Source organism: Diadema setosum, chromosome 11 (genome assembly GCF_964275005.1).
Source record: "Diadema setosum chromosome 11, eeDiaSeto1, whole genome shotgun sequence".
In the NCBI taxonomy this organism is placed as follows: domain Eukaryota; kingdom Metazoa; phylum Echinodermata; class Echinoidea; order Diadematoida; family Diadematidae; genus Diadema; species Diadema setosum.
The window spans coordinates 12,638,784-12,925,437 of record NC_092695.1 but is presented as its reverse complement, the minus strand read 5'-3'; the positions used below and the strand labels follow the sequence as shown (position 1 = coordinate 12,925,437).

The following is a 286,654-nucleotide window of genomic DNA, read 5'->3' as shown; positions in this document are numbered from 1 at the left end:
AAAAAGAATTTTGCAGTAAAATGACAGGTAAGAACTTATGAACTGCAACAAAACTGTAACAAAATACTTTTTTTTTTCCCCCGTAGGATGATGCAAAAGAGTTAAGAATCATTCTCAAGTAGAGTGATTTCCTGTGTGTTGGGTTTGTTGTTGTTGTTGGTTGTTGGGTTTTTTCCGACAAAGTAAGTGAATAACCCCAAGCCGGATATTTTTTTTGTCTATTCTTATAAACTATGAAATATACGATGGAAGCCGTATCATAAGATTTACATTTTTTTTTTTTTTTTTTGTAGGTGTGCATTTATGGAAAGATTTCAATGAATTGCATAGTTCTTTCCACCGCAGTCTGGCATTTGATGTATGGTGTTGTGAACACATTAGAACATGTATTATAGGTTTATAAGTCAAATGCTATATCGAAGCAAGTATAATAGTAATTCAAATTTCATTAGGGAAATCAAATGTTCACTTTCAATTGATCATTATAGGTACAATGTACATGAGAAGTCCATAGCCTATAGTCAAATATTCACACAATAGAAATTCTTTCGTCATCTCAGGTCAATGAAAGTATCACGTCGGTCATAGGTAACTCAAATGTCACATAACAAAGTAATTCAAATATCTATTGACTTGAAAATACTGCAAAATGCCTTATTCAAGAATATCAGATGTAATTCTGTGTTGAGATTAATAAGCATTGTACTGTGGAGATTATGTCATGCAAAGACTAATTTAAATGACTTTACAGAATTATCTCCGTTTCTCTTTTTCTACAATACAATACAATATTAGTATTTCTATAGCGCTCTTACAAATAGTACAAATGTATCACAGCGCTTCACAAATCCATCTTTCACTCGGGAGGTAGGAGAAAAGAAAGATAGGAAAAAAATACAACAAACAAGGAGAGAAAGAAAACAAGGTACATAATGAATCAATCAGTTATTGAAAAGGAAAGTCTTCAACGACTTCTGGAAAACTGACAGAGATGGTGATTCCCTGATACTTTGAGGGAGCTGATTCCATAGGCGTGGGGCAGCTGCTGAGAAGGATCTGTCTCCTGTCCGAGTGAGAGTCCTAGGGACAGACAGCCGGGTTGGGTCTTGGCCTGACCGCATTCCTTGACTCCGACGGGCCTACTTCTAACTTGCTTGGAAAAAAAAAAAACAACAACAACTATCTATATATATATATATATATATTTTTTTTTTTTTTTCAGGGAATGCAAAAGTAGGCCCGTCGGAGTCAATGGTACGGTATATCAGACAGTCAACTATTGATATTTTCCTACGCCGAAAGGAAAAAAAAAAAAGCAACGACTTTTTTTGTGCTTTCATTGACGGTGGTATAAAAGGCTTTTGATTCGATCAATAGGATTAAACTATGAAAATGTATCATCGCTCATGGAATTGATGGCAAAATTTTGAATGTTATTATCAATCTTATACAAGAATGCTAAATCATGTGTTATGTCACGCTGTGGTCAGATGTTTCACCTCTTACAAGGTGACAATCACCTCTTTTATTTGCTATAATAAAATGCTTAAATCTAAAGATGTAATCGTTTAAAGGTGATATCGAAACAACCCTATAAATTACTGCGGACTGAGGACACAGTCACTTATTATAATCTAATAACATTATCATAATATGCTGATGATGCTATCATTATGGGTAAATCTAAAGTTGATTTACAAAAAGCCTAGATACTTATTGTAATGATGAAGACCTTCTTGTGGGGCACCGTGGTATAGTGGATAAGACTCCTGACTTTCAATCGGAGGACCCGAGTTCGAATCCAGTCCTGTGCTTTCCCCTAGCTCTCGACTCACATTACTTATTTATCCATAATTCATTGTTATTATTATTATTGTTATCATTATTATTATTATTATTATTATTATTATTATTATTATTATTATTATTATTATTATTATCACGTTTATTGATATCAGTATTAATATTATTATTATACCTTCGTATATCTATAGCACATTACCTCTTCCTACCCCCTTTAAGGATCCGTTGAACGAAAACGCATCACCTTTTGGTAGAAATGATAGAAAAATCCAATGAAAAGTTGGCTTAAACAGTCACAAATGAAGCACAGGTACCGATGTACATACATGATTGTGATCGGTCAATGTTCTCTACCTTCGAAAGTGAGGGTTTCTACACACATTTCATTGTTTATAGATATCTCGTCAGGGCAATGGCTCTAAAATATTGCGGTTTTCTTCGCCGGGATTCAGGGTAACAAACACGTTTGTAGGACTTGAAGTCTTGAAGGGAAAACCCCTTCTATTTTCTACCAGTCTCATACCATAACAATATCCAGGATCGAAGCTGCTCGAGTCCGATGTAAGAGGAAATGCGGGAGAGATGTGACACAAGGAGAGTCGAAGGCCCCCCCCCCCCCCTTGTAGAGGTCAAAGGTGAAAGCACTTCTGCCCTCTGTTGAAAGCGTTCAATATTACTGGCACTTTAGCACAAAGAAACAGAGGTGCTACAGCACAATAAGACGCAGGTCATTAAAAAAACACATCAAAAGACAGCAAAAAAAATGAATCTCTGAGGTGAATGTATGACCCTCTCTATTACTAACGTGACAGCAAGTGGTTATTCAGTAATTTTATAGTGTAATCAAGTTCCCATTATAATATTTCATTTTGACATCACAATTATGTGATAGATGTTTGATATGCTGATTTTGATACAGGTCATGTAGGTAAACTTGCAAGGGCCACCTTTATAGGAGAGTTGTGCCATGCATGACTGCATCCCATGGCTCGTAGTTGACTGGCCCTTTTGGTATTGACGTAACCATTTTTGTGATTAGATTTTTTCATTTTTTCATTTTTTTTTTCATTTTTGTGATTTTTTTTTTTTTCATTTCAGAGCACAATCTATGAATGTACATTTGTACATTGACATTGACTCTTAACAAGAACGGTTTAATTTATTTATTTATTTTATTTCCGTTTTATTTCAACAGGGTAGCCCTTTCAGTTAACAAACTGCTCTACCAAGGGGCCCTGCACAATAAAAAGATATATATATATATATATTCTGATACACAAGAAATGTATCTACACTTTTCAAGAAAGCGTATTTTGCCTTGAGAATTTGTATAATATTGCATTCTAAATGAATATTTCATGAGATTAATTTTTTATTTATATTATATGTAATCTTCTACTCTTTTTTCTTTCTTTTCCATTCCTCTTTATAACTGGTCCCCATAAGACCAGCGGCACCAGAAAAGTGCAGCAGATTATGGGCTATCCGAAAATGAAATTCGGAAAAACGAACCTTCGGAATAATGAATCTTCGGACTGAAGAGCCTTCGGAATAACGAACCTTCGGAATAACGAGCTGTAACCATTTCTGTACATCTATTACCAATTAACATACTCACAGTTTTATCATAATTAATTTTCAATTTGTTCTTACACATCCAGCTGTCTGAAACAAATAATTCCTTATTCGAAATTATTTGTACTTTTTGTGGGTCTTTATGAGAAAAATAAACAACGGTGTCATCCGCATATAAATGCACATTATATATGAATTAAATATGGAAGGTAAGTCGTTGATAAATATAATAAACAACAATGGACCCAATATCGATCCCTGTGGCACACCGAGCTTAATATCCATTTCTTCGGAGGTACAATTACCTAAACTAGTTACTATTTTTCTGTCAGATAAATAATTTTCAAACCATTTAAGGGTGGGACCGTTAATACCTGTTGTGAAAAGTTTATGCAGCAGGCATTTAGGGTTGATCATATCAAAAGCCTTTTGCAAATCTACAAAGAGTGCACCAGTGTATAAATCGTTATCCAAGGACTTCAACCATTCATCGGTTATTCAGTGCCGTGGAGGTTGAATGTTTTGGCCAAAATCCGGATTGTTCCGTTTTAAGTATATCATTTCTACTTAAATGTGGAAGTAATTGTTTTTGTATAATCTTTTCAAGAATTTTTTGATAAACACGAAAAAATAGAAATTGGTCTGTAATTGCTTGGAATCAATCTATCACCCTTTTTATGTAGTGGAATGATTTTTGCTATCTTCCATTTATTTGGGACTTTTCCCTGGGTTATAGATTTATTAATCAAAAAAGTTATTGGTCGAACAATTGCATCCTTAGACATTTTTAGGTTCTTGACTGATATTCCATCTAATCTGACTGACTTCTTATTTTCTAATTGCTGTATTTCCTTTAAAACTTCACTTTCACTTACAGTAGAAACGTTAATGGATATTGCACACATGGTTCGCATGTGGCAGCATAATCTGTCTACAGGTTCTATTACAGTATCAGCTGATTCAAAAATCAAACTGGTTGCAACATTGGCAAAATGGTGATTAAATTTGTTTGCCATGCTTTGACACTGACTTGGTGAAGGCTGAGAGGAAGAACATTTCTTGGGTAATACTGATGATAATGTTTTCCATGAATTATTATGACTTTGATCTTTAGTTAATTGTTCAATAAAATATTTGCGTTTAGACTTCATAATGAAAGATGTTACTTTATTTTTTTGATTTACGATATTCTTTCCAGTACTCTCATCTTTAGTTTTTATAGCTTTCCTTTCTAATGAATCTCTTTCCTTCATTAATTAAAAAATTGTTTCATTTAACCACGGTGATTGAGTTTTCCGAACTCTCTTAGTTTTTACGGGCATATGCTTATCAACAACTTCAAATAATAATTTTTCAAATTTTCCAGCACATTTAGCAATACAATCTTCTTCAACTTCCACCCAGTTCTGTTTTGAGAGATCAGCCTTTAATGTATCTATATCTACATCTTTGGTTTTTCTATATGTACAAGTACTGTACAAGTAATCTCTAAAAAAGATCGAGTGAAAATGTTCACTCTTGAAGGAGTGAATATCAGAAAAGAGTGAATTTCGAGTTAAATTGGGGTGAATTTTGAGTGAAAATGTTCATTTTCACTCGTTTTCTAGTGACCTCAGGGATCACTCCAGAATCTTCGAGTGATCCTTGAGGTCACTCCAAAATGAGTGAAAATGAACATTTTCACTCAAAATTCACTCTTTTTTGTATTCACTCTTTCAAGAGTGAATATTTTCACTCGATTTTTTAGAGAGTACTATTTTGCAGAAATTAGCAAAACTTCAAAATGTCATAACTTCCTTATTTTTCATTCGATTTCAGTCAAATTTTAACCGTTGAACTTTTAAGATTTTACTCAGACTAACTTATATTTGGACTAGATAAGCGTGACATACCATATCTGCCTCAAGTTCCTTATGTGTATCTAGTTATTTCTCAGCACTAGAACACACTTATCAAGCAAGAAACAAAGTGAAATCTAATGTGAGTGTTTCAATGAGTAACATCAATCTAGGGAAACAATCAGTTCCATATTCGGGACCTTATATGGAATAATTTGCCAAAAGAATTAAGAAATATTTTCAATTGCATAAGTTTTGGACGGACATTAGGCCTACAACGGTACTTCATTGAGCTAGTGGAATACCAACTTGAAATTTAATTTCGGAAAAGTTAATGAAGGTCATTATTTTTCATTTTATTTATTTCAAACTCATTTGATATTCTTTATTATTATCATTATTTTTTGTCATGGCTATTACTGTTATTCTTATTGTAAATATTGTATATATATGCTTTATTATCTTAAAAGATATGAGAGATGTATATTTTCAGTAATTATTAGCGCTTGATATTGATTCTTGTAACCTTGTGGGGCTAACCTCGATTAGCATATGCTATTTGTTAGCATCCTTACCAAGGTGTATATAAAATATATCATTGTGATTTATCAAAAATATGAATATGTATCACTGAAATTTCGTAACAAATTCATTCATTCAAATTAGATTTAAAGCCTTGACTGTGTAGAATGTACACCAACACACATAAGAGACACAAACGTACACAAAAGGCGTTCCATAGTTATCTCGTCGTACCACGGCCTGCTCACGTGTGTAACCAGGGATGATTGTCTCACCTCCCTGGTTTAACTCATCTAGGGTTTCTTTCTGAAACAAATCTGTCTATCATACACTTTGCCAGTTTGCTGGCATTTTGTGCACCTGAGTAAACCCGGCGCTCAAGAGTTTTCCCTTCTCTCTGCTCTGTAGACAAAGAGCAAACCCTTTGTTAACGAACCTGGGGTACAAACCCCAATACTCGGAGCGGAATTGGAAGGACACACCCACCTCTTCGAACACTGCCCGAGGACCGACCCACTGTAAACATTAGAGCGAGCCTGCGCCTGGAAGCCTGAGAAACACACGTGAGCTAGCTGCAGGCAGGCTTCCTTGTCGCTATTAATAAATGCCGAACAATGACAACGAGAATCCTACGGACTTTTGTCACAAGAACATCGCATTTACGGCTTGGAGTGAGCAAATATTCTGTCATAACTCAGTTAAACGGAGGAAGGATCTGTGCTTCTTTCCCAGGGCGTTCATTTTCGACAGAAATGGCCAAGAACTCCAAGAAGGCAGTCGTGTTTGATTTAGGAGGCGTCGTATTCGAGCCACCTCAGAATGCTATCAAGCAGTACGGAGAATCAATCGGGCTTCCCGGGTAAGTGACACCAGACACTTGACTTGTGTAAGTTACCAAAGCACGCAGGTTGTGGATTGATCTGCACGGTATCGGCAATACTTGCTCACATGCCTATACTATAAGGGCTACACTAACAAGAACTACTTTTGTGAGCCCTAGCCCATAACCATGTATTGCTTCCCTGCTCATACTTTGTGTTATACATAGATCTACGCCAACTGTGTACCGCTACCGCAGTACCGGTAAACTTTTATGTGTTAGAATATCTATTAATCTAATATACATCAGTCATCAGCTTTGTGATTTCCATGTGAATGTATATGTTAATGTTATTGTCATTTCCATTTGGCTGAATAAATAGTAGACCATCTAGACCTAGTAATAATAAATAAATAGATAAATAGATGCTGATCCTCAGTTTGCGAGAGCACAGACTTTGATGTTGCTTACTAGTATAATAGAACTTGTGGAAGACCATGTGTTGCAAAAGTTGGGGAAACCACTGATCAGTGGTTTTAAACCACTGATCAGAACTTTTAAACCACTGATCAGAGGTTTTTCTTTGCTCGTGCAAAGTAAAAACTACTGATCAGAGGTTTCTAACTCTGCACGAGCAAAGCAAAACCTCTGATCAGTAGTTCTAACTCTGCACGCACAGCTCAAAACCGCTGATCAGTAGTTTTAACTCTGCACGCACAGCTCGAAACCTCTGATCAGTAGTTTGAACTCTGCACGCACAGCTCAAAACCGCTGGTCTATGGAAGACCATGTGTTGCAAAAGTCGGGGAAACCACTGATCAGTGGTTCTAAACCACTGATCAGAGGTTTTTCTTTGCTCGTGCAAAGTAAAAACTACTGATCAGAGGTTTCTAACTCTGCATGAGCAAAGCAAAACCTCTGATCAGTAGTTTTAATTCTGCATGCACAGCTCAAAACCGCTGATCAGTAGTTTTTAACTCTGCACGCTCAGCTCAAAACCCCTGATCAGTAGTTTTTGACTCTGCACGCAGAGCTCGAAACCGCTGATCAGTAGTTTTAAACCTCTGATCAGTAGTTTCATCTCTGCGCGCACAGCGCGAAACCACAGATCAGAACGAGAAATAAGTCACAAAATATTATGTGCTACATTCTTGTGATGTTTGCTCTGTGCACGTGTACGATTTCTAGTATTTCCACAGTATGAATTTTCACATTCAGAGATGACAACATGATCAAATTTCAAGTTGTGGACCACCCTGGTACATTAAGATTATGCAATGTCCTTGCAAAGGCAAAGATCTAATATAGAAAAGGAAACCGGGTCATATTTTCAGGATTTGCTTCCATCATACAAATTTACTGCAGGGCCTAACAAAATTCTAAGAATTATTGACCTGTGACCTACATATTGTTAAAAGAGCCTCCATTCTATATTTTGTTTGCTGACCTGCTGGTCTAACCTTTGCAAGGCATTCCAAACAAAACCTAGTGTTACCTTCTACCAATATTGGCAGGAGGTAAAGGTAAATATGAGAGTTTGAAGTGGTTCTTTTTTTTCCCTCTCCTACTGACCATATGAAAGCTGAAGAGCAAACACTGTGAAGGTCATTGCTGACTGAGGTCATGCTACAAAGTCATGGGAGTCTTATTCAATGTACAGCAAGAATGGCAGAGTTACTGGACACCATCCATTTCATGTTTCCCTAGATCTTCACTTCTGTAAAATTCCCATGATGCTCTACTAATCTTAATAAATGATGGTCAAATATGTGATCTTATATCTTAAGGAACAGATTAAAATGAATTAATATCTAATGTCATGAATATTGGAAACTCACAGACAGAAAATCGGGCATGTATTACATGTAGTTATACCATTGTGAAGCTCAGATGTGGTACACGTTGATTCCTGTTTCTTGCCCTTCTTCTTTGATAGTTCTCTGCCTTCTGTGTTTTCCCCCTCCTCTCCATTTGCAGATGAAACAAAAACCCAGCATTAGTGCCTTAAAATAGTTCTAAAATGTGAGTCAACCACTGTAAAAATTTGAATCCGTATAATCGATGTTACGTGTAGTTAAATACACAAATTGTGAACAATAGTTGTAATAAAAATGTTTCCAGACTAAACCATTTACAGTTATGGTTTATTGAGAAAAACACAGATATCTTCTTATATCTTAGGCTTTATTGCAAAAATCTTATATAGTAGGATATTTTGTGATACAACAGACCTATACACATATGCATCAAATGGCATATCTTGAACATTTTTTAAATCACTGCTCCCAAAGGTAAACTGGACCTTTAATCCCCTGTCTTGCTCTCTGATCTTTCACCTCCTTTTCACTGTTAGCTCTACTCAACTTTCTTATCCCTCCTTCAAGCCCTATAGCTTGTATTATCTTTGCCATCTAGCCTTGTGTCTTCTGCTAGCTGCCTTTCTACCTACCTCATCTATCCTTTCTTGTCCACATACATACAGCTATATGTCCTACTCTCACTTCCTTTTCATCTACTTTCTCAGCTTTCTTATCCCTCAGGATCTATCCTTTCCCCCTTTATGTTTCATTTTTTATTCACAGTCTTACACGATGATCCCTCTGTTGCAGAAAGGCTGGAAGATATCAAATGTATTTAGCTGAAAATATCTTGTATTGTTTCTTCCAGATCGTTCCTGGAGGGGGTGCTGATCAGGGGAATGCCAGATAATACTTTCTGTAAGATGGAGCGGGGTGAGCTGACAGCCAGACAGGTTTGTTTCACTCATGTTCCTCTAAAATGGTAGACAAGTTTCTCATTTTCAATATTTAAATTGCAATGAGAATCTACATTACACCATCCCCTCACATAAACAGCAAAAACAGCTCAACAATTCAGCAATTAGCAGTGATGTGTTTTAACTGAAAGACCCTGCTTGTGGCATCTTTGTAGTAATAGGTAAAGTTGATTTTTAGGATTATCTGCTATGTGCATGCCCATCATTTCAAGAATTTCATGAGTAAAGTGATATTGATGAAGTAAACAATATTGCCTCACTTAGCACAAATGCGATGCATGTCATCTGAATTATGGGGAAATCGGTAGTGGCAGGAATGCAAGTATGTGGTCTAATTTTTACTACTAGTATTCCGGTGATAACATTTGCCTTCAAGATCATTTTATAATGAACTAACACTATTCTTGACAACGAAACCATCATATTACGTAGAGATGGGTTAGACACAAACCTTTACCTTCAAATTTCTGTTGTGACCACTTTTGGAACATCTTGAATTTTCTGTGGTAGCCACTTAGAAGCATCAGCAGCAAGATCACACGCCAGCTAGCTATGCCCAGCTATGCACAGCTTTAGTGTCCCTATTATGCACAGTATGTACCCAGTTGGGTGCACTTATTTCATTACACTCTTCTTCTTCCCATGTTCCTTTGCTTACATAAAATGTTCTGCCATAGGAAAACATACATACCAATGTTCTGCCTGTGGGAGAGCATTGCAAATTGTGTGCAGTCATGTGATCAAGTGTGGCTAATAGCTTACTAGTGATTGGGAAATGCTCATATGTAATAAATGTGGCTGGTGTTTGCATTGGTTTGCTTGTTTCCTCAGTTCACTGAGCACTTTCAGAAGGAGTGCAGGGAGGCGGCCAAGGAGGAAGGCGTGACCTTACCACCGGACTTCAACACCAGGACCATGTTTGATGCCTTCATGTCGGTCAAACTGGTCCCAGAGATCATCAATGCTGTTGCAGTGCTGCGGCAACATGGTAAATATCTCGCCTCATAGTCAACATCAGCGTAGAAATATTCAATGAAACATGAGAACGATAAGATACTGCTTGGATATATGTATATATATATATGTATATATATATTTCTCTTTTTTTTAAAACAATAGGATATGTTCATATGAAACACAGCTGATCGTCATATACTTCATCATATTTTTATTCTTCCCTCTACCGCAGTCATGTGACAATGGACTATGGTGCTAATTAGTTCAGCTACATAGGCCAACATATCTGTACAAATTAGAATGTGCGGAAGTCCTAGTTTAGAATTGGCAATACTGTACCAGTTTAAATCACAATGGACATCATGCTAAAGGTGATAACAAATTACATGTTCTGTAGCAGCATTTTGTCAAGTAACTCATGTAGGAGGAGAACTTATAGATCTTAATCCTATAATAAACATAACTTTGGAAGTTAACATATCATTGTATTAATTTGAATTCATCATGGAAACAAATGTTCAACATTTATTGATCATAATGAGTTGAATGAAGGCTTGATATGTCTTAATGAAACTAATATATACATGTATATAATATTTTTGCAAGATAAATCAATGCTACAAAATGAATGAATGGGCTTAGATCCACTCTAAGAATAATTGATAATACAGTTTTTGTGAATTTTTAGGCTCATTTAAACCAATCATTTTTTGTATTCATATTTTTTGTTAAGTTTTTTTGTTAATCTTTTTTTGTTAATTTTTTTTGTTGGGAATCCTCATTGCCAATGTAGGCTTCAAAACAGCAGCACTGACCAACAACTACATTGACGACAGAGAACAAAACGCTGTGTCAGCTGGTGTCATGGCAGCACTGTCAAGTTTTCATTTTGACCACTTCATCGAGTCCTGCCGCTTCGGTCAGCGCAAGCCGCATGAAAGCATTTTCAGAGAAACGCTTAGGAAGCTAGAGATCAAGGCAGAGGAGGTATGGTTCATATGAGTAGTATTTAATCATGAAGCCTTCAAAGATTGACTAGAATTGGGAGGCCATAAAGTGTAGCACTTCACTTTAGGTTTCTAAGAGCTTTACAAAGATTTTATCATACATCATATTGACTTTGTTGTCATTTGCTGTAGTAAATTGCATCATGATTAAACTATTCACAAAAAGGAAGGTCTGTTGATGGCCAATGTTTAATATTTGAAGCATCATTGATACATAAGTCAAAACAAGTCAGTATTATCAATTATGTGCCCGAGGAAATACAAATGTAGCTTAACCTGCTAAGTTCCCCCCCCCCCCCATCAACAATGAGTATAAAATAAATCCAAACCTGACATGGTTAGGGATTAGCAAGCCCCGCTCAGGTGCAGCAAAGCACATCGGTCTACCAGGAAAGCCATGGTCACAAAGTAGGGATGAGGGAGATTGGGTAATCTGTATTCATTGACAATCAGTTTACAGACATCTATGCCTGTCAGAAGAGAAAGCACTCAGGCTTGCATACCCATCGGCTTACGAAGCATTGTAATTGTTTGAGAATTTTATATATTAAGAACATGTAAATAAGAAAATAGTTTGGTATTTAAATAAGTGTGACATGCATGACATTGTGTGGTATAACATGTGTGGTATAACAAGAATATGAACATGAAGTTTTGTTCCAACACTCCATGTGCACTGTGTCTCTGAGTTCATCTTGTTTTTAAGTTAATCATTTTATATTTTGGAGAGATTGTAGAGACCATTGAGTACTTCATCATATTCCACTCGGTGACTACAGTGTTGCTTTGGAAGCAAGTAGTAATCCCCTGTAAATCTGCAGTGAACTAAACATGCAAACCTGCATACAAATGACTCGCACCCAGGTATACTGTCTGTTTATTCTCAAATATATCGGCAGTGAGGCCCTTTCTATTTCCATTTTCTTCTCCATTCTCCCAATCAACTTTCTGGCTGGAAATGGAGCGAGTGATAAAAAGCCCTATTCACCTTATAAAGAACAAGCCACAGCACTGAAATAAAGATTAAAAGAAATGATAAATCCAGCCAATTTCCGGCTTTCACCAACATTTTTCCCATCATATTTTATCCTCATAGTCAATATCCCCTGTGCCACCTGGACCAAACTTGTGTCAGTCAGATTTTAACCAAAGTATCCATAGTTTTGTGAAGAAAAAGGACAGTATTCCATACATCATAAAAAAAAAAAATAAATAAATTGCTGTGAAGCATATTCTAGCCCAGGAAGCATGAAGATCTTGATTTCCATGTCATTGTAACATGATATTCACAAGCCAAATGACCATTGGTCACTTGTGTTAACACTCTCCTGACAGATGGTTTTCCTTGATGACATCGGGTCAAACCTCAAGGCGGCCAAGGGACTGGGTATCTCCACCATCCTCGTCAAGGACAAGAATGCTGCCCTTAAGGAGCTGCAGGAAATAACCAATGTAGATGTAAGTTGGGAAAAAACTTCAGGCCAGAAGATCCTTTTTACTCCACTCTTGAAATGTCATTATCATTGTGCTGCTTGTAGATGCGATAGCCTTTGCTGCAGGCCATTCAATTTACATCCAAATTAGCAACTGAACAGTTTTGATAAAGTTTGGACCACTCACCACACCCCCCCCCCCATTTACTACTACATGTAGGATTGAAAACTGTGAGATTTTTGTCTGTTTTCTTTCAGTTGTCAAGTGCTTTGTACAGTCGACCAAATCTGAGAATGTCAGATTCTGATGGTGCTTGTGAAAATTGTTCACCATTAGCAAGTATCAGATGTTTAGAAATGATCGCCAGTCATGCACTTAATATAAGAACATCAAGCATTCACACCTTACTGTACGAGCTGAAATTTTTGCGTACAGATATTTTTGCGAATTGCTACTTGAGGACATTTTTGTGTGTTGTTAATTTCGCGGTTGCGAGGGTCTAACTGAACTTAGTTATTTCCGCGTTGTTATTTTCGCGTGTTGTTATTTTCGCGCTTCAAAGGTGATTCGCGAAAATAAGCCACCGCAAAAATTTCAGCTCTTACAGTATATAATTTGTAGCCCTTCAGATACCAAGAACTTATTTGCTGAATGCAATGTTGGTAGCCAGATTAGATACACATTAACTGATATTTTGTAATCCGTAACAATTGTATCATAGTATTTTTGTGAAATACCCATTTGATAAATTGATACTGTCACACTGTGTGAATCATATTGTAATCGTAGGAATTAAGCTTAATTTAATTTCTCGTGTTGTAGTTATGTGTATGTGAGAGCTGGGGTATGTATGATTTATCAGATTCCATGAAATATGGTGAAAGAAATGTATTATAAATCAAAATCAATGCATTGATAGCAAATTTCAAAATCCAAGCCATCTTGATCAGGTTGATACAAAGAGTGTTAATGCAGATAATTGCAAGTACATCAGAGGATCTCAAATTATCTTGCTGTATTGAGGTACCTCTAAACCGTCTCCATTTCTGCCCCACCCAGGTTTTCCAGGAGGCAAAGCCCATTAAGGTCCATCCAGACAAGGTGCCTCACTCCTATGCAGTCACAAGGGTAAGTGTACCTTGTTGCATTCTCTGAGATTCATTCAAAATGTCTGACTGAAGCTTGACTTATAGATACAAATGATATCACTAGCATTAATAGTGTTTCCATGTGGCATGTAATCTGTTCAGATGGAGGCATTCCAGCTTCTCACTGTTTTCCCATCATTAAAAGTGTTCATGTTTCTTTTGCCTCTTCCAGAGTGGTGTCAAGTTCCACTATGTGGACATGGGAACCGGTCCCCCTGTCATCCTGTGTCATGGATTCCCAGAATCATGGTACGAGTGGAAGACCCAGGTCAGTGGTGAAGATTCTTCTCAGGATTGGAGTCTGTTGTCAGAGATGTCAATTATTATCAGACACTTTCAATGGGTCTACATAAAGAATAACATTCGTTAATTGTTTTTTCATCATCATTATTTGAAATTGAAATTGAAATTGAAAAGCTGTTTTATACATCAGTATCCATCGCAGCCGGAGGCTGAATTACAGACATTGTTAACAAAGGACCATGAATACATCAAAAGTACACACAAGATACAGCGTAACAATGAAAAAAAAAATCTGTAGAACATAAAATTATTCTTTAGATATCAGAAAAATCAACCATAGAAATGCCTTCGAGCAGGCCACTCAAGTATAACAGATCCTTCTTTGTTTTTGGTAATCATCATCAGGGATTTCAAGGTTAACCCGAGTACAGATAATTGTCTTTCAAATTTTATGAGGAGCGTCCTTCATATTTCTGTAATGATCAACCAGATTAAATGCTCATAGATACTCATATAATTAATATTTTCGTAAGGCCATCTTGCAATGGCATCGGTTCTTTTCCTGCTATGGTTTGGATTGATTTATATGTAGTTATTTTGCTTCTGCTTCTTATTCTGCTTTTCCTTGTCTTTTCCTCTATAGATCCCTGCCCTGGTTGCTGCAGGTTTCCGAGTCATCGCCCTAGACATGAAGGGATATGGGCAGAGCAGCAACCCACCAGGTAGGAAGATACTTTTTTCTTGTTCACTTTTTTTCTCTCCTTCTTCTCTTCTCCTTCTCCTTCTCCTTTTCCTCCTCCTTCTCCTCCACCACCTCTTCCACTCTTTCCTCTATCTTCTTTTCTCTACTTCTCTTGCTGCTCTACCTACTTATATTTCTTCCTCTTCTTTCTCAATCTCTTGCATACTTCCTCATTTTCTTCTTCTTCATATTAATCTCTCTCATCCCAATTTTTCTTTGAACTGTCTTTCTCTTTTCTAGTTTTAAACATTGTATGGCTAATGATAGAGTCTTTAGACTACCTGTACCATGCAGGCACATTCCCACCCAGATTGTGTGTGTCTGTGTGTATGTTGATATATCTGTGTATGAACACTTAAGAAGCTCTGCACTTTGTTCCTTTCAAGAAAAAAAGATGAAAGCGTGGACAGCCAGTGTGTTCGCACATGTGCAAATTAAAACAGGAGTTATACATACACTCACAAATGCCTCTTCACATAGAAATTCATTCATTAACTCACTTGTTTTTTCATCTTCAATAGAATCATGCAAGTATGAAATTTACAGAAAATAAGTGTTTGTTTTTATGTCATTAGAATGCACAATGAACAAATTTACTAAGTATGCATTTACAAAACAAGTAATAACAACATTTTATGAGTTGGATGGGGGTGGAGTGGGGTAGGGTTTGCTAAAGAAGCATACTTGTAGGATGCATTCCTCCCAACATAGTTGTACAAATTACTCATACATATTAGAATGTCTGACACCAGTATAATTTACTGAACTAATTCTTTCTATGATGTGTGCATTTTGTTTCTGCAGAGATTGAAGAATACAGCCAGGAAAGGATGTGTAAGGTTAGTATACTTTTGATTTAGTTGCTTTTCTTTAGAGCAGAACATCAATGTTACTTATGACACATTGATGTATTGTGTCCTGTAATGCAAATGTTTGGTATTGGGTATGGAAACTGGAAGGATCTGTTCCAATTATCTGTGAAAATAACTGTGTACTTGATGCTTGTTCATTTGATTTTCTTTGTAGGATATCATATGCAGATGCTTTGAAAGGAAGAAGACAATCTTAATGAAAAAATATCAGAGAATGAAGTGGCAGACTATTTAGAGATGATCTAAGCAGGCACAATTGAATCATGTTCCCTTCATCTGTATCATGCAAATCAAGCAAAATTTGATTGCTGCCACCAGTTGGTCAAATAGAAGAAGGCAAGCTTTGCCATGATACTCTCAATGTCAAAGTAGTTGTCATCAACTACCAGAGAACTTAAGTTTACTTCTCTCAAAAAAGAGAGAATAAACCCTTAAAATGTTTCCGGAAAGGATTTGAAAAAAGATTGAAAAATCTGAAAGGCAAGCATTTAATGACGAAGTAAACAGCTGTTATACTTTCTTTCATGACTGATGCTAAAGAATAATCTTGCTATTCCATTACCTTGATCCATGTTTGTACATGCCAGCATGATTATGTGGTCTTATATTTTTTGTTTCATTGTTGTTGTTTTTTTTTTTCAATTTTGTATGTCCACAGTATTAGAATTAAGTTTTAGAAAGATTAGTACATAATGCGAGAGAGTACTTATATATTACCTTTAATCACTTTCATCGATTTGGTTTAGTGTGTGAATGGGTGTTTAGCACATTTTATGTACTGTAAAAGCTGTTATTTTTGCAAGTTCATAAATCACTATTGTGCCGCGAATTTAAGAACACACAAAAATATCACTAACAGACAGGCATTAGGACACTTAGATAGCCTTGGTGTCAAATCGCAAGAATATTTGTGACCTCCTCATTTACGGTAATATCTGTAAGTAACAGCTCGTACAGTACTTATTAGTTGCATAATACTACAGCTGTCAGAAATAGAAACATTAGATTTTAGATATGTCTGATTGGCGATGTAGCATGGTTCAAATTTATGAATCCAGTGTTGAATGCCCTATGAATTCTACCAGGTATTTCATTGAAATGTTCTGAACCTCTGGAGCTTACAAGTAATTCATTAATTTTTTTTTTCAGGATATGGCTGAGTTCATGGATGCTTTGGTGAGTCTTACTGAGCACAAAATGTTTGAAAGTTTCCTTCTCTGCTGTTGTCATGGGAAAAAGTACACTTGTGTGAATCATCTCTATTGAAGTAAATGTCAAGGAAATATGCATTGTATTTGGCATAGACAAGCAATATTGCTATTAAAGCTTCTATTTGTGGGCTTGGTAGCATGGTTGCATCATTCACTTGTGATTTACAGTACAGTGTATTGAATATAGATAAATGAAAAAGAATCAATAGTTGTCATAGTATGGGTGTTATCGAAGTTACTATATGATGTACATGTATACATACATTGTAGTTGCATTTTAAATCATGTTCGCTCGGTTATTCAATGCATATAGGAGAAGGGGAAATATATGAGTTTGGGTTGAGCATTTTAGATCATGAACAACTTGTGGCCATCGCTCCTGAGAATCGCTGAACATTGTCAGTTTATGTATGCGTGGTGTGGTGTTGAAAAATGTGCATGTCTGTATGTGTGTGTCATTGTCAGTGTCTGGTTCAAGTCAAGCCTGCATCCTCACTGCAAATTAATTCCATACACAATCCTGCTTCTAAACCCAAGCAAAATTGTGTGAAATGTATTGTTTCTTTCAGTGAATGGAGGCTGACATTGCAAGAAACCTACAGGTGCTGAAATGCTCATCTCATTATGCATAGAAAAACATTGTTTACTGTACTCTCGGCAGAAATTTGGGGGAAAAAATGAATGATACGAGAAGTTATAAGTAATTAATTGTTTTTCATTTTGTAAAAGTGTAATTACAGTTCCAAACAAAGCTTTTGTTTTAAGCAAACCTGTGTGTTTGTTTTGTGTAATGGCTGTACAGGATCAGTCTCCTCTTCTACCTTATATACGGGACTTTATATCCATGGTTATGTAATGTGTTGCTGCTATTATGTTGCAGTGCCTACCACAAGCAACGCTTATCGGTCATGACTGGGGTGGGGCCCTGGTGTGGACTTTTGCCATGCACTATGCAGACAGGGTCAGGTAAAGTAAAGAAGATGAAAATTAGTATCATGAATTCAAGGGAACAAACCAATGCATGTTGCAATTATGGAGAATTATGGTGTCTATGTTCAGTGCCTGTCATCTTCAAATTTATTGAAACATTCCTTTACATTTTGATATCTAAGTGAAGGTGAAGATATTTATGGAGTAATGCCCACCAGGAGAGTATGATTTTAATTTATGATATGTGCTTGGTGTCATTGTGTAATAAATATATTACAGAGTAGGGATGGGATTGTCAGAAAGGGAAGTATATGAAAGGACTTTCACATTTAAAATGTACTTCTATCAGTAAACCAGTGAAGTAAAGTCTGTTTACACCCTTGAATTTTTCCAGACCAAGTGCCCAGCATTGATTTTTAGCTGTAAATTTTGTCTATTTCTTTCTATTCTAATTCTCGCTTTAAGTATTCTAAATGCATACATTTATACGCATCAGTTGTTGCTTGGTCAGGCAAGATATACATTGTCCAAATACTACAAAAACCTTCTGGTTTCCATGGATAGTCTCTGTGAAGGAAATGTACATTTTGTGTGAAAAGGTCAATAAACTTGTCAAATACTCCAGCAGTTAGGTGTGCAGCTGCAGCTGTAGCGACATAGCAGTTCAGTGGATCATACATGGCACTCTCCAATGGGATGGTCCACTGTTCCATCCCTACCCCAACGAGTTTCTCCTCTAGCAAGGCACTTTGTCCACAATGCAAAGTTTATGGATTGATGTGTGGTCGAATGTAGTAATTTTGTGTTGTAAAACATGGCAGCCTGAGTTGAATTCTCCCCATGGAGCAGAGTGCGTCAGTTATCAGTCAAGGGTTGGATTCTGGTCACAAGGAGTTATATTATCATAAAACAATATTTAAGAGCACCATGATGCAGTGGAAAGAGCTATTTGGCCACAAAAAAAAAATAAAATAAAAATAGAACAACAACAACCAACCACCACCACCACCATCAACAACAACAAACCTACAGATTATGGCACTCTATTATTTTCATTATTGTTGCAGCCATGTAGCTGGGATCTGCACCCCAATGATGCCACCCAACAATAAATCCAATCCACTTGAGAGAATAAAGAAGGATCCAGGTGTGTTTGACTACCAGCTCTACTTCCAGGAACCGGTAAGTGGCTCCGGGATCCCTGATAAAGTTCACTAATTATACATCATTCTGTTCCTGATGCAAAAGCATTGCAAAAACAGCTTTTGTCATTATTGATATTATATTTTTCAATTCAATTCAATTCGTTTATTTCCATTTCAATCGCAAAAAACAACATTAAACATTCAGTGTTGCAGATGAACATAAAAAACAATGACATATATAAAAAAAAAAGAACGACATCACAATTACAGTCATAAATTGTTCCAGATTACAACAGGCAACGAGTAAAAATGGAAAATGGTGTACACATAATATGCTCTCCATTTTTATCAAGAGATCATGCCAACCAGTGCAGTGCAACCATGCAATATGCCTATGATATCAACTAACATTTTATCCTTTATTTGTTGGAGATGAAATGAAACAACTTGAACTTGAACTAAACTGAATGTAATAGATATACAGACCACATAGACCATAGTTGAAGGAGGAAAAAATACTTGAGCAATTTGACTATTATGCACAGTTGACTGGGATGCCTCTGTCTTCTCACGAAATAGCAGCAGCCTGGTGGTGTAAAAGAGCCCTTACTGCATGGGAATGACGTTCATCGATCACGGCCTGTGGCCATGGGGATTACATTTCCATTTGACTCTCAAATCTGAAAATAGCATTTTATCTGATTACTCTGTACATTTCAGTGACCTTTACTTTTGACACTTGACCTTTCATTCCTGTTTATATTTGAAGTAGATCCTAGCTGAAACATTCCTTCCTACCAAACTTTGTTGTATAACTCTAGGGCATCCTAGTTTATGGTATATCTAGAAATTGACATGTAGACGCAGAGTGTGTTTATACATGCTGCACACTGGCACTGGTCCGACGGTCCAGGACCAGTAAAAACCGGTATATTTTCTGGAATGGAGCAGTGAAAATAAAGAACACTGGGTACCTACTGGTCCGACAGACAGGTTGGAAAAAGTGGGCTATTGTGCAGCCCTGGTTTTTACACTGTAGGGTGATTGATCTATATTTTGTTCCCACTTTAGTTAGATGTATTACTTTTATCGCTGTCAGTTGTGCATTGCTGCACAGTCTCCATGAATTACAGAGTCTAATACCCTCATTTCACAGAGATTTTTTTCCCCTCAGTCACTCATCGGAGGCTAATTTTTTTGCTTCCGGCCCACCACCGTGTATTGGATCGCGGTCTGATGAATCCAACTTATGTTGGTCGACTATCAGCTGAGTGTCAGTCATGCTGGGTGTGATCTGATGATTCAAGGTCGTCCGATGAAGATCACGTGCAACATGTCTGACACTGACCTGATGGTTGTTCAATACAAGTCAGATTCTTCAGACTGCCATCTGATATGCTTTGGCTAGTTGTCGGGAGCAACAAATTTCGCTTTTGACAAGTGACGGATGAGAAAGGAATATCTGTGGAATATATTAATTGGGGTATTAGGTAATACCAGTTCTTGTAGAAATAAGTCCAGGCTTTTTGATGATTTGAAGTGGAGATCATGGATTACGCTTTGAACACTGAAGGATGATATCATGACTGCTGCTTATCTGATTTGTGACAGGGTGTGGCTGAGGCAGAGTTGGAGGCAAACCTTGTGAAATTTGTCAAGACATTTTTTCGTCGTCCTCAAGAGGTGAGAATTATCCATCCTTTTAGTGCACAGATGTAAGCAGAAATAATTTTTGTTAATACTGAGTTAAATGTAATTTGTTCTGACAGTCTAAGCCAAAAGTTTGGTTAAACTAAATTTTGGTGTGCACAGAAACAGATTCTTAATGCTGTGTACAGCTTCAAATTGATGTAAACCCGAAATCCTTTTGCTTTATGTCTCTGTTGGGGATGATTATACCTTTGCCAGTCATCACAGTAGATGACATTTTAAAAGTAGAGAAGATTGCTCTCAAAGTTCAGGCCAAGCTCCTTAGAGTCTTGAAACATTTGAATGACCAGTAACTTCTGCTGAATTCAACCATTATAAGAAGTGCTTGTGAGAAGATAGAACTCAAACATTCTCTTCCCGTTCTGTAAAATGATGTAGAAGTCTGTAGGAGTGGTTGTACTGCATAAATATGCATGACAGACTACACCTTTTATCCTTGATAGTCTTGAAACAATGGAATGGCTAGTAATCCATGCCCCCAAATAGAATCTTAGTTAGATCATTAGCTTCTGCATGATGTTTGCCATTTTCCCATGATTCCTGGAATTTTTTTAGATTGTTCCCTGTTATTTTAGGAAGTATGTTATTTTTATGATATTACATACTGTCAGTTTTGTGTTTTCAGCGTGACCCTGCTTTCAGCGTTGCAGATGTTCGAAAGAGAGGTATGCTGATTTTGTTGTGTAATTTTTTTCTTCTATTTTTTGGTTTTATTTGCATTATTGCCTTCTTTCTCTACAATAAAGCGTTGTTTTAAGACTTGAAAATCATCTCCCTTGATGTAATTTCACCACATGTACACAGAATTTATTGAAATCATATATCCCACCTTAAACGTGATTTTAATGACATATGCACATTGATAAATGCTAATAAGATTGGTTAGGCTTCAAGAGAATAGAAAAAATAGAGTGTTTCATATTTTTGTTTGCTCAACATTTCATAGTGATCTGTTTTAGTGCCTTGAAAATATTTATATGCAAATATTTTCTTAGGTTTAACATCAGCTCTTGATATGTGCAGTATGAAAATGCAAATCTTGGCGTAGAACCTGCTTAAAAGCGTGATCAGAAATTTATCAGCAAACACATAGTGTAGTCAATTCTTTGTCAATGATCCCACAACAATTTTGATTTCCTAAAGGAAGTCATAATCTGATCAGTCATTATTGCATAATATTGTTGGTGTAGTACCTCCAGATATCAAAACTGTATTCATTTTCTGCCCTTGATGTGCGAGCAAACCATGCTGTGACCAGAGCCTTGTGGAGGGACCACTTCACATAGTATATCTATGCATGAATCAGAATAATACAACTTTCACAAATAATTTCAAACATCACATGATAGTTCTGATAAACTCTTCGGATTTTACTGTAAACAGGTATAAAAGAGGCGATTAAGTGGACAAATCTCGCATAAGCGTACTCTATAAAGGTCTGTCTGTGCGAATTCACCATCAAGTCTGAAAACTCTCTATGGAAACCAGGCGCCTGTTTCATATTAAACATTTAAATTGAGAAACATCTGGTAAGAACTTTAAAAAGCACAGGTTATGATGATTCTGCCATTGACTTCACACAGGAGAAATTCTGTTAAAAGTCACCCTCAGTTTTTCTCGGGTAAAAAGTTTTATGCATCAGGCCCCAGGAATTCTGCCAAAATATTGAATCTGTGACTGACTCTGTGTGTCTAAAACATTACTTCCTGTCTACTTCAGGAGGATTATTGGTTGGTGTTAGGGATGATATCACACTTAGTAGTATTCTCACCGAGGAGGATTTGGAGTACTATGTCAAGCAGATGAAGACTAGTGGTCTGAGGTATGTTAAGGTTTCCTTCTCTTGGTGGAAGACTGGCTGTTATCTTCTCATTCATCTCCAAAAGTCACATCTGATACCAGCTTCCATTTTGAGTTTCACTCTGAGAAAAACTCATCAGTTATAGTCCATGGGCCAGGCCAGATATTGGTACCATCTGAGGTGGCAAAACCTTTTTGGTGTCATTTTGTTTGTCGGGCATAGATATGCTTATCAAGCTATGATAGCATTTCCAAATGAGTAGCTTAGTCCTAATAAATTAATTTTTAACCCGTTTGGTTTTGCTGTTATATCCCTTTACTTCTGAATCGAAACTAACCGCTATAGAAAGAAGAGCACTGTCTTCTGTATGTCCACAGGTGTTCTGTTGTGAACGCGGTGCGCTTAGTCTTTATTCAAGGCAGCGAAGGGAATATCCAAGGGTTATGATGTCCACAGCGCTTAGTCTTTATTCAAGACGGCGAAGGGAATATCCAAAGCTAATGATACAGTGTATATCCCTTTATCTAAAAAGCAAACAAAAAAACAATTCCTTGTGGATTTGCCGTATTTTTCAATTATTCATCATTTTCTGGTGAAAACGCTACTGTGAAAACGCTAATGCCACGCCACTGTCGCTTTATTTCCATCCAACAATGAAAGATAATGCAGAAACAATGTACCGGTACACTACAATACATTGTAATAAATAATATTGTACATGAGCAGAGTGATTTTTGTTTAAAACTGATGTATTTGTTGAAAGGGTAGTGTAAAAACAGTATAGATAATCCCTTTTATTACGAACTTTAGATATGATAACATCCACGAGGAATTGCTTTTTTGTTTGTTTTTTAGATAAAGGGATATACACTGTATCATTGGCTTTGGATATTCCCTTCGCCGTCTTGAATAAAGACTAAACGCACCGCGTTTAGCTCTGGACAGCATCACCCTTTGGATATTCCCTTCGCCGCCTTGAATAAATACTAAGCGCACCGCGTTTACAACAGAACACCTGTGGACATACCATGAGCTCCATGGACATACAGAAGACCGTGCTTTTGTTTCTATAGCGGTTAGCCTCGATTCAGAAGTATAGGGATATAAAAACGAGACCAAATTGGTTAAAAATTCATTTATTAGGACTAAGCTACTCATTTGGAAATGCTATCATAGCTTGATAAGCATATCTATGCCCAACAAACAAAATGACACCAAAAAGGTATTGCCACCTGAGATGGTACCAATAACCAATTTTTCGCCTCTTGGCCCATGGACTATTAATTTGGCATCAAAACTGTCATATAATGGAAGATGAAAATGCCATTCAGACATGATTTCTGTGAGTGCTATCATGAACCGGAGCCATCTCCCATTTGTGGTTGGTTCAGGATACAATTCCTCTCAGTTTCCCAAATTTTGTAAGGACACATTCATTTCTATCATGATATTCTGTGCCAAATACAAAATACTAAATCCTCCCAGTTTGAGAATGAATAAAGAATGAAAATGTTGGAAGGAGAATTCACCAATCAGAGAATCAAAGACTCACTGTTGATAAAGAAATACAAATCAAAGAGATTGACATTGTTTTACATTAGCATCTTGGATGTATTGTCCTGATCGAATTACTGATGTATTGATGACTGGAGATTGTTCCCTAGGGAGAAATTTACATTCCATTTACAGTGAAAGAAAAGCAATGGGTCATTGAAAATGTTGGTAATGTTAAATGATTAATAAGCTATTTTAGGACCATTTGAATGCCAGTTGAGGTCAACCAACATGGAATTTGAATCGGCAGATAATCTACCATTCTGTATAATGTCAGTAGTGCTAACAATTGTTATTTAAAAGTAGTTACAATTTTGCTTCATACCATGCCTGCCTGCTGTAACAATGACTCAATGAAATGTGAAGGATAAATGAACATTGATCAAACATTTACAGTGTTTACAGTGTTTACAGTGTTACAGTGCGCTTAATTTGATAATTTGTTGGAGTGGATATAGAACTTATTTGTTTTGTTTCTTGTCATGAGGAAGTTATATAGTTTACAGGCTGTTCACAGATTATCATTCCTGCGGTGGAACTGTGCTGCATTTTTCTTTATTTCAATGGTTTCACCCGGTCGAATCCTATGATTATAGCTAGACAGAGAAGTAGAATTCTAAGCTAATTGTTCTGCCTTCCAGGGGGATGCTAAACTGGTATCGCAACATTGAGCAGAACTGGAAGTACAACCACAGAGCTATGGGCAGGAAGGTAAGGCGGTCTAGTGCAAATTTGAAGTGTTTATATCAAGATAATGAAATGAAATATGAATCTTGATTTGCAGTTTTGCCTTGCTCCTGTTGAAATAGTTGACTTACGAGAGAGAGAAGTGATTTTTTTTCTTTTTCGATGTTGCAGTATTCGTTGATAACTTGTGTCATGATTTCATAGTGCACATGTATTAGTTTTGTTTCATGTCTGTTGCCTCACAAAGTCCAGTTTAGCCACTGCACTTCTTTTGTCATGCATTACTACATTATTCATTCCCACTCTCCATGGATTTTAAAATCCCGTACACCAACATATCTGGAATTCAAGAATATATAATCTATAATTGAAATGGAAAGAAAAGGAATGCTTAGAAACTATCATGTGCTAAAACTTTCTTCAGCATGTTTGTGTGAGAGGAATAAGGAGAAATGAGTCGTAGCTACTGAAAACAAAATACTGGTATGACTACTCTGCACCACTCAATACATGTGTCAAAAAAAAAAATGTAATCTGTTAGTCTTGGGTTTTAGTGTATTCTGCAGAAACGATTAGAGTTAAAAAAAAAAAAATGGGAAAAAAACCCCCGAAAAAAACAAACAAAAACAAAACGAAAATGGAACTCATGCAAGCAAAGGTGTGCATTCAAAACTCCTTACTGACATTTGTGTTTGCATGTCCCTTATTTTATAGCTCTACATGCCAGCCCTGATGGTGACTTGTGGATTAGACCCTGTTCTTTCACCAGCAATGAGTAAAGTAATGGAACCCTGGGTACGTTGTTACCATTCTTGATTTCTGGTCAGACATTGCCAGGCTTAAATTTCATGCAAAAGTTATGTTAATTTGTTGTTTGAGTCTCTTGGCAGCAACAGTTATGGCCTGCTTGGGCAAGACACATGATCTGCTTTGCCTAGTCTTTTGGTGTTGACTTTGATATGCCAATCCCATAGTTCCTTGCGTATAAATATTCAAATGCTTCCTAAGTAATCACGCAAAATCAATCCAACTGAACACAGTGCTGATCAGTCCACTGTAGATACTGTGAAGTATGATCAGTAACCAATGGTCTTTAGAACATGAAGTGATAAGATACTTGTACTTTGAAACGTTGTCTCATGCTTGTATGGTAAATGAGATTTAATTTACAGTAGATGAGCTGATTGAAATATGAATTTGAGCTTTTCGTCCATGAACATGATATGTATGAAGTATTTTACATCAGAGGGAAGTAGGCATGGAAAGAACGCAGTGTATTATTGCTATGTCAGGCAAGGTGTGCATGTATCAATATACACAAGCTGTACGTGACTAGAACTGTTGGTGGTTTTGTTTGGGTTGTGCTTCTGAGTATCAGGGTAATACATTTCCTCCCCTGTTTTGATTGAAATTTACTTACTCTCTCCTCCAATCTTATTTCAGTACTTGCCCTTTTCAGCAGAATGAACTGGTTGCCAGTGACATGGGCAGTAATCGTTTGATTGATAGCAAGAATGTCTGTTATCAAGTTGATATGCATGTTTGTGAAATAATGCAGTGCCTTTGTGTGAAATTACTTTTTCACCACAGTAATAACGTTCAAAACCAAGTATTTTGTTACTATACTTAGACTTTCTCACTTTATCAATCATTGTCTGTAACTCATAGTTCCTCTTCAGTCTTTTATTGTCTTTTCTAATGGATGAAAAGTCGAGAGTGATCCAGTATCTCCAGAAAACACAAAACCTTTATTTTTGCTTTTCTTCACCAGGTGGTAAATCTCTCTAGAGGCCACATAGAAGATAGTGGACATTGGGCAGCCCTTGAGAAGTAAGTAAACCAAGTTTAGACAATGAATATTTACAGTGTTTAATTTAACTCATTTCATTAAGTGGAAAAATGAGCAAAGAGAATTGGATTCCATTGGGATGAGCGAAGAGAATGGGATTCCATCATTTCATTTCAAGCATAGAACTGTAAAAATATAGTGAACTGAAGTTCAGTATATCATCTTGTGTGTATGTTTTGGGGGTACACGTTGCATAGAAACTAAATTTGTCTGTATTTTTGAAGATGAAATGTCAGCCTTGTTTCACATTTGAAGGCATCTCATTTTCCTCGTCTGTTTTTCCCACAGACCCAAAGAACTGAACAAGATCCTTGTTAATTGGCTACTCAAGGTGCATGGTGACTCCACTCGTCCAATCATTCCTTCTAGTCTGTAGGGAGTAGAAGTCTTTGAAGCTGGTATGATAGAGGACAACAGATGGATCATGTCAAGCCTTTGTAAAGTTGGATCAACTTCACAAAGACAATTTTTGTTCTTTTTTGTACCTCATTGATTAATATCATTCAAATGTTAGCAACAGACAAGAATGAATTTGAGTAAAATTATATCAACAGTGACAATAATGGTCTGATATGACACCCTGTATGGTTTTGAAATAGACAATGATAATTATATGATTCTGACACCATTTGATCATGAATTGTGTAAAATTTCCTGTTTCCTGAATGGAAACACTTATAGACTCATGACTGAGATCAAGATTCATCACAGTATTATCTTTCAACGTATCCTTCGAGACAGAGGAAGGCTTGTTTTTCTCATCTTTTCTTTGCCATTCAAACTCGCTGAGAATCACAGGTATATCTTATCTAATTTGTAAAATAACAGAGTGCCAAGCAAATGACATTGCAAAGAAGAGCTCACAGAGTTCTCCTTTTGATTACAATGAAATTAATTGATATTCAGTGGTGATGTTTTTATATCATCTGACTCTAATTATCACCCTTCTTTATAATCTTATTAGTCAGATTTTATGAAGTTTGAATTTCTGTCTCATTGTTAATTCTCAGGACTATAGATTATGTGGTATACTCACACTGCTAACTACATGATTTATGACTCTCTTGTGATTGACCCCTCTGTGATAATATGATCAATATTGATTGTGTTCTTATGAATGGAAATGCTGCTCTACTAATGTACTAATATTTGAGTATTTATTAATTGATTATTCATCATATATCACAGATATCACAGATGTGATTACCAATCATTTAGTTTTGTGTAATGATCTGATTATTGGGGTTTGTTTCTATATTTGCTGCACCAGAAGTGGCACCAGAAAAAAAAAAAAGAAAAAAAAAAGAAAAGAAAAAGGTGGTGTTAAGCTTTTTGGGGGGACTTGTTAGTCTATGTTGACAATTGCAAGTTATATCAGAGAGCTTTTTATTTTTGCTTGTCAGCTGAAAAAAATCATAACAAAACAGAAATGGCACCAGAAAATTGTGCTCAATGCCCCCCCTTTTTTTTTCTTTTTGCTTGTTAGCTGATGAAACCTGGAAGTAGCACCAGAAATATGAACTGCCCCCTCCCCCTCCCCCTGCTCACTTTTAAAAACGTGGCACTGGCTGTGACAGATATCAATATTGTAGCTTCAATTGTAATACCAAAATCATATTCAAGCTTTAAGCACACACATTGTAAAATTAAGCTTTCCATCGGAACTTCAAATGTTTTACAAACCAGCAACAAATGGCCTTTTCCGGTTTGATCACTTTAATATTCTGCATAAATAATCTTTTTCTCTCTTAATGATCACAGTTCTCTTTTTTTTTCACATACAATATGCATCATAAGAATGAGATTTGTGAGATGACTAAAAGAGTGTAGAACTTGAGGGTAACTGCATGCAGTTGATTTGTTTCTTGAGAAGAAAATAATGATTTTCATGAAGTGTAATGTAATTATTCTGTTGTAATGTGCTTTTGTCTTCCAGTTAACTTTCAGCACAAGATATAAAGGGAAAAGAATTTGCATTAGCCTTTTTTATCTCGCATAATGTTTATGCCAGTCATCAGTCCATGATTCTGTGTTGGCTCTGAATTCACTCAAATAATGTCAAAGTGGATATTCGTGCACAACTAATTTTTTTGCACCCTGTGGGGGTAAGAAGAGTTTTGCATGTTTTTAATTCGATCTGCAAAATCAAGACATCAACTTCTGAGACATACAACTGTATGGCAAGCAATTAACACATTCACATGTTTTTATTTTCACGCCAGTTTCTGGTTGCACAAAATATGCAAAGATTTCAGCACTGCGAACATTTCCACTTCTGCAGTAAATTGCTATGTGCAGGTCTCTTCTATGGTTTCTGTAGCATTTTAAACATTCAGAGTAGCTAGCCCTCCATTTGTTGCATTGAGCACCTCGTGACAAGTTCCCAGCTAGCTGCATGTAGTCCTGGCTTGATATCGAAATTAGATATCAAGCCAGGACTACCTGCAGCTAGCTGGGAACTTGTCACGAAGTGCTCAAGGCAACAAATTGATATATGATTGTACATACAATGTTACACAATGTTATATATGTGCTGTACAATATCAAATACAATTTGTATACAGATTATATTTTGTGAAAAATGATTTCAATAAACTTTTGGATCAATGAAAGAATTAGTTTATTGTTGCCTTTATTTTTTTTTTTCAAATATACTTTGATCACATTCTTCACATGCTATCAAAATGGAATCAAGTACAAGTTGTATTACACGTGTACCGATATAGGCTACTGACCATAATTTGTGTGTGTTTGTGCATGTCTGTGTATGCCCCTTTGCTGTTGAAGCTTGTAGGCCACCCTATTCTTTACATTTCATGCCACAGCTACAACACGAAATGATGGTGATTCGTGTTTATGTGTGAATTATGTCTAATTATGATGCATACAGGCCAACTGTGGATTAAAAAAAATAGGCCAGACGATAAAAAGTCCATATTCATTTCATTTTTGCCCAACCTCATGCTGGCACACTCTATATTCACAAACGCCTTTTAAAAATATATATGTAGGCCTACCTATATAACTGTCCTACTGGGGTCATATCAAGCCATCTGAAAAGAAATACAGTTCACCACATTCATTGACAGAAAGTTTGATAAATCCTGAAAGTTATTTCATAAAAAAAAAAAAAAACAAATCCCCAAAACACCCAAACTCAGATATATGGTACAAAGAGCTACTCATGTAGAAAAAGAAAAACCTAGCCATGCATATTTTTCATGTGATGGAACTTATCTATGATATTTTGATGCAATGTACTTGGTACTTTATACTTCACAAACTGAAAAGTTTTGTAATGCAGCTGTTACTCCACCTTCCTAAAGCCTTTTTGTCTTTCTTATGAGCTTAGCTACATGTCCTCATTAAAAAAGAAAAAAAAAAAGCTTGTTTCTCAGAAGCTTCTGGTCTTCTTTTCTAAAGTACTGTGTCTCCTTACAAGCTCTTACATGTAGTCTTACCCGGTACCCTAGCTGAAGAAAATGGGAAGATGGCAGATTAGAATGGATATGTAGATATGCTTTTAAATCTATTTCACCTACAGTGATGTTTTTGCATATATCAAACAGTATTCTGTTATTTCTGTGGATAAAAGAAGTGACCTTTAATGCAACTGAATTGAAATGAAATGGAAGACGATAACTTAATTATCCCTTTCCCTACTAGACTAGTACGGTACTGTAGTTTGCAGGAGAACATACATGAAAATTGCAGTTTTAAGAATACCATACAATGGGCATCGTCAGCTGTTCGTCCGGTGATAAATCATCATCACATCACACACGCTTGAGTGACTACCTCATCATGACGATACTACGCTTCCCGTACCGAGCGAATCTCCCGTGAAAACCCTGCAAAACGTGTACCGGTCGAGGTCAGTCAGTAGTGTCAGCGGATCGCGGATGCGGACCTGTCATTCAATCACTCGGCGCTGACGTGAGTAAAGACGTGTTTTTATATCTTACGATTTATGTGGTCTAGGCCTACAAATTGCTTCTCAAATTCTGATTTTTTTTTTTTCAATATCTAACATCAGCGCCCATATGTTGTAACCCTGGTGAGACACGATTTTGTATCTTTTCCGGAGAAAAATGTACAGTCGGATTTGAAATAGTGAGTGGAGTCTACTGCAGGGCTATGTATGTAGTCCATGCTCGTACGTGTTTATAGGTACGGGCATTCCCCTTCTTTGTTTACATAGTTGAGTAGGCCCTGTAAGTGTCAATGAATGGGGGGGGGGGGGGGGGGTGGGCAGGGGGGGGGGGGACTGCCATCCGTATTAAAAAGTCGAGGTAGGCATGGTAGGAGTGGTTCTTTAAAGGGGATGGCTAGTAAGTGATCAGTGCATGGGAATGCTGGGGGATGATTGTTCCAATCCTTGTGGGATTCGTGAAGAGTACATTATATTGTGTGAAATTATTTGCTTCAGACTTCAGAATGGTCTCATATTCAAGTAATGTGCAGTTTAATGTTTCCACGCAGGTTAGCATGCCTGTACAGTGATGGGGCGATCGTTAACGATCACCCTGTCACTCTACAGGCATGCTAACCTGGAAACATTAACCATTCTGAAGCAAATAATTTTCGCACATAGACCTATATGACCCGCTACAACAAAAGGATCCTAAAGTCGCTGATGGCTGAGCCGAGAAAATCAAGATTGAAATCACATCATCAAAATTGGTCAAAACAATCGGATTTGTGTTTTTGGCATAATTTTGTAGTCCAATGTTTTGTCTATCATCTGCCGAAATTTCGAGGCTAAATGATCAAAGGAACGGCAAGAAATCAGCATTTTTCTGGGCCATGATTTTCCGACTTTCAACGTAACAGTAACGTGTCCGAAGTTTTGGATTTAGCACCGCAGCTAACGTCAATTATGGTATGGTCGCCACTGCGGTAAGGTCGCCAGACATTCACATTGCATGTAACACGCGCCGCAATCGGAGATCAGGTTGGGCGACGGATTTTCATCACTCTCAAAATACATTCGTAATTCACCTTTTTCCTCCGTAAAAACACAAATGATTTTAATCAAAATATATTTCACCATATGTAACAGGTGATAAAGCCATTTTTAAGGCGAGGATGTTTTTGATTTAGAATGGATTTCAGGTGGCAGATTAAGGGAGATTTTCAAACGCGGTGACCGACAATGCCTCCTTCATTGAAGCGTATGTATAACACACACGCTAATAATATGTGGCCGGCTAGGGGCGGCGAACTAATTCAGTGCCGATATTAGTTCGCCAGCCCGACGTGCACAAGAATTACACACAAGTGGCGACCATACGGTAATTGACGTTAGACTCCCCCCCCCCGGCAACGAGGGAGTGATCTTATTGGTCAGTGGGTGGCATCCTGATTACTGATTGGTTGCGCGTAGACCGCTGGTGCTAAGCTTGAATGAACATCGCGTAGGTCGCTAGGAGCATACCTAAGTTATAATTATTGTCAAGCGGTGAAAACTGTCTCGCCTCTCCTTGATCATGATAGCGTCGAAAGGAAAACTTTGAAGGTGTTTTTCTCGAAACTAATTTCCACATTCACTTGACATGCGCTAATAAAATCGTCGATATCTCCGCAACCGAGTACTTTTAAGAGTTAATTGTGCTTATATATGAAATTAAAGTAGAAGAGTAAGGGAATAATGTTATGCCATTTTCAGAAAATTGTCCTACCCTGATTTTCTGATCCTTTTGTTGTAGCCGGTCACGTGTATAATGTGCTCTTAAATGAATCCCACAAGGATTGGACAATCATCCCCCAGCATTCCCACTGATCAGTTACTAGCCATCCCCTTTAACGTTAGTTGTTTAAAGTAGCGTTTATCCTCTAGGCACTTCTTTGGGATTGACAAGCTTAACTACTATGTCTTTCAAGAATGAGATCTATTGATTTATAGGACATTTTCAGAAATTAAAAAAAGTGAAACGACTTCATTCACGAGATGATATTTTTGAGATGGATGAGCTTTATGTAGATATGTTATTATATTTCAACATTTTAACTCTCAGTTTTCCACAGCAGTACCAAGAGATAAACATTCTGAAATGATTGCTGTACTGCTGCAAACTTGACTTCTTTTTTTTTTTTTTTTTTTGATATAGCATTTCATTTTTAAAAACTAAGCTTCTGTTCACTACTTTTTAACATGCATCTTCAGCCATTTTTTATTTATTTTTTTCTCAATAGACCTACCTGGCTGAATTTTTTTTTTTTTTTTTTTTTTTTTTTTTTAAATTCTGAAGCTCCATAGGTAACTTGTACCTTATTGGCAAAGTTATAACTTGATGCAACTTGGAACAAAATATTGTCATTAACCCGTTGAGGACGAGTCCCAAGTATACTTGGGCACTGACGTGTCTATGGGAAATGCATATTGTAGCAAAATCAATCTGTCCTCAGTGGGTTAATATTACATATAAATCTTGTGATAGGACCCCTTACATACTCTGCTTTCTTTCTTTATGGAAGAGCTCATTTACTAGACCTCAGATAAAATGAACCATACAAAGAAACACAGATGGTCAAATAATAAAAGCACTGTAATCAGAACAATATCTAAATATCTTCTGTTTTGGTGATTATCAAATCAATGCCTAGTACATACTTACTGGCGAGAGTAATTTCCTGAATTAGAGTTTGTGCCACAATTGGGATGGATATTTTCTGCTGAAACCTTTGAGGTGATCAGTGTTTACAGTTTACAGCTGCCCCCTTTTGATTGGCATTCTACCCCAAATATCCAACTTCGTTCTTAATGTTCTCCCATGGAGTACATTGTAGCTCTGATGGTGCAATTTACGCTATAAAGATACATACAGATTTATAATAAAGATAATACAGAATACGTTTGATAGGGGATGGAAGACTGATGTGATCAAGCTAAGGTGTAGAACTGTTTCTTCTTGTTTGCAGAATGATGCTATTTCATGCTCTCGGCAAGACAGTGAGGCAATTTTGAACTGCCTTGTGGAATATGTGTAAGTAGTCGCTCTGGGTCAAAGCAAAGTTGCGAGTCAATATTTCTTTGATTTTCTTCCTTTTTTTCCCCACAAATGTATGCTGTATTTACATGAAACTAATAATTACCTCCTCCAAGGAGGTTTGAGAAATGGAGTAACAACAGTCTCTTTCCCTTTGATCCCATGTTTCATGCCGCCACTCAGAAATATTTGAAGTATGTGCTAAACTGGAGCTGCCTCACAGATAGGAAGACTATTGATTCATGCGGCATTGCATCATGACTCGTCACTCTCTAAGGAAGATATGTCTTTATGATGGCAATTGCCTTGCTGTCCCTTCTTAGAAAACAAGCGGCACATTAATAGTACAGGCACGGGGGGGCGCGAATAAAAATTGCACAAAAATTGATGAAATGAAAATCAAAATTACTCGTTTTTAAATGACTTTACACTAATCTAACATGAATGAATAAAGAACTATATTCGAAAATTATGCCATATCAGTTTCATTTATCTGAAGCGATCGGAAAGATGATAAAATCGGCTTTGTAGTGAGAGTACAGTTTCAAATATTGTCACGACATACAGCTCAGGTTTACATTTTTGCACATAATCTTGGACCAGATTTACTTTTGTTTCATATGCTTTATCATTGAGAGAACATTCATTCTATTTGACAAATAAACAAGCAGAATATAGACGATATAATGTTAGAGTTTAAAGTGAATCTTCAGATTGCTCAAAAAGACGGCGGCATGGAGCCCTAATCAACAAGGGCACCTGTGGAATTCTTTTGTGCATCAATAGAAAAATGGCAGCTGTTTGAATAATTACAGCCAGTTGGAACTCCATCTCTTAAAGGGACATTCCGGACGATTTTCATGATTTCACATCATGTAGTACATAAATCGACAACTCCATGTATAGATTTGTGGAATTTACTGTGGTTCTTGAGCAGAGAAACAATACTTTCAAAAACATTAAACAAATTACACTGAACAAGGATGATGACATAGGAGGTTCACATATTTCAGAAATGTAGCAGTGTTCCATTACAATACCGCTTGCTTGCGAGTTCACCTGTGTATAATCTATGCATGCCTTCTTCTTTTGTTCTGCTTCCTTGAGCCCCAACTCATGCATTCTTATGGTGACTCTGCCATGTCATCATCCTTGTTCATTGCAGTTTGTTCTAAATTTTGAAAATATTCTTATTCTTCATCCCAATCATCACAAATTCTGAAACTCTGTCCTCAGTATAACTAATTTATAGTTGTTCAAATGTAAAAATCTGAAAATCATCCGGAGGTCTCCTTTAAAGCTCCTTGCCTCCTCCATGGAAGGAGGTTATGTTATCATTGGCATTTGTTTGATTGTTTCTTTGGTTGTCTATATGTAAAATAACTCAAAAAGTTGTAAATGGATTTGGATGAAACTTGCAAGAGAGGTTGAGAATGACACAAAGAACAGATGATTAGATTTGGTAGTGATCCGGGAATTTTTATGGATTTTATGAAGGATTTTTGATATTTCAGCAGGTAGGGTCAATGAACTTGGGAGTTCAAGCTGCACATTTTTGAGGTTTGCATGGATACACACAATAAATTGCATGCTTTGCTTGGGTGACGGGCTGTGCAGCTGGAATCTGATGATGTAACAAAATAGGCCTACTTCTATATTTGGAAATCAGGCGATTTTCAGCATGCATACTAAAGAGTGGAAATCTCTGATCTCATTTGTAGAACAAGTTCAATGGTGGAAATGAGCTGCTTGGCGGAGGTCTGCGCTCTCTGAATGCTTCTCTAGTTTTGTTATTTGACCTTGACAGTCATTACATACTGTATAGGTAAACATTGGCTGATGCTTGCAGGGGATTTGTGCTAAACCACATTTCACCTGCCCTTCCTGTCTCACTCATACACTAGTACATATGATCCATCCTCTCTCCAGAAAATGAATTTGTCACCAAAATGAGTCATTTTTACCCTCATGCTTTCAACCTAGTGTCAACAAGGTGCTGTAGTTCAATAACAGCTCAAGTAAACCATCACCATCACGGTGCGCTGCATACCTGTACTCAATACTATGAAGAAGCCCTGCACATTTTGCAATAAGTAACTATGTCATCAAACTGGGGTGATGAAACTACTGCTGGCCCTGCATATCCTATGAGAGTCACAGATGCTCTGTTTACAGAATGCTAGTTTTTGTAACAACCTTCTTCTGCTTTGATGAAAATGATACAACAGATTCCTTTTGATATCATGTAAAAAATCCACATGTAGTGTAGATTTTTCTTCAGATCAATGACCCAGCCCAGATTAAGTTTAATGCTATAAAACATGAATGCCTTTCATCCTTTGTTTCATTAAGACCCAGGAACTTCTTGTTTCATTAAGACCCAGGAACTTCTTGTTTCATTATTTAGTCATGGATGGATACATGTATATCTTTTTCTTTCAGAATGAAAGTGGCTGATTTCAGATATTGAACTGAAATTCTTATCTGAAGTATATAGGCTCTCATACACAGCTGTCTGTGGCAGCCTCTCTCTAATTGCTCTGCATACAGTACAGCTCATTGTCAGGGAGTAGCAACAGTGTTATAGCGCCCTCTCTTGTAGAGTACTATTTGTATAGTTGTATGGCCAGGCCCCAGATGATTGTGAAGGGAATAATTATTGAATTTTAACATTTTCAAGCTCTTTCTCGCAGACACCCACAAAATATCCCCATTGGAAAGAGGACTGTGTAATATTAGCCAGCTTTGGTTATACCTTTCTTTTTCTTTTTTTGCCATTGAGGTTGTACAATTGTAGGACTGATAATGTGGCCTGCATCTGTCATGGTACTGTGTGTTTGTAAACAAAACCTCACATTGATTATGGCATGATGTTATTGACAAATAGATCTGGATTTTTGTCCAGTAATCTATCTGTCAATCCCTCTTCTGTTTGTGCTATCTATAAACTTATTTATCTGTCTATCTATCTCAATATATCAGTTTGTCTTCATGCATGATGTGTTCTACTTGCTTACTGTGCATTTGTGATTCAGTTCAGCAAGTTGTGTGTTTTAAATAATGAAACCAAATATAAACTCTTTTAAAATAAGTCAGTTATGATGCTGTTAAAGTCAGTAAGCATTGTTTATTTCAATGACAAGGATTATGTTTCTAAGTAAGTCATAATCTGCCTCACACAGTTTTTGTTCAGAGAGTTGACACTCAATTCCTGATTGTCAAGCAGTACATTAAAATTGATACTTGATCTTTGAACTTGGTAGTTATTTATGAAATCCTGTAATTTCTTATATGATGTGCAGAAGTACCCCAAACTATGTGGTATTTTGCAAGTAATGAAAATATCAAGTTGTTGCTTTAAGATATTATTAAAAGAACAAATCCAGAAATCAAATGGACGTGAACACTGGAGACGTAGAAGGTTATTGTCTTTGTGCTGGTCTGTCTCCCAAAGGGTGCAAGAGGCATTATGTTTATATGCAATGCGAGACACTAATTTTTTTTTTTTCTTTGGGGCCCAAAGTATCAAATATTGTTTTTTTGGTGGCCTGAAAAAATAAAGAAAAGCAATAGAATAAAATCCTGAAAATAATGATATAAGCCATGATAATCATGTTAAAGGGGATGGCTAGTAACTGATCAGTGGGAATCAGTGGGAATGCTGGGGGATAATTGTTCCAATCCTTGTGGGATTCATTTAAGAGTACATTATATACCTATTGTTGTGTGAAAATTGTTTGCTTCAGAATGGTCTCATATTCAAGTAATGTGCGGTTTAATGTTTCCAGGTTAGCATGCCTGTACAGTGACGGGGCATTAAACTGCACATTACTTGAATATGAGACTGTTCTGAAGCAAATAATTTTCACACAACAATAGATATATAATGTACTCTTAAATGAATCCCACAAGGATTGGAACAATCATTCCCCAACATTCCCACTGATTCCCACTGATCAGTTACTAGCCATCCCCTTTAAGATTGGCAGGTATGATAGAGTGCTTCAAGTACTATGTACTGTGACTTAAAAGTAAAGGGAAATATCAATAAATGTATTTAATAAATCATTAAAGTCATCATAAACCATGCTAATTATGTGAAAATCAGCAAGTTTTATAAAGGATCCCCAAATATTGCATACCATAATGTGACTAAAAGTTCAACAAGTGAAACATATTCATTATTGAATTCATTTTCCATGACACCACATATTCATGAAACGATTGTGTTTAACCTGGATGGATATATTTCATTCTATTATTGGATAGATACAAATCTATAGGCCTGTGAAAAAAAAAAAAATGTTTAGCTGAAATTGGCAGTAAAGTGGACTGAGTTTGGCCATGAAGACTAGTGGCAATCTGACAACTGTGGTCACTACAGAGTGAGAAAACTCATAAAAATACTGTACACACACACAGATTTTGATGGCCCAACTTGGCCACCAAAGCATGCTATTTCTCAAAAAGTTGTGGCCCGACATCTAAATTTATTTCTGATGGCCCCAAGCCACGAGGCCACCAGGCCACCACTGGTGTCGCGAATAGGTTGTCTGTCTGTAGTAGATCTTGGTCAGTAAGAGTAAATATGAGGTCTAAGGGTTGTCTGTTCCTTCTACAAAAGATCTATTGTGATTTCAGGACACACCTTGTGCAGTTTTCAGAATACTTGGCACAGGGATGCTATGCTATACAATTTCAATTCTGGCTCAATTTCTCAATGTCAAAGGTCACTGAACTTTGGCCAAGATTATCATTTTCCAGCCATAACATCAGCTGGAAAGGTCCAGCAGGTTTAATAATTTTGTAGGAAGATAAAGAAATATCACTATTGATTCGTAGAAAATAAAAGGGGCTGAATGTGAAAGGTCAAGGTCAAAGGTTGCTGATTTGGTTCTGAGTGTCACTTTCCAAGTGAAAACTTCAGTTAAGTCCCATGGGGGTGCAGTTTGATAAGATGGATAGAAATAATTTAAAAATGTGTTCATGGTATGAGGGCATTACAGGTCGATTCTCAAGGTCATCTTGAGGTAATGAAAGGCCAAACTTGTGGCCACTTGTTTTCATCACCTGATTATTTGCCATTGAAATGCTTGTGGTTATATAAAAACTCATTAAATGTGACTTGTTTAATGTATATATTGAATTCTGCCACCAATTAACAAGTCAAATGAACATATTAATTGAAAGTTCATCACCCTTTTTTGAAATGGAAGATATTAAAAATTTATGTCACAAACCAACCACCAGTGGTCATCAAGTATTTGACAAATCAATTTCTCTGCAAGAAAAGTGAGGTCTGGATATTGACACTTACAACAACGCTGCACACTGGCACTGGTCCGATGGTCCCTGACCAGCAAAAATCACTGCAGGACTAGTAACTTTGTCAGGAATGGACCAGTGAATCATGAAAAAACTGGGTACCTAATTGGTCCAACAGACAGGTCGGACCAGTAGAAAATATGGGTTAGTGTGCAGTCCTGCTTACAGCAATTCCATTTGTATTAGTACCTTAGAAGGTGATACAGGACATCGAAATATGAATATTAGGGCCTACATATGAAACAATGAGCCTGACCACATAAGTGGAACTAGTTTGAGCTTGTAAAAACTTTTTGATTGTCTTTAGATAGATCCTGAACTTTGTTCCTAAGTTCATAGTTAAAGCATGTTTTTAATTCCAGAGAATAGCTATGCAACAATACAAATAATTTGAACCAAGTTTTGTTCAGATTAGTGTTATAGACAGTCACAACGTTAATGCATGCTGACTGACAGTGATGTGTCGGTGGCATGTGGATATACAGTGATGAGCTGGAAAAGCAAGAGCCTGTAAATAATTAAACACAAAAGAGTCTGAATATATAGCCATGCTTGCCATCCACCAACTCGGGGAAACTCCGTAATGGCGCCTGCTGGCGTCAGTGTCCACTGTGTGATTGATGGCTTTAGCGGCTGCCACGAGTTAAGACCAGTGTCTACATGCCGATACTGCTGCATGCATGGTAATGGATTATGCATTTGTTTCTCACCAAGCTCATCCCTTCACGGATATCATCTTTGCTCAATATTTACTTTCAAAGTTTGACAATCTCCAGCTGCATGAGCTGACTCTCAAATCACTTAATCACCTACCTTTATTATCCATGTTTGCAGACTGTCTATAAGCAGGAATATTTCATCCACATATCATACTTCCAGTAGTTCTGTGACCTATGCCATGTCTCCCTGTTTCATAATTTAAAAGAATAGAAACAAATTAATATTCTCAAATATAAGGTTAATGTTTAGCTATTTGGGAATGTTCAAATGCTCATGTATACATAGAAAGTTTCCCTGCTGCATGCTTTCTGCTACATGTATACATAAGCGTATGATTTTACTAATTATGAAACATTATGACACCTACTGATAATTGGTCAGGGATATACTTTGAATATTGTTGTTTTGAAAGTGATTTTGGTATCTACAAAATAATGTCTTTCTTAAACTGATATAGAATGTTTAAAATGTGGAGCTTAATGTATTATATATACACTGTATTTCTCTAAGAAATTTGAACTGAACTGACCTGAACTGAGAATGTTTTGAAAGAGCAATGTGTATTTGCTCATCGTTGATGGAGTAATGAAAAGAAAGTAAAATGAGCTACATACACTTTTTTAACCCTTCCTGTGCCAGAGACTTTATGCAGTGTGTATAGAGCACTATGAGGTTTTGTGTGTCCACCGACACTCAAGGCACACAAAGAGTTAACCAATTATTATTTCCTCTTAATGGCAGGTAGAAATCACACTGTACCTTCTTCATTGTCAATGCTTCATCAGACACAAATGCAAAAAAAACAAAAACAAAACCAAAACAAATCAAGGCATCTAAATACTTTGTGTCATAAATGAGGTTTGAGTGTGGCACTGTAGATACTACTGTATACGCCGTATATTTTGTGAATTTTGCTAGCCGTGTGGTATTCGTGAATTTAACAACATGCAAAATATTAACTCTGATCCCAACACAAATGTGACATGCAAGCGTACATTTCTCCGTTCATTTGTTGTACTCCATGATTGCGAATTTAGCCACTTTTGTTGGGAATTCCAAATTCAGAAAGGACTACAGTGGCCAGATACATGGTGTACACAGTACATCTTGATTTTTTTTTTAATTTTTATGTGTGTGTGTGTGTGTGTGTGTGATGAGTAATAAACTGCTTTTGTGTGAACACTACCACCTTATCATTACTGAGCTTATGCTGAAATAGATATGGTGACATGATCTACTGCATTTTGAAAAGTTAGGAGACCAACAAGTGCCAGAAAATGCACCCCAAGGAGAAATTAATATTCTTGAATGTGGGCGCAATGAAAGGGCTGTCTTGGTCATGCGACTGTGATGTCTGTTGGGTAATAATTGGGTAATGTGCCGCCATTGTTGCATGAGATGTTATCAGTCTCACAATTGATGCATTTTTTAGGTGAATCTTCAGAAATATTTTTTTTTTTTTAATGTGTTTTATTGGAGTAAAAAACAAATCAATACATACATGAACATGTATATAAGAACAATCATCGGGAAAAAGAGAAATACAATAAAAAAGGGAAAAAAAGGAAAAAAAAGAGGCAGCACTACCCATGTAATAGCAAATAGTTCTAGATGTGCTTTAAAAGCAGTCACTTTGTCTCATACAAGATATTATCTATGTATGATAAATATGATACGATATATATTCTTAAAGAAAATTGGAAGTAGATAACACAAAAATAACATAGATTATAAATTTGTGTTACGTACAATTGATACGAGGAAATAATTATAAAATGCCATCTTCAGAAATATTTTTGTATTGACGAATATATATTTGTTTTTGTTTTATTTGCCTTTCAAGACAAAGACAAGATTATCCATTCAAATTGAATATTAAATATGTTTGATTCTCTTTTTACATGCAACAAGCAAAGATTTTTACTCAGACGACTTTAAGGTCCTGTGAACAGTTTCACAGTCTTTGTAAGATGACATTGCAAGATGATGTGAGATTTAGACCGTCACATACTTGCCATAAATCATCTTATCGTGCTTCTGTGGTGCAGAGAAATCACTGATTTCATTCACAATAATAGTGAATGAGTTACATCTTTTCCATAAGACAGTGTATTTACTACAGTAATGAGCAACCATACAGCACCAGTTACCTATATTGTAACAGCAGATGGGCAGTGAATTCAGCTACTTACCAATAATTAAAGGTCTGATATTGAATTTATGATGCCCCATTCTGACTTAATGCTATGATAATGCCACTCATTGAAATTTTTAACATGATATGTACTTAATATGTTGCCAAAGAAGAGTGGCACCTGTCATATTGCCCAGTGTGTTTGACAGTGTAGAAGGTTTAAACACAGTTCTTTAGATAGCAATGAGAAACATGAACAATTAGAGGGAGTATGAGTTGCATGATGGCAGTTAACAATGAAGCAGAGAAAGAGGGAGCGAGTGAGAGAGAGAGGAGGGATATATATTCATGTGTGTGTGTGTAAAGTAGACCAATCAACCAATATTGATCATGAAAGACGAAAAGAGATATTTATTCTCATGGAAGGAGGGAGATCATGCAGTAGAGGAATTGATGGATGTATGGATAGATAGAAAGGCAAACAGGAATATTAAAATGAAGACAAGAGGAGAAATACCGTGTGGGAGAGAGATGTAGATAGATGGATAGATGAATGTGAGGTAAACTGATGTAATAGCGAAAAAAAAGATATATGCACCTGGGGGGTGTTTCATAAAGCTGTTTGTAAAGTTACGAACGACTTACGAGCGACTGGTGATCAGTTTTGATGTGCTATACTTATCAGAATTTCAATAATTCAGCACAAAAACTGATCACCAGTCGCTCATAAGTCGTTCGTAACTTTACAAACAGCTTTATGAAACACCCCCCTGGTCCATTTATTTTGTGAATGTGAAAAGGTTACCCCACTTTGGCAGGACCTCCTTGTCATGATTTCACGGTATAACAGTTCTATCATTAATGTAACCAATTTTGAAAAACTTTGTGGATTTTGTAATGATAAGCTTGTTTCATATTTATTTCTGTTAATGAAATATCATATTTACAGTTGTAAGTTTGGTAATAGTCTCCCCAATACTGTAGCATTGAAATCTTTTGTTAAAAAACAGAAGGAAATTGAATATTATATGGCAAAAAAGAAAAACAAACTAACTACCCATTTCAAGAAATGGCATTTTGAGATTTAACTCCTCCATGCAATCCTCAGGCCATTGTAATGGACCAAGTACATGGAATGCTTACTGGTGCCATATTTTCTTTTTCTGTACATAGAAAGCCATAATGTATTATTCATCTGTAGTCGCATGTAGTACAATATACATTGTACTAGTAACACTGCCATCTGTTGTCGATTCTGGCTCTTCAGGGGCGAATTCTGAAATGGTAGCCTTCTCTGGTGTTGACGTGACCTGACCTCCTGTGAGTTGATAATGTTGTTTTTAACCTTTACCTTCGGGTGTAGGGTTTGCAGGACATCTTGCGGAGTAGCTGGATTGGGCCAGGTCGGGTGGCGGGGTGATTTACATGTACACTGTATTTTAATATCACAGTTAATATTTTTTATTTTATTATTTGATTTTTTTTTTTTTTTTTTGGGGGGGGGGGGGAGGGGGAGTGGTGTGTGTGAATGAATGAGGGTATGTGTGTTGGGATAAGGATGTTTTGGGTGTGTGTGTGGGGGGGGGGGAGGTGTAGTTGGTGTGGAAGTTCAAGTTATATTTGGGTAATGAGGATCTCCTCGCCCCCTGGCTGTGCTTGTTCCAGTCTCTGCAATGCACACATTTTTTTTTTTTTTTCAATTGCAGGGGAGGATGAAATTGTTAATTAGTCACTCATTAGTTTGTTTGTTAGTTTGTTTGTTTCTTATTCTCCTTCCCCATCTCGGAACTTTGCCCTTGAACAAGATCTGATTTGTATCTTTAATGTTTGGCTTTTTATTTTATTTTTTTACAATTACTCTACATTGTTCAGTGATTGTGTTATTTTAATCATGTAAATTGTTGTAAATAGTGTGATTTTGTATAATTTTTCAATAATACACACACACACACACAAAGAAAAATATATGCACCAATAAAGTGGAAAGATCGGTACAGAGGTAGATTGACATATGAAGAGAGAGAGAGAGAGAGAGAGAGAGAGAGAGAGAAATATATGCAGACTGAGTAACAAGACATCTACTGATATAGGGGAGAGACAGGTAGATAGATTGATAGATGAATTGAAAGATAGAGAGGCAGACATATGTAGACTAAGAGAAAAAAAGACCAGGGAAGAGACAGATTGATAGATAGGTTAATGTATAGGAATAGTAATATAAGAGGTAGACAGATATATTCAGACAAGAAGAAAGATTTCTATTGATGTAAGAGAAAGAAGAAGGTAGATGGATTGATAGATAAATAAATGTACAAATTAAGAGAGAGAGAGAGTAGAGGCAGAAATAGATGGAGACAAATGTTTCTACTGATGTAAAAGAGAGATAGAGGTAGATGTATTGCTGGATAGATAACTGTATATATTGATATATGCAGAAACAGAAGGAAACAAGGTATATTTCTTATGATGTCGGGAAGAGATGGGTAGATGGGTGAACCAATTGGTGAATAAAGAAAAGAGAAATATAAGTAAATAGGGACAAGAAGGCATCTTTATTTATTTTAATGTGATAGAGATGTAGATGGAGAGATAGATGAATAGACAGATAAGGAGCCAGAAAGAGAGGTATTAAGTAAAAGATGCATTCAGGTCTCAAAGGAGACTGGTAGGAGCATAGGAAACGGGTGATAAGGGAGATTCAGTTCAGAGAAGACAGCCGTCAAGACTGAGAGACATACAGTTCAAAAACAAAAACAGATGCAAGAAACACGGAAATAAAGAGCTGGAGAATAGGGGCCTTCATAAATGTAATTTTGTAGTGGTTGCAGGCTGCATGGTGAGGAACGCAAGCCAGATGGAGAATTCCATCGGCGAGTTGCCTCAAAATGTCACGTACACATGCACAAGTACATGCTCGCTCGCTGCGTGTGAGGGCGCTACTCATAAATGATTCAGCACAGAAGCAAGAAACTAATGCTTACTTGGAATGACCATGCTTTGGCATGTTCTATTACTTTCATGAACCTTCTTTGTGAATTAGAAGTAATACTGGTGATTTTTTTTTCTGGTGTTGTTCCTTTTTTCTGTGAAAGGATTTATTCTTTTTATAATCAAGTGTGTATTTCATTTTCAAGTTATTCCACATTGTACTCGTGAAATGGAGATTGTTTACAATTCCAATGAGAAATTGCATTTAAGATCCAGTATTAGTTTAAACATTTCTATATGTTCAAGAAGAGAATGTTCCAGAAACACAAAGTAGATTTCCCTGTGTGTTTTTATTTGTTTGTTTTTGATTGCTTGAGGAAGCATGATTTGTAATGATTGCACATGAAAGCCTCAAATGACAGCATGCTGTCTTGCGTGTCATTTTTTTTAATGCCTCCACCACAAAGTGGTGCCGGAGGCATTATGTTTTCGGGTTGTCCGTCCGTCCGTAATGAATTTGTGGACAGCGTAACTAAAAAACCTTTTGAGGTATCCAAATGAAACTTGGCATGTATGTGTATTAGAGGGTAAAGTTGTGCCTATCAACTTTTGGGTGCACATGCTCAAGGTCAAAGGTCAAAAGGTCAAGGTCAAATACCTAAAATTTCACTATTTCCCCCATATCTATGCAATGCCTGAAGATGTTTTCTTGAAACTTGGTATATACATGTATTACCAATTAGGATTCTCTGGTCAAAGCTTGGGGTCGTGAGGTCAAAGTTCAAAGGTCAAAAGGTCAAGTAAAAATGTTAAAATTTCACTTTTTTCTCTGTATCTTGGAAATTGTTCAAGGTATCTTCATGGAACATAGTAATGCATGTACTGACTGGCAGTGATTATCTAGGGAATATGGGGCTCATGGGGTCAAAGGTCAAGGGCAACACTTCGAAATTTTACTATTTCCCTCATATTTCTGCAATGCCAGCAGTATTTTTTTTTTTTAAACTTGATGTATGCATGTATAGCCCAATAGAGATTCTCTGGGATTTTTTTTTTTTGCCAAAAAAGGTCAAAGGTCAAAAGGTCAAAGATCAAGTGAAAGTGCTGAACTTACTTCTTCCTCCATATCTTGGAAGTGGCTCAAGTTATCTTGAAAGTTAGTACATATCTATGCATGTTCTGCCTGACAGTGATTCTCTTATGAATTGTAGGGTCAAAGGCCAGGTGAAAATGGTTACAATTTAGTATTCAATACAGAAATTGCACTTTTTCCCCATACCATGAAAATGACTGAATGCATAAACTTATGAAAGGGTCAAAGTAAAGTTAAACTCCTTAAATTCCTAAACACATGCTCTCCTATTCATCCAATTAAACCTAGGTCAAGGAAGGTTAACATTCAACAGATTTGTGACAAATATATCATTTTAATATTTTGCCAATTTTGTGAAAATGTAATCACACATTGTCCAAATGTACTATAGACCTATTAGAAGAATCATGCATTATGGCGGAGGCATACCAGTTGCCATAGCGACATTTCTGGTTTCTTTTACCTCTGTAGTCTTTCAAAACATTTCTGCCTAGATTCTAAATTCAAAACGTTGCTGACTGGTTTCTAAATTTCACTGCAAAAGATGTTGGTTTCCGAGTGGTAATTCAAAACATCATTTGTCCCCCTCAGCAGCTATTCAAAATGAATGAATTCTTCCTAATTGGCAACATAAACAAAAATGACACATAACACCTTTCTATTATAAACCTATTTTACTTTTTCTACTCCCCTAGATAGCTGAAAAATCTTTAAAAATTTTTTTCATTATTTCTTACAGAATAGTTTGTTATTTTTGTCATGGCAATTTGGATTGTAGCTATCAACATCACATAAATCATATGATTTTCTTTCTGATTCTTTCTGATTTCAGGTAGAGGAAGGTAATTCCTTGTTAAAACTACAAAATCATTGATATGGTTTGCTAAGATTATGTTCATTGTCACTGATATGATATGGCCTAGATGGCTTTTCATTCAGGAGGCAAAGAATAGTAGATGAGCATTTGAACATTTTTTTTTTTTCATCTCTGCCACATTGCAAGGCATTAATGCCATTTTTTAATGCACTCTGAGAAAATTGGTACGCATGCAAATAATTGGATAGTTCGTGATGTTTCCTGAAAATTGCCCTGTGAATGAAAATGCATCGAGTAGCGAATGTTTCTTCCATACTTTAAAAAAGAAATGGAATTGGTGTCATTTAATGAAGACTTAAAGGAAATGTTCCTGGGTAAAGTAAAGATTCATCCCCGCTATCGGTGAGTTACCAATGTAGCTCTACACAACTCACGGTACTACACAGTATCATGCATGTACCCTGTCCTTTAAAGAAACTACCAAAATATGTGTTCTTGAGTCCAAATTTGCATAATGCAATAGTTTGTCAAATTGTTCTGAAACAATATAGGCCTATTACTGGTTTGGCTAGATCCTCAAATATAAATTTTCAACCTCTCTGTAGTCTTTAAAGGGGAAATCCAGTCCAAATATAAGTTAGTCTGATAAGAAAGAGTTTAATATTACGAGTTCAATGGTATAAATTTGATTGAATTCGGATGAAAAATAAGGAAGTTATGACATTTTGAAGTTTTGCTATTTTTGGGGGAAACAGTTCTTGAACAGTCAATATGAATATGCAAATGGCAGAGTGAGCATGTCATTCCCTCACATTTATAGTTTGTACATAAAATTTTGAAATTTCTAGTTTTTCATTCAAACGCAATTATGCCCGAGGCTCAAATCCTCGTATATCTAGCTGATCACTATTCTGAAGTTATTCAACCAGGAATAACATCATGTTTCAGACTTCAATGACAGAAACATTGCATTTTCGTCATTTTTTTTTCCGTACACAATCAATGGAAAATTGTGAGGGTATGACATGGTCAGCTCACTCATTTGCATATTCACACCCACTGTACAAGAACTGTTTTGGAGAAATTATCAAAACTTCAAAATTTCATAACTTCCATATTTTTCATCCGATTTCAGTCAAATTTTTACCGTTGAACTCTTTTTTTTAATCAGACTTATTTATATTTGGCCTGGATTTCCTTTTTAACTCTGAGAAATGAGATTAGCACTAAAGTTCTGTGTATACTTTTTAGTTTACAAGCTATGTCTGCCTACCCTACCTGGAAGTGTGGCTGGTATGAGTTCTTTAATCACTCTCACTCTCTCTCTCTCTCTCTGTCTTTTTTTGGTCCCTATCTGATTATCCACCTCCCTTTTACCTGTAAGTAAAGTACATATGTGACCAAGCAATACCAAATATATTTTTCAGCCCCTTCTAGCACGCAATTAATTTTGTGGTGAGCATGTGTGGCAATCAAGTGTGCCACCAGTGAGGATCTTGAGCACACATTCTTCTGTCAGCCTCACTAGTTGCCTTGTGGGTATTGGTGGGGCAATCATGGGAGGTATGTGTGAATCAGGTGGTAGTAGTAGTACTCCTTGGCTGTTTTCACACGTACCATGAGTGCATGATTTCAATCACGATTCCAATGATGCATTCTTGAATCATGACCCAAATGACGCATTTTGGCAGTGTGTGTATGCAAACTTGAATTGCAGAGGGAGATTTGAATCATAATTCCAATCTTGATTCAGATGATGGTCCGGAGGTTTTTGTTTTTTCCAATCACAATTCTCCGGAATTATGATACAAAACAGTCGTGTGTACAAATTAACTTCCAAATTGTGTTTTTGGGGGCGGGACCTATGGTGAACTTTCAACTACTAGCTTCCGCAGAAAAACTGCACCCCTCAAATGCTTGCACTGCAGTCGAAGCCTGCGCTACGTACAGCTTAAGTGTGATTGATGGTATTAAACTTGGAAAGAAGCTACACCTCCCCTCCTTGCTCTGAAATTCAAAAATCTGCAATGCATTTTCTTGGTTGTGTGTATGCGCGATAATTGTAATTGTAATTATAAATCAGCCTTGCAATTACATTTCTCGACCTGTGTGAAAGCGGCCCATGTTTACCTGGACCAGCGGCTGGAAATCATCAGCTCTGTCCCCCCAGACAAACGGGAGAACATAATGATATTCGGCTGGTATTGCCACTCTACTTTCTCTGCAGACGTCTGCACATATTGGACGTGTTATGTATGCATGCAACAACAGCCCAAATGTCACACCGATGCCGCTGAATTGTCACAGTTTATGAGATGTGCGAGTATTCTATTGGCAGGAGTTAAAGTGTGTGTGAATATAAAGGAATGATATCAAGCAAAAATACCCAGAGTGTTAGCAAATATTAGTGAAACAGCTCAAGACAAGAGATTGAATAGAAATAGAATGGTCAGTGCTTGCAGAATTTAATTTTATTTGATTTGGTTTGATTTATTAGTTTTCGTAGATCATCATACAATATGTTCATGAATCGAGACTCAAATTGTCATGTGGTTGCAGCAAGATATATGATTCTTTTGTGTACAATGATAATGCAAAAAAAAAAAAAAATCAGAGGCGACGCCATTGTTAGAGTCTCTTCAAATCTCTTAAACAGTATTCAAGGAACAGACAGGGTTCATTCTGTGTATCGAGTGTGGATGAACATCCAATTTATGATAGCAATATCACAGACATCAAGGAAGGGGGAAATGTGCAGTGATAAAGATATTCTGGGTATGCCGAGGGCCTTAGCCTTGTCTTGCACTAGCTCTCCTCAGATTATTGATTTCGTCCTTGTGTGCATATGTGTCTGGATGCCGTTTGGGGTATGGTCTGCCAATTTCTTCACCCATTTCTCCTCTTTTTCCTTCAGGACGCCTTTCTAGAATCCTCATCCCTCAGTTTTTCTATCATTTTGTCCCGTCTGCTGCTTGTGTTGCTTCCTGTCATGATTGCGACTTTGCTTTCTTTCTCCATCCAGAGTTTGACGAGAGCGAACAGATTGAAACCCTGGCTGTGAGCTGATCCTGGAAGTCTTCTATATTCGTCTTCTGTCTGTGGGGAATCGCTCCCTGCTGTTAAGGAGAGACATATCATCACCGAAGTCAGATCCAGACATTGGGGTTTATTTGCTGTTCAGACACCGTGCTATGAAACTAAAAAGGGCTCTTTGACATTCTCAAAAAGGTACGTACAACAATTTGAAATTTTTTTTGAAGAAGTAAGGAGTGCTAAGATCAAAGTGAGTATAAAGGCCATGAACAAAATTGATTTGTTGATGTTATATTGTTATATGAATTTCATATTCAATGTATCATAGAGTATGTCTAACCAAAAGGTCAATGTGCCAACATTGATGAAAGCAGTAAAACTTGGTTGCCATACAGGCGTTTTCAAGTATAGTGTATATCAGAATTTGAGATCAATGTTCATGACAATGAAATTCAGTATGATGTAGCTAAATTCCTAACTTGCAGGGAGAGTGTATTTTCAAATCAGATGCATACCAATATTGGTGTATACTGTAAAAGTGGAAATATCGTGGTGTGGAAATTTTCATGCTTTTCGCGCAACCAGGAACTAGTGCAAAAATAAAAGCACGCGAATATTTTTGTATGCCATATGTTCCAGTAGTTTAACCCGTTGAGGACGAGTCCAGAGTATACTTGGGCAAGTGTTTGTGGGAAATGCGTGTTATAGCAAAATCAGTCCGTCCTAAATGGGTTAATGTCCTGATTCAAATTCATCTTACCCAGCCAGGTGCGAAAAATTACTCACGCAGAAATATCCACTCTTACAGTACCCCAAAAGGTATACCTGATTTTATACACGGAAGAAATATTTGATATCAGAGAAATGTTTGGAGTCTTGAACCCATTGTTACCATGTGCTTTTTTGGGATGAGCGCAATTTGACATACCGTTATGCATTTGTACTGAATGAACTGAATCATGGTATGCCAGAAAAAGCAATATCCTTTGTCACTTACATCCAAAACTAGCACTATGACGAATTGAAATCACCGTTGACAGAACAAACAAACAAACAAACAAACAAACAAACAGACATTCAACAACAACCAATGAATAATAACCACAAATGAAGTGTTTTTGCTTTAATTGCGTAAATAGTGAATGATATTGCAGTGTACTCTTGGGTACCAGGTCTCAATGAATTGATTTTGTCTGGACTACTTACGGCAAAGTAAAAATAGAAAGTAATTTCTGGTCCTCGTGTGCATCCAGCTTTGGTGCCATATTGATTTTTTTTTTTACTATTTACTAATTTTTATAATGGTGATGACAATATCAATTTTTTTTTCTCTTTCTTGTCAGCATTTTTTTCAGTTACTATATATCGTACCGCTCTGTGAGAGTGATTTTCATTAATATATTATCATATTGGGATGAATTATCAGCTCATTACAACAAATTTTGTTTTATAGAAATACACTCCACACTTTGACAGTATCGTCTCTTTAATGGATAACACACTCACACACACACACACACACACACACACACAACACACACAAATGTGATCATGTATGAAATCCAGGGTATCCTGTATTTGTTGTGAGGGTTAGCAACCAATCCCATAAAGGATGTAGGATGACAGAGTAAGAGAGAGATAGAGGGGGTGGAGAGACTAACCAGAGCATGTCCCACTTAACGGCCCACTTACTTCATGGCTGGTAATTGCTCTCATAGATTTTTGTCCACACAGATCTGCCACTAATTCTGTGCATTGATTGCATCCGTAGGATCCCTGGCAAATCGGGTCTCCAAGAGTCAAAGACAACATTTGTTCCATTAGTCTCATTTTCAGACACTATTATTCCGGGATTTAATATTAACCCGTTCCATACTGAATTCTGAAATCCCCATACACTTAATACACAGGCCACTAGGTTCCCATGTGGAACGGGTTAAGCTAATTACGACTCTTGGGGACAAGTCTGTGGAGGTGTACTATTGTACATTGTACTGTATATGCCGAATATTTCGTGAGGTTTTTATTTTCGCGAATTTCGCGAGTCGGGTGCTATTCGCGAAATTAAAGACACGCGAAAATATTGACTCTGATCGCGTGTACATTTCTCCGCTCAGTACAGGACTCCACGATCGCGAATTTAACTACTCGTGAAACTGTCGGGAATTCCCGATTCGCGAAAATTTAGACTCACGAAATATCTGGCGTATACAGTATCCTGCCATCATGCCACCAATAATTCCCTATGTTATGAAGAGAATTGGTGTTCATTGATATTACAGCCACCAAGTACACTGTAGGTTATGTTCCTACTGGCATTTGTGTGTCTGTAAGCAACTTGAGTTTAGTTGAAATCTTCAAAGGAGTTGAGAAACAAGCCAGAGAACAAATGATTATTATTGTTATTTTTGATTTCATGTTAACCAGTAATCCAGACCACTGTCCAGATCCAGGAATCCTGTAGAGCATTTGGTATCATTGCACACTCAGGACAGTTTAACCCGTAAAAGGCAGACTGATCTTATTTAACACGCCTTTCCGATTCACATCAGCCGGAGAATACTCGGGACTAGTTTTCAATGGGTTAAGGAGAATGTACAGAGAGCAGACTACATCCAAGCGCTGGGGTATCATGGAACACTGGATGCCAGTCCTACAAATTGAGAAAAGAAGATTTGGACGCAAGTGGTGTTTAGAAGAAACTTTCACATTTTATTAAAAAAAAAACAACCCAACAACAATATCTCAGCAATTCTGAAAATTCTATGTCCTTGCACACATATTACATTACATTACATTACAATTCCAGGAAATTGATTTAATCTATCATAAACTATATCCATTCGGTAAATCTAGTCAACTGGACGTACTTGTGTTGTGGAGTTGCGACTTTTCACAACCTCTCCAGCATGTTCTTGCCATTTTCAAGAGAAAACGGTGAGAACATGCTTGAAAATAGCAAGAACTTGCTTGTCGAAATGTCAGGAATGGGTAGAACCTTTTCAGGGCATATACATACCCAACAAAGAATATTTGGTGCACCATTAAGCCTTCACCACCCGACGCTCTACCTCCACGGAAGCCTTCAAGTTTCAAATGTGTAAAGGCAGAGATTCCAACTCTTCCGCTTTCGACGGAATATCGCCGCCGAAAGCCCATTTTTGCAAAATCTCCCGTTCTTCCACTTGAGATTTAATTTCTCCCGCCCTGGCTCTGTGTCTCCTGCTTGAAATGATTTCTTACTTTATGTCATCATATGTTGAAAAATGAGCCTGAGATAGCACGAGAGAACATCTAGAACCCTAGAGCTTCCATGGCCCTTTAAAATTCATGGGCATACATTCTCGAGCAGGATTCAAACCTACGACCTCCTGATCACCGGACAGACGTCATCTCCACTAGACCACCAAACTTTCGCCCGACAGCAAGTGTTGTTTCTAATCCCCAAAGCATGCAGTGGGTACTGCGTAATTATTCATGGGCGTACATACCCGAGTATGTACGCCCATGATTTTTTACCATGGCTACTACTAAAACACTGATCACTTCAGTGCTTATTTACGTCGATGTAGGGCAATTTGTCAATCGGTTGCAATGAAAACATCTCGACGGAAGAATTTCATGAATTTGAATAAAATGATACATATCTTAATGGGGATGCAAGCTGAGTTTTGATGAGAAAATCAGTAAAAGGGCAAGATTTTACATTAGAATAGCTAACAGATCATAATTTGTAAAGTGAAATAATCCCACCAGTGTGACATAATCATAGCCTTGTTGGAAACCCCTCCACCCCCACACACTTACATGAAACACAAATTTTGTCCTGGGGGAGGTTTGCTGGAGAGACTTTGCCATCATTAAATTGGCACCTCTGAAGTTCATTGCATATCTTATATTGGAGAGAGATTAGATAGAACTGCTTCAAAGTCAAATTGAATCTGCACAAAGATTTGTCATGTTGAGAGATTTTTGCCAATTTAGGAAATGAGTCATAAATGTAGCAATTAAGTGGCTTTTGACAATTTTGCAACTGAAGAAAGTGATCATTAATGAACAAGAAATGTCTTGTAATTATGGAAGAACATTAATTTTTCACTTTAACTTATAACTAAAAATGAATTTATTAGTTGTAAAAAAAAATGTAACTGAAAATACAACACAAACCACAGAAACATGTTTTCTGGGCCTTAAAGGGTGTGTACAGTTCTGGTTGAGGTGAGGATTTAGCTTTTAACGTTTTGCGAGATATTCAGAATCCACTCTATGAGATGTCAAAGAGCATGCAATTCTAAGGGGTATCAAAAGTTTATTTGATGGAAATCGGTTTTGAAATGGCTGAGGCATCCAAAAACAAGGTGAAACAAAGAGATCCTAATAAAAGGCGTGGCCTGTCGCCTTTTATTATTATCACTATCTTCTTTTGATATCTCGGCCATTTGAAAACCAATTTTCATCAAATAAACGTTGAATCCTTCTTAAAATTGCATGCTCTTTCATATTTCATAAGGGGTTTCTCATTATCTCACTTAGGAATGTTCAAAGCATGAATCCCCACCTCAAGCAGTACTGTACAGTCCCTTTAATAAAGTAAGTAATCATTTTACATCAAAAGAATTTGTAAATAAACCACTTCAGTGATGCACTGCAATGTTCACATTTCTTCTTTTTTTTTTCTTAGAATGATGCTGTCAGGAAACTTACCATTGCAGGTCAATAACAGTGTGTAGTTGATATTTTATATAACACATCTGTAATCTTACGTATAGTGTATCTACTTCACGGCCTCAATACCTTGTTCAAGTGTGTTGTTGTGTCTTATAGATAGTTTGAAAGCATCGTGCTCTTGACTAGATAGAGGTTTGTTGTGAATGTTTAGAACAAATTCTCATCAAGAAACTTTCCTTGTCAAAGATCACCAAAAACATGATTCTTGTCTAGCACTCTGTCCATGAACCTGTGTTTAGAGATGCTAAGTTTCATTATGTCATACATTAATGTACACTTCCTATTGTTTGCTGCATAGAAAAAAAAAATGAAAATGAAAAACAAATATGTATGCCAACAAACTAACAAAATCAAAGAGTTGTGATTGTGTAGGCCCTACTGCTTGATTACATCTGATTACTAAGCTTGATGAAGATTTTATTAGATAATTGAGTAAGTTGCATTTATTTCATTAAAAATTTGGTTTGGCCAATTTAGCCTTGAGACGTTTACATGACCAACTGGATTTCATTCAAGATTTGGAAGAAAAGAGTGAATGCACTGACCCTTTGCACCCTAATAATAGTAAATTTACCAGCATGAACCCTAAATTGGATAAATACAGGCTTTGAATAATTCCATCCCAAATAGAGACCAATTTAGTCTTTTCTTACACGCTTGAGCCGCACCCGACAGAATTAGAACCACGCGCTCCTGCCTGCGAATACAACCGCCCATAGGACCCCGAAGATACAGCTGGTTTCCCGCATTTATTATCAATAATTGGCTCAAATTCTCGTGCCTATGGCAGTGAAAATTGGATTGCAGCCCCAGTGCTTCAGTCTGCACCCTATATATTGACTCCTGTATTTCTCTTGTTCCTTTGTGATGTGCCTACGATACACCACATTGGCAGTGTTTGGGTTTGTTTGCTTGGTTTTGTTTTTTTTTCTTGGAGAAAGCTCCCCTTCTCATTACTCATAACTTCTATACATTTTCTCCAGCACTATTTTTGCCCTCATATGGTTATGAAAGAAGACTGCTTTGTTTACTGTTCATATCAGCACTCTACCTCAAATGTCTTTAGATTGCTGGGTGTATACTTCTTAGAGCTTTTTGTGTGCCTGGTACACTGGTGTAGCGATGCTCAATGCAGGGGGCATCATGTGTATAGTATGTCAGTGGCTGGCCCCCTTTTATCAAAAGATATAATTGATTATAAATTTTCTTACCACATAGGCCGCCATAGACTTATGGTGGAAATCAACTATATAATCAATAACTCTTTATAAAACAGGGCCCAGCTATCACTTGGTGGTCCATAGCATGTTATTCAGTACATGTATTATCTTGTTGGTTTAATCGTTTGAAAGAAAGTCAGATAATTGTGAAACAGTACAAGTATTCCGTAAGTTGTGCTCTCTCTATACAAACTAGTGCTTCAATTTGCTGAATAATTGAAGAGTTTTGAATGGAGTTAATAAAGAATTATTGAATTGTACAATATATTTATTTCAAGCTTACTAACATGTAGAGCACAGGACTATCTAACAGGTAACTCAGTTGACGAGAGCCACGCAACCACATTCCTACCAGGTACCATACTCGAGAACTGAATCGCATCGGCATTTGTTCTTTCCAAGAACTGTAAGGAACTGGAATTCCCTGTCATTGGAAATTGTTTCAGCGCCATCTGTGGGATCATTCCGTAACCGACTAACAGTTAATCACAGTGGCTAGTCATTTTCTTCAAATTTGTTATGTGTTTGTAAATATCTGTAAATAAACTGTATTGTAATGTAAATAGCACAGTCTGCAAGAATCTTCAGCCTATTAAAGGAGACAGACTTAATCAGAAGAAGAAGAAGAAGAAGAAGAAGAAGAAGAAGAAGAAGAAGAAGAAGAAGAAGAAGAAGAGCAGTAGAATTTGAGTAGGGTTCAGTGGAAGTTCTGAAATCCTTTTTTAGCCACCAGATCAAGCTGAAAAGATTAATTAATCTCCCTGTAGCAGTATATGACCTACTTATGAAACATGGTGTAGAATGCTGTCACAGAGTTTTGGCAGTGACCATTTTGTAGTGACGCATAGTATAGGCTATTTCCATAGAGTAAGTTCGAAATGGCAGTGACCGTAATGTCATGTACCTATGACTACATGATGTAAGATGTTTTTTCTAACAGTCTAATGAGGATCAAATGTTTCATTGTGCAAAAGTGTCTTAAAACTTGATGCCTTTTACTCACTTCAGCTTTTTGCTGCCTTCTTATGCTGCGCATATTTTTTCTGTACTTATTTGCATTAGGTATTGATTTTATTCATTTCATTTAATGCCAGTTTACTTGATGGCCTCTCATTCCACGAACAGAAATCTTAACCATCATGTACTCTTACATATATCTTCTCCCATGCTGCCAAAGAACTTGAGGGGTAATTCAAAATGTGGACAATTACAACATCCCAATGTTTGCCCTGTACAAATATATTCTTAGACCAACAAGCATGTTGTTTTGAATGAGAGCAGTTCCACTTGAGCATCAGGTCAGTGAGTGTTTGAATGTGGTCAAGCAAAGAAAGAGTGGGGGGGGAGACAAACAGTAATGTGACTATAACATATGATTATATATATGTATATATATGTATATATATATATATAGATATATATCTTCTTTACTCTCACCTACACACTACTTAGATGCGACGGCCCAGGGGTTTAGCAACTGAAAACGCACCTTTCACACACTATGTATATATATATATATATATATATATATATATATATATATATATATATATATATATATATATATGTATATATATATATATGTATATATATATATATATATATATATATATATACATATATATATATATATATATATGTATATATATATATATATATATATATATATATATATATATATATATATATATATATATATACATATGTGCGTTTATGAACCCAAAATTCATATTTTAAGGTATCATTGATACAGAAAGTGAGTTCCGTTGTTTTCTAGAATGGCAGATGTTATGATCCCAATATAGAAACAAACATTGAACAGAGTCAACAAGAAAATGTTACCCCTAAAGTACAAAACATTTGTGTAGTTTTACACAGGGAACACAACAGTCACATGGCTTTCATAGACAGCAAGTACCCTACCATGCCTTGTCAGATTCCAAGTTCTTTACTCTGACATTTTAAGTAGCAATTATTGTGCTAGAAGTTTTATTGAGACATGTTGCCTATCTGACCACATTTATTATTCAATGTGTCTTCTTTCCTTTGGAATACAATTCCCCTGCTTCTCCTTTCACTTGTAAATAGTTTTTCTTCACCTTGTCAGAGCAATGACTCTGATGAGACTGTCTTAGCACCTCTCAGGCCTCTGATTTCTAGAAACAGGACTCTTTGTATCTTGCAATAACAAAGATGTAGACTTTATTGTTATTGTGGAGGTAAAATATGGACAAAGTGGTATACTGCAATATGCGGAATATTTTGTGTACTTTGCTTTATGATGTAAACATATGCAATGCAGTGACTTGTTAAATGTCACCAGTTAGCAAAGTTACATCATACTCATTTTGTTTCATTCGACTGTGCGTGAAAAATATTATTAATTGCATAACATTTTTACCTATATATTATTATTAAATTATTTGGTCCTTGTATTTAAAGGGTGTGTACAGTTCTGGTCGAGGGGAGGATTTAGCTTTTAAGGTTTTGCGAGATATTCAGAAACGACTCTCTGAGATGTCAAAGAGCATGCAATTCTATGGGGTATCAAAAGTTTATTTGATGAAAATCGGTTTTGAAATGGCTGAGATATCCAAAAACAAGGTGAAACAAAGATATCCTAATAAAAGGCGTGGCCTGTCGCCTTTCATTATTATATATTTTTTTTGATATCTCACCAATTTGAAAACCAATTTTCATTAAATAAATGTTGAATCCTTCTTAAAATTACTATGATGCTCTTTCATATTTCATAAGAGGTTTCTCTAAACCTCACTTAGGAATGTTCGAAACATGAATCCCCACCTCAACCAGTACTGTACAATCCCTTTAATACTTTCGGTATGTGAGAGCACCTCTACACCCTGAAAGATACTAGGAGACTTGATTTTATGTGATTTTTTTAAATTTTTTTATCATGATATATTTGCTTGAGATGCTGCCCATTAGTCTAATTTTTTTTTTTTTTTTTTTTTGCCAATGCTCATGCAGTGCAGATAAAATTCTGGGTGATACGACATCTTTGACAGGCTTGCATAAAGAAGGCTTCCACTTTCAAATGCACGGTGATAAACCTAGATTGTTAATGCTAGTGTGACCATCTGTATGTAGCACAGAAGCATTGCACATCACAGAAATGCATTTGATATGTTGTTTTTAATTGTATGAATTTGAGAGCATTTTCATTTGTATGGCTTGTTATGTATGAAAGACAAAACAAAACAAAACAAAACATGTTTACAGCTTTCTACATAGATGTAAATGATATCCTGGATAGCTGTAAAGTACTAGTGCTTGCATGTATTATTTAAGATGCAGGGGATCCATTCCTCAGATTGCTTAGATGTTTTTCTAACTCTGCAGAACTTTGATTAGAAAGCAAGAGGATTTGTTTTCTTTTATGTTAAAAAAAAACCAACATGCGATATGAGCATATTGTGTATCCAAACATTTTATCTCCTCGTTTTGCTAATGTAAATGCAAGCATCTTTTTTTTTTTTTTTTAACTTCTGATGTTACACAAATATGACTTTTTCAAATTTATCTTGCTATTGTAACATGACTTTGTTCTAGTGAATCTTGATAGTTGCTGACTGGTGATTATGTCTGATATATGAGAGGGATGCATCTTATCAAATGACAAGATATCAGAGATAGTCTTGTGTATGCAGACTCTTTGTTCATTTGGAGAATTTGGCAATAAAAATGTAAAAGTTGTAGGATGATATAAATTGACTCAAGACGCATTGTCACAGGTATGTGTTCTTTATAGTATATGTACCATATCACTTTTGTAGTGCTCAGTCTAGCTTATGTTGTGTAAGTTTGGATGGATCCTCTGCATAAGGAAACAGAAGTAATGAGAATAGCAATAAAGATTAATCCATATTCATGTATTCTCTCATGTTTAAAAGAACTTGAAGATGATTTAGAACTGAGAACATGATGTAAATAATGTTTGCCAGCAAAGCAATTGATGAATACTTGTTGAAACTTAAAAAATGTGCCACCTTTTTACTATATCTGATGTAATTGTGTGCATGTATGTCTGAGTCTGTGTGCGCAGACTAATGAAAGTTTTCTCATCTCCTAATGTTGGTCAGATATTGATGAGTATGATATGATGGCATGAAAAGTTATTTTGCTGTGAGAGTGCATGTTTACAAACTTTTATTTTTATTCATTTTTTAAAATGTTATTTCATGTTGATCTTTTGTGTCTGTGTTTGTCGTTGTACCTCTCTATGAATGGGATTTCATTGGTCCTAAGGTAGAAAGAAGTTGAAGGTATTTAGATATTTGTTCCAAATTTGTCCTGTGATCTCCATGAACATCCATATGTTGCAAATACAACACTGTATGATTTGTGTGGAAACTTAAGAAATGAAATGAAATGAAATGACATAAACAGAAACTTTAAAATGAAATGAAATGAAATGAAATAAACAGACCTCACCTCAGTTGGTATAGTGTCGCTGCCTGGTATCAAAAGTAGTAGGTAATGGGTTCAATTCCCACTGTGGTGTCCTTTTTCAGTCATCCTTCTGACATTACCATTCTTCTCATTAAATATCTCAATTATATATCAATCAAAATTACTGAAATGACAGATTCTTTATGAGAAGAAATCATTGCTTTATACAATATACTTTTTAAAAGCTTCACATTGATACTTCTCAAAGTTTTAATCAGGGAGATGAATGCCGGATATCTCTGAAGGCACCAAGGTCTTAAATTAGTATCTTAAAGTTGGTCCATGTTTATTCTCTGCAGGGATGTTTTAAACTACCTTGTCATCTTACCCGTCTGAGTACTCCCCTGAGTAAACCCCTTTTCTGGATGTTTTTCTCACAGGTAATGACAGTATCACTGCATTACCCTCGGTGCACCTCCTTGTCCTAGCACTTCTTCCCTTGAAATATGATGAGAAAAAAAACATGTCGCCAGGTAAGAGTAAACCACTGTGCACCTGGTTTACCTTGGGCCTCTCCCGACCGCTGGCATCATTTGCTTGGCGGGAGGACAAAACCAACAAGAGAATGGCTTCCCCGATGAGGTGTGGAGAGGCGCCTGAATATTCATGCACAGGTGCGATAAGTAGCGCTCTCAATGTCCTCGTCTAGCTTACCGGGGGATGCAGGTAGCTCACCTCTGTTCACACTGGAAATTTAAGGCCCCCGTTGACACCCAAAATTTGAACTTGTCATGGGTCAGATTCACATCCAAGCATTGCATATGACAAGTCTTGTTCTTAACAGTCAGCAAAGAAAGTAGATATTTTTTCTTTCTAGTCTAAGTAGATTTTTTTTTCTTTCTTGTAGATATTTTTTATGCCTCCGCCACGAAGTGGTGCCGGAGGCATTATGTTTTCGGGTTGTCCGTCCGTCCGTCCGTCCGTCCGTCCGTCCGTCCGTCCGTCCGTCCGTAATGAATTTTGTGGACAAGGTAACTATCGAAACCTGTTGAGGTATCCTAATGAAACTTGGCATGTATGTGTATTAGGGGGTGAAGTTGTGCCTATCAACTTTTGGGTGCACATGCTCAAGGTCAAAGGTCAAAAGGTCAAGGTCAAATACATAAAATTTCACTATTTCCACCATATCTATTGAATGCCTGAAGATATTTTCTTGAAACTTAGTGTATACATGTTTTACCCAATTAAGATTCTCTGGTGAAAGTTTGGGTCATGAGGTCAAAGGTCAAAGGTCAAAAGGTCAGGGTCAAATACATAAACTTTCACTATTTCCACCATATCTATTGAATGCCTGAAGAGATTTTCTTGAAACTTAGTGTATACATGTATTACCCAGTTAAGATTCTCTGGTGACAGTTTGGGTCATGAGGTCAAAGGTCAAAGGTCAAAAGGTCAAGTAGAAATATTAAAACTTCTTTTTTTTTCTCCGTACCTTGGAAAATTGTTCAAGGTATCTTCATGGAACATAGTATATACATGTACTGACTGGAAGTGATTATCTAGAGAATGTAGGGTTCATGGGGTCAAAGGTCAAGGGTCAAAGGTCAAGTGCAAGACTTCAAAATGTTACTATTACCCTCATATTTATGCAATGCCAGCAGGGTTATTTTTTTACACGTGGTGTATGCGTGTGTAACCTAATAGAAATTCTCTGGAAAGTTTTTTTTTTTTCTCTTTTTGCCTCAAAGGTCAAAAGGTCAAAGATCAAGTGAAAGTGCTGAACTAACTTTTTCCTCCACATCTCGGAAGTGGCTCAAGTTACCTTGAAACTTAGTACATATTATGCATGTTCTACCTGAAAGTAATTATCTTATGAATTTTAGGGTCAAGGGCCAGATGAAAATGGTAACAATTTTCTATTCAATTCAGAAATTGCACTTTTTCTCCACACCTGTACCTTGAAAATTACTCAATGCCTAAATGTATGAATGGGTCAAAGTCAAGTTAAAGTCCTTAAATCCCCAGATACATGCTCTCCTATTCATCCAATTAAACCTACATCAAGGAAGGTGAACATTCAACACATTTGTGACAAACTTGTCATTCCAATATTTTGCCAATTTTGTGAAAATGTAATCACACAGTGTCCACATCTACTATCTAGACCTATTGGGAAAATCATGCATTATGGCGGAGGCATACCAGTCGCCAAAGCGACATTTCTAGTTTCTTTTTAGTTTTTTCTTTCTAGTCATTCCAGAAATGACATGTAGGCTCATTTTCAGGTAATAATTAAAAGCCACTATATGATTTTACAAATTTCCTGCTGTACATTCAAATACACCCCTATACCAAAGTTAACTTATCTTTTTAATTTTTTAGTGAGGATATATTTAGCTTTACATTAGAAAATCTACATACAGTATATCCTGTAAAGTATCTTGTATCTTGTAAAGTGATTTAAATCAAATCCATCATGATAAAAGTTCTTGTTTGTGTATAACTTACCAGCACTTTTCAAATATTACAATGGAATTTGTCTTACTCATGTATAAGTTTCGAGAGCCCAAAACACCGTCAAATTATTCTTGGGCCATGCCATAGAGGTAATCACTGGTGGACTTCCTTTTTATCTTCTTCTTAAAAGCTGGTGGCTGGATTTTATCAAACTTAGTAGGAATTATCAATTCTCCCCATCGCATATAGCTGATATCAAGTGACATCACCTCACAATACTGATATCTGATTGATCGCTTCTGGGACGTGTACTTCCGGTTTTGCAGTTCTGGAAGATCGTACAGTACCAAAGAACCTAAGTAGTGCAGGATCTTTGAACGTACGTTCAAAATGCACAGAACTTGTTATGCACAAGTAAACATGGATCGACCTGATGACCAATTTCGGAGAATGTTTCTTTTGCGATTAAAGGACTTTCTAAGTGAAAGAAATTTTCCTGCGACTGGTAAATGAAGGGCTGAGCATAATTCCCTGTATGCTGCCACAAAGTGGCTGCTTTGCATTCTGGTCTATGTCCAGTGTGTGGCTAGGCTGCTGGGCTTGGGTCTGGGCGATGATCCCGAACTGGCCCAGATCCATCGGCGCTCAATGGAGCACTTCTCTCTCTTTGTGCTTCATCTTGTCCGAATGCCAATAGTTCCAGTAAAAATATTTCGATGGGGCATTTGTAGTGCCATCTGCTAAAATTGCTCCTTTCTGAAAATGTCTCGAACAAATATGCAAGTTTGACTTCAGGTCAAAGTGGTCTTTCCTGCGAAGCAGATTTTTCCACGCTCTCCACTGAATTTTGTTGGGAACACTACCCACATCATGTCCTTCATCTATGAATGTTTTCCATAATTTTCTCGTTTGGCATCATTGGCCCAGCATTGGGCTGCTTTGCAGAAGAATTCCATTAATCAAATGTAAAGTTACAGATTAGAAAATAACTTTATTATTGGTGAGATTATAAGACAGAATGTGATACAATCTATGAATACTAGTACTTCAGTGTTCAATGTGTATAAAGGCTTACATTTACTCATCGCGCATTCATAACTGGAAGTTTACTGTATACCCCAAATATTTTGTGAGGTTTTTCACAAAATTTCATGAGTTAGGTGCTATTCGCGAAATTAAAGACACACGAAAATAATGACTCTGATCCTGATATGAATGTGCGAACACGTATACATTTCTCCATTCAGTACAATACTCCACATTTGCAAATTTAACCACTCATGAAATGGACGGGAAGTCCCGATTTGCAAAAATGTAAACTTGCTAAATATATAAATAAAGACAGAATAAACTGACCAGAAAGAATATAAATTATTAGTGGAAAAGTGAGCAAAGAAAATGGGATTCCATCGGGATTCGAACCCGAGACCTCCGGATTGCTAGACCGGTGCTCTACCGACTGAGCTATAGAAAGCCCTAGTGCAGTGTTCGTCCCAGAAACCCTTAATTCTCAATGCTCGGGTGGTCAGAAGCTATAGCAGTGTGTTTGTGTGTAACACACACGCACACACTTGAACCTGGCATAAACCCGAAGGATAATTCAACTTGGGGATAAATGCGAGGGATCACCGAAGTGATGCAGCTTTTTGAGTTTGTAACAAATAAAGACAGAATAAACTGACCAGAAAGAATATAAATTATTAGTGGAAAAGTGAGCAAAGAAAATGGGATTCCATCGGGATTCGAACCCGAGACCTCCGGATTGCTAGACCGGTGCTCTACCGACTGAGCTATAGAAAGCCCTAGTGCAGTGTTCGTCCCAGAAACCCTTAATTCTCAATGCTCGGGTGGTCAGAAGCTATAGCAGTGTGTTTGTGTGTAACACACACGCACACACTTGAACCTGGCATAAACCCGAAGGATAATTCAACTTGGGGATAAATGCGAGGGATCACCGAAGTGATGCAGCTTTTTGAGTTTGTAACAAATAAAGACAGAATAAACTGACCAGAAAGAATATAAATTATTAGTGGAAAAGTGAGCAAAGAAAATGGGATTCCATCGGGATTCGAACCCGAGACCTCCGGATTGCTAGACCGGTGCTCTACCGACTGAGCTATAGAAAGCCCTAGTGCAGTGTTCGTCCCAGAAACCCTTAATTCTCAATGCTCAATGACCACCCGAGCATTGAGAATTAAGGGTTTCTGGGACGAACACTGCACTAGGGCTTTCTATAGCTCAGTCGGTAGAGCACCGGTCTAGCAATCCGGAGGTCTCGGGTTCGAATCCCGATGGAATCCCATTTTCTTTGCTCACTTTTCCACTTGCTAAATATATGGCGTATACAGTATATCCCAAGAATTAAGGGTTAAGAGTGCCACACGCGTTCAGATTCAGAGAGCTACATGTGATAGGGAGAATTGGGAGGGATGCCTGATAGGACGAAGTGCCCTAGAGGACCAAAACTTTCCAGTTACATAATTTTCATAATATATGACCTTTTCATTATTATTATTTTTTATTTGTTTATTTATTTATTTTTTACACTGGTTGCTGGATTTTGACCAAACATGGCAGGAATTACCATGGGGGAGGGGAATCATAGCTTGTACAAATGTTGGTGGTTCTCGGTCTTTGATGATTTATGTTCCCATGACAGCAAGTTTTTCTTGTTTATTTCTTTCTCTAGGTTCAGTCCTGTAAGGTGTGATTACAGCACAAAGCTGAAGGATTCTGATACCAAGTTTAGAAGTGAGCATTACACTCAAATAGTCACCAGTGCTTCTTAGGCCTGAACATGTTTGAATGTTTTTTTTTTCTTTTAAATGTTTTGTTCCATCAGTGGAATGTATTTATTCTCAACATTGAAATAGACAGGTCATCCATGGATTGTTGTTATTCTTAAAAGTGTATTTACCCCAAGTGTTTCCATGATTTATCTGTTCCATGCAGTTGTAGTTCATGTCGAAAATGCCTTGTTTATGATAGTTGATTGTGGGTTATCTGTTGTTATAAAATGGGTTCAAGAATGTAGCCAATTGGAAGCGCTGAAATGAGTCACGTGTGCGTGTATTAATTTCTCACTAACATGCATGGCCTGATGTCACAATGTTTACACTAGCAGTGCGCACTCAATCAGTTGTTACAAGTGCGTCGCGTGCTACTATACGCGCTGTCAATCCTGTTAACAACTTCTAGTTCGGGCTGCCGGCCGGCCGGCCTTGTGTGCATAACATGTGTGGCGTACGTATACTCTTATACATACAGTACTTATATGTGGGGGATTTCCAAGTGCGACGTGCGTAAATGTTTGGGACGAACATCTTCGGACATCTTGACTCTTGAGCGAGTGCTACATGTAGCTGACTGGTATTGACCCACAAAGGTACGTGAAAAATGCTGTTAGTTTTCGACCCATTTTATAAAACAAATGATGCACAGGATTATTTCGTGGCATTAGTGGAGATGCAGCTCACTCTTGGGTATTTACTAATGCACTCTATCCTGTGCATCATTTGTATATTAATAAAAATGAGATGTAGAGTGATTTAGCATAAGAATTCTCACAAAAAAAAATCTTGTACACACACATACACACACACGCACATACACCCTGTGTACCAAGGTGCTTTTTTCATTGAAAGTAGTTGCCTATTCAGACCCATGAACTTTTACCTCAATATCACATTACCCAAGACATTCTTAAGTAGCCTGCACAAATGAATTCTTAATTGTCTTTCATGTAGATGTAAGAAGTAAATCAAGGAATAAAATTATTTGTATGATGATATCCTTTTAATCATTTGTTAAAAAAAAGATTAATCCTAGTGATTGAAAAGCGGACAATTTTGGTACAGAATCAGTAAGTTGAATGTACATTTTCATTACTCTGGGAAGTGTCTGGCTTTGTTTTTGTTTTGTTTTTTTCGCAAGAACAACCAAGTTTATCCAATCAAGAAAAAAAGTTACTTTGAAGAAAAAAAAAATGTGTCAAAGTTATTACATTCAGTGGCAAAATGATTGAAATTGCATTCAAGCCTTAAATGCAGTAAGAGAGATAGAGAGAAATCCAGAGTGAGAGAGAGAATAAAAAGAGATAGAGATAGAGAGAGACAGAAACCAAGATAGAGACAAAAAAAAAAGGAAAAAAGCAAGGGAATTGGGATAAAGATATAGGAATCACAGACTTAGACATGAAAAGATAAAGAGTTTGGGTAGATATAATGTGTAGAGGAACAAGATTATAGAGATAAGTTTGAGATGAAAAAGATATGGAGGTGGAATAAAGACTGAAGTATATAGAGTGATGAACAGGAACACAAGTTGAAATAGTATTGGTAGACAGGAAGGGATATGCATCAATAGGTATAAAGAAAGATTAAAGGTATATGGAGAGAGAAAAAAAGAGAGATAGATGGCAAAGCAGAGGATTGGAAGGGGATGGAAAAAAAGGAAGAAAGATGAGAGAGAAGAGGATAGTTTGGGATATATTTGTTTTGCAGCGAGCAGGCTTTGAAGCTGGGATAAGCTCAGACAAGGCACACCCCAGGGGGGTCCCCAGCGGGCATGCAGCACCTGGCTGGCTGATTTCAGGTGAGACTGGGCCTCTCCGCTCCTAGGAAGAAAGAGGGGGGAACCTGATCCACTCTGGTAGCATCAGTCCAATGCATTTTTGACTCCCTTCAATGGGGGTTGTTGCATCTGATGTAGGGGGCCATCGGAAGGGTAGATAATGGCAAATTCTCTATCATGCCAATCTGGTATGCATATGGAGAAACCTGTGGTGAATATTGGCATCGAGGAATGTATAGTAATTATGATTCTTTATTTTAACAGGGTCTGGGGGAAGTGAAAGAATCTCCATTAAATGTCAGCTTCCAATATTCTCCCATGCTTCTTTCATCTCTCACTTATATCCTGCATTTGAGGTTGCTGTTTTTTGTTTTCTTCTGTTTTGTTTTTGTTTTTTTCAAAACTGAGCATTTATGAAAATGTCTAGGGGGACTTTGCTTAGTGCTACTTCGTTGTATCCAGTTTGAGCAGGGATTGGCTGTTGTGATGGTAGACATAGAACATTTTATTTGCAATAAAACAGTGTTTCACTGTTGACAAATTTCTGGCACATACACTCCAAAGTACTACATCAGAGCATAAGAGATTTTGGAAGTTGCAAAACATTAGGACCATGATGGCATCAGTGGATGTTTGGACTCAACATTTTACAATGAAGGTGTCAAAAATGTTGCAGAATGATTCATATGTAACTGTAATTGCTTCATTTTAATGGCATATACTTGTTGATAAGGGATTCTAAAAATAAGTAAATCTGTCTGTAAAACAAGAAATGAGTCTACTGGTTCTTTTTCAGTCTGATGCATTGTAATTACATCATATTTAATGAAGCACAACCCACGTAGGTAGGAAGCAACATACATAACAAGCTCTGTCACGTGATGTGGGATGTAACATTAAAAAACAGAAAAACCTGATATCGAGTGGGAGTGAAAATTATCACTTACACATTTGATGTAAATAGTAGCAGTTTTTGAACTCTGCAGTTCAACAGTAGGGCCCCCAATAAAACTGATTGAGTATTAGTGAACTTCAGGGGAAAAACAAGGTGCTGAGGAAACCTGGACGTTCAGGTAGATTTGGCAGATTTGAATTCCGATGAAAATTAAGTAAGCTGATGCCTCGCACGCGACCAGTTAATGATCTCTGCCAGTGTTGAGTGTAATGTATGTGGTCTATGAAAGTCAGACCCTTATGGACATTCTGACAAACATTGTATTTCTATCCTCCATTCTGATAGTTAATACGGAATCCTGGTTAGGTATAACTTTAGATTTAGAGCTTGGTATTGGTGAGGACACGTGACATGAGAGCCAGCTTTGTAGACATTGAGAGTTGGCACTGAGAGAGAGAGAAAGTTTAGTAAAACTGGGTGTGGTGCACCAAGACTAATTTATACATCAAGGTGTGCAAAAGAGAAGACCGTAGAGAGAAAGAAAGGGAGAGAGAGAAGGATGGAGAGACGTGGTGGAGAAGGTGAGAGCGGGAATAATCATTTCCTTGGAGAACATGGGAAAGTTGTCGTGGGGAACGCATTGAATAATTCATAGGGTCCTCTCTAATGGCGCATACCCCTTGGACCACCTCGCCCCCAAGGTGTGTGATGGAGGGCGAACTCGACCGACTTCAGGTGTGGGAGCCCAATATTCCGACCAATCGCGAGTGAGGTAGGTGATTCCTCGCTGGGAGGGGAAGAGATGTGCGTATTCCTGTCCATATTTTGGGGCTTGCACTGAGGGCGTGTGATAGTCTGTGTATGCAGACTGCTCTTGTGCAAACACAGTTCATCTTGTGTGTGTGTGGGGGGGGGGGGGTAGTAAAATCCTATTTCATAAAGAATTCATATATCATGTATGTCATACAGGTCCCTGAAATGTTTTCTGGTGCCTTTTCTCTTGGACACACATGGGGTGTGTGTCCACCTGTATTCTCTTTGAAGGTATCTTACCTGCACCCCTCCATAGCATGCTGGCTTACTCTGATGTGCATGCCAACACTTCTCTGAGACTTGAACCACCAACCTTTTGCTGTCAGTCACTTCACAGAGCTTCCAGACCAGATCCAACCCAGAACCAATCAACTTATTCTCTGATTACCAAACAAACTGGATAACGGTAACCCCCATTACCAAACCCACTCTTTGTTGGAAAACACTAAAAGACATGTGAACAGTATAATGGTTTTGATAGTGACTGTAGAAGTTTATTTCAATTCAGGCCAATTTATTTTTTTATCTAATCCTGAATATAAAAATCGTAAAAAAGAAAATAAAATAAGATTGAGTTACAGATGACAGTGGCATGATAAATGTAATCCTTCAAAATGTATTTACAGAAAAGGTTTTAAATTGTAACAATAAATACAATATCCTGTAAGAATGAAATGAAAATTACAAATCCAGGTTTTCCTAGTTGAGACTAATCTCTTCTCCCACGCAACGAAGCTCGCGGCTCCCCCCAACGCAGGGATCCTACCTCTTGAGGGCACACTTCATCGTATAATCGCATATGGAAGAGCGCTCCATGCGTGGGGACCATTTATGGGGTGTTTCACTCTGGTCGCCTGTGTGTCTCGCTCACCTGCCAGAAAAGCTGTGCCATCTAGTCTCATGGTTCAGACCCCATATAAATGATTTACATGTCCGTTCAAACGTATCCTTCAGAAGTGTTGAACTCAAATTTCTGTGTATAGGTTTCCAGTGTAATTCAATAGTAACTGAGCAAGTGATTAGAAGGACAGATTTTGAGGCTAGAACTGCATTGCTGAGATCACACTTGAGTGATCTGTATCTATATTTTAGCAAAATAATGATATCATGTAGTGTTCATTCCATCATCCCACAGAGCATTTCAAAGAGAAGGAAACTAATTGTGTTATGTTTTCAGAGATTTTGATTGATGTGATATGTTCATAAGAGCAATAGATGTGTATGTTGTTTCAGAAAGGTAAAAAAAAATGCAGTATGAATATATATGACCTGTCAAGAAAAAAAGGAGCCAAAAGTCATAAACAACTTGGCTGAGAAAATTGTGGATATGAAATTGGATTATCCCAATTGGTCAGGATCATTGATTTTCTGCTTTTGGCATGATTGTGTAGTTTGATATTTTTTCTACCACCTGTATAAAAATTTGAGACAAAATGTCATTTGTCATCAGTACATTTTTTGCATTTTTTGTTGATAACCGCTTTGTTAGATAGAAGGCATGACCTGCTTTGCTCAGGCTTATAGAAAGCTTGATGGTCCATTTACTTACAGTTTATGTATCCATTCATTGTATCTGGCTATTAGTATGGTGCATGTTTCTGTAGACTACCAATTACTTCATGCATCTTTGATACCTACAGGGATTTATAGTCATTGAACTTGTTACATTAATACATTAGCATCAACAAAATGAAATGATTACCAGTAAAGGATCTTGCATTCCAGCGGAATCTCTGATATAGACATCAGAGGTTCATATCGTGGAAATTTATGGACTAGGTCCCTGCGTACAAAGTTATTTTTTAGTAACGTTTTCACATTCTTCTATGCTGTCAATGTATATCGTCGCTGGGGCGACAAGACCTCATATCTACAAAAATGTCAAATGTTCAGGAGAACCAAAAAACATGGCAGCCAAAGCACTATAGCGAATGGGATAGTCTTTCCTTTGACATGCCGTGGTGGCTTCTTTTTTGGACTAAGACAGTTGGGATTTTGACAGGACATCACTTAACCCATTATTTGACTATTAATCCAAAAAAGTCATTTTCACCAAAATTGCAGATACAAGGTCTTGTCACCCCAGCGACGATATTGTCTGTGCATTAATTAAAGGAAAAATCAAATTTTCCTGACTATGCAGTCATACACACTGATTTGCAAAGTGTCTCAGCAGAGCAGACTACAATGTGCTACTGTAGAGTAACAATGGAGAAATTAAAAAAGCGATTGTCTCTCCTTCTGTGCCAATGTAGTTCTGCAGTTTTGCAAAACTAACACACCATACTCCCCGCATTGCCTCATGTATTGCGATCGGGAGATTTTTGCGTCAGTACCCAAGAGAATAGTATGAATGTTTGAAATAAAATGGTAAAAGCGCTCTCTGATTCTGACCCATATGCAAAATGGTCATTGATTGACACAGTTGTCAGACAGACACCTGGGGCTACATGCCTGGATGAACATTGTGACTGTTGCTAGGGGTGTGCCTTGTCCATTGCTCTTTCTGCATGTCCCTGATCAAATTTGTGATGGAATGAAAACTTTGAAGGCAGTTTTCGAGAAACACTGATTTCCTGGACCACTCGTCATGCTTTCTATATTAAAGTCTCTACACAGGAGTGTTCTTTTGTTGTTGTCTTAATCATGTTCTGTATCATATTAAAAACAGAGAATTAGGGAGATACTGTCATGTCATTAGAGAATTGACCATTCCTGACTTTTGGCTTCTTTTTCTAATGTTGTTATAAAGGGTCACATGATAGCTGATGAGTGCAGAATCACATATTTCTCAGTGCATATATGAAAACACCTTCAGATTTATAACAAGAATCAAAGGAGGACGATAAGGGGATGTTGAAGTTTTGGTAAGTAGCTATCCAATACAATTTGCTTTCTCAAATGTCATTTGTAAGAAGCAATGCCTGCCACAAGATCCAAAGATCCAGATTTGGACAGTGTATAATGTCAGCTGACCGACATGTGCGGTAAAGCCCAAAACTTGGGCAATGCAGGAAGTTATTACAAATGACCAGTGGCTGAAACAAAAGATGTGATATAGAGGGTCTCCTAGCCTACAGACTAATCCCTGTCTTCCCACAAGTCAGTGCAGTGGCAGCCAGGTGAGAAGTTCTCGCAGAGCCTGGCATTGCTTTCACCGCGTGTCACCGCAGGGCCGTGGATTTGAAGATTTCCAGAGTGAAGGTAGATGCACTGAATCTACCGAACTCTTTGGAGTGTGTTTCTTCTCTTCTTCTTTGAGGTTTGTGAGGACTATTTTTTTTTTTTTGTCAGCATGTTTGCTTTATAGGGCTTTAAAAGCACACATTTGGGAGCGATACAGACAACCCTCGTTAATCTTCTTTGGGGTAGAAGAAGGAGATAAAGAAGATTAATAGATATAGAAGCCAAAGGAAGAGATAGAGATAAGCGGGCAACGGAAATGTGAGGAGGAGAAAGAGAAGGAGAAGAATCAGAATAAGAAGATGATGAAAAAGGGAGGAGAAATTGAAGAGGAAAACTACAAAAGAAAGATGAGTTGATATTATAGAAGATGAAGACCAGTAGGATGAGGAAGAAGAGAAGGAGAAATGGTATATGCTGAGAAATAATTAAGTCTACTGCAAACTTCTTTTGTCCTGTGTTATTAAGTTTATCTTGTCTTGCTTTCATTCATTTTATTCATTTCATTAAGTTTTCCTCAAATGATACTCGGGACATCCTCTACAAATCAAATGATAGGCCATGGAGCAGCAGCAGAAATCAGAAATATTTTGTAGGTTTTAATTCTCTCTTCTTCTTTTTTCTCCAGATACATGACTTGGCATTGAATGGTAGACAAAACACGTATGGATATGCAAGGGTGGGGCTATAGTCAGAATACTGACACAATCTTGTCATTCACCTTGGTTGCATAGATTTTTCATCAGTATGGGGTGGGGGGGGGGTGGGGGCTCTCACAATGTTTGTTTTTGCATGAAACAGGTGGCCATTTTGGTCCCTGTTTTCACCTTAGCATGACATATTTGGACAGACAAAGGTTTTAGACATCTCACCTCACCTCTCCCACACACACACAAAAAAAAAAGAAAGCCATGAATTCCAGCTAAAAGAAATCTACAACACCATGCTCCAACACTGATAGCCTTCCAGATGGCCATATTAAGTCATCCAGTAAATAAAGAGTTCGATTACAAAATGGGCTTAGCACCATTTTTTTAAACACTTTAAAGTGAGTCCATCATTAGATAGAGCAGAATGAATTCTTTCCTTATAATGATACCTCACTTGTTGCAAAGTGAGAAATGCTCTTGAAGTTATGATTAAAAATATGTCATATTTCTTGTCATTTTCTTTGTTTTTAGCAGCTCTAATTGCAAATATCTCGCCTTGACAAGAATGGAGAGAGCTTGTTTTGTGATGGAACTCTTCAAATATTAGTACCGTACCATGGGTAGCACATGATTTGCAGGGTAAGATCAAGAAAATTGACCTACATCAACTCTAAAACTGGGTCCTGTTCAACTCACCTCACATGGCCTCATGGAGTTGTGGATCCATAAAATCCTTAAATGACCAGCTTTCCTTGTAAACAGCACTGGGTGTTTAATTGGGCAGATTTCCTTGGTTTGATTTGTGCAGAGTTGCTATTATGTGAATGCTAAATTCTGAATGCCGATTTATTCATATCTAATGAAGATGAGATTTTCCAGAGCCTCTTTCCGCCCACAAGAAGTCATTAGAGAATTTGCATTTTTACTGGTCTTAGATTGACATTTAAATGTAGGTATTAATGTTGAAGCATATGTATAAAATTCTTACAATGTGTTTGAGAGATACGAATAGTGGGAATAAGAGAGAGTGTGCAAAGGGTAATTGTGTAAATAGGAATGATGAAATGTGTGACTCATTCCTAGAACATGGGGGTTATGAGTCAATTCATATATAAAGCATTACATGCAAAATGTTGCATGAGCCTCTAACCCCTACTTAAACCTTCATCTACATGACAGGAAATGGAGCCATCACAGGGGGTTAGTTACTAATGAACCTAATGTAGAACCCATATGGGAGATTGAAAAGTCATCAGTATATGCTCTGACAGTTGGAGTACTCTTCTTTATTTACATGCATTGGAGAGTTTGAAAAGAGATTCATGTGGGTAGACATCTATTCAACAAGACAACAGGACTTTGCTCATTAACCCATTGAGGACGAGTCCCGAGTATACTCGGGCAAGCGTCTATGGGAAATGTGCGTTGTAACAAAATCAAACCATCCTCAACGGGTTAACTTTTGTCTTTGTGTTTCACATCAAGGAAGAGTGAATTTCAAGAAACTAACATGACGTACTGGTTGAAATCTTGGTTGTTGAAATGCAAAGCTATTTGTGAGAAGAACATACTGAATGACATTCAGAAAGCATTAATCAAAATAAAAGTGCTTGGATACTATCAGACTGATTATATTTTGGGATATAAGAAATGTGTAGGGAAAATAATGGCCCATATACTGTGCCCCTCATCATTAGAGGTAAATTTAACATCCCTGAAACACAAGTTGACTGGTCTTGCTTAGCAGCGATGTGAAGTGCTGAGTAAGCGTTAGTCAGGGCTGATATTTACCCTGTCCCCCCAAGTGATACATCACTAAAGATGTCTGCTCTGAGTGGGCCCAGAGGTTTCACTGTGCCCTGCCTTGCAGTATATATAATAGCCATTGGAATAATGCAGATATGTGATCATGAAGAACATTAATGCCTGGGCAGTAAAAGAAAGAAGCCCTGCACAAGGTTTCTCTTTTAGTTGTTGGTGAATATATGTTCAAAGCATATTTCTTTATATTTCACTTGCTTATACACGTATAAACCCGCTGTTACCCAGTTTGCCAAGGAACGTATACCCAAGAACTTCTAACAGAAACATGAATATGTGGGGCAAGACATTATGATTGAAATCCTAATGTTCTGCATGTTAAGAATAATTGTATTATTTTCAGTTTCAATTCCTCAAATGCTGATGTTCAACATTAGTTTTTGCAATCTCATTTTCATTAGACGTTTGTGGCAAAGATAGAACGATGGCCTATTAACCCTTTGTATGCAACATTAACTTTGTGTCTGTAGGCATGTGTGTGAAATTACTGCAAATTTGCTTCACTAGCACAGAAAGGTTAAATGACTGTGCAGAGTTCAGAGAGGAACTGTTTGTTAGGCCACAGAAATGGATCAAGCCTTGAGACCCTTTTAAAAGAATATCACACAAATGCCATGTATTAAAGAAAAAAGCAGGATTATGTATGCTGGACAAATACACATGTAAAAGGATAACTTCATGTAACTTCTTTTGGAGATATGACACCAAATAGAATAGAACTTTAGCAGTATGAAACAAGTAATAGATTTTGGAGGCTCCGACAAGTGTTTGTTCAGCTTTTAGTTGAGAGGAAAGTGAGGTTTTTGGATGCAATTATCACTTTATCGTTGAGGATGATTATTGGTGATAACAGTGTAGAAAGGTGTGGGCAAGTCAGAGTGCAATCAAGGAATAACAAGTGTTGTAATTACAGAGCAAAATGTGACCCTGCACTTCAAAACCAACAAAAAGTTGCCAGACATAGATTTTTAGTTAAGGGCAGATTCTGAAAGAGGAGACTCTAAGCTTTAAAATGATGTATATCTCAATTCAAATGGACTCTCCTAACCTATCTAAATATTAGAAAGAATGCACACACCCAGGAAAAGTGCGAACTGAGAAAAGAGGCTCTGAAGTACAGTATAGGGTCTATTCAAGCATTCAATCTTCACTAAGCCGCGCTATACCTGTGCAATGAATGGGGCAAAAACAGGATGTAAACCACCTTAGCAACAACAATGAAGGGATTATCAGATTAAGCTGAAATTCAGCATGTGCTATTAACACATTCTTTTAATGATTAATGCTAACTTTCAAAGCAGTAGCATTATCCTTTCAAAAGTTATTAGAGTTGAAAGTGAAGAGTGTGCAAAGGATTTTCAAGAAAAGAAAAGGCGCCTCTGAGGCATACCTGGTCACACTACTCTGCCAAAAAAGGGTTGTAGAAAGACTTCTGAAAACCCACTTTCCCATTCATTTTGTGATCTCAAAGTCAAGAATAATGTAGAAGAAGAAATAGCTCTTTCAGAAAATATGGAAAACTAAAAATTGACTTGGTTGACCCGTTTCACCTGTTTTGAGTCCTTATGTAAAATTGAGGAGTATGACTTTTTGTTGGTTTTGTGATGCACAATCACAAATAAGAAGTAATGTTCACCATTATGGAAAATGAAATGAAAAGAACATGTTTCTTTGGTGATATTTTGATGTCTTGAGCTTGTCAAGTCCAAAGGAGTCACTGCAGTGTTTCTACTAAAGAGATAGAACACAATGATGTTAAAAAAAAAACCCCAAAACAAAAACAAAACAAACAGGAAATATGAGAGCAGTAAACTTAAAGGCTGCACAGAAATCCAACATGGTCAAAACCCCTTCACAGTAGAACTATAATGTGTGCCTTGGGGCATGCACTTTTATCATAGTTTTCAGGTTTTCTTGAAGTAATAAAGCTCACCTTTGCAACAGGGTAAATGATCTCATGAATGCATATTTTGAAATCCATATTAACAAGCCATTTCATTTTTTTAATTCTTCCTGCTCTCTCTACCTCTCCTTCTCTCTCTCTTTCTCTCTATCTCTCCCATCTTGGGGGTATTTCATGAAGCATTTTGTCAGATATATCTTTTTTTTCTGACAAACTGTTGAAAGCTTCTGAAATCCTTGCATCTGATTGGCTGAGAGCAAATTTGTCAGAAAAAAATATGCATCCAAAACGCTTCATGAAATGCCCTCCAGGTTTCTATTCGAATCATTACGATTCCCAGAAGTGCACATGGAACTCCACTGATTGATACATGAAGATCATAAGAGACTTGCTCATGATTTTCTTCAACCTTTCTCCCCCGTCATTCCTAGTCAGTCTTGCATTTCTTTGATCAAACATTTGCATGTGCGTGTGTGTGTGTGTGTGTGTGTGTGCGTGCGTGCGTGCGTGTAGCGAGTGGGGGAGGGGTGATTCTTACATTGACTCTATCTTCACATGTGGAACAATGACCTTTACAGCAGGAATGATTTCTAACCCTAGTAATATTTGTCCAAATGATATCTGAGGAATATAAAGAACGATCATTTATCAATGAAAAGGAAGTAGAGAAGACACAAGAAAAATAAAAGCAGTATAACCTAATATATTTGATTTTAAATCTTATCAAACAGATCTGCCATTTTGTTCACTTAGGCTGCACTGATCACAATCTCAGATGAACTGCAAGAAAATCCATCTTGACTAATTGTTGTGATGTGATGGTCATAAGCTTAGATTGAGTTATAAGGGAGGCTTATTCCTGTGGATATAAAGGAGTGACTGTACAAATATTTATTCTGATAAATTCACCGACAAATTACTTTGAGCTATGATGAAACTATTCCCCCTTCATAAATCCAGGGGCTTTACCTAAAAATAGTTGCTAAAATTATTCTTGGATCACGTAATCTTTCCTTAAGTGCATATATTGCAAAAATGATTGATTTCATTGGTATAAAAAGAATCCAAATGATAATCTAAAAGTGGATATTCTTGTTCTTGAAATATTTGCACAACATAACTTCATTGCTGTGATAAAATTATATTTCTTAACAGTCTGATGTAACGTGATGTCAAACATATGTGGAAGGTGAGTGATAATATCTTGAATCTCAAGAAAGAATTAGAACCTATAAAGGTATATTTCAGAACGGGGCCTTAATTTTGCACTCTTATAATACACTCTTGCCAGTGATATACCCACAAGTGACAAAGCACTTCATGTTTTCTTAGAAGACCCAAATTTTCAAGGTTTGTTTTCTTGTTGTTGTGTCTTTAAATCTTGTTCTGGGAACTGAGGTCAGAAATATTGTGAATCATTGTAAAGAAAAGAAGAGTAAAGGATATGATAGTACGACCAATTTTCCTTTACACGCATAAAGAAATATATTGCAGAATATTATGACCCTTTAGACCTGTATCATTGATAGTCTTTGGTTGTGGCATATAGTTCCTACACAAATGAGAAATGTGACAGTTGTCTCTGCTTGAATAGATAAATTTAATAAGGAGACCGTTTCATAGTATTTCCCATATTTTTGTTGATGTAATCGATAGAAAATTTCTTGAATTTTTGGTTTATTCCTGTATTTTAAAGTCTTATCAGAACGTTATATCAAACACCCATAAAACACATCATTGGTGAACCAACTTATGCATATAGGTGATTCCTTACATACCATAGTTATATTCCTTGACCTTTTAACAAGTCTTCGATATGATTGATCACAATTTTACTGATTATTCTCTAAATCATTGCATTAAGGCATGCTGGGGAAGGCCTTCCACTGGTTCAGGAGCTACCATACTGGCAGATAGCAATCTGTTTCTATTTCAAAACTAAAAGGCTGTGAGTCTAATTCATGTGAGGTTCCATAGATGGTTCACCTTTTGGGCCCTCTATGTTTATTTTTTATATCAGTGATTCTAAAATTCAATTTCCCACTATGCTCTTGTTGAATTCAATGAAAAGGGCATAGCTAATGATGGAAGTTTTTTTTTTTTTTTTTTTTTTGATATTGAAAATCAGACATGACATAGAACAAGAACAATATGGAATATGAATAGCAACATTGCTTGCTACCACACATGTAAATTGACAGGCAAGCGTGTCATTCCCTCACGACTCTCCCAGTGGTTTAATCCAAAGATATTAAGATCTTGGGTTTTTTGTTTGTTTGTTGTTGTTTTTTTTTTTGCAATGATTTAATAGCAACTGCAACCTCTTTCCCCCCAGAAGCAGTCATTGCTAAGTTGTTGTTGTTGTTGTTGTTGTTGTTTTTACAAAACTTGATTCATTTGATGAAAAAAGTTTAATCTATATGGATTTTATGTCAAAAAAAGAATTTTAGAGAAGATTCATATGCAGCTCTATAGTGAGCTGATGACATCATCACCTTATTAAAATTCTACAAAATTTCCTTGTATTAGAGGTTAGTTCTGGACATCATATAAAGTTTATTTATATGAGTACAATGTTGCATGATCATGCATTGAATCCTTCGCTGTCTCTGTTTTTAAACTCCACTCGTGTTTTCAAGAGGAATGATTGCGAGGTATCTCGCATGTGACCTTTAGACATTAACAGAGTGCATGTTACCATACCCGCACCCCTTCTAGGACTACATCAGCGGTTGATGAACTCGGGAGCCTCCGATCTTCCAGTCATTCAGACTGGTGACAATGATGCAAAGTAGCAATTTCCCATGAAAAGGAGCCGCCGCGCGGCCCCACAGTCTCAACTAAGTGGTCTGGATATATATGAAGGGAGGGAGAAAAGGGAAATAAAATGATGCGACTTCTTGTGTATCTCCAACCAAAGTCCAATATTCTGTAGTTTAGGTTTTCTTCAGATGGGGGGGGGGGGGGGGATTTAAAGGTTGAAACCATCAACAGTGGATGAGAATGTGAGGAGAGGTGGGAGCTCTGTCACCCTGTTGCTGTGGCCAGTCATGTGTCATCCCCCATTCGGATTCCCTGCCGTCTGAATTTGCTTATGATGAGAGACTGACGCGGAGCCCTCTTAGGAGGCACATTTTTAGTAGTCTGATGGCTGCAGACCTGGATTAGAGTCTACTGGCAGAAATCTCATTCTTCCAGGAAGGCTGCCTCATCTTTTTACTCACAGGAAATGTGACTATCAGTGTCTGTTGCATAAGGCTTGCCTTAAAACTCCTCTGTTTTCTACAATTTATCTACAATCTTTTTTTCTTAATGGCAATGCAATTGTTATATTCATTTAAAAATCATTTTGTGTTCCCTGCATGTAGCAAGGGGCCCATGTTGTGGTTCTCTCTTATCTCATGTGATATTGATGGCATGAAACTGAAGACTAACCTTAAGCATGACATCTCTGCATAGGTTTTTGTTTCAGCATACTAGCTTTACTTTCAGTCACAAATAGTTATTGCTGAATGTGAGCCAAGATGTCAAAGAGTAATATCCAGTTTGTAATGAATGTAGAAGGTATTTCTGGCTCTCCTTTTGCAATTAATCAGACTTGAGACTTTATTTTTTGAATATTAATTTGTCACAATCCAGGCAGAGGTAATTTCAGATTTTTTGTACTTTTCTATTTTTTTTTATTTGTTTTCCTTTGTTTATTTTATTTTATTTTTCATCTTTTTGCCAAGGGACACAACTGCTGCTGGTAGCGGAGTTGAACCAGGGATCTCATGATAGAGAGTCTTTGGTCTTATCCACTAAGCACAAAGGACCCTCGTTCCTCATTGGACTCCCAACAAGGGACCTCGTGATTGAGTTCCCATGATTTTATCCACTGAGCCACAAGGGTCCCTCCTTCCTCATTGGACTCCAACAGGGGACCTCATGATTGAGCTCCCATGGTCTTATCCCCTGAGCCACAAGGGTCCTTTGTTCTTTAGTGGACTAAAACAAGGGTCCTCATGATTGAGTATGTGGTCTTATCCAGTGCCATACATAAACAAAGATCACAGGACCAGTTTTGACCAATCACAGACTTCAAAACTCATAAGCCGAAAACCGAGTGGGCCAGACTCTCTTTATATACGGCACTGATCTTATCCACTTTGTCACAAGGGTCTCTCCCTTGTTCCTCATTGGACTCCAACAAGGGACCTCATGATTGAGATCCCATGGTCTTATCCATTGAGCCACAAGGGTCCCTCATTCATCAATGGACTCCTACAAGGGTCCTCATGATTGAGTTCCCATGGTCTTATCCACTGAGCCACAACGGTCCCTCATTCTTCATTGGACTCCAACAAGGGTCCTCATGATTGAGTCTGTGGTCTTATCGACTGAGCCACAAGTATCCCTCATTCTTCAATGGACTCCAACAAGGGTCCTCGTGATTGAGATCCCATGGTCTTATCCACTGAGCCACAAGGGTCCCTCATTCTTCATTGGCCTCCAACAAGGATCCTCATGATTGAGATCCCATGGTCTTATCCACTGAGCCACAAGGGTCCCTCATTCTTCATTGGCCTCCAACAAGGATCCTCATGATTGAGATCCCATGGTCTTATCCACTGAGCCACAAGGGTCCCTCATTCTTCATTGGACTCCAACAAGGGTCCTTGTGATTGAGTGTGTGGTCTTCTCACTGAGCCACAAGGGTCCCTCATTCATCATTGGACTCCAACAAGGGACCTCATGATTGAGTATGTATTCTTATCCAGTGCCATGTATAAACAAAAGATCATGGGACCAGTTTTGACCAATCACAGGCTTCAAAATCCATAAGCCAAAAACCAAGTTGGCTAGTCTCTCTTTATATACAGTATTATCTTATCCAGTGGGACCAGTTTTGACCAATCACAGGCTTCAAAATCCATAAGCCAAAAACCAAGTTGGCCAGTCTCTCTTTATATACAGTATTATCTTATCCAGTGAGTTGCAAGGGCCTCTCCCTCATTCTTCATTGGACTTCAACAAGGGTCCTCATGATTAAGATCCCATGGTCTTATCCACTGAGCCACAAGGGTCCCTCATTCTTCATTGGACTCCAACAAGGGTCCTTGTGATTGAGTGTGTGGTCTTCTCACTGAGCCACAAGGGTCCCTCATTCTTCATTGGACTCCAACAAGGGACCTCATGATTGAGTATGTATTCTTATCCAGTGCCATATATAAACAAAGATCATGGGACCAGTTTTGACCAATCACAGGCTTCAAAACCCATAAGCCGAAAACTGAGTTGGCCAGACTCTCTTTATATACAGCACTTATCTTATCCACTGAGTCGCAAGGAGACACCTCCTCATTCCTCATTGGTCTGCAACAAAGGACATCATGATTAAGTTCCCATGGTCTTATCCACTGAGCACAAGGGTCCCTCATTCTTCATTGGACTCTAACAAGGGTCCTCATGACTGAGATCCCATGGTCTTATCCACTTCAAGCCATTGACTTAAAAAAATAATATGAATGGGTGCCCAAGAACAATATTCTGTAATGACCTGTATTTTGTTGTTTGGCTGCCCTGAAAAAAAATTGTGGGGAAAATACCCATGTCACCATACCTAGAGTAAGAGATGAACACCAACAAGTTTACCTGATATTGGAGGACAATGAATCCATCCACAATGTTGGTCAGAGCAAGGAGTGACCCAGTAAGGTCCACCCAAGAGGCATCTTCCCCAATTTGTAAGTCGCACAGGAAATGACAAGAAATCATCTTGGAGCAATGGAAGCCAAAAGGTCAGAAGATGGGCATTGTTGAAGCTGCACAGTGTTTGATGCCTCTCTATATTGAAGTTGACTTCAGTAAGTAGAGTAAAATCAGGCAAAAGGATGAGGTTTATCAGAATGTAGCATCGAAGAAAAAAGTAAAAAAAACAAACAACAAACAAACCTGTGATACTAGTATCAAAAGCAATAACAGATACTACTTAGAGGAGATCATCTCCGTAATTCTCCCATTCACCTTTACTGAAATTTGGATTCTTTACATGAAATTTAAAGAATAAGTTGACTTTGTATCAAATTCTTGGAGTATTGCAATAACTATGTGACTATGTGATATAGGGAAGGATTGTAAGTCATTTCCCAATACCTTTCTATACAACAAATGGGAGAGTTGGGATATTGTTAAACTTTTAAAATCATTAAAGGATGGTCATGCATATGTGACTGGCGACAACGGTTTCAGGCAAAAGTCGGGAATTTTGAAAATTCATTTTTTCATTGAATCACTTTGCCCATTTCCTAAGCTTTACACCGATATAAAACACTTGTATTCTCCGGTACTGTAAGTGGTCATAATAAAGCAAAATATAACACACTTTTTGATTTGTTAGCCTGACAAAATTGCGAGAAAACGAGCTTTGAAGATTCCCCTCATGCTCAAAGACAATGCCAAGCGGCGATGCGAGGTGAGAATCACCCATCCGTACAATGGTGCCAATCGAGATTAAGCTCCGCCTCTAGCAACCATAGCGGCTTCTGATTGGCCCACTGAGAGAGTCAAATTTCCCGGGCACCTTCCTCGGAACTCAGTGTATGGAGCCGAATGCACAATGCGTTTCGCTTGCGTTTGTTTACCAGTATGTCTTTCAAGATGGCGGATACGATAATTACAAGCTGCTGGTTGCGTGTGTATGGTGCTCGTACCATATGGCATCCACACGCTATGCCTGTGTGTATACATCACGGGAGCGGGTGGCACTTTCCACATCTTTACAAATCACGTTTTCATAGCGGTTGATTTGTCTTGTAAATTTCGTCATTGGGACCCTTTCGAAGGCTGAAAGATGAAAAGGGTCACGCTTCCTGTTTTTTTTTTTTTTCAAGCCGTGAATAAGTTGCAGTGTGTGGTAGACAAGCAAGCAAACAAACGAACAAACAAACAAACATGATTTTACTTTAAGTTTGGTGCAATTTTGATGTTTACTAAACAGTGTATTATTTGAATACTGGTCATTTATGACCACTCCTTTTCTCTCTTCTGCTGTCTTTTTGAGTCAACCTGCTGTCATATTTACTACAAGCACAATTAAAAAGTCAGTTTCCGATCGTATCTTGCACGATTTGTGAGGCGATTTGTCACTCTGATACGCTCAAACCATGTTCCATATCGTATCTATTTTTCACGTTAAGTTAGTGCTGCCTAGTATTGCTGTTCACTTTTTGTTTCACTTTCGTTGTCGAACATTGCAGTAGAGAAGCTCGGATAGAAAGCCAAACGAATAGCATACACTAAGGACCGAGCGTACTGATATCTATTGTAGCAACAACAATGGAGCATGCATGCGTGGACAAAACATTTCCGACACGCTGCTGCGAGGCGTATCGCCGAAAGCCGAACTATGTAAATGTGTGCGACGCACTATCCAATCGCACGTGAGATGCCTCGCCGTAGCAACACTGGGCATAGTGGCGCGGCGTTCGAAAGAAGATCGAAACTGACGAGTGCGATCTAATATAGGGTGTTTAAAATTCCAATTTCGGTAGGAAAAACTTAGTGTTATGCTGTGAAATTTATTGTAGATGTACAAAACATATCAAAGATTCAATTTCTGAAAAAATCCAAAATCAACAAAAATAATGGTCAAAATCTTTGTACCCCGCCTGGGAGGGAATTTGCTCTTGCGACTTTTGCCTGAAACCGTTGTCGCGGGTCACATATGATTTTGTCATGTGAATGTAACTATTAAAAAACAAGATATCAAGTCCATAGTTGCACCACATGTTTTATTTTCAACAATTAGAAGCTCATATGGTTCCTAGAAGTATTTGATACTAATATCAATGCCAATCCCCCCCCCCAAAAAATGGACTCTTTACTTTTAATAAATAATCATATCAATCAGTCTTTTTTTCATAAGCCAGTTTTGTTTCTTTAAATCTTGGTATTAACATGCATTTTGTGTAATAACGTGTAATAACCACTATAGAGCTATGATGAAAATCCTACAGTATGCACTTTATGTATCAGATTGTACAAATTTGTTGTGTGTTTGTCTTATTTTATCTAAAATCTTAAATCTGAGCTAATCTTCAAAACTAGAATATTCACTGATGCCATGGACATGTATAGATATGTAAATCTTTTATTCATATCTATTTGGAATCATGTACATTATCTATAAGATTGTGAACCTTCCACATATCAACTTTTTGATTGATCACTTGAAATATATTGCTGAATCCATAAACAAAATCTCTCTTTTTCTTTGAACCAAGTTGAGGCCGATCAATGGAGGTGAATGAGAAGGGCTAAATGGCAGTACTAGCTGCTGGTCAAACTTTTTTTTCTTTGATGGAATCAACCCCCCCCCCCCCCCCCCCAGGAAAACAAAATACAGACAGAAAAAAAAGGCAACCCTTTGATATCTATCTGATACAGTTTTTTTGACCTCTATCCAATTTTTGATGCTTTCTCCAAACACTTTTTCTGGCTGAGCCCTTTTATCCCATCCACCTTTATCAATTTACTCCTCATTTCAAAGCTTACCTCAGAGAGCACAAGCCAGACCCCATGGAGAGAAATTGGATTACCCATGCTCCAGTCCATCAGTAATTGAATATGCCGCTAATGGAATGGCCCACAAAAACTGGTTAGACCCAGCATGCTTTTGTCTCAAGAAGTTAATTGCCATTCCCTTGACCTGATCCACTTTTTTGTGTTCTTCTTCCTTTCCCCCCTGGCCTAGCACAAATGTGAACATTTTTGCAAGAAACATGTCAAGATGGCAGATTGTTATGAGAGCAGTCAAAGATTTCACTGAGAAAGCATTTTGAGTTAATAGAATATGCCTCTGAAACAAAAATTTATTCAGATTGAAAAGCAATAGAACCAAATCAGCAGATTCTTCTGAAAAAAAGACATGAAAAGGCAATCATGATTTGGATGCAGACAAAAATGCCCCCCCCCCAAAAAAAAAATGAATGAATGTCATTACAAATTGCAGACTTTCTTTTACAATTTTTAATCTCAAAATTATCTTTCTTTATTCTTATTATGTGGCTGGTATTTCAGTTTGAGGATATAAATATATATCATTACATTCCTCGACGTACAGACAATAAAGGCAGTAACATCGCCCATTCACCCTCCACGAGTGAATGCTCGCCAGCCAGACAGAGCTGAAGAAGTGACTCGGACGAGTCACGAAACTGTTCTCTCTGTGATTTTCACGAGTAAGTCCAGTCAAACAGATTTAATTTACATGCTTTTATCATTACAGGTGATATTCTGCTCCAATTAGAAGGCTAATTTTGATTGTGAAAATCTCTTTTTATGTAGAAATCATTCCCCTTCAATTTGTTGTCAAATGAGATACTTTTTTCCCCTAATGCAGCCTCTTCTCAATGGAGATTCAGGGTTAACCCATTGCTGATGCTGAAGTTTATGAAACTTTTATAACCTTGAAAGGGAATGGGTTAATACTTCACCAGTGGCAAAATGCTTTCTCCCTATATGAAGACACTCTCACATTGTGATCACTCAATTCTAGAAAGTGTTAAGCTTTACTGACTGAGTGGCATGGTGATGCTGACAGGCATTAAAAAAAGACACAAAACAAAACACTAAACCAACTTAGGACCCCAGCATACAAAAGATTTTAGAATCACACTGTCACTATTAAGAGATTTATAATCAAATATCACCATATAAACCATTTCCTGAAAAGCTCATTTTACACAACTGTCTGTGGGAAATTTTGAGTTTGGTAGAGCCAGTCTCTTATAGATTTCCACTCTTAAAGCATTGTGCATGATATTTTCAACCCTGATTACTTTTCCATAAAGCATCACAGACTTTGGTAACATGTACACTGTAGGGCCATGCAGCTCAGTCATACACTGTTTAAAGGAAACCAAAACCCAAAGAGAAATGTGGATAAGTGAAAGCAGCAACATTAGTAGAACACATCAGCGAAAGTTTAAGGAAAATGGGACACCCGATGCAAAAGTTATTTATATTTTTTTAAGTTTTGGTGTTGGAACCACTGGATGAAGACACTACTACAAGTTATGGCATCATGTGTGGACAACTATATGTATATAAAGAAAATATAAAGGGGATTCCACAAATTCATTTTTCATAAAAATTACACATTCCATCAACTTGATACTGACATATGTCAAGGGTAGCAATTATTCCCCCTGCTTTCTGAAAGCAATTAGTCATGTGCTCTTTCATTATGCTAGAAAGGTTATCTTTTGTGGAATTCTGTATATATTTTCGTACAGTGACTGTAAAAGAGATACAAGAAACACGGTGATATTCCAGCAAAGTGAAATTTTCTATGCAATGCCTACTCACTGAATAAGACATGGTTGTGTGGGATAGTGAATTATTTCCTAATGATGTTCCTGGGAACAGTTATTCTGTGAGGGGACAGATCCATATCCAAGCACTGCCATTAAATACAAATACCAAATGTTGCTATTCATATGTGTGATGGAATGTCTCAGAATTATTCTAGATATGCAGATTATCTATTCTAAGAAGTTACACTTTTCCTAAAACTTGAGACATATTCATAGACCATATACGGGGAAAAATGGTATTTCTTGTGATAAATTTGTGTGTGTATGCTTGTGTCATATTTATAACTCCCCTGTTTGCGTAAATAATGTCATACATGGATGAAAGAAAAATTCAGAACTTAAAATTTCAGTCAAAACATATTGGTACACAACCTAAACACGTGTTAATCATCACCATCACTATCAATAGATTTTAGCCTAATACACACCCTAGGAATGTACTACCCTCTGTTGAATATCTTCTGTATTTTTATACTACATGAAACTATACTACTGAAAATTTTTTTAACTTGGCAGGTTATGGAACAAGTTGAGGGTATGAACGTGGTACATTAAAAAAAAAAAAGCTTTTAGAGCCTTGACTCTGAAAGCAATATAAATGAATTTTGTAGGTATGTAAAATGAAGAAAAGAGAAAAATAATCAGTGCTGTAATATTCCATTGGGAATGGTTTCATGGGAGAACAAGGCAGTGGTGTGAAATGGGAAGGCTTTCTATTAGCGCTGATTAAAATACAGCACCAAATGTGCATTTCTGATTAATGCACTTAGGATCCGCATGACTCACGCCTGGGGATCTTACCAACAGGTCAGGCTCAATGGGTGCGAACTGCGGCAAACCTGCACTCGCCAGCTTGTTGACTGACCTAAATTCACTGAGACATCAAAGATCATGACTATTTCAGTGCACCAAGGCACGTTTTTACTCAAAGTCTCCACTTTAGTGTTTTTACTCGTATGTTTTCTTCTCTTTTTCATTTCCAGGCAGTGAGGCTGGTAGATGTATCAACATTCTGCACCGCCAAATGAATTTCTGATGAAAAGGACTTATTTCTAAGCCTATCAAGGAATGGCTGACTTTTGAAGTACGTTGTAGTCACCAAATCCTGGCAGATACTTGATTAATTATCTGGCCAGTTTCGGGAAATCATGACATCTTCTGTAAAATAGGCCAAAAAAAAAAATGTTGTGATGTTAGTTTCTTATCAGAGATTCTTTGATATCACCCCAAAGAGGGGAAAGTTACATGAGTTGCAACTAAACCACTCTCACCATCAGTCATCCAGAGATAGGCCAAGTCACAAAAGGCTGAAGGAGAAACTCGATAATGCTCACAGTCAACCCCTTTCTTTTGTGAACCTTTTTAAGAAACGACGGTTTATTACAAAGAAAGTGAAATGAAATGATCGTACAAAGCCTCTAATCTTACTGGTTTTATCTCACTTAAGTTTGACTTTGAGGCCTCAAACAGGACGCAGTGAAGTGTATGGCTGAGTTTTTCATCAGAATAGTTGCAGCAAGAATTCTGTAAAAAAAATGTGTGCACATCACTGCTGTAGCAGTTTCTTTTGTCATACTGTGAGGAGATTAAACAAAATAATGATGAGAATGATGAAATTACTGTTTGCACTGAAGGCCCACCTCTGTATGTTCATGACTAGTTTTTGATTGTCAGTTATCTTGCTCATACATTGGTGTACCATGTCTTATGATTCAAGCAGGTTAAAAAAAACCAAACTTGTCTTTGTCTTTACTTATTTCATACATTCACAAACAATCACTACATGTTGTTTAAATCTGCATGAACAAAAAATATGCGGCATTAAAACCAGATCTCCCTCACCAAGGTTAATCAAAGTACGGTGAGCATTTACAGCAAATTGTCTGTCAGTGAAAACTTTGTTGGAACACTAGTGCTGCGTGATGACTAACCATAGCTGTAGATTTAGTGGTATCCAACATTCATAATTCTTCTCCCCTGCCTCCAGTCACGTCCTCAAGGATTTTTTGTGCACAATATTGACAGAATGATCACTGCCTTGATGGAACATACGAGGTCTCCATGCCAACTGTTGATCAGTTTCATATTAGTCAAACAAATACTGTTGGGTCATACATGTCATGGGCATAAGTTTTTGTGAGTTATGATGTTAGGATGAGGTAAGGTGAGTTAAATATGCAACTGAGAACCACAGCCATTGGATGATAAGTAAATAGGGGTTATCCCCTTTATGTGGCCAGTTACCCATATCACACCTCAGAGGTGATAAATATTTTAATGTACTGAAGAAGTATTATTATGCATTGATACTGCCATGATTCATCCTCATATCTTTCCAAATCGAAGGGAAAGAGACAGTTGTGTAGGCTGCTTGTACAGTGTAGTCTACATGAACATGAACGCAAAGCAATTGTGCTGTACAATGAAGTTTACATGGTACATGTGTACTGTCCACCCCCAGCTTGTGTGTGGTGTGCATGTGTGGTGTTGTTACAAGATGACAATGTCAAGTGAAAAGTATTGATTATGTAGGACATACTACAAATGTTTAAAGGAGGGCACATGCTTACACATGATCATAGTTATACCTCATGATCTTAAATACTAGTGACCTTTTACAATTGTTTTGTGTCTTTGATGTATGCAGTCATTACATATTTATTTGTTCTCCTTGTGGACAAATAGAAGTTCTCAGAACTTTTTTGATCAGCCTTGTCTGCTACATGCAGAGTGTTCATATGGTCAGGCACTATGTATTAGTGCTGGGGAATATTTCTTGCTAGCTGTGCATATCATATGCATTGCATATGTACACAGAGTGGGAGGCAGTATATGTGTTGATTTTTTTGATTGTCAATCGACTGAGTGTTTGTTTTGATGCTTGTAGGAAGTAGACCTCTTTAATTTAAAGAGAAAGAAATATGAGTGGACTATATGCTCCTATTCACCCAGTGAGGGAAAATGGGTCATATGTAGCAACAATTGGGATTTATACAGTCCCAAAGGATAAAGATTAACTCAAGGCCTCCAAGTGCTGGTAGGCCCCAGTAAAGGTAGTATGTAATGCAGCCTGTTCTAGTATGCAGTGGGTTTAGGGATGTCAAAGATACATGAATTGTAGCTGGGAAAAACCATGCCAGCTGATGCCAAAACGTTGTATCAGGCATCCGTGTAGGAATAAAAAAAAAGGGGGGGAGTGAGTGGTTGACTTGCTAGACACCAATGTTTACATTCCAAGGATTCAGGGGTGTGCACAGACAAGCAGAGGACTGACGAGGGGCAAGCTGAATGCCAGATCCGCTGTCCAGATGGCACAGCGATTATGATCTATTGGAAGATTAGCATGTCTGTGACAGCAAGGGTTCTCAAGATGAAGGAGCAATGCGGGGAGATGCTGTGTGCCGCGCATTTTTATCCGTGCACGTCGTTTCATTTCGACTCATTAGGAGCATCTTCTGTATTTGCAAACATCGCTGGATCATTCTTATGCGTCTGCCTTCTAATGGCATATGGGCATGTAGATTTGCTTCCAATTTGCATGATTTCATTGCCAGCCCGTTTTAAAGGGCAAATTGGATCTTCACGTGTCCGACTGTCACTTCGATGCAACATGCTGTACTCGTCTAAGGATGACAATCATATCCTTCTACAATCTCTTTCACTGCCTCTAAATGTGTACTTAACATGGTGTCATATAACTTGATCACTTCATGGTCTTTTGTCTATACCACTTCAGGATTTCTCATTAAATTACTCATTCTGCTCTCTCCTGCTCTGATCATCCCACAGCAATCCATTTATCACTCTCTAATTAGAACTATGTAATCAAATCTTTCGTCACACATTCAATTCCACTGCATTTTCCATCAGGTTGTCATCTACATAAACTTTTTATCTTTTTACTTACAGTCAATTGTGACCCGCTACAACAAAAGGATCCTAAAGTCGCTGACGGGTGAGCCGAGAAAATTGAGTTTGAAGTCAGATCACCAAAATCTGTCAAGACGTTCGGATTTCTGTTTTTAACATAATTTTGTAGTCTAATGTATCTTCTATCATCTGCCGAAATTTCGAAGCTAAATGATCAAAGGAAAGGCCTGAAAATAGCATTTTTCTGGGCCATGCTTGGCTCGCCTGTAAGTGACTTTAGGATCCTTTTGTTGTAGCGGGTCACAATTATTTAGCTCTGTACAAGAGGGGAGTTTGTTTCACCATGGCAGGTGTTCCTGTTTCTTGACATGAGTTGACATAATCTTTCTAGTAGTCTCAAAATACCTCCTGTGACTCCAGAATGGATTTTGAAGAAAGTAGGGTACGGGGACTTGAGGTATAAGATGACAAAAGGGAACATGTACAATATTCTAGACATTATAACAATTTTTATTATCTCTTGGAAACAGTTAAAAAAAAATTGTTGCAGAACCACACAGAATAGGTCATACCTGGTGTGTGTGTGTGTATATATATATATATATATATATATATATATATATATATATATATATGTATATATATATATATACATATATATAGATATAGATATATACACCTACAAATGCAATCACTCTATTGATCTATATATAATGTATATGTACATATATGTATTTAAAGTCAGGGAGAACAGTCACTTGACAATTCATGTCAATGTCAAATCAAATGAAAGCAATACAAACTATTATAAGAATATAGGTGTCGGATAGGACCTTGAAAAAGCAGATTGCTTGTCTAGTAAGATGCACCCTCTCTGTACTCACTAAAATGACAGTTATGTTTGTGGAATAAAGTACAGTATGTAATCAAATAGCAGTGAATTATACACATGCACACACACACACACACACACATACATATATATATATATATATATATATATATATATATATATATATATATATGAAGAGTTTGTTCGCAAAAACCGATAAGTCCATTTTTTAAGATTTTGAAGTATGGTCTCTGTCATAAAGTTCAAAATAATACCTTTTAAATGATATATCAGTCACCACATATAAAGGTACATTTTTAAAGTTATGGTCAAAAGAAGCAAAATTTTTCTTATTATTCTCTTTATTTTTCTTGACCTTTAATCCCAAATATCTCCATTTGGCAAATATGGACTTCTCGGTTTTTGCAAACAAACTCTTCATATACACTTAATGCACTTAGATATGTGAATGCTCTCTTTTTCATTTTGTCAGATTAAAATCGATTAGAAGGTAAGAGCTTGTCTGACATGAACTTGAGAAAGACGCCACTATATATCCAATATTCACGGGTTATAACAAGTCTCCCTTCATAAGTGTTTATTAAAATTGAAAGCATGGAGTCAAGTATCTGTATCTGCCTGTCTGGCTGCCTTGGACCTTCTGAACCATTTAACTGACACTTTCATCCATGATATTCTGCCAGTTTTGAAAATGCATGTAAGTGTTAAAAAGCATGCTGAGTGATGATCTTTGGTAGATATGGAAGAAGCAGTACCCGTAATTGTGACAAAGTAATCATTATACTTTCTTTTTGATTGTCCATTAAAATGCACACCTGATACACATGTGTACAAATTTAGTTATCTGTATGTATTTATAAAGAAACATAAAAATATATACTTCTATAGATACGATGAAGGAGATAGAGAGGGAGAGAGAGAGAGAGGAGGAGAGAATGATAATTCTCAGTCATGCTTGTGTTTTGTGACTGTGTTTGTCCTAAAAAGTGACCGGGTGGGATGGGGGGGGGGGGGGGATTTGGAAAAGTGGATATATTGCATTAACATGACATTTAAAGGACAAATCCACCTCCATGTTCATGTGGATTGAGTGAATGGAGCAATATTTGTAGAACACATCTGTGAAAGTTTGAGGAAAATCAGATAATCCGTTCAAAAGTTACGAATTTTTAAAGTTTCTGCTCAGTCACTGCTGGATTAGAGAACTACTACAGCTTGTGATGTTACATGTGTACAATGATATAAAGAAAATAGCAAAGACAACATATTTTCACTTTTCTTACATAGTAGAAGAACACTTGACTCCCCTCTTGCAAAAGGCAGGGGGAATGATATTACCCTTAATATACATCAGTGACAAGTCAAGAAAATGTGCACTTTTTCAGAAAATAAACTTTTGTGAAATTCTCTTGACATTTTCCTATAATCTGCATTCACTCAATCCTAATGTCTGTGAAGGTGAACATGTCCTTTAATATTGATCAATTGTCACCTAGATTCTAATTCATCTCGTCTCTCCATTACCGATAGTCAGCAACATGTCACGATATTAAACGGCATTACCACTCAGTATTCATGTTGCCTCAATAAGAAAAGAGAGAAAAAAAAAGTGAACAGGAACAAATTCATTAGAACTCTACTAAAAAGATAATAAAGCCAGGAGTTTTAAGATTTGTGCGCAAGCATTTGGATACTTGGTAGACCATGACAACAGTCTTTCACCTATGATGCATATAATTCTGTGTGACTATCTGATGTCACTTTTGCTGGAAGATATTTGAATCTCATAAGTCATTGAACTTTTGCCAGTAATCAACTAATTTGAATAGAAGTTTTACTATTCTGTTCACATTGTCTATTGTAATCAAAATCAACAGAATTTACCAATGTGGATTGGATTTGCAATTGAATATGTATCAACTTGATGTTTTATAGTAGTAGGGTAGTAATAATGTATTATTGTCTCCATACGAAGTGATGATTTCTGTCTGTCATTCCTATCATAGCATATATCACTGATGCTTGACATTCAACCTTGGCTCTGAGTGCAATGCTACACTGTCATCCTCAGCATCTTGTCTCACACACTGCCACGGTAAGTTAGTTATTTCATCATCTTTGTATATTTTGTCAGTGGTGGCTACAGTAAGTGTGTACTCGTGCTCTTGGTTTTGATTGAAAGTAAAACGGGGGGGGGGGGGGGGGAGGGGGTCATTAGACTATGCAATTATATGTCTTGACTGAGGGTCTAGGTCAAAGGTAGAGACTAAATCACTGTACAGCTTATGATTATACCTTTAAAGTTTGGGTTCAGGAAGTTGCTCTAAAAGCCAAAGATCCTTGTTGGAGGAGGAAGTGAAGGGTGAGAATGCACTTCTTGTCCACCCATTTCTTGACTTTTCTTTAATTTCTATTCTAATCATGTAAATCTGCTGGTAACTGCTGGTAACTATAGAGCCCTTTATCACAAGATAGCATTCCTGGAGGATTAACTTTATACCACTTGTTGATATTGGTTAGGGGCATCCTTCTCTGAACTAGTTTATATGTCATTTTGTCGCTGATGATCTTTCCTAATGACCTACCCAAACTGAAAGCTCATCCCTTGTGACTTTTTGCCAGTGGTTTGTGATATAAGGTCACATCTGATTGTTATTGTTATTATTGTTATTACCATTTCAGAGGCATGGAATATCTTGTCCTGAGTTTATTAGTAATTAGAACTTTAAATGTTTGCTGTTATTAACAGCTCATGAATCATGTGCAGTTATAGGCAATAATTGCTCAGAAATAATAGGGTGCTAGTCCACTGTTAGCCAAAATTGTCCATCATGATTTGTTTCGTGTGTTTTGAGAAGTGTTATCCCTGCTTTTATTGTTCTATCTCAAACTCTACATAATGACAAAATCCAGTGAATTCAGCAGATGTTAAGTTCCATTTTACCTTTTTGATACTTAAAACAATTAACAGTTACCTTTGTTTCAAGACATTGCATTTTATTCTCTCTCCTTCCTTTGCTTTTATGTGAGACAAAAACATGGTATTCTGATATGAACTGACAACTGTATTATGACTCTCATAATTATTGAAGCACAGGTCACAGGTTGCAGCCTTATCAAAATTTTATCGTATCATATCAGAATCATGTCTGATACAGACATACTTCTTTTGACAAGGAATGTACCTCAGACCCCCCAAAGGCATAGATGGGAGTGGAGCCTGCTTTTTAAAGATAGATTGGGACTGGTTCATTATGTCATGGCAAAAGGTGGGTTAATTACAGCAGCAGAGACAAGCTGAAACGTGCCGGAGTGGATGCGACCGAACCGACGACACTGAGTCATAAGGAGATGCAAGGCAAACAGAAGAAGAGTGGAGGAAGGGGAGGGGAGGGGGGGGGGGGGGGAGACGTCAAGATTGGGTTTCTTTCCCTCTGCTTTTCATGTACAGCTAGGCATGTTGCCGAGGAAGAACATGCATAATGAAGGAATATCTGTCTCGACATACATCATACATGGTCATTGCCTCAGCTCTTCCCATGCAGTTGCCCTGTAATTGCGCATTAAGGGCTTTTCTAGAAGCTTGTAGGGGACTTAGCCGCCCCTATGCCATGGGTCAATTAAGCTCTCTTCTTTAACATCATCTTAAACATTATTTGGCATTAATTGCTGAAGCTCTGACCTTCACCTACTGTATCCTTCACCTTTAAAGTTACTCATTGCCAGAAATAGAAACAACTGAGAGATATCTATGCATAGATACTTGTGGTGTCCTTGATGTTGGAATATAATGATTCAAATGTGGGGGATGCTGAGTTCCAAATGGGTTAAGCACCATTTGTACCTTTTCTTGTTGCATAGTTGGGAACCAAGTAATCCATGGTATCTTGCTGGGATGAATGCAATCAGCTTCTGCTTCATGTTGCTTGGTCATATATGATGATAGTGACACCATTAGTTTCAGAATTGTAAATATTTCTCATTGTGATGATTTGCAATGAGTAATCAATCTTAGCCTGCCTTTCCTACTTTTATGTTTGTGGCTAGATTTTCCATGACAGTTAATCACACTAGAGAACACGATGTGAAGGCACTCAATTGTTGTGAGGTGATAACTTTTGTGAAGGAAATCAATAAGCGTTATTTTTGATGACTTAAAAGAAAAAGTCCTTCCTGGCCATTGCATGATACAAAATGTCCTGGCTTGTGAGAAACTGGTTTTTACTACTTTCATGTGTTTGTTTGAGAAGACAAGCATTTTCCAATCCACTGTACATTAATCAGACATCTACAATCTTCTCTTGAAGCCTCAGGTGTGTATAATAAACGAGTTTAAAAGGGGATATCAGTGTGATCACAGGAAACAACATATCGACAGACAAGATGAACTTGACAGTGGTCCTCTTGGAATTTTCTTGTAGGAACTATCACTAGACACACTGGAATGTATCACCATTGTTTAATTGCAGTCATAATTACTGTATATGCTGAATAATTTGCGAGGTTTTTATTTTCGCGAATTTCGCGAGTCAGCTACTATTTGCGAAATTAAAAACACACAAAAATATTGACTCTGATCCTGATATGAATGTGACGTACGCGTACACATTTCTGCATTAGTACAGGACTCCACGATCGTGAATTTAACCACTCACGAAATCGTCGGGAAGTCTCGATTCATGAAAATTTAGACAAGCGAAATATGTGGCATATACAGTAGATGGGAAATAGTCAAACATTAAATTTTGTAAACAGTATGTAGACAAGACATGGAATCAGAGCAGAGATGAAGACTTAAATGTGAGATGTCTAGCACTGAGAACAAAGCTGTACTGTGTGGGTACATGGTACCCTGTATTGACAAGTCACCCATCTTGATAAGATCATGCACGCATTTGCATGACAATAGATCATCAAATAATGCTATGTGTGTACAACTTCGACGAATGAAATTTACCTAGTTCATCGTACGTGACGAAAAGATGTACTTTCAGAGAGCAGATATGCACTGTACATTCCAATAAGGAATGTAACCTCATAGCTCTAATAGAGTAAAAATTGTCAGTGTCAGAAATTTCAGTCTAAGAAGGTTTTGAAAGTTGAAACTTTTCAGATTTTCATAGGGCATGTTAAATTTGGTATTTGAAATTAGCATAGACCTGCTGGAGTCAGCGCAGGTCTATATAGGCCTACTGATGATGTATGTACTGATGTAATGTGTATGCATGTAAACAAAACAAAGTTCCATTATTGGACAATAAAATAAAATTGAATTGAATTGAATGGAGTTTTGTATGATACAACCCCTTGCAAGAATGGCTCTTTCTACTCTTCAAAGTTAGTCTTCACGAAACTGTGTTTTTATGGAGGCATTTTCCTAACATTTTGTTTAAAAAAGTGATATTTTGTTACAAATCAATGAATTAGTGCTTAAAGGACAAGTTCACCTTCATTAATATAAGAATTGAGAGAATGTAGCAATATTAGTAGAACACGTCGTTGAAAGTTTGAGGAAAATCGGACAATCCGTTCAAAAGTTATGAATTTTTGAAGTTTTTGTGCAGTCACCGCTGGATGAGAAGACTACTGCAGTGTATGATGTCACATGCGTACAACAATATAAGGAAAATATAAAGAGAATTTCACAAAATTTCATCTTTTGAAAAAAGTACACATTCCCTTGACTCGTTACTGACATATGTTATGGGTAATATTATTCCCATTGCCTTTAGAAAGAGGCAAGTCAAGTGCTTTTTTATTATGCGAAAAAAAGTGAAAATTTGTTGAATTTTCTTTACATTTCCTTTATACTGTTGTACTCATATGACATCATGAGTCTTAGTAGTCTCCTCATCCAGCAGTTCCAACACAAAAGTTTTAAAAATTCATAACTTTTGCATCAATTGTCCAATTTTCCTCAAACTTTCAATGATGTGTTCTACAAATATTGCTGCATTCTCTTAATCCTTATGTTAATGAAGGTGAACTTTTCCTTTAAGGACTCTGTCAGTCTTTTATGGTGATTTGTCACATAGTGGTGAAACAAAGAGATTTATAATGCAGAGATGAAATATGTTGCTTGTTTGGATGATATGATAATAGCTGCATTCACATGCACAGAATAGTAGGATAACGATCAAGCATTCACACTGACAGAAATGGTGGGATAACAATCGCAATCCAAATATCGAGATATTTTGCAAGCATTCACACACGGACAGAGAAATATCCTGCTAGTAATAGGCACACATATGGCGCTTTACTACATGCGCTTCTCTTTGCCCTTTGTTCTTGTTGGTCACATTGGTGTGGTGTGCATGCTGTTGTAATGTTCACTTTGAATGATGGGATATGATATCACAAGATAATTTGGTCTAGCATTCACACAATCACTGCAGGGCGAATTATTGGGATGATTCAGAAATAAATGCAAGATTTCTTGGAATTTTCATCATAATGCTGATTGCGATAACTTGTGGAATTCCTGTGTCCACATGGGCAAAATTGTTGAGATTTCAATCGCGATGCAAATCTTGAGATTTGTAATCGGCTAATTCGTGTACGTGTAAATCCCACTGTTGGTTACCTCTTTGAACTGGCACTTTTGTTGCACAGTCACTAAAGTTCATCAAGTCGGTGTAGCATGGAGTAATGCTTGTATAGCAGATAGGAATGGTGGTCATCTACAACTTGTGTATGCTGAGGAATGTTAAAGCATGATCACACATAATATATAGGCAATACAGAACTCAATCTGAGGCTGTTAGTGCAATGACAAAGCATGTTATGCAACAAAGAATTTGTGAGCTTCGTGGATCCTTTTGAAATATCGCAATAATACCGACTGCCTTTTTGAATTTTGCAAATCTTGTGCGTGCAATAACGGTAGTTTTATTGTGATCAGTCGTCTCAGCCTTCTCAAACGGGACAGTTTATTTTGAAAGCAATCTATAGCCCCAAGCAATCAAGGCACACAGAATTATTGGCCACTCAGCTTGCCGAGTGGAGAAATATAGTCGTGATTAAACTCGTGCCTGGCGCAGACAATCACTATTGACACTAAAAGCTGTAAGATTCCAGTGAGGAGGAGAAATCTGTGCTCTCTGAACTCATTTCTCTGAGTTCTTATAAAGCAGAGAGTATCTGTTATGTATTGATATGATACATCAAAAATAAACCAATGTGTGGAGCCCTCCAGGGTAGATTAATCACCAAACAATTCATGAAGGAGAACTCTTCTACCCCAATTTTTTTTCTTCTCCCCCAAAGCAATTGTCTGAATCCAGTTGAGTGTAGAGCTGCCGTAGCCAATCACTGCATCCTGTGATCCTCAGCAGTTTGTGGTCGGACCTTGGAGGCTGTCTGCAGACGTAATGAAAATAGTGCAACCTGTCGCAACAGTTAATGCCCAGTAATAGCCTCTCCAGCAACTTCAGCCACAGTGCAGCCCTCCTTGTGTCAATGCAGTGATTGTCTGTGATGAAAGAGAGGGGGTGGGGGGAGGGGTCATGGAGTGAGGGAGGGGGTGGAGCAGGATGGGGTAGAGAACAGAAAAAAAAAAGCAGCTGAGGGTAGCTATTTAATATTAATGCGTGTTTCTTCTTTACTTGAAAGTGTATGTGTCATGAACTTTCCAAAGTTTGCAAAAAAAGTAATTGCAATTTACAGTCAACAAATTGTTGGTACGTGCAATTTTGAAGTCAAACCCTAATGGCATATCATGACCTTTAGTTATTTTTTGTGCAATTTATTTTAATGAAAAAGAAACACTGTTTGTGTGGAATATGTGTAATACTTTCTTGTAGGAATTGCTGTTTAACCAGTTGATGTAAGCTGCACAGCACGAATGTTCTGAATATTACCCTGTCTTCTTCTCATTCCTCCCCATCCCCCTTTTTCCATTCCTCGCATCCCCCACCATGTTGCTTCCATCTTGACTCTCTCGCATCCATGACAACCTACGAGATGCCCCGGAGGAGCGCCGTGTGGTTAGGCCCATTAGGCCGGCCAACATGCGTGGCTCCGAATTCATCTCAAAGTATTTACTGCTAATAAACCAATCAGCTCAACGCGGCTCGCAGGCACTGCTCCGCGTGCCACTATTGGCACGTTGCCTGCTTTGTTTTAGAGACTCCCCAAATAATTTCATCAGATTCTGGAGTCATCATTGTCCCCCTCCCACTCCTCCCTGTACTCCTCCTCCATTGTACCAAACTCGCACCCCCATGCTTCGCTCCCAAATGAGATGTCGGATAGATGGTCGGCCGCCGGACCCATTCAGACATACTGACATATAATGGAAGGGAGAGAGATCCAACCAGACAAACCCCTTTTAAGCCACTAAAGGAGTACAAATCCCTTTCCAATACTTTGTTCCCCCAATATATCAAAGCATTCATGAGCCAAGGAATAGATGTAAGAAATGACCATAATGTAAATAATGTGTATTAATATTTCTATATATCAAGGCTCAACATTCTTTGTTGGTGCCTTCAGTGAAATTAAGTAGCTTGATTGGGCCACCAAAATGTATTGTTTCTTAAAAAGCGGTGGCCTTACATTTTTTTTTTCTTGTGACCCTAGGCTACCAGGCTACAGCTAATGTTGAGTCTTATGTATGTATGCCAAGTATATATTATGATATATATGTGTATAATTATGAATACTACAATGTTGCTGTTCACAGTGTCCTGCAAAAAGCACATTTACACCATTGTTTGCCTTATGACCAACAATTTTAGTAACAGACTTTTATGATTCTATAGGGTTTTGTTTTACTTTTAAGTGGCTATAGATGTGTCCTAAGCACTTTAACCCGTTGAGAATGGTTTGATTTTGCTACAACACTCATTTTCCATAGACACTTGCCCGAGTATACTGTGGACTCGTCCTCAACGGGTTAATCAGGTCAAATTTTTGTTGAAGCCAGTTGTTGTTGCTGTTGTTGTTTTTTTTTTGGTCCCTGTAGCTCAAACCAACACAAGAATAACAAAATATGATAATGCATAATGTCCAGCTTGGATATACAAGAAAAAAAAATACAAACATAGAACATAGAGGTCAATGTGTCACTTTCAATCAAAGTAAAAAAAAAAATACTATAGAGAAATATGATAAAAGCAAGCTTTTATGTCTAATTCATGTCTAATTCATTTGCAATGCTTGTCCATGATGACAGTGAATGCTTGCAGGATTTTTTTTTTTTTTGTGGATACTTTCCAGATCTAAATGATTCATGCCTGAAGAAAGAGATGCAATATGAAGAAGGTAAATTGAATATATTATCACAAAGCAGCATGGCGTTAAGCTCTGGTATGAGATTACATCATGACGTCTACCTATTGTGACTATCAGTGATATTACATGGCCAGTTAAATGTGGCTGGCAGCAACCTTCCTCAGGCCACTATCCAATGTCATTGTGAATTCTATCCTTCCTTGGCTGTGTTGCATCCACGATGCTTGTACTGAACCCTTGCTCAGTTTGTCTCAGAGGCAGTCTCTGAGAATTATAATCCTTTTGATATATCCTTTATGATTATTTCATATGACATAGAAGCTCTATATACTTATAGTTTATCAGTTTTTGGAGTCACATAATTATGTATCATCAACAACAACAACAACAAAGACATGTGTGTATAGGCATTCTGTAAGAATAAAAAAGAACAAATTATGGATTTTATGTAAGGCTATAAGTTCTAGTGAGTATTTTAGCAGGATGGTTGTTGTAAGCAATATGTGAGTTACTTCTTTGTTCTATTCATTCATCAACGGAAGCTCTTATTTGGACTTTTTTCATTTCATCTACACTCTACTTCATGAATCCAAACTTAAACTTCATATGTCGAAACTCACACACGCACACACACACACAAAATGCTTCACGAAGCAAGGACTATCAGATGTTTGTAGGAAAATATAGCAAATGGAAAATCATCACTTGAACATTTGCATGTCTCAAGATCAGTTTGCTCTAATGCTTTATTGCAGAACAGCTTGACTGTAGGCATGTTGACAGACAAGCACATAAATTAAGCTTGGTGCCTTTCTCAGTTGTCACGTCATGAAAGCATGATAAGAGCCAGGAGGGCGTAAATACACTTTTGAGAAGCATTGAAATTTTGATATTGCCTTGTATAGTTCTATTTCACCATTATAATTTTTGTGATGCATATTTTGATATAAAGTGGCATTTCTTCTTTTTCTTTCCTTTCTGTTCTTCTTTTTTTTTGTCTAAGATTGTGTATAAATCAGCATGGAAGGTGATGGAAGTTTTGAATGTGTGTGTTTTTTCCTTTTTTCCCTTTTTTTTTTTTTTTAACCAGAAAGTCCCATTGAATGTTATGAGTGAAAATAGAAGTGATGTTAGTACACTTGTCTTTTAGTAATATTGTATAAATCATATGCAATGACTTCACGGTTTCTCGTCATGTTGTGTAAAAAATCACACTTATCAATATGCACCACTCTGAATGTCAGATAATGGTGATAAATATATCAATCTGTGTGAAGCAGGTTAAAGTGAACTATGAAGACTCCCTGTAAAGAATTTAAACAGTTCGGTAGTTCATTGACAGAATTCAGTCAACCTGAATGAGCACATTAGGGAGTGATAGTGTGAAAGAATCTGCCGAGATTCAGACTTAGATACAATCAATGAAAACTTTCCTCAACCCAAAGTTAATTACTTGTCAAAATGCATATACCTAAATTTCAATTTTCCTTCAATTCATTCATGCAGATTTAGGTCTATCATTTACCCCAAGCATGTTATTTGTGCTTCAGTCTTGACATGCACAAATAAGTTACTTTACAAGGCTAAGAAACTCTGATGATATTGCATGGGGCCCTCAAATATTGTACTCTAAGTTCATGAATTTGTCTGTTGAAACTTGGAGGAATGAAGCTCTCGATTTTAACCAAAAAAGAAATATCTCAGCCATGCACAAACCTAGTTTCTTGCCTCCCAGCGAGATAGCACTCACAAGCTAATTTGTTCCCTGCCGAAATTCGGGTGGTTGGATTGACATTTAGTGGCACTCATTTGTTCTTGATTTATAGTGTTTTTGGCCGCAGATGATGATTGTAAATTGCCCCATTTGAGGCTATATATCTGTTCGCATGACTTTGTATCCAGACTTTGTTCATCATTGTGAGAGTTATTAGTCATCTTTTTTCTTTTTTTTTTCCTAAACTGATGAAGGAAAGGGGGGGGGGGAGGAGTTCATTTTCCTAGCAGCTGATATGACTATGTACGTGTTCAGTACATAATTGCTCTGTGATCAGTATGTTTTAGTCTTTGGAGTCCAATAAACATTCAAGCATAGCCATCAAAGTTAAACATATGAGCACTTAAGAAATATCTAAGGGATATGATGGCATACTTGATGAAGCATGAACAATTTCAATGTGTGATCAGTAGGTCTTGTCTCAATGTGGCTATTAACACTTAATGTAAAACCCCCAGAATTCAAACTTCAAGGAGGTCTGAAGAATGTGCACAACATACCACAGGTAATCTTACACCAGACTTACACCAGACAATATCATACACCAGAGTTACACCAGACAATATTTGCAGTATCCTGTGGTAGCTAACGATATGTATGCATTAACGCTAGGTTCTATGTACTGAGTAGGTCTGCCATGTGTATATGATGAGTGGTGTGAAATTTTTTGCTTTGTAGCAAAGTACATGTACTACCTAGTTTGAATGGTTTAATCTGCAGATTTGGTCAGATGTGGTGCCAGTACAGAATATTTGCAATTTTTTTCTTTCATTTCTTTGGTTAAAAAAGAAAAGAAAAAAAGAGTCCCACACACCAGAAAAACAAATTAACCTCTGCATTTGGGCAAATGGATGTCAGGATTGAAATTCCAGATTCATAACTCCAGTTACTGACAGTTTCATCATCTTTTGTTATGAAAATAATACAGTACTTAGGAGAGAAAACAATGAATAGTGAGAGTGCTATAAGAAAATGTTTTATGTAAAGATTAGCACTCTTGCCCTTCTGAGCTCTCATAATGTTTCAAATATGAGTGGAATTAGATGAAGATTTTTTTTTTTTTTCATTTGGTATAGGAAGGATAAAACTGACCAATCAGCATACTTGTACATTACATCTTAACAAGATTTAATAGAAGTGTCCCATCTTATAAAACAAGCAGGTTAGAGGTCAACAATAATAAATGATGAATGGGAAACTATACGAAAGCTTAAAATATCAAGATGCGGGAAAATCCCTCAGATTGATCTGTAATACCGCCAACTCTTCCCCCCCCCCCCTCCCTCCGCCAATTAAAAACTGAACTGACATTTTGGTTGCAAGAGGAAATTTAACTGCAGCAGCACTATGATTGCCGTAAAGGTATAAATTCAAATTTTACATTTTTTACAAATTTTACAAATCACGAAAGAACCTTGAAAGTGTCGTCTACATAGCTTGCGAGAGAATTGTTATTCAGAAGCATAGTTTTGCCAAGATACTAGCAGAGAATTAAAAACAAATACATGCAGTGCATTAGTCATTATTTGTCGGTGCACATTTCTTGCCCGCCCACCTTATGTAAGGCCCCCGAATGAGCACAGAGCTTGAAATGGGATAGATGGTGACATTTATGGGTAAAAAACCTGTGACTCATTCAGACTCATGCGCAGTGATCATGAATTTCAAGTCGGCGATGATCTGTCTTGGTCAGAGGGACTTAGTGGTGGAAAATTATCGTGGCCTTGGCAATGTACTACAAATAAGCAGGATAGATGGGAATCTAAGTACCCCCCCCTTCCCCCCCCCCCCAAAAAAAAAAGAAAAAGAAAAAGATGCTACATTACATAATCCCAGCAAATTTAAGTGAAGAAGTTGGGCTGTCTGATTTAATTTCAAGTTTGACCAAGCATGCATAGTTGTGTGTGGAGAGATACACATTTTCAACAGAGTTTTTTTTTTTTTTTTTTTTTTAAATGAATGCATCCTGATATGTAAGCACTGTTTAGTACATAAGTGCTGGAGTAAATAGGTGAAACCCTAACTTAATCCATGTGAATATTCATCACGAGACGAATAGATATGCTAACTTGTTAATTGCATTTTAAAAGAACAAATACATTATCAGTTCTGTGGGCATGGAAGTTCATATTTCATTGTGTAAAATAAAGTACCACATCTAACATCAAAGCTCTAAAATGGAAAGTCAAGACAGTGTGATATTTCCAGACACTCCAGAGATGTGCATGCTCAATATCAATTTGTTGAACCCTGTAATTGCTTCGACAGAACCCCATGTTTGAAATTCATGATTCTCCGTGTACAAGACACCTCAACTCACACATTTTTAGAAAGCTTTCTTCTTGTCTGTTTAATGTATATCCAGATCAATTGTTAATGTCTCATCAATCTTTTTTTTACTTGGTGTTGATCTCATAGTGATATCATATCTGAATACAGCATCATTAATGATACAACCAGCTTCATAGTAAACACTCTTTGGGAAAATAAGGTGGCAACACTGGTTTGTACATTTCTTTGTAGCGCATATGTGGCACTTATTGTAAGGTTTGTAATCTGTAGGCTGTGATGATTAGAAAAAAAAGTGGTATACCGGTATGTCTGCCAGCTTTATGTTGAGTATGTGGGATAGCTGGAGTCTTTGCATCATCTGTGGTACAGGATGCCGAGTGCTTGTCATCGCAGGCTTGTCACTTTCTCCTGGGACTTTCGGCGACGTTGTTCGTTTAAATGTAAAATATTCAGGACACATTAAAGCAAATGATGAGGGGCCAAGATGACACCGTGCCATCGTGTGCATGCATATATTGTGCAATCTCATGGATGGTAGAGGCAGTTCCCTGGGTATCTGTAAATACAGAAATTTGCATGCACCCCAGTGTATGACATGTGCATTCCAATCATTTTTTAACTTACAAGCAGTTTTATTTGGCATTGCTTCATGAATGTGGCTGGGGAAAAAAACAAACAAACCAAAAAAAAACAAAACAAAAAAAAAAAAACGATGAGGAGGAAAAAAATTGTCTGCGGGCATTTATTTCACATTGCGTCCATGGCACAAATTGTATGTGTGGTATCATTCCAAACGTTCGTTCATCCGTCATAAAAGGCCACATATTTTACCTCTCATGAATCCACTGCCACCATCCGGGGGAGGGAAGGTTTGTGGGCCGCGGCAAACCAGCGCAGCAGACGAAGAAGAAACATTTCAAGTGATAGAAGTCTGTCTTAAATGGGAATCAATAGGAGCTGTAAACAGAGAAAAGGGGTCATCTATGATGCAAGTTGCCATGGCAAATAGGATGGCCTCCCCTGTCTGCAAAAGTGGATCCAGCCCAGCCTCCCTTTCCGTGGGATATTCTGTGCCGATTCGCTTTCTACGTGTAGTCTTCAAGACGAAACTCCCTTGTATAATTTTCAATCAGTGACGCTGAGATAGGGCAATGTCTTTTGTTTTATGAAAGGGGTATTTTCATTGGAGTTTTGTTTTAGTATTTGTTTGTGTGTTGTTGTTTATTTATTTATCTGTTTGTTTGTTTGTTTTTTTTTTGGGGGGGGGGGTGGAGTTATGTACTATCTGTGCATGATGTACATGACTGATTATACTCAGCATCAAGTCTAGCAGTATGGATCTAGATTGAAGACTGGCCAGGCATGGCGAAGTGTTTCAGCTGTAGAATGGTTAGTGAAATTTGGACTGCATGAATCCAACTTTGAGAGAAAGAACTTTGTCTTGTTTTCAGCTTTTGGTATATTATATCATATTTCATCTTTTGATATCATTGTTCAAAGTCGTGAGAGTCTGTAAAGCAGGCATGAGATATTTCAAATTCTGTAAAGATGACTATGTTATTCTCCTTAAGAATTATCTTGAGTTAACTTCTTTCAAAATTGATATTCAATTCTAATATCATTCTTAAGAAACAAATCTTATTACTGTTTTAGGCATACTTTTGATGGTTTGCTTTTCTTTGTGGAACGGTTTATTCTTTTTCTAAGGGGGGGGGGTAGAATCTGCCCCTCAATGTTTTGTGCAATAACTCTGCAATGTGAGAAGACCTCATCATGAGGCTTCATGGCTTTTTTTCTCGCGCAACTTTTGAAACCAAATTTGCAACATCCACGTGTACTGTTATGAAGCCACGCCCATTTTTATGACGGCATGTCACCCTGTAACGTGCACAATTTTGTGATTTTGTGTACATTGCCTATGGAAAACAGTGCTTCATCCTGAAACTCATAAAAACCTCACTATTTCTACTATTCATCGCTGTGATTGACTGATTTTATGCTAATTATGGCAGATAAGTGGTCCACGACAATTTCCATTGAAAAAACAAAGAAAAAAGAAAAGTCAGAAAACAAGGAAATTCATAAGAATTTCAAAACAATAAAATACATAAGATTTTAAATGACTTCTGAACATTTTTATAATGTACAATCATTGAATGTATTAAAACAGATATACAAATAAAAAGATTGCTTTTAATTAGTGTTTAACAGGCTAAAATAAGATGTTGGACTTGATTTGCATAATTTATTGATTAAAATTAGAAATTGATAATTTCAAAAAATTTTAGATCACAGTTTTGTAGATTATGATATGGGTGTCACATGTGCCAAATTATGTTACTATCGTGCCGCTGATGGCCGAGATCTCAGACCCCCCTCCAATTTAGCATAAGCCAAAAAAGCCCGGCCTGTTTAGGATTAAACAACACTATGAATTAAGCATGTCCCTATCAGCCCATCAGCTCAAGTATTCAAGAAGTCCCCTGTCAGTAAATAAGGCATTCAGGCAATACAAGAAACTAAATGGAAAAAATCTCCGTGACTTACTGTATGAGCTGAAATTTTTCGCAGTGGTTTATTTATTTTTTTTTTTTGCAAATTACATAAATTGCCTTATAATAACAACGTGGCAATATAAAAACATTCAAAAATATGATAAAAGACAAAACAAAACAGGCAATGCCAGCACTGGATTGCATGCATTTCAAACTACACTGTAGGTTGAGCATGCTACATGGGCCATGACAGCAACGTTGTGACATCGTGGAGCAACAACATGGCTAGTACATTACTTCAGATGCACAACACCCAACTTGTTTACATACAGGGAATCGCCAACTAAAAAACATTCTGTACGAGTATTGTCGCTTGTTACTCATTCTTCTATGTTTCTTGAAAGATGGATAAGATTAGTAGAGACACTCGCAACTGCGAATTCAACAACACACAAAGACGTCTGACAAGTAGCCATTCAAAAAATTATCTGTATGCAAGAATTATGGATCAGTCATCTAAACTATTTTTAATGACATTTGACATGCTTTTCCTCTAGTGATAGTAAAAAATATCTTTAAATGTAAATTATCTATTCCTGAAATTTTATTCATCATACTAAAACGGGTGCCATTTTGCCATTTTCAAGCACAGATTGATTTTGGCCTTCAAAATTTGACCACCCACCCCCCTTCAATGTTTGTTAGTATCTGTCTTGATATGCAGGGGTTGTCAATCTTGGCTTACTAGGTATGCTCAGCGAAAGAAATAGAATCTCTTCCATCAACCCATAGAAACTCATCCTTGAAATAGATGCATGCCAGTGGTTGATAAGAGATTCCATCTGCAAATGAAATTTCAAAGAAATTCAGAAGACTGGCGAATGCCATGCAGAGCTCATAATTCATTTTTTTCTGTATCATAGACTGCAAGTATGTTTTTTTTTTTTCTCCTCTAAATCTTCCAATCATTTTGTCAATATAACTCAAACATCATAATTATCATCTCTTCTGTATGCATTTTGTGTGTGTGTGTGTGTGTATGAATCCCAATAATTTTAGCTAAAGTTAAAGTAATGATTGCAACAATAATACCAGAACATTTTTGAAAAGCTAATTGTCGAATTGAGCTCAATTGTACATGTTTAGCTGAGAGTTTATAAAGAATTGAATAAAACGAAAAAAGAAAGAAAAATGAGGGGGAAATCCAGATGAGAAGAGGTGAAAGAAAGAGAGTACCACCATGTGGTCAACCAAAAATTGATCATCATTTGTTCTTGATGTAACTTCACTGTAGATGGATATCTTCCAGGAATTTATAGGGTGACTGTTTCTGCTGTGCACAACGAGCATACATAGCACTTCGGTGCAACACGTAATCTATTTTATAACTAATACAGAATGATTGTGTGCAAGCTTTGATATTTGAAAGTGCGTGTCAGTTCAAAGAAAAAGCAAATGAAATAATTCTTTAGGCTTGAAATGATCAATGTCACTGGAGTTGATGCATTTATTCATCCTTGCAAATACCTCGTCACGATACAGGCATTAGTCTTCTGACTATGCTAAGATGGTTGATAGTGTTTGTGAAATCAGTGTGGGATCTCATCCGTAGTAACTGTATTCAGACTTCCATCACTTTTGTCTTTTTGTGTTAACAGGAAATGAGAGAATGTGGAATGTAAAAGCTAAAAGAAATGTGATTCCTCGTGCAGTTGAACATGATCGGTATTCAATTTATACTTGGATTTCAAAATCTACTGGCAGCGTAACAAAAAAAACAACAAACAAACAAAAAAAAACCTACTGATATGCATTTCACAAGTAGTCTGTACTTTCTATGATCAACCCTATGCCATACATACTAGTTTGCACAGATATACAGTTGTCAGAGATTGCCATTTTCTTGACACTGTGTTTGAAGGTTTGTGTACCCTTTATAAATCAATATTCAGCAGAAGATGAAATCAGATAGCATGGCATGGTTGAGATAAATCGTTGGGTCTGATATTGCTGAGACTAGATCCCTTTGCCAGCCTCTTCATCCCATGTGAGGCTACATTAAGGCTTGCCGTCATCATCTCAATCTAGTCACCCGCTGTGCAGACACTCTATGCCCCGGAATGAAATTCTCATTTTGCTCTGCGCCCAGCAAGCATACCTGTGTGCAGTGCATGCAGTCTGCATGGAGGGCCCACCACACATAACCACTCTCATCCTTTTCTATCTCTCTCTCTCTTGCTGCCTCTAAGCATTTGTATGTGTGTGTGTGTGTGTGTGTGTGAGCCAGTGTGTCAGTCCATCTTGTTAAGTCCATACCACCACTCAGTGTACCCACTGCATCGTCGCATCGCATCCAGTGGGGAGGTGTCCTCGTGCGTAAGCAGGGAGGCCGAGTGCTGGCTTGAGTATCACTCTCTCCCCCTCTCTCTCCTTCTCTCTCTCTCCTCTCTCATGCATAGATGCATGCATTTGCCTCGCACTCTCTTACACAGAGATGCACACACACAATTCCTAGTGTGCTCTCTCGTTGCACACACTACACACACAGATACACCCAGGCATAACGTACCGGCATAGCACAGTGCATCTTTTTTCTGCACCCACTCGCCCACCGAGACATTATGCACTGCGTGGCGTTTGTGCGCTTGATGATGGTGTGCAGAGGCGAAATGCAGTAGAGAGGTAGATAGACGCTAATCAGTAATCCCACGAACTCGCCTTGTCGGCCCTTTTTTCAACACAACATTAACTGGACAAAACTGGGCAAAAATCTGAGGAAATAATACCCGCGGAAAAGAGTGCCTGATTTTTGCCAGCTGTTCGGTGTTCAGTCCCAGAAACATCGATCACTAAGGTGTGTTACACTGTGTATTTGACAAGCAGACATCGAAGAGGACTGGATTCTGTATCTTGGCCATTTTGCTTGGAGTCCGCCAGTGGATGGATAGCATGGACAACCGCCTGCGCTTGTCCAAATACCAGGAGCATCAGATTGAGCAGATACAGAAGCTTGGTGAGTTGTGACATCAATTGGGGTCCCCTCCATGGGCTTGCACAATCCAGTGTGGACTAGAGTGCCACAGCCAGCAGTTTGAAGCAAGAGACCCCTGTATGAAATGTGGGATGGGTTTGATGTCATATTGCCAAACAGTTGGAGAGTTATAACATCTCATCCCATAGTCAACTGCAAGAGGAGATTTTTTTTTTCCCTGTTCCTTTCGTAATATAAGCATTCAGACCATGCAGAATGCACCTTCAGTCAATAATACATGACACCTACGCTTTGTATTGCCACAGAATTAGGTATTTGTTTGCATATGTTATTGTACCACATGCACGCACATCTGATAAGACCATATTGGACTAGATAAGCCGTAATTAACGGTGACCATATTATGGTAAATCTGGATCGTGGATAAGCGAGATGAAGATACTTAGATGATTGGGGTTTGTAACTCTTGGCTATTATATGGCTTTTTAAGCACGAGAAATCCATTTGCACACCTTTAGGATATCCATCAAAATTTGATCTAAAGTTGGCATTTGGCAACGAAGTATCATTTATCAAATAAGGCTCAGAAGTAGAAAGCAAACAGGACTGGGTTGTTACCCTGAAATTTTGTCTATTACCTCTGGCATTATCCATTCTTCTGTCGGTAATGTGATATGCGTGAATTAAGAAGACTCATGCAAAGACACATCTAGACACTTTCGTATTACTCCCATTCTAAGCTTACAATCATACATGGGTGAAGCTCTGGTTACAATAATTATCGCCAATGTCTCAGAATGAATCTGACACATGCAATCCATTCTTCAGACAGAATTACTTCCCAGTGGGTTTGACTCAAGAATACACAAGTTTATTTACCATTTTAGTTTCAGTTTGCTGTATTTTTTTTTTATTTGTATTATATGACAAATCAACAATAAAGTTCTCATACAAAATGGATAAGAGTACTTGAAGAAATGAATATAATATATCATATTTTAAGACATAAGTGGAGGAAACCATGATCAATAAACAGTTAACTTGACTGGGATAACGGCCTCAGTGTGATATGGTCTATTTATGCAAAATTTCAATGACTTCAAACACCATTGTAGAACATATTTCATGAAGCAACATGCATTTTGTTCAGTTTGTTATTATACTAAGTGACAAATTCAATTCAGTGCCTTCTAAATTCGTGCATTGTACATGTAGATGTTACTACTTGTGATTCTCCTTCTGCCATGCAGTTCAAATCAAAGACAGCTTTCCTCCATTTTCAAATTGGTTACATAGATAGATAGATAGATAGACGAATAGATAGATAGGCAGATATATAGATAGATAGATAGATAGAAAGGTATAGATAGAAGATAGCTGGGTAGATAGATAGATAGATAGAAAGGTATAGATAGCAGATAGCTGGGTAGATAGATAGATAGATAGAAAGGTATAGATAGAAGATAGCTGGGTAGATAGATAGATAGAAAGGTATAGATAGAAGATAGCTGGGTAGATAGATAGATAGAAAGGTATAGATAGAAGATAGCTGGGTAGATAGATAGAGAGATAGAAAGGTATAGATAGCAGATAGCTGGGTAGATAGATAGATAGATAGAAAGGTATAGATAGAAGATAGCTGGGTAGATAGATAGAAAGGTATAGATAGAAGATAGCTGGGTAGATAGATAGATAGAAAGGTATAGATAGAAGATAGCTGGGTAGATAGATAGATAGATAGAAAGGTATAGATAGCAGATAGCTGGGTAGATAGATAGATAGATAGAAAGGTATAGATAGAAGATAGCTGGGTAGATAGATAGATAGATAGAAAGGTATAGATAGAAGATAGCTGGGTAGATAGATAGAAAGGTATAGATAGAAGATAGCTGGGTAGATAGATAGATAGAAAGGTATAGATAGAAGATAGCTGGGTAGATAGATAGATAGATAGAAAGGTATAGATAGCAGATAGCTGGGTAGATAGATAGATAGAAAGGTATAGATAGAAGATAGCTGGGTAGATAGATAGAAAGGTATAGATAGAAGATAGCTGGGTAGATAGATAGATAGAAAGGTATAGATAGAAGATAGCTGGGTAGATAGATAGATAGATAGATAGATAGAGAGTGAGAAATAGATAATAATGTTGAACTTGAGAAGGGGGAGGGGAGAGGGAACAATTGTAACCATTGCTGTGAATCAACACAATATGGGACCATTTTGATTAGGATGTTAATATGCCTTACTGGCTCAGGCACTATGGCTTCCCTTGTTGCTGCTAAGTAGTGACAGTTATTTTCATGGCTGTGTGCAGGGTCAACATGCTGTAAAGGAAAGTCACTTTACATCCATCTTCCCTTGTCCGTTGTGTCACACTTTTGTATAGCTTCTGTCGTGTTGACAGCAGTTCAAGGATTGCCAGGTATGCTTTGGGCGCTTGGAGCTTAGCAATTTTTCATGGCTACTGTCATCGTGATCAAAACAATCCTACATCATTAACCTTTTATAATGTACTTGTTATTCTCATGCCTTAAACATGATCTTATTTTGTAATGTGTTGGCAGAGGGATGTGAAATGGCTCAAATTTTCTGAATTTACCATTTCTTATACAATGATTACATGCAATATGAAAGGCGGGAGAATTTCATGAAACTCTACTCCAGCTGTTTTTGTGGTAATTTAAGAAAAAAAAATCAGCTTCATGCATTTTTTTTTTTTGGAATAAGTGGCAGATCTTGACTAATGCACGAAGACTTCCACAAATGTATGTTCATTCTTGCTGACAGCTACTCAGGCAGTAGTGAACATGATCCCCAATTATTTAAGTTAAGGAATCTTGCAAAGAAATTTTTCACACAGACATGGATCATTGAGTTTGCCAGACTTATTTTTACGAGATCACAACACAGTTATGACTGAGGTCTACCGAACAGATTTGTCATACCACAATCATCACCATCAGGCATCAACATTATGTTACATTATATCAGAGTCTGAGCTGTTTCCAAGCCTGTATTTACCTTATTCTGCCAAAATAAAGAGTTTATGTGTTCCATGCCCCTGAGAGAATGATAGCGTAAAGTTGGATGAAAATGAATCTTAAAGATACAGGACAAGGAGAAAAAAATGTGTGTATTAGTTTACTTCAGGGTTCACTGAATTTTAAATGGGATTGTCTGTGTTTTGTCCTCCTTGATTAATTACATGTCACTGTACCAATGAGTAACCTCAATGGAGTAATTAGTGTAATCATTTTAGAGCAAGCTACATCAATAATGCATTGATTAATCAAACTAAATAAGCAGTTTAAAGATAGGGACTGGAGATGGATAGTGATGGAAGGAAACATGTATGTTTATGTGTTAGAAATCATAGCTTGGGACAGTTGTGTAATGGTTTTCTTATCCCATATCACAAGATGTGTCATGGGTGTGATATGCTATGATGAATCCAATTGAACAATTATGTTTATGAATTTCTTTGGGAGATTTTTCTTTTCTTACAAAGATATTCTTTTTGGCTACATCATCTTCATGTTTGCCATACCCTGTGTGTGTATGTGTGTGTATGTGTGTGTGTGCATTTTCTTATTAGTTGATGTAAGCTACATCTGGATAGTTTGTAGTAAAGTGTGCCAAGCTTTTTGAATAGACAGCTTTACCGCTCTCTACTCCTTTGTGTCAGAATCATGCTTTGTTTCTTGTTTGGCATGATGGAATTCTGATGGTGGCCCCTTTGCAATATTTCATCAGTAATGTGATTATAAGAATTATGAGGCTGCCAGCTTTTGGCCCATAATCATCCAAATTTGAGGAGCCACTTAAGTGACATTTGCTAATAAATGCTTCCAAGCATGTGGCGTAGGTTCATAAAGGGTGATTCCACATCCATAATGTGTTTTCCAAGAGAGGGGACACCCTTGTGCCCCTGTTTGTATTGCATCTGATCAGAGTCTCGTTTCAATTAGCAAGGCCATAAACCTGTCAGGGGGGGGGGGGGGGTGGGGGGAGTCAAATTGGGTGTTCCTTTTCATCTGGTGCGATATGTTTTTCAGGAATTTAATCAGAGCATTGGTAAAGCTCTGACATGAAGTCAGTTACAGTGGATGAGTTACCAGATATGGTAATACCAAGACATTTTTTTTTGTTTGTCAGTAGCTCAACGAAATTTCTAGATATCAGTTTTGCAAATTGCTGTTTTTGCAAATAATGTATTTGCTTAGTTTCTTGATGTGTATTCTCGCTATTCCTCAGTCAGCCCTTAAATAACTTCTTGTAATTTTCAGTATGTTGCAGATATTCCTTAAAAAGGACAGATTAAAAGGACTTTTATCCCTGGATTCATGTTCTCAATGAAAAATAGTAATCACCTTATATCCTCAGAATTGATTTGAAAGGCAGTTTTATTAGAATAAGTGGTCAACCCAATAGCATTTGCCCTTGACTAGTGGAAAGGTCAGATGCTCATTCTTAGCAGCTTAGAGAGAAAACCATTCAATTCAGAATGTGACAAAGGAAGACATAGTAAGTGACCTACATGTAATCTAACCACTGGTTAGTATGTTATGTAGATATTAGTGGGGCTATTTTAAAAGGGAGATTTTCAAACTCCCAGCTGCTTGCAGGTTGCCTAAATTGGACCATAAGCCCATCTCCTATAGTGAGAAGATACCTTGAGACTAGAAGTGATTTCTAAAGCCATGCAGGCTTTTGGTATTGTGAGATGGTGAAAAGAGAAAAACTGTATTGAAATCAATTGACATTGCATTGAAGAGCAGTCCTGTGTGTTCATGGAAAGGGCTGCATTACCTTACACTGTATACTTGTGTTGATTTTATCTTCCATGCGCTGTGATACTGTGATAACAATATTAGCCATCCAGTACCCTTGGGCAACATTGTACAGGGGATATGGACTGCCTTTTGGGGCATTGTTGATATTCTGGCCCCGAGGGATCTCAACTCCATATTATGATCTAAGGAGTTGAGATCTCAAGGGGCAATAATATCCACAATGCCCCAAACAAAAGCAGTCCATATTTGTTTTATAAACTGAATAATATTAACTGAAATTTTGCTTTGTCAATTGCAGTGGTGCTAGCCAATTAAAACACTATTGTATTGTGAGCAAATTGTCATCTTCACTGCTACCTGCTTGTACAGTATTCATCGCATAATCGGGCATCTGATAATCGGGAACCTCGCTTAAATGACATACGCTTCCCTGAAACATTTCCAATGCATGTTATTTTCACTGGATAATCGGGCGGGGACCTGTGATAAACGGGAGAATTTTTCTTCAAGCGATCTTTGATTTTGTTGATATCTTACGCAAAAAATCTACCAAAATACCACAACAATATTTCAAAGATTCCCTATCAGTTGTCATTTACATCGAACTTACAAAGCAAGCTTTGGACTGGTCAGTGTTTTGACCTCCGTCCATCCAGTACACGTACATGCACAGCCATGATAGTGCCGTATAAGTATCCATGCCATTGCGAAACACATGCTTTCGCGAACATTCTTCTCCCCTACATATAAGCAAAGCCATGTGCACGAAGAGCTAGAGGTTCACGCCGAGGGGTAGCGTGGTTGTGTATTCATGTACATGTACCGTGTGTACAGTACGTCAGTATGCATGTGTGTGTGTCTGTGCACTACATGTACATGTCATATGCTGTTAGTGTATGGTGAGTGCTCATCGCGAAATCGGGCACCCCGCTTAAAGGGGCCGTGTTTGCTACTCCCAACCTGTCCCGATTATGCGATGAATACTGTATTGTGATTGCAGTATGGGAGCCAAGTGTTTACAGTACATGTATGTAATGCTATGAACCAAAAGGGGATTAATCGAGGATTATTCAAATGAGGTACTGTAAAACATGATATAATCGCGTCATTAATTTTTTGCGAATTGGAGCTGACGGCCTTTTTTGCAGCATGAAATTTTCGCTAACTGCCACTGGCATTCAATGCATATAGTTTAGACAAGAACGTTCGCATGCATTTTAATTTCCCGAATCTTGGCGCTCGCAAAATTCGCGAAATTAAAATGCACACAAACGTTCCTCGTTTTATAGTATATGAAGAAAAATATAGTCTATCCATAAATACTGCACATCACTATTTCTCATGATCATATTAACAGTTTAGACACTAGTGTGTAGATTGTCCATGATATTGAATGCAGTGCACTGGATTACATGAACAATCAATACTATATTGCAGTTTTATTTCTGTGAGGCTGAAAGCCAACCTGAAATAGAATTGTATTAGGTTAATTGTGCATGAAGTAAAGTTTCTAGGATAGGGCATGTAGGAGCAAAGACCAGTATCCATAATGAAGTTGATAATTATAATATCTATGTTTATGACTGTGGTTATGTTGCATGACTATCCAATGTGATAAAACACCATCACACGGTGATAATTCATTAATTACAGTGATGTGAATTGGTATAAAACAAACCATTTACCATATTTTATATTGCCATAGTGCCAGTCAAAACGGTGTCCATAATACATCTGCCAGTCCTGATAATTGTTTTTTTTTTTTCAACATGTTACAGATTGTTTTGGGTTGGTAGCTGTTGGCAAGGTCAGGATAGACACCCCTTTTTGTGACCTTATGAGATGATGTTATCTCTGTCAGACATGAAAGTTCCCCTTTTCTGTACGCCAAGTTGCCTGTTGGCATTTCAGAGAGTTTTTCTCAGAAGGTTAAGAAGGGGATGGGACATTATATGAGGCAGGACGGATATCATGAAATCAATGCCATGCCTCCCAAACTCCTCAGCTTTGAGGGTCTGGTAGTCAGGGCAGGAAGTGATTCGGGTCAAGTGTTCCTTGAGGTCAAACTGATTTTGGCCATTTTTTTTTTTATTTCATCCCACACTAGTCAGTGGTGAGATAAGGCAAAGATGTCCCCACTATCCACAAGCAGTCCTCTCTGTTATCAGCTTGCCAGTGCAATGCAGACTTTATTTGATGTATGAATTGTCTGTCAGTTATGATTATGGTTCTTTTTACCCTTTTGTATGAGTGTGAAAGTTTATTCAACTTTACTTTGGCCGTAGGGTAGACTAGTACACATGTCTTGCTTTTTGGTGATGAAAGATCGCTAATTGTAATTATATTTGTCATCTTTGCACAGTCTGCAATTTTGACGTACATTTGAGCATTAGTTAACCCTTATAATCACCAGTGCCTTGCTTGATGAGATGAACATGGGACTGAAGTACATCAACAGCCACTGCAAAAACATATATATATATATATATATATATATATATATATATATATATATATATACACACACATACATATATATATATATATATATATATATATATATATATTTGACAGCATAACATGGCCACCACTCAGTTGATGTGAATCCTACAAGTGGCTGTGCACAGCCTTTCATTCTGAGTAACAGATTAAATCCATAAAGCTAAAGTCCGCTGCCTTGGTGCTTTGCCTTCTGCGAACTGGGGAAGTAAGCTCGTATGAAATTACCATATCCTAGAGCCAAGTTGTAAATTAATCATGAGTACGGCAGGTGCAACAGTAGGGCATGTGAGTTCTGATCAATCAGGGCTTCGTTTCCTCGCCATAATTAACCAGCTCCATTAATTATTGATCGTCCAGGCGACAGTTCAAGCAGTCAGCAGTCATTCGTAACCTCTCTCACCTGGGCTTGTGACTGCAGTCCTATCTCCCTCTGGCAAAACTACACCCCTCCTGCTTACATGACAACTTATTGTATGCATTAAATATGGATGATTGACATTGTCTCGGCTTTTTGCCGTCAAAAGGTAGCCGTTAGCGAGGCGATAGAAAAGTCTGGGAGAGAATAATGATTCGATTTATCTTCAGTTATCAAGTGATTCACTAGGAAGGTATCGATCTAATCTGGATATGAACTCACACCTCCAACACTTGGTCCATGCAGTACTTTGCCCATTCTTGTCTTTGGATTCAACATTTTTAGCCTTTACATACATGCCAGGGAGCATTTAGTATTTGATTGATTTCTCTTCAGTTCTTGAATTACTCCCCGCCCTTTCTGGACATTGATTATTTCTTGCCTCCGCTTTCCTTCACCTTGTCTGCATCATGGGGAGTGTCGTGTTCCCCATCTCTTTTTCTCTCTCTCTCTTTCCTATTTCCTTTTCCGTTTCTCCTTGCACTTCCCACTATGTCTGGATCAGCGGTGATCGCTGAATCATTTCATCATCACGGTACATGGCGTTCCATCGGCGGTGCCCTTGTTTCATTACGTCCCGTGTCGTCCACGGTGATGGGATGAAATTCAAGGCAGAGCTATTCCCTCCAGTGCTAAGAAACTATCCCACATACATGCTCTGCCTCCCTGCAGCACAACCAACGTTGCTGTTTTATCTTTAGGCAGAGGAACACCACCAGACCCACCAGTTTACCCCTCCCCTCTTCTCCTGGAGTGGGAAAAAAAATCCCTATCTTTGGCAGACAAGGAAATCAATCAGTGGTTTTTACTTTCAGTCGTAATTCAGAAGCATGTCATGAATACTTTTAGCTTCAAACAAGTTATGCCTGTTTTTCTATACATTCTCCTTTCATCATCATCTTCTCTCTCTCTCTCTCTCTCTCCTTCCCTCTCTGTCTCCCATCTGTCGATTTTTCCTTCTTTCTCTACCTCATTGAATCTTTCCTTCTCTCTCTCTCTCTATACCTGTTTGTGTTTCCACCTGCCTATGTACTCTCTCTTGTGTAATACTGCATCTGTTTCTTTCTCCTCCTATCATGTTTGTACCTGTCCATATGTTTCCCTTGTCTGTCTTCAGCTTTTTTTTTTCTTATGCCTGTGTGCCTCCTTTCTCTGTACCATGGTCTTTCCTTCAGCTAACATTTTTTTTTTCATTGATTTTCTCTTTTACATCTTCCAATATTCATGTATTATTTGTTCTTTATTTGCTTTCTTTTTTTTGTATTCTTTTTTCTGTCTCTCACTCTTTCTTTGTCATTGATCTTTTTTGTTTTCTATTCTTTGAATATCCTTTCTTTCTATCTTTACCCCTTCCTTCTCTTCTGTATTCTCTTTTGACACTTTTGAATTTTCTCTTCTTCCTTCTTATCTTCCTTTCTTTATCATACACTGTTAAACTTAACTTTCACACCATCACTTTCTCCTCTTCCTCCCAAACTATCTCTACCTTTCTTCCTGTCTTCCCTAGGAGGGTTGAATTATCCTTTGGTAGAATGACGTGATATGTGTGTGTTCCATTCGTAAGCCAAGAGTTTGGACAAGCTCTGTGTATATGGATATGTGCCTTGTACAAATGACTTCACGACAGAAAGCAATTAGGTGCATTGATTTCAAGCACTGTCATGTCTCCTTGGGTGCTAATTCTCGTGCCGAGACTCGCTTATCTACCATGAAAATTTGACATTTAAGGGCTAAAACTTCCCCACCTCACATGACCAGCAGTGTGCGACAGCACTTGTATCGGGTTTCCAATAGCAACCGCTTCCTTACGTCAGACAAGGATAGCCAAGTTTCTCTCCTCAGTGTAGGTGTATGTTGCTGATCTCAGTCTGGTAGGAATGTTTATTTGGTTTTTCTCTGCAACTTCTCCATGCAATGATGTAGGTCAGATTCTAATTGAGGTGCTTTTTTTTTTTGTACCCCTCTATAGAGTACTGATCTTAGCACTGTACAATTATCATCTGTGGGCGTTTTCCAAGATCTGCAGAAAAAAATAAGGTCAGCTACTGTGAGAGCAGAAATCTTTGTTTGCAGGAAACTTTTGAGAATTTCGTGGGGAGCCAGATTAAAAAAAGTGAAATACCTGCAAAAGTTTTGTCTGTAGACACAATGCATTGCATACCATGTAGCAATTCGTGAAAGTTCCATGCCACAAAGAAGGACACCGGCTCCAATTTGGTGAAAATTTTGTGTATTAATGTTTCTTTTGTTAGTGTATCATATGGGAACAAGATTCTGTAGCACAAATTTTTCAGTGAGCAAATCATGATTTTATTTTGCGAGAAGGGTTTACTACTGTAAGTTAGCATTTAGATGTGTAAAAACTATTCTGTTCATAATGTCCGACAGTTATGGGCACAGGTGAATCATAACACAGTCAGTGTTTTGATGATTTGTTTTGATAACGACAAATTTCAGGAGTTTAAATAGTCTGTCAACATTGCCTGCAACTAAATTTGGTTTTACTGCTTTATAGAAATCACAAGTTTATGATTATCATATATGGAGGATAAAGAGGTCTGCACAATGTATGTGTGCAAAGCACCTGTTGTGTTCAGATAATAGCTTCAAGGAACACGCAGTGAAAATGTATAAAATCAAAACAAAACTAAAGGCAAGAGTTCTTTTTATTTTCATAAGATTTCAGAGAATAATATCTTTCATGGAACAGACAGATTTCATTATGATCGTCCTCCATTTATCATTATGACTGAACATGTCACTCAAAGCCTGAATAAGAATTTATTGAAGCAACTGTTTACTCAGTTGATGTCTGGGAAGAATTAATCATTTCGCAGGCTGACTAATTCTTATTTTTCTGTCCCCTTGTCCCAAAATTACAAATGGGGCGAAGGATCTCTGTGACTGTCCAACTGATTGAATGCTGACAAACTGTGCTAGCCCAGCCAGACAGCCTGCAGCTTCTGCTCCAAGGCTAATCAGTTATGCCTGACTTGACCGAAGAGCCCACTGAAATGCTGTATTGATCATGACCTGCATCTTCCACATACTGATGAGATATGTCCACATGATCTAATCGATGAAATGAATCCTTCGTAGAAAATCAAGACGTAGACTACACACACACAGACACACATGCTAGCACTTAAAGTAACACTCGTATGTTTATGTATCACACAAACACACATACACACACACAAAAGTATAGGACGAATCAGCCTTTCTATCTATTTTGAAGAATGTCAATCAATTTTGCAATTAAATCTGAGGCTTTTGAACATAACAAAATAGACCTTATTCAGTGGGTTGATTGACAACTGTCTAAATCTGTCTTGCACTGAGACTACTGAATTCCTTGATATGACATGTTACAGTGATACAAAAATCTGCATGAAATCACAACACACATGCCAAGTGCAATTATGGCTGCAATCAATATGCTAGTTTTGATTTGCCTACTATGGTATAGTTGCGCCAACCTGAAAGTGACAATACATGGTGAGTAACAAAGTCGCCAGCTTGATTTGCGTAACCATCAGCACAATTTCTTTCTTTCTTTTTAAAGCGAGAAAAGAATTATTATTAATCTCCTCCACCAACATTCTGTCCAGTTAGTCTGTTTTTTCATTAAGTTGTAGCCCCAGGGTAGGCTGCTAACATCAAGGGAAAAACTTGGCATTGGTTCTTGAGGGCCAGCAGACTTTACGGGGCCACAGAGGGGAACGCTCCTCCTGGCTCGATGGATAAACTATTGATTTTTTTTTTTCCGTCTTAGCTCTCTCCATTTCCATCTCATCTGCTGGCTGTAATTAGGGCCCTGCTCCATCAGGGATTCCTCATACAATGGGTGCTGACAAATCGCGGCGAGAGAATCTGAGAGTATGCAAATTGCGATGATTATCCGTCAGGAGAAATCTGGCTGAGAAATCGGCCATTGTCCCACATTCTCTGGCGTCCTTTGATCGTACCGACAGTTGCCGATTTGAAAATGGAACGAGCCGTCTGTGCCAACGGGGAAGAGAGGTAGGGGGAGTGAGGGAAGGTAACAATTTTGCTGTTGCCATGGTTACAGTACAACCTTAAGCATGAATTGCAGCCATTTGCAAACAAAACTAAACAACAACAGGAAAATGCTCATTGATTTGAAGCCACTGGAGCATATTGTTCCAAGACAGGATGTTTGTTCGTATGTCCTTAATTTGAACATGGCGAAGAGATGCACTGGAAATGGGTGGACGTCATTGGTAAATAAAGGAATTAGATGGACACCATGATACATTGTTAGAGAAATATAATCATTGATGATGAAAATTTCTGGATGAAAAAAAAATCTGGATGAAAAAAAAATCCTGGAGGATAAGGGATGGGGGATTCAAGGGTAGCATACGAAGTACAAGTAAAGCAAAGCTTAGCATTTCAAAATTTTGGTTGGTTTGCTTACCATGTTAGTTATACATGCATAAAATTAAGTGAGTCAGTATCTAAAGTTTCTGTGCCTGATGTCTTGTTTAGGTTTAGCTTGATGGAAGTACATGTATTGTAATGTCTTCATGCCCTTGAACATCACTCAGAGACGCATCCAGATAGGAATTGGTGGGACTATGCTCCCAGTCGTCATGCAATGCAGTCATTTTTAAACTGCTTCTTTTTAAGTACTGAGTCCTACCGTGTGTAATTCCACTAGGAATCAGATAGGTTGATTTCAGAATGAGCAAGTCGTGCTGTGATGGTCAAGAAGTAGTCAAACTGCATTTAACTGACTTCTTTACCATGCAAGATATACAACAATCAGAAATTTACCTCAGAGCATCCTGCCCTTTTACCTCAATATTTACAGAGTTTCTTATCATGGATTGCAAAGGAATGTATGTGTTGTGAGGTTGCTTACTCCTGTAGATGTGAACATACTATCAAGTAGGATCTTACACACATTTGAGTCTAGTTTGTCACATAAGTACATCTGAATGTGCCTTTTATTCTTTACGTGCTGCTGTTTTTTCTTTTGTAAAGTGTTTGATGATCAAGGCAACAGAATTTTGTACATATGTCATCACACACACATACACACACACGCACACACACAAATACACATACATTCTCTCTCTATCTCCCCTGTCTTTCTGCAAAGGACCACTAGTTCGTCTCTGTCATTCCATGTCATTAGAAGTCTGATGTTACGGATGTAAATCAATCATTAGCCTAAGGAAGACTATTGTAGTCTCTTTCTCAGACCTTCTTTCTCTTTCTAACCCCCTCCTCAATTGGTACTGCTGTAACATATATGCCATGGGCCATTCTCACTTAGCACACGCCACCAAACAGGAATATATAACTTCACAACAGGTGAAAAACTATGATCTTCTGATGTATCCCATTGTGCAGTCAAGCTGACAGACTCCTTACCCACAATGCATTCTGAGCCATCTTTTCCATGCCAAAGACGAATTGTCGGGCACAGAAATAAGCACCCTTTTCTCTGACGTACATCACCTTACTACATGTGCACATGTGCTTGAGTGTTTTTTTTTTTCTCCCCCTTTCCAAAGAGCCATCTGCAGACATCTTCATTTTGTTGGCCTGACATCTCATTCCCTGAACATTCTGTTCTCCTAGCATATTTTGTCGTTGCAGCCTGATGACGTAAAGGCACATTCCACATTAGTCATTAATGTCGCCAAATTGATCAATGATTAACCTTCCCTGGATGAGTGAAGCTTTCAGCATTTGAAAGCTTGGAAGGGAGGAGAGGAAAAAAAATGGGTAAATGCAAACAAAGTGAAAACCAACCAGATCTCAATGATGTTCAGGAATGTGCCAGTGTTACTTCCCACAAACTAATATCACTAGAAACTGAGAGAAGTGATATTTATTCATGGACATCCATTCACGTGTTTGTGACATGCCTACATTGGAAGATTAAGAATACCACTGCAGCACATGGCAAAGTTTATTTTGAATACACTGATCTCTAAGTGATACACTATCATAAAAAAGTGTATGATTTATTTATCATTAATTTATCCAAAAATATGTTATCTTAGGGAGCCAGCTGCAAAATTGTTATGTGCTAGCCTGTTGGTGGTGTGCTTGTATGTGTGTGTATTAAGTCAACTGATTGCTGAACGCAGGAATTGAGTGACAAACGAACAGAGGAATTGGACTGTCCTTCTTTGATCTTTGTTACCTCTTTATATTTTTTTTTTAGCTCAGAGGGATTTAGGAGTTTGACCTGGCACTGCTGGGAGCAACTTGTACAGAGTAGGTCATGTAGCGTCAGAATCTTAACAACCTCATTTATGACAAAAACATGTTCTTTTTTTTTGGCCAGATTTTGTTCTATATAGATGGAGTAGGATCACACATGTTGATGGTCATGATTTAAGGGTTTTACAAAGTAGATACACATTCATTTCCCCCACTCACATGACATAAGTTTTCTCAGAGATAGATATGAGGCAGGGAGACCTTAAAGGGACTGTGCAGTACTGGTTGAGGTGGGGATTCATGTTTTGAACATTCTTAAGTGAGATAATGAGAAACCTCTTATGAAATATGAAAGAGCATGTAATTTTAAGAAGGATTCAACGTTTATTTGATGAAAATTGGTTTTCAAATGGCTGAGATATCCAAAAAAAGTGATAATAATAAAAGGCGACAGGCCACAACTTTATTAGGATCTCTTTGTTTCACCTTGTTTTTGGATATTTCAGCCATTTCAAAACCGATTTTCATCAAATAAACTTCTGATACCCCTTAGAATTGCATGCTCTTTGACATCTCATAGAGTGGTTTCTGAATATCTCGCAAAACGTTAAATGCTAAATCCTCACCTCGACCAGAACTGTACACACCCTTTAACACACACACACACACACACACACACACACACAAATCACACTGTTGATTGTACTTTATATTGTGTGTCTGCAAAAATGTCATCATATGTTTTTCCATACATTCCTCCTTGAAAACTGAACAACACACACTTCCATCTCCTTCAGCAGCACTACTGCTTACTGTGACATTTCAGAAATTACTTACGGTCCACCTGGTAACACCTGTGAATTTTCTTTTGTACCACAGGCAACAGAATTTCTGTATGCCATGGTCGACAGAATGAATATGGGCCTGCATTTCCGTGTGGGCAACAATGTGTCCTCTTCCATAATATTACACAGTGTGTTGCACCCCAAATTGTGAATCCGTAGGATTCTCAAACCACATGTCATGTTACCTTTCAGCTTGCCCTTTGCTGTTGCGGGTACCATGAGACCTTTAACATGCAAGCAAGAGCCGCAGATGCAGCATGGATAAACAATATTTGTCATTTTGCCGTGTGCATCTATTTTCCTCCCCATGTCTGAGTAAGGTCTTGGCATTTGGAATTCCGCGCAGGACTTGGGGACTGAGCAGGGGACCTCCAATCCAGTCCATTAAATCTAGATTCACTTTACCCCCACTCAAGCTGTAATCCTGTCCCCCAGCCTTCCCAGAATTCCAGCAGCCATTTCGATGCCTGTGAGACAAGATATGTTAGATCCATTGGCAAAGAGAGAAAGAGAAAAAGACAGAGTAAAGAGAACATGTGATCGATGGAGGGGAACGCAGAGAGTGGGGTAGTCATAGGTGCAGAAAAAAGAGACTACAGATAGGAAATATACTTGCTGAGTAAAATAGAGACCAAATGCAACAGTACAACAAAATTTGTACAGCATATTGTACAAAAATTGAACAATATATTTATATCTTATTATCTCTTTCTCTCTCTCTGTCTATCTGTTTATCCATCTATCTATCTATCTATTTATCTATGTAAATGAATATACATATAGATAGATATTGTATGTACACACATGCATGTACATACATGGACACAGAAACACAAATATATGATGAACATGTAAAGCTCTTTTTTTTTTTGTAAGGATTTCTCACTTAACCATGTAAAATTTCTAATGTGATGTTTTGCTGAAATCTTTGTAGCTCACTCAAGAAATGATTTCTGTCTTCTTGTTAGAGTGTATGCCTGCTGAAAGTGTGTATGAAAGAAGGAAACATTCAAGTAATGGAAGTGATTTGATGAGATAAGGGTGTTGTATTAAATGGAAACTTATATCAACAGCCACATCCTAATACTCTTATGAAATCCCATCTGTGCACTTTTGGACAACTGTCACAATACTCATGCAAGAAAGCACTGTTTGTTATTTTCATCTGAAGTCCTCCCCCAGCAAAAAAAGGTTTTGTGACACTCCATTCTCATCTACATACTCATCCTACACCTTCCCACCCAATGCATTCTAGCCTTGCAGTTGTCAGTTAAAGAAAAATAACATTCTTCATTCAGTGCCGTAGGCAGGAAATGATTAAGTTCATCCCTCATACAACTAACATCAGAGAGATGCATTGTTGAATACTACAACTAAATCTCCCCTTTTTCTCCTGAGTGAGGCACCTGGCAAGGTTTAAAAATTATTTTTCTTGCCTCATCATCCTGAACAAGTGACCCTATAAATGGGGAATTTCAGGAAGTAATGATCTCACCTTCTTGTTTAAAGGAGGCAAATCGGCAAGTTCGGGAAGTCGCTTGACCAAAAGTCAGTTCCATGAAGCTTAGACAAGTTATGAGATGGAGAATGTAATGAGTATGGGTAATTTTGACAGAAAGATGTTGATCTTACATATTGCATATTCTGTGTGGGACAACAATGAATGCAAATGTTGTCATGCATACATTGGTTTTCATTTGTTTTCAGAATGTTTGTATGAACATCTGGCATGAGAGATTCATTGCTTTTCTTCTGGGGCAACTAGATAACATGCACAGCATGAAAATAGAATGAAATCCATGGCCCGCATCACGCTCCACTACTGAGCTGCGCATGTGCTTTCCGTTCAAGCATAACACAGCATTTGTAGATCACACTGTATGGATAATGGGGTAGTGCTTTGCAAAAAGAGGTTATTACTTTGCTCTGCTGATAGTGTCAGGCCACCATTACACTAAATTAGAATCCCGTTATATTGTTTCACTGGAGGCGAATGCTCGTGCCAAACAGAAATGAATTATTGATGAAATCAGAAGCGATGACAGAAAAAGCCCGTGTGTGTGACTCATTTACCCCATTACGTTGAAAGTCTCTACCTGTTGATTGAGCTCGATCAAGGTCAATGCTTCGTCACTTGTTCTCCAGTCAAGGTCATGGAATAGCTCCCGTGCTACTCCAATCAAGCACAATTAGGCCCTTGCCATCTCATCGGTTGAGGAGGGGAGGGGGGTCAAAATGAATCCTCTTGATGGATAGATGCCTGCTTCGAGAGCTAACGTGACTAATGCGACCAGCGAGGTGACAGGTCACATTTCTTCTCTGAAGCGTAAACGCAGGTAATGTGATGATAGAAGGAAGTTTTCCCATACAGCGTAACTACAAAGAAATGTAAAGACATCTGATCGAACTTTCACTTTGAGGTATTCTCAAATCTCTCTTGGGATCATCAATAAGGTTTTTGTTTTGTTTAGTTTTCTTCTTTTTTCAGTGTGCTGCGGCAGATTAGACATATTGATCTGACATGTTTGAACATACAACAGATTACGGTCTGCATGTTATTTCATGATATGCAAAAAAAAAAAAAAAAATGTTTAACATTTTGGAGGGGGATGAAAGAAGGCTGAGGGGGCTAGTGACGAAGGTTATCACCATTGAATTTCTATAGATGCAGTGCCACAATGAAATAATGTGATTTCAGGAGACACGAGCACAGTTGACTGCTGTATCTCATTTATTGTTGCCGTGGCAGCTGTACCCAGTGATGATAATGGCAAGGGGTAGTGGAACGCATGTATGTGCTTGTCACCGAATCACCTTGAATACAATCAAGGAATCACGCAAGCCCTCACTTAGCTGCTCTCCTGTCGGCCTACACTTCAGGATGCGAAGGTTATCGCGCAAGGATCCCTGCCAAATGGCAACACTCGGTAATCAATAGATAATTAATCATGAGCTGGATAGCTCATGGACGCAGATGATACACGCAACAAGGATGGCTTGCCCAGAACCTCAGTCGTACACCTCTCCCCCTTACTTTTTCCTTCATTTTTGTTGTTACCAGCTGCAACATTTATGGACTAGTCTCCAGCACAGACCCAATACTTACTTGTATTTCTCTAGTGTGCATTCCAGGATATGCTACGTACACAAGGAACTTTGACAGTATTTGATATATTTTATATACCATATATTCAGCAAGTCTAATTTTGTGTGTATCGGGATTTCCCGACAATTTTGTGAGTGGTTATAAATTCGCGATTGTGGAGTGCAGTACTGAACAGAGAAATGTATGCAGGAATGTAATGTATGTGAGAAATGTAAGTCAGAATTTTAAAACTACACAGCTTGTATGATAAAATGTCACATTTTGTGCTCCCACTTTGTGGACAGACCCATCAAGACTGTTGGAGAGCTTATTCATGCACGCCCTGTTACAGTGGCTACCTACAGCTCATTTTCTATTAAAAGTCATAGTGTGACAGAGACCTTAATCAACGTTATGCGTGAGTGCCACAGCCAAACTACGTATTCCTGATAATTCAAGGTTTCCAATGCCATTGCCCTTCCATATTCCCCTCGCCCTGAGAATGTAAAAATACTGTTTTCACCGTGATTATACTAACCTTCAGATGCTGATAACAACATACACATGTTCTGTTGTGATATAGTGGTCTATACCAGTTCTCTACTTATCTGATTAACTCTCCTGCCGAAGAGCTTCGGAAAGTGTCAAACTCAGTCACAAACATATTTTGATGGATCACGTATCTAGATAAGTACACAATAGTGTGAAGATCAGTGTAGCCATATCAAAAGAGTCAGTAAATCACTAATTGTAATCACATCCTTTCTTTTTAACTGTTTCCTATCAATTACTCAACAGGCCATTTTTGATAGTTTAACAATAATTGTTTCTGTTAGACATTATCAACTCTTTTGCATTTGATTTGATTTTGGTATTTCAATGATCTTCTATTGCTAGTTTGAAATTCACAAGTCTAGTTTTGTGAATATGATATGACCATGTATATTAAGTCATATGCACTTAGTTTATATGTGTATTAATGAAGAAGGGAAAAGAAAGTCAGCAGTTATGGTGACTATAAGCTAGTGACATGGTGGTAGTACACCTATCTGGTTTTTGATTGTGGAAAGAGTTTGTATTTTGTAATCAGTTGATTTGAATAGACCTTTTTTAGGCTCTACATTTTTTATTGTTTATTTGTTCAGATATAACGATATAACGAAAGAAAAACTGCTGGTCCCAATCACTTCTTTATAACAGGAGTCCACTGTATATCTTGGCAACTTCAAATATGTCCCTGTGCTTATTTTAGTCAAGTCAACTATTTTTGTCACATTGGCTCAAGGAAATTTATTTACATGATCGGATTTAAATTAATGGTATCTGAAACTGTGACAGGCCGACATGGAAATTACAGCAAGTGCATGTTGCTATGGTGATTGCTATAGTTGTGTGTGTGTGTGGGGGGGGGGGGTGAATCTCAGTTAATTTGCATTTCCAAATGGCATCCAATCACCTTGAGCTAGGAAGGTCTGCCGTGTTTTGTTTTTGTTTTGGTACGTGTAGTATAAACCCAATGGAGCCAAATTACATGCCCGAGTCGAATGGCCCTCAACACAGGAGGTATGTAACACGGACATTGTCAATTTGATTATCTTGATCAATTGCATTTACCCTGACAGATGGACAATTTCTGTTTTTGTTGTTGTTGCTGCAGTTTTGAGTGAGGAGATGATATATCTTGTCATAGTACACTCAATAACCTACTCTTACTACAAATACAGAGAACTGATAAACTTGTGGCTGATGTGAATTCAGCTATATATAGAAAAGTAGGAGAAATAAGTGCCTGGAAAAAGATCAATAGCGTTTTTCAAATTACCACTGAAAAATCTCAAAATTTAGGTTGTGATTGCTAGGCAACCGTGCAAAAAGCCACCTTTAACATAAAGAAAAAAACGATAGAAAAGCACAGAGTGTGATATTTACTTCTTTTCTTTTTTCTTTTTTTTTTTTTTGGGGGGGGGGGAGGGAGAGAGTGGGACTGTTTTTGATTTTGTAATATTTCCCAGTAAAAATTGGCTTTATGGTAGATCTGACCGTCATGGTCATGTTTCATGTATCTTGTGTTGTAAATCACTTCCATATGATGTGTATGATTGCAGACTGCTTCAAAACAATGTTCACTTACAAAGTCTACCGCCATATTAAGTGATTCACTCGCAATATTTGGTAACTGAAGTGCTATCAAATTTTCTGTTGTGAAACAAAAGTTGTAAAGATTACACCATCAAACTGTAGAGAAGGAGTTGTTTTTTTATTGTAGTTTTGTCTGCTGTAATGATTTTAGTATTATTCAAGGGATATTTTGCATGGATGATCAGTCCATTGCCACAGTCACTTATCAGGCAGCCAGATTTGGCCAAAGCCCAGACCTGTAGCATCGCAACATCAGACCAAACTCTTCCCCGCCGTCATCTGTCACCGAAATTGGACATCCTTTCTCATCTCGCAGCCCGTCTAGCCGAAAATGTCATCTGAACCCAAGCATTATTTACACTACTGAGGGTAATGCATAGTTTGTATTGATGAAATTTCTATCTGACTTTCTGGAGTGTACTACCTAGACCCTTGATGTCCTTAGTCTTCACTATCTAGACCTGATCTATCACTTCTTATTTTTTTTCTTTTTTTTTCTTTTTTTTTTTTGGGGGGGGGGGGGATTCACATTCACCGCAGTGATTGGCATATGCTAACAGTAACAGTTTGTTCAGCTTATGAGGAACTCTGAAATTAGTAGTAATAGCTATGACATGCATTCACAAGGGGAGACATGGTCCCTAGCATTGGAGAAGATGTGGCTTCTTGTCCAAGAAGTAAATGAAAATTTAGTTATATTTTTGTTGTTTCTGTTATTTTAAGATTGTTAAAAGGCACTGAGTAAATTATGTTATACATGGTCTTCAAATAAACAGGTGCAGGAAGGGCAATCCCTTTTTAGGTCATCGGAGCAGCCAGGGGGAGGGGGATAATTTGGATATATTGCCAGGGCTAGAGGGCTGGAATATGGCCGGGGTTTGTTATTGCAAGACTATCATCTGGTAGCATGCGTGCTCAGCTTGCAGTGATGAAAGTGGCAATGCAATTATGATGTTGATTTTGTTGTGGACAAGCCAGAAGGGGAGCTGTAAATTAGAAAATGCTGTGGTAGTGAAGCTGGGGATATAAACCAATGTACTTTGGTTGTAGGAGGGGTCATGTTGGGGGGGGGGGGGGATGGTAGTTATCATAAGCTTGTCTCTACATCTGGAGTGATGAAGAAATATATTGTAGACATCACTGCACCTGCTCTATATTGCCATTTTGACATGATTTCAGTCTGCCTTAAGTTGAAAGGCTGGAACCTCATTTGCGTGCATTCTCATTTTTTTTTTTCTTTTCTGCATTTTGTCTGCAGCTGGCAGATGGACCGAATTAAGGCCCATCCATGTCAGTTATAAATGAGACCACTATGCCTACTGGGCTTATTGCTATGAAGAGCTGCATTCAATAAGTACTGTTTGAGCGATGTCGGCTTGAAGTGTTTATCTGGTACGTATTATTGAACAAAGAATGGTCTTATGCAAAGCTGTGTTATAGAGGATCCATGTTTGGCAAAAATAAAATGAAAAAGAAAACTAGCACACACACACACACACGCACACACAAGCATGCACTTTTGGTATCAATAAATATCACAATCTCAACACATGCCTAAATACAAACAAATATATAGGACCTTTCTATTCTCGCAGTTGGTTAGGCACTTCAATCATTTTCAAAACGACATAATAAACACATAAACTTGCCCGACGTAACAATCTATGGAATTCATCCATCATGTTCAAACAAAGGATGAATTTGGGTAGACCAGGTGACCAGAATGGTCTGTCAATTAACTCCTAAGAAAGCATTCATTTTATTACTTTGCATTGAATGTATTAATGATCTCTTTCTATTGCTATTGCAAATACCACTGTTGCTGTCAGGTGGTTGTGCTGGCAAGTTGTACCATTTACATTTTTATAGAGATTACTTGAATAAACATAACATCCCAGGTGCTTATCCTGGTGAATTTAAAAACCAACATTCCCTGTTGGTACGAATGTCCTTTTTCTGCTCATGCACAAAGTGGAACCCTCTACTGGCTTATTGGCTTATCTGAAAAGTTGGCTTATAGAGGCAACAGAATTGTATTGCCATCATATTGATTGACACATGCAATGATGAATAGTTAAAGAAGAGCTATTGTGTTTTAACCTGCAAAGTGTGTGGTACCCTTCTGCTAATAGTATACATATTCAAGGCAGAATGTAGGAATGAATGTCAATGCATTATTTGCCCACATTTCTCCTACACCACCCCCCCCCCCCCCATCCTTCGGCTTTGTGTGGAGGGGAAACACGCCGGTAAGCAATGCTGATAATCACGGTCAGCCTGTTCTATTTTAAGCACCTGCCGCGAAAAAAAAGTGATTGCACTTTCTGACTTTCTGTGATGCTGGACTTCGCCGCAATATCAATGCTGAGACTGGGGAAGAGATGACCTCGTGGTTTGCTTCTTTCTGCTTGAATTGAGGAAGAAAAGAAAAGAAAACAAAAGGAAATGAAAGCAAGGGGATAGCAGTGAAGTGAGAATACCTCTTTCCCAAGCCATGTACCGTTATCAAATGGAGTTTAGTTGATTTCGTTGATTGCAAGACAGTGCAATGTGCAGATGGGAGTCAATTTGTTCTAATTTCTGGGACATGGTCATATGGTCACATGGTCATATATGGTCACATGGTCTCTGTTGTGCATTTTCGTTTGCTATTTTGTCTTTTGTTTATTAGTCTTGTCCATTCAGTTTTGTCCCGTACAGCCTTTTCTTCAGTAGTTGTTCGTTGTCTAGTCTTTTTGTATGTTTGTTTGCGTCTACGAAGGTAAATGAATTTATCTATGAATCTAATTCTCAGTGGGCTTCCAGACTTCTTCCTCTTCTTTTTTCTTTTTTTTTTTCCCTTTTGTATTTATGATGCTTCAATTAATCTTCCCATTGATGTTATTTTTCCAGAGGGGCCCACATTCTACAAGCTCTGTCTTTTTAGTGGGTCTCTCCATTTTTCACACTTTAAGCAAAGTTATACATGTACTTCATTTCGATCACTTCTGTTTCTTTTTTACAACAATGTACAATTACTGTAAGGTCCTCAATTGTTGTACATTCTTTTCAATACATAATGTTCTGTTTACCTTATTCTCTGTTGTCAAAAGAAGTGTAACTTATGCTTTGTCGGAAAATGAAATAAACTTTGAATTGAATTGAATATCTTTGATGAATGGGTCAATATCTTAAATTCCTAGGGTGGGGGGGGGGGGGAGACGGACATTCATTGTAACAAAAATGTAATCATTTACAGCATAAAGTAAATCAAATGATGCACAAGCCAAAGGTGTGCTACTTTCTTCTTCTTACAAAAGATAAGCTTAGATCCAGCAATGAATTATTTATTGCATTCATATGAAATCTTCTCAGAAGATGAGGCACTTGCCACTAAAAATACTGACACTGATTGATAAAAGCATTTCCTTTGTAGTGTCAAAAGAAGAATAGGCACATTCCCCTTTCAGCAAGTGGTTGATACCTGCCTCATTTCACAAAATCTGTCTGAAGAGTTTTTGTTTCTCTCGTTTGAAAGCGTGGCCACAACTGACATTTACAACAGGCATCAAGTGTATAATACCGTCGAGCCAACAAAATTCTGTCAGTCAGCATAAATTTTGTAAATACTGGCTGAAAAAAAAAAATCACTTCTGGTCAGAAGAGATCAAGACTCCATAGACTTGTAGCAGTGTGAAATCTGGCAAGATTTGTACTGATACTGTAGAGTTTTCTCATAGTGACTGTAAAAGATCCCAAGAGAACATATTCTTGCCAATTGATAATCAAGGGGTCACACTATTGTATATCAACATGTGGTATTAATGGCATGTTTCATGTTAAAAAGAAATAATTATTTGGAGCAATGCTCCTTTGATGTTGGACTGAAAATTGTCATCCTTGAATACCTGATTTGACTCATCTGCATTCCAAAGGAAAAAAAAGCAACCCAAAATTCACTAAAACATACAGGCAGCCTGATCATAGATTTTTCTGAAAAATGTTTCATATTTAACCCATTCAGGGCACAAGTACTCATTTATTGTTTCTCATTAACCCTGCAGATTTCAAATGAATTTCATGTGAATATGGGATTTGTCATGAGATGGATGTAAATCAAATGATTTACCTAATTTGTGGATGCCTTGTTGAGTTAGGAATGAAAGTATTTCTTTATAGTTCCATTCTTTTCACTGAAATATTTAGGATGTCATTCAGTTACATTAAAAAAGTGTAATTAAATTTGGTTTTATGAAGAAAAAAAAAAATAGACAAACATAATCGCATAAGTTTCTTCAAGACCAAACTCAGGAAAGTCCAATACCTTTCTTAAAATGGGTCCAATTCGTTGATTTTTGATTTTGCTCTTTTATTAATGTCAGTATGAATATGATGTGGAGTTGTGCTCAAAGTGAGCAATTGTTCTTGCTGACTGTGAATTCATACATTTACCACAAGAGCTGTGTCCTCATGCTCTACTAACTCAGTCCCATGTTGAGACCCTCTTATTGCGTCTGGCAAATGGTCTATACTTCTGTCAGATTCAGCCAAATGTCATGATTATCAATTTTCTGGAAGCTGATCTTGAACAATTCAGATAACCTTAGGGATGAGGCTGCTCCCGGTCTCAAACTCCGATGAGATTTCTGTTGCCGACACCCTTCCCTTACCTCTGTGGCTGTCCCATCACCGACACGCCCAAACACCATTAATCCTCTTAGCACACTCCTGAGATTCCGACACCCGAGATGGCTCGGAGAATCTTGTTTATACTTCATCACGGCTAGCTAATGAAGATTCGAGCAGGGAAGAGTGGCGGCCCAAGACCATCTCTCGTTCATTCGGCAGGTCACTCTCGTTGAGAGTGTGAAAGCAAGAAGTAGCGGGCAGTATGTCCAGTTCAGGTGCATTATGGCCGGGCCATTGGGGGTCATCTGTCTCTGGCCAGAATTGAGCTGTTGTATTGAGAATGAGAGGTGTGAGGTTTTCTGAGTGAGCATATGAGTAAAGCTGCTACTAGCATCACCTTGTTGTTGTTGTTGTTTTTTCTCTTCTCGTCATACCTTCATCAACATCTACCAACTCTGAAGTGAGAGTGGTAATTCCAACCTGTGCAGGTTTTTTTTTTTTTTTTTTTTAATTTGTCAAATAAAAATATGTACCGCACAAAGATTGTAGGGTTTTAGAAAAGAAAGTCAAATCTTAAAGTGAAAGGCATGATGCACTGGGAAAAGAAGATTTCCTCATACCAAGTATTCAACATTAATTGGTCAATTTATATTTCACTGTCATGCAACAATTTTCTTGATACTGTTGCCTTCTGTGCTGTTGTGAAGAGTCAGTACTTTAAAGGGGCTGTACAGTTCTGGTTGAGGTGAGGATTTAGCCTTTAACATTTTGCGAGATATTCAGAAACCACTCTATGAGATGTCAAAGAGCATGCAATTCTAAGGGGTATCAAAAGTTTATTTGATGAAAATCGGTTTTGAAATGGCTGAGATATCCAAAAACAATGTGAAACAAAGAGATCCTAATAAAAGGCGTGGCCTGTCACCTTTTATTATTATCATCACTTTTTGGATATCTCAGCCATTTGGAAACCGATTTTCATCAAAAAAAATGTTGAATTCTTCTTAAAATTACATGCTCTTTCATATTTCATAAGAGGTTTCTCATTATCTCACTTAGGAATGTTATAAACCTGAATCCTCACCTCAACCAGTACTGTACAGTCCCTTTAACAACAACTAAAATGGCAACCACAACATTTTATCCAAGCAGAGTAGGTACTATTTGGTGCACTTGGATTATGTTAATTATATGGTATTGTTGCTTCTGCTGCAATAACAACAACTGCTACAATTGTTGCAAATTAGTCCCACTCAATTTCAACTTTTTTGCTCATTTGTTTGTGTATTATTATTACTTTTTTATGGGCAGGGAGAGTGATATTTCAGATACTCAAAATGTTTTTTTTGTTAGTCATTTTTTTTCCTTTTTATCCTAATATTTGATCTTTTCCCCAAAAATGTTCTTTTCTCTGTTTCCTGTACTCTTGTATTTTTAGTGCTATTTTCTTTTCATATTCCCCTTTCTCCTTTCGCCTCCTGGTTGTAATCTCACCAATATTCAAAATTCCACCAAAGTAAGCAATTTGCAGAGAATTATGGATGCGTCCACTCTCCCACTCTCCAGAAGTAATAAATTCCACTCATGCACATTTGCCTGGAATATTCCTCCCTGGTTCCGTGCCGTTTCTCTGCTGCTGAGCACTCGCATGCATGCCGTCCATAAACAAACCTCCTTTAGCGCTCATTTCCTCCCAACTCTCCGCCAGCCCCCCCACCAATCAGATCGAGGCTTACAGACGCCCGCGACGGGCACGGACGAAGATTGTCCAATCGTCGCGGGCGAGAGATCCGGACTGGATGACTCATCCAGGCAGCCCACTTTAGCCAATCACACTTCTCCACTTTTCTCCCCCTTTCCATTCTATTCCCGTCTCTCTGCCGATGGATGCATGGATAAATTGACGTCAGAGACAGTTGTTCGTCTACAAGGTGGATCTCTCCGTTTGTCTGTCACTCTCTTCCTCTCTCTCTTGTCTCTCCTTCTTACTCTGATTCTCTTTTTTTCTCCTCTCGGGATGGGGGATGGGAAGGGAATTCAGTCTGTTTCTACTTATCTCCTTCTTCTCTCTCTATCTCTCCCATATTCTCTTTTAGTTTCAGCTTGGTAGTATTGTCCCATCCCTTTTCTTGTCCTGATATGGTATACAATTTGTATATATTTTTTCCAATTACTTTTAGTCCATCTTTGGAATTTTTCCTTACTTTCTGTATCTTTATATTTAAAGAGTGTTGCACACACACACACACACAAACACACACACATAAATTTATATATATATATATATATATATATATATATATAATAAATATATGTATATATATATATATATATGTATACATATATATATATATATATATATATATATATATATATATATATATATATATATATATATATATATATATATATATATATATATATATATATATATATATATAGAATATGTGTATGTGTGTCATTATGTGTGTGATATTTTCCAAATACTTTCTGATGTAGATTGCTGTCTAACTGAACTTGTCTGACATGTGTAAATTAGATCCTTCTCAGTCTGTTCTCGTTTCTGCTCTCCCCCTCTCTGCCTCCTTCTTCTTTTCTTTCTTTTCATTCATTTACCAATCTCCCTTTGAAGCTCACTCTACAGTATATCATTATTTGAATACAATCTTTTCTTTAATAGTGACCCCCCCCCACCAGTTTTGCCTTTTAACTTGCAATATGTCTGTCCATTTCTTTCAGATTTTGACATATCTTCCCTCATTTCTCTGCCTACATCTGTCAACCACTCCATCCATCTATCCGTATGCATCTAGGTATTGAATCTGCTATCATCTCTCACCACTTTTCTCTTTCTCTCTCCTGTCTTTGTGCATCTCTCCCTTTTTATCTCCCTGAATCTCTGTCTCTCTCTATCTTTAATATATGTCTCTCTCTTTTTATCTCTATAGATATATGTTTCTCTCACTGCTTTTGTCATAGGCTGTCTCTCTCTTTTATCTCTCTTAATCTCTGTCAATCTCTCTCTCTTTCCATCTGTCTACCAGTCTATTTCTCTTTGTCTCTCTTTATGTGTGTGAATCTCTCTCTCTATCTCCCTGTTTGTCTGTTTGTCTGTTTGTCTGTCTGTGTCTCATCCTCCTCGTATATCTGTCAGGAGAAGAGATGCAATGTAGGGCTGTCTGACTAGGTCCTGATGCTCAGACCCAATCTCCGTGCCCACCTCTGGCAAACACAATGACGGGGGGAGCGTGCATGCATTTCTCGGGAACCACCGCAAGACTGCAGCCCTTTATTGGTGGAGATTGAATTAGGAGTGCCTAGCTCTGTGCAATTCTCTGATCAGTCCACACTTTTTATTACTATTTTGGAAGCTGGAGAAAATTTCAATGAATATTATGCCGCTTTTTTCCCCCTTCTTCCCCCACATCACTTATTGAGCATGTAAATATGCATGAATTTCTGCCAACAATAACATGAGTGGGGACAAAGCAGAGCACGGGAGGGGGGGGGGGGTGGGAATTTATAAAGGCCCAGAATATATTTTGAAATTGAAAGAAAATTGTGTGTGTGTTCTGAGATCAAATGAAATAAGCACAAAATGAAATCTGGATATGTTTTTCTACATTGATATCAAGAGTTTATTCCAAGAAAGAAATGAAATGACAAAGAAGAGTCTGCATGTTTTCATTTGATAAAAATATGAGTTAAAATCACAGGGATAACCTGCTGGTCATACATGTTCAATATCAAACTACCATATGAATCATTACCGCAGGGTGCTTCATCTTTATAGAGTATGTATGACTTGAATCTCAATAAATGATTCTGTGGGATGTTGTTTATTTGTTTGTTTGTTTTGTTTTTTTAGTTGTTCTTATTTTTTTGTGCTTTATTTTTCTTTGATTGGCCATATTGTTTATGTGACCCATATGCCAAGTACATGCAATGCGTTGTTTTGTACGTGGCAGGGAAAAACTTTGGTAATGAACATTTGTTGTCTGGAAACAAGAATGTCCTTCATGACAATTTTTTTTTTTTTTTTTTGGGGGGGGGCCTTTCAATTGGAATATTCACCCCAAAATATACTTTCACAGTACGCTTTTCACTCGTTTCTGTTATCTTTGTATAGCATATTAATAAAAAAAAATGTTAGCACTTTATGCTGAAGGGTGCTACGTCAAGAGATTTTCAGCAAGGTTGCTAATGAACTCACTTCTGGTAGTATCACTGCCATGAATTGTCTGAAATTCTGGTGGTAGCAGCACTGCCCAGTAAACAGGAGGTGATGGGATGAAATCCCAGGCTCCTGCTTCTTCTTCATAACTTCATCCATTTCGATACTGATGGAGACCTTTAGCTATTTGCATCTATTTATGGTTGCTAACATCAAGGGCATTATGCACTAGGAGTGTATTCAGTGCATGAAAACAGCCCAAATTTTTAGCGCCATGCCAATTTAGTGCAGTCATGTAAAGCTCTATCAGTTTGTGTATGGGGAGATAACTACTCATCTGCATTAGTGCCATATTGCTTTTGAATTGAAAACATATTTATGCATTATGCTTCCACTTACGACGTTGTATATAATAAGTCTTATGTGGGAAATGTATTGTTATATTAACAGTGCTCTGTATTGTACTCACTGGACATGCAGACATTTCACACTACTGGACTGCAGTGTAGACATACGTCTCTTTTTGCTAGCCCTTTGTACTCAACATAGTCCATAGTCAACAAGGGATTGATCGCTGATGGCCAATTTGTGAGCATGCTGTCTTGGAAAAGTCGAATTGCGCCAGCTTCGTAGTCTGCGGAAATCGCAGACATCGTGAGGCCCTCCCCTACCCAATTCCTTAAAATTTGCTGTCCCTGTCATTTCCGAGTTTTCTGGATGTGGAAATGGATGAAAAAAAGGCAGAAGTAGTAGGAGAAGGGAAGCTACACTTCATTGCAGCTTAGTGAGGCATCTTGGTCTGACGGATACTTCTCTCTGCAATTAGAATGCGCGTTAGGCTCAACAAGTTGATGATGCTCCAGTTGGAACTTGTACAGACAATTGACGACACTCGCAATTTGTCTGATTCGATGAAAACGGCGATTTCTGTAGCCCCCTTTTTCTCATCGGCGTTGGCTGGAAGACTTTGCCCACCCTTTGCATGCCTCCTTGAACTTTCGTCATGCCTCTTTCTCTGTGAAGAATCTTTTCCGTCTCTACCATCTCCCCCCCCCCCCCCCGCCCGCCCTCTATATCAAAATCATTGCATCAAGTGTGATTGCCAAACTTGCTCATCGTTGTGCTGCAGACCGGCGGCACCAGCGTGCGGACAAAATGATGAATGGAAATAATGATGGCGACACTGTCTTTCCTTTTCCATGGCGTGTCTTCCATCTTCATATCAACGTCCCATCGTTTTCTAGCCATCAGGCCGGTCACATATGTTTTGAAATGGCACATTATTGTACAGAACTTTGTACTTATGCAAGGCTATATATAACGATCAGTTGTGCTAAATTTGAAAGCTGGTAATATATATATATATATATATATATATATATATATATATTTTTTTTTTTTTTTATCTATGTGGGGGAGGTAGGGGTCGTATCTTCTTCTGCAGGATTGCAATGAAGATAGGAATATTGGAGCTTATTTCCTGATAAGATAAAATGCTCCTTAGCATAGCCCATATCTTACTATGATTTTTGATGAAACTTTTAATCAGGCGTGTTGAAGTAATGAGCTGAATGATTCCGGGTAGGTTTTATGAGCAGAAAGGCCTACATATTTGATGTTTGCATGGTGTGTTTACCCTACATCTTGATATCTTCTGGTCATAGATCTTGGTTCAAGATTCTGAACATGGATGTTGATTAAGTTTTGGATCATCAAAAACTGATATTGATATGGAAATGGATGCTCATTACAGTACTTCATTATTGAGGTCTTGACTCAATATTATAACCAATTACAATTGAACATTATCTTTTCACCTAGTCTATATTCTCTTTTCAGTTTTGTTCTTGTTTTTATCTCTGTTATTCTCCTTCACTGAGACTGTTGTTGTCGCAAACAGGGACAGCCCCTCCACCCCTACCAGTGCTCAATGGATAGTTCAGAATGTCACTGTAAAGCAGTGGTCTACTTAAGACACTCTGCGTGTACATTTACATCTGCTCGTGTTGCTCACTTGTGCATAAGTATAATTTTATGTGGGCGTATATTGTAAGGACAAAGTAGCAGTTGGTAAGATGAATGGGTAGCATCCAACCCTTTTCTTGTTTACACCTTATTTTGTTGTGTCTGAACGTCGGTGAAGATGTGATTGAAGATTAGGAGAATGGTAGAAGAATAATAGAAGCTTGCTTTTTTGCCAGCCCCATCATATTTCTCCTGTTTTGTCAGATTACATTCTAATACTACTTGAAATAGACCATAATGTTTATTTCTATTCTGAGGTAGTTGTATATTCCAGTAAAGGTTTCACCTAATTTGCACTTTTGTGTGTATTTTTGTGTTGTAAAAGTGATTTTTTTTGTTGTATCACATTTTTCTTGAGAAATATGAAAATAGATTTAAATTGAAATTGTAAAAGACAGATAAGTGAAGAGAAAGAAAGAAAGAAAGAACGAATGAGAGAGAAGGAGAGAGAGAAAGAGAGATAGAGAGAGGGGGAGGGAGGGAGGGAGATATTTTTCTTGCAGTATTTGCTGCCAGACAGTATTTGAAATGGAAGAGGACTCGGGGAGAGTAAGCCTGAGACATGTACTTGGAATTTGCCAGACACTGGCTTAACTGTGACCTTCTCAGCATTGTCTGCGACATCAGTTTGACATAAGATAAAGCCGCAGTGTTTTTCTGTCTGAATCGAGTCTGATGTGTCTTGTGTCTCTTTCTGGCATGCCTGCATACATTGTGTGTGGATGGCATGTCATTTCAGCATGCAACATTCCTAAATCAACCTGAAATGCAATGGATTCTCCCTATATCAAACTCCATTGGCAAAAGTGAAGTCACTAAGTGGCATCAAAAGTGTTTTTTTTTTTTTTTTTCATCATGGTTTGAACAACAATAAAATACAGAGAAACTTTGAACATTTGGACGGGGAAAAGATGCTTTGCTAGAATAAGCGTTTGTTTTATCAGGGTTCTGTATGAGGAGAATAGGAAGTACATGGACATGTATGCCTCGTGATGTATGATTTACACATAGAGGCAGACATTGGATTCTAGATGGAGCACTGTTGATTTGAAGCTGCAGTAACGAGCTTTGAATCAGTCCAGAAGGATCAACAAATGATGCTTCATGTTTGTCTGCTTTAGTTCATGTTTATGTGCTTGTGCACTTTTCTGTCTGACTGCATTTGTGTTTGTGTTTATGTGTGTGTGTGTGTGTGTGTGTGTGTGTGTGTGTGTGAGGATGTGTTTGTATTTTGTTTGTGTAACTCACTTTTTATCATTTTGCAAAGGCCAAGAAAGTGGAGTAAATCAGTAGCATGGGTCATGCTGTAAATTGTCCAGACTGATCTTATTGATATGTTTCCCTGATACTGCAAACCTTTTATTCAGAAAAGAAAGTCAAAGAGATTACACCCCTGTACTATGGAGAACTAGAAAAACTGTACCACCAGTACATAGCATAAATATGGAAATAAGCCCGTGTGCTTCTGATCTAACACATTTATCATCACACATTTTTCACAAAAAAAAAAGAAGCATCATATTACCCCCAATGTATTTTCCTACACTCACCATAGAAATCAAAATACAGTATTCATCGCATAATCGGGCATCTGATAATCGGGAACCTCGCTTAAATGACATACGCTTCCCAGAAACATTTCCAATGCATGTTATTTTCACTGGATAATTGGGCGGGGACCTCTGATAAACGGGACAATATTTCTTCAAGCGATCTTTGATTTTGTTGATATTTTACAAAAAAAATCTACCAAAATACCACAACAATATTTTAAAGATTCCTTATCAGTTGTCGTTTACATCGAACTTACAAAGCAAGCTTCGGACTGGTGTGTTTTGACCTCCATCCATCCAGTACATGTACATGCATAGCCATGAAAGCGCCGTGTATAAGTATCCATGCCATTGCGAAACACATGCTTTCGCGAACATTCTTCTCCCCTTATAAGCAAAACCATGTGCAGGGAGAGCTAGAGGGTCGCGCAGAGGGGTAGCGTGGTTGTGTATTTATGTACATGTACAGTACGTCAGTATGCATGTGTGTGTGTGTGTGTGCACTACATGTACATGTCGTATGCCGTTAGTGTATGGTGAGTGCTCATCGCGAAATCGGGCACCCCGCTTAAAGGGGCTGTGTTTGCTACTCCCAACCTGTCCCGATTATGCAATGAATACTGTACTGACTCCCAGTCAGTACTCCTATCTTCAGACTGACAGTGAAACAAAACCGGTAGCCCCAGTGAGAATTGAACCCTTTAACTCCAACAACAGTGGAAGATGCTAGATTAACCCCTTGATGACCACTATCCCAACATGCTCCTGACATTGCATGTTAACATGTCGACAGCACTATGGGACTGAATGTGTTGACACTTTTAGCTCATCTCTCCCTCGAATCATTGTGTTGATGGAGGGAAGCAAATATTTACTTTACCCATCTTTCCATCAGCAATTTTGGAAATAGGTGGAAAAAAGTACCCACCATCACCCATAGTGGACATACATAGTGTGTCTATTCACACTGTGTGGGCTACATTAGTGAGATAATATATCATCTTTCGTGATTGGTGTTTACACAACACAGGTCATATAAAAGCATCAGTTTTTGTGGAGGTATGCGAGATGATAATTTATGATGCTTTCAAGGTAAGCATGGAATTAATTTGCTGCTAAATGGATGTTGACATTGCCAATTTACCTGCTAATTCAAATTAGTGAGATGTAGATGGTAACTGAGGAAAGGCTGAACCTATGGGTGCTTTATTGCATTTGGTCTGACAGTAGTATATACATGTACTTCTTCAGAGTCAGTGCAGTACAACAGACCAATGCCCAGAACACATTTCCTCTTGTAGGGAGACCAAAGCTGATTTTTTTGTTAGTAGTGACATACGTAAGAAGCAAGGCTTTGTTTGTTTGTTTGTTTGTTTGTTTATTGGTCCATATTCCACATTTTACAAGTAAAACATAAACATCTATAGCAAGAAAAAGTGATTGTGTCAAATTGATGAATGCAACAAATAAGAGAATTGATTAGTTTGAAATATGAGGAAGCTACGTAGAGTCATCACTTGTAAGGCATAGATTCCCTGCATCCCCAAAGTAATAAAATCAGGTGGTGGCTGACCTTGTAGCAACCAGCAGAAAGTAAAGTAGGAAGGAAAGGAAGAGATTGAGGTGTTTGGGGAACAGGTGTGACATGTCCTAATTAGAAATGCTCTTCCATCACTCCAGCCCGGATGTGTGTGACATGGAAATAGTGCTCGTAATTCACCCAAGCTGCTCAGAACTGGGTGCTCGCGCTCGTAATCATGCATTACATGGACTAATTTATGGCTTTCCTTGTCATTACGATGTGGAGAACGTACTCTTCCAGCCCTTCTGGATACCTGTAGGCAAAAGTCGTGCAAATTTGACAGCAGCAGAAAAGGAAATGTCTGGCTGTACAAGGTGCCAATTGATCTTTTCCTTTATGGTTATATCATGAACAAATCCAGTGCATGTAATGATGATGATTTCAGTGTTAAGTTTGAGGACTGTTTGTGACTTTTATCATTATCCATGGTATGACATGGAACACTATCATCGCCAGAAACATGTTTATTTGTATCTGTTTCAAAGCAATGCTTGTGCAATAAATGTAAGGGCTGATACTAAATTGGAGGATGCTAAGAAGTGTTGATTCAAAACAGAGGAAGCATGGCTAGACTATGATAAAGCACATTCAACTTTTTTTTTTTCATTTTTACGGTCTTTTGAAGTGAGCACAAATACTCTATTGGACATATCTATTAGAATACAGTGCTTTTATGAAACACATATCAAATGTGCCATGATGAACAATATACACAGCATGGCACATCTTGAACATCCATACATAGGGCCTAATGATCAAAGCCTAGTAATTTGATGAGACATTTCAAGTGAATTAAGATGTAAGGTACATTACTGAAATGTACCTTGTTCATATTGATCTTGGGAGTGCATCCAGCAAGGAGCACCTTAGTTGTGCAGTCGCATTACTCTAGTTTCACATATTTCAATTTTGTGAGGTGATGATGAGGTTTTAGAAATAGATGATGCTCATAAAGAAATTAGATGAAGGCAGTAAATAATTGCGGGTATCTGAACTGAATGACATTTCCTCTGAAGATCAGTTCCTTTTCCTACATGGTGTTCCTTCCCCAGAGGAGCGCAAGAGAGGAGTGTACATCCATCATGGGTTAACTAGCTGAAAGAAAATATATGCGCCATCCCCACTGCAGCGGAGATCTGGAAAGCTTGCGTGATACAACTCCCATGTCACTCGAGAAGCACGTCTGGTGTGGAAATTTACGACAGCCACTCGCAGCTACCTGCATTAATGTTTGACAGAAGCGTATAAATTACACCTCTGATTCAAGTGCATTCAAACTCGCCCTCCCAGTTTGAGCATTCTCCGAACTACCGCTGCCCACGTCTTACAAGATGCTAGGAAAGGGGGAAGAGTTTGAGGTGTGGGGTGGAGGAGGAGGGGGGGGGGTGGTCTTTTGGTCCCGACAAAAGTTAAGTTTAGCTTGGGCAAAGCAGAACGTGCCTGCTTACAGCTGCCCAATGTTGACACTGTATATTCCATGCAGAGATTTCTGTCCTCTGTTTATTTTGCATCTTCTCAGGAGATGCATGGAACTCTCAGGCAGACTCTAGATGGCGGGGTATTCATTTCAGCTCCACCAGGAATATCTTAAGGAATAGGAGGGGAAAAAAAAACCAGCCCCAACCCTTTCTGCAATTGCTGTGAGTGTCTGCACACAACTGATGAAATTTCCTCAAGATTATGTGGGATGAAGAGCTGCAATGATGTTTGGCTTTTCAATTTCTTCTCCTTTCAATTTCCTCTTCCGCGAACCGTGTAGCCGTGAGATTGCTCATAGATTCCTATTATATAGGCTTTTCGTGAGAAAACATTTCATCAGCAGTGGAAACCCGGTGACATGCACGAGACAGTGGTGTTGCATTCTTGTGAGGCAAATGAAGAAAGTGAAAAAGGTTTGATAGCCATACTTGGCAGCTATTTTATTTCCTGTGTCTAGAGATTTGTGGTCATAAACTATATAACAGCTTGCTTGATATATTCTTTATAGAATTAAAAAAAAGAGACATTGAATGTTAGTCATGAATAATTTGCACATAGAGACTTTTATTTTCTTGATTGATTTTCACACTTTGCATCAAACCATTTATGCCTCACTAATCAAAGTTACTCAAAAAACAACGGATGGAGAACTATAAATATTTGAGGTTTTGGCAACATGTGAATTGTTACTTTCCACATATAATTGAACAGATGGTTCAAAGTCTATGTGTATGTACAATGCTTAGAGCCTATGGCATTATTATTATGATTCAATGGTCTCTGTTTATTATCACTTGACCTCTATTTAACTGTGGGCATGGTAAAATGTGAAAAAAGTATTCAAATTTTGAACAATTTAAATTGAGCCCAGTGAGTGAGCATGGCACAGAGGTGTGAATAGGATTTAGGGGACAAGCATTTGTAGATATGAAATTACTTACTGCTACCCTCTGAAAAAAACTGAAACAATTTATTTTATTTTATTTAGGTTTTTTTTTTGTCCTCTCCCCATATTCTAAATATATTTTCCTGTCATTAGGAGGCCCATGTTTGGTCAGGAGGCTATGAATTATTGGCTTCATAATGTTTTACTAAGAACTGTTCAGAGCAGAGGTTCTTGAGTAGATACTGGTTTGATCAACCTCTGTTTATCTAATCAAGATGATGACATATTGTCCCAGCTGAGCTGACCCTCCACACTTCACCCAGTGGTGCCTTGGGGCGCAGGAGCAGGGAGTCTCTACCTTCAATTAACGGCAGGCACCTGATCCTGTAGAGGACATGCCCACATGCGATTAGCCGGACCTTGACTGAAATAAGCGACTGCAAATTGCCCTCCCGGTATCTCTGTCAAAGTGATCACTGGTTGCTGCAGGGAGCAAGGTTCTTCCTCTGCCTCCTTCCTTCACAACAAACATCCTGCCAGTAAGGGGTCACCTCAGTCATGCTGCATGGCTGTATTATTTGGAAGTCAACTGTCTAGCAGCATGTCTTTGCACACACCTTTGTATCTGGTGCTGGTTGTGTGTATGTTTGTGTGTGTATCACAGTGTATGTGCGTGTGTGTGTGTATGTGTGTGAATGTGTAAGTGTGTGTATGTGTTCAGTGGGAACACAAGCTATTTTAGGCCAACCCAAAGTCATCCTGAATTTCAGATGGAAAGCAATGATGGGTAATAATTGGCACTCAAATACATTTTCCTGATCACATGTCAGCATTGCCTGCTGATGATGGATCTGACCTCATCAGGTTCTGCAATCAAAGACAGACATTTTGGCATGCATTATCTTTATTGGACTCGGCAAGTCAGACTCACAGGCCTTTATACATGCTAACTGGGTCTGTTTGAGGAGAACTGAGACCTTGTTTTTGGTTGTTGTTGTTTTTGTTGTTTTTTTTCCCGGGCTGACTGGAGATTTTGATCTCGAGTTTGAAGTATAATGTCATCATTATGCCTGTATTCCAATCATCACATGTCACTTTCCATCACTGTAAGTGGGTTCTTGTGGACTTATGATGCATCTTCTTAGTTTTCAGTCCCTTACCCCCCTCCCCCATATAGTATGAAATGTATGACTGTCCAGCATCTTATCTGTCCATCAACATCCTGATCTTGCAGTGCAGAAAAGCATGTGAATTTCTTACATCATTTCTGTGTGTATAATCATATATAATTATGCAGTGCCGTTCAGAATATATACCGTGACATCCCATTCTTCTTATAAAGATCAAAAGATTGTCTGAAATGCTATGAACACGTTCCCTCCAAAATGCCCTTTTCCGTTCACAATACTCTAGTACCTATAATGTATCTGACATCGCAGGTGTCAACAAAAGTTCAGACTGTTGTACCAGTACCAGTGATGTACGGTCTGGTATACAGATCTCGTAGCCTAGTACTCCGCCCCTCCTCCACTCCCAGTGTCTGTTTGTGGAAATGAACTCAGGACATTTCCTCTCAGACAAGCCTCTTCTTATGACTTCCAATATCTACCATAAATGCCGATGAGTGCCTGAAGCTCTCTCAGTGTGAAGATTTTCTCATAACTTCTGCATTCCTTGGGGTGTATGCAACTCATTGCAAATGGAAAGATTGGATGTGTAAAAAGTTAAGCAGAGTGCAGAGAGGAGTTGGAATAAAAACAAACAAACAAACAAACAAACAAATTAGAACATCCAATTCTGTGCTGAGATCAAAGTAAAGTGTATTACCACATTTTGATTTCCTGGTATTGATGTTTTCCAGACAATAAGGTTTCCATTAGGGAATGATTGGATCTTCTTTATCTAAAAACAAAAAACAAAAGCAAAACTTACCACAACACTGATATGAAAGCAGGCCAAAATAAATGCAGTTTGAGTGAATGGGGTATAAGGTTTAGGAGCAGTTGAAAAGCATGCAGAAAATTAGCATAGATAGGTCAATTCAAAAGCTTGTAGGAACATCATTCAAGAAAACCAGCGAGTTTTGTGTTTCTGTCATTGAGGAATTTGAAAGTCGGGCAGGAGGTAGATGAGCTATAAATTTTTCAATTTGTAAACATACCTCAATTTACTTTTTTTTTGGACCTATTTAAAGTGAGGTTGTGATGTGTCACGTACGCATATACATGTATATACCATGATATGTTGACTGTGTGTATGACCCAAGAACCAATCAAGTAGCAGATACACAGGACAGCATCAAATAAATTGCATCTGTGTTTCAGTGGTGACAGAGTAAAGTGTCGTTCATTTGGTCTTTTTTTTTTCCTTAGTGAAGTGTGTAAATTTGCTTTTATCACATAACTAGGGATCATCACATATCATTCTTTCTGTCACCCGTTATCTTTCATTAGAGAGGAGATATCAAGCTCCAAATCTCGATATCTCAGATGACAAGCAAGATATATAGTTTTGCCAATAAAAGTCACTCAAATGCTTGAGACTTGCAAACTCAGCTTAATTTACTTGTCTGAAAATGTTGCAGTGCAAGCAGACCTCCCCTCTCTCCTATCTTGTCTGTGATTGTGAGCTACATCACTGTCTCAATCTTCTCCCACACGGTCCTGGCGAGCCTGCCAATGCTCGGTTCTGAAGAGCATCGATGAGATCTAAATGATCTGTAAACTTCGTGGCCGTGTGTCATTGCTTCCCAATCAGCTGAACAACCAGACGAAGAGTGTGGGCGGAAAAAACTGACATCCCTTCCCGCCAATTTTCCAAAGTTTGCATGGAGAGATAGTTTTTTAAACATTAATGTCTGTCTAATATATATCTCTCTCTCTCTTCATGGCTCTCTTTTATCTCTTTCTCTCTCTCTTCTTTCTATATTGCTTCTCTCTGTTTCTTATGCTCACCAACTCCCTCATCCCTTCTTGTGCTCCGAGGTGCCACATACACTGACAGATTTTCCGCCCACTCGATGAGATAATGAAAGCTCAGCAGTGGTCACAGCTGGGTGCCACGCAGATTTACACGAATACATGAATTTCTGTATTGAGTGGTTTCTTTAAGGAACAGGCCATATACTACTTTCTCCTCATCGAATGTTTGTTGAATACCTGATCATTAAAAACAGCGAGTAATACATATAGATGTTTGAAAGAAGATTTCTTACTGTAAGTCGTGGTTGGTTGTTCATGCTAATCTCTTCCTCATAAAAAGATTTAAAAAAGCTGTCAAGAGTTAATACGTCCTGTATGACTGGTATATGAATTTTACCCCAAATGTATAATTATGTATGGAAATTTTTTTGTAACATTATATTTACTTTGTGAAAAGTAGTGAAATAAAATCAAACCAAGTCAAATGAACAGATTATTTCACCATTCACCTTGTCCACTAAAAAAATGAAAATGCTATAAAAGAGTAGTGTCATTCAGTACTATAGTAATATATTCACATTAGACATTGACACCACTCATTTTGTATCTTACAGATTTTTTTAAAAACAATTTGTGATATTATTCAGTGTCTCCAGAGTGGCCATATTTAAATTGAAGGTTTCTCAGATGTAACTTATGTGATTCTAGGGGAAAAATTTAGGATATCATCTTTCCATGGTATAGACTATGTGGATTAGAGAAGATTCCATTCAGCCAGGAATAATTGTTTTGTATTGTTTTGAGTTGAGATCTTTCTTTCATGTAAGTCAAATGAAAAAGTGTCACTGCTGTGAGTTGGAAATGATATCTGACATGCTTTGAAAACAAGGAATTGATAGGGAGTAGGATTCAAAATGCATGACATATCACATGGCATGTATGATAGAAGTTCAAAAATGTACAAAGGAAATGAAAATTGAGAGAAAGTGGGAAGAGAAGGAACAGAAAGATAAAGAGGGAAAGAATTTGATCAAAAGAAAAGAAATTGTGTCAAAAAAGAAGAAGATAGAAATGAATGCAGGAAAATAAATGAGAGGCAAAGGAACAAACACAGTGGTGAGAGTATGAACGTGTGCGTTGAGGGCAGACAGTAAATAGCTTCATGGAAAGTGCTAATTTTCTGGCCTTGTCCTTACACAGTAAGCTGCTGCTGGCGGCTGATAATGTTGTATGCTACACTGTTCATCAGATTAACTGCAAGGATGGTCCTAATGAAACTACAACAATTTCACCCAAAGGACAATATATTGCTGTCAGACTTCTCGTAATGTGAACATTTTGCGCTGAAGTATGTGAATGTATAAACCTGGCATCAGAAAAAAACATGTTTTTTTCTAGGAAATTGCAGCATGTAATTCTTTGGAACTGAGTGGCATTTTTTATTCATATCGTCTGTTGAGAATGAGAAGGGCGTCAAGTTGTCTTGAACACTATGGGTTTAGTGACAACTTAACACCCTTATCATTCTCAACCGACGATATGTGTATGTGGCAATGACATTCATATGACAGGTGAAGTTAATACTTTTCTCCGGCAAAGACATGTGGGGGAGTATTTACTGTGGTTTTTCAAGCTATTACCATCTGTGTGCCACAGGGGCAGGTAGGTTTGGACATATACAGCAACTTTATGTAGAATCAAAGAATATAAAGTACAAATGTATCATCTATCTTCACACATGTAACATCTATCTTCACACATGTAACATCTATCTTCACACATGATATAAATTCATAGAATGTGAATATAACATCAGAATATTGTTGTCCTGGAGTATGTACAATTTGAAGTTCTGCTCTTTTGTATCATTATAATTAGCTATGAAAATCTGTTTGTTTTTTTTTAAATTTTTATCACACAGTAAATGAACTAATTATGTACAAAGTCATGACGGTATTTGTGTGAATCACATACATGTAGAACAGCAGACAAGTTAAAGGTGTATCATGACATTTTTTGCCTGACACCTACGCATACATACATGGTCATTGCTCTCCATGTAAGTGATTTGGGATGATGCTCATATCCTGAAATGGTACAGATCCGAACCAAATGAGACATCTCCTACACTTGTTAATGAGAATGGGAATATGGCCAAATTGAGTCAGGACAGCCTGATAATTGTGAGCACTGGTTTCTATGGTGGCCCTGCCAATTTGCAGGCACCAGGTATCTCCTGTTTTAGTGGACCAAAGTGGGTGAATGCTGTGTCCAGAGATGTACTGTATGCGTTATATATTTTGTGTGGTTTTTATTTTGGCGAGTCTTGCGAGTTCATCGCGAATTCATCAACACGCAAAAATATCAACATGAATGAGACATGCATGCTTACGTGTACTAGTGTGAAGCATTACACATATGAGGTGCATGATGATACAGTTTGGTAGATGTGCTTCATATACCTCCTGTGTGAATAGATGCATGCACTTCTTCCTTGAAATGAGTGAATGATACTGATTTCTTCATCCATCCTGTACTCCTCAATCTTAAATGTAACCATTTGCGAAATTGTCAGGAATTTCTGATTTGTGAAAATTAGACTTGCGAGATATATAGTGAATACAGTATACACTGGGCAGGACTAAAATCCAGGGGCCCATTGCATAAAAGTTACTATTATGGTAACTTTGCCATCCAGTGGTAACTACTATGGCAACAATACTCAACGGCCAATCAAAATCAAGAATTCCATGGAAGTTACCATTGGATGGCAAAGTTACCATAATAGTAACTTTTATGCAATGGGCCCCAGGATTTCTTGCATACAAATCTTGTGTTAAACAGTTTCCCCTCTATATGGCAGTGTTGCCTCTGACCTTTCAATGTCTCCAATACAGTGCTTACCAGTTGATTGGAAACTGCTTTAGCAGGAACCTCACTTGTGTAATGTGAGGTTCTCTGTAACGTATCATTTATTATGCACTGTTTGTTTTCTGCATAATTGAGACTAGTAAGCATGTCAAATGATAGCAGACATGCTACCACTGTTCCTCGTTAATGGTCTCATTAATGTTTCAATTGATAAATGAATCCAGACAAATAATCACATGATTTTGCTCCAACAATGATTATCTATATTTTCTTTACCATTCCAGAATAGAAAGCTGTAGATTACATAGGTTTGATATTTGCCATTCCTATCATCAGTTTAATTCTCCTTTTAAATAGCAGTCATCTTCTCATCAATCTAGACTAGTGTAATAATTTCTCATCCTCTGATGTTTATTCACCATCAATCTAGACTAGTGTAATAATTTCTCATCCTCTGATGTTTACTCACACATTGGATTTGTGTAGGGTGACTTGCACAGGTCACGGATAAGGCCATCACTCAAGTAGGAGTTCAACTCGTATGGGAGAAATGCTGGTCTTCTGACCACTCCCGCTTAAGTGGGGGGCGCTGTACTCTGACAAGATTCTGATCCCCCCTTGAACCTTTAGAATCCATCGTCTAGACTCGTGGAGGGAGGGATGAGATGGGTGCTTCACATGTGGTCCAGATGACAGATACATCCGGCCTTTGTATGTGTGTGTGGAACATATGACATGGTTTTGCTAGTGGCTATCTGACGTGAAGTCTGTTGCTGGAAGGTTATGTAACAGTGTAATATGACATTATTATGTATATAGATACATTTTATTCACCATCAATGCTATTGCATGTCTCTGTCTCACATGGATACTTTTTGAAGATAAAGTCATTCTATCTTCAAACATAAACAATGTCTGTGATTATGTGTGTGTCATGTGTGATGGGAGTGATATTTTCAATCATACATTTTCAAATAGCTGTAACTTTATATTCCCAAGGGAAGGTAATGTGACATTTTGTTCTTTGCTGTATGTAGGACAATGAGGGGAGATTGAGAGACGGAGAGATATGAGAGTATGGGAGATTGAGATACAGAGATAAACAGTTGAACTAAATCACAATAGATTAGATGTCACATTTTGAGTGTGGAAGTATAGAATGCAAGGACAAAACAAAAGCATGCAGATACATGCATTCCGCATCAGTGACTGACTATTCATGCTACACTATGCCTGTGGGCTCACGTTTGTCATACACATACCACATAGCTGTTGGATGTGCCATTACTTCTTGGTCTATGGTATGGTAAGATTTCATCCTAGCAATTAGAATTGTTGTCAGAGGCCAAACACTTGGCAACCTTTGTGACACCTCAACATTTCCTCCTCAGCCTCATTACTTCAGAGGTGTGAGAGGGAGAGAAAGGTTGAGATAGATAGATAGATAGAGAGAGAGGGAGAGATAAAGAGAGATAAACAGAAATAGGTAGAGGAAAGATAGAGATAGATAGAGGAGAGATAGATAGATAGAGGAGAGATAGAGATATATAGATAAATAGATATAAAAGAGAGAGAAAAGGGAAGATAGAGAGAGATAAAGATAGATAGAGAGATAGATAAATTGATAGAGAAATAGATATGGATAGAAAGATAGATAGATGGATAGATGGATGGATGGATAGATAGAGAGAGGGAAAAATGAGATAGATAGAGAAAGAGAGAAGTAGTGAGAGGAGAGAGATAAACATCAGGTGAGACAGATGGATTGTTTCCAGAAGCCTTCCAAGGGTGTCATTTTAGGGAAGCTGAGCTCCAAGCAAATGTCTCGGTATGTTCTGTCTGATCTGACATTATCGCCGTCTGTGATATATACAGTGTACTTTGACAAGACTGCCGTGTAGCCACTCCCTAGTGTAACATATGGCATTACCTTTAGCACACCACAATCCTCGCATTTGTCAGCCAGTCTCATAAGTCGTATGTTTTTCTATCATGGCATGGATTTTGCTCGCCGAATACTTCACCAGAAGACTTCTATATTTGATGGCCATATTTAATTTCAAAGACCGGCAAAAGGAAATATTGATTTCTAGACTTACCTGGGCAGTGCCATTACTATGGACACACAAATATGTCAACAAAATATAAACAAATTAGATATTGAAAGGGAACTCCGTCTCTAGATGAATGAACAAAAAGGTGTAGGCTTTTAGGTTGAATAACTATTCTCTTACTTGCTAGTGCTCCTTCTTGTTCAAATGTAATGCTCGAATATTTATGATTATTCTGGGAGGAAAAAGTGGAGATTCACTGTCAGGCCAGTCAGATATAACTGACTTTGAATCCTCTTCTTCTAGTTTTTTCTTTGGTGAATGTGTGGCTGTTTCAAGCCAGCTTTGAAGGATATGAGACATGGATCCAGATGTGTTATTTGCATACCATCTCCTGCAGGCATTAAACTGCTGTAATCTGGTTCTAGAAGAAGTTTACCACCCCCCCCCCCCCACCACCACCACCACCACTCCATCCTATGTCTCATGAATGATTTATGATTCATGGTGTAGCATGCAACACAGGAATTAATAATGGGGTCAGTGCATAGATTGAATGGAGCGATACACACATCTCAGTCCCACATATTCAGAATCATGTGGGGAAAGTAAAGGAGACTGATAAAAGGCTCTCCTTTGAACTAGCATCACTTTTGATGTCACTTTACAAACCATCTCCAGATGATATCTAATAGTGATACCTGTCCCAGGTATATTGGTTTATCTTTTATGTGTATAATCTTTATTTTTTGTATTCTTATTCTTTTTTTTTTTTTGCCTGTTTTTTTTTGTTTTTGTTTTTTTTTGTTTTGCCTGTGTGTGTGACAGCAGAGTTTTAATGATTGATATGTGCCATAACCCAGGCAAGACCGGCATTACTTTGGGCTAGAATATTCTGATGAATGTGTGAAAGACAAAGATACATTATTCAAGTACACACAAGTAATCACCAAATGGTCTGATACACCCTTTCTTTTTCTAGTATTCTGTTTAATATTTGATATGTTACTATCGATGTCCTGTCTTTCCAGCAAGCGTATATCAACTTTATGCAAGGTTTCTTGCCTCGTCTTCTGAGAACTTTATAACTGTACTCTGTACCCAAATTGAAAAAAAAAAATGTGGTAACCCACCATACCATGCACACAAACAATCAATACTAAATGAAACATTTTGCTGCATCGAAAGCAATCTTATTCCTGTGCTGTAAGTTTGTAAAAATGTTTAAGTGAATTTGCTGCATTCTTCAAAAATCAGACAGATAACCCTGTTTTTGGCTATGCAGAAATCAGCCGAAATTGTGTTAAGATTACAGTAATTTAGAATGGGTACCGTCGGCATTTCATGTTCAAACATATTAATGAGTAATTCTTCCATTCAGCGTCCATCAACAAGCAAACAAATGAATAAACAAAATAATGTCTGAGATAGTGTAGTTGCAGATAAAGCGATGGAATGTCTAATTTAACTCATTTATTCTCATAATAGTGTGAAAACAAGCGCTTAGCTCTAGTCCCATCTGATTCACATTCAGGACACGAGATGCTAGAGCCAGGGGTTGAATGGATTAAGATAAAAATGTGAAGCCATAAATAATGACAGAAAGGCCCGGTGGGACTTGACATTCACCTGCCGGCATCCTCGTCAATTATTTTTCGCTAGAGATCACCTGAAGTTCGGCATCCTTTGAGGATACCGGCACACCTTGGGATATGAAGAAACTTTGACGCATTCTTTGCTTCTACAGCATGCAGAGTCACTTTAGTCATTTCAAAGAGAGATAGAGACAGAGAAAAAGGGATGATTTCATATACTTGTATTATGTATATCATTAAATTTCAGTGTGGTCATAATTGTATTTTGCACAATTCAGGAGTATTATTCACACTTTGATAAGAATCTGTTTGATGTAAAGAAAAAAGCTGGACTCTTTTCCAGTCATGATGGAGGCATACTTTTAAATATTGATCTGGATTCATGCTTGAAATTCATTATGGCAATATGAAAACACACAGATGACAGTGACTTAAAGGAAGTCATCATGGCAAGACTCACAAAGATGTGCTTCATGTTCTCATGATAAAGATCAATTTGGCAAAATTTCTTGAAAAGAATTAACGATTTTGTTTTAAAAAATGATAAATGTTTGGGGGGTTTTTCTGGGGGGGGGGGAGGGTTAAGTTCTTGATTGCTGCCTAAAATCTAATCTTCGTATCAAGAAGTTGTAATAATTGATGAGAACAGGACAAGTTAGCTGTATAGAATAGAAAAATGGTTCTCCCATGGATCTGGTGTGTCCCTTTAAGCATGTTTTCCTGTAACACTGGCAGAGACGGCGAGCTTCAAAAGACCCATTCCCCCATGATTAGCAGGTAGACATTACCCCCAATAAGTTGATTAGCTGCCGTTAAGCCATTTTAGGTCAAAAGTCATCTCATATTCTGTAGAGTGCACTAGCTCATAGCCTGCTTGCAGTTCTATTAAATGGCTGTGTAACTGGGTAATTGCATGTGTTGGGGCATGGAGGCAAATCACCCCATTTCAGCTTGATGAGCTACAGTACCCCTCAGACAAAAAGGGTAGCAAACCGCAGTTAACATATCTTCAGATTACCCCAGAGTATGCGGAAGGGTACTAAAAGGGCGGCACATGGCAAGGGAAAAGCAGACCAATAGAAACTAGACCAGAGAAAAACCACACGTTGATGCATAATCTCATTCCCACTCGTAAGGGAGTCTATGCAGCATGCACCTTGGCACACTCAAATGCTGTCGAGGGTAAGATATAAACACACAGGGACTGTGTCTGTGTTATCCTCCGTGTGTGTGTGTGTTATCTTCAGAAGATGTGAACTGCAGGATTTATAGTTTTGCATTTTCTCATGTTAAGTACAGGGCCGCAGGGTATGCATACAATCATTGATAAAAATACATTCAAAAGAAATGATTGAAGAAAACCAGTTAGCTTCAGTCCCCATATATCAAATGCAGTCATTTATGTATCATGTCATTAAAGGACAAGTTCATCTTCATATACATGTGGATTGAAATAATGCAGCAATATAAGTGGAACACATCAGTGAAAGTTTGAGGAAAATTGGACAATCTGTTCAAAAGTTATGAATTTTTAAAGTTTCTGTGCAGTCACTGCTGGATGAGAAGACTACTGCAGTTGATGATGTCACATACGTACAACGATATAAGGAAAATTCCACAAAATTTTATTTTTTTGAAGAAAGTACACATTCCCTCAACTTGTATAACTGATATATGTTAAGGGTAATATTACTCCCCCTGCCTTCTGAAAGAGGCAAGTCATGTGCTCTTCTATTATGCAAGAAAAGTGAAAATATGTTGAATTTTCTTTAGAGTTTCTTTATATGGTTGTACTCATATGGCATCACAAGCTGAAGTAGACTTCACATCCATCGATCGCGGAACTGAAACTTCCAAAATTCATAACTTTTGAACAGATTGTCCAATTTTCCTCAATCTTTCACCTATGTATTCTACTAATATTGTTGCATTCTCTCAATCGTCATGTTTATGAAGGTGGACTTGTCCTTTAAGATCTTACAATCATGTGTATCAGGGATTGACCATGATAAAACCATGAAAAAACAAAACAACAACACTCAACTCCCACACTGGAATGTTCCATGGCCCCTGGGCAAATCTATAGATCTGTTTGGTCAAATGAAAGGTTGATGATTAGCATTAAGCTGATATATGAATTTCTTTGAAATGATGCCACAAATCATGAAAATAGCCCCAAAGAATGGAACTGTCCATTTACTGCTTAATTCACAGATACCCCCCCCCCCAAACTCTTTTCTTGGATGAAGGGGATTGTCAGAGAAAAAGAAAAAATAATGTTGGTATCAGTTGCAGACTATCTACCAGACAGTGAAGTTTACATTCCATTAAAAAAAGCACCATTATTGGCTGTTTTCATCACTGTATCGCTGTTGCTATGTGTTGAACTGTTGACAGAGAGAGTATGTGCCAGGGTTCTCTTGCCAAATGTATTGACTTTCTCGGTCCCAGCCAAAGTGGGGGTAAAAATACAAAGTGGGTGCATGCATCAGCCTAGAGGAGCACTGGCATCAACAGTTTGGTAATTTTCCGTCTGACCGCACACTTTGCATCACCGCGATGCGCTAGACTGATGTTGTTAATGATATGAATATGGGTTGCATCCTTGAGCCAATGAAAGGGCACTGGGTGCTGCATTTAATGGATTTGTGGATTTGATTAGTTAGCGAGAAAGAGATGATATATTGTTTGCTCTGAAGAAAAAGGGGATGGGGGCTGTGGGGATGTTGGAATGGGGATGGTGGGGGGGGGGGGGTGGGGAGGAGTAAATGGAGAAGATGATAAGGATATGTCAATGGATGTGTTCCTGGTGTGAGATATGTAGTTTTAGGATGAGAGCAGAGATACATTCAGAAGGAGATCATGTGATTTATTAATTGGGTATTTAGCATCCCTTTCTCACAATTCCTTGCTTTTTTATATCAGATTTTTTTTCTTCATTCATAATAGACTTATATGCTCAGTCATGCAGCAAAGCAATGATTGATACAAACCTTGCTAAGATGAATACCGGTCAAAATTATTTAACCAGACTATTGTGGTTGCAGTTAATGCCATACATTAAAAGCCTGCAGAGCATGTTGTACAGCTATAATGACATGCTATAGCTATTCAGCAAAGTGGCTCACTTTTTTTTTTCTGATTTATGAGCTATATTTGTATGATTGCCTGAGATTTTTTTTGAAATAGGAAAGAACAAAGTCTAGATGATCAAAAGTGAGTATCGGGAAAGGAAATCCCAAGACAGCCCAAACAAAAGCATTGCAATATTTGGCCAGAAGGCATAAATCTGTATATATGCTATATCTGTGACTTTGAGTGCTGTATTGTCTGGCTTGTTATACTAATGGACATCCTCTCATCTCTGTTTCTCTGTTTTCATCCCTGCAGCCAAGAAGCAGGCCATGACGTCACTGGTCAATCCTGCCTACGATAGCAAGCTGGGTTCCCCCACAGACCAAGTCAACGCCAACACGACCACCACAACCACCACAACAACATCGACAAATCTCTCCTCGGAGGACCGCGACCCATTACAGAATGAAATTAACAAAATCATGAAGGATAGTTTGATGGACTCTGACTTTAGCTCCACGGACAATAAGAACGAAGGCGTGTCAATCAGGAGTGCCGGCCTGGGCTCCGGCAAAAGCCGCACCAAGTATGCCTCCACGGACTATTCTTCCATGGGCATTGGGAATCCATTAGAAAACCTGCCCGGCGGCTACTCCGATGACGACTATGATGATGATGAGGATGATGTTTATGTTGAGGAAGAGGAGGAGGAGGATGAGGAAAACAGGAGACTGACTGTGGCTGATGATAATATATTGCGTGAGAGGAACAAGGTCAAAGCAGAGGCCATGTTTGCAGGGATTGATTTCATTGATGATGGAGAGGATGATGACAGCGAAGAGGAGGAGGAAGAGGAGGAGGAAGAAGAGGAAGAGAATGATGACAGTGATGACAGGGCAGAAGTTGTGATCATTGAGGACTCGGACAGTACAGATGAAAAAGCACCAAAGAGAGTTAAAATTGATGATAGTTTGACCAAGCTAGAGGGCGCCAGTTCACCAAAAGATCCAGACGCAGATCTCATGTCTCCAGATGAGGTGGTGGCCACAAAGTTGGGTGGTATACTGAGTTACTATGCCAGCCTAGAGGCAATGGCCCAACATCGTGCAGAGCAGATCGAGGACGACAACACATCTTTGCATGGCAGCGCCAGCGACTCGGATGTCGACGGTGAGAGCGGAGAGGGCTTGTACGAGATGCCCCAGCAACACACACCATTTGACTCGGGTCCCTCCACCATGGACGATGAGAGCACAGATGATTGCGAGTCAACGTATGAGATGCTCTACAAGAGCTTCGGACTCAGAACGCAGGAGGAGACCTTCACCAAGACAGACCTGCTCTCGCCGTCGCAGGGTCAGCACGATCATGGATACGCCAGTGAAACGTCAGCAGATGAGCGAGCGTCACCCATCAAGAGGCCTGGCCTTCTGGTGAGGGACGGCTTCAAACCACCTCTCAGTGCCCTGACGGAGGATCTGCCCTTGAAACATGTCTCGCCCACCACCGAGGTGGAATCGGGAATCGAGGTCACACCCGAGCCCAAGTCGAAAAATCCACTCTTGGAGGCAGAGCTCTCCGATGCGCAGAAAACCGCCCTCACACAGCCCACAACACTACCACCTGGCTGGCGGGAAGTTGCTGATGCACATGGCACGTACTACTGGCATGTCCCAACCGGCACAACACAGTGGAGCCCGCCCTCGCCCAGTGACAGCCAGGGATCAGCCAGCCCTCCCAAGAAGCCTGCCAGGGTATGTAGCTCACCACCCCTACCAATGTTTGCAGTTTATATCAATGTCACTGCCTTAATAGCTCGTCTTTTTCCCCCTGCAGAATACACATTCAGTGGGTTAGCTTTGTTGCTTTGAAAGCATCTTTCGGACAAGCCTTTTCCTTGTTTAATCAGCGACCTCAGTGATGGCTCCCTGTGAAATGAGATTGGAGTGGTTTCCTCTCACTTGGTGGTCAGAAGGAGCTCTATGTCTGCCTTCTCCAGGCTTTGTCTTCAATGTGTAAACTAGAATCATTGTCTCTTAGTCCTATCATGCATTAATTATCTCCAATATCATGGTGAGGTATTTCAGCCATTGGAGATTAGTTGCCATTTATCTCTTCATCATCTGCAAACCAACGGAGAGGAGAAGGGAGGGGTCTACAGTGTGAAGATCTAAATCAGAGCTGCCAACCTTTGTATCTTTCTGATATTTGTCTTTATTTTTTCTTCGTCAAAAATAAAAGATATACCTTTGTGCAGAAAATTGGTTGATCACACTTCCTTTGGGCAATCTTCCCATTCTGTTTACTAAAACATGAGTTTTGCCTTCAAAATATGTTTTCACTGTGTGTGAGTATGTTCTCTCTTTTTTCTCTTTGGTATGTCAAGGTTGGGAGCCCTGCTAAAGGGATTTGGTCTAACTCAAAATGAAAGTTAAAGGAGTGGACTTCAGCAGTTGCATTCATTATCTGGTGTCTGTGTATCCTCCAGCCTGATTGATTTCACCCTGCTGACATAGGACGAGTTGCATTCAAAGAGAAAATGGCAGTGATTAAGTTGTGGTTTTATTTCATACTGCTAAACTCATGCCCACTTATTTGTGTAGTTTATATCTAAAGCCATGTTTAGATAACCTGGTATAGACTTGAGCTTAGAAGGCCATTACAGATGTAACAGCTTGTATTTAGCAGAATGAAGCAAGATTTCATGTTTTGTTTCAACGTTCAATTCCTGCTTGGTGGGCATAGTAATTTTTGTCAAAATAATGTAGTTTTCCAATTGGAGGTCTGTTTTTAAAGCATTTCTCTTCCAAAGACCCCTTTGCAGTTGTTTCATACACTAGATTCTTTTTGTACAAGAAGGGTATAGTTATCTGGCATATAAGTTAGTGTATGAAGTAGAAATTTAAAGGCAATAAAGAAAAGGTATTTCACTCTTGACTTTTGGGCAGATGCCAGTGATATGATACTAGACACACAATATTTGTAATAACTGCTGACTTTAACCTAATTAGGTATTGATTGATTTCAGTGCCGTTGTGACTATTGAATTGCCTAATGAGTGTCATGGGAAAACTTATTGATTCATACACCGGCATATGCATGACCGTAAAGTACAAATTAACACCCAACAAATTGATTTTTGGCTTTATAATTCCTCTTTATGCCGGAAAGTGAGGCGTAGTTAGTACATGAAGACTATAATGTGGCTAGACTGGTTTTTGATCTTTTTGGATTGATGGACCTCTTATAGAATTGATTTGCATTTGCTGGAGTCATTTGGGGATTAGCTCTAATTTTTCTCTCAGGATGGGCAGGCAGTCTGTCTCTTTTAGGTAGTGAACTTGCATTTCCATTTGCTAATTAGGGCGTGCTCTTTACAGAATGACTTTGTAATTATCCTATGTGAGTACATATTGAGTACACATTTCAGAAAAGAAGAATCAATACTTTCAGCAGAGAAAAGTCATTGTACTCCCATGCGTAAACTACCCTCATACTTGCCAACTAGTAAGATTTTATCAGATTCAGTAAGATTTTTTATGTTAAAAGTAGCAAAATCAGATTTTCTGTCAGAGAAATCAGATTTTTAAAAAATATTTAGATATACCTTTCATGTGTATTTTCTGAAGATTTGACCGAAAGTAAGATTTTTAACTTCAGTTTGCATATAAAATAAGATTTTTGCAATCCACGAGTAAGATATTTCATCTTGAAATGTTGGCAGGTATGTACCCTTTGATTTTATTTTCACAACTGCTCAAAGGAAGAGTTGTTTCCATTAATTGTGTTGTATACACATTTAATCTTATGTTAGTCATAAAATCATATTAATCTTAGGATGAGAACAAGTCTTCTTTCATACTCATCTAATGATGGAAATTCACCATGATTTTAGCAATTCACCTGACCAGGTTTTTGTTTTCACAGACAAAAGGAGACCTCTTTGTTACTTGATCATGAAGAATAGTATATGAAGACAGGAATATTCCCCTGATGTTGGCTATGTTTTAGGACCTGCAGAACTGAACTTTTTGAAGTGGCAGTTGATGCGAGAGGGACAAGTAAACAAAGAAAGAAACGAAAACCTAAATAAACAAAATTAAAACTTTTCCAATCCGGTTGACCAGTTTGTTTTCACAAGTTCAATATGAAATAAAGGAATACAGGATTGCTCAGTAAGTTTTTTTTTTTCCAAGTTTACTAGAACTTTTGTCTTCTTGTACATGTTTCTGTCTTCTCGACTTGATTAGTTTCACGAAAAGGACTTGATGCAGAATGACTAATTTGGGTCATTTTTCGTATGAGTCACTGGAAGGGGATGAAGATTTGCACCCTGAGTTTATTTCCAAGAGGTGCAGACCCCCTGCATTCATACACCTTTGCCCGTAGAGTCTCTAAGAATCACCCACACTGTATCAAGTTACAAGCTGCAGAGCAGCCTGCTGAATTAGATCTCTTCCTGCCAAGTCTCTCAACTTACAAGTGCAACAAAAGACCTCCCAGCCCCCTTCCAGATCAGCTTCCCCCTGTTGCTCATGTGGTTGCTCACTGCCCACAGCCTCCCAATCTCCATCACCATGACAACAGAGGATGAAATAAGGTATGCAAAATCTAAATGTTTGTAGATGGGATGATCCCATGCAATATCAGGCCAAGTGATGCAGTGAGATTGACTTCCAGATATTTTTTTAGAAAGTAATCTCCCCTTGAATTTCTGCTGCTTGCGGATTTCAGCACTCCCTGATTACCAGTACTGAAAGAATTATGTATTTCCTCATATCTCCCACTGGAGACACGATTTATTTTTCTTTGGCAATCTTCAAAGATATTTACTATAGTGATATGTATGATGAACTTGGTTATCACAGATGTTACAAATTGACAATGATTTGAGATACTTTATAAAGACTGGGTTTTTTAATCTAAGTGAAAGAAAGCATTCAATCATAGCGAGTGGTAATAGTGAGGATATTGATTCCCATTTCACACTTTATCTCAATCTCTCACATTTTCTTCACATCCACTTGTTCCACTCTTATCCCTTTCTCTCATCTCTACCTTCCTTTCTACCCCTTCTCACCATCTTCCGCTGTATTCCTTTTTCCTCATCCCCTGACTTAATCCTTCCTTCCATCCTCCCAATTTCCCACTCCTTTTCTCCATCCTCTTCCATCCTTGTTCTCTCCTTCCTTTTCCTAGTCATCCTCTCAAATACCACCTCCCTATTCCTCATTTCCTTTTTCTGTTCATCTCCTTCTATCTATCTTCCCCCTTCTTTCCGCCCCCTCTCCTCTTTCCTCATCCTCCTCCCCCCTCCTCCCCGTCTCTGTCTCATCCTGGATACGGCAGCGGAACACATTTCAGGGCCATGCATTCTTGAGGTCACTTCCAATCAGGGCCGCTTGCCTGACATGGAGGAATATATGTCCTCATCACCAGTGTGGCTGCTTAACAAGCTCCCTTGGGGTCCTGCTTAGTGGGGATTGAGTATCTCTGTTACATATCTTTCTATCTCCTTTTTTTTTCTTTTTCTCTATCTCTCATTCTCTCTCTCTCTTTTTAATCTCTCCGTATTCCCATAATGCTCTGGGCTTGTAGTTGGTCAGCTTTCTTTTCTTTTTTTATTCTGTCTCCCTGTCTTGTTCCCCCTGGTGATTGATGCAGATGGCACAAGAAAGTAGGAATTTGTGGAATGAAAAACACGGCAAACTGTTAAAGCACTGGGATCTCATGGAAATAGAAGGGTAGTTCAAGAAGAGCTGTCAAATTTAGGAATTAAATTGACTAGTGAGATTTCAGCAAACAAGGAGAACACGAAAGCACTTTCAATTTTGGAAATCGTACTAGTGCCAATGAATTAGGATGTAGAACAGTGTTGTCACTGAAGAGGCTACCCTTGATAAATAGACAATATTACTATTATCTTTGGTCTCTAATGATGGTGAAAATGAGACTTTACTTTGCATAGATGTGTTCCTTCTGGATCAGCCATATCAGAGAAATGACGGTCATCTTTGGAATATAGTGGTATACTCGTCATCAGAGCTTAACAATTGATGATCTGGTAGGTTTGTTTATTTTTTGTTTGTTTGTTTGTTTTTTTCAGCTAGCATCCCAGTCTAATTCGAGATGGTTGGTAATGCTCATCATTGAGTTCAATGAGAATTACCACCTCACCTCACTCTTCCACGAAATGCTAAGCACCCGCACAAATAGACTTATGTATAAACAAAATAAAAAATAAAAACAGAAGCCCCCAAAACCCAGACATTGAAAATACATTGTGAAATGGCCTGATCGGTCTCTTTTGATTAATTTTAGATGATAATAAACAGGCTATATTCCTGTTGTGACGCAGAGGTGCATTGTTAAATCGGAGATGTTTTTCACCAATAAATCCTTTTGTTATTGTTTGCGCCGCTCCGTAAAGAAGAGAGATTATGCAGTCATTGTGATTGGTAGGGAACATAAAAGCCACTGTTCACAGTCAATATGCAAGTGACGTCAAAGGAGGCCGTGGAATTCTGGTTTGAGTGCGATTGAGCACGGCTCTCTGAGCTGAGGCAGCCCTGGCAGTGGCTTTGAAGGAAGCTGGCAGGGCTGAAGTGATGAATTCATGCAAGTAATGAATGCGTCTCATGCGAGGAGCATTAGATGATGATCAGGAGTATGTGGGAATGAGAGCTGATGATGGTGTACAGGTTACGAGTGCTAGTCTCCTCTCAAGGAGCATTGCAGCTCGCAAAACATTGTCAGGGAAGGTTCGTCTGATCGCGGTAACAACCACCATCGGTGTGGCAGTGGTAGTCTATCCCTCTAGACATACCAGAATTTGGCTCTCCTGAACGTGAGAAATATTTATGACTATGACTCATGGCTAAACTTTAAATATGTAGCTAATTCCTTGGTCTTTTATTTATCACTGAGTCATCTCATTCTGTCCTTGAAATCATTGCTATCAATCCCTTTTCTGGTCCCACAAGATTCAATCATCATATACTCCAAACATTCCATCATTTCAGTGATGTAGATTGTAGGATTCTTGACGAACATTTCTTTGTGTGTGTGTGTGTGTGTGTGTGTGCAGTACAGTTGCTATGAAGTAATGATGTTGCTATGGCCCATTACACTGATTATGGCATGTGACAGTTGTCTTATAGAGAGAATTTTACTGTGTAAGACAAAACAAAGAATTAGGATGTGAATTCACTTAACAAGCCATCACTGCTGTTTGGTTTGTTTGAAGTAATGTAGATGTATTTTCTTCTGTGATATAATCTCAGATGACAATCTTAGATGATACTATTTTGAATGATGACTTAAAAAAAAAACTAGTGCAGTGCTAAGAATATTCTTTATCTAGGATAGCCTCTTCAGTGTTGCCACTGCTCTATTATTGCAGCAGATGTTCTGATGCCAATCGGCTGTGCAGCTTACTGAAATTTATGCCACTGCATACTTGCCAACTCTACCGCATTTGGCGGTAGACTACCGTTTTTGAAAGATTTCATTAGCATTCAAGCTAGCGCTGCTCGCATAGGCATCCTGGAGTCTACCGCTTTCTCGAATGAAAATGTTGGCAAGTGTGCCACTGTAGTAGTGTTTTAATTTAGTTAACCCGTTACGTGCCCAAGTACTTAGCTTAACTTGCCAAGCTTTACATCAGCATTCAGTTACTGTTCGAGCTGAAATTTTCGCGGTGGTTTTATTTTCGCGAATTTAGCGAATCGCCTTTGAACCATGAAAATAACAACACGTGAAAATAACAACGCGCTAATAACTAACTTCAGTTAGACCCTCGCAACCGCGAAATTAACAACACGCGAAAATGTCCTCCAAGTAGCAATTCGCGAAAATATCTGCACGCGAAAATTTCAGCTCGTACAGTATCCCTCCAAACTTGATCTAGGGTCAAAGGTTAGCAAGCCCACTCATGTGTTGTGATGTGCCTCAGTTCAACAGGACGGCCATGGTGACATAAATAGGGATTAAGTGGATTTGGTTATCTCTTTCCTTGACAGTTAGTTTCAAGACATCTGTACCAATCAGTGAGGAAGGCACTTCAGTGTACCTAGCAATTGGCAAATTAAGCATGATAAGATGCTTTTAAGTCAAGTCTTAGATAAGAAGGAATTGCAAAGACTATATGAAAGAAGAAATTAATTGAGAATGGTTCTGATGAATAAAATTCATCCTGGGAAGTACAAGGTCTGAGCCACCAAGACTAGGTAAGACCATTATTAAAGAGGAAAGGGAGTGGAAAGAAATGAAATGACAATAAATCAATTTTCACATGCATCCTTTCTGAAGGCCACTGGCTCATCTGCACGTCCAAGGTCAAGGGAATGCCTAGTCTCACTCCCAGACTCCCTGTGGATACACTGACTCCCACACGCACTGAATTGATATTTGGGGGTGGTGCAGTTAGTGGTAATCTCTGTAATCAGACTGCAGCAATGCACATGATGAACTTTTACATGAGCAGCTCACTTTCTGTTCATTGTAAGAAGAGAGCCTCTAGCAGTTGTCGCTATGCCAGACAAGCCTCTAGGAAACATCAGGGGCCCGTTTCATAAAACTTGTCATCAGTGACAACGGCCACATTTCTATGACAAATTTGCTCTCAGCCAATCAGATGCAAGGATTTCAGTAGCTTGTCACACCTATGACAACTTGTCACTGATGACAAGTTTTATGAAACGGGCCCCAGATAAGCTTCCAGATTGACTTCAAAGAGTTCCCTCTAACAGAAATATACCTGATGTCATGGTGATAGTTGATTGTTTATTGCTGTGGCTTCAAAATTTTGTGTTGATTGATATTATACATCTTCATATCATTTAATCTTCTTGTTTAAGGATGGGGGTTCAGTGAATGTAGCAGTAGCAGTCCACTTGTTTAAAATGAATTTATATTGGCAGATAGAACCACACAGTAGAATGGAACTTATGTAGAATGAAATCAGAATTGGAGGTGTGCATTTCGGCTCAATATTAGCAAAAGCATAATTATTTTCTAACACGCATACAAACACACACATGTACATAATGATTGTACTGTATCATGTACAAGGTACATCTTATTCTAGATTGCGGGAAAAAGATATTTGTTTACTAAATCACTATCTAAGAATATACGGCAGAATAGTTAGAGCCCTCAATTGCATAATAATTTTTGTAGGCACTTGAGTTGTGCTATTTCGTAGCAATTGCTGTGATATATTCTTTGGGTGGATATGGTACTTTTTCTTATCATTCTCATTGTTTCAATGTATCCATACAAATAATGGCTCTTCTTTCTGTGGTGATGAGAACCAGCATGGGGTGGTTTCTGGTTTAACGAGGCAAGACCCGTGCGTGCTTCGTGCATCCACAAATATTCTTCCTTCCCCGTGGCTAGGGTATGAAGATGGCATCCATCATTGAAAAAGTGCAGGGCACCCTGAGATGCGTGAGTGCAGACTGCTTGCCTGATTCCCATTGACTGCATCACATCGATTCTGCCTTGTCTAGCCAACCTTGCAAAGAGCCCTCAGTGCTGACAGTCGTGTAGTCTTTAACCAATCGGGTCCCCAAGAAACCACGTATCCTGTGATGTCTTGCTTTCGTTTTAGTATCTCTCTATTATGATATTGATTTTCATTTGCTGGTATTACATAAGATAGAATAAAAGAACTTCTCTTTCATTTCAATCCTATTTTATCATGCACCATTTTATCAAGTCATCAACTTAGGATGGTATAGATGGGCACAGTGTCCAGAATGATGTAGGGATATAGCACAAATATGACACAAGAAACACACACACACACAAAGATATTACACCTTCACAAACAATACTTCCTATCCCCTCCCCACACATGCACTCACAATACTTGCTCCTAACATGTATGCACACACACACACACACACACACACACACACAGAGACAATACATAAATAACACTTGCTAATCACAGGCCACATTCTCCCCACTGAGTTAAATTGTTGCACAGAAACCACATCACGTATGTGACGATAGAAGAGCGTCCATGGACCATGAAGCTGCATGGACAAATATTTTTTTTTTTTATGACTGTGGCAACTTTTATGCTTGTGTGTGTATATGTGTGGGTGTACAGTGTGGAATATAGAAAAACTGTCAGTGGATAAATATACCATCAGATATATTCCTCCCACACTTGATATTCAAGACTCCTAACAAAAAACCCAACAACATTGACATCACAAAAGCCAAAATGAAGATGTTCATGTTTAAATAACCTTTATGCTTTCACCAGCGAACATAGAGCTGGAAAAGCAAATCTAGATCATCAATGCTGCTGTCTCAAGGATTCACTGAGGTCAGCATTCAACTGAAATGAGATCAAATTCCCTTCTTTTGTTGACAGACGAGACATCAAAGTGTGTTTTGCACATTCAGCTATTGATTGTCTTTGGCCATGGAGAGAATTGATGTACAATTCCTGGAATTGATTAGTGGGACCCAGTTTCTAACAACAACAAAAAAGAAAAAAAAAATGATTCGCTCTGTTAAAATTTGATGGTTAAATTCTACGGTTGAGTTGGCACAGTTCTGCATGCAGTAGAAGTTAATATGAAGACCTCCCGGGAGAGAGGTGGAGAGAAACAAGGAGAGGCTAAAATGCAAGAAAACCCCGCAAGTGCGAACGAGCATTGTCTCGGGAGGGAAAGCAATCATTTCATGATAGTGGATTAGATTGTCGTCAACCATATACTGTGCCCAAAGTGGCCCCTACTTGCATGGGATGCAATTATTGAGACTGTGCACATTGTATGTAACATCACTTCTCCTCCAGTGTTCCTCCAAAGTCCCTGTTTCTAGTCCTCCATCATTCTTGAAAGGCACATAAAAGTGAGTTGAGGAACTCTTCCCTATCCTGACCTGCTGCTTCAAAGCAGTATGCCATTCAAACTCATATTGCTTGGTGAAGCTTTCTGTAAAAGTGGAAATGTTGGCATTCATTTTCGCAAAATTGAAATGCATATGCGAAAGTTCTTGTCTGCGCTGTATGTATTGAATGCCAGTGGCAATTTGCGAAAATTTCATACTGCAAGAACATTGTGCCTTACAGTATTAAAATGGAAAGGGTGTGTTCTTTTCATCCATATGAATTGCCAATCCTTTTTCTGGTTGCAGAAGATCCAGAAGAGTCCACATTTCCCTCTTGTCTCTTCATTTTGCAGTCTTGTAATTTTTCAGGCAGTATCAACTTGTTGATCAACAGTTAGTAAGTTACAAAGAAAAACATATCTTTCATGTCAATAAATGTAAAATATCTTACATTCACCAAAAAGGGGATTGAATTTTCGGTATAATTGGTCCAGAGTGCAGGGATGAAGCAAGATTAATATAAGCAGAACAGCTACAGCAGCATCTATTTTAAAATGTGTACCCCGGGTATCTTATTTTCTCATATCATCAGTTATGCAAATTTGGTCTTATTCGTGTCAGAAATCAATATTTGCAGGTTGTGGTTTTTACAGCATTTCCTTCAATTTTCCCCTACAGAAAGTAGAATTGTGATGGCAGTCACAAATTACATTATTATTCCATCAGCCTACAAAAAAAAAAAAAAAAAAAAATGCATGGCTATTCCTGAGTGGATGAATACAATAAGACCACTGATGAACTTGCATACAGTTGATGCATACAGGAACTGACTTGGAAAAGTCTAGAGAGTGGATCATGCAGAAATCAAATAGAGATAATATTATGGAATGCTGAAATTTGTCTTTGAGTATAGGAAAATTGATAGAAAAGAACAATGTAATTGAAAATGCTGATAAGATATTAATGTACAGTTTACTTCAAATTCTAGTAGCAGATTCAGTGTACAATTTGAAGGAAAAGGGAATTTGCAAGATCCTATTTTAAGAGAAAAAAAAAAGCGCTAGGCTTAGATTCTAGCAACTTACATGTACCTCAACTCAAGACAAGAGTGACTACCTAGGGACGGATCCAGGAATTCTGTAAAGGGGAGGCGCCTTTACAAAATTAAAAGGGAATGCACGTGCCCCCCATTTTTTCTTTTTTATTTCTTTTGTTTTTAACAAAAAATAAAGGGGGCGCACACCCAGTGTGCCCTCGCCTTGATCCGCCACTGCTACCTGTGTACAGACAAAGGAAATAGTAATTTTGTAAAATGAAATAAAAAAAGGGATGTCAGCATGAACATCACTTCAAATATTGATAGAGAAGTAGCAGGCTTAAGGTAGAAAACTGTTAATATTCATTGCATTAGTCATAGTGAAGACGTTGGAAGCTGTAATTGCATCTTTCTTGCCTGTGGCTACCTAGGCGTGGAACGTGCATGGTACATAACCAGCATCAATAAGATGTTCCCAGCGTTCTCACCACTGAACCCTTTGTCTCAACGTTCAAGTCCTCCCCCCCCCCCCTTCTCTCTCCCTTTCTACCATTCTGTTTGGCATATTGGTGCCATATTCATGTCCCCCTCACAACAAAGGGACCAATCCACCCTGGTGGTGTGGAAAAAGAACAGAGTGATAATGGGATCATTATTGGATAAGAGCGGGCATCCTCAAATCCAAAATATCCCCCAGCACCACCGCCAGACATTCACCTCGCCGGGAACAATCACAGTCAATGATGAGGCATATCGGAGCTTTCCTTGGGGGCTCCCTTATATATGCATCCCTTTCCTCACCCTCTGTCTCAATCACAATAGGTTTCACATTTCTACCCCTGGGTCCACCAAGCCAGGAGGGGGGTTGGGAACCTCTTCTCCAATGATATGGACCTGTTTTTGTTTGAAAGTGAGCTTATTAATTGGAACCGCTTTCCCCCACCTCGGAGGTGTTAGATTGCAATCAATCCTGAATGGCGTTGCATTTGGGGCAGGAGAGCAGAGGAGCGGAGAGGGGAAAAATGGTGAAATTAGGAACAATCTGCTCATGCTGTTACTCAAAACGATACTTTTTGAGCGTTGGGTTTCAGTTGAGGTTGACTGTCCGAAAGGACTCTTCTTTTCCCTGTAAGCTGAGTGATCCTGATGTAAGCTCTGTATGCTCTCACTGTACCATTGTGTCTTCTTTTCATTACATTTTGTGTTATGGTTTCAGAGTCAGTATTGTGTTGGTGTCCGAATGCCCTGTCTTCACACATCCTATTCAGTGTTTTCTGTCACACGAAGATTAAATGACACTTTTGCGTTGTTGTCTTTCATCCTGGAAGTTCTCAGAAATCATTCAGTGACTTTAAGGTTTCTAAAATGCAGAATGCAATGCAAGCCTGTTTATCGTGGCCATCAAGAACACTATCCACCCACCCTTTAAAAGCTTTTAGAACAACTCATTGTCATTACTTTATTTCTGAGCCAATATAATGCATTATCAATGAGCAACTGGATTTAATTGTGATTTATCTTCAGAGAGAGAGTCTCCCACAGATTGCTGCATGAGGGGGCGTTCTTTCTGCGAAAGTTGAAGTCTGATGCCACTCCACATCAAGTCATCTCAACCCGTTCCTCCTGCAATTCTCCAAGAACCTTTAATGCCCCCAAACAAGATTCTTTTTGCCCATCGACAAAGAACAGACGGGTTGATAATATGCCAATGTGAAAGTAGTCAAGCAGTACGTGTATTCCCTTTCCACAGTCAAAAGCATGTGCCGTCGAACAATGCAAAATTTTGAACTGACGTGAGGAATGAATAGAGTGTGCGCTGGGCACTTTTGTCACACACTATAACGGCACTCAAATAGTGTCAGCGAAGGTCAAAATCTACTGAGCTCAGTCTTGATTGCTACGTACGTCTTCGTACGAGTTTGACAACAAAACAAGTGTGCTACTGTGTTTGAAAACATAAAGTAGTTAAAAAACACACAGTTTAATACAGAAAAAGCTCTAATCGTTTGATCAAGGTCATTTTTCTGGCTAGCATAACTCAAATAAACATGACTTGAGGCCATGAATGCAGACACTCTTGTCTACATTTTAGGATCATGGTATACTAGGTTCCGGTATACCAGGTTGATTGAGTTGATGCTCTGGAGACCTGGTATACTAGGATCCTGTGGGGAACGTGTTAACTGAATAGAGTGAAATCAAACCAAGAACATTATAAAAGTTCCATGAAACTCCAATGTGAACAAGAAAACTTGTGGAATTTCCCCCCCATAAAATAGTGTTATTGGTCAAATTCATATGCAAATGAGATGAGGAAATGACGTTCTCCCTATACAAGTCTGTGATGGACATGTTGTAAAATCTTTGCCAAATAACAATTTTTTAAATAAAAAATGAAAGAGCACATTGTTATCATTGACATCAAATTATTGCAGAACTGCTATCACTTAGAAACGATGATGGGGCAGGGGAGGAGGGAGGCTTACGGGGACCAAAGATACGATTTTCATGCCGAAGATGTGATTTTCATATTTCTTTTCTCTCTCATGTATCGATTGTAAGGAGTAAACCTAGCTCCACTCTTTGATATTTTAATTCTGAGCCACTCGAACTCAAAGAACCCATTGTGAAGAGACAAGAGTGATACAGATGGTGAACTACTAGCAATATTTGTGCCACATGAGAAGGACACAGTGAGAGCGAGAGAAAAGGAAACCGAAACGCTCCCCAAACTAGCTTAAAATATTCAGAGCCACAGCAGAAGCTCCTCCTGTCGTGTCGTTAGAAGGGCCTCCTTGTTATTAATGCAACCGTGTGATTCACAGAGACCCGCATGCTTTTACTAAAGGCGTTCCAAACCACTAGAACAACTAAAAAAAGAAAGAAAAAGAAAAAAAAAATAGAGGAGACTTGGAAAGAAGGAAATGGGAAGATGCATTGAAAAAGAGCAAAAGTGTGGAGGGCCAGTGAAACGTGAACTCTGTCTTTTTGAGTGTATTGATCGCGAGTCTTTTGTTCTAATGACTCACGGAATGATCATCACGGGTTCCGAGGAATCGGAGAAAGAAGGAAAAAGCGAAAGAACGCCCTCTAAGAGTTCATTACTCCCTCTACAGCAAAGATCATATCTCGGTTCTGAGATGACGAAATGTTGAAATTGAGAAGTGTCAAACCTCTCCCACGTGTGACTCCTTGATATGTCATCATGGTGATTAAAGATTTAGCCACCTTCTTGAGAGTGATACATTTAACAGCAAAGAAAGCTTAGGAATTTCCTGCAAAATGCAAAATGTCATCTTTTCAAACTTCCTCTAGAATTTTGTTTTTGTTTTTTGTTTTTTGTTTTAGCAGCTTTTGGTAGCACAATGGAAGAAAGCCCTCTGTCAAAGAATTGGATGTTCCCTGTAATTAGTCTAGAACTGTCTGAAAAAAAAAATGCATGATGCGCACATAAATACACACATACACAAACAAATACACACACAAACAGATGATATCTGAATTCAAACCCTTGAAAAAACAACAAACATTTGCAAGTCATTGTTACTGCAGACTTGGTGAATGGTGAGGGTAAAAAAAATGATGCCTATGCTAACCCGATTACTCTTGTTTTGTAGTTGTAAATCTGATGTGCGATTTTCATTCTACAGAAGCTCAGTTATCTAGACAGGAAAAGGGTTGAGTGATAGTATATTGTCACTTCCTAATTCATGTTAGTTGTCCCCTTGTGGTACAGTGAGATTCAAGTTTAGGTTGATGCCATTAGAGGATTTGTGATCATGCTGCCCGGACTTGAGTCACTTTCGGCTTGCCGTGCAACAGGGCCTATTCGTGCCTGTCAATCTCCCTCCATCGTAATGACACAACAGAGCTAAAAATCGGATGTGCCACCCTCCCTCCTGTGCGATGACAGTGACTCACACCTTGTAATGTGGGGTGCAGAAAAAGGGGGGAGTGTGATCTAGCCGGCCACTTTACTATCACCATTCCACATCTACCCTAGATGTCTGTCATTAGAGTGCTTCACCAGTTGCATTATGAGTTATATCTTCGCCTTGAAGCACGGCTATGCTAATTACTGTAACCTGAAAAAAACAAAAAACATCCATGTCTGTCTTCATTTCAAGACACTTGGTGATTTTGGAGGGACCCAGTTTCATTTCTCCCTAGGAAACTACAATACAACCAAGATTTACCATTGTAGGGCTGTGGTGCTGAACAAAACTGTGTTTGCTTTTGTTTGCTGTGGCTTATTATGTTTGTTTGTTTTTTGTTTTTTTGAGGGGGAGATTGGGTTAGATAAAGGCTATTGAATGCCCATCAGACCATGGGGGATGTTGTATGCCATTAAAACTCCGAGATTTGAAGGACATTTTTGATCCCTTTAATGAAGTTTCCCTCGATGAATAGGATGTTGAAAAGAAGGTCATACATGTGTGAGTCATGTTGTGAGAAAGGATGAAATCATCGTATGGGAATTAATCCATTTTGAGGTGTTAAGGACAATATACCATTCTGGGCTCATGTTTGTCATGAAATTTTATCCAAGTTTTTTTTTTTTCTGTTGTTAGCAAAGGCCAGATAATTTTTTCGTCTTCTTCTGTTTGGTGGTGGAGGGAAGGGGGGGGGGTGGGACAGCTTCTCCCTGTCCATTCTCATATCTCATCCTTTCTATGCCATTTACATTCCATGGACATTCCAATCTCATACATTATCTTCAGTATGCATGCTTGAATTCAATCACAAACATGTTCTTACAATGCCTCCAATACCATGCATTCTCTTTCTTCCTTTCCATTCTTCCCTCCCCAACCCTCCATCCCCCCCCCCTTTTCGCTATTTCCATTAAAATCAATCTCTTTCACTATGGCGAGGAGACAAACAGGTCCCAGATATCTGGCATTCTAAAAGGATTTACCTGAGCGGCGCAGATCAAAGCTGCGCCCAGGTAAATGTACACCAAAACCAAATGTCTTATTACCAGGGAGATGGGCACACGAGCGAGAAAGAAAGAGAAAGAGAAGAGAAAAAAAAAGGAGATGGAGAGAGAGATAGTTTAGAGAAAGAGAGAGAGTGAGAGCGGAAGAAGGCTGAAGACTGGAGCTCGGCATTAGAGGCAGAAAGAGAGATGGGCGATGGATTGGTCTGGGGATGGAAGCTCTAACCCCTTTCTTATTGGGAATTTGTTTCTGGAATAGTGCAGGACTTCTTCCTTAGGACAGATCAGAAAATATTTCTGAAGTGGAACTGTCAAAATAAGCTTTTGTCATTATATATTTATCATTTTCTCTCTCTCTTTCACTCTCGCTCTGTAATCATAGTAGTTTGTGTGTGTGTTACATGTTTGTATTTATAGCAATCGCACTATAGACGATGTGATGTAAAGCATTGTCAAACAGCTTAATAGTTTGTAAGAGTGCTATACAAATGTAATTATCGTATAACTGTGCGTACCGGTACATATACTGTAAAACACTATATTTTCGCGGCATGAAATTTTTGCGAATTGGAGCCGACGGCTTTTTTCAAAGCATGAGATTTTGCAAGTTGCCTCTGACATTCAATGCGTATAGTGTAGACAAGAACTTTCACATGCATTTTAATTTTGCGAATCTTGGCACTCGCAATATTAGCGAAAATTAAAATGCATGCGAACATTCCTCGTTTTATAGTATGCACAAACATGCATGAGCATGTATGTATTATGGGATATTTGCGAGGAAGGGATGAAAAAAAGACACAATGAAAAGTGGATGTGAAACATGATTTTTGTTCGAGAAAAGATGTAAAATGACATGAATGACAAGGGGAAAAGAGGTATGAATATTCATGTGGCCGTGTAAGTAGAAAAATGGAAGAGATGAAAGCAGTGGAGAGAAATAGTGAGAGATTGAGAGAGAGATGAATAGCAGAGGGAGGGATATATTATAGAGAGAGAGGAAAAAACAAACAAGAGAGATGTATATGTTTGTCTGGATAAATTGAAAGGAAGAGCAGATACTGCCGGATTCAAAACAGACCTACGCACAGACGTAATCCGGAGCATACTCTCAGCGGGCGGAGAATCAGCAGTAAACCATATATGCTTATCATCTGGTCGCAGAAGATGTAAACAGCCATCAGGTGTGTAAAAAGTCCCTCCAATTTTGTTTTGAATCTGTACGAGATAGCTTTGGCTGCCTTTTCTTCTCATTGTATTTTCAAAATAAGGGAGGCTAAACTAAACTGCATTTTAGAAATATTGAGGAAGGAAAAGTGGCAATCACTTTGTTTTCACCTTCCAAATACACGTGGTGATGCTTATTACAAAAAATGTCCTTTTCCCAATGAATAATCCAAACATGAGGGACGTCTATTGGCATGCTACAGAAAACCCCCCATAGATTTCATTCTCATGCAGTCTTCCCAGTTGGAAAGGTCGACCATCCGTGATACCAGGAATATGAGATTGTGGAATAAGATAGGATAGAGGGTGCATAATTGTCACAAATTCTATTAGACTTTCTTGGTCAGCCATTATCATGTTGTGCTATTACATGCAGTGCGTGTTACTGAGATCCCAAAGCTGCTGGTGGAAGGGATCTGTGTCTGGCCAACTGTTTACTGAACAACAAACAAATGGCTGTCATGCAATGTTGCATGCGGGGGGGGGGGGGGGGGGGGTCAATTTGTAGACAGGGAATGTAATGTTTTGGTCAAACACTTTATTGCCAGGGTCATAAAGGGAAGGATTTAGTTTTTTTGGTTATCATCATCCTACTCATAGTTCATTTTCTGTTATATTCATTGTGATTTTTTTTTAACTAACTCTTTTCTCTTCTGTTTTCTAAATGGAGACAGATGAAACAAACGCTCCTTTTTTTATCCTCACAAGGTTTAACTGAACATATTTTTGATTAGGTATTTTTTTTCACACAATGCAGTACAACACAGTACACAATGAGATTTTTTTTTTTAATAGTTTCCAGCATTTGAAAGGCTTAACTAAATTATGAAACACTAATTTTTCAACCCAATCAACTCATATTGCAGTTTTATGGCTTGAATGTCTGAGACTTTATCAGTGTATGATTCTTCTTGGACATCCAAGTCACTCTCCTTCTGTGTCTGTCTTACTTATTCTTCTTTCAGCCATCACAGACTTCATTTTGCTCTCTCTAACCCCTTTCTGTGCTAGGGACTTTGGACAGTGTGTTCAACACTATGGGGGTTTCTGAGCCATCAGCGCTCAAAGCACACGAGGGGTTAAGTGTTTCTGATAACATCTTGTCTGTCATCTCCTGTAGGAACGATGGTGATTTCACACTGCATGATGTCATGGAAACACTCTGAATATTATCGTCTGCATGTCAGGGGAGATTTTCCGTTGAAGTCACAGTACATGGCCTGACCTGATTCACAGCTAGCCTGCACTGATAATTGCAAGCAAGCTGCTCTGGCTACAACATCCCTTAACCCATGGCTAATGGGTACCTCAAAAGGCCCGTATTAGGCCGATGGGATGTTAAGCATCTTGTAGGGATAGGGTTAAATGTGACAGTACTGTAAAAAAAAAAGAAAAAAAGATAAATGAAATAAAATTAGAAATAAATCTTTTATTTTTGGTCTTGAAAGAGAACAATATGGGAAAAAAAGTGACCTCCACATTTTACATCAAAATTTTACTTATAATCTGTCGAACCGTAATTAGAGGAAAAGGTTTAACCCTGTATCCGAGGTTGAAATATATTGAGGGGAATAGAAAGGAGAGCTGTCCATTAGAGTTGAAGACTTAGTTTTGAATCCTACCGATCAATTAAAAGTCACCCTGAAGATGATTTTACCATGATTGCTTCATATGACCCACGCTGAAGGCGAGTTGCATATATTTTGTGCGTGTTCCTTTTTGTTATCTAGCTGACTGTCTTGCTTGAATTTTCATCTTCTTTCCTTTGCTTGGTCTGTCAATCAAGGCTTGTTGTTACTGTTGTTGTCAGTTCCTTCTTTGTTTGATGTTTATTCCCACTTTCAATATGCCTTAGTCATAGCATCTATTTCCCCCTTTCCTCCTTTTCTTCATCTACCACCCTCTCTCTCTCTCTCTCTCTCTCTCCTTTTCTTTCTATCAACCAATTTTTCTCCTCCTGATAAATAGTTCCATTCTTATTTCATAAAAATATCCATTCCTCTGACCATGTCTCTCTATTTAGCTCTTCATTCTCTCCCATGATTTTTTTTTATGTCTCTCTGTCTCCTACTTCTTCTTTCTCTTTCTTTCTCAATGTTACCCACCATTTGAGCCCAGATTCCTAATCAATTTTCCCCCTCACACTTGCCGTAGTAATTGTTCAAGAGAATATTTCGTTCTGTCTCTCTGCATCTCTTCGTTTCCTTCCCCTCAGTCATTCCATCTCCTCTCCTCCATCTCTTTCACTTTCTCCCGTAGTGTGGATTTTTTTTTTGTCATAGATTTCCACCTGACCATTCCCCCTTTCTGCTCCATCACCTCATCTGCTTTCATCTCCTTGGCTTTTGATGTTGATGCCGTCAAGGTGTGCATCTCAAACGAGATGAATCATCAGCCGGCGTTAGGGGGCCATCATCGGGAGGGTCTCTTCTCTGCTTTGATCTCTCCTCCCGTGCCAGGTATCACTCAATAGTGCATCTGCCTCGAGTTACCCCACCCACTCCCCCAACCCCCATCTCTGCCTGAGATCTTCCGGTCATTGCTGGCTCCTCTAGGCCCCTTCAAACCACTGTCTCCTCCTCCCAAATCTCATTCTTGCTACTGGAGGCCACCTGTTGGTCCTTCCCCCTCCCCATCCATCACCCACAGACCAGTGTATGTGTGTCTGTGTGTCCGTCTATCTGTAAGCTGAATGAATGAGTAGAATCCTCTGTGTGTTTAGACTCCTTTTCCAATTTCTTTCAATGTTAGACCCTTCCCATCCTCCATGTTTTTGATTCTCAGTGTCTCTCTCTCTCTCTCTATTCTCCATATTTCATGTTCAAATGTTTTCTTTGCATCCTTCAATGTATGGAGGCCCCTCTTCGTAAGGATTCATGACTTCTGCTTTTATATTTTTCTTCTGTATTAATTCTCTTTCTTCCTTTGTATCCCCCTTTCTGTCACTCTCCCTTTAGTCCAGGCTAGGCTCCATAGAAAGTGCACCTAACCTTGTTTTTTTATATATACAATGTTTTTTGATGGTTTCTTGTCAATTCGAGGGTGCTGATTCCAAATCGGATTGATGCCACTCGCGTAACCTTGAGCATTTTCGGCAAAATGCAAAAATCCAAAATGGCCGCCAGATATGCTAATTTGGCCATGATAATCCCAGTTATGTCAATTTTATGACCAATTATTCCATCAAAGTTTTTTGAATTTTTGTTCCTTGAGTAATTCTACTTGCACATGCAAGAAACTTTTCATTTGAAGAGGTACATTTAGTATTTTAAGCTTATTTTCAATTCAAAATGGCCGCCACTCCTATACTCATGTACTATATGAATGGCAAAAAATATGCACAGAAATAGAAGACGAATTTTCAGTCACATACCTACGCTTTTATCAAATTTTGCATGTGCCATGCAAATCTAATGAGTGCCACTAGCAAAACAAGCAAACAAACAAGCAAACAAACAGAAAATGTATTGTTTTTAGACTTATTATATTCTTCATACAAAACTTTAAAATGAATGCCACTCGTATACCCCTGCACAATATGAACGGCGAAGTGTTCATGGAAAAAACAAATTTTCTTTTTTTTTTCTGTCACCCAGGTACACTGGAAGACAGTTTCTCAATTTGTGTGCTGATTATAAATCAGAGGATTGTCACTAACAAAAGCTGTTTTATTCTTTGATGCAAACATCCAAATTTGCTTCCTCAATCTGAATTTTTCCCAAGAAATTTGGTAAAACCCACCAAAGCTTAAATTGACGCCAACATCAACATCGTTTATCAGGAATTATTAGACATGAACAATTTGATAAAAGGCTGAATCCTAGATGATGACACAAATGAAATTTCCAATTACCTTTCCTGTTCTACATTATCTAAAGCGATATTATACAAACTTTTCAGTCCCCTCACCCGAGAAAGAACATGAGGAAGGGGAAAGTGGAAAAAAGGGACCACCTCACCTCCTGTTGTCAAATCTCTGAAATGAAAACAAGGCCCAAAAGTTTTTCATGTTAACCTAGATGAACTATATGGAAGATGAATTCTACCATTTTTTTTTTTCTGAGTGAATGTGTTTGCGTATATGATGTCAAGAGAGACTCTGAGATCTGTACAGTGCTGCCTCATTCTGAAAGCAGTGTTATAACAACTTCACACTGCTTGTCCTTAATCTTCAGCACTCAGAGACTCCAACTCTCCAGCTTTCGACGGGAGATCTCCCGCCGAAAGCCCGTTTTGCAAAATATCCCGTTCTCCCGCTTGAGATTTACTTTCTCCTGCCCTGGCTCTGTGTCTCCCACTTGAAATGATTTCTTACTTTGTGTGTTCGTATGTTCAAAAACAAGCCTTAGATAGCACAAAAGAACATTAAGAACCCTATAAGAGCTTCCAGAGCTCAAGCGGGCCCTGGACCCCGGCCGCAGGGAACTTCGCGCTCTTGATAATTTATGCGCTTCGCGCATATCAAGTTGGAGTCTCCCGTTTGCTAGGGGTTTCAGGCGGGAGAATCTCCAGATCAGAAGGTACTTGGGGTTGGAGTCTTTGAGCACTTGCAGATTCAGGATTGCTCTAGGTAACCAGACCAGCCGTGTTCGGACTCTGAATGATGGCCTCCTTAATGGTGGCTGTAAACTAACTCCACTAGAGCTCTTTTTACCATATACATGGTGACATAACATTCCCTTCACGTAGGAATTTTGCAGATGATCTTGCTTTTACGTCTCATAGACAGTCCTTGGATGACATGAGCCGAGTACTGACCCATCTCAAGACAATAGAGGAGTTCTTCACTTTCTGGAGACTTTGCCCCAACCTTTATAAGATTATCATCCGACCCATGCCTTCCATCTTAGTAACCATCTTGCCAATGCTGTGTTCAAGGTAGCCCTCTATGGCAAGCCTTTCAAGCATAGGCTAAGGAAGTCTACCTTCCTTCACTGGCACTCGATCACTCTCCCTCACGCTGGATGGAAAGGATGGCAAGTGTCACCAGTCAACGTGCTGTCAACGCATACCCTGACCTTCCAAACACGATAGCATGGGGGCATTTCATGAAGCGTTTCGTCTGAAAAATTTGTCTGACAAATTTGCTCTCAGCCAATCAGATGCAAGAATTTTAGTAGCTTATAACAGTTAGTCAAAAAAGAGAAGATCTGACAAAACGCTTCATGAAATGCCCCCTTGAACAACCTGCCATCAATGCGTCTGAAATCCCACAAGCCTAGATTTCCCTCCCGTAACTTGAAAGCTTTGACCCCAAAACCGGTTGGTAAAGATGCTGGTCTGATGTCATCTCTGACACCACCTAAGTTACCTACAACACTGTCTCTGGCCTGGCAACAAAGCCATAGGGCTTCAACGGGTGGTGATCAAGCAAGTCTTCATGTCTTCATTCTGTTTCTATGGCAAATAATCGCCCTCTGACCCCTGAGGAAGTGCTGAACATCACCAGATGTGGTTTCAATTAAAGCAATTGCAAGACTAATATGCATCTTTAGCCTGAGAATTCGGCAAATTTGGGGCTGATGTCACCTGTTGCCAAACATCCAATTAAAGGGTTCTTTAAAGACAATAAAAATTACAGTTTTAGTTTTAAGACAAGACTGAATGAGATCATGATGTCAAAGTGTATAATTATTATCAACACCTGGGAACTGTGAGAGAACTGAAAGAGGTATCTCACATTGCTCCTTGGTTGATGTTTAATGAATAGTTTGTACGGTATTGCGTTTAGACAGTTTCGTTTATGCCTTCACCAGTTTTTGTCGTTGTTTTAAGTCAAGAAGAAAATCAAGTTTACTCTATAATATCAAGGCGGTACTTCTAAATTATATCATATCAAAGTGATGGAGGTTATGATCCATTTCAAACTCGCCTCCCTCCCCCCGCCCCCAACTCCTTGCTAGAAAAAAAAAAATCTATAATGTAAAGGGTTTTTAGTTGTGTCATTAACGTCCGGTATGTTTGTGTCTGCAACCATGTATCTCTGCACTTACTGTATAGGATTTTCTGTACTTTGTTAATATGGTTATAGGGGAATGTATATTAGAAGCTTTTATCTTCTAGATTCCCCTCCATTTTCAACATTATTTGATAAATACAATGCATCTAGGCTTCTTAATATATTGTGTTAGTATTACATTTTTATATTCAACCTGCGTGTAGAATTTGATATTATATTGATTTCTTCCGAGACGTTTAGTGAACTTATATTCGTTGTTGAGACAAAATGAAATAGATAAGAAATTGTGTTAAACATAGTAAGGTTTATGAATATTAAATGCTGAAATATACATGTAGGCCCTCTATATTGTAAGTGACACCCAACATATTTGTATTACACATGCAACACTTTATCACAGCGTAGGTACGGGACTGGAAATACAGTAAATTTGTTCTATATTCCCATGCATTATGTTTTGCCATTCATATAGTACATAAGCATAGGAATGGCGGCCATTTTGAATAAAAATAAGCTTTAAATACTAAATGAACCTATATGAAATGAAAATTCTCTTGCAAATGCAGATGGAGTAACTCTAGGAACAGAAATGTACAAAGATTGGTGGAATAATTTGTCATATAATGCGCATTATTATGTTTATCACGGCCGAATTAGCATATCTGGCGGCCATTTTGGATTTTTGCATTTTGCCGAAAATGCTCAAGGTTACGCGAGTGGCATCAATCGGATTTAGAATCAGCACCCTCGAATTGACAAGAAACCATCAAAAAACATTGTATATATCCAAAAACAAGGTTGGGTGTCTTCTAGCCTGGACTACTTTCTGCCTACATTCTTTCCCGATTCATCCTGCTTCAGTCCTTGTAATGTGGCTGTTTTGTTACTGGGTTGGTGCTTGCCAAGTTCTTAAAGAAGACTGTGTGTGCAGGGTGTACCCGATTATGTATTTAAACACATTTCATACTTAACCTGTATGAGACTAGTCCAGAGTATACTTGGGCAGGTGTCTATGAGAAATGCATGTTTTAGCAAAAGCATCTTGTCTTCAACGTGTTTAGATAGAATATATACATTGTGCAAACTGTGTATAGAATCCTTTGAGCTAATGTCCCTCTTGCATCATGCAATGTCTTAAATTGTGCACTGCAGTAGCAAAAGTCTCAGTGACTCAAATGAAGGTCCAAGCTTGTTTTTTTCCTAGAAGACACTTGTCCAAACCTTTTCAGCTAGGGCTTTTCCATTTGCCAATTTTTATCTTATTTCCATTTTTAGAAAAAGGAGTCTTCATTTGAATTCTTATCCAGGTGAAGGCAATTACATATTCCGGTCACTCATGGTGTGATGTGCATAGAGAATAGAGTCTATATAGGGTTACATTGCAAATCAGTCAGGAACTGTCACTCTTGGTGCTAAACAAACCCACTTTAGCTCAACAAAAAGCCTTTTCTCTTTATTCCCATTAGTGTGGTGTATATGTAATGTATATTGTGTATGCACATTTTTGGCACTCCTAGCATCTCCTTCTGGCCAGATTAATCATCATCTTGTTGGTGATTTGGACACTGACCACTCACTGACCGGTACATCATCTCCTTTACAACCAACCCCTCAGGGATCACTTTGACCGCTGATTGTGCTGACTGTGGTCAGTCCGAAGTGGACATATCAGCTTTACCTTGGCACTGGCCACTCTGACCTGGCCTGCGTCTTTTTTATTTATTTTTTCTTGTGTGATCACTATTAGTCATTGCTCACTTTTTCCTTTGATTTCTTTTCGTAGGTTGCTGTCACCTGGAATATCATGTTAACTGATAAAGTGATAACTCTGTCTCTCACAATTTGCATACTTTAGTATCCCGATGTCACTCACAATATACCAAAAACTCACCAAGATTTTGTTTCAAACCTCTGGGACCGCTAGATCACATGCGATCCATGTATCCTAGTTCATGCACCATACTTCAGGCTTTGAAAGTCTGTGAAACCATGTGCTGTTGTTTTTTTCAGTATTTTCAATCCCTTTTAGCTTTGATATGAACATGTTAATATCGTATTCTGGTTGCATTTTTTTTTGTAATGTGTAGATAGGTCATTTTTTTTCTGTGTCACAAATCTTATTCGTTGTGTATAATCTAGTATAGGCAAACCTGTCTATGCAGCTACAGATTGTGAGGACAGTGATTTCTTCTACTGACCATTTTTAAAGTTTGTGTGTCCCTTTTACAACACTGAAAATTAGATTCCTTTCATAAGCTGGTATATTGGAGAGGATGGTAATTCAGACCTCTCCTCAGAACACTAAAACTAGAAGCTTCTGTACAAGGAGGGGGAATAAGTACCACTGATATCCAATTAATTTACTTTGGACTCAGAAATAATGTCAACTGTTATTCTCGCTACAAAAGGGTAGTGGTATATTTGACTGACAGTGGATTCGTTTTTTATATCTTTTTCAAAAACTCTTGAGGTGTTTTATGATGCAAAATTTTGTGATGTTTACAAAAGAGATATATGACCCTTAAACTCCAATGTGAAAAAAAAAATAAAATGGAAAATGCATTAACTGCAGGACCAGTAATACCATTTCTGTGAATTATTTTGATGTCTTGTTACTCAAAGCACCTCCTCTATACATCAGTCTATCAATCTATCTTTATCTACACAAGGTACTTACTTCAACCTTTTCTGGTGAATGGATTCTGTGTTTGAGATGCTTTGGAAAATGAAGTTTAATAATGTCTTGGTGTGATGTGTGTGCTGTGGGTTAAACAAACAGAGAGTACTCCCACCCAGACCAGTGGCTTGTCAGACACCTGTCTATCATTTCTCAGGGGAGCTGTGATTGGCTGCCCTCTGAGAGGTGTGTCATCACTCCCTCTATTTCTATAGATCCTCCCTCTTTCCTCCTAGCATGGTGGTTGGCATTCAGGTCTTTTTCAGGTACAGTTTTCAGCTGTCTCCTCCTCCATCTCCCCTTCCCCCTCCCCGTCTATCTAATCATGTTCTCCAGACAGATATTAAAAGAGAACCGATTCCACAAACTATATGATTTTATGTGTTTGGGTGTGTGTGTGTGTGTGTGTGTGTGTGTGTGCATGTGTGTGTGTGCTTGTTAGCATGTGTTTGTATATTATGTGCATGTGCTTCTGTGTCTGTGTGTGTTTGTGTTGTATGTGTATTTGCCTGTCTCCTTTTGTTTGCCAACTTTGTGTGTGTACGTTATGTGTGTGTGTGTATATATACATGTCTCTGTACGTGTAAATGTCATTGCCCAAGCGGTGCTTGTGTCTTCTTGCTGCAGATACGTGCCTTTTTATGACACGCTCTACAGCTGATAATTTATTGCTTATCTTACAATCTCACCTTTTCTACCCCACCCATCTCTCCCTCCCTCTCTCTCTCTCTCTCTCTTTTCTTTCCTTCCATTATCACCTGTGTTTAGTAGCTACCTGCCTCCTCCTAAAGGTTGCTCATCATGACCATATCATGTGTACACCTCCCCAACGTTCCACCCCACCCCCATGACTCCATCACGTGATCGGTTCTTCTGAAGAAAAGGAAGTGTTGCGTCTGTCTAGCTTTCTCTTCTTCTCCTTGCTCTGTTTCCCATTCATTCTTACTGCTTCTTTTTGACTGTCTTACCTCTCTATCCCTGCATCTCTCACACCCCTCTCGTTTCTCCACCCATGTCTGTGTTCTTCCTCTTCCCTTGTCCGTGGGCGGGGTCACCCCACTGCTTCTCTCGTCACGGCCTTTACCCACGTTGACTTGTGAAATCTTAATTGAGTGCATCACAGAGATGTCCGTGATGAGTGATGTTTATTAGCACAGAAGTGAAGTACGGAGCATGGAAGGGACTTTAACACTAACCTAGGTCTGATCAGCACGTCTTGTAAGTGCTCTTTCTCTATGCGCGCCTCTCATGTACCTGTCTTTTTTGTTTTAATTTGACAGAGTAAAATGTTCCTTGATGAAATGTGCATGACTTGAACAATTGAATACTATGTTGATGACAGAGATATGAAAACTATTGAACAGTCTGAGTTTTTAGGCATACTTGGTGTCATGGCAACTTTTTTTTTTTTGTTTTAATACAGTGACACTTCTTTAAGAACAGTTTTTGAATCTATTAATTCAACCGAGTCCTTTTTTTAAATGTTTTGAATGAAATGATGCCATAGCAGCATTGCAACCCTTTCTTTTCTCTCTTTCTTTTTTTGACAAGTATGAAGATATTTTTACGTGTGACATTACTCACTGAATATGTGCTGATCTTTTGGGACCGCCGGTCGGTGCTTCAGTTCACGTTCTGTTGCACCGGTGGGGAAGGAAAGCGTATGACGTTGGCCGTCTCATCATGCACCAGTACTTTCCGGCACGGAGCAGTAAATGTCAAGCAGGGTGATTCATCACGTCCATGAATGCCATTTTCCTTCGGAAGAGGGGCAGGGAGGGAGGGGGAGAACTGAAGGGAGAAAGAGAGGGAGAGAGGATTGGGAGAGAAACGTGGAGAGAGATAGGTATAGACATAGGGAGAGAGATGGAGAGAGATGGAGAGAAAGAGAGAGAGAGGGGAAGAGGGAGAGGGAGACAGAGAGACAGAGAAAGAAGAACAGAGAGAGAGAGAGAGGAAGAGGAACACATGGGGAGAGAGAGTTGGAGAGTAAACCGGACTCTACAACCCTCATCTTGATTTCACTTGTGCCCTTCGGATTGACGATGCCGAGCAATATTCGTCACCGCATCCCTGTGCAACAAGCTGCCGGACATCGCAGGCTTTGGATTGTTTTCTGATGGTTTGGGGGCCAATAAATGGGATGACGTCTACTTACAATCCCCCCTTTTCCACTCTTCCCCACCATACTACTCTTGGCCCATTGCCAATTGGATACCCCTCTGATTATTTCCTGACTTTAATGAGATTGTTTTGTAGATTATCATGTGGATGTGTATTGAGAAGTTATACCATGTTGAAGCTGCGGAAAGTGGCTTAACCCAGTCAGTATTGTATTACTGTATATGTAATATATTTAGCGAGTCTAATTTTTTTTTGCAAATGGGGACTTTCTGACAAATTCACAAGTGCTCAAATTTGTGATTGTGGTGTACAGTACTGAACGGAGAATTGTATGTGTGCACGTCACATTCATGTTGGGATCAGAGTTCATATTTTCGTGTGTTTTTAGATTCGCAAATAGTACCTGACTCACAAAGTTTGCGAAAATAAAAACCTCACAAAATATTTACTATATTTAATATCTTTGAAGATTGATACTTCTAATCACATGGAGAAGAGTATGTGTATGAGTTTATACCTGTAGTGAATTCTAGTCAAAACTAGTACCATCTTGCTGTTTGACTTTATTCCATATTTGGAAGAAAAACTACCACCCACAGTCTGCCTAAAAAAAAAAAAAAATGAATAAATAAAAAAATTCCCCAGACCTGCAATTCTCGCTATCGCCAATGACGTAAAAAGTACCCGGATGTTGATTTAAGCGTCATTTACGGTGCATTATGGGATAGTCCGGTAGCAAAATCACTTCCGTTCGTACGCGCGTGATACGTGACTAATGCTATTTACACACACAACCGACTGTATTCTACGTGTACTTCCGGTTTTCTCGACTTGAATTACAGCTTTAATATGATTTGAAATTTCTCCATTCTTAAGAAATTGCTGTTAATACGACTAGTGGTTGTTGCTGCGAAGCTGCCATGTGTTGTTCGCACGACAATAAATGAAAAAAATCTGCAGAAATAGGACCCTTACTGGCATGCGAGACGTGACGTGGCCGCGTGGGTGAAGTTTGCGGGTGACTCCACAGCGCAGTACGTGCACGCGCGACTAGACTTACTAGTAGTGGTAGTAGCATATCAGCAGTAGGTACAGTAGTAGGCCTAGTGCCTACCGTACATTGTACGTCATGTACTTACTTGGGAGAAGTTGCTTCGGAGACAGGATAAGTACGAGGTCACTGTTCGTTCCCGATTGTGTTCGCGACATTTCGAGAGAGAACAAATAAAAAAAGATGGGCATTCTATGACGATATCCAGGTGGATGATTATTTTCCAGCATATTTTCAGCGTATGCAGAGATGACTGATCTGTGATGTGCACATCGATCGCATGATCAAGCAGTACGCTGTACCGGTATGTGTTAGCGTATGCGCTGCATGCGTGCAGTGGTGCATGCTAATGCAAGGCCGGCCGCCGGCGGGGACTCGACTACAGTGTACGAGTATGACAGGCCTGGCCATCACTCGCTGGCTCGGGCGGTACAGCCGCCTACTGTACTACCGTGGTCGGCGCGGCGCTATAGGTAAGGTACACGTACGCGCACGCTAGCGTTGTGCAAATTATGCTCCGCGCCGGAAATGCCCTTGCTACCAAGTGCACTAAATCTTGACGAAAAAGCCACATCCGGGTACTTTTTACGTCATTGGCGATAGCGAGAATTGTCAATGTCCATCGTATCAGCATATATCCAGTGAATTATTGTAATTTCCCACAGGGTCAAGTCTTGGCATGCCCGGTTCCTGTAGAAAATTGATTAGATAAGGTTTAAGTGTAAGTATGAGTCTTGTGTAGGATTAATGGATGCCTTTCTTACCTCAGTGTACTCTGTTCCATACTTCATCCATTTTTTATGTGCACTGTTTGCAATTTGAACACTTTCTTTCTGTCCTGTTCCAGTTTCACTCCTACAATCTATGATTCAAAATGCTGTTTTGTAATAAAAGATTCATTTAGCTCTATCCAGTATCATATATCATATGTTAACCTTTAGCTTGTGGGAGCTGGCATTGCCCAGCATGGAATCTGTGAGGGTGTTACCATATCATTGGAACAAAGGTTGAAAAAAGTTGTCTTATCTATCATTCCTTCGTATTTCTGCCTTGAGTCCCTTTTTCTTCTATAAAATTTAGCCTTGAGGAATATTGCCACCCAAAAGCAGAGAAATTTTTAATGGCATGATGTCCTCATAATGCAGGTTGAATAATAAGTGTTTTCTTTTTGCCCTTTGTGAAAGCTGCCTGGCTAGGAATCCCCATATTCTGTCAAGGTTTTACGTCGCGGCCTAGATCTGTTCCCTCTCGCAGGTTCCTCGTCGGCCATTTCCCCCCAGTCGCCGTACCTCCCTGCATTGTTAATAGATGAGGGGAAGAAGACTGTGTGAAGTTTGTGGAGGAATTCCCCGGCAAGCTCCGCCATAAAAGATGCAAGCTTGGCCTTGTCTCATCTCTGGCTTTGCGGCTCTTGAGTGTGGCTGAGAAGGCCCCGTAACACAGAGCCCCTCGCTTAGCTCCTCCATCAGGGGTAGATGTTAAAGTAGTGATGGAACTCAAAGCCCAGGCTATAAATCACATATAGAGGACAGACATGTGAGCACGCTGTCAGGGGTGCAGGAGACCCCTCGCTCCTTGACCGTATTTCTCAAACGTTCTTGAGGATGCACCGGTCATTTGGATGACCATTCTTGTTCTCTGCCAATGTATCTCTGTCCATACGTTTCTTTCTTGGCATATATATCAATCTATCAATCTCTCTCTGTTTTGTGACACCCCAAGTATTGTTGGTTTACATATCACATCAAAGAACATTAACTGTAAAGGTTTATAATAAACACATCCCCTGTCTGTCTGTCTGTCTGTCTCTCTCTGTCTCTCTGTCCCTCTCTGTCTCTCTCTCTCTCTTTGTATGTATGTATACATACAGTACATATGTATATAATATAGTAGATATATATATGTGCATATATATATATATATATATATATATATATATATATATATATATATATATATATATATATATATATATATATATGCATATATTTATATATATATATTTATTTATTCATTTATCTATCATATACATCTCTGCATACATATGAAAGGCCCCTTTAAGAAACGATTGATTTGACTATTGTTTTTTACCAAATTTAGAGGCAACAGTCTTAACTTTGTGTAAAGTAAAATAATCTTTAATCATAGCCTGCCTGTTCTTTTTGTTTTCCATTGTTTTATGTTTGAAAGGGAGGAGGGATGTGGTACCAGACCCATCGTCAAGTATTTGGATGAATTGTTGTTTTATTGGAGTTTGTGTATTTGTTTCATCAAGGGAATTTTGAATCAGCTGTTTTCTTTTTCATTATCTTTCAATCTTTTGTGGAAAAGATTTAAAATGTAAAATCCCATGTGCAGCCAACTTCTTACCTGAAATCTTTGGACTTATTTGTTGATGATAGTAATAAAGTCTTTCTTTTTTTTTTTAAATAGATTACTACCGCACAGCTTTCCATATTTTTCCCCCCATGTACAGAAAGAACTCTTGTCTACCGCAGGGAATGCAATATGTATACAGTTTATATTTCTGGATTTCTCTTTCAAACTGATCATGTCACCTTCCCTCAGCTATCTGCAACATCATCAGCAGCAGAAGGTGAGAAAAGTGTTTCTGTCCACGACTTACGATGCCCAACTGGACTTTGACGCCGATGCAATGATGCGCCCCGACATTGCGATGCTTTCCTCTGAGATCGATCATGACAGTGGAGCATGCAGACATTTGAACTTTCGGGGGATGTTTCCGATACACATACACACGCTTTTCTCCCTCTCCATGTTTTTTTTTACTTTGTTCCACTTTGTCTGGACTTTTTTCGAAGGAGAAGCCAGCGAATTTTTTATCGGCAAAACCGTGGAGTGTGCCTCTGCCAATGCTCTTCTGATGTACTGCCCTTCGATGGCATGCATGATTCATGAGCCCCAGTTTATAATTTCTTACGGCTAAGGTCAGGGTGATAAAGCTGACGCTTTGTGAGCTGGAAGCCTGTCGCTAGCTGATAACCAAGGACTGAATGTTGTAGACGGCATGAAAACAGCCTGTATGCTTATCTCATATCTTTTCCCCCTCTCACTTTCATTATGCGGGTATCTCTCGTCCTCTTTCCTCTTTTGTTGTTTTCTGTCTCATTTGTTTGGATGCTCTAATTACTGTATATTTTTGCTAGATATAAGCAACAAAATTACAGGCAATGTATTATTCATGAACAAGACATTAAAACTTCAGTGTGAGTCATCTTTAATGTCCTCGAGTATGTGTATGTATATGTTGTATATGCATATATAGTATGCATATAGCATACATAAGGATATGATTTATATTCTTTTATATATGTAGGCATACATATATATACAAATATATGAAGTTATATATGTGAGAAACATTGCAACTTTCATTTACTGATAGTGATTCATTAGAGAGCAAAAAGACCATGCAACATATGTATGCATGCTAATGCCAAAGCTGCCAGTAATACGGCTATAAACACCCCCCCCCCCCCCCACCAAGAAAGTACAGTAGTGTGTTTGAGATGGAGACTATTCTTGTCTAAAGCACAGACAGCATGCCATCAGACCTGCCCTAAATGAACATTTCCGGCATGTGTCATATGAAGCCCTTTCAGTCTAATACCAGACAGACAGAGTCTCCTTCCAGTAAATGGCGTCTTGACAGACGGGGTTTAGACCTCATCCTGACGACATCCAAGCCCACCGGTCTAGGTGTCATCCTCTTTAACTTTCTCTTCCTCTCTCTGCCCTTCTGGAGTGGTATCTGTTCTCATTTTCTTAATCGCTGGTACCTTTTCTCTCAATATTGCGATAGCTATGCCATCATTGTCTACCATTTTTTTTAAAAGACCACCGCAGACTTTTGATCAATGTTCGTGAAGCTCATCATGCATGTCAGATATTGCTGTTGTGTTTTGTTTTTGTTTTGTTTTGTTGTATTATATTTTTGTGACAGCCACACTAACGGTTGTGACTGCTTTGACAACAGTTACTGTAAACCATCGTATTTTACCTTCTCAATCATTTCTGTCATAACTCCTCCATTTGTCAACTCGTTTTATTCTACACTACCATCAAATTTGCTATTATTTTAATTATTATCATCATTAACACACCATTACAGTTATCATTCTTGTTCCTGACTCTGCTGCTAGCACCAGTATTATCAATGTTATAACCATTATCGTATATCAACATTATCATCGTCATCATCACCAGTGGCAGATCCAATTGGGTTATCTGTGACATAAACCACAGTACCGGCTTGCCTTAATAACTCCATTTCATCAGTGTTAATATGTCAGACAGTGATTCTACAACATGTTTTACTATACCGATACACACACCACCCCAATCCATACCAGGAATCCTACTTTAATGCTCTGTGGTATACCAGCATCATTGGCTGGCTCCTCCATTTGAACTATGTATATGAACAAAGATTTAAAAGAAGGGGACCTCATTCTCTCGAACTGTTGTCGGCCCGATTCTGAAGGCATGCTTTCATTTTGACACGCTTTGCTGCTTGTCCCCCAGACTTTCTGAATCCACACGGCCCCACATTTCCAGGCAGGCATGACTCCATAGGGAGATCTCAATTTGCATTAATTAGGACAAGAGTGACAATGTGCAGAACTGGCACGAAGATTCTCAATCTCTATAATTGGTCTCACTGTCTCCCCTCCCCCCCCCCCCAATCTTCCAAACATTCTCTTTACTCTCCCCCATGTCTCTTTCTTTGCATTTTTTATGTTCTTCAGTTCTCTCTCTCTCTCTCTATGTTTCTCTCTCCATATCTCTCTTCCTCTTTCTCTCACGCTTTGTGAAAACACATGATTTATATAAGGGGAATAACTTTGATACAAGCTAATTGTTGTGGAAAATGGGATCTGAGCTTTGCTAAAACATGCAGAGTCATAAAAAGCCATGGAGAGCGATAAAACCTGGGATGATGATGAATAAGGCAGTTTGTGTGATCCATTTTAGCGACAAACATGAGACCAAGAGGGGAAAATAAGGCAACTCCTAACAAAGGAGTTACGGAGTTGGCAGATGGTAACAGGTGCAATGTGCGGAAAACGTGCGATAAAAACCCGTCAGAAAAGCCATTCCTATGGAGCACGAAATTAGCCTTGATGGTGAATTGTAAGGTAAACTCCCTTTATGAATAAAGTTCACTGCAAAGGGGAAAGTGGTTAACATGCATGCTTGGCAAAAAAGCAATGTGACAGTGAAACAGTGATCAAAATTTTGCTAATCAACAGGCAAATTTGTTCGGTCTTTGGATAGATGTTTTGCAAAGACTAAGTGTTGACTCAAAGTCATGTTGTCAAAGCCTGATTTTAAATATGTATATATATATATATATATATATATATATATATATATATATATATATATATATATATATATATATATACATATATATATATATATATATATAAATATATATATATATATATATATATATATACATATGTATATATATATATATATATATATATATATATATATATATATATATATATATATATATATATATATATATATATATATATATATATATACATATATATATCGTCGCTGGGGCGATAAGACCTCCTATCTACAAAATGTCAAATGTTCAGGAGAGCCAAAAAACACGGCGGCCAAAGCACTGTGTCGAATGGGATAGCCTTTCCTTTGACATGCTGTGGTGGCTTCATTTTTGGAGTAAGACAGTTGGGATTTGGACAGGACATCACTTAACCCATTATTTGACCATTAATTAAAAAAACTCATTTTCACCAAAATTGCAGATACAAGGTCTTATCACCCCAGTGACGATATATAGATAGATAGATATACATGTGTGTGTGTTTGTTATCAGGAAAGAGAAAGAAAAAGAGGAAGGGATAGAAGAAAAGAAAGTGAAGAGGAAGAAAGATCTAAATGGGAAGGAAGTTGAAAGGAAGGATCGAGAAAGATGCATGGGAACGTAATATTCTCAGACAGACGATCCAGGTCACCACGTTTCCAAGGCCCAGTGGAACAGGCCAGCAGGAGATGCTATTCAGCCCGTCTAATGATGATAATCCATTAGATGTTGCCAAGGAGAGCATTGGCACCATTGCTGTCGCAAACCCATCCTATTGTAGTGCAGACTGTGGCCCCAATAAAACTAGGGGGGTCATTTTTTGCAAACTGTAGCTTTGATAAAGGCCTACATGTAGAAACTGAAAACCACTGCCCCTGGAATTATTCAACAGGCGCAGACAAAGCTAACATCTTAACAGCTTGTGCCATTGTTTTTATAGAATCACAGCTTTTCTTTTTTTGTGGTAAATCTGAAGATGGCTGTTACTTGCAGGAAGACGGCAAAATCACATTTGTACTGCTGCTAGCATCATATGACATGTTTCTTGCTGGTTCAAATCAATGTCATTTGATCTGAGTAGACATTCATTTGAAGAATGAGGTCACATACGTTTTAACAATTAGCCAGAAGGGATTACACAGTGGAAGGACAGTTTGCAGAGTTGCTGGTCTTCAGGTTGCCATGACAACATGCAGAACATCACCTTTGATGCTGCTGTCCATTGTGTTTGGTGCAATTTCGCATGACGTCGCTGCACTTATGAGCAGGAACAGTGCCCACTGTGTGGCAGCTTCAACTGCAGGCCATGCAGACGCCTTCTCCAAGCTTTACTTCACTTTATGAGCTGCATTTATCACTCAGGTGCAGACATGCAATTTGAGCATGTCTGCACACTGTAGATTTTTTTCTTCTCCCGCCGCTGCTCAAAGGCTGTAAAACATTGTACATTCTGTTGTGACGGTCTTCCCCACTTAATGTATACATCTTGTAAATAAACAGCAACAAAAGAAATAATGTTCCTCTTTTTTTGAGATCAGATATCATGTGCCCAGTAGCTCTGTCAAACATGAGATTTGGTTCAGAAAGTCACCTCATTTCTTGTCAACATTAACGTCTACAGCCCTTGATATTAATCCACAATATAATGCCCTGTATGTGGGCCCTTTGTATATTTTGTTTTTCTTGCACCATGATGTATGCATCATCACCATTTGATCCAAAGTAATCAACTTGAACCCTGGATTCCACTGTCCCCTGTCATCGCCACCGTAATTACTTATCACCACCAACGATGGTAACAGGATGAGTCTGGGTAAACAGTCACAGGTTTGGGGGCAAGTTCACTCCCTCAGTGAGTAGGAACATGTTGCATCAAGGCCGAATTTAACTTTGGTCCATATTGGTAGGTTTTTTTGTCCTTTTTTTTTTTTTTTTTTAGCATGCATGCCGCAGCCGTGTTCATTCATCAGCAGGGATCTCCCACTCACCTCCGCTAGGGAGCCTGGATGTTTACTGAACTCGGCAGAGAGCAACACGTTGATGACAGTAATTACCCAGCGCCCCTTTTCTTGTCAATGTCGTTTGTGATGATTTAGACCAGATGACTCACCCAATATCATCATGTAGCATTGTCACTGCCAGAGAGATAGAGATAGAGAGGGAGGGAGAGAGAGAGAGAGAGAGAGAGAAAGGAAAGGAAAAAGGTGTTAAAAAGTATGTTTTCTGTTTTTGTATCTGTTTAGAGTACCTACACTCGTTGCAGGCGTGGAAGAATGCCTATCTGGCTCCCGTGGATGGGGAAAGTATTCGTTGATGGTGTTTTTGTTTGCTTTGCCCCATAACTCATGGAGATGGTGCACATGAGCTATGTAGCTTACAAAGATGTTGAGAGAGCGTAAAGTGAGTACAATATCTACTTGTGGTTGTCAAGGTCTCCCTAGCACTTCCACTCTCATGCAGGAATTATTAGGTTGTATTAAGTTGATGTTAGTATACGGTAGCTTTTTCATGACAGTTACGAGAATTAATGATATATTAACAAGTTTTGGATGTCATTACCGTCAGTGAGTCATGGATATTGCGATAAACCCTTTATAAGGCGTTCAATTATGCTGACATGAGTTTCAGTTTTACATTATTTGACTGCCCAACACATTCTCTGTTTGTATCCATCTTTCCACCAAGGACCAGGCATTTATGCAGGCAAATTGGATTATTCATTGTTTGTTTGTTTGTATTTTTTGAAGTGTGTCAGTGTTGTAGAGTGCAAAGGGAGAGACTTTGTGTGGCCCTCAGATATGGAAAATTAATCATTCTTAATTCCAAAATTCATATATTTTGGGAAGACTCGTTGGAATTGTGACCAAGCCTCTGTTTCTTTATTGACGTAAATCAATTTTATGACACCATTGATATTGTTACCATGGAATCATCACTGTGCGGCTATCAACTGATGATGTCCTACTATATATCAGCGAAACAGATCTTGAAATCTGATATCAAGCACAGACTACCACTCACTCATTTTCTGTTTGTTTGTTTGTTTGTTTGTTTGTTTGTTTGTCTGTCTGTCTGTCTCTTTATTTCTCTTTCTCATTCATTCTCATTATCTTTTTTTTCTTCATTTTTTATTTTAGTGGGCCATGTAGGTTTTGAGTTTGGAGATTACACAGTATATCTTAGGGGCTCGACTAAAAAGTTACCCATGTGGGCGATGCATGGCGGAATAGGCATGCTGATTTACATCATGTCTGCTCTCACTGGTATCTACTTATGATACGAGGATCAGAAATGAGCTGCCAATGGGCAAAAATACAACAACGAGGACAACAACAACATTAGCCAGCCAACATCCATCTCGAGGCTTCTCGCTTCTCGTCTGATTTGCATCTTATCTCGTCCAGACGATGTGCTCCGGCGATTCATTACCCCACTTGCTCCCTTGATGAATGGCTCATGTCATCACGGGGTGCATATTCTTGAGAAGAAACAAACAAACAAACAACAACAGCATCGACAAAAAGTATAATTCACATTAATCTGTGTCTATGAATTGATCTAGTTTTGATTATTTGTGCATGCAGGGCTGCAAAATAAAGAATATCAGCACCGATATCTGAGCTGTCGTAGATGTTTCATGTATCAGTGAAATATTACAAGTGACAGAATTTCAATTTTTGTTGTCGTTGAGATATCAACATTATATATGATTTCACAAGACAGTGATATCAAACTTAATCACAATTATGCAAATCAGATATAGCAATGATGTCATCATCTCACAAATCTGCTATTGGCTTGTAAATAAAGTCCAAAACTTATGTGATTTTTCCCCCCATGATTTGGCAACCATAACCCCACCATTTTAATAGTCACAATTGTTGAGCTACTGGAACTCTGCACCCATTTGATGTGATGGACTTAATTCATCCCATTTGATTTGATTAAAAACAAAGGAAATTGATGTAGGATTTGTGTAGAGGGTAATGAAAGACTTGTGGAGTGATGACATCATTTCCTCATTTAACTTGTGTGTGTAATTGTGTTTTACCCGTTGAGGACGGACTGATTTTGCTATGACACGCATTTCCAATAGACACCTGCCCGAGTATACTCGGGACTTGTCTTCAACGGATTAAGCTGTCTTGTGAACGCATGTTTATCTGCTAAATTCTAAAGCTTTCTTGTTTTCAGCCTAATATGAATGGAACTTCAACTGTTCTGTATGTGTGATATTACTCTGTTTATCTACATCAACTTGAACACAGACTGGCATTTTAGTATGATTTGGTAAACCACCGGGGAAGAATGTTACCATAGTTTGATCTTCTTTTCATGGCAATATAAAGATAAGAACCAGTATCACATGTACTCTTATACTCATTTATACTCATTTACTCTTAAGAAGTGGCAGGGTCCAAATTGTCTGTGGTCAAATGGCTAAAATATATATATATATATATATCACTGACATTTTGCACATGCATATTTTGGATACCATTTCATGATGGAATATCTTCCTCAGAAGAGCAGGGATTAGGATATTTTGTGGATTGGAATATAGGTTTTCATATTTTTCTGAGAGCACAGGGCATCCCTGATGGCTTAAGGAGACAGCCAGAATCTGTGAGATGATATTCTTTATCTCTTTGCTACTGAAGGAACCGGGATTGTTGTATCAAGTACTTGATTTGTGGCATACGATGCTTGGCGCCCTCTCTTGGTCAGGACTTGACAATCAAGATTGCTTGGTACTGTAGACTCTCATCTTGAGATGTAGCCTAAAGTCTCTGTGTCTGTGTATGATATTTTCCTTTTCGATACATGCAACTTCTTAAATATTTTCCCTTTTTGTAACTTAGATTGAGATTTACATATAATCAGTTGCTTAACAGTGAATTGATCAGCAGGAGATATATATGGCTCATGCAAGAGATATGAAGGAAGTATGATCTGACAGATGTTGTATGTGTACATCCATTTGCGCATCATTGTAGTTTCTTTTAGATGGACACCGATGTCTACCTTAAAATCTCACTTTTTGTCTGTTCCAGGAGCTGAAGCACAGTCATTCCAACTCTGCCTCATCGGGAGCACTACAGGAGCAGGACCAGGATCCAAGTCTGAAAGAGTTCCAGAAGTCCACACTGCGCTATGCCTCACTCAAGCTGGGACCAAGCACATCCAAGCAGGACCAGGAGCCACGCCTGCTAACAGAGCAAAATGTAAGTTTATGGATCAATCTTGGCCAGTTTTATCCCAGACAGTTTTCCAGCTGTGTCAAACACTTCTTCGTGTATAAAAAGTCCATATTTCTGTTTTAATTCTTCATTTGGAGCTTATAATCTTAGCTGCATTACAAAGCTCAGTCCACAGAAAAATAATGAATATAGTTTCAATGAATAATGTTCATTTCATCATTCAGTATTTTATGTAAAGAATAGAGAGTACATTTCGATCTGAATTCTCTTACACTCAATAGTTGTTTCCATACTCTATGTGTTGCGAGGCTTCTCATTCTAGTAGTGTTTTCTTCTTCCATCTCTTGTCCTGTGTAAATGTCAGGAGGCTGCTAGGTTATTCTGCCATCCCTGCACGATTTTCCTCAAATGAACCCACACGTGTACTTCTCCTTCCTGGAGTCTCTATCTGTTTTCCATCAGTTTCTGTGTGTTTCCAATCTGTCTCCCGATCTGCATCTCTCTGATCGGTGATCTCTGCCCTTTGTATTCTTCCGTGTTTTCCTCTCCCTTCTTTATTTATTCTTCAGCCACTCTTGTTTCTTTTTTTCTCTCCCTGCTCCTCTTCTCTTTTCATCCACCGATACTCTGCTTTACTCTACCTCTCCTTTTTTTTTCTGTCTTCATCCCTTGTCCCATCTCTCTATCCCCTTCTTTCATCTCTTGTCTCACTCTCTTACCCCCCCCCCTCATTTCACTTTTCTCCTCACATTTATAAGTCCTTATCTCCATCAGAGCTGTAACCCCCTCCTCCTCCTCCTATCCATCTACATGTACCTCTACTTCCCGTGAACCAATTCTGTTTTTTTCTTCCCTTCATCTTCTCTTCTATCCTCCTTTCTCCTGTTCTTGTCCCGCCCTACCCTCTTTATCTTCCTGTGCCTAGCCCTCTTCTGCTTTATTTTGTCATTCTTCATCCCCATTTCTAGCCCTTCCCCCCTCCTCCTGGCTCTTCCTGCCCCACCTCCTCTTCCTGCCCCTCCTCCTCCTCTTCCTCCTCCCCCATCATCCCCACCCATGTCCCGGTGTACTCTCATCATCTGTCTATCTCTCGTTTCCAGTCCTCAGCATATCTCAGGAAATTACAAGTGCACTGCACACAGCCACATTAAGGATCTTCCTTCAAGATTGCTACTGTGTCTATTGATTACACCTTCTACTTCTCACTGTTCTCTCCGTCTCTCTCCTCCTACCCTCCTTCCCCTCCCTTCTCCCTGACAGGTCCGTGGTATCCGATTCCACGTCCGCTCCCTGGGGTGGGTGGAGATGGAGGACTCGGATCTGTCACCGGGCAAGAGCAGTCTTGCTGTCAATAACTGCATAAGGCAGCTATCGTACCGCAAGAACGACATCCGGGACACAGCTGGTATCTGGGGAGAGGTAGGTGAAAGGGTAAGGATTTGAGAATATCACTAACAGCATTTGATATTAATTGTTGAGTTCTCTTTATTGCATGCATTTTTTTTTTTTTTGGGAGGGGGGGTGTAGGGGTGAACATGGAAAATGGAAGTACATCAGTGGATGGAGAAATGATGAAAGATTGTAATTCCATGTCAGGAGATTGTTGAGTTAAAAGGGAGGAGAACTTCATCAGGGGAAAATCTTTTTGTAATAGGAATATGTGCATATGATTGTTCAAATCGATGTCAAAGTCGAACATTTCCGCCAAAAGGGAGTGACATATATCATCAGTATTTCTTCAAATAGAATTAATGTTGGAGAACCGTTAATATTCAAGACATGACAGTTATCAGTTATTGCTGCATAGGGGAGCCATTGGTCTGTAGATGATGTAGACTCAAAATTAGTTCAAAAAGGGATGGAGCACATGCACACTCAGAAATTTACTCCTACCACACTTCAGATCCAAAAATTGATTCAGTTTCATGTGATGTGTTCACACAGAAAAACATTTACACTGGCTTGACACTCACTAGCAGGTGAAATACTTACCCTGTAATCTTGAATCATGAACAGAGTTATACAAATGATAAGGCAGAGGACAGTTGATCTACACATGCTCTTTAAAATTTTGAAATACATCCAACCACAGTCATCCAGCCATGCTGAGATCAGTGGCCATCTTGATTATTGATACATCCAGAGAAGAGAGACGTGCTCGACCACAAATCTTTAAGCAAGTTGTGTTGGGTTAATATATTCGGCATTGTTAATTTACTATTCACTGTGATGATTTATATGATATTTGCATGTGTCATGATTCAAATAATATGTGACCCATCACCACAAAACCAACTAAAATTTGCCAGACATGGGTTTTTAATTAAGGGCAGATTCTAAAAGAGTAGAGTCTAAGCTTTAAAATGATGTATAACTCAAGTCAAATGGACACTCCTAACCTATCTAAATATTGGAAAGAAAGCACACACTCTGGAGATGAGTGAACTGAGAAAAGAGGCTCTGAAGAACAGTCTATTTAAGCGCTTAATCTTTACTTAACCATACTACCTCTCCAACAAATTTGACAAAAACAGGATGTAAACCAATGTAGAAACAACAATTAAGGGATTATCAGATTAAGCTAAAATTGAGCACACTCTATTTACACATTCTGTCCATAATTGATGTCAACTTTCAAAGCAGTAGCATTATCCTTTCAAAAGTTATTAGAGTTGAAAGTGAAGAGTGTGCAAAGGATTTTCAGGAAATGAAAAGGGGCCTCTAATTCATACCTGATCACACTACTCTACCAAAAAAGGGTTGTAGAAATCTGCTGAAAACTCACTTTCCCATTCATTTTATGATCCCAAACTCAAGAATAATGTAGAAGAAGAAAAGCTCTTTCAGAAAATATGAAAAACTAAAAATTGACTTGGTTGACCCATTTCATGTTTTTTGAGTCCTCATGTAAAATCAAGCAATGCGACTTTTTGTTTGTTTTGTGATGCATGGTCACATATGGAAATAAGATGGAATATGAGAGGAAATAGACCGTCCTCCTGGTCCATGTTACTTTTAGTAACTGTATTTTGCATTGAAAATGTAAAAACAATCATGTGCCCTCCATGTCTGGTTGACAGAGAGATCTGGAAAAGTGATGGCCGGATGACCAAGGTTGGACTGTAATGAGATCGATAAAGATGATCTTAAATTTGCCGTTCATTGTCATGCAAAATGAGTATAGCTTCGAAAAAATACAAGCCATGGTAAACTTCACATAATGCGAGTAGTCTTATGAAGCACCAAAATGTCAAACATTTGAAGAGGAGGAATCCATTTTTTTTTCTCATAAAACCACTCATAAAACCACATCAGTGAAGTACATCTTGCTTACTATATCAAGAGTTATTTCATGTAGACAGAAAAGGCATATGCATGAAAGCACTGTGAGGCCTCATCCATGCATGAACTCTCATATGAAAACATAAGGACGACATTAAAAACAGCAGGTTTATGCAGATATCATCCTGTTGCTCTGGTTCCCCTTCGCACTGGGATTCTAATCGGAGATTTCAATATTCCTTTTGGGCGTTATTTAGCAAAACATACAAAAGAATATGGACATAAATGGACTTCATGCATATCTGTTATTGTGAACATATATTTTCAGTACTGTCATAAGTAGTAAGATGCTACGTCGTAAACTGCTTGGGCTAAGGAAAAGTGACAAGATATGGGAATGCCTTTTTGAAAGGCACATCTTGCATTTGGAGACGGCCAAAATAATCTGGCTCTTAAATTGTGCGAGGTGCACTTAAGGGAACCAGATGAAGACCCCTGGATGTAATTTGTGGATAATTCTCTTTCTGTGATAGTGCCTTCCCCGACGTTTCCCAGCCGATGGTATAAAAGTCTTTATTTCACCTCTGGGAGAGACATACCATGGAAATGGCTGCATATAGACATCAGGGACGCACTCAAAATGTCTCTTTATAGTCAGCTGAATCCCAAATTCACTGTCCAAACTTTGGAAAAATGTCTCCCAAATGTGCAATTGAGTGAATTGTGTAACCCTCGCTTGAATGACCTTTCCAATTTCCGTGGCATTTCATCTGCAGATGCCATTCTGGCAGTTATTTATTATCTGACAGAGGCAAGATCACATTGTCTTCCTGTTCAGAGAAAAAGATGTGCAAAGGCTGCCTGAATCTAAAGCAGATTCTTTTTTATTTATTTCCTGAGTTCTGACATCATCTTTTCTTGTGAAGAGAAGGACATGTTTTGTTTACAAATACCCACCATTTGCCACATAGTGACAACAGACAACATACAGTACTGTGTAATATTGTATATGGCGAGTCACAGCTATACGGCTATCAAAGATATCATCAGTCCATTTATATTTGCACCTGTAATGATGCTGATTTTCTAAGGGCAATCACTCCCTTTCACAATGTGTTATGATATTTTTCATGATGACAAACACATTGATCACCATATAAAGAAATCATTTGTTTTTCTTTCTTCCTTTATCCCCATTTTTTCTCTATTTCTATTTGTCTTTCTGTTACGTGTATGTGTCTCCCTTCATGTTTTTTCTTCTGTCTCCTTTCTTTATCTCTTTTGCTCTCTATCTCCACTTTTTCAAACACACAAAAACAAAAATCACTCACTCTTTGCCCCCTTTGCATGTACAAATATGCTCACATGTACATATTTTCTCAATATCCTTCAACATCTATGTTTCTGTCCCTTTATTTTTCATATGTCTGTACCTCTTTGTGTCTGTTTTGTTTTCATCTGTCCATTCTGTATGTGTCTCTCTGTATGGTGTCTCTTCTTCTCTCTCTTTGTCCATGTCTGTCTGTCTGTCTCTGTCTGTCTGTCTGTCTGTCTGTCTGTCTGATCTCTATCTCTGTTTGTCTCCGTCTCCGTGCGCTCTCTCTCCCCCCTGTTACTCCCCCTCCCCAGGGCAAGGACATGTACATGGTGCTGGAGGACGAGTACCTCAAGCTGACGGACCCCAACGACTCTACCGTTCTCAACTCACAGCACGTGTGCAGCATCAGGGTGTGGGGAGTGGGGCGGGACAACGGCAGGTGAGGACAGCATCACTGACATGGATGGTGGAGATGATCGATGGAGATAGATGTGAGACTGGTGATGGTGGGAGGAAGAGATGATCTGAGTGCAGATGAATGAAAATTACGAGGATAGTGGCAAGATGATATCTATTAGTGATGATGATGAGGGTGATGATGATGAAGTAGGTGATGTTTGGAGTGTGGCTGAGTGAAGGTCGTCATGGTAACGGCAAGATGATATCTATTAGTATCGATGATGAGGGTGATGATGATAATTAGAGTGAGACTGAAGAGTGATCAAGATCTTGGTGGTAATGATGATAATGATGGCATGATATCATCAAGTGATGAAGATGATGATGTTGACGATGATGAAGCTGATGATGAAAATGATGATGATGCCGATGATGAAGATGATGATGATGAAGATGGTAATGGTGATGGGGATAGGGATAGGGATGGGGATGGTGATGGTGATGGCAATGGTGATGATGATGATGATGATGAGTAAAGAAATGATTTTGGATTGATATTAGCAGTGATAGTGTGCAAAGGTGGTAAGAATGATAGCGAGAATGTTGTAGTACAAATTATATCTAGTAAGTGCTGGAGATTTTAATGGGATGAAATGAACTTCTGATGATGCCAGTGGTGATGCTAATGATGGTGATGGCGATCTCACTAAGGTGATGGAGATGATAGTGATGATTGTTGACATGATTACAGTAGTTTTTAGAGTGAAGGGTAGTGCCGACTGAAAAATATTTGTTTAGAAGTGAGAAGAGTGTCATAAATGCAATAGTGGAAATCTTATTTCAATTTGTACGTACTGTGAATGGTGACATCATGAAATTGATTGCGAAAAACATTAGGAAAGGATAATTATGACATATTTACATGGTCCTTATAAGCAAAATGGCATGGCAGGAGGCAAAAGATAATGATGTCCACTCCTCAAAGTTACAAATAAATGCATAAATGCATTACATGATAGTTTAATGATGGTGGTACGTGGTTATGCATACGTGTATATTTTTGTTATTACATTAATTGCCTTCTGTACCTGAGGGGATCTTGAAGACTTCAGTGCCTTGTACAATGTGGTACTCTCACAATAATATTGGAGGTCTCTGCTGGGGTTTGTTGTGTGTTGAATATTGAACAAGGGCAGAGAAAGAGTAGTATATCACACTATGAGAAAAGATGGCAATAAAGCAAAACAAATGGAAGGTCTGCAAAGAGACTGGAGCCAATTTGATCTATTTATAATAAGTGCCAGACGGCTGGTGTGTGGATGTGTGTCATTTGACTGATAGCAACTTTATCAGGAAGTGATTGTCTGGTGGCGGGATGGATTAAATGGGATTATATTCAGCTTCCTTCTTCATCTCTTCCTTGCATTTCATCTTCAGCTTGTGATGTAATGCTCAAATAGGAGTTGTTGTTTTTTTTTTTTTTTGGGGGGGGGGCTTTGTGTTCAGTTTGTTTTGATCTACACAAAAAAAAACTGCAAGAACTGAGCAGTGTCTGCAGTGGCAGATATGATAACATCTTTTTTTTTTTCTTTTTCTTTTTAAATTCTGTATTTTTTTGTTAGTCTGACTTGATTTCATGTTGTTTACAGCATAGATTCAGTTGATATCTTCTACGGTCGTCATAATGATCCAAAATTCAAGTTATTGCATTGCCTTGTGACGAATCCCAAGTGGGACAAATCCTCCGGGGGTCGATGCTCATGATATATGCATGAAATATGCAATATGTCTGGCATAGCTCTCTCCTGACAAAAGGAGATAAAGCAGGCCGTCTTCTCTGAGATGTGAATATTTGATGAGCTGCCGTACTTCCAGAATAACATGTATAGTTGAGCGGGGATTTTCTTCTTGTCTTCGGAATAATTCACAAATCTGAATATATCATAGCCCTTGGCGGCCATTGGAGCACTCTCTTTTTGAGCCGAGTCGTTGATTTTATTTTTATGATATTCTCTATGGATTCAGAACTAGCAGGGAGCTTAGAAGGAAAAGTTAATGTTTCTGGGTCTTTATGCATGTGTGTGTGTGTGTGTGTGTGTGTGTGTGTGTGCATGCATGCATGCATGCATGCGTGTGCGTGTGTGTGTGTGTGTGTGTGTGTGTGTGTGTGTGTGTGTATGATATTGACATGCTCTTGTGTCAGCTATCTTTGTTGAAAGTGCACAGCTTGCAGGTTTGCTGGAAAGTCTTAGGGTGACTTGGATCAATTTCAGGGTTATTGTTTGATACACTGTTTCAAGAAATAGATTTTAGGATGAATTGTTTTGGTGTGTAATGAAAGAATTTGTACATAACATGTACAAAATTTTAAATAGCTTAATTCAATTGTTATGTAACAGGCAATGTCTATTTCTATCTTTTCAGTACACCCAGTTTTTTATGGAATATTTGGAGGAATGCATTCACTTTGATAGTAATAATAGTACAGACATTTATAACGCACAACATATCCACTCAAAGGTGCTCAAGGCGCTCACAATTAATGTTTATATCCAAATACACAATACAACAGTGGGGTAAAATTTAATTTGGTATGATGGATAGAAATAGACAGGGAATTACTTCCTTTGCACAGTGAGGACTGTTGGTCATTCCTCATTGATGGACAATGGTCAAGAGTAATGGTCAAGGTGTAAATGAAGGGCTATTCATGTAATAGAATAGTATGATGTCATGAGAAAATGACTGCATCCCAGCCGACTCTGCACTGCAGTTACAGGGAAGTCAATAAGCAGATAACGTACACACACACACACACACACACACACACACACACACACACAGACACACACATACACACACACACACACACACACACACACACAAGTTTCATTATGTTCTCAAGTGGCTCAGGTTTTAGCACAGTGTTTAGGGCATTGCTCTATTTCAAACTTCAACACCACTTCCGCTGTCCCCAAATACGAGCATGTCCTCATGAATTAATCATCGTTAATGAAATGCCACTCCCATATCGAGGAAACCATGCAAAGGTGTGGATCATTCCATGTCGCTCGGGAAAACGAGACTGTTTCAAGTGAAATTATGATGACGATTAACCCACTTACAAGTCAATTGGAAATCTTCCAGGTGAAGCTGGTTAGATGCTGAGAGTAGTTTTGCCAATCTCCCATGTGGAACCCTGAGGCCATAAACCAGAGATTGACGATTTTGTGTTGCTGCTAAAAGTTTTGCATTCATAATACTCCAGTTTTCATGAAAAATGAGCAATGTGAAAAGAGAGAGAGGAGGAAACAAAGAAAATGAGAGTGAAGTAAAAATGAACTACTTTAGATATTAGGAGACAAAGAGTTGTAGCACAGAAAAGAAGAATCTAAAAAAAAAGGACAGGTGGTGAAGCCTTATGAATATTATCAAATAGCCATAAAGAAGTGATGGAGCCAGATGTTTGTCACATTCTAAACAAGGCCACTTTGAATCAGCACTCATTCCACCATTCAGCAGAATCTGGGAACAAATACACACACACACACACACACACACACACATATATATATATATATATATATCGTCGCTGGGGCGACAAGACCTCGTATCTACAAAATGTCAAATGTTCCGGATAGCCAAAAAACATGGCGGCCAAAGCACTGTGGCGAATGGGATAGCCTTTCCTTTGACATGCCGTGGTGGCTTCATTTTGGGAGTAAGACAGTTGGGATTTGGACAGGACATCACTTAACCCATTATTTGACCATTGATCCAAAGAAGTCATTTTCACCAAAATTGCAGATACAAGGTCTTGTCACCTCAGCGACGAATAATATATATATATATTCAGGCCACTGAAATCTTTAGATTTTACATTTTTGTGTCATCAAATAAAAGGAAATGCAACAATGTTGAAACTTAGTTTTGAATTTTGAAACTAAGTTGCCCAATTGGGCCACTAAAGTATAACCTTAGAAACATAGTGGACCGACATAAATCTTTAGTGGGCCCAGGCCACTTCTAATGTTGAGCCCAGTATATAATGTATATGTATATAATGTGGTTGTGAAAATATGAGAATTCGCTATTAAATAAATTCAGACAGTAGCTTGCTGACAATAGCTGGACAAATCAGTAAGGCTTCTTGTTTCTGGTCTCAGAGAACCACTAACATGTTGCAATGCTCTCAAATACAAGCCAAACTGCCTTTGGAGATAATGTCAAAAGATTGAAAATATTCTAATGTGGTACGTCAACCACAATAAGTGATATGCTGCATTGCATGTTGATGAATACGTTGCCTGTATCAGCATCAGAGCAGATGGGACTATGAAAAGACAGAGCTGTGGTGGGGAGAGGGGGGGGGGGGGGAGGGGTGTCAATTGTGGATTGGTGGGAAAGAAAGAAAATCAGTGAAAGTAGGTGATATAGATCAAAGAAGTATCTAATATAAAGCATCTGAATAAAGGATGAATCCAGTATTAGTTGAACTGCTGTTGTTTTAAACTTGATGAATAAATATACTTTAAACTGACTGCATTTCGTTATAACCAAAATAAAGTGTAAGCCTTCATCACATTGTCTAGATACGACTGCAGGTGTTCAAAATGACATGAAAATCTTTTCATGTTTTTTTAGGTATTAGAAAATCCACCAGTAATTTCATATCATTGTAAGATAGCATGGTGATAAGGAAGTCATCATAAGATGTGAAACGACTTTGGAAGAAATTATTTGCAGGGGGAGGGGTATGGGTATATGGTTGTGGGTAATAAAGGGGAGGGGCAGGGATATATGAATACTGAATTGTTAAGAGTGAAGATGGCAAGAAGATGATTCAGTGGGATTTGACATTTGGGGTGGGGCATGGGTAGGGGCATAGTTAGGCCTTAGGGTATTGGGATGGGATACGATGAAGGCAGCGTCACAGGTTGGGTGTGTTTTGGGAGGTGGTTGCAGTGGGAGGAGAGCATGGATGAAATGGGATAGGAATGGGATAGAACGGATATACAAATGCAGAGAGTATTCAATTGTCTGAGGAGAATATTTTCATTATTTTCTTCTTATTATTATTCATTCAGCCAAATGAAAATGACAATAACAATAATATTTAAGATACAAGAGAAAAACATAATGTAAGCAAGACTTTGCTGAAGCAAAAAAAAAAAAAAAGGAAAGAAAAAAGAATGGAATGGCTAGGATGACTTCATCACTTATACTCCATGCTATAAAAACCTTGTCTCATGTTAGTTCATATGCTCTGGTTGTCAAACACATAAAATACATGAGGTGTGTTTGTGTGCATGTCTCAAGTGAGTTTTTTTTTTTTTTATGTTGTATTGAAATCCATAAGATCCACAAAGAGCAGTATTCTTTGAGGACGGCATTGCATAATTTTTTTGTGATGACATTGCTGATACTGTCAGACACAACACCTCAGACAAAAATGCAAAATAAGTAAAAATAAGGACATATTCATGGTGAGTTGTTAAGGTGTGATGTGGAGAGAGAAAACATCTCAGAGGGAGTTCTGGATGGAGAGATACAGAAAGAGAGAGAGAGAGAGATAGAAGGATGGAACAAGAGGAAGTTGGAGCAGGAGAGAGAGCTTTGCAGTCCATGAAGAGAGCTTTTTTGAGCTCATCCCTTAGATTAGCCTTCATCAGGCCAGGTATGGACAAACTTCCGCACTTCTCCCACCGGCCCCAAGGGAGCGGTGTCTGACCGTGTCATTCACCTTGCCAGAGCTGGTGCAGGTAAGGCATGTGGGGGGGGGGGGGGGAAAACATCGGGAGGCTTTCATCCCAGTAAATCTCATGTGGTAGACGTAAGAAGGGAGGGGTAGATTTTGTTGTGTTATCCTTCAACATTTGATTGGATATTTGGAAAAAGAGATGGAAATATTGAAAGAAAAGGGGATGAAAACAGACAGACAGACAGACAAACAGACAGACAATGATAGAAAGAGAGTTGGAGGAAAGGGGGATGAATACAAACAAACACAAGAGAGGGAGATGTAGAAATGAAGAGATGAGAGAGAGAGAAAGAGAAATGAGAAATAAGATACAGACTAGCAAACAAGGGGCTAAAAGAAAAGGGCCAACTTGTCCTGAAGATAATCCAGGCCATACACATAGATTTTTATCAGTCTTTCTATGTCTGCAAAATATAACATGTTGTCTTTTCTGCTTAGTAGCCATGGCATACACATCAGTTTTTATCAGTTTTTCAATAAAAATTGCAATTTTTAAGCTAGGGCTTTTTGTAAGCTGATAGACAGACACATTGGTTCATTGTGGTGCTGCTTTTGCTGTATTCAGTTCATGATTAAACCAGAGAGTATTTAGGTACATCAGGAGTGTGACTGGAATATCAGATGAGTAAGAATGTCGATGGAATCAAGGTTGGGTACAGCCTCAAAAAATACTTGGGTTTTTTTTTTTCATTTGGCTGTCAGCAGCATATTGGTACATTGTAGTAAATATATATTTGTAGCAGATGTGATGGTGTTGTGTAAGTTGATAGATAAGCTGCAAATGTCACCACACCTGGCTTGACCACAAACTACAGTGTTACCCTCATCTACTGTGGATGTGAACTTCATTTCCTTTTATGGCTCAATATAGCATTAGTTTTTACTTCACTGAGCAGAACTAAGATGGGGTGTTGCTTGAATGTCTTACCTGCACACCCAAAGAAAGATTGATGAAAAGATGCAAGAGAGTCAGGTATAAAGAGAATGCAAGGAGAAAATTAACAGCTGTAAAAAGTAGGAAGGTGACATAAGGCATAATCTACACGTCCACAGCAGGAATCTCCGGGATCTAGAAAAGGGGCGCGATGGGGGTGCTTCCCTCCTCATCTTACCCCAGAGCGACTCAAGAAAGCTTGTTTGCCTGGGCAGGAGAGAGTGGGGAGAGCGGGAAATTGACAGACAGGTCTTCTGACGGAAGGCGACATTCTCGCCAGGTAAAACAAGAAGCGCTAAAAGCTCTTTTGCCAATGCCATGAATAATCATGAACGGTTGGATCGTGGTTCTTTGCACACCTTGCCTTGCTGACGCGGCGGATGCTTCGTGGCATCTGAGAGCGGCGGTGGAAAAATAAGTGTGAGGTACAGGTAGGGTGGAAAAGAGGGAACTGGTAAACCGCCTTTATAGACAGAGAACTTGTCGGCTCTGGGACTTGTTTATGGGCTTTCTTTGCCTCTGACACATTTTTTTTTTCTCTTGCTATCTGTTTATATGGACTAAAAGCTGTTTATAGCTTTGAGGGAAATTGAGGAACTTAGGGTAACAAACTCTTCCAGGGGGAAAATGGAGATTCATTTTATCTGTCGCTACTGTTTTCTTACAAATCATGAACTGTTGTGGGAGCAGTCCTTGGTGTTTTGAGTTTGTTGGGCGTGTGTGATTACAGGAGAGTTTAACAGAGTTGCTTGTAATATTGTTGGCATTGCTTGGGTAAACATGAGAGGATCCTGTCTTGCCTCTCATACATACATGTAGGGTGATTGTTTGCTGTATGAAAAGCCATATTACCCTCGTTGACTTGGCCACTGATCTCATTTCTCTTATCTCTTCTCCAAGATTCTATGGAGCTCTTTCAGTTCATGCTTGCCTTCTTTTTCCCCCTGTCTCTGTCTCTCTCCTTATCCATCTCTCTCTCTCCCCCTCTCTTTCAGTCTCTGTCAGTTTTCTTATATATCTCTTTGATTACCCCCTCATAACATATTTACCAATATTCCATTATTTCAAACATTTCTAGAGCTGTATTGTTACTCTTCTCAATTGTTTTCTGTATTGTCTGAGTTTTACTTCTTGGTGACGTACATCGCTCTCATTATCTTACTCTGTCCTTCCGTTCCTCTTTGCTTTCACTTAATGTTCTATCTATATATATCACACATTATGTGCTTTGTGTGTCTCTTCATGCACCTCTAAAGTCTCCCCTTTCTTAATGGATGGTTGGGATTGACTAATCCCTATTATAGGGGCCATGAAATGGGTTTCTGATGTTGCAAGAGGAAGAAGCAATAAGAAAAGATAATATTTAAGGCAAGCTAGAGAGAAAGGGGGGGGGAGGGAGAGAACATGGAAACAGTGGACGCAGAGCAATCTACAAACTCAGGGATAGGCGTAGCTCTTGATGTGGAGGCACTGTGTGTGTGGGGGGGGGGGGTTGAGGGGATGGGCTGGGGGATCTACAACATTCTTAGAGCTGGAACTGTGGATCATGCAGGAACATTCCAAGCTTTCTACGAGATTGTAGCAGCTTTTGTTGGTCGTAGCAGTGATGATTAATTGCACGTAGATTTGAAGGAGATGGAGGGAGAGGATGGGAGATAGACAGACAAACAGAGAGAGAAAGATAAAGGAATGGAGACATTTCTTCTGGGTCCTGGCCATGCTTCCTGTCATATGCCACAATTTTGCGGTCCGTATTTTCAAATCATTTTCGATCTAGCAGGAATGACAGAAGTCTAGATTTGATTTTACATGATAAGTTTTTGTACTTTCATCTTACTTATCATGTAGATTCAAATCTAGACTTTTGTTTCTCCTGCTTCATGGTTTGTGTGTATTTGTGTGTGTGTGACCTGTCTGTGTAAATGTGTAACCTCTGTTTATGTGGTTTTTATGTATATATATGCACATATTTACACCAAAAAGTGTTCTAAGAAACATAAGTATCCTGCAGCTTTTCTGTTTGCGGATTCATCTTCAAATGTTACATTATTCACTATGTTTCTGTCACCAAATCATAGATCAGATTTGATAGATGGACAGTGTATTGTCTGCCTGCAGAAGGGAATCTCTCACTTTCAGACAAGCTGAACTCCAAATCAGTCGGCCGATCTGTCAATTTGGACCAATAACCTCCCTTGTCTATATGCACATGTGCCTGGCTGGTCTGCGTCTTTATGTGACCGTTGTTACCATCGGCAACCTGTTTGTACATAATGTCAGTGGCTTTTTTGAGATGGTAGCATTGTGAGGGTTAAGGATGGAGCAGGGAAGATGGGATGGGGTAGGGAGGATGGGCTTGGGTAGGGAGGATGGGATGGGGTAGGGAGGATGGGATGGGGTAGGGAGGATGGGATGGGGTAGGGAGGATGGGCTTGGGTAGGGAGGATAGGATGGGGTAGGGAGTATGGGATGGGGTAGGGAGGATGAGATGGGTAGGGAGGATGGGCTTGGGTAGGGAGGATAGGATGGGGTAGGGAGTATGGGATGGGGTAGGGAGGATGGGCTTGGGTAGGGAGGATGGGATGGGGTAGGGAGGATAGGATGGGGTAGGGAGGATGGGATGGGTAGGGAGGATGGGATAGGGTAGGGAGGATAGGATGGGATAGGGAGGATAGGATGGGATAGGGAAGATGGGATGGGGTGGGGAGGATGAGATGGGGTAGGGAGGATAGGATGGGGTAGGGAGGATAGGATGGGGTAGGGAGGATGGGATGGGATAGGGAAGATGGGATGGGGTAGGGAGGATGGGATGGGGTAGGGAGGATGGGATAGGATAGGGAGGATGGGATGGGGTAGGGAGGATGGGATGGGGTAAGGAGGATGGGATGGGGTAGGGAGGATGGGATGGGATAGGGAAGATGGGATGGGGTAGGGAGGATGGGATGGGGTAGGGAGGATGGCGGAGACTGGGTGCTTCAAATGCAAACAGTGTTAGACACAGTCTGTGTAAGGAAGAGATGTAGACAGCTGAAGTCCATCAACCTGGGTCAATGTGCCGTTTGATCTCATTCCTGTGCACCCCTTGTCCTCCATTCTTCCCTCTCTGACTGTTTGCTTGCCGTCTGCCTGTGTTTTCTTGTCTTGCCGTAACCCCGGAGATTGGAGACACTTTTTCCTTTTCAGAGGAGCGGTGAGACAGAGAGACGGGAAAGGTCGACACACACTTGAATTCACTGTGAGTTCTCTCCCCCCCCCCTTCCTATTTTTCTATTCTCTCTTTTTGTTTCCATTTCATTCGGACTATGCTTCTTTCTCTCGGTACTCTATCTGCCTCTACTTCTATTTCTTTATGCTCATTTATCCCCAATTTGTCTCTTTACATTCGTATGTTTCTGTTTTATATATTATCTTCTCTGTTATCTTTATTTTTTTGTATATTATCTACTCTGTTATCTTTATTATGTTCTTTTTTTCTTTCGCAAAATTCAATAAGAAGTTTCCGGCTATCTCACTTTCTTTTCTTTCTTTCTCCTTTCTGTCTACCTGATGCTTGCAATTTTCCATTTTCCCTGTACTAAATGTTATCGTCTTCCACTGGACCCTGTCTATTTCTTCTTCTTTTTTTTTTTGTCAGATTGTGTCTTTCTCTCTCTCATTCTCTGACTCTCTGGTCCCTGGTTAGATGGCGGCTGGATAGAGTGATTGTTTGATGATGTATTTCTATCTTCAGACGCAGCTGTGTGCTGAAATGAATAATTGATGACTTGATGGATGCGGAAGTAACATCATAAAAATCAGAAACATTGGAGGAATTTTGATGTCCTGTGTGGTAGAAAACTCATCCTGGCTCTGTGTGTATGAATGCATTTTTTTTTTTCACGCTCTCATCCTCATTCAAGTGGCTTGTTTATCTAGGTCAAACAGAAACATTGTGATTTCTAACAACATGGATTTACTTGAGATGGCTGCTATAAACTCGTCCACTGGAGTGTGTGTATAATTCTCAGAAGAGCCGACTGGGCGAAAGTAGGTTAACAGATATGGGCATGGTCATTGACTCGGCCGGAGAATGCCAGGTTGTAGGAAGTTGTCTTCCGAAATGTCGCCCGGATGTAAGCGTAACTTTGAGGGGCTCCAGATGTTTTCATGGAGGTTTTTTTTTTTTTTTAATGGACTGGAATCTGTCTGTCTGCCTTTCTCTCTCTCTCTCTCTCTTCTTTTCCCTCTATTTCTTCTTCACACAGCCCAGGTGAGAGATAGTGAGTGAAGGCTAGAATAGAATATGTAGAGAGTAAGAAGAAAGGAGTCAGAACTCTATGGCCTTTAAATTGGTTTTTAAAAAAAAAGATTTTACAATGGAAAATAAAGGACAAATATTATCATGATTTTTCTGTCATGTAGGTGTTTCATTGTCATGTTTCATTTCATGAGTTTGTAAATGGAAGATTTGCCAAGGATTTTCTGTGATATCTGAGGGAAGCTTTACACGATTTTGTTCTTTTCTTCTAAAAGTTGCATATGTTCTTAAAAGTGGCATTACATTGTGTGTTGATATTTCCATTGACTCTGGTGATGTAACCTCTTGTAGCATGCGATACAGCTAGCAGAGGTTACCATCTATTAGGAATCAAGTGTTTTCTTTTCTTTCTTTTTTTGTGATGGATGATTACTGCCTGGATAGTGAATGGTTCCTGGATATCATGGCAGCTCCTTGTAAAACAGAAAGAAGAAATGTAACGAGTTTACCGGTGGTCACAGAGCTCTTCCCACAGACACTTCCACAGAGTAAAGAGCTGTTGTGTCATAACATGATGTATAATGCATGAGTGCAGCAAATGCCCAACTGGGTTAAAAGGTACTGCAATGGTCATTGACTTGGTGCTGACACCCATGTTTCATGATCACCCAAAGTCTTATAGAGCTTGATGCATGGAATACTTTGGACTTTTTATTCTTTTTTCCTTTTTTTTGTACTTGTTTCTACAATTTTATTTTTCCTAATGGAGGTTCAGGCCTTGTAGTGCCAGTGCTGCATTATGTCAGAACCTTCTAGCTCTGCACACTCAAATCCTCTCAAATATCTCCTTTCCTTCTCGTCTTCATCTAAATTTCTATCCTTCCTCCATAATCATCTCTTCTGTCCTTCATTTCCTCATCCCTTTCCCACTTACTACTGGGTAGCTTTCATTTCCATCATCATTCCTTTTTAAAATCAAAACATTCTTTCACTTCAAACACACAATCTATGCTATTGCTTGTAAAGCAATGCAAAACTAGAAATTTCCATGTGCATGAAACTTTCATGAATTTTACGAGGAGCAGAGATTTGCGAGAGTAAAGTGCCTGCGAAAGGATTCGATTCAGTGCATCGAATGCCAGTGGCAATTCTCAAAAGTTTTATGCCACGCACAAAAAAGGCCGTCGGGTCTAAGTCGCGGAAGTTCCATTGCCGCAAATCTTTCTGGTTTTACAGTATCCCCGTAAAGATTACTTTGCTGTTATTGGATGAGAGAATTGATTCTAATTTGTCATTGATTTTGTCACACAATCACAGTGGTACTGGCAACGGTGAAGCTGCGTGCATGTGCCTAGGTCTAACAGGAAGGCCATGGTAATACAGCAAGGATTATTAAAGGGGATTAGATAATCTGTATTCTTAGATAATTGGTTTCCAGACATCTAAAGATAATCAGCAGAGAAAACACTCCAACAGACTTGCCAATTGGTGAACAAAGCCCAGTAAGGATCATTAGCATGGTTGTAGGGAGTGACTTAAAGGGATGGTACAGTATTGGTGGAGATGAGAATTGGGCTTTTAACTTTTTGCAAGATACCAAGAAAACACTTGTGATATAGTACAGAGCATACCATTTTAAGAGGAATTTAAAGTTCATTTAATGAAAATCGGGTTTGGAATGACTGAAACATCCAAAAACAAAGTAAAACAAAGTGATCGTAATAAAGTGTGGGTCCCACACTACATTAGAATTGCTCTTTTTTTGATATTTCAGCCATCTCAAAACCAATGTTCATCAAATAAACATTGAATTCCTCAAAGAATTACATGCTCTTTAATATTTCATAAGAGGCTTCTCATTATCTCACCAAATAATGTTAGAAACCTGAAATTAGGTCTCAACCAAAACTGTACGATCCCTTTAAGACTCAATGGGGTAAAATGTCTACCAGTGTGATGAAGAGGCATTGCGGGAGTCATAATTTCTATCCTAGGTTTGCAAAAAGACAGCAGATTAAACATGTAAAGAGGAAGCAGGAAAGACAAAAGATCAAGAGAAAATATATAGTGGTTGTTATTATCATAGTGCATGGTACAAAATATACCAGTTATGTCCCTAACTGATCAAGAAACAGAAAGACTATTATAGAATTTACTATTGCAAAATATCTGTGAAGATATTTGACTACGGTTTCAAAACAGCAACAAAAGAAAATTAAAATGTGACAACAGTTTTTCCAACGTTGCAGCAACAGTGGCAAACAGAGGGATACAGGTTGTATGAAGACAAAAAGGAGAATTAAGGAAGATACAAGAAGATTGACGGGGAGATGAAGGGGGAGGGGGGAGCGGAGAGAGAGAAAGAAGGCAGGAGAAAGGTATGAGGAAATGACTCCTTGCAAGGAATGGATAGGTTGTAGGCACCATGCTGATTTGGTGGCAATGGATAATTTAGATTGCAGTCGTCTATCCAGAGAAAATTAGCTTGGGAAGCAAAAATGATGCGGGAGGAGACAGTCCATGTAGACGTGATACATTATAGAGCCATTAGAGGCAGCCGGTGGCCCATCCTGGTGATCGTACCAGTGAGACGTTTGGAATAAGAATAGAGACCACCGCACAGTGACCCCCAGCACAAACAGGTTTCCAGTTAGTGAACTCTCGATGAACCCCCCACCAGAAGATGGGGGTAAGCAGAAGGGCAGGGGATGTTGGCATCTTAATTATATATATGTATATGTTTGATGTAAAGAGAATAAATGGCACCTTCCAGGAATGCCAAATGAAATGAAAACATTGAAGAGTATACCGAGAGTAGGAGTAATGGCAATGAAATCTAGGGGACTGTGTGCAGAAAAAATTTAATGTGTGTGCGTGTAGATAGGCATTTGTGTTTGTGTGTATGTGTGTGTGTGTGTAGTGAAGGATGGGTGAACGTGTATGCATACATATTTGATTATATGTCTGTCCGGTTTATTGTTTATTCAGATGAAGCATAGTATGTACTAGATAAATTTGATTAAGGACAAAAATTGATGGTTGCATTCACCTCCCACTCCCTACCACTTTTATTTATCAATTTTTTTTTTTCATTCAAGCCTTCCAAAGATCTTTTGGAAAGTTCATCCTTTAACCCATTGAGGACGGACAGATTTTGCTATAACACGCATTTCCCATAGACACCTGCCTGAGTATACTCGGGACTCGTCCTCAACGGGTTACTGGAAAATCTACATCAAAATAGCATGTACTGAGCCTTACATGAAACGGCACTTTGTTTAGCGAAGACTTATGAGTGGAATTCCCCATATTTTGCCTTGTTTCGTTCATGAGTGTGGTCTAGCGAATGTGGTCCAAAACCATTCCCTGTTTAATAGGCACTTCAATCAAGTAAGATTCCTTTCTTATCCCAGAGATGAGAGGTGGTGTGTATTGACATTAACCCACATCTGTCCGAGAAAAAACACACACCATGATTTCCCAGGTGAGATTAACTGTGGTTGTATAGGAAACTAGGTATGATAACACCCTGCGCAACATGCAGAAATCAAGAAAGCTGATTGGTCATTGCTATATAAGTAATATAGCTACATAGAGGTATCAAGTTTCTATTAAACATAGAAAGTCTAGTACCCTCGGGCCCATACATTTCAGCATCAGATTTAAAAAAAAAGGCAATACTTTAAGAGGATGAATGTTGTAAACTGTGCGGTTATTGCATTTTGATTTGACTTTATGATATTGTAGCTCTGCTTTGCCAGAAATAATCAGATTTTTGTGATACTAAGGATGTAATAAACATAAATCATTAATGAAATGTACAAATTAAATGTCTTCTTACTCAAAGATATCTGATCTTTGCATATGTAAAAATATTATGACTATATATATGGCAATATGAAAACCACAAGTGTCATCGGTTCTGGGTATATTAATTGCCAGTTCACATTCTATTTATGAAATGTTTCTTTATCTTTGTTTTGTAGCTTAATATTCAAATGTAAATGTAGTATGGATGCTTAATTATCTAGGGCAAGGCAAGAAAGAAGATATTATGTAACCTGTTGATCAACTAATCGGGTAAAAAGAGCATGACAATGCAAGAAATTATGCTGAGTATATCTCTCAAATGAAATACACAAGCAATACATTCTCCTCACTCAAAAACTGAAACCACATTTCATGAATTTGTAGGTTTAGCGCAAATGCAAAGCAAAAAAACAAAACAAAGAGCAAACAAACACAACAACCCCCCCCCAAAAAAAAACCCAACCCAAACAAACCTCTAAACAAACATGCATAGACACACACAAAAGAGAAATGAGCTGAGTTCTGTGGACTGTGCTGTTTAATGCATGTCACACAATATATGATGGTAGAAAGATACTGATAGTCACATGAAAGTCGCTGGCTTATTTTGTTTCCTACGATGCATTCACTCCGCTCAGAATTGTGTGTTCCTCCGTGGCCCCCTACACTTGGATCTAGAAGCTATTTGAGATTCATGAGACTAATCTTCGCTGCACCTCGAAATTCTAAACTCATTAACCTTTTCCTCGTCTGCCGGCCTGCGATGGGGACAGTGGGCCATTTAGAGGTCTGTTGTGGTGTGGGTTCGTTTGGATCAGACACTTGTTTTGGTGGCAGTCTTGAGGTCTTGGGCAATTTGTAGAATACATTTTCTGTTTGTGCCTACAAATTCTCTTTTCTTCCCCCCCCCCCCATGTTTTTGTCTGGACTGTTAAGTTTAACAGCAGTTTTAAAAAAAGATACCTTTATAGTCAATTTGTATATTTCTCATTCTGTCTATTTACATCCATGTGTGTGTGTGTGTGTGTGTGTGTGTGTGTTGTTGTTGTTGTTGTTGTTGTTGTTGTTGTAATGCTCAAGCTTGCATCAGGTCAGAAAGTATGGACTACACACACAGATGTGTATATATGCACAGGGATGTAAAAAAAAGAGAAGAATGTGTGATGAATAGAGCAGTAAAAATGAAAACAAACTTTTTTTGGTTATGATTTAACCCCCATTTTATGGTCATTTGAAAAACACAAGTCATCAGCCTTTTTTTTCCTCACTTTTTTTCCCTATACGAAATGAAATGGTATTTGCATTTTTGAAAATGTTGAATTATTTTGAATTTTACAGATTAGCCTGACTATTGCTGCAGTAGAGCAAAATGCTATTAAAGAGATAATCCAAGAGAAATATGATAATGATTGAAACATGACAGTATAATTTTGATGAATTTCATCCACATCAACTGAGCCATTGTCATAAACACCAATTTTGGAAAGAGAAGCAATTTAATGTCCATGGGGTTTTTTGTTTTTATTTGTTAACACCCTTGAGATCAGAGAGATGGCACTATCACTATTAGTATCCCTCTGTGCAAGCTTTTACCGCTAGGTGAGCAAAAGCAATTAAACAGAAATGGGCAGAGAGAAGGGAAGGGAGGCTCAGTGAATGCTGTGTTTTGACAGCAGAGCAGCCTTTTTCAGTCTGACGTATGGATTCATCGACTCAGCAGGGCAGGAAAAAGGGAGGAAAACAACGACGACAACTCGGTTTCTGTGTATAGGCTTCCAAAGCATACGTAACCTCGGTGCGGCGAGTATCAGCAGTGCTAGGCTGTACATTGACATAGCTGTCCAAGCCCTGAATTCTAAAGAGAGAGAGAGAGAGGCCCTGTTTGGGGGATCTTCACTGCTGAGCCTTGCGACCGTGGGTTTCCTTTTTTCCCCCTCACTCAACCGGGATTACTGGGCGAAAAAAAAAAAAATTTAGAATGGTCAATAATCGCCATGTCTTCCCGAAACCTGCTCATTGCTACTGGTATCCTGTGTTTTTTGGGGTGAACGATAGATCAGGAGGTTGCACAGCGTAGGTAAGATGTTGTTATGGCGATGTGATGTGATGTGATGCAGTGGATGGGAATGGAGTGTGTGTACGCTTATAAAAAGCTGGCCCTGAGTTTGAACCAGTGCGTCGCATATGGTGGAGGTTGTTTATCTCCTGCGCCATGTTGATAATCCTGTGTCGTAGTGCTATATTGGTTGAGCTGGTGTGTTTGCTGCGGTACAGTGGGCCTCGCTGTGTGATACGATGCCTCAGCATACATATTGTACTGATTTTATGGCATCTATTTTTGCAAACATATCTGCTTTTTGTCATTATACATATTTTGTCATATGAAACTGTCTGTGGTGATGTGTGCAGTCATGGTTCTGTGTGTGAGCAAGTGTTAACAATGCATTAACAGTGTGCTTACTGATGTGTTTGTGCATGTATATATGTATGTATGAACATACAATGTATGTGTGTTTGTGTGTGTGTGTTGTGTGCTTGTTTTGCTTTTTCCTGTCCTTTTTTTTTTTTTTTTTGCTGTGTTGGAGGAATGTTGTGCTGAGATGAACCTTTATGAGTGTAACTGGATAACAATCCTTGTCAGTTTTTGCATGGAATATGCTTTGATCTTTAATAGAAAGAATGAAAAACATAGATATGATTTTGTGTCTACATCCATGACAAATGATTAAGATTCGTAGTTTCCCAACATGTTTTTTGGTTTTTGTTTTTTTATAAAAGAAATTTGTGGGGAAAAATATGAACCACTGCTCAACAGTCTGTACATAGTACTAGCTAAGGCATATGTCTTTCATGTTTATACTTTTGGTGCTGGAAATTCCTGTATGCACTTCAATGTTGTGTTTTTTTAAAACCTTTAATGAGTATTAAAGGCTGCCAGTTGACATGTGCCCACAATATACTAATTATGTAATGGTGTATCATATAGAGTACATATCATTGCATTACAGTATGCAGTGTATTGTGCATCCACCTCATATGCAGCTTTTTTGCCAGAGTGAGATGAGAAATTGGTTTTCTGGCTTCATTTTTATTTGATTACCTTGAGTGTTAATACTTTTCTGTCACAGGAAGAGAAACATCAATTGCTTTTAAAGCATTATAGAATTATAAGGTCTTATTCATGTCACACCATAACTTTGTCATAACTGCTAAAGTTACTCTACCACTCATAGTCTAACTTCTTTGTTATTTTATGTTTTCATTGTTTGAATAAGATCAATTGGTGATTGATAATGTAATTGATATGATTAGTTGATATTTTTGGTGACTGAAATGATTTTACGATGATTGCTGTGAGGTTGTATGGATATCAACATAGTTTATGTGTATTAAGTCTTCTGCTTTTCATTTATATCATCATTGTGCATTTTGATCACATTATATCAGTATCTTGACTATTATCAGTACTTTATTAGATCAGATCATATTTTACCTCTGTCAGTTCTTATTAATGGAACTACTTCTCTGAAGAATGCCCATACAATATCAAAATCACCATCATTCATCAGTGAAAATCTACTATTTATTATTCTTTTGCTCATTGATTAGAAAAGAAGATTTATTTGTTCACAGGTTATCTACACTTTCAGTAGTATACTTGCTTGAGTTTGATGCCACTGAGATTCTTACATGCTAAAAGCCACATAAACCTGTTTTAACCTTTTAAACACCTTCCTTTTCTTATCATCAATATTTTGAATGGGTTCATGTTATTGAATTAAGTAAGTTTTGCTCTGAGGAGTGTGTATGGGCTTTATATTATCATACCAATATATTTTGGGTTGTTAGACAATAAAATATCTTTAATGTGTTTACTTTCACTTTGCTCACCATTCTGTCTTGGATGTGTTCATATCTTCTAAAGATTTGTACTTTTATGTACATGATATCAACTGGAATTATGATTTGTTCCAATAACCAAGAAGCATGATCCACATTTGATAAAAGTATAAGGGCTAATCAGTGGCGGATCCAGAGGGGGGCGCAACTGGCGCAAGCCCCCCCCCCTTTATTTTTTTTTCAAAACAAAAGAAATAAAAATAAAAAAATGAAATGAAACCCTGAAGTGGCGCCAGAAATATTAGTCACGCCCCCCCCCTTGCAGAATTCCTGGATCCGCCCCTGCTAATAGAGTCATTGGAATGGTATTAGGATTAGTTATTAGCGATTAGCATGGAGCTGAAAGTTCTGTAGGGTTGATTTGCCATATTTACTGTGCCCACTGCCTGATTATGAACTTTGACTAACAATGCCACAAGCCTGTCAGAATTAACCAGATATTTTATTTGAAGTTCATCTTTCTGTTGTTGTGTTTTTTTTTTCCATTCTTTGATAAGATACCAAAGCCACCTGGAAAACTCGGTGCATTTTCTACACATGTTTCACTAATTACAGGAATTTCGGTTATGTTGGGAAGTTTATAACTAAGGGCATTAATTTCATTGATGGAAAAGGTGGATAATGGTGGAAGTGCTTTGTCACATCTGATAATCCAAATCTTAATGTCATACTTTTGAGGTACATGTATAAAAATATGAAATCATACTCTTAAAGGGATGGTCATAGTTTTCTACATATTTGTGATTATTATTGATGTATAACATGAATAAGCCCACTAAATGCTGATAATTTAGTAACCCATGTTACATAGACAATGCAAGTTAAATTCCTACTAACAATATGTGTCTTTCTTCTCTTTCCTTGCTCCACTCATCATTACCCCTTGCTACAGAGAAAGGTAACACGTTTTGCTGCTAAATATTGATGCTTTTGTTCCTCATTGTGATGCATGGTGTTAGCAGTTTTTTTTTTTTTTTCATTTGTGCCTTGCTTTCAAGTTTTTAGTTGCTCATTTGTGTATTTTTTTGTTGTACACTTGTTTACTGTACGTGTACTTGTCCTGCCTTTAAGACTTTTAAGGCTCAAAATATTTCAATTTTCTTACGTAATTGTTTGATTTTGCTCAAACTTTCAGTATTTTTTTTTTACTCCCATTTAATACTGCACTATAGATAGAAATTAGAATTTATCTTAGATTATATTTTGCCTTTGAAATGGCATAAATTCTTTATGGTAATCCATCTCTTGTTTGCTATTCTTCATATCTGATGTTCATTGAACTAAACTTTCATTAGTGTGGTCATAACTGGTTAGCTCATTAGCTCAGTGGCTTTTCATAAAACTGATATGACCTTGGATAAACTTATGACCCTTCACCACCCCCACACAAATAGTTTATATTCCCTCCTCTAATATATAACTGCCATGCTCAAAACTAATGTTATATGGTGACAATCAGATACACAATGATATGATGAAATAGGATCATTATAGTCCAGACAGTATCACAGTCATTACAACAATCGTGATTATTTCAATCAAACATGTATATGACATGGTGTAAGTATTAATTAATGTGACATTCGAAAAGGTTTGGCAGCTATTACATGTTTGTTTGTTGTTGTTGGTTTTTTTTTTTGTGGTCATATTAACCCGTTGAGGACGGGCTGATTTTGCTGCAACACGCATTTCCCATAGACACTTGCCTGAGCATACTCGAGACTTGTCCTCAACGGGTTAACTTTCCCATCTACCATAAAATTTGATATCCTTTTTGAATGGTGATCACAGTATATTAAGAGACATAATAAATACCCTAATCAGCACTATTTACTTTAGATTGCAGTGCCTGAAATAGAAGATTATTAAGATCAGTTGTTAAAGTTTTTTTTTGTTTTTTTTTTAGTAAATTGGCCACCACCCTTATGTCTCCTCACCCTCGCATGTAAGGCAATTCTCACCGCTGACTTCAACCTGTCAAGGCATCCGATTTCACCTGACTTAAGTTACTGATGTGGAGAGGATTTGATTTCCTGGCTTGCCACTCCAGAGTCTGAAAATAACAGAATTTATTGAACAAAATGACAGGGAATTCTCAAGAACCGTTGTGATAAATTTCAAGTGGTTAAATAAATTCACAAGTATTACCAATATATCTTTCAACTTAAATGTGAAGAAGTTATTTTTAACTTTTTTCAGGTAAAGAATGCGAGAGTGGTAGATAGATAGATAGATAGATAGATGGATAGATAGATAGATGGATATGAATTACTAATTCTGAAATTGGCAGAGACACACATCAATTTCCAAGGAAGTGATTTGTTGCTGGTTGTTTTTCATTCTTTTCATATGTGTTTTTTTTTATCACTGCTTTAAATGAATTCTTCTGTGCAAAATTTTTAGTAATTAATCGTTAGTCTGTGCCATTCTTGTAAAGTGTAACATGAAATCATAGTAGTTCAAAAAAATGAGATTTAGAAGCTAGCATGGCTGCCTTTCTTTCTGCCCCCAATCTGCCCCATCATTCCACCTTCTAAATAGTGATATCTTATATTTTAGGTTTTAATTTTAATTTTCTATTATCACATTCTATGACAGATCAGTGTAGTGGTCTCTTCTTTATGCTTTAAAAGCTGTCATTTCGGTAATGCACAGTATTTAGTACCAAACTGACAATAAGTCTTTAATTCACTTTCTGTGGTGTGAACGAATTAACTCCTTCACTTTTCATCATCTAAAATACCAGCAGTACTTCTATTTTTTTTTAATTGTAGTCTGTTGTTTTTCTGTTCTAAATTTCATTATCCATGTATTTTTTTTCTTCCCCATGAATTCCAATGGTTGTCATATCTCTGAGGCAGCTGCTGTACTTACCTATAATTGAAACTAGTGTGCACAGGCTATAGATCTCTGATATGCAATATACATTAGACATCTCCTTGAACCATGGCCCTTTAATGGTGGGCTCTCGTTGGACCGTGGCCCTTTAACGGCAGGCTCTATTTCATCTAATGAATGACACTAGGCATCAAAGGTTGGCAATGCACTGACTGGCGTAGGATCTCAATATTCATTTCAGTGATTGAGGCACCCCGACCATGCCCGAGATATTGTTACCAGTCGTGGACCAGATTGTTGTCGTTGTTGTTGCTGTTGTTGCAGTTAAACTGATGCTGCCAGAGTGTGGTTCAGTCATGGTTGTGTGTGAATCGAGTGGTTTGCCTTCGGGCTTCCAAGATTCCTTCTCAGGTTCATTTTTTTTTTTTGGCTCGCTCTCTCTCTCTTTTCTTCTCAGTTCATCTTCCTATGCCTATCCAGCCAGCTCAATGAAGCTTTTAACTCGTGAAGATCAGTCACAGCACTACAGATATTCAAAAGTGCATCTAGACCTATATTGAAGATATGCATCTTATCTTTTTTTTCCTGCCACTATATATGCTGTTTTAAATCTGACCCTCCTTCTTAATGGCTGTCAGAGTGTGACAGAGTTTGTTTGTTTTGTTTTTTTAATGAAGGAATGGTGAATATCATGACAGATGAAAGGGTGTGCATTGAAGCCCCTCACCCCCCGCCCCCCCCCCAGGAAAAAAAAAAGAGAGATAAAGAAATATGATGATGACATCCTTTGCAATAAAATCTTAAGACAGATATTTCAAAAAGTGCTCAGATTCTTCTTAAATGTCAAATGTGCTGCCTGTTCACTTTTAACTGCATTTTCCTAGCAAGAGCTCAGCAGTGCCTCCTGAAGAGGAAATAAAAGATGCAAGTCTGCACAGTGATTTCAGTGGTATTTTACTTATTATGAATAATATTGGAAAAAGGGTTTTAAATATACGTAGGTGTATGTAGTCCTTCCTCTGTATGTTTGTTTGTGTGTATGTGTGTGTTTGTGTGTATACCATATAGGCAAACAGTAATGTTTAAAGTGGATTCCTCCTAACTTCCATGTGTTTCAGAGAGTCTGCAAATTGACATACCGAATTTGTGTTCATCGTTGATTAGAAATATGCATGCCATTTGTGTGAGGAAAATGACTGTCTTGGTTACATTATTGGTGCTTGATCTTTGCTCTGCATATTGAAGCTGCATTTAATGACAAAGAGATATGTTAGCATCAAACTGTCATGCTTACAGACTACGGCACACACATTTTTCTGTAATCACTTGCCACCACAAACTATAGTTTTCACCTTTCCATGCATGGCAATGTGATGGTGGAAGATTTAGGGATATATATATATATCAAGGAATATCCTGCTGCTGTTTTCTTTCACTGGATTTTATTGTAAGTCAGTGACGGGGACTTGTTAAATGAAAAATATAGTAAATGATCTGATAACCACACTAAGCTTTGGAAGTTAATGTTTCAATCATGGCCCAGGTGGAGAGATCTTGCATTTATGGAAACGATATAAAAAAACAAAACAAAGACTTGTCAGATTATGATGAACAGGCAATGCAGACATTGCATACAGATCTGGAAGAAGTTATCAAGATTAATTTTCTGAAGGTGCAAATCAGCGTGTTCATACTATTTTTTGTTCACTTAGTTCAGCTGTCATGTTACAAAATCTCAGTATGCCAAGTTTGAAAGTGTGTGAACAAGAATAGTCAAACTTTAGAATTTAGATTATACCTGTCAGTTGTAAAGGGTGCTGGTCATTCAGTGATGGGTATCATCATATATGGGAATGAATAATGGATGTGCAGAACAGTACTTAGTGTAGTACCACAAATTATACAAGGCAAAGTAACAGGCTAAAAGTTTTGCTGAGTGACAGACCATGGGGAAAAGCAGAAAGAGATTCATTAGGAGGTCTGATGAATATTTGATGGCTTTATAAATCCATCCTACCCCCTTTTTTTACCCCTCTTTTGTTACATTACTGGACCCTCTTGGTACCCAGTGAAAAGATGAATACTGTTCAACCAGCATCAGAATTCACACTCAATCTTCCAACGAGTACACCTGGGAGAGTTGTGACATGCTAGGGACAGCGGACGACCCATAGCTCCCCCGCGAAGATGTACTCAAAGTAGGAAAGAATGACTAAGAAACCATTGGTTTCTTCTTTTTTTCCCCCAAGATATGTGATGATACTGAAAAAAAGAAGGGGTAATGGGAAACTATTTTGAGGGGGACGGATGGGGGGAGATCTCGCAAGGATAGACAGTTGGAGATTCAGAGGGTGAAACAAACGTGGAGTTAGCGTTGGAATAGGGAGTGAAACTGTACACCACGAGATGCGGAGTGGACCTAATAGGAGTGCGTTACGATTTGCGTAGATATTTAATGCATGATGACACGTCATGTCTGCGCTGGCGCCAGACTGTCTGGCCACTTGTTTACCTACCTTTCCTTCCCCTCCGTGTGCCCTCACCTTCTACTCGTCCCCCTTTCCAGCCGTTAGTCAGATGTTCGGCAAGATTGTCATCTTCTTCATCCTTCCGTTTCGTGTTGCAGTTGGTTTCCCCCCCGGCGATAAGTGGACAGAACTGCGCACTGGCGGATCGCAGGAATGCATTCACTTTTCCCCGGACTGTTTGATCACTTTGAAAATAGCACTTGGCAGTCTGTTTGCCAAATCTATCTCTTTCTCTTATTGTCCATTTGCAAGGGAAGATGGAATATAGTAGCAAGGGAAGATGGAATATAGTAGCAATGCAGGCTGTATTGTATTCTCCACAATTTCAGCTAAACCTTTTACTTGTCTGATCACCAGGATGTTTTCCAGTCAAAGGTCTCCATGAGACGTCATTTTCTATATCTTTTTTAATTTTCTTCTTTCAACAAAATGTTTCAAGGATTTTTTTTCTCAGAGTTAGGCCTTAAGGGGTTGTTTGTGGAGTCCCTTGTCTGGCATCTTTGATTTTCAAAAATCTGTTGTTGACTCCTCCATCACTCGTCCCCCCTGCCCACACAGATGACTGTTGCATTGTGAAGGGTATTGGTTGTTAATGAAGCGGAGAGACTGCCTGACGCCAGTTTGAGTGTATGGGACTGAGATGCTGTGATGGCAAGCTCTTTGCCCATAAAGGAGTGGTCATGTCTAATGACTGAAATTGAATCATTACCCCCCTCCCCCCTTGAACTATCAAGAAAGCACTTTTGGACCAGATGAAAGTAAAGTGAAGAAGTCTGATGAAGAAATCTAAGACTGTGAATTTAGAAAAATAAAAGAATAAAAAGCAGAGCAACTATAGGATAAATTTGTTTTATATTCATCTAAATGATATACTCAGCTACATAAAAAGGGAAAACTTTATATCCTCTATTTGCAGTTTTTATCATCATTTACATTTTTGTCATTCCCTCTGTATAGAAAAATGAGGGAATTTTCATTCCCCTCTCTCTGTTGGTTTGTAAGCTCAGTCATGGTTCTTCATGAATACACACTCACCTTCCTTATCCCCAAAGTTTAGATACCGCATTCTAGAGTTTCAGAAAGCAGGACTAGCAGCAATGTCCTCTCTCTGCAATAAATCACAATGAAGGCGGAGTCCAATGCACTGCTTTCCCCGATAGTAGTCGTGAGATGATACTGAGTCAAGTGCCTTCTCCCAGTAATAAATCTCTCTTCAGTATGGCCCCAGTGTAATTTGAATACCAGCGGAACCACCACACCCCTACCTTTCATGAAGAAGATCGCGAAGAAGGGTTGGCGAAGAATTCCTGGCAGTTGTTTGACACAAGCCCTCTAGAGCACAGCCCTCCCAATCTACTTCAAATCCTGAGAGATTGTATGTCACTTGAGAGTCTATTCCTACATTTTTTAGAGAAAAAAAGCATGTTGGGAAAGAAAATAAATGAAAACAGGCACATGCACACACACACACATACACACACACACACACACACACACATACACACACACATATACACACACAATCACACACAAAATAAAAACAGGAAAAAAATAGGCAAACAGCGGAGATTGGGTGCAGTAACACTCGTGTAGGGGCAAGCATGTAAACATGGAAATATCAAAATACACGTCATGTGTGGGGCTCTAAGTCATTATGTGGTGGAACACTTAACCGCATTTGCTCTATCACACAGCCTTATGAATACATGCACAGACACCCCGGCACCAGGGTATGATTGTGTCCGTGCCAAATTCCACATTTTGTCCATTTTTCCTTGACGAGGGGTGGAGGGGGGTGGGGGGGGGGGAGATCCACTCCACTTGTGCTTTCTACATATTATTGTGAGAACCACTTGTACTCATTACAATTTCATTTGGGAGCAGGAAAAATCTCCAGATCTCTTTACCACTTGTTTTAGGTGATTTTATGGCATTTTGAAGGGTTTGTGCAAGGCCATGTTTCACATCCCTGGTACTTTGCTACAACACATCCTTTCATTTACATTCCTCATGTAGACTCAACACCTTTTCCCTTTCTCTCTCTCTCTCTCTCTTTCTTTCTCTCTCACCCTCTCTCATTCTCTATACCATTATAGATTGAATTTCCTGAAGAATAGAGAAAACCCAGATAAAATTCTCTGCCAGAAAATTGAGGAAATTAGCAAATATCGAGTGCCTCATCTTGAATTTCTCAGTAGGAAGCGTGTTGAGTAATACTCAAGGCATTGCACTAGACACATACCACCGGGGACCCTCCCTGTGGACACGGCAAGAATCACGCTGATTGCAGACAAATTTACCTCATGCTCAGACATTCTGGGCAGTTTCCCCCATGCGTATTTCTTGTTCACACTGCAAACGGGATATGCTGCCATTTCATGGTAGGTCTGTGTAGCCTCCACTGCCAGTTTCTTATAGCAGTGGGTGCCATAGGGGTGTGTGGGTAAGTGTCGCGTCAACCCATTCCAAACCAATGTCTGTGGAGTCTAGGGAAAGAGGAAGGAATGCAAGGAATATGAAGAAATGATTCACATTTGAAATTTACTGGAGTAAAACTACAAGGAGATGCTGCAACACAGCTGAATATTTCAGTGGCTCTACAGCGTGATGAGTGATATATATATATATATATATATATATATATATATATATATATATATATATATATATATATATATAATATATATATATATATATGTATATATATATATATATAATATATATATATATATATGTATATATATATATATGTATATATATGTATATATATATATGTGTGTATATATATATATATATAATATATATATATATATGTGTATATATATATATATATATATATATATATATATATATATATATATATATATATATATACTTTTTTGGTTGTATTCATCCATCTCAATTGTTTTGATTTGGTTTTGATTCCTTTGACATGCAGTATTGCTGTCCTTGTAAGGCAACTATTTACCATAGATTGCTGTTTCTATGTGCATGTATTTCCATACCTTGTATTATCTGAAAATACTTCCTTTCATTATCTACATCATCTCTCTCTCTCTCTTTTATACTTGTTATTGCTGTAGCATGCATTTTTTTCATTCTTTATCTATAATTATTATTATTATTTTGTTTTGCCATTCACTCATACAATATGTGATATGCATTACTGATATGTAATAGTATAAGTTATGTACTGTGTGCTCTATTTTTTTCCAACAATAGTTCCTTTTCTTTTTTTTTTTTTTGATGTGTTGCTTTTTTTAAGGTTCATTCTGGCTTCAATTCATAGGATTTGATGTTTTTCCACTGAAGAAATTCCCATGGTATGGAATTGATAGTATATCCATAGTACAAAACAGGGCAACACTATCTGGTATGGACGTGTGTATGTTTCAGTTATCATCTGTTCATTATGTATGCCATAGGTTTGATGATATGACAATACACATGAGCATGGCGCTCATACTTATAGAGGTATCACATTCAATAGACTTTCTTTTTACTATCATGTGATATTGGTAAAAAAAAAATATAGGCCTATTGTACAAAGAGTGATAGTTTTGCTTGTGACTCTTTGCAGATGTATGCAAGTAGATATGCATATTCATGTGTGCCAGAGAATATGTGTGTGTCTTTAATGATTGTGTAAGCCATTAGAGTTTCTTCCAGCATTTGATAATGGGTTTATCAAGTTGTATGTATCACCGTGTCTGAATTCATGTGTCTAAAAGTATGTATGTGTACTATTGTATGAATGTGTCCATTTGAACATCAGTGTATCTATGTATTTCAATTCTTTCAGATGTGTATGCGTGTCTGATTTCATTTGTGTTCATAGAATTGTACAGTGGAGTCTTATGCAGTGTATGTATGATGTGGAAGAGGAAAGAACAGACATGATTTGTGGTTTCATTTTTGCTACGACTTCGTGGAATGCATATCATATATTCCTTTCATCAAGTTTATTACATACTTTATGTGGTTGATTCATGATAAATAGGGAAATTGACAAGGTGTGAATATACATAGAGAAAATGATTGTAGGCCAAAGTATTAAATTTTTGTTGATACCATGTCAATCCTAAGAGTTGCCTAAAAATGTATAAAGGGTGGCTTCAGAGGGGAAGGTTATTGAGTGGGTTCACATCTTTGTTAGATTTCCCTGGCTAAACCCAAGCTGCTCTCAATATCCTTGAGTTTTAGGATTTTTTTTTCTCCCTTAATAGTCACGTCACCATTGATGTTTAAATGTTTTGTAAGGCTTTTCATTTGCGTTTAAATGACACATCTCATAAGCTTGCAAGGGAAGCAAAATAAACTATGATAGGCGTGTATTTATATTTTCAAAACATTTGCAAACAAGTGAACAGAAGTTGGACCCAATGCTAACCTATGGCAAATTGTTACAAACATGTATAATTGAGAGTTCCAGAAGTATCCTTACTCCCATAGCTGTATTTTTTCAGGCTCATGAGTGCTAACAAAGGATACAGGAAGAATACCACACTTGTAGGAGTAGATATTATGTTAACATAATTATTAAAGTAAGTACTACTTGTTCATGTTTTAACTCAAGATGTCACATAAGAAAAAAAAAAAAGGTTGCTGCTCACGTGCGGATGTGACCCTGAGCATTATGTTGAAGTGAATGCCAGCTGATTGCATGTGCAATTATTCTTGCTTGTCCTTGCAGGGATTTTGCCTACGTTGCACGTGACAAAGTAACCAAGCGCTACAAGTGCCACGTGTTCCGATGTGACATCCCCGCCAAGGCCATTGCCAACGCGCTGCATGAGATCTGCGCAAAGGTGATGAGCGAACGCCAGAAGGGCAACACGATTTCCATGGTAACCCAGGGTCAGATGATCCGGCAGCAGCAGCAGCAGCAGCTGATGCAGATGAAGAGCATCTCACTGGACAGCAGCAAGGATGCCAACCACACCGCTGGTAGGTCTCCAGCCCCCGCCCACTGGCCCCGCCCACTGGCCCCACCCTCTGGCCCCACCCTCTGGCCCCGCCCACTGGCCCCGCCCACCGTGGACCGTACTGCAGGGGAGGGAGATGGGAGATAGGGAGGGAGGTGAAAAGGAGGAAGAGACATGGTGGAACCGGAAGAGGAAATGGTAGAATGAGGAGGGAACATCCGAAAGGGGGTGGGACATAACAGATGTGGAGTGGGCGAGGAAACAGTTAGTAGGGGGAGGGGGATATGTAAAAAAAAATGGGGAACTTGGGGAATGTGAAAGTGGGATGGCAAATGTGAGGGCAAATGTGAAAAGAAGGAGGAGAGTTTTTAAAAAGAGGGGGGTGGAAATATCGGGGAGGGGAGATGTGACATTGGGGAGAAGAAATAGGAAAAAGAGGAGGGGAGATGTAAAAAGGGAGAAGGGGAATGTGAATAAGGGAGGCTGATATTTGATGAATCAGGAAGGAAATGAGACTTCTAAAAGACTCTGATTTTCAACCATTATCTTTATTCTTCATGATGTATATCCTGATGTTCTGCTACATTTCAATAACACATGAGTCTTGCATTTGTCTTGTAAATTTGTCAAGAGATGTATTAAGATGTTGCTGTTGCAAGGTCATAAATTCCACAGAGTTTTAGCAGCCTCAAAGCCTTCCTGATTTCAAGAAACAGTATGGAATGACTCGAAATGTCTCAATTTATGTTACTATGTTGGTGTTTACCAAAAAACAAAAAACAAAAAATGAGTTATAATGGGATGGGAAGGGTATGAAATAGATAAAACAAAACAAATAAGGTGATATTAAATTGAAGTGGATCCTGAATGATCTAAAAGATGGAAAGTTCCTGTTAACTACAACAGTGCAGTTTTCTACCTTCATCATGAGCAATGGTCACAGCTGCCATTAATCGTTCCAGAAAATCTGGGATGGTAACAGCATCCACTCTTACTCGGGTAGGGTTACCAGGCTGACAGCCTAACCCACATAGCAGAGTTTCAAATGATTCTTTTAATCCTTCCATCGGGGGGCTGTCACTGAAACCTGTTCTTAAGGGTTGAGTGGGAAGTGGAGCGGAAATGCACACCATTGGTTCTCGACATTAAGAATTGTTTCCTGTCATCAAGATGTCAAGTGGTTCAGCTCTGCTGCGTGGAGACTTGGGATGGTCTCTTCATGTGTATGTCCATGTTTGTGTGTTTGTATGTGTGTATGCCTGTCTGTGTGTGTGTGGAGGGGGGGGGGGGGGAGTTATCAGGGCATTTTAATGAATGTAATTATTTACAAGAGTATAATATGAAATTGTAGATCGAGGTGGAAATCATCGGTTGTTGTCATGTTTGGTCAGAAGATTATCCCCACTGAACAATGTTTGACCTACCATTGTAATTATTCCGTCTGTGTTTATTTTTAAGTACTTCTAAGTAATAATGATAGTAATAATAATAATAATAATAATAATAATAATAATAATAATAATAATAATAATAATAATAATAATGATAATAATAGTAATAGTAATAGTAATAATAATAATAACAGTGACAATAATAATAATAACAACAATAATAATAATAATAATAATAATAATAATAGTAATAATAATAATAATAATGATAATAATGATAATAGTAATAGTAATAATAATAATAACAATGACAATAATAATAATAATAACAATAATAATAATAATAATAATAATAATAATAATAATAATAATGACAATAATAATAATAATAATGATTGTGAATTTATATTGCACAGTTTCTATGAAGCATATATACTCAACTGCGCATAACAATATGATATAATGTACTCATGATTCAAACCAATCAAATTTGTATTCGTAAATAGTCTTGATGAAGTGCCTGTAGTGGCTTTCCACTTCCATGATCTACATGCCTGTAGGAGGCACCTAGCATCAGGGCTCAGTGTTAGTGCGCTCTCTGAAAATGTAAACCTGAGACAGCAACAATGAGGACATGATGTAGAAACCAATAAATGGTGGCAGATGTGGCTGACCATTAGGCAGTAGGATGAGGAAATAAAAGGTACAGTGTAACTCACACATTAAAAATCAATATATCTTGATGATATTGTGGATGGTTATGTAAAGATAGCATTGTACCAAGGAATGACATTTTATTTTGTTCTTCTTCCCTCCCTCTCTTTTTCTTTCATCCTCCCCTCATCTCCACATGATTATCTTCACTTCTCTTACTTGTGCTTCCTCCATCCAACCCTCTATTTTTCATGACTTGTCCCTCTTCTCTTATGCTCTGCTTTCTCTCTCCTTGTGCATGGAACATTATATATTCCCCACCACCTCACACTATACTCCACACCTGATTTCTTGCTTGCCGTCCCATCGTGCAGCTGCGGTAGATTTTCCCACGCCCAAGATGGAGCCCATCACAGTCTTCCGTGCCAACTATGTGGGCAGCACGACGACGCCTAAACAGTCAGGTGACTACATGTGCTGCAGTGTGGGCAAAAAGGGTGGGGGAAGGCCCAAACTCTAGGGTGAAAGTGTCCTAGTATTCACATTTAGAACAAATAAACATGCAAACATACACATAAGCAAACACACATGCAAACACACAAACATAGAAGGCTTATTTGGTAAAAGACTTGCGATAGTTACCACTGGGGGAAGCAAATCAAGTGTGAGCAAGTGAGGTTGTTGCCATGGCAGAGCCAACTAAGCAGGTGTACATCTGCAGCTATCATTTCACTGTAGCAGGGCTCAGATCATGTCAGTGACTGGGTGGGATATATAAATATATCTAAATGATTTATGATGAACGTCAATTGTAGGCTATCATCTGGAACGTAACGCATAGAAAGCAAAATGTTTGGAAGATATAGTAACAAAGAAAGATAATCATTTCTGGTGCGGTATTCTTAAAATTTTTAGAGAGTTAGAGGTATTCTTTTACTCACTGCAAATTTCTTTAGATACCAAATATAATCTTCAGTTAGAATGTGGTAGAGTGGACTAACAGGAAAAAAAAAAGGCTCCTGAGTCTATAATGGAACCCACTGGGTGATTTCAAGTTTGGTGCTGGTGCTAGCACCAGGGATAATCCCAAACTTGAAAACAGTTGGTGTTGATGGGTTGATCTTTTAATTATGATGCAGTTGCAGTAGCTATTATGTGGCCTAGTGCTGAATGCTGTCTGCTGAACCAAACTCTGCTATTCTTTCTGGTGATTTACATGCTTTGATCCAATCAGCTTTCACCAGCACCCGGTGATTATCAAATGTGTCATTTCAAGTTCAGTGTTGGTGTTAGTGTTATTTGGCATTTCAACATAAAATACGAACAGAAAATCATATTACATGATATAAAGGCTGTGGTGACTCTCGGTGCATACTGTTGGTTGCCAGGGGAAGAAAATACAAACTTAATCACTGAAATCAAAATCCCCTATTGTCTTGTGAATCTGCCGTCTGTCAACAAATGATGCATCTTTTAAAAAATTGATTTAGGTCGTTGTTACTGACTTCATACTTGCCCCTTTCTCTACAATCAAGGTATGGATGTCCTCAATGACGCTGTTGACAAGGTTCTAGGCAATGTTGGCGAAGACCAGTGGACTCCCGTCAGAATCGAGGTTGCCGTGTCAACGGTCACTGTCACCAGCGTCAAGGTAAACATATATCCATCCATCTTCATAGTATACCTCTATCTCTTATTTTTTCTCTCTCTATTTCTCTCCATCTAGAAACATATGATTATAAGTGTATTTGCTTATTCATTTATATATTCATCTTTTTGTTCTCCATCAAGCAGTCTAGTGACATTCTTAAAGTTCTAAAAAAGAAAACAAAGATATGCTTTATCAATTGCATTAAAGATATCATCATTATTTGTGTGTTGTTGTTCACCTTGTATTACCTGAAAATGTCTCCCTGCGGAGAGCATGTCATACTGACCAATGTCATGTGTTCATATCTATCCAATAGCTGACCAGAATTTGACTAATTCATATGATATAACACTCTGTTGCATTTAGTCACATTTCGATGTACTGTTACGATCAAGCTCACATAGATAAATGCAAGGCGGTCGAAGTGAATTGAAATAAATAAATCTTCCAAAGATTTATTAAAAGTTTGCTTTACAATCAACCGGCTCAACTCAGCTCAACCAGCTCAACATTAAGATTACGTAACCAGAGATACAAAAACTACTACAGTGTTTACAAACATTTGTGATCACACAAGTGTATCAGTTAGTTGATAACACACATGATCATAGAACGTGATCACTGCCGATTGCCAAACCACTAATTAAAGTGATTATTGGCAATTTCGTAACAGTAAGCATAAGAGGAAATGACTTTGAGACTCTACAAACTGGCGGGTTGAGAATGGAATGAATGGAAACATCTACTTCATCACTACAAGATGACTGACAAGTATCATAGATGGACTGTCAGTAGCCTCTGCTTGTAAACAGCTACATGATGGCTCTAGTGCCCCGTGTTAGAAAGGGACTGGCAAATATTGGCAACGATTATGAGTGCACTTTGAAAAAGAAACAAAAATGTAGTGCCCATAGCTTTTGCTCAGCTGCTGCCTTGGTAACTGCAAGAAATAAAAGTTGTAATTATCATCAGTTCTTCTGGAAATGGAGCTGAGAAGTCAAAAGAGTGGTGTATGGATTTCTTTATCAACTCTTTCTCACTTTCTATGTCTGTGTGTGTGTGTGTGTTGGTATATATATATATATTATATCTGTCTGTCTTATATATATATCTGTCTTTGGCTGCTGTTCTTTTTTTCTGCTCATTGTTCATATTTGAATGATTTGTATGTATTTTTCTCCTCTCTCCACTGAAGACCAAAGAGGTGGTTGCAGAGAACAGGATACGCTTCATGTCCTTCCTTGGCATTGGGCGAGATAGCAGGTATGTAGGTCAAAGGTCATCCTGTTTATAGTGCGCTTCAAACCCATTTCACTTTATTTTGCATTATTTTTAATCTTTATTTCTGATTCAATATATAGATATGAAATACATGTGAATATGAGCAAATATGTACTATACAGTGGATATATGTAAAACAGTGACAATATTGACAAAACAAGGTGAGATAATGAAAAAGAAAAAAAAAATGACACAGGGAACACTGATAGCATAGGTACATAAAGAACACAAGCTCAATATCATTATTCCGTGTGTGTAGTTGATCGAAAAATTGTATGTGTGTAGAAAGCCAGAATAGGCTACATTTCACATATTTCTGTTGTTATTATTATTCATTTCACATATTTCTGTTGTTATTATTCCTGTTAGCATTATGCCTGTAGCCATTGAAAAGAGTGGAAAAAAGAGCATACCAATAATTACAAACATGGCCCATATTTACAAAGGTAGTATAGATCAAATCCATTTATCATGCAAATTTTGAAAACGTAAATTATGTGTAATACTTCATGTACACAAATAGAGAGATCACAGATGCAGGTCACGCAGCTAAGATTAAGACTAGAAAGTAGAGACATGACGCCTTACCATCTTTCCTTAAACCAACAGAGTTGCCAAGAATAGAGATTCTTCACCTAGCTTTTCAAGTACATCATGTATTCTCATGAGAGTAGATGTGAATTCAGTCATCCATTTCACATGAAGAAGTGTCATCATGTGGCGGTATAATAAATGGGGGCTTTTATGCTCTAACGGATGGAACACAGGAGGAAAAGAGTATGTGGAGGCTATGGTAAAAAAAGAAACAACAACTACAGCAACACAAGACATAGTTGTGTAGAAGTTTCTACCATTGCATCCTGATAACATTTGTTCTGCAATATTTAAAGAGTGCACTGCACATCTCAAAAAGGAAACTTTGCTTTGGGTTGATTATAGTCTGCTGCTACACAGACAGACAGACAGACAGACACACACACACACACAAAGAAAAAAAACCTTCTTGCAGACAGAAATCAATCAGATTGGGGCTCACGCTGTTTGGGTTTCCTTCCTTCATAAACTTCCACTCCAGTGGACTATCGATGCGGCAGATGCTCAATTGTATTTGCGCAGCAAGGTATCTCGAGCCGTAATGCATCCCAAATTGGCAATAACGTCTCGATTTGCAAATTCAATTCCGCGAGGAGTACATGTATACCTTCTGATGATGGTTGCACGTACCTCAGCGGGGAATGTAAGGTTGCTGTGGGACCTTCTTCTCCCACAGTAATGTAGAACTTAGTGAAAGCGAGGGATGTAGAAGGAACTGTGCCTCCAGAAATTTCAACAGAGCCCCAGGTCTCCAAGATTCTGCAAGAGACTAAAATATTTACTCTTCTCTCTCTTTTTTTTTTCATGTTCTGACAAAAGACTCTAAAAGCCTTCATTATTTCAAAATTTGTTCCTCCTATTGAGCTTGCATACAACATGCAAGTGTTGCCCTGATAGCCTTTTAACCCACTGAAGATGAGTCCCGAGTATACTTGGGCAGGTGTCTATAGGAAATGCGTGTTATAGCAAAATCAGTCCGTCCTCAACGGGTTAAGGATCTCCCTGATTGGGATGCATCAATGCCAACATCTGTGGAGCTAACGTAGGATGAAATGTCATGATGTTTGATATATTTCTTTTCACCTGATTCTTAATACTTCTGTGTGATGTGACACTCACTCAATAACATGACTAACAAGAAGACAATGAGTGCTTCTTGAATGTTGGGTAACCAATTTTGTGAAAGTTTTAGAAGAATACACATACATGTAAAACATAAACAACATTACAAGGATGCAGAAAATATAAGATCCAGCACACATACACACACTCACAAAAAACAAAAACAAAAACATGATATGCATTATATACTTATATTACAGATAATGGGTAATTGACATATCCCAGATACGCTTATATGCACACATACAAATTTATAGATTCACAGTTACATCGAGGGAGAAGTTATCTTTCAAAAGCATATGTATCAGCAGAAATATAAGGAGATAAATAGATTGTATATGAATAGTGTTGTAAACATACTTAAAGTACAATACTTCATAACAAGACACATAGCAGGATAGAATAGTCAGTAGATGCAGGGTTGTTACAATTCTGTCATGGTTTCATTTGTGTTTGGTTCTATTACATTTTTTCTTAGTATTTGCTAGTTGAATGAGAGCCAAAATGTTATCGTCATTGGTTAGAAACCTGGTGGTAAAAGAAATCTTGCGATGGCTGTCTAAATCTCATGTGATATGATAGACAGAAGCTAATTCCTGTATTGCATGCATTGATGGTGTCATCCCCAAAGTTTTTCTCATCTTGTACGTCTCTCTTTCTGTCTCAGGCATTTTGCCTACATCATGTGCATCGGGAAGAACAAGTTCCAGTGCCACGTCTTCACCTGTGAGCACTCGGCCGGTGGTCTGGCCAAGGCCGTGGAGGCAGCGTGCAAGGTGAGAGAACAGCTTGCAGCATCTTTTCTCCTCCTATCTTCCTATCTTTCTTTCCATCCATGGCTTATATCACTCACACACTGTTTCTATGTTGTATCTGTTCAGTCTGTCTGTCTGTTTGTTTCTTCATCTCCCCTCTCTCTCTCTCTTTCCGTGTATCAAGTTATCTTTTTTTCTTTCTTGTCTACCTTTCTATGATGGTTTTCAGATTCTGTTTTAGGGACACCGTTTCTACAAGCATATCTCTTTCTCTCTCTCTCTCTCTCCTTTCTTCTATCTATCTCTCCTTCCAGTGTATGTTTCGTGGACACTGGTTTTTACAAGCATATCTCTTTCTCTCTCTCTGTTTTTCTGCCTTTATGTTCATATGTGTCTTTGATATATTTGCTCTCACATTCTCTCTCTCTCTCTCTCTCTGTTTATATTTCACAAACCTATTCCTTCTATCTCCCTTTGTTCATCTCTCAACCTGTCTCTCTGTTTGTGACTATATTTGTGATGTCCCTTTTGTCCCGTATTATATGTCTCTGCCTTTACTTGTTTGTGTGTCTTTCTTTGTCTGTATATGTTTGTTTGTCATGTCTGTCATTTCACTCTCGATCCTCAAATCTGTCAGTCTAATTCAGTGTGTAGTTTCCGTCTGTCTGTCCGTCTGTCTGTCTATTTGTAACTCATTGATTCTTTCTCTTTCCCCAGCTTGTTCTATCTCTTCCAACCTCTCCCTCACCAAATCTTCAGTTCTCCCCTCCAAAATCATCTCCATCCCCCTCTCTCGTTCTCTCCAGACTTGAATCTCTCTCTCCCTCCCTGTTGCTCTCTCCCTCCCCCTCATTAGGGAGCTTTACATTTTAGACGCGCGGATGTTCAGAGGGAAAAAACATGTTCTGAGCATGCGGAAAAGCGCGCGTCAAGTCGATCTATTTTTAGCTTGCGTCGCCTGAGTTTTTCACTATGTGTACTGGGCTTTTTTTACGTCCGCACAGTTTGCAACTTAGAGAACTACTTCATGCACTGATCATATGGGGGCTTCATTTTATTTTTTTGTACGTTGCGTCCCAGCGTTAAATCTAAAGCTACTTTTCTACACGACGCAGGGGAGAGGAGAACGTCCAGCGCACTCGTCGTCTCAAATGTCCGCGCGTCAAAATCTAAAGCTCCCTGATGTATCAGTCTGAGTAGCAGTCTGTTTCTCCTCGTCTCAGTTTCTGTTTCTGTCTTCTACCCCAGGCCACGCCCCGATCCCTTCTTCATCCCACTCGCTGGTTAGACCGGGGTTGCCAGGCAACCCACATACTATCCACAATGTAGGAGAGGGTGGCAGATTAGATCAAAGAAGAAAAAACATGAACTAGAATCCTATGTAAGTAATGTAAAGGGCCTGATACAAATCATACTGTCAATGAAATAGCGGCATCACAAGAAGGCTGGTATAATGAGTTCTAGACACATATCTGACTGGTTCGTAATGGATGGAGTGGTGATACGCAAAACCTTGCAGAGCAACACCACCAGATGCTCGGAAGAATAAGTTCGTGTAAACATATTTTACTACACTGAAAGTCATGTTCCAAACCTTTTTGCTTTTCAGAAAGAATCAGATACAAATTCATAAATTCCATTATTGAAAGCTCAAAGATTAGCAGATATAATGCAAGACATTAACATGTTCAGTGAGAACTTAGAAACAGTGTGCATTTGGCAATATTTGATGTCTAGTTGATATGCCCGTATACAGCAAAAGCTATGAGCTGGTATATTCTGTTTCCCCTGTGGGGAAGGTTTGCTGAGCAGGCGGCCATTTATGCTGTGTAAAAGTCTCTGTGGCAGACAAATTGGGCAGTTAGTCCTCATATCAGATGCTAACTACTGGAGGTAAAAATGCAAATGATCGAGCCTACTCCCCAAAATGCCAGCATTGCTAGACACTCAAGTGTAGAGACATACACTGTAAATTGGCTATGCTTCATGGACTTCATAGTGCAATGAAGTACATGGTGAACCTATGCATTCATTACAACCTGTGGTATAGAAGGAAGCTGTTTTGTGACTTTACAGATAATGTTTTGGGGTTTTGTTTTGTTTTGGTTGTTTGTTTGTTTGTTTGTTTGTTTTTTGCTCATTTGAGACAAGACATAACTATATGCCTTGCAGAATCTAATGAAAAATTGGTGCTTTAACAAAAAATGAAATCATCTTAAAACAGTACGAAGATGTTCAATGTGTTAATAATTTTTTCCTCCATATTTGGTCATTGTCCGTTTCATATAAAACTTTAGCATCAAGTATTAATAGTTTGCTACATATTAAAGTATGTGAGAATCTGACCGTAACTTAATTAAGATTAAAAGATGTATTGATTTGAAATCTATCTTTAATCTTTTGCTTGATACACTGGCTGTGCCACATTGGAAAATTCAGTATTGTAAAATTTTGCTGTTAATCTATTAGATAATAAAAATTGTGTATAGTTGATACTAATACCTAGCTCCTTACTGGGTAATTGCTTGCTGTTGGAGAGTATTAGTTGTTGTTGTTTTTTTTTCAAGATCTTTACATCAATAAACCAGTAAGTTCCTAAACTATGATTTACTTGTATGTATTTCTATACATGCCAAAACATACTGTGAAAAATATTGGAGTGAAGCCGCAAAGTTTAGCTCACATTCGATTCACATTTTTTTTTTTTTTTTGAGGGTTAAGGGTTAGAGTATGGGACACGCGTCCCATCAAGTCCAGGTGCAGGTGGAAATTAAGCCTCTCCCCTTAATCTGATGTTTCCTCCTCTCCGCTATCATACGCAGTCCTTTCACCGATCTATCGGACGTCCCAGAACCGAGACAATTGTCTTTGAGGTAAATCCTACCATAGAGTGCTGATTACACCCTTTACCATAGACATCAAAGCCATAAACCAAAGCCTTTTGCGTCATAAAAACTATCCTCACCAAAAAAAAAAAGAATCTTTACTCATATTTCTGCATTAGATTCTCCTGAACGGTGGTTTGACACTATTTTTTTGTTCAGTAATATTCCGGTGCATGCAATTCCTATCCCAATACATCATGTTACTTTTTTTTTCTTTTGTTTCATTGTCCTCCAATGTTGTTATTGTCAGTGTTGTTACTTCATTAATTTTTAGTCTGGTCATATATCAAGACAAATAAAATCCTGAGGACCTAACTAATTTTCTTCCTATTAAGTGTCTAGTGTGAACAGCACTCTTAATACCTCAATGACAATTGCCTGCTTTTCATTCTTTTCTTTACTGTTTCAATTTATCTCATGAATATATGATTTCTATTTTGTAACATGTACCGTGTCTTTTTTTTTTTCATTGGTTTTGTGATGTTTTATCCACTCTTTTGAATTTGTTCGGAGAGTTTAAAAGTGAGATTGAAATGCTTTTTGAGAAGCTGCTTTGTTGGTTTTATTTAAATCTGTTTACAAGACTTCACAAAGTCTCTGTAATATGATTACATGGAAGATTTGCTCATGAAGATACACAAGAAGGATTTTGAGGTAGTATCATTTAGGCTCTCAGGTTGAATCTGTTTGAGAGAGTTGAGTAAAAAATATCAATGAAGGGAATTATCTATTTCGCTAATTCCTTTTCTTTTTTTTATTTTAGGTTCAGCCATATTTACCATTTCAGTCATCCATGCACATTTTATAGCTAAGTCTGTCATAAAGCAGGGTGACTGTAGATATTGGCATCATTCAGAAAATGAAGACAGAGTTTATGGAAAAGGTGAAGAGTTTTTGACAGTAGGAATGCTTCTTGGCATGTCACAATCCTGAAATGTGTTGAGTGGTTGAGTAAAATGGGTGAAGTGTGAGCACAAACAAATACTCTCCCTATGGAGTAATGGTTGCCATGGTTTCCTGCATACATCTGACCCTTGAAAAATTTTCAGGTGCACAACCAACGTGAGCCTACATTAACATTATAATTCCTGTCCCAGAAGTGGGCTCATCAAACTTTAATCCTTTGAGGACCAATCCAAAGTACAATTACCTGGTCAAGAGCATGAATGGCATATTCGTACCTCGTCTCTCCATCTGGGCTTTGACGTCTAATATGCAAAGTACTGCAGTGTGAAGCCATTAAGGAGTAGTACAAGTAGTATCCTTCTTGGAGGGGGAGATCAGGAAGCAGTTATGGGGGCCAACAGTTTGACAAGTGTTTCGGAAACTAAACTCAGGTGGAAGAAAGCATCACTTGATTGTGTGTTTTGAAGTGCATCAAAGTGTAGGCCATACTGTCTGATAAAGTGGAATGGTGGTGTATTTTCAATTTCACAAATACCTTGGTATATGAAGAGTCGTGGTAGGAGGAGCCTAGGATTGGTTGATCACTTTTTTTCTGAAATAAAGGAACATGCCAGGGAAAGGGACAAGTTCTGCTGTATGTTGTAATACTGTCTTTATGCCTCAATCTCTGTATGTCATTTCAGCTGCGGTATCAGAAGTGTTTGGATGCTCATCCCAAAGGCTCCCAGATCAACTCTGCCGATGGCAAGGTAATCAAGAGTCATATCTTATCAATTTCGTGGTATCGTATGCTCTTCCAGGTTTGTCAGAGTACCGTAATGGTCCACTTATGTCATAATCAAAGCGGGCTTTGTGAGTACGATGATGTCAACAACATTGTGATGAGGCACTGTTGCAAAATTTTTTATTAGTGCAGAATTCATTCATGCCTTCTGCATGAGGATTAGTTCAATCTTAGTTTTCAAGTGCTTTAGATGCAACATTGACTTCATCTGAGTGAAAAAAAACAACAAAACAAAACAAAACAAAACATGTCTTGTAGTTGCACATGGACATGCCTATCTCGTAACTTTCTTTGGTTTGTGAGAGAGTTAGCAATGACTCAGAGACGTTTTTTTTTATTTTCTCCATGAAAACATGAGTGAGGAATATGGAAGAATTTCCAAACTCTACCAGTGGTGTTTTCAGACTGTATCCCATCATTAAACCCCACAGACAAAGCATAGTCTTTTCTCCAGAGGAATTTGCAGGGTTGAAGATTTGCATGATTTGGTCTTTTTTAAAGGTCCTTTACAAAGATTGATTAGAAGGCATTTATATGCATGATAAGCTGAACTAATGGGATGGCAAGTCCTGTATGTAGGAGACTGCTGGTGAGCAGGTTGGTACAAATTGTCGACTGATCATATCCGTGTATTTTCCTGCAGACATGGGGCTGTGCGCTGAAGACCGGAATCCAATCCCTCTTCACCAGGTTCAACACCATAAGGTTACAGGGAAAGGAGGCTCCTATCAGTGCTGTCTAGGTTGCCTAGCAACCATTGGGAGAAGACGCAGTATAGTGATCGCTCACACTGGCAAAGCTTCATCGTTGTGTACAGTTGGTGCTTCGGAGAGATTACAAAAAAAAAAAAAAATAGACATAATTCAAAAAGGCTTTAAGATGCTCCTGAGAGGAACATTACGTATGATATGTTTATATTTCTCAAGAATACTATAACTGACATGTATTGCCTGTGCAGTAAAAAGAGAGAAAAAAACAAACAAACAAACGAATGATATGTCAACGACGAAAGACGCTGCAATGTATTAATGCTGATTGTTTGAACGTTGGTTATACATTCTTATGAGTAAGCTTGTAAAGGATCTATCTGTCATGACATTGTTGTTCTATCAAAAGATTGTGTGCTGTCTGATTGTGTGGCATGACGTCCGGCTTTGTCATGATGGCATTCTACTCTCTTGTACAGTCATGTGTCTATCTCTGTGATCACATGATTCTTAAAAGACTATTGTTGCTTTATTTCTGGGAAAGAAACACACAAAAATAAAGTGAAAAAAAAATTCAAGAAAATGTAGTGGCAGTCATGAAATTTTCCAAAACAAATCGGCAAATCTGTGAGGAGTTCTGTATGTTACATCGCAACCAAGTGGTCATCTTAATCATGAAGAAATCATTGCTCGAATGTGGATAGACAACTCTCTTTGATGTTGCATGCAGTATAAGAGGAGCAGTGTTACAATGCATACATGTAGGTGGCGAAAATGTGTCATTGTAAAACAAAAACAAAAAAATATGAAAAAAAAAAATCATGCATATGTAGATTAAGATGGTTACCATTTGTCTGCTTCTTCATTCAGTACAAAAAATGGGTAATTTCATGAATTCTGCAAGACTCTGCCAGGAGCTCCCGTCTTTCTCACAGTCAATCTGAGAGTTTCACCCGATTTGCCCATAGAGGGCTCACTTCTCACCCACAAGGCACTGTCATGGGCACATATTGTACATAGGTATCATGGCGTGGAAGGGGGAGACGGGCCCATTCTGCCAGTCACGTTGTGTGAGCTGTTACTGTCGGAGTCGGTGCAAGCATTGTGTGTCTGTCTGTCCGTCTCGTTTGTCTGTCTGTTTGGAGACGACCTTCACAGAAGGAAGTATAAATCTGAGACTCTTTGATGTTCATTACTCTTGCGGTGATGATGAAAATGTTGCTGTGTGTTCATTTCTATTCACATTTGACCATTGTGTAGTCATGAAGGACATTCAAAATGTCTGATCGTGTATCTTCTGTAACATACATATATTCATGTAACCAGCTTAATTGTTAACCAGTTTGGACTATTCTTCAAAAGAAATCATATAATGGAGAGGTCATATCTCAATGTCAGAATATAGTGTTATGTGGATCTGGTGGCATTCTAAACAATACAAACCTATGGTGATTATGTAGTGTCTAGCTAGAAGAATAGAATAGATGCATAGCTCTGTGATTGTACCCTTGATATGGATTATACACTTGACCAATATGCCCAACTGTGTGCTTGTGTGTGTGTATGTAGAAAACCGTTTAAAGTGGTGTTGTGAAATCATATTACTCAAGAAACTATGTAGCTTTCACTCTTGAGGCGCAATATTCTAGCAAGATAGGTTTGTAAATTACTTACATTCACCATGATGTCCAAGTCCATCCCAACACAGAGATCTGAGAGTTTCTGGATGAAACAAAAAGAAGACAGAGAACCGAGAGATCGGAAAGCACCAAAGCAAAGAATGAGTAGTCCTAGGGGTGTGTTACACAGGGAGAATGGACGTACCCTGCTTGTGATAAGAATTTGTTATCCACGTCACTTCGCCGTGATTTCAGGGTGTTTTGAATTGAGAGACATTGCACAGGGAGGAGCATAGATGAGTTTTGATCTACAAGACTTAACGTTGGTTCCGTCAGACGAGGGAGCACTTTTTGTGTTTCCATGGCAACAGACAGAATGACAGATGACACAGATAATGTGTGAGTTGTGTCGGAAGGCTGGACGACAATGTCCCACCTTTGCAGATGAGATCAAACTCGCATCCTGAATGGAATGGAATCGTAAATCTTGACTAGGAATAAGTGAGACAATTGTCACCTTTTTTCTTCTTTTTTTTTTCGTCTCGATGTTTCGGAATGACTGCAGCTCAGCTGTGGAGCTCTGTGAAGGGCAGAGGCATGTCAGCATTGTATCAGCTGCCTGAGAGGAGAGTCAAGTATGAGCAGCTGGGAATTTTCATGACCGCAAATGCCTTGTTTTCTCTCACCCCTGAAGTCAGCTTGCAAGTTCTCAATGTCAGTGTAGCGGTCGACAGCTGGCGCGTGGAGCTCCCTCGCTCCGCAGAGCGTCGGCTTCCTGTAGCGGCAGTGCCACATATTCGGTAGAGATGCTTCTTCATCAAATGTAGTCTGTAATCTAAACTCTGATCAACAGTGCCCAGCATGCAGAGGATATGTATGATTCACATAGATGTTGTGCATTTAATCATTCCAGCATAATAGAGTAGCTAGTGTTGATGCCAGCCATCTGTGTTTGGCTGTTTTGGGTTTTGTTTTTTTAAAGGTCAACATTCTTGTGTATGTGCTATGGATTGACGTTGTGGTGTGGAAGTAGTATTATATCCGTGTTTTAGGTGTTCAAGATGCATATTGCTTATTGCAAAGAAACTAGAAGATGTTTTACAAATTCTATATATTGTGGAGATATAGCAAACAAAATATGATTATGTACATCATCATAGAACTTGAAATATTATGTGTATTCTTACTCTTAACTTTGCCAGTTTTCTCTCTGCTCCTATTTGCCAAATGAAAAGTTGTGTGATACAGGGCTAACATGTTTTCTTCCAGCAACTTAATATGTTGGTGACCACAGATTCTGATAGATATCAAATAGATGTGATTTCTTTGTGGAATTATACTGGATTCATATCTCCATGGTTACATAGTATTGCCTCCTCTCTTTTTTTTTCTCGAATGATAAACAGCCTGTGGACCAGAGGAAGTTCGGAGAGTTAGCCATTTATGCCCTATTTGTATCGACCTCAGAAGTCAGTGAACAAATGGGGTTTTCCACAAACCCCATTGATTATTGAATATTGTTAGCATCCTGCAAGTGATATATAGAGATTTGGTTTCCTCTGCAGAAATCAATTCTCTCAGATTTTATGATATGTTTTTATGTTCATTGTTTGAAATGAATGATGGGGGAGGGGGAGTTAGAAAATGCATATGGCAACCTTAAAGGGCAAATGGGACATTGAAGCCAAGGGGTGAGATGATTTAACTGATTGGTATGTCACTAATAAAGAAGCATGTCCAATGCAGAAAGGGTGATTGGGTCCCCTACAAACTTTGACCACTGTTTGGACACTAGATGCAGTGTAAAGAGATGAGGGCAGGGAACCTAAACATAGAGGATTTCACACTCAATAGTCGGGATCAATGTGATACCAGCAGAACCAACGAGAGACGGTGGAAGACATGTTGGCCGGGAGAGAAAGTGGTCCCCGCATCTTTTGGAGGACGCGAGTGAATGGACTCATTAGCCCCGCCTCCTGGAGTTTGTTGGCTGAGGGGAGGGTAGAATGACTCCTTTAGTGTGACTCAAGTGTGAGAAGTTGAACTGTACATACAGAATTGGGGTGAGCCTGTGTAGCCAAGGCAAAGTGCACCCTCTCGAGCCAGATCCCCGTGCAATGTAGGCTGCTCAAGTTGCTGGCACGAGTGCAGGGCCTACGCGATGAGCAGAGATTTTGCTGATGGCTGGTGACGTTAGCTGAGTTTAACCGGTTGGTTTCTTCTTGTATATAAATAACTCTCATGTATGTTGTGTGTATATAACATTTGTAAGATATATTGTGTGTCACTTGGAGATCATCTGTGTACAATCAATGACAATTTCTGGTATCATTGTTCCCAAAATACCACAAATTTCAGTTACTGGCTCTAAAAAAAAAAATTGGACAAACTGTCATGCTACCATGTTGTGTACCTGTAGAGGCATAGTATATCCAATATACTCTAGTTCAATGTGCACTTCACTAGTAGCCATCTTCTTTCAGTAGGAACTAGTGTTTGTGTTTTTGTACAGATATTTTTGATTGAGCAATCAAGTGAATCTGAATTAGACTTTATCGTATTAACTCTGAAATTCTATGACAGTAATACTTTTTTTGTGTGTACAGAGAATAATCTTTCAGTATTTTGTGTTTCATTTGAAATTGAGTTTGTGGTTTAGTTGTAAAGAACTTTATTTTGATAAAATCTGTAGATTTGAGAGAGAAACTTTGACGGATGAAAATAGAGGGCGCCAGAGCGAGTAGTCTCATTGCCAAGGCAACTGTAATTGGATGGCTTGAAATGCAGACATGGTCAACTGTTCCTTAGGTCACTTGTACGACCAGCACATAGGCGCTTGCAAGCCCACAGCAAAGCTTGGCCAATCCATGTGAGTGCACGGCATGTGGTTCAGCACAGGGCTATCATTTGCCAGTAGATTGTGATATTCTATGTGAAAAAAGCAACATGCGTTTGTGGTTGCAAGAGTAGTCAGTCTTTGCTCCCGAGTTTCAGTACGATGTATTCATTTTCGCGATCATTATGATGTGTATCTATAGGCTGAAAATATGTTATCTTATGTTGCTGCAGTAAGTGTAGATTGAGAAAATCTATTCTGCGTAACACATAATGGAGTTAGTTCTAGTTAATGTAAGTGAAATTACCCAGCACAAGAGATAGCTAAATATGAGAGTTAAATATAATTTTCTGTATGCATCAGGATATGTATGGTTGGAAATCATCATATATATATATTGCAGTGTATTCTTATGTTATATGTTCATTATGTTGAAGGTGGACAATATCGAATCGACTATGCTTCCTTTGCAATGCATTTTGTTTTATTTTGTAGAATATCTTGTAGACATAACTGCCAAAAGAATATGGAGAATATTTTAAGATTTATGCATCTGAGAGTGTTTTATCAACAGAAGAAAAAAAAAAATATGTGGGTTTTATTGTATGTTTTGTGTACCATAGCTAACTGTTTTGTTTATTGTGCTATCTTCAGTTGCTGTTGTGTGCTAGGGGCAGGGCAAGATTGGAAAGTAAACACACACCACCCCATCAACATCACGTCACAGACGGTGTACCAGTTCTTTAAAAAAAAAAAAAAAAAGGAATGTTGTCATGACAACGGAACAAAAAGGGGTCAGTGGTGTGTACTACTTCCAGGTATTGACGTGCAATTTCTTGAATTACTTTGATTGAAACGATAATGATAATCATTTTACACATCAGAAGCGATGGTTTTATTTCACAAATGGAAAGCTGCATACAAGGCGAAATTTGTGCAACTGTTCATGAAAAGGATAGGCAGCTGCGACCAAAATCTTGACAATGAATCAACTGTCACAGCTTTAGTTCTTGCAGTAAAACAAAGGATTTAAATGTTGCACAATACCCATTTAGCTTTACATAGCTTTTGACAGATGTCTCCCAATTGTTGGTTTATCAGTTAAATCTTAAAATTCAAAGGATAAACATTTGCATAATTATATCCTGGAAACAGGAAAAGAAAAGAAAAAAAAAACCCAATACCAGAAATGCAAGACCATATATTTTATGCAGGGCTCCACACTAACTTTTATTTTTGGTGGCCCAAAGGCAAACATCTGACCTTTTTTGGTGGCCTTGGGCCACTGGGCCACCGAGCCACCGTTAGTGTCGAGCCCTGTTTTATGGCATCATTTCTTGGCACATTTTTGTTGGATATGTTTCAGAGCCCATCTTTGGGACAGTGCGGATCTTGCCAAATCCTGATCAGATGTCAAGAACCTCAAACTGTGCATTCTCAGTGATTGCAGTGCCATATCTAAGAATAGGACATTATATCATATTTTGGCTCTATTTCATTAAGCAGCAACTGCAACACATCAACATTTCTTGTGGATATAATAGCAATGTGTTTGTGTGTGTGTTTGTATCTACAGTTTCATTTTCCCCCCACTTAAAACTATGAGTGTATTATTGTGCCCTGCGCGTCATGATTTTTCAGTTTGAAAGATTTATTTTTGTACAGAATGAAAGAAAAAGGGGGACTCAAAAAAGTTGAGGACTGTATGGAAAGGAAGGAGTAGATGACCCTCCGGGTCACATAGGAAGGTTGCACTGTTGGCTGTAATCATATCCATTCCACTCCGTGTCAAAAATCCTCGAAAAATATAATGTATATACGAAAAGGAATGGTTGAAGGCATTTCGGAGGGGGGGGGGGGGGTTCTTGGTGTGATTGTTTCTTTTAACATTTCTTTTTAGAAGTCAGTTGTGAGTAGACAAGTTGCCAAGTGTTAGAAAAAAAAAATAATTTCACTGGCAACACAATTTCAAACTTTCACAAATTGTTGCTGGTCTAAATCTGTGATGGTGAAGTCATTCTAAAGAAGCAGAAGTAAACATTTACTGCTCTGACATAGTTCTTTTCTATCTTAGGATCATCAAGTGCTTGTAATCACTGTGGATGTTGACCGAGCATAGCTTCTATAAATTGCATCGAAATGTGTAGATACAGATTGGTGTGCGTTTCAATCCGCAAATTTTAACGGAAAGAATACTTTCTCATTTGTTTTACTTCATTATAACATGTAAAATCTAGTGTTCTTTTTATTCCTTTTTTCAACATAAATGTGCATCAGGAGTGTGTTTAGAAGTCAAAATTTACTTGCGTGTGTGTGTATGTGTGTGTGTGTGTGTGTGCCCATGTGTGTTTTGGGAGTGTGTCTAACCACCCTTACTGTTGTCATTTTTTTTTTTTTTTGACCAAATGATATTTCTCATTGTGTGGAAAGTGCAAAAAACAAAAAACAAAAACAGAAACAGAATAACAATGAATGTAAAGCATCGAACATTTTGATGCTGTAGTATCTGCTGTCAGTAAAAGGCAAGTTCCTTCATCTGCAATCCGTCTTTTTCAACATGGTGATTTTTTTGTTGTAACAGTGCAAGATGGTCATGAGAGGTCAACCTAGATTGGTTATCACTTTTGACTATCTGCTCTGGTGTGTTCCCACTGTCACATCCATCATTAAGTTCCCACCCACGTGTTTCAACATAGTGTGAACATGACAGTCATACCCAGGAAATATCAGACTTGGATTTGCCAGGACTATTCTACAATGAGGCAATACCTGATATCTACGTCTGTGACACTGAAGTCACGATGGCACGTCTCCATATGTTATGTTACATCTCCAAATGGAAGTTGATGAGTACAGAGGGGAAAAAAAATCTAGTAGTGAGTGAATGGATATATTCCCTTTCTTGAAATCCAATCTCTCAGTGTAGTTAACTTCTGAAGTTATTTTGCTGAAAATGGTTCTTGCCATAGGTACATGTCCTTGTGAAAAGCTCAACAGTTTTACAGTAGAATGCTATGTATTTCAGTTCTAGTCCAAGCTGTAGACGCAAACTATAAAAGGCTCCGTGTGAAATGTGAGTACCATGGTATTCTGCTTTCTACCCTGTGTTCAAGGAATGGGGGGGGGGGGGGGTTGGTGGAAAGAATGGTGGGTTTTGAACTCCTGAAAAAAAAAATGGTTTCTGTGCTTATGCTATAGTATATCCATAGCCAAGGTATCTCTAGTATGTATTGATTGTGAGTAAGCTAATGAATTTCACCGTAAATCAGTTTTTCTTTACATTGCACTGGTGCACAGAAGAATTTCACACAGAAATTTAACTGCAGTTTACAAGACGTTTCACAAGAAGACCTGGCAGAATAGATAGCATGCAGACAAATCAAGAATGAAGTATTTTTTAGCAGAAGCTACATTTGGTTTCTTGCGCTGGAAGTAGACATTTTGACAGAGGACAAAAATTTGATGTTTTACACTAAATGTACCCATAATCTACCCTTACTAGTTATGGTATTTGCTATCAGCCACATACACAGATTGTAGAGCTTATAGTGAAGCACACATAAAAAGAGGCAACCAAACTATATTTGAAGATTCCCTCGGTGCAATGTAATTTCCTTGTATGCCTTGAGTAGATGTCGTATAGCTGTAGTTTAGAACAATCGAGAATCGTACCAAAATTATAATGTATACACAGAATGCACATTTATATTTATACTTGTGTGTATATGGACTGAGCAGAATACAATTCTAGCATAAAATGCACAAATGAAGCGGCAGTATGCACAACTAGATAACATCTAGACTAGATAGAACCATTTCAGATTTTACCGGTCACATGGCACTGCTGACCACGTGTCGTGAGACAAGTTTCTGTACTATGGCAAGAACCCAGAATTGCAGGGGTAGAAATTGACTTTGAAGGGGGAGAAAAAACAAACCAACCCAAGAGAAAATCTAATCCAGGTACAATATTCCAGATGAAGTAATTGTGACGGTATTGACCTAAAGAAACATACACAGCACAGTGTTTATCCGTATACCATTTCAAATTTCAAATAACAATACTTTTCAAGACAGTCGTGTTTTACATTCTGTGGCGGTTAAGTGTTCTTCATAATGTATGTACATTACTTGTCAATGAGAAATAAATGTTGCACTAAAAATAACCTGTGTCTCATGTACTATGTGTTGTTTTTCTGTGTCTGATGTTTTACTTGTAAAAGTTGGTTTAGTTTGGGGTTTGAATGAAAATATCATATCCCTTCAACTTCTATCAGAAGTTTGCCCAATAGTGACCCCCAAACCGCCAAGGTTTGGTTGAAATGTGGAAGTGAATATAGTTTATAATGGGTTATAATAGAAATACATGTACATGTATCTCATTTCATCAACATTTTTCACAATGTGTGCAAACTTTGCCATATAATCAAGACTATTGCAAGAAACTAGCTACAGCTTGGCTGACATGTCCATGATTTGTTAAATGTAACTTGGTCATCTACCTTAATAATGTATTAAAATTCATTGAAATTCGAGTCCTGATGGAATCCCATTTTCTTTGCTCAATTTTCCACTAAGAAATTCATTATATCCTAGATCTGTTTTTATTTCCATTGTGATAAGGAATCTGTGTTTTTTTTAAATGAATTATAATGTTATAAGACTGAGGATTGCCATGATCAATAGACCTACTTCCCCGACATTCAAATTTATATCCATGATTTTACAACAAAGGCTACATCTAACATCAGAGTAAGCATGCCTCATATAGCAATAACAAATGCATGCAAACTGGATTCGAGTATAGAGCTGTAACAAATAGTGAAAACAGGTAAACTGGATGGGTGCACATCATGAGTCTGACACCCACGAGTCATAGAGCCCATGAGCTACATTGTAGACGCCACGGGTGGTACTTGCAGTATTTTGAAAATCTTCCTAAGTTTCTTCCTAAGTTTCTTCCTAAGTCAGAAACTTAGGAAGTGCCTAGGAAAGACAGAATTGGTATTCTGAAATTTCTTCCCAGGAACTTCTTAATGCAAATTAGGCCATCCTTATCCCCGCCCACGTCCTTTCTTAAGCCAATACGAAATGCCGTATCATAAGGAACTAACCAATGACAATCGCATATTATTATGACATAGGGTTAAATACACGTGTGCGTGGCATATGTCCCCTTTCTCATGCCCATTTCGTGCATCAAAGTACATGTTGCGCGTAGTGAATGACAAGCGCCTATCATGATGTTTTGCAGCTTGCTATATCTTAAGAACATACTTAGGACAGGGGTGGGGCTTTGCTAAATGTCTTCCTAAAATTCTTTCCTTCGTGAATTCTGGAATACCAACTTCTTCCTCAGTCAGAAATTTGCATATCTCATCCTTATTTGCATATCTTCCTAAGTTTCTTCCTAAGTTTAGGAAATAAGTTAGGAAGACACTTATGAAGGAACTTGGGAAGATTTTCAGAACACCACTTAGGAAAAAATCCTGACTTAGGAAGAAATTTCTTCCTAGGAAGAATTTCAGAATACCACCCCATGTGAAGAGGCCCATGAGCTCGACATCACGTCAAATAAGCCTATGAGTTATACTGTCCACCAGTTCGACACCAGGCAAATAAGCCCCAGGAGTACGACACAAGGCAAGAAAGGCCCAAGAGACTGACATTATATCACAGGACTTGACCCGTTGAGGATGGGCTGATTTTGCTACAACACACATTTCCCATAGACAACTAACCAAGTATACTCAGGACTCGTCTTCAACGGGTTAATGTATGCAGTGTCCGTCTCGTGGGTCTTTTCTTTTTTCTGTTTTGGTAATAGCATCGGACTTATGGACCTTATTTGCTTATAGTGTCAAGCTGGTGGGCCTTTTTTCGCGTAGCATCAAGCTCATAGGCTGTACGACTCATGGACCCTTTTTCAATGTTGAGCTCATGGCCCTTATGACTCGTGGGTGTCGGGCTCCTGGGACGACCCCAACTGGATAGCTACTCGTGGGTGTCAGACTCGTGATATGCACCCATCCAGTTTACCCGTTTTCACTACTTACAGCGCTATACTCGAATCCAGTTTGCATGCATTTGTTATTGCTATATGAGGCATGCTTACTCTGATGTTAGATGTAGCCTTTGTTGTAAAATTATGGATATAAATTTGAATGTCGGGAAAGTAGGTCTATATTGAATAGCTATAAAGTGTAACATATGCATAAAAAAATAAAGAGAAAAGGACAAAAAAAAAAGCTTTATAGTGATCGTCTTACAAATCATATCTGAATGTAAATAATATCTAAAATACTTAATATATAAAAACAATGGTATGATTATGTGTGTAAAACAGAATCTGGCAAAATAATTGAAACTGCGCAGGAACAAAAATGAAATACAATTCTGACCTCATAAATGTTGAATGATATATATAGTTCCACAACTACACATATAGCACACAAATCAACAATGGCTGTGTTCTTTAAAAGAATTTAGTTTATTCTATGCCAGATCATACAAGTCTCTGTACAATGCTACAAGTTAAATGCAACAGGTGACTTACAAGGAGGAATGTAATGATACATTTCTCTATTCTTCCCTAAATAAATCGAAAAAAAAAAATGCAATAAAACCCTGGTAATTCATTGGCAGCAAGCACATGGTAAATTTCAAAATATACAATGTTTTAAGAGACAGCTTGAAATAGTACACTTGAATGTAGAGCCAGCATTGAGCTGTATCATCTTTTCAACACGGACACTACCTTCACAATCCCAAGGCACTTGCATGTTTTCATACATTGCACTACACACACAAATGACATGGTGTACACATCCCTGACATAACTATTCATGTTAATTTCTTGGGGTTTTCACACTGGTGTAAGGGAGAGTTCTCCATGAACTGCTCTATTATAATAGCTTATTTTTCAATCTGCAACCAACCAATTGTGCACATAGCCAACTGTGCAAGTCATGGAAGCACTAATATAGCTCAGTGAACCATCAGTGTACAGGGGGACTAATGAGGGTCTTCCAGTGAAATTTCGCCCAATTAAGTAAAAATGACTTGATTAATCTGGTCAACAGAATGTATACAGAATGACTTTATGACTCATACAAGTCACTTCTTGAGCTTTCATCAACAGATGGACAACCATGGTCCTTAACAGATGAAGGGGTGAGCAAATCGACAAACTTATTAACCGGCTGGGATAATAACAATCTGCACTGACAATACTGATGGCAAAGTTATCTGACAAGACATAGCAGCCAAAGAGGGCGCTTTTGATTATGTCCAGACAAATCAATTCCCTGTCATCATATCACTGCAAAGTGAGTATTGATAAAAAGAACACTTGTCTACATTCAAGGAAAACTGATGAAATAAACAAGGTTTGTATTCACAATGGTGATATTGTTATCATTACAGTTATATCTGCTTATGACAACGACAACAATGCACAGTAACTTTGCACACGTGGTTCTGAAATTAACGTTTGTGGTGGGGTGTTTTATTCTTTGAACAGCATCAACTGCTTTTTAACACTATCAAGACATACTGGACATACCAACTGAGAAAGTTCCCATGTAACTTCTCATGGTCATTTATGTGTGAATACCTGTAAGATGATGAGACTAAAGAGATCTACAACAACCCCCTCCCCACCCAAAAAAAAAAAATCATTACCATGAGGAAACACTGAGAACAATATTTAATGCATACATTGTATATTGACTCTTACACTCACTGTCCTTGTTCAATAATGTTGTACATCAACAACCCTAATGACAAGTTTCAAGTACTCATAGGTATATATGAACAAAGAATACACCCAATGGCCCGAATTCACAAAGGTGGTTTAAACTTGGACCATGGTACAAATTTAGACCATGGTCTAAAATGAGCGTTAGATAGGCATACTAATACATGTGCGCATCAATGCACGTTTTTTTACTAGATGCCTGTTGGCGTACGCAATCTGTCAATCATATCTACGCAGAAGAAATATACATAAACCATGGTTTAAATTTGGACCATCTTCGTGAATTCGGACCAAAAGGTTTACTGCTAACAGACTGAAACAGCTGAGCAACTCATGGTAACCATACAAGCTGCTCCTGTGGTCAAATGTCAGACACATTTTCCTCTTTTCTTGGAAAATGTGGCATACCTTTACTATCTGTGCCCAGGCATGTGAACCACATTTACAGTTAAAATGAGCACTGTGACACATTTAGTGATTTCTACGACCTATACAGATATATTTCTTTTTCACTGGACGGCTTTAGGGCTCCTTATCAAGGCTACTGGTAATCACGCACTATCAGATTTTATATACAGTCATTATTGCTTTATTTCACATCGTCTCTCATTCTTGGAGTTGTGAAGATTTTTAAGTACATGTATGTTGCATCATCATGCACTATGCTGAATAATCTCTAGACATGTACAAGAGAAACATCTTTGATATTCACAAACCACATTTACAGTTAAAATGAGCACTGTGACACATTTAGTGATTTCTACGACCTATACAGATATATTTCTTTTTCACTGGACGGCTTTAGGGCTCCTTATCAAGGCTACTGGTAATCACGCACTATCAGATTTTATATACAGTCATTATTGCTTTATTTCACATCGTCTCTCATTCTTGGAGTTGTGAAGATTTTTAAGTACATGTATGTTGCATCATCATGCACTATGCTGAATAATCTCTAGACATGTACAAGAGAAACATCTTTGATATTCACAGCTCTCACACATTTAATGATGAGCTGTGCCTAAGCAAGTATCTAAACAAGATTTTTTTTTTTTTTTAAAGCCTGCATAAATGTGATGGTGCAGAAAGAAAGACGGACAACCAAAATTGGAAATTTGAAAAAATGGTTTCAAGTCTAAACAGCACTGTTTTGTGGGTGCTTTCCTTTGGTGAAGAGAATGGGAAAGAGCAGCCTATCTCTGCAGATCTTTGATATCTTTGATCATTCAGTGATACCTGATATCAAAGTGATTTGCAAAATGATGGCAGGCAGTCTGTAATTCATCTTAACCTCAACATAGCATTTTTTTTTTTTTTTTTTACAAAAAGGCCACAAACTTGAACATTACAATCTTACATGCAAGCCTATGTTCCAAAGGAAAATTCAAAATTTACAAAATAAAGCCACCATTACAAACCATTTTCCCAAGTGCATTTTTGCTTGGTTTTGTTTTGTTAAGTCTTTTAATGTAATAGGGCTAAGGGATATCTTATTTCCTATTTAGCAAAATAAAAAGTCACACCATTGTAGCTCCTTTACAAGGATCTTGATGAGTGTAAACTTGTGCAAGATAGAATACCTTTGCTACCTTACATAAGACCATCTAGGGAAAACGGTATGACAAAAACTCATGTTTCATCTAAAATCAACAATGCAGCAATATCAAGATCTCTCTCTAAAAAAACCAAAACAAAACAAAACAAACTTCATAATGAACTCCTGATTTTGCTTCAAAGTATCTGACTGCTCAGTTCCCAAAATTCAACATTTTTTCTTATTAATATATCTTTAAAACAACAAGGCAACAAAATGAACTTGTCTTATCTGCAGCAAAAAGTTCCATTGCCAACTAAAGCGTAGAGTTCCGTGCATATGGTGCACTTTTTGTCACAACAGAAAATATCAAATTTGGGGTTGCATCTTACAGACAAGTACAAAAAAAAAAATCTTACAGTGGTTGCCAAGCATGTCATATGTAAACCCTGTCTTATGAAGTCAGTGCATTGTTAGAATTGCGTACAGTTACATATTATGACTACGTAGTACCTGTGTGAAAATAAATGGAAAAGACATTCATTTGATGCTTTATAATGCATTTTAATATCATTCAGCAATATGAACTCATATGTATGATATCTTACTCTATCAGTGCTACAGTTTCACATCTTTGCTGGCGGCTGTTGCTGGAATAATTGGTAGCATGCATATTCCTATTCAATATATAATAGCATCTGTAGTGGCATGTGAGCAGTATCTCTATGAGAAATAAAAAGTTTGACCTTTGAGTACCTTCCACTTTTCAGCAATGAAAGTAGAAGGGGGAGGAATGCACATGTATGTGGAATGTGGCATGAGCGCATTCAGCATACTTATATCTTTTGTGCACACACGCACAAGATTTTTGGTAGAAATTTTTGTTATGTTTTTTTCTTGCCAACTCCGAAAGTCAGGGTGCGCCTGGTACACGAGAGGTATATACACAGAATTTTATAGTATCTTATGTATTTGTGCTTTTACCATTTAATCACTTACATTGCATTTGTTTAACTCATAACAAAAAAAAAGAAGCCAAATAGAATCATTGCAGGAATTAATTGTTTTCTGACATACACATGAAAAAGTAGCCACATTAGAGACAATTTTGTCATTATATTGCATGAAGATACACATAATCAAGGTAATTCAATGTGAATACTGGAAATCTACATTAAAGAATTGAATTCAATTGATGTAAAACAAGCAAATGACAGACACTTGTGTCAAGAGACACTTTCTGGCAAGAAATATGAAAACTACTGGATTGCCGTCACAAAATATTGCATTTACCAACCCACATTTGATTAGAAAATCTTTGTTGGCTTGTTAGGGTGTTAGTAGTGAACATACTCATGAGTTGAATTTTCGTGGGGAAAAAAAAGAAACAGTAGTTGCAATACGCAACTTTACTTTCATTATTGTGTCTGCTGAATTTCTGTAACAGGAACCATCACACAAATGTATATGAAACTTAATACTAATTTTGTCTGATAATCAATCTTGCATCAGAGGACGTGAACTGGAACCCTTCACACTCTGTGTATGTATCAACAATCTTTGCTTTGTCTTTGTCTTCTCACATGGATCGCTTCCAAGTACAATGTACCTTGCCTTCTCAAATTACCATGCAGCTAAGGTAGTGCTATCGAAAAGACAACCCTTATTTAAGCAGTGAAAAAAAAAAAAAAAAACATGATATATTCATTTGTATTTCACATCAAAAAGCAAACTACATGTACATGACAAGGCACAGTTTAACCAAGGAGGTTTTATACATGGAGTTCCAACTGGCTGTAATTATTCAAACAGTTGTCAGATTTGTATTGATGTACAAAAGAATTCCACAGGTGCCCTTGTGCCTTTGATGATCGATGTTCCAAGCCGCCGTCTTGCTGAGCAATCTGAAAATTCATTTTGAACGTTATCATAATGTTGGCCATATCTTGCTTATTTATATATTAAATGAAATGAAATTTCACTGAATAATAAATCCTGTAAAACAAAAGTCAATTCCGTTCAGAAATTTGCGCAAAAGTGTAAATCAGAGCTGTATTATGTGAAAATGTTTAAAACTGTACCATCCTCGAAAACTGGTTTTATCACTTTTCCACTTAATTTCCCCAAATGAAACTAATATGTAATAATCTTCAAGTATAATTCTTTATTGATAGATATAACAGATTAGTGCCCGGGTATTCCCAGTCGAGTAATTTTCATCTTCATTTCAGCATTTTTCCCTCAATTTCTGATCGCGCATCCTCGTGTCTGTACCACCTACCTTTTATTAAGAAGGGATAGCGAAAAGTAATTACCATCACAAAGACATATCTTCCTTTGAAAGTGGCTGGTGATTATGCAATGAGACACAAGTCAATTGTCTTCGTACCAGCGCGGCAGATCCTGTTTGGCACATGCTTCAAATATTTTTGAGCGGCGGCTTCGAACATAGATGAAAGGGAATAACTCTGTTGTTACTCCATCTCTTCAACCTCCTTGGTTTAACTTGGTAATGTGAAAATTATCTTGCACTTTTGGGCCAAGTTGAATGTTACCTCCACAGGCAAAGAGACGACGTGAAAAACCAACCACTAGTGTCTACACTCATCCACAGACCTCAGCGGGCTGGACTCAAAACTTGGCTACAGAGACCATTTGTGTGAGCACCGGTCACTAGTGTCCAATGCAGAGATTTGTGCTGGTCAGATTGCAGGTTATTTCAAGAGATGTGTGAGGTAACAGATCACGACAAAACAGACAAACAAAAAGTACTCTCTTCATATAACAGCACAAGGAGCCACATTTTGCACACATTAGAGGCACAAATTTTGCCTGCTTTGTAACATAAAACAGATATACATAACTCAGGGAGCTCTAAGTTATCTCCCAATGGACATTATCTATTAAAAACAATCATACATATACACACGCCATCAGTGGCTTTGATGATTAAAATCTTTTAAAGAGAAGGCTCGTAAATGAAAAATACATATGAAATAAATTATACAATGAAAAATACATATGAAAGTAAATTCACTCTACTATGGCACTATCTCACAAGAGTCTTTGGGAGTAAACTGTGAAAATGTAGTACAATGTCCATACTAGGGGGAAACTTAAGATACTTCAGTAGTCCACATGGCAAAAACATACCAGGCAATGATGATGATTTGAAGGAAAGCATCATATCTCTGATTTCCTGTAGCAGACTGCATATGACCGCTTATTAAGGATATGTTGAGTGATGTACTGTGGCTGTCAAATATGAGCCCTGCTCTGTGTAACTTAACACATCAGAACCACAAGCTGATGGCAAATTTGGAGTAGCCTTTATCAATGTCTAATTCGAGCAACATACTCCTGATTCCCTAGGTTTCACTTAACACATAAAACCTTGATGCTTTGAGAGTAATTTTGCTTCTAATAGGTCTAGGAGAGAGGAAAAAAAGAATCATGACTTTGGCACACTCTGGAAGAATGCGCTTTGCAGCTTGTGATTCATCAACAATAATTCAATTTTAACTGCCTAAATTCCTGTAGGCAACATAGCTATAAAGCACAATTAAACTCATAAACATTGTCGATTAACAATGAGACACAAAACAACCATTTCAGCTTTTACTCAGAGAATTGCATCAAAATGGGAGGATTCGGGCCATGATGAAAAGGTTTAAAACAACTCTTGACTTCACAGGCCCAAAGTATCTCTGAAAATGGAAGTTCATAGGAGGATCTAAAGAATTTAAAGCTTCATCATATCCCTTCCAATGCTCCAATGAACGACTCCGCTGCAAAACCCTCATTCCTCCCCCACAGCATGAGAGGTGTATGATACTGAAGTCTTCATGATGGTGACGGGTAGCAGGAAAAACTAGAAATGTCGCTACAGCGACTGGTTATACCCCCGCCAAACAACATTTCATAAGCTTTGGTCAAAACAACATTTCATAAGCTTTGGTCAAAAAACTGAGGAAGTAGTTAAATCCGCAAGATCTTTCCTTGATCTTCTGCCATTAATATGCCGTTACCATGGCAACATACTTTCGGGTACTGTCGAAAAATGCGTCTTGCACATCTACAACCAAAGGCACACATCTGTACCAAGTTTCATGGAAATTGGGCAAAAACTGACGAAGTAGTTTGCAACACAAAATTTTCCATCATTTTGGCTCATAATATGTGAGCTGTTACCATGGCAACATACTTTTTGTCACTGTCAAGAAATGTGTCATGCTGACCTATATCCTAAGACAAACATTCAATATGAATTCCATGAGAATTGGAAGAACACTGATGAAGCAGTTTTGCCATGAAGCATTTTGCCCTATATTTTACCAATAACATGCCGTTACCATGGCAACGCACTTTTTGCCACTGCGGAAATATGTGTCTTGCACATTAACATATTCAGATGAACATCTGTACCTAATTTCATAAAAATTGATCAAAAACTGTGGGAGGAGTTCGCGACGCAAGATTTGTACCCATTTTTGCCCATAATATGCCGTTACCATGGCAACGTACTTTTGGGTACTGTCAAAAAATACGTCTTGCACATCTACAACCCAAGGCACACATCTGTGCCAAGTTTTATGGGAATCGGTCGAAAACTGAGGAAGTAGTTCGCGACGCAAGATTTGCAACGGACCGACCGCCCGACCGACCGCCCGCCCGACCGCCCGACCGCCCGACCGCCCGACCGTCCGCTGATTCCTATATACCCCCTTCAAACTTCGTTTGGCGGGGGTATAATGATGAAAACAGGGAGGCAGTAGAGGAGGTGGAAGAAAAGGAGGAAGGGACACAGGAGACAAAGAGTGGAGAGGGGAGGAGGATAGGGGTAGGAGTAGGAGGAGGATGAGGATGAGGAAGGGGGAGGGGGGAGGGGGAGCAGGAGGAAGAAGGGGAGGAGGAGGATATAAGGGAGAGGAGGAGGGGAGGATATGAGAGAAAGAAGGAGTTGAGGAACGGGAAGAAGAAGGAGGAGGAAGAGGGGGAGGAGGTGACTACAGGAAGGGCTTGGGATGGTTGACGACTTGCTTGTGCATGGGCGTGACCTCCACCTTGGGCTGGATGCGGACAATGGTGGCATGGGTGAGGGGCACGCCCCTCGGCTGGCTCATCAGAGTCTGGGAAAGGTTACACTGGGAGCGAGCCGCCGTCTGGAACTTGGACTCTTTCTGGTTGGTGAAGTGGTGGGCGAACATTGCACCTGCAATAAACAATCAGAGTCACATGAAAAAATATCAGTACCTTCCATCAACTGAGACACTGTTTCAAAATTTTCAGTTTGGGGGTAAAAAAAAAAAAAGGTTTCTGAAACGAGTGAAATATCAAAATCCAAGTCTCACTTGTTACTTAGAATCTAGTGTTCTGAAAAAAAGCCTGAAAATTCCTCTTATGTACAAACTTCATTGTTACTTAGGGAAGGTGGTCATCAACTTTAGACCACTTGCCTGCCTTTCTCATTGTCTATCCTATCAAGGGTTCAAGAGTTAAGCAACTTTCATCCCATATTTAAAAGTTGACAATAACACGCTACAAGTTTATAATGAAGTAATGCTCTATTGCAACAGATAACATTATTGTCAAATCTACATTACACATGAAAAGATGGCCATGGTGCCCTAAAGAGGCAATGATAGATTTCTGGACAGCAGTGAATAATGATGATAATAAAAAACATGATGGTGAGGGGCTCACATTACAAATTTAGCCATGGTGTACTATCAATGGAGTGCAGATAACTACTGAAGTATCGACTTGAAATTCCAATTCCAAGTTCTGTAATAAATTCAGCAATTAAGCTATTTTCGTAGCACAAATATTTGTTTATAAACTTTTTCAAGTTACTCAGGATTGTTCATACACGAATGAAAAGGCTTATTTTGACCAGTCACTTTTGCATTGTATATACCATGGTATACTGCAATGTTACTGCAATGTTTATAAATACAAATGGATGTAATTACATACTGAATAGCTACTTTATTTCCATTGGTCAACAAGAAATGTATAATTCTTCATGAGACAGGTTTTGCAATGTTTGCACACTAAAAGAAAAAAGAACTGCTTACATGAAACATTATAAAGTCACACCACCACCAATACTTCTATGACACTGCCTACTACCTCACAATGGAATATAGATACAAATGTATCCCACATTATAGCTGAAGTGGAAATGTTCATGCTATTGAGTTCTTGCATGAGGGCAAATTTCATTTATGAGTTTATGCATGTGGCTATGAAAATGCAGTAATAATGCACAAATGCACCCCATCATTGTTTTTTGTTTTTGTTTGTTTGTTTGTTTGTTTGTTTGTTTTGGGGAGGGGGTGGCTCCATGTAGGAAGTGTGAATGACATGAAAAATTCCACGTCATGAAACAATTCTACTTGGACAGCAAACCATCATCACCCTCCTAAAAGAAACAAAAACAATAAATGGAGATATGTCTGTTAAGATCATTCATCAATTACCAAGGAAAATAATCAGTAAACAGAGAAAGAGAGCAAGTCTAGAGTTATTCCACAAAAAGGTGAGATGCATGTACACAGCACACCATGCACACTCTTTAGATCACTGCAAATAAAAGGGAGGCAAACTATTATAAATGATCAAACACAGAAATCTGAAAGAAAAAAAAAAACATTAATGGTGCACTGCTTTGCAAACAAAATGTTTAAAAAAAAAAGAGAAAAAAATAACAGATACATATGTAGTACAATGTACCTTGTAAAAGTACATCCCCAGCATTTCAAACAATCAATTTACCATATATTTTCAATGGATATCTGTTGAAAAGATATGATGAATTAATTGTTGAAATGTGAGATATACTTATGTTTGTGAGATACTGTATGGTGGCATAAATGCACAGCTCTGATGAGTTACAATATATTCTTATACTATTACACATCTCACTCTCGCTCCACATATTATAAAAGAAAATAAAAGAACCATTCGCATACTGTGGAAAGTACACAATGCTAAAGAAACTGAAAATGCTCAGCACATCCAACAAGTTATAGCTTCACATTAACTTTACATTTGGTGCAATATATGTCTGAAATTAGATTCTTTGTATTCAAGTAACTAAGGTGTCTCAGTATATGACAATTTATGATGATTGCAAAATCAAAATACAATATGTGGATTATTACACTATCAAAATTCTTACATAAGATTATAATGACTGCTCTGTATTCAGCTTTAATGCTTTTTAAGGAGATTGAAAAGGGAAATCACTAGACTCACTCTGCAATTTTGTATTTAATTTTCTTTACATATAACAAAAATTACTAGTAAAGTGATGGAAAACATGCAATAATCTTCTTTGCTACATGACAATTACTTTTAACATTCAATTGTGCTGCTATTACCATCAATGTAATAAATAAGATGGTAATCACACATTTACATTTGACAAACATCTCTGAAATATCTGTATAATTCAGACAGAATTCATCCTGATACATTTAGTTCCAAACGAGAATAACACACAAACAGACAAACTTTAATTTCCTAATAATTCTCCAATTCCTGACTTTCTCTCTGTTTTGGGGGTTTTAGGTGTGTGTATTTTTGTTTGTTTGTTTTTTAATTCTCCAGCCATCTGCAGGTCAAGTTAACACAGAAAGTCTTAATTTTTCATAATGCCAAATTCATGTCCAAAATAAAAGGGACTTTTTTTTTTAATAAATGACTTAGTTTGTCACAAGAACATTTCAGTTAGCTGTACTGTTTGTTTGTTTTTGTTTTTGTTTGTTTTTGGGTTTTTTTACAATGCCCCTCCCCTCCATTCATTCTTGACTTTACAACTTGCAAATGCAATGTATGCCTTTTTATATACATTAATGAAGTAAACACTTGGTTCTATAAAAAGAAAAAAAAACTTTTTGCAGGAAAGGATGGTACAAGAGGCAAAGCAGAGCAAAAATTTTGCAAATTTCATGAATAACAAAGCAAATTATATGATTATGGTAAATATGTATGCTGTTCACACAGAGGAATACCTATGATGAGATTGAGGCACAATCAGACAATGCAATGATGGATTGGGTGTTGTATTTAGGACTAAAGCAGTGAATTCAGTGTGGTAAAAGGGATGAAAAGCAAGCAAGAAAGATAAAGCATGGTGAGAAATGCCAAGTAATCTACAAGAAAATTTATATATATGTAAATACGGTGAAAATATGTATATATGTCTATGTGTGTTAGAATTCAGGGATGGCTTGGTAACTAATACAAAAGCAAAAAATGGAAGCTTTTAATACTCTAAAAGGTTGTGATTGAACATGAAGCCAAGAATTAAAATGAGTTTTTTTTTTTTTTTTTTTTGGTGTGTGTTGTGGTATGTTGCTTTAATAAGTTTTATCCAAAGTGTACATTTTAACTCAGAAAACAAAAAAGAAAGAAATGGTAATGGTTGAAGATATTTGATGTAAATAGCATTTTTATGAATAATCAAAAAATATGTTGCAATGGCGAATTAGAACTGTAAGAGAAGCCACGCACCTCTTTGCTGGAAGCAAATATCTTATTTACACCTTTCAAAGAAAGTAGGAAGGAACGTGCAGAGAAACAGTCAGTGACAGTGAAAGGCATTTTCATATCAATATGCTACTGCTTTCTGCATTTCTAGAAGGTTGCTGCAGAAGGTGAGTATGAAATAATGTTTTAAAATACCACAATTCTAGCATTGCAAGGGATCATTAAAATGATTAGTAATATGTGGTTCATGTTAGAGTGGTTTTCCTGTTTGGGATTCCAAACGCTTTGGGTGCAAAGGGATAAGAGGGGTGGGCTTGTATCACCGCACAGTAAGCGTGCTATGTTAGGAGTGCACCAAACTTTGGGTACCCTGCGTGCGTGTCGGTGGCGTCGGGTAGAGGTCAAAGGTCAATGTTTGCTTAGGGAGGGTGGTGACGAAAGGAGGAGGCGGTGGTGCTGGGAGCTGATTTGCTTCCAGTCAGTGTGCCGTGTCCGCAGCTTGGGGCTCCTCTTCGACTTGGTCTCTGCAGACTCTGAATCATTGTCAGGAGATGAAAGGCATTGACTTGGAGGCTCCACTATGGGAAGTCCAACAAGCTTTGTCTGTTCTCCCAATGCATTCACAGGATTCTTAACATTCTTTCTAAGACTATAGGAGCTACAACATACGTGTATATGTGTGGTATCGAACAACTTTGGTGCATTTCAATCTGTCTGAAAACATTGCCGTGAAAAACCTTAAAGCCAAATGTAACATTTGCCAAACAATCCCTTCATTTATCTTTCCACGTTTTACTCTAACTTTACAATTACCTGTGAGGGGAAAAAAACGCACAAATAATCATTTCAAGAAACTATACAGCAGAACTAATCATCTTTGCTCCTCTTACTCATATCTGTTATAGTTGTTTACTGAGTGTGCCATCTTCAGCATATTATGTGCTCCTTTTGGCCAGTGCACTGTATTAGCAACACAGGATTCTTAATTGCTGCTGCACACTCAAAATTTCAGAACAAATTCTATAAAGCACCCTCTCTCACAAGACACTGCGATACTAAGTTATTCACTTGGACTTCAACTGACAGAGAGCTAAATACATCATTTATGAGGAAATTTATTTCTATTCTGATGAAATTTCTCAAAGTTTTTACGATTTTTACTAATTAATTGTACTTTATTAAGAGTGTGGGAGGGGACAGGAATGGAGATAAAATGAGCCAGAAATTATCACACTCTTTCAAAGCATACATTTTGCCCTTAAGTATTCAAATCCAAATTTGAATTGAAGCCAAACTACTGAAGTATCAAATTATATAGTTTTTTTGTAATGTAAGAAGTGGATATCAAAGGGGGAAAAAGAATTATTCTATGACATCAGCTGAGCTTAACAAAGCTTGCTTGTGATTTGTGCTCACAAATACATCTTACAATAAATATGGAGAAAACAATACAAATAAACTGTGATGGTTGTCACTAGCATCATTATCATCACAATTTTACTAGACACATTTAAGCACAAAGTCTACCACATGCAATGAATATTTGATACTACTGAATGAAGAAATTGTGAGATTCAGCATGCCCAGTGATTTCTGTGAACAGTCATTGCAAACACATTGGTAAAGCTATCAGTAAATTCAACAATAAACTTTGCATGCAATGATCACATCTAGTAATTCTGAATTGTTGCAAAAAGTGAACAAATCTCTTTGCTGATGACAAACAAACATATGCAAGACTTGAACCACAATGCGCTGTAGTCAATTCTGTCCTCTAAATTTCAAAGACAAGAGAAAAGAACTCATAATGTAAAAAAAACAAACATGTGATCTCTGAGCTCATGATATGACATTTCAACAAATCTGAGACTGAACTGAAGACGAGGGGGGCATTTCATGAAGCATTTTGTAAGATATTTTTTTCTGATAACCTATAATAAGCTACTGAAATCCTTGCATCTGACTAGCTGAGAGCAAATTTGTCAGACAAAATATCCGACAAAAGAATTCATGAAATGCCCCTCCCCCAGAAAGACAAAGTATGCTACATAGCGAGCCCACAGCAGGTGACTCGATTCAAGCCAAGTCTCCAACTCACTTGCTGTTCTGATCGGTTTCTTCTTCGCCGGCTTGGTCTCCTTGGGAGCGTCCACCCTCTGGGCCACCTGCCTGGGCTGGCGGGCCTTCTTGGCGTTGGCCTGGCCCTTGCTCTTCCGCTTCTTCTTCTCTCCATCCTCCTTGGAGTCCGGCGCGTCACACAGCCCCTTGGCCGCAGCCCTGGCCAAGACGTCGGCAGCACTCATAGCTTCATCCTTGAGTGGGAAGAGCAAGGAGAGGTTCAATCATATAAACATGAGAAGGCAGGGCCTCTGAAAATCATCCTTTACAGGGCACCCAGGTGTTAACTAGTAATGACGCCTTTAAAAAAAAAAGAAAAAAAAAAGGAAGTGATGTCATCTGTCTTGAGAACATGCTTGACAGTCTAGGTCTTGAAAATAGTCCTCATATTTTGACAAAATGAAAGAGCTATAATTCAGGTGGATGTCTAAGAATTCTTGTCAAAAGAAGAAAAAAAAGCATTTATCCCTGGAAGTAGGAAGAGGAAAATTAGTTAAGGACTCAATCATCACATATACATGCCTTTGGTGAGTATGACTACTGAGCTACAATAAGAGTAGCAATTTGATGACATTATAACCAATGTGTATACACAGGGCATGCTACTATTCTCTACAAATAGGAAATCACATGGGTAGGGTAACACATGCTTGAAGGTAAGTGTTGGTTAAAACTTTGCCTACAAGATGTTAATTTCTCACAGATTTTAATACATGGCATAACCAGTCAGTACCAGCAAGCAATCAGTAAAGCATATCAAAACACATCAATATTGTTGCTCTCACTGACAATAAACAAAACAGTGAAATGATCTCATAAAAATGGAAAACCTACTCAAACGAACAGGTATAAAAGGCAACACTTTCTATCTGGTAGATTTTAAGATTCCTGCGATCTGACAGGCTTCAAGCAGATTTTTGGCCATCAATATATTTGCATCTTTTTACTGTCTCCATGAGATAGACTTCAAAAAGTAATTATCTTGAGTTTTGCACATGAGGACTGTATCCTTCTCTTGTCATATCACAAATGGATTGTTATTTATCAGTCATTTTTGATAAATGCATGGCATAAAACACACAACCAAATGAAATTCAATCTTGTGAATTCTCAGTTGGTCTTGAAAGCAAATATTTTCCTTGGTCAGCTACTCATGCAGGACAGAAGGCAATTGTGTATTGTAACATGCGGCACATGTGTGCGGCACATGCAGCACATGCGGCAAATCTGATGTTGATTCCACTGTGTTTTGTCAATGGAGATGTGTGCAGTTGGTAACTTTCTACACACGCCACATGCCTAGATGCCTTTGGTACCTATATCTTCTGAGGTATATACCTTTTACAGAGAATTCTCATGGCCACACTCAGGCCTCTACATCATTAATGACCTGATGAATCATAGAACAGATAACGGTCGATAAAGCTAGATATGACAGACGGAGGATCAACACTCAGTCATGGAAGGATACAGGGGTGAATGAAGCAGACACTCCACACACAAACTTACTTGAATAATGCATACTGCGATAAAAGGGTGTAATCATATCTACTACTATTGCATGCAACATGCCACACACACAAAATGATTCAGAACTAATCACAAAGTCATCACCTACAGCAGGGCTCCACACTAACATTTTTGTGTGGTGGCCCGATGGGGCCACCAAAATCGTCAATTTCAAATTTTTGGTGGCCCGAAAAAAAAACCAATAAAACACATTAAAAGCTCTCTCTTTTTAATGAGTCAAATATGTAAGTTTTATAGTAAGAATTGGAAGTCAGACATATCTTCTCATAAATAAACCTCAACAAACTCGCAACACTCACTCTCAGGCACTCATTCAGTCCTTTCATTCCATCCTTTAAAGAAATTTAACTGCTAATTTCCGGCGCAAAAAGTTATGAATTTATTGACATGCTTTTCAAAAAATATTGGTGGCCCAAGGTGGGCCACCAAATTTGCCCTTTTTAAAAATTTGGTGGCCCGACTTTCATTTTTGGTGGCCCCGGGCCACCGAGCCACCGTTAGTGTCGAGCCCTGCCTACAGTCTGTCATCAAAATGAGGTTGTTCCAAGTTTCAAAATTGGCACATTCATTCATTTCAAAGTCTGATTCTCATAAATACCAGAAAAGATGCATACTTGACTGTAGAAATGTGTCTTTCAAAATACATTGTCTTCATATATTACAGGGCTGCACACTAACCTATGTTTTCTATTCGTCCAACCTGTCCATCAGACCAGTAGGTATCCAGTTTTTCCATTTTTTACCAGTCCACTCCTGGAAAACTTACTGGTCCGACAGTGATTTTTACTGGTCATGGACCGTTGGACCAGTACCAATGTGAAGTGTTGTATATTATGATAGTCTACACTTTGCTCCACCATTAACAACAACTTTGTCAAAAAATCTTAAGATGTTTGGATACATTCCCTAATTGAACATAACCATATGAATCCTGAGGAAATGTTTTAGATCTTGTGTTAGACTACCTGTTTTCATAAAATCACATATAAAGCTTCTACACTACTTTGTGAGTGAATGAGACTATATAGTGTGCATTATGGCTAATCATACACATCTGAGAGAGAGCATTTGAAATTTGCATGTTGCTCTAAATATAAACTGTTCTTGGCATAGAAAGACACATTTATGTAAATCTTAGACAGCATAAATTAATTCAGATTAGAGTAAGAGTAATACACACATGCAAGTGATGCTTAATACACAACAAAAACAAATCAGGAGACCGAAAACTGCTAGAGTCTGACAACAATGAAATCAAATTAATCCTGGTGCCAAGATAGACGGGCAAAGACTGCTACAGCTGAAGAGTGTGTCCTCTCATCTGGAATGACACAAGTATTGGGTAGACACTGGCCAATGAAGGGGCCTGGGACATTCACGCACAGAAAGACCGCGGTCAAAAACATGTCTTGCAGACGGCACTCCAGAGGTGTCTCTTCAGGGGGTTCTTCACACTAGCAACAAGGTCGCACACTTTACAAAGAGGCCACATATAGGTGATATCAAGCCTACACACTCAAGTCAGTTATACAGATATCTGCCAAAAGCAGCTATTTGGTGCACTACATTCGCATCAGTACACAGAGTTCTGTTCGACACAATGTGTGCGCCAGGACGGGACAGAAAGGTAATGCCAAATGTGCCATTGTGACTTTGTTCTGCCTCGCGTGTCAAGTAAGCATCCACAACAAAACTTACATCAGTGGTGTCCGGTGACTCAATGTTGATTGGGGATGCACAATCCCGAAATTTCTTTCAAGGGGAATGCAGAGACTTGCAACATCATTATCTTTATTATAAATCCCAAATCAAAGCCATGAAAAATTTTAGGCAACTGAACTACATCTCCAACCAAAAAAATAAAAAATAAAGGAAAAACTTATGAAATTACATTCACATCTTCATTAGATATTTGAAAAGAAAAGAAAAAAAAAAGACAGCTGCAATATCCAATCCATAGTTGCTTTGCTTGTGAGAGATGTCATGGACATTCATCAATATGATTAACAAACATTTATATTAATTTCTTCAAATAGAGAGTAGCTATCAAACTCAGGAATGGGGAACTGGATTGAAAATAAAGCTCTTCACACACTCTAATGCTCAAATTTGAAAAGGCATGAAAAGCAGTTTCTGTCTTTTGTACAGCCAGCATGGAGATACAAACATGAGATTATTAAAGAAATATCAACAATATATTTGAGGAGACACAACTCTACTGAAAATGTCCACATATTTATCACAGATAAATTGGAAGATAAAGAGAAAGAAATGAATGTGTTATAAAAAATCATATGACATTCTTGAGGCAGCAAATGAAAATATTTTTCTTTTGCACTGAAAATTTTAACATGATATCAAGCAGCTATAAAATGGAAGGTAAAAGTAATTGAAATTGATAAAAAAAATCAGATTACATAATTGAGGCAGAAAAAAAAAATGTTTTTTCTTTTGCACTGAAAATTTGAACATGATATTAGTCAGATGTAAAATGGAAGATAAAGAGAAAGAAATAAAGTTTGTAAAAATATCAGATGACATAACTGAGGCAGCAGAAATATTTTATCAGGACAGAAAATCTTCAATTTATTGGTCATTTATATGTCTTTGACACGATTTCAATTTAAAACTCATCAAATATAAACAGAAACAACAACAACTACAAAAATAACAAAATTCCCCAACAGGAAGGTCAACTCATGGAATGAATGAAAGTAGAAGGGAGCCCTCTGTTGTTCAGTTCACCTACCTCTCTACTGAGGATGGCCACAAAGCAGCCGCCCATGGTGTGACTGGGGTCCATGCGGAGGAACTTCCCAGAGCTCTGCTGCTCCAGATCCTGGGGTGTCAGGGGAAGGACCGGGGGCACCGGACGGTATGGGTTGTTCCTGGCATTCATCCTGGAGTTAGTGTACTCGGCTGATCTTGCCACCACGTTCTCATTCTCCTCCTTAAGGACGGATGTTGTGGCATAGATTACCGCCTGTACTCGGTAAACTGTGGGAGAGAGTTTATACTGAATTGTGATTGATATCCCAAAAACAGATATAAGATTTGAAACACTCTTCTTGATCATTTCTTGTTCCTCCTCAGTAAGCGCTACTTCTTGTTTGTTGTGCATGCAATTCCTTCTTTTCCTATCATGATAGTGGGGTGAGAAAAATCCAATTCCGGGAACCATCTATTGTTTCTCACTGTCGAGTCATTCCATGGGTCATAACATGGCTGTAATTCATTTAGGTACCACAGAAAAACCTGATAGAGAGATATCTTCGTCGCGACGATGTCGCATTGTGCATGTTTGATGATTTGCATATGAACAGGCGTCACGTGCATATGAATAAGCAACCGTGCATATGAATACACGTACTTTCTATTCATACCTTTGTTTATTCGTCCCGACGATAAGCGACGATAGAGAAAGGATTCCCTTTCACTAATCGTCGCTCTTCGTCCCGACTTACTAGCTATTTTCAAAGTTCGGCTTCTATTGTGCCTTGCGTTTCTTTTTGTTAAAAACGTCGCATATCGTTCCCGACGAATCATTGTTCAACCGTCGGGAAACGTTCTGACTATATGGCTTCGTTTCAATGCCGCTCGTGTTCAAGTTTATGTTTTGTTCAGCTTTACTTGTCACAGCATAAAGCCCGTTATCCGTGTGATCTAAAACGTCGCATATTGTCCCGACGAATTACCATTACTGTACCACCGAAATTCCGTCTCTGTTCCATCGTCGAGCAACGTCCAAAACGCGTGGCTACAGCTAATCCGCTGGGTGATATGATTCGCAATGCCGAGTACGATAATGAATGGGAAGTTTTGTGTTTTCACGAGAAAAAAAAAATTATTCTCGCTGCTATAGATAATTGTGAATAACAGGCTGACTTTCCGTCTGTTGTGCAAATGGTAGTTACGGCGATGTGAAAGGAGACTTGACCGCGTTCGATAGACATTGAATTTGTATTATCTTGTCTTTACGCGTAGGAAACACGGCGGAGAGATTTTGTCCGGTTTACAAACGAAAACATGACCATCGTTGCAAAACTTATTTGATGGTCGCCGTTCGATGTCAAACTCCGACAACTTCTGTCATATCTTTTGCTGTAGAATACATTGATTTGTTTTTGTTATTTGACACAACATTGAATCAAATATTTGTATTTTAACAACGTGTTTACCTATTTATTCTGTTGCGGCATTTACTTCCACTGGTCGTTGGCCTTCGCGTGGTTGTAATCATTGTTAACAGTTATGTCGTCTTGTAAAATTTTAGAGCGGGCGGAGAGATTCTGTCCAGCGTTCAAACGGGAATTCGACTGCACAACTTGTTTTAGCTGTCAATCCCTGCTGACTGTTCTCATTGTTTGTTATGCTAAAAAAGGGATATTGATTTCATGTTGTCAACATACCAAAAAATGTCAGCTGCATTCGCCTTTTAACCTTACTGTAAAGGCGGATTTTTTTTTCACCCTCTTTGCGCAACCAGAAACTAGCGCAAAAAGAAAATTATGCGAATGTTTTCACTTGCCATTATGTTTCAGGAGATGATGTCTTGGTTTTGGTAAAATACAAAACTCTCTTTCACGGCCGAGTGCGAAGAATTGGTCACTAAGATGGTTGATGGTAGCTACGACGACTTGTAAGGAAACTTGACTGTTATCGAATTTATTGTTAAGCTTCAGGTGGAGAGATTTTGTCCGACTTCCAAACGGGAACTAGACTAACATTCTTATACTTATTTCAGCTGGTTGTCTTTCTTTGTTAAACTCCGTTGACTTCTGTCATTTTTGTAGCTGCATAGGATACATTGATTTCTGTGTTCTTTGACACATCATTGAATCAAATCTGTGTATTTTAATACCAGGTTTACCTATTTACTTTGTTGCGGCATTTACTTCAACTGGTCGTCGGCCTTCGTCATGGTTGCAATATAATTGTTAAAATTTATGTCGTCCTGTAAAATTTTAGAGCGGGAGGAGAGATTCCGTCCAGCTTTCGAACGGGAATTCGACTGAAGACCTTGTTTCAGCTGTCCATCCCGCTTTTGTCGATCCCTGTTAACTGTTCTTATTGTTTGTTATTCTTAGAAAAAGAAACAAAACAAAGAAAAAAATTGATTTCATGTTGTCAACATACCATAGAATGTCATCTGCGTTCGCCTTTTAACTTTACTGTAAAGGCGAAATTTTTTTTTCGCCCACTTTCCGCAACCAGAAACTAGCAGCAAAGAAAAATTTATATGCAAATGTTTTCACTTGCCATTATGTTTCGGGAGATGATGTCTTAATTTCGGGAACACACACACACACAAACACACACACACACACACACACACACACACACACGGAACTCTTTTTTTTTCACGGCCGAGTGCGAAGAATTGGTCGCTATAAGCCCCTTTTACACTTTCACGGATTGCATCACGGATGACCACGGATCGTCGGTCCGGGATCATCCGTACTATTTCCGGCATGACCGTGTTGACTTCGTGAAGTCATCCGACATTATCCTTGATCATCCGGCATGTCCGCCGAAAAAAAAAAAAATGAGCTTGCTTAATTTTTCATCCCGGACATCACGGATGGAAATCAATACAAACTCTTCCTTGTCGGCACCGTCTACTCCGTGTTGCATCCGTATTCCTTCCTTGTAGGCACCGGCTACTCCGTGTTGCCTCCGTGAAGAAATCGGAAAGTCCGTATTAGCATCGGCTCCATCCGGGATGAGAAATTCGTGTATATTTTGCCCATACAAGCTCAGAAAGTCAATGAAATTTGCTCACATCTTCACCCATCAGTACAGCCAATCGACTCCTCTAGTAGGTTTATATCGCATGAGAATCTTCAATGACCCACACACATCTTCTTGCTGGTTTTTTTTTTTTTTTTTTTTGGGGGGGGGGGGTTGATTTGTCTTAGTTTGTTTTGCTTTGTTTATGTTGTTATGTTCCCGCAAAATGAGATTTTGCAACAAAGAGATATGCCTTTATGATGTCGACAAGCAGATGCGTATGTAATCTGCTGTAGATTTTCTGGTGTGCTTGTTACATATTACTTAGCTCTGGAAGCATGTCGCCCAAGAATGATAAAGTATCAAAAGAAAAAGCAAATGTAATGTGTCAACTTTTGGGGGATATCCGCGTAAACACCGCGAAGGGACCCAGTTGCATCTGTGCTCTTCCTTGATATCCGTGTTAGCTCCGTATCGTTTCCGCTGTGGTCCGCGTTCATTCCTTGTCTGTCCGTGTAGGCACCGTACTTGTCCTTGTAGCTTCCGTACTTGTCCGTGTAGACAACCAGTTGGGACCGCATTCACACCGGCATTGAAAGGAAAATCGATATTTTGCATGCCGGAACACCACGGATGACGATCCGTGGTCATCCGTGAAGCAATCCGTGAAAGTGTAAAAAGGGGCTTGTGATGATATTAAAAGATGGTAGCTACGAGTTGTAAGGAAACTTGACTGTTATTGATATAATATTGTTTGGCATCAGGTGGTGAGATTTTGTCCGACTTCCAAACGGGAACTAGACTAACATTCTAATACTTATTTCAGCTGGTCGTCGTTCTTTGTCAAACTCCGTTAACTTCTGTCATTTTTGTTGCTGTAGAATACATTGATATTTGTGTTCTTTGACACACCATTGAATCAAATCTTTGTATTTTAACACCGGGTTTACCTTTTTATTCTGTTGCGGCATTTACTTCAACTGGTCGTCGGCCTTCGTGATGGTTGTAATATAATTGCTAAAATCTATGTCGTCCTGTAATACTTAAGAGCTGGAGGAGAGATTCTGTCCAGCTTTCAAACGGGAATTCGACTGCAGAACTTGTTTCAGCTGTCCTTTTCCGGCTGAGTGCGAAGAAATGGTCGCCAAGAAGGTTGATGGTAGCTACGACGAGTTGTAAAGAAACTTGACTGTTATTGATATAACAATACATTGTTAAGCTTCAGGTGGAGAGATTTCTCCGATTTCCAATGGTTTGTTTCATTTAACATATTAAAGATATTTTCTTTCAGTTACATGCATTCTTTCAAACGTTGGGGTAAGTTTACAATTATGAATGAGTATCTTATGCTTTGAATTGCACCATGTGCCCATTTCTATGCAAGAGCCAAATTTTCCCTTTCTTGAACTTGTTGGACACCTCAGTGTCTATATAGAATAGTTATTTCAGGCTAGAGAGGCGCATCAATTTTGAACTTTGTGTTTGATAGGCTATTGTCATCTTAAAGACGACTTATAATGTCGCTCAAATCGACTGAATGGAGCAAGCCCTCTTACGATGCATGCTCGGATCTACAAAGACTTTATGGTCTAGTGCGCCGACATACCCAACAAAGAGACGGGACGAAAATCATCGGTGTCTGTTTTCTCTGTTCTGTCCTCACCCTTTCCTCTATTCTTCTATCATCCCTCCTCTTCCATGATGTCCTCGCCTATCATAAAGGCTAACACTAGAGGCGCCTGCCCCCGGGAAAGGCCGAGACTTCACCGGCGTCGGCGGGCGGGTCCTCTACCTGCTTGCCGACGGGAACGGCGTAACCCTGCATGTCGGTGCAGGAGTATAGGCAGGCGATATCTTTTCTTAAAACGTGTCCCCTTTCTTTCTCTGTAAATATCTCGTTTGTAAATATTGATATATATATATATATATATATATATATATATATATATATATATATATATATATATATTATTATTATTAGTAGTAGTAGTAGTAGTAGTAGTAGTAGTAGTAGTAGTAGTATTATTATTATTATTATTATTATTAGATTTTGTAAATAATTAGAAGTAGTGTAGGTTTTTATAATTGAATTTAAGTGTATATTTGAATTGAATATATTTTTTGGAGTAAATTACCCACCCGGCACACCCGGCAGAGAGCTCCACAAAACTAAAAGAACAACAACAACAACATCGGTGGTACACAGGATGTGGTTGCTTAGGCGACGCTTTCTATTGTCGGGATGGGGATGATGATGTAGGCGACGCTTTCTATTGTCCGGATGGGGATGAAGAAGGTTCTTTTATGAAACGTGAAACGTTCAGCGTAGCAAACTTAATCTCCTGAAAGTAGATAGCGGGAGTCCATTCAAAAAGAAACTGCCGCGTACTGTTGACGTGCTTGTACATTATACGAAAAAGCTATTCTTGCTTGTTGTGATGACTACACGCTGGCACAGCGGTATTCACACTGATTGCTGATCACTTGATGATCTGACAATTAACCTACATGTTGCATAATATTTCAAATGGGCCATTGGAAGTTTGACGGAAATTTGTATACATTGCTAACCATTCTCCTTTCGTCCGTGTATACGAATTCGTCAACATAGAATGAAATTTGAAGATTTGGCGCCTAATATATTTGTACCGAATTTTGGAATATGCTTCAGGTTCTCTTCCTGCAGATGTTAATCCCACAATGTCGATCAAATTATAAGACAGTTAATCTTTCTGAAGCGGTGGACACACAAAATTGTCATGTCAGTGATCATCCTAAGAATGATGTGTAAAGAAGACGAAGTTTAACCATGCCTTTGGTTTTGTATTGTTTTACCGCTTAAGTTGCAACATGCGAACACAAGGTTTTACTGTAAAACGAGGAATAATTGCGTGCATGATAATTTTGCAAATTTCCCGAGAACCAAGAGATTAGCATGCGAGTGGAAGTTCTTGCCTACACTACATGCATTGAATGCCAGCGACAATAAGCATAATTATTTATGCCACGGATACTTTAATGATATTAAGAATCGCAAATCTTCAGTATTGCAGGGATGAACCATAAAAATCAAGCATAATCATGACCTTTTTCATGCCAAATAACATTGTTTTCTTTTTTTTTGGGGGGGGGGGGACGAGGGCGCCGTGGCACGGTGGATATTTAAGCTTCACGACTCCCAGTCGAAGGACCCGAGTTCAATTCCCTCCCGCAGCGATTACGTCCTATTCCGTCCTATAGCAACTCTATATAGGGCAATAATGTCAGGCGGGCCCTCTGATAGCTAGAGCACTGATAGCATTGAAGAGGCTACTCTAAATAGAGAATACTTTTTTGCAATTATCATCATTATTATCGTTATTGTTATTGTTATGATTATTGCGGGTTTTTTTTTTTTGGGGGGGGGGGTACTATTGCTACAATATCATTAGTCTTGCATGAATGCGGTTAGGATATGTTCTACCTCCTATCTCTTTGTAACATTCATCTATCATCTTCACAACAAATTTCAAGACATCATTATGTTTCTGTCATGTACTACTGCAAAAGTGGATATTTTCGCGCGACTTATTTTTCGCGTTTGGCCGGGTAAGAAGAGATTCGCGTGTTTTTAATTCCGCGGAATAAAGACATCACGCACAGGAACATACAGCAAGCAAAAAATAGTCACGTGCTTTTATTTTCACGCTAGTTTCTGGTTGCGCGAAATTCGCGAAAATTTCAACACAGCGAAAATTTCCACTTTTACAGGTAGTAACTAGTTAGTAGGGATATTCATTTCACTTTGAAACACTGCGATAGTAATTGACATAATCAGACAATGATTTTTTTTTTAGTATGACAGGAAGGGCTCATCGTGAATCCAAAACCCAAAGAGAAGTGCGATTTGAAATGGCTGAGATATAGGTGCCCGCCTTTTACAAGGATCGCTATGTTTCACTTTGTTTCTGGATATCTCTACCATTTCAGAACCGATCTTCACCAAATGAAATTTGATTTCCTGTCAGAATTGTATGCTCTTTAATATTTCTTTCTTTTCAAAGTACGTTGTATCTGTAAAAAGGCTAATAGCTGAATCCTCATCTCAACCAATTATACTATTTCATGCTTAACACCAGTCCTTGAATATACTTCTCTGCCCCTCGAAAAAAAAATGCGGACAGTTTATCATCATGTAGCACACTGATTTGATGAAACTGCAATACTGAGGCTGTACTTTTTTACATGTTTAGATTAGTTTCTTTTTGATAGCAGCGGAATAGTGTACAATGAAAGCCGACTTATGGATGTTATCATAATAAGTTATCGAGTCTTATACGATACACTGTTACCTGTAATCTTTAATTATAGTTTTGCGATTTTCGTCTTTTACGTTAACTTTCAGTATATATATTATGTATCAAAATGGACATGCGCCATTTTAGATGTTAAAAAGAGTTATTCTTGACTTTAGATATTAAATAGAGTTATTCTTGACAACGGTTTGTTACATTAAACATATTCAAAGTGCTTTTTTTTTCAGTACCATGCATTCTATCATGTCTAGTAAGTTTACAACTAAGAATTAGTATGCTTAGAATTGCACCATTTGCCCATTTTTATGCAAGAGCCAAATTTCCCTCTTTTTTGTACGCGGTGGACACCTCAGTGTGTATATAGAATATGAGAATGATAGTTATTTCAGGTTAGAGGGGCGCATCAATTTTGAACTTTGTGTTTGAAAGGCTATTGTCATCTTAAAGACGACTAATGATGTCGCTCAAATCGACTGGAGCAAGCCCTCTTATGATTCATGCTCGGATCTATAAAGACTTTATGGTCTAGACATTCCCAGTAGTATACGCGAAAGAGACGGGACGAAAAGCATCGGTGGTACACAGGATGTGGTTGCTTAGGCGACGCTTTCTATTGTCGGGATGGGGATGAAGAAGGTTCTTTTATTATGTGAAACGTTAAGCGCGTGGCCATCTTAATCTCCTGAAAGAAGCTAGTATTATATAGGAGTCCATTCAAAAAGAAACTGCCGCGTACCATTGAATTGTATATCAGAGAAGCTTACAACCTGTTTCTTTTCTCGGACGAAACGCTATAGCAGTCCTGCTTAGCGACGGCGTTCACGCTCCATCTCACGCACTACCATGAGAAGGAATAGGGATACCACGCATGATACATGAAAACATGTTTAAAAGGCGAGAAAACTAATGAAGTTTAAAGTTGACTTCTCCTTCCTCTTTCAATGAAAACAGAATAATTGAATAGATCTATTGAAGCGGATTGTCACTGCTGCGAACGATCGCCATAGCATCGTTAGTCTTGCGAGCAAATCAAAATCCTAATACTTTTATTTTGCCTGATAATATGAGTAGTAACCCTTTAAAGGACTCGCAAATTCGACGTTTCAAACAATATAGTAAAACAATAATATGTATTTCAAAAACATTTGGATGCGTTGGGTGTTAGCATTTAATAGCATCCATCTGCATTTTATTTTCCGTCCGTATTGCACACAGAAACGCAAGCAAACATTATACTGTGAATACGCTGTAAAGCATCGTATCATTATTAAAAGTGTATTTATTCTTCTTTTATTTTCAGCCTGCTTGAAGTAGTAGTCAAACCATGTGATCAGTCAGGCAGCCTATGTATAAAGATAGTCGTTACTCAATATTCGTTTGATTTGTTACTGTGTGGTTACGATTACGAACGTTGGTTATGAGTCCGAAACACTCGTTCATATTGAACTACATGTATAAAGGTCAAAGCTGTTTCGATAGTATAGCTCGGTACGAGTTCAAAACGCAATCGAAATCATCAGAATGCTATCATAGGCGGAACTTATAGCTGTGGAAAACTTGTATTAAAGGCGAAGGCTAGTAACTGATCAGTGGGAATCAGTGGACATGCTGGGAGATGATTGTTCCAATCCTTATGGGATTCATTCAAGAGTACATTGTATATATTATTGTTGTGTGAAAATTATTTGCTTCAGAATGGTCTCATATTCAAGTAATGTGCAGTTTAATGCCCCGTCACTGACCAGGGACGCTTACCTGGAAACATTAAACTGCACATTACTTGAATATGAGACCATTCTGAAGCAGATAATTTTCACACAACAATAGATATATAATGTACTCTTGAATGAATCCCATAAGGATTGGAACAATCATCTCCCAGCATTTCCACTGATTCCCACTGATCAGTTACTAGCCTTCCCCTTTAAATATAGGTCAATAAAGATTGCCATATCCAATCTCCGTAAAAAGTTTTGATTCATGCCATCTTCTGAGCATTTTGAGATATTTTGCTTGTGTTTTGATTATGTTACGATTTAGGTTTGAACTATGAAAATTGAAAGGTGTGGTTACCTCAACGATGTCGCAGTTCCATTAACCATGATGGGTAAAGGGAACTCATGACTTTATAAGACTAATCCTTGCTAAATTGAAGATCAATTCTTTAAACCATCACCTATGTCTTGTAAATAGATACGTCTGTAATCATAACCAAAATGCCTTAGGAGACAAAAATCATCAAACGTTTATAAGCGTCATCCGACAAATTTACAATTGACAATGCGAATGTATGATTGCCCCATTTGCATGTAGCTGTAAGCTATCTTTACGTTGAAGTTAACTTCCCTCCTTGAGAAAAAGAAAAAAAAAAGTCGGGTTTTCTCTAGAGGTACTTATTAGGAAACGGTATAAAAACAATTGTCTACTATACATCAAGAGATAACCTATACAAACATGAAACACACGCATATTCTGTTCGTTATATGCATGGATCTGTTTATTTGTTTGTTTGGTCATTATTTTAATGGCATTGATCTTGTTTTTTTTAATGGCATCGGTCTTGGTCGGGGGAAAGATGACAAAAAAAAAACCGTATCACTCTGTTATCAGATCAGGATGATTGCGAGAAGGGTGTACATGTATTCCCGCCTTTTTTATACAGGCAAACAATAAAAGCATTGTATGGTATTATAAAAGCCTGGAGGCAAAAGGCAGTTTCAACGTTCAACTTATAGTAACCATATTTTATCCAGGACTCGACACTAACGGTGGCCCGGTGGCCCGGGGCCACCAAAAACGCACATCGGGCCACCAAAATTTCAGAAATGAAGACTTTGGTGGCCTGATCGGGCCACCAAAAAAGGACGGATGTTTGCCTTTGGGCCACCAAAAATAAAAGTTAGTGTGGAGCCCTGGTTTATAGGACATAAAGTAAGTTAGCGTCTCACTGACTGTGGTTCTTTTGTTTTGGCAAAACATGAACACAAAGGGGGTCTGAAATTTTTTTGTACATAGTACTTGTAGCAGACATTTATGCCGATTCTCCAACAGCATCGCTCCATTGCGTCACTTCCTGCTATCAATGGCGAAGAAAGGATGATGGCTGCTTGATTATCCATTCCTTGAGATTGCAGGAAGCTCACCTTTCTTGTGTGTGTGTTTCGTTGTGTGTGGTTCTGCGGTACTCAGTTACAAGGCGTGAAGGTCCGAGTCTTTTCATTCTGATTACACATTTCAATACAGGCAACTGATTCGAGTTTCGCAAAGCTGTTGAGGCAAATTCTTTCCACACTTGACCTCTGAACTGTCAGGTACACGTACTACACGAAAAACATTCTTATTGAACAAACACATTTTGTGTAGCGACAAAGCTTTCTGTCATTTTCTCAAATAGGCCCTACTTCTAAAAGTGCTCAGATGAAGAGATTTCACAAAGAGAACACGGGTTAAAAATGGGCATCAGTTATTGTTCCGATTTCTCTCCCTGCCGGCAATAATTTATTCAATAAGTCTTTGGACTGGGAAAAGTACACATATATTCATTTGGCGAATCAGCGAATGAATTATTACACGAATTGTATTTGCGAAAAGGAAATTAACCTTGTATATCTCCAAAGATAAACTTTGAACAGCCTGTCACATAGTAGGGAACAGCTGATTATTATCATTATTTGAATGAATTATCTATTGATGAAGCCAATAACCTTTGTAAATGTACACACGGAGAGTTGTCGTAAGTTCGCTATTTTGTGTTTTAGCTGTTATAAAATATCTCACACTATATATATATATGGGCCAATATATATATATATAAAGTACGATATATATATATATACTGAGTATATATATATATATCGTACTTTGCGTCTACACTTTTCAAACGCCATTGTGCGTCATGCCAATCACCACTTCATGAAATGTGGTGCGTGTATATCGCCGATCAGAGTCTTGCTCAGCTCATCAGTATTGCGCAATTCTAAAGCCCTCGCCGCCGCACGCTCTATGCCTTTTGTCTTCAATGGGGTCAAGAGCAATGCTCATTAGCATCTTATGCTCTACAACGGAAGCGGAGCCTCGATCGGGCTAACCTTTTGTCAAGGCCCTCTCGCTGTATGGTGAAGAAAGCCCAAATGTAGCTGAGTGGGGTTGCGCGCTGGCGCGGTCGGCTGGGCTCACTTCGCTCGCCCATTACAGCGAGAGGGCCTTGACAAAAGGCTACGATCGGGCAAGAACAATAGGTGCAAACAGCACCGTAAAGTCGATGGTTGGAAAAAAGAAATTGTAACGGAAAAAAAAATGTCTCAAAGCAACCGTGATTTGGGACACTTTTACTAATTTTTTCACACTGAATTTTTCTGAACAGATAAATAAAACACCAAGGAATCATTATCCGTCATAAAATAACTTCCCTATTTGACCCGAGTAGTGCATCCCCTTCATCTCTGGCTCATTACAGGAAAACTCCACGTGCGACATAGTACTCATTTTGAGAGAGCGCCATGTGCACCGAATAGACGTCACCTAGTAGGTTGCAGCGTGAAAAGCTTAAACTTCTTTAGACGAGTATGGGATCATTTTCTTTCTTTCTTTCTTTCTTTCTACCTGTCTTTCTTTCTTTCTTTCTTTCTTTCTTTCTTTCTTTCTTTC

The 286,654-nt window shown here is 38.3% G+C and overlaps 3 protein-coding genes across 3 annotated transcripts in view; 2 read left to right on the top strand and 1 right to left on the bottom strand.

The window, feature by feature from the left end:
• The first annotated feature begins 6,342 nt into the window (after window positions 1–6,342).
• Window positions 6,343–29,052, top strand: LOC140234585 (bifunctional epoxide hydrolase 2-like). The gene is made up of 19 exons (XM_072314611.1): window positions 6,343–6,597; window positions 9,226–9,310; window positions 10,166–10,322; window positions 11,085–11,278; window positions 12,634–12,756; window positions 13,792–13,860; window positions 14,053–14,148; window positions 14,767–14,845; window positions 15,670–15,704; window positions 16,887–16,913; window positions 17,829–17,914; window positions 18,946–19,060; window positions 20,635–20,706; window positions 21,359–21,398; window positions 22,453–22,555; window positions 24,730–24,799; window positions 25,490–25,570; window positions 26,547–26,605; window positions 26,913–29,052. The coding sequence occupies exons 1-19, from the start codon at window positions 6,353–6,355 to the stop codon at window positions 26,998–27,000; spliced, it is 1,824 nt and encodes a 607-aa protein (XP_072170712.1). The 5' UTR covers window positions 6,343–6,352; the 3' UTR covers window positions 27,001–29,052.
• An 81,085-nt stretch (window positions 29,053–110,137) lies between these two features.
• LOC140235288 (uncharacterized) lies at window positions 110,138–252,394 on the top strand. The gene is made up of 13 exons (XM_072315318.1): window positions 110,138–110,210; window positions 159,311–160,749; window positions 199,282–199,452; window positions 200,689–200,859; window positions 204,340–204,467; window positions 233,129–233,382; window positions 235,780–235,869; window positions 236,941–237,056; window positions 238,252–238,319; window positions 240,721–240,829; window positions 243,631–243,681; window positions 245,283–245,348; window positions 246,027–252,394. Exons 1-13 carry the CDS (start codon window positions 110,138–110,140, stop codon window positions 246,123–246,125), a joined length of 2,835 nt encoding a protein of 944 aa, XP_072171419.1. The 3' UTR covers window positions 246,126–252,394.
• A 12,442-nt stretch (window positions 252,395–264,836) lies between these two features.
• The window catches only part of LOC140235052 (putative methyltransferase NSUN7), a 46,842-nt gene continuing 25,024 nt past the window's right edge, over window positions 264,837–286,654 (bottom strand). Inside the window, exons 8-10 of the mRNA XM_072315089.1 lie at window positions 274,732–274,979; window positions 270,433–270,646; window positions 264,837–265,050 (exon numbers count right to left, since the gene is read on the bottom strand). Coding sequence (XP_072171190.1) covers window positions 264,845–265,050; window positions 270,433–270,646; window positions 274,732–274,979 — 668 coding nt within the window. The 3' untranslated portion in view covers window positions 264,837–264,844. The remainder of the gene's footprint in view (window positions 265,051–270,432; window positions 270,647–274,731; window positions 274,980–286,654) is intronic.

Coding starts and splice junctions, on each gene's coding strand:
- LOC140234585 (XM_072314611.1), top strand. CDS start 6,353: ATGACAACGAGAATCCTACGGACTTTTGTCACAAGAACATCGCATTTA. Junction 14,149..14,766: donor GGTACGAGTGGAAGACCCAG/GTCAGTGGTGAA, acceptor TTTCCTCTATAG/ATCCCTGCCCTGGTTGCTGC. Junction 25,571..26,546: donor GTAAAGTAATGGAACCCTGG/GTACGTTGTTAC, acceptor TTTCTTCACCAG/GTGGTAAATCTCTCTAGAGG.
- LOC140235288 (XM_072315318.1), top strand. CDS start 110,138: ATGGATAGCATGGACAACCGCCTGCGCTTGTCCAAATACCAGGAGCAT. Junction 237,057..238,251: donor TCACTGTCACCAGCGTCAAG/GTAAACATATAT, acceptor TCTCCACTGAAG/ACCAAAGAGGTGGTTGCAGA. Junction 238,320..240,720: donor GGCATTGGGCGAGATAGCAG/GTATGTAGGTCA, acceptor TTTCTGTCTCAG/GCATTTTGCCTACATCATGT.